Genomic DNA, 283,672 nt, shown 5'->3' with positions numbered 1-283,672 from the left:
AAACTTGGACACATTATTTAACAAAGAAGTTATAAAAATTGTAATATGTTACTTTACGATGGTAATGTGGGCTGTTTAAATAATCGAATTATTTTAAATAATCGATACATATTATCATATACTAATTTTATACATATGCATAAGTACAATAATAACAAACATTTATTTTAGGAATCGTATTCATTGTTATAAATGTAATGAATATATCGTTTGAGAAAGAAAGTTCTGACCAATGATCCAATAGGATAAACAAACTTCGGTGACATAAAATGATGTCTCATTCATCGTTCTTGACATATTCTTATATATATAGTTGCTTCCAATGCTTGTGCAGTGTGTCGAGTCGTCGATGTAATGACAACACGTCTTCGCTTGAAAGCTGTTGAGTGATATTGTACTGTACTTAAACAAAACGGCAGATCACGGTAAATATATCTAATAAATCATTCATCATGTATAATATGTCTAACATAATGTGTATTATGTGTATATATATAATGTGTATAATGTATTAATGTGTATATATATACATAATGTGAATCATTGTATATTTTATTTATCACCATAATAATCATAAATATTATATGTTTTATTAAGAAAAAGAGAAAGAAAAGAACATAGGAAAAGAATGAAGATTTAAAATATTTTAATTTTGTCAATGTACTTGAACAATATTGTACGTTGTTATCATAGCATATATTTTACTATGACTTTGTTTCACGAGTAAAACCTTCAACATGTTTCATGCCGTGCTATTTTCGTACAACTTTCCATTTAGGTCGCGTGCATGAAATACCATTTACAATGAAACAAGTAAGTTTACTGAAACAGTTTACATAAAAAAATACATAGACTACTTTTCATGTAGAAAATTATTAAACTAATCTCTTTTTTTTATACCTTTTGGGGATTATTATATACTTATTGGGGATTATATATTTTCATATAAATAGATATAAATCCGAATGGTGTTTTATTCATACTGCTGTGTGATAATTATCATATTTATGTAGTATTTGTCATTGATATTCGTAATGTTATAATACTTGTGCTACGTATTAACGTAGCTACTTATCCTGAAAATATTAACTGACCTGAATCAAAAGTGTATGAAATGCTACATTATCTTTCTTTTTCTCGAATTAAATTTTAAAGAGAATCGTTTAGACATTGTTTTATTTCTGTAATTATTTGTTTTATTCCAGCACAAGATCGAGAACATGAAATTTATATTTTACGCAACTACGTTAGTAATCGCGAGTAACGTTATATGTGGCGCCCGATACAATAAATTACAATGTAAAGATGAAAAAGATGTAGCGGTGGATTGGTAAATATCTAATTGTATCCTTATCTTTTGCAAAGCGCTTTATTCTCGAATCACTTTCCGCGTAATTAGTTTTACATAAATTACTGCATCCGAGTAGTGATAAGGATATCGTACGAAGATGATAGTCAGAAACCGATTTAGATGTAAACTGAAAATAATGCTATCATTTTAGGTACGTGCTTTATAAGTTACCAAAAGTTCAAACAAGTAGTAATCCCCTGATTAGAGAAGGAATTGCTTATTTGTACATAACGAATGCAACTATTGAAACTGGTTGGCAAGTGTCTTCTAGGCCCATCGGTTCGAACAATTCCATCCCTGGAATTACATTAGCGCCGCTTTACAATCAGGTAAGCATTTAGCAAACATTAATTAACGACCTTAATTACGTTCTCATCTCATGATAACAGCAATTATGACGAATTACTAAAAAAAAAAAAAAAAAAAAGTGCACACTATGATGTTTTTATTAGGGTAACGAGAATGAAAGCATATGGAGTTTATATAACGATAGTCCACCAAATTCTTCTTATGTCTGGAGCTTTGGTCACACAAAGGGTGTAGTGATGGCAAATAGTGACCAAGGCTTCTGGTTAATTCACAGCGTTCCAAATTTCCCTCCAGTTCCTAAAAGTGGTATGCAAACTCGACGGTTAAAAAGGGAAAATATCACTGCCGATGGCAAATACAGTTATCCGGTGAGTGGAACGTATTACGGACAAAGTTTTTTATGTATTTCCCTTGGCAGTGATCAGTTCGATATTATTGGAGAACAATTAATGTACAACGAAATAGCAGTGTATGCAAAAAATATTCCTGATATACTTGGTAAACAGTACCCGATATTGAAAAATGCGATCAATCAGAAACATATCAAAACTCCTCCCTACAATCATAAAGCTGTAATAAAATCTCTAAGAATGATTGAATTCATTTCGTTTGCTAAGGATGGAAGATGGGGTAAAGGTAAGTAAAAATTATGCTCGTTAAATTACATTTCACTATCTTAGAAGATATATTTATACTATATAACTTTAAATTCTGTTCAGATTTATACGGAGATTTTGTAGCGCCACAATTGCAATCAGATTTATATGTTCAGTCATGGTTGAATGGTCGAGGCAAGTTACCCTCAATTTGTACCCGTAGAAAGTAGGTAGTATCGTCTTTTAATCTTTGTTTCGTCATTCTCTATCATTCTTCTTTGTTACAAGAATTCGTCAATTATTCAGAATCTACAATGTTAAAAGCTTTGAATTCGACGTAGCGAATGTGAATTTTGCCAGTAGTCAGGACCATTCAAAATGGGCTATTACAAACACCAAAAAGTCCGCTAATCGCTGGGTTTGCATTGGTGATATCAATAGAGCCGTAAGTATATTTTTCTTAGAAACGTTTACAATTATATAACGTTGAAGATATTTCTTTGTTTAGAATACACAGTATTCTCGAGGCGGTGGAATCGTATGTTTCAAAGAGGCTCGTTTGTGGACTGATTATCGTAATATTATAAATGACGTAGAGCCTTGTAATCATACGTAAAGACTTTAGCAAGATACAATGCGTTCATTTGCCACTTTTTACATTGAAAATTACATACCTTTAAAACATTAACAGTGGTAACGTTAACGTTAAATAAACAAATAAAATAAATAAATATAAATAAAATTTATACGATAACTTGAGAGTTTCAAGGATATTTTATACGAACGAGTCTATAAAAGAAGAAAAACGGGTATTACTTTAAAAGCATGAATCATTGGTATATATACACGTGTACATATAGATAGAAGATTCTGAAATAACGATGTTTTAATCGATTTTACATTATGTCCGTAACGGATATTTCGTCGATATACATCGTAAAGTTGTGCGACAACAGTGCGAGGATACAAAGTAATAACCGTCATATTAACTGCAGTTTACTTGCAAGTGTATAAAGAAGAGGTCTCGGTGGCTCTCTATTACTGTGGAATAAGGACGAACGACGGGGATCAGAAGCAGTTCTTAAATTGGATTTTATGAAAGGCGGCAGCGACTCTTCCTGCACCGCCTCTAGTTTCGTCTTTCTTTTTCTCAACCGTGCTTATTGTCTATCTAAGGAAATTGCAGAGGAGCTCGACGTGCCGTTAATGAAAGAAAAAAGAAAGTTGTCGAGGTTTAGTAAGCGGAAGGAGGGAGAAACGATTTGCTCTTTAATGAAAATTCCAAGAAATCGGCTGAACTTCGGTCCGTTCTTTATCGGCTGTTTCAAGTTTCTCGATCACTTTGATAGACTTTGTTTCAGAGATTTCTTTACTTTACGGAGAGAAAAAACGGTTGCCCAAATATTGCATCGGTAAGAGTTATTATCATGGCAATAAATGCATGTTGCATCACGCGGCCCTGACCTATAATCCCATCTTTAATATTTCCTTATGGCGAATAAATACAATGCTCGTATTGTGAAACGAACGATACGAATACGATCGACGCAGCCTCGTCAATCACTAGAGAAACGTTAGGACAACAGAAAGAAAAAGAGAAAAGAGATAAACTGGTTTGGTTGAAAAGGTCGATGGGTAGAGAAGGTGGAGAGGGTTAAAATTCGTAGGTGTTCATCCAGGCGTGAATCAACCGTTGCATGCTGCCAGGAGACAAAACAACGGCGAAAACAAGAAGCGAGGGAGTTCGGTAAAGCATCTGGAAGCGGATGCTTGGAAAAACAAGCTGGCTGTCGCTGAAAGGGGATTAAGAGCAGGAACGCAGAGATTCCTTTAATACAGAGCTGGCAGCTGGCAGCTGGCAACACTCGGTCAATTTCTTGAAGTCTACATTGTCATACTTATTCATTTCTGTGATTCGAAAAAACAGACTCCGTTACTTTTTACTTTCGATGTGTGTGTGTGTGCGCGTGTGTGTGTGTGCGTGCGTGGTGCGTGTGTGTGCGCATACACATATGTATACATATATTCATCGTCGTTCGATGTACCGAAATCGTCATTTATTATATTTCTTCCGGCTATCGATGTATGAAAAGGTTTGTTCGCGGCGCTAATGCATATAGCAGAGAAAATATGATTTATCGGAAGAAATTCTTTCGCAAAAGTGACATATTTTGAAAAAAAACGGGAGATCGTATACCAAGTTAGTGAAATATCATTGATATATGTGTTTCATGTCACGTACCGTTGAGTTGGCGTGCTCGATGGGGCGCAGATTTCGGTTGAAGTACATAACAGTGTCGTAAAAGGCCATGAAATTTTGGCGGCTGGAAAGATGAGAAGACGATGCTGCGGTGTTCGCAGCGATATTTCAGCATTAAAGGCACCCTGTTCTGCATACTAAAATCTTGTGCACCGTCCAAATATACGCGCAACGTTATATGCACGAAACCATCGTGTGTCGTGCTCCGCGTGTGTACTTAAGCACGTTAACGGTGCGCATGCGCCAGCTTCCACCATCCTTTTTCCTCCGGTTATCAACATCCTGCGGCCTTTATCACCTACCCTAGCTTCGTGTCTATAGTTTATGTACAGGTATGTATCGTACCGGGTAGCTTTACGTGTGAACTTTAATATTGCCTTATATCTATTCATATCGTGTGTGAGAGAGAAATCATAGTGGCTCCTTTTAGTTGAAAATGAGACTCTGCCGGCTTTCACTGTCGCGACGATATATCAACTCAACAATTTTCCCGCAATCGTGATGAATCGTTACGCTTTGGTAAGTAAAAAACACTCGATAATCGCTATCGATCAACCCGTAACGTCGAAAACTGGGTTAAGTTTTGGTAGACGGTTCTTTTTAATTCGATCACTTGAATCGAACATATTTATATATAGGTTAAGATCGTGATCGATGTTACACGTGTTTCTAGATTCACAGATGGATATGCTTATGTAACAAAGGTATCTATAGTTTACTATTAATAAAATGATATAATAAAATTAGAACCTAGACAGTTCTCTTTTAAACGTGTATGTTGTTCGACGAAGAGATACGTAAACGTAATACACGAATATAAATAAAAACGTACACTTGAATAGCTGCAGCATTGGAGGTTTATTGTGGCGCGAGTGTATCGCTACTGTACCGGGAACTGCATTAAGGCGGTAGGAACTATCAGGGAGGTTCTCTCTAGTTGCAACATCGCCGGCAAACTACCTCGAACAACTGTCTCGGCGTAACCGAACTCGAATACATCACCGTCGTAGTTTCAACCCGGAGCTTCCGGTACTTACTGAGAACTTATCAGGCGACGGAAGTGTCGTTGACTCATAACCGTCGACTTATTACTTCCTCGTTGTCGGATTTGCAAATCGAAGATAAGATATTTCAGTCTTCCTCGCCTAGATATTTTACTTTTTCTCGCGTTCTTTTAGAGATGGTTTGTTCTTATATCGAAAGATCATGGAACGCGAAACGAAAAGGTATTATAAAATGGACAGGATAGGAAAGTAGGGGTATGTGAGTGTGGGTGAGATAAGGATAACGGTACTGGTAACGGGAGTAGAATCAGAGGGTAGCAAGTAGAAAATCGCAAACGCAATGTTAAGACTTGTAGCGTAGCGAGGCGGTCCGCTCTCGTACAGACGCGGTAGAGAATAATTCAAGTAGGTAGAAACTGGAAGGATGAGGGCGAGGGTTGCGTGGCGGTGGAAATTGCGGATGGCAGGGGTAAAGCTGCAGCACTCCGCTTAGACAAAGCCTAACGAAGCTTCTATTCAGCAACAGTAGGCATCACGAGGCCCAACTTCACTTCTATTATACTTACTCGTCGGCACGAAGTGAATTCCATCCATCAACGGAATTCCAGGCTAAGCAGCTCTCGGCTGCCTGGCATCTCCATCTCTGGCACGAGAGGTATTCTCTCCTTTTTTGGGGTTGCATCCTCTTTGTCTTTACCTCGTCGCTTAAAGTACCCGGTGTATCCTTCTTTTCGTCGTCAACCTTCTCCTTTTCGTTTCTCTATATGTATACAGCGTTTTCTTCCATTCGGCAAACGGCTTTTCTATCAGTCCCTCTATCGATCTTTCGTTCGAGTGTTACACGCGATCGAATTCGCAGTCGGATCGATGACGGTAACTAGCAAGTATTTACGAAACGATAGAAGAAACGAAGAAATATAAAATCTAGTAACCGATAAGAAATGATTCTGGAATCTGTTCTTACCGTACTCTTCAGTTATTTCTACTTGCTTTTTTCTTTCCGCCGTCGTCCCTTTTTTCTCGTACGGTCGTAGACTTATCGACAGCCGAGGATATGTTGGCGCGAATCTGTGGCTAGGATAAGCGCGTCTCCAGCGTAATAAAACTCCCGGAGGGAAGCCGGGTCCGTTAGTCGGAACTTTTCTTTCAAGGAGAAAAGGCAGAAGGAGAGGTAGAAGAAGTGGAAGAAGAAGAGGAAGAAGAAGAAGAATCAATCCCGTAACGTCGACTGGGTTTATGTATAGTCCAACTCCTCAGACCGTAACAAAACTTTAGTTTTCATTACAAAAATATCATTTCTTTTTTATCTGTATCAGATTTTTATCTTACGTTACGACCTTCGAGTTACAGATTAAGGATTTGTATATTCCATTTATCGCAAGTGTAACTTTTGCATAGTTCGCAAACGATCAACTGTCGGAAACGGAAAGTGAATTCGATCGCGAATGAACGTTCATTAGCAATCTGCTGTTCGATTTGAAAAAGATCCGCAGTTGGTGAAATCGTTAACGAGGCGATCCGAAGAAGAAACGAACGAAAAGGGAGAAACGCAGTAGTGAGAAATGCCAGAAATGCAAATGGAATGGTTGTTGCTGAGTATCTGGAAAGCTTCGGTGGAGTAATTGAGCGCGTGATCAATAAGCTTAACTTTTCGATGGAACGAGTCTAGACAGAATGCAGGAACAAGTAGAAAATAAGAGATAAACGAGCGAGCAATGTTTCCCATTAGCAATTGTCGGGTGTCATCAACAAGATCCTCGGTATGAATTTAGTATGATCAAAGCATTTATAGATTAATTTATTCTGATGTTGCAATAATAAGAAAGAAGGAAGAAAGATTGGGAAGAACAGGAGAAAAGAGGAAGGTGTCTGTCAAGATGCAAAATTTATTTGCACGAGGAGGAGAAGATATCTCTACTAACGCGTCAATTGACGTCGAAGTTATAATTGATTCACGACGGAGAACTACGTAAATACGAATCTAAAGAATCGTGTTCCACGGCGAAATTCTCACCTTGCTGCTATTTCAAATACAGTTAAAGCGCGAAGTAAAACTTACAGCTTTGGTCGACAAGAATCTCGAGAGAAATGGACCAATTACATGCTGCGAATAAATCTACGAGGCATTCCGAGTTAACGTATGACTAGTGCGGGTCGAGAAAGGAAATAGGGGGGGGGGCGGAGGGGAAGAGTAAAAAGGAAGAGACGAAGCCCGGGGATAAAGGTAGCGAAAAGGATACAAGAGAAAAGCAGATGAAGTAGGTAGAGGTGTTAGATGGGATGGTCTTCATTGTGTTCTCTGGCAAATTTTGTTGGACAATGGAAAGGGTTGATTTGGTGCTCATGAATGTATATTACATTAGCGCCCATGCTACTTTGGGATTTGAGGTAACAAGTTTTCCTATCCTCTCTGACTTTTTCTTGTCTTTCGGTTCGCTTTATCCTCTCGCGTTATTTCTTCTCTCGTTATTTCATCTGCCCTCGTTGATCCGAGTAAACGATAACGCGAAAATTATCATCGACTGAAACCGTCGCGCTTTGAAATTAATTTTGTACGACACGTTTCAAGGTAGAAATTGGTCTTTCGCGATAGAACGCTTTGATTATTAAACGTCGTTCGTATTACACGTGGAAAATGTATCGGTTCGTAGAGTAAACCTTTAACGAGCGATGTTTTCCATTAGCGTCTTGTATCGGACGTCTAAAATTTCGGAAAGATCCGGCCGTGTCGAGGGTTCTAGCCTTAATCAGTGTCTTCGATAAACCATCGAAGGAAAGAGATTCTCGTGTTGGCAAACCGTGAAGGTAGAAACAGACGTTGAACGTTAGACAGGCTGCTCGGAGATCCGACCGGTATTTACAGAAGCAATCTAGAACAGGCAAACCAGAACCGCTTCGCTTCTATTCTCTCCCTTTCTCTCAGACTTTCTCTTCTTCTCTCTCGACGTAGATAGAGGAGTACTCGAAGAGCATTTGTGTGCCGTTCGCGAGGTAGGTGGTGAGGCATCGAGGGATGCATTAGCGGTCTGAAAATGCGCCAGTGAGTGGCACAGGTTTGTCTGGCAGATAGAGAAATGCGCGTGCTTAAGAAACAGGCTAAACAGAGAATATGTGTCGGTGAAGCTGTCAAAATGAAAACATTTCCTGTTACGGGACGAATATAAAGAGACGTACCGATAAAAATGCGCGTAATCAAAGATGGATGCGGAGAACTGGGTTTAAAATGCCGACAAAATGGAAACGCAGATAATATAGTCACAATATAGTCGCGTTGCGAGATAAAACGCAAAAATGGTGTATCGTGTGGTCGCAGTCGATAGCGTTTATATGGAATCGTAGTATTATTGAAAAAATCAAAGACGCGGAAAGGAATGGAAGTGTTTGACAGAAATGCCGAAAAGGAGAAGCAGACGCGACACGGAACGAGGGTCTTGGAAGAACAAGGGAACGTACGAGGTTGGGGGAAGGTTAACGGTTAGTTTACTTATATCACACAGCAGCCTAGACAGCAGCGAGACAATCGGCAACGAAAGAGTACAAACTACTTACTTGTTTTAAGCGGTGATTCCACTTTGTTCGCTTTCACCGTTTGTTCGAGAGTTGGGAAAGAGGTTGCCACTTGGAAACATACCGTAGGGCCGTTTACCGACCGCAGCCTCCTTTCACACACGGCTTTCGAGAAAAACAATCGCAACCAGTGGAATCGAAAGACAGTTTGTATATCAGCGAATCGAATTAATTCGCCTATCGCGCGATTTTTGATGCCGCGACTCCTGCAAAGTTAAACGAATCCGATTATTTCGTGGAAATTTTCTAATTTCTCCCGATTTCAGCTACTACAGAGAAATCTCTCGCTAATTGCTCACTTTTCTGCCTCTTCTGCGTGTCTCTCGAAACTCGGCCACGCGGATCATCGAGTGTCGTTCTTCTTTGTTAACAAATGTCGTCGAGTCCGTCTAGCCAAGCGGAGAGACATACGCGGAAGGTCTCGTACATGCTTTCTGGAGTATCCTTCGGTTCAAGAGGGTCTCTCTCGAGCGTGTCTACTAGCAGCAACCTTGCCAACCGTGTCGACTATCTCAGTTTCTGGTAAAATGGGTGACGAAATAACCCTCCTCGTTTTCGAAGTTTCCACTATACGTACGAGTTCCGCCGTCGCATCTGTTTCTTATACAACGATTAGCCTTTCCAACTTGATCTCAAGTTCGGTCGTCGAATTTCTGTCGATCATCTCGTATCCTCGGGTACGGATGAGAAATGGCGTGCTTTGTTACTTCGTACAGTCACCGAGGATGTACATCGTAGATTACTTTATTCTCTGTACCTATAAAAATGAAATCTAATCATTCTACTTCTTCGCTGCGCTTCATCTACGGTCATCAACGGCGTAGAATAAAATTAGATAGGTACTTTTGTAGATTTATATTACTTTTTGTATCGCGAACATACACGCGAAGAAGATGAGAAGTAGAAAGCGCTCGGTACAATTGGCTTGCTAGCTAGACGTCGTTGTAATAAAAAACGAGGTCGATGGAAAAAGACGACGAAGACGAGAACGAGGACGACAACGTTTACTTTTCTCTTTCGTAGAAGGGACTCTTGACAAGATTTGCCTTGGTATACGGTTCCGGAGGAGACGAAGACCGACGTAAAACACGATCTTCGTAGGCTGAGTAGGCAAGACCAACGAGAGAACGTACGAGAAGATAGAGGACTGGGGAAGGTCAAGAGGGAAGAAAAAAAAAAACAAAAGCATCTATCCCAACGTATTCTTTTTTTATCATTTTCCGTAGTTTAGTTAGAATCGACTTCATTGATCCTGCACTCTGTCCTTTCTTCCTCCTCTCTTATTTTATCGCATTCACCTTCTCTCGTTTATTCTTAGCTTTTCGCTGGCCATGCTCGTAAATCGAAATCAACTCGGAAGAGTCGTACGCTCTCGTTTCGTTTGTCACGAATCATTTTATATATAGCCTACAGCCTAGCGATTCAGAGCCTGTCAGTTGTTAAAACTTCTCTGGTTCCATTTTCTAAATGTAGCTTCAGAACGTAATTACATCGTACGACAACGACGAATCTATCCGAAACATACGATCGAACCCGTAATAGACGCATCATGCACAAAGCATTAGGAATTTGCGTCGGCTGAACCAAAGTTCAGAGGTTTCGTCAAGTTGGAGTTTCTCGTTTCGTACGTTCCATTCGACTCGACGTTCTGTTTCGCAAAAGAGGCGTCGCGGTAACGTAGTCTCGTTCCCGGAGAACTTACTCGAACTCTGTCCGTATTGCTTAGCGTCTGAACTTTCGATGGCGAAGCTTTGGCAAACTGCGCTGCAATTACGATTCGATAAATAGGAACGTTCGAACGTTAGTCCGCGACACTGGTCGAAGAAACCTCGATTTTCTAGCTACGGTCTGTTTTCCTACGAGTTTGGAACATCTGTCCACATATGTAAATTATACAGAGAATTATTTGAAACCTTATACGCGATATTGCTATTACGCGATTCTAACGTTGCGCGTAAAAGCCAACGAAATGGAGGATCGTAAGATTTTTCTTCGTTTTCCTTGGTTTACTCGCGATAATGTGGCAAATGAAGCGTTTCATGGAATATTTAGAATCATGCTGTATCGTGTTTGTAGTAATAAGGGGCGTAGGAATGGTAACGTGACGCTTGAATCCTTTGAAATAAAACTCTGTCTCTGAATCCGACACCCTCGTCCAGGTTCTTTACAATTTCAAGACTTTCCTTTTTTACGTCATATTTTCTCTCCATTATTTTCCTTCTTCGTCGGATCCTATTCCAGCCGCTTTTTCTTACATATATCCTTTAACGTCTCTCTCTGCTCCTTATTTGTTTTAAATAGGAGAATAGCGTCTTCTCAGACATTTCCCTTGCATCTTTCGCCGGAATACCCTACATTCTAGATCTTTGCGTCCTTTTTGTCTTCTCGCGTTCGAAGAGAGATACTATGCAATCGATACTATCGACGATATTCATTAGCAACTATTACGCAGCGATGTTTCAACGTGCGTATAACGATGGAAACGTGCTCGTCTTATCTTCGAACGGAGATCATAAAGGAAATTTAGCCAGCGATAAAGTTCGCGTATTTACGTCGAAATCGTATTTATGCGCCGTTTAATTACCGAGTAGAACGATGTTCGTCGGTGCTCTGCCATACACCTGGAACGCACGCTTTGTTTTCACGCGTAATCAAAATTCAGCCGATGCCGCTTCGTCGATGATATCACGGTGGACGGTTTAAGATTATAATAGCAGGTACGCGAAGCACATATTCCCCGACTGTCATCGTGCGTATCGCCGTTTTATTTGAAATGGAGCAGTATCGTTTTTCCTTTTATCGTTTTAGCGAACGATTACCTTTATTCTAATCGGCAAAGAGCTTCTATCTTTGTCTAGAACCGATGAAATTCGATTATTCGCTGTTAACGATACCGCGTGATTTAACGAACGTAAATTAATATATTAACGATAACGAAACGTTAGTTTGCAAGCTTTCAACGAGCGCCGTTATAAAGAGAAGAAATTACTGGTTAATATAATATTATCGAGATCCGTCTAAATCAAACGGCTCGAAATGTTAAGTATTTTCTCGAGTGTTTCTCCGGCAGAAGGATTCGTGGAATGCGAATGTGGTGCCGCAAATGGGTCGAAAATCGAATCTGTCGTTTGCACGCAAGCTCGTTTCAAGCACATACCTAGTCGGATTGTCGTCGGAGTGTGGCCGATTTCGAAAATCTCATCGCGTGCTCGATTAAACGATGGTAAAGCCTGCTCGAAGGTGACGAAGGACGAAACGGTAGGAATGAAAGCGCCATTAGAAGGGACAATGAGCGATTCGCCAGAAGAATAGAGGGGAACGAGGAGAAAAAGTGGGTGAAAGGGAAGAACGAGATGCCGCTAAGAGGAAGAAAGCCGAACGAGGAAAGGCGATACCGCGCTTCGAAGTAACGCGTTTTCACCAGCTTCGTTCTTCCACGAATTATCCTTGTGTTTTAACTTTTCATTCGTTTTAAAGCCGGTTATGTATCCTTCGTATTCATTTTCCTCGGATGGCCCGTACTATAGTCGTGTACATATCACGAGAGAGAAATTACCAGCGAAACGTAACGAGAAGGGTGACGGGAAACGAGTCTGTTTCGAAAACGGTACAACTTGTTACGAGGTTGTTTAAAATTCTTTTGTTCCCGATGTTGCCGTACGATGTGTCGTACGAGTTTTTCTCAGAACGAGGGTACTCGATGGTCGAGAAGTAGGAGAGAAACATCCCCTGTGCTCCATAGAAGGTCGACTCGGCTCGACGCGACGCGACGCGATACGATACGATACGACGGAGCGAACGCTCGCGTGAAGTATCTCCCGATCGCGACTCTCGAACCACTTACCCCTCGAAGAAAGTCCGAAGGAAGGCTAGACGGCCAAGTGTCCGGAGAATTAAGTGGAAAAAATAGGGGAACACTCGGTCCACCTGCACGGGGATAAACTACTGGCGAGCAAAAGGAAAGTAGCGCGGAAGTTGGTCCGTGAAACTTGGACCGACAAACTTATCGCGAGTCGGAGAACTGGTCCGATATGAACAAACGGACAAGGGACGTTACTCCTTTCTCTGGAACTTTGATCGCGTTTCCGTTCGTTGTCTGTCTCGTTGCTCTCGAGCGTTTATTTCGTTGTAACGAGCCTGGCGAGAAGTTGCAGGGAAGATCGCCTCCTCTTAAGATCGTTATTACGATCGTTGTCGTTAGATAGTTTGATCTATCGCACGGTGTCGATATTTACTCGCAACGGTTCTCCCGTAGCTCGTCCGCGTTCTTATCAGTCGTCGAATCGCATTCGCTCGTTCGATACTTTAGATTCTTGCAAATAGAACGCTCGGTAATTGACGAAAAAGGAATTAACGAGTTTTAGAAACGGACGAAGCCAAATTTTTCGGGTTGATTTCGGTGTGGTCGGATAGTCGGGTTCGGTGTCGGGGGAAGAAGATGGGGACTCGAAACGCGTAATTTAAATAGGCAGACAGCCGAGGAACGCGGTGGCGGATTCCATTAAAACTTTTCGCTTGTTGGCTCGTACGAGAAGTGACACGTACTCTCGCATACTCGAGCAAAGTAATACATTTTAAAGAATTTCAGACAAGAAATTTACATTAGAAAAGTTTACCAAGAGGGAATTAAATAAAGAGCATTTTGAAACGTATTATACCGCTTAACGAGTAAAGATATCGATGGCTCGATGGCCAATTTTTCCTTCTTCGTTCGTTATAATTATATCTGACTGGGAAATTTTTCAAATGGGTCAAACGAATCGAATCGAGAGAATTTCACGCGCAAGAAGCGACAAACTTTTGCTCGGCTAGTTGCGTCTGAAATAAGGGGGAGTTGTTGGAACGTGGAAAGCAAAGTAAATGGTGGCGAAGGATAACAAGCGTAGTTAGAACATGACCGAGCCACGAAGTCTTGTAATCCGAGCGCGGACACCGTTTGTTTGATCTCGTCTTAGATTTTGCAAAGTCGACGGTAAAGCCGGTTCTCCGGTCGGTTCACACGTTTCCACGTTCAGCAAACACATCGACGATTATTGTCGGGCGAGTCTGCTTTCGTAGGGAACCTATCTTGGTCGTTTCTCGCGGCTCTCGTCTTCCCGTATCATCGCGGTTATATCGTTCCTCTTCGGTAATTCGTCAAGAAGGATAATTTATCAGCGCGGGTAGATACGCGCCACGCGAGATACCGACATTAATCAAAGTTAAGTATCGTCTTAATGCATACGTGTTACGAGAATCGACGAGACTTATCCTATATAGACCAGTGTCTGGTAGGATACAAAATCGGTTAACGATCAATGGCAAATGATTTTATCGTAATTCACTAACACGCCAACTTTCGCGTTACCCTGGTTACTTGCCTGCGACACGAGTATTTTCACGCGATGGCGAGATGCGACGACATGGTTACGGTTCGTCCACCTTCGATCTAACGTACACGATCGTGGCGTTGAGAGCGGCGCCTGGAATTTCTAACAAACGTGGTCGGTGTAGCAGGCGCTGTCGCAGTCGCGTTTCCCTTTATCGTCCGAGTCGACGATCGTGCGACCTTTCTGCGATCTTTAAAAGCTTCCATAAAAAAGGGCAGTGTCGCCGCCAAAATAGAGTTTATGGATGAAACTGTCGACATTCGTATCAACGGAACGTTGGACAAGAACGACGAGAGTGGCGAGTTCTCACAGAACGAAACGTTTCAGCGTTCGTTCCTCGCGCGCAAATGTCGCGATCCTCTCGACGAAATCTGCTCGCTTAAAACAATTCAAACTCCACCCGTCTACTTTCTACTTTGTTTTTTCCTGCCCGGTTTCCGTCCTCGCCGTTCTCTCGGTTGTTCCGCAGTTTTCACCCCCTTCCTTTCAACAGCGCGGCACGTTCAGCGTGGATTTTGACGGGCTCTCGCTACCGTGCTTCGTCCTGCTATCGCGATATTTCAACGGGGCCGGCAAGCCCCTGAATTCCTCCTCGATACGTGTGAAATGTAGAACAAATAGACCAGGATCCACTGCGAAAACGATAAATCTCGTTGTGACGTCGAAAATTTGCCGAATCTCGGAACAACGAAACGAGGAAATGAGAAAACAAGAGAACGAGCAGAAAAAGTCTCGGAAACTGGAAAAAGTATTTCGGTTGGTCGCTCGGGCCTTTTATCTTCGTCTCGATCGTCGCGCTATATGAATAACAAATAGCGTCCTCGAATAATCACTCGCTCGATCGTACATAAAGAACCTGGACACTCGATGACAATTTTTCCCTCGACGATCGCTTCTTTTGTCCCTTCGTCCTCTCCTTTCACAGTTTGATAGATGTTTTGACAGGCCGCTTTTTTCCAGTCTCGCGTATCTTTTTGTTTGCTCAACGAGCCTTCCTGCGTATAGAGAAAAGATTTACTCGTTGCTTCTGTTTCTTCTCTCGCGCTTTTACCGCTCGTGAAATTCCTCTTCCTTTGTTCGACCCGAAATTCCCTGGACTTTCTCGCATCTATTATCGCCGTTTTCCGCGTCTAATGCCGAGGATGTTCGATCGATTTATCGCGTGTAAAATGTAGAAACGGCTCGCGAGTTCGCGGTTGCCGATGAAGTTCGTCGAATGCGAAGAAACAAAAGGTGCTTGTAAATATCGACGGCTCGAGGTCATAGCCAGAGGTTTACGCGCGATCCAATTTGGACCGAGACTCGGCAAACCGAGTTCAGCGAAAAGTGCGCAACCTCTCGCTAAGTCGTTTCTGCAAAATGAATTATTCCGATCGATCGACTACTGTGCCATTCGTAACAAATTAATTAGACGCGTTGTTAATACCGAGGAAAAAAAGTTGCGCGATCGATTATTATAAATTTGTTGGAAACGACGTTTGCGATTGTTGGCAAATGTAATACAAAATGTTTGTTTCTCTGTTCCGTTGGTCTCACGGAATTCTTCCGTGAATCGTTTCGTTCGATTCCTCGTGTGCAACTCGTTAGTGCAAAGGTCGTCGTTTAGCAATATCGATGGTTGTTTCATCAAAGCGCATGTCGTAAGCCGTGTGTCGCGCGTTGCGTGTCTCGTGTTGCATGTCGCGCGTCCAATCGACATTACGTCGAGCGTTTGCTGTTCGCGCCGCTCGTATCGTTACAACGTCGTTGCTCGTACGAGTAAACGTAGCGATCACGGCTTCGCGAATTAACGTCGAGGCTATGGAACCGTTTCGAACGTTGTTCGTTTCCTTCGATTTATCCCTAATAAGGTATATCTCTTTCTTTTTTTTTCTTTGCACAATGAAACGAAAAATTATCAGTGGAAAAGACACGAGTAAACGTGGTCTAAATTACAAGCCGGCTAAGTGCATTGTTCGATCGATCGATCGTCGAAATTACGCGAGTGGCTTCGTTAGCTCCTTGGAATCGAAAGCAGACCACGTACGAGATACTCTGGTGAATTTAGTTGAACGCGATAGGGAATAAAATTTACGTAATGGACGTTATTTTCTTAGTTCGTAGTTGCGGTTGCACGTATTCCAAGGGTACATCGGAGAAAGGGAGGGGGGGTTGGGAAAAAAAAGGATCGTTAATGTTCCCAGCGATGGTTTCGCGACGATCATTTGCCGAAGGTACGGGAACCCGAAGGGGTAAACGCGTAGCTAGAACATCGCATACTTTCTTTTCTTCGAGTCTGGGTTTAGCCGACTTAGAAAACCGTGCACGTGTGCAACCGTGTGCAGCCGTGTGCAGGTCTCGTGACACGACGCCAACCACGTACAACGGTCCGACGCGACGCCGCCGGTACGCCGTCGCTACGCCGCCGTTACGGCGCAGGCTAAACGAATAACTTATGCGTTCTGAATAAGAGACCAGCTCCGTCTGGACTGACGCTCTGCGTTACTACTTCGAGCAACCCGCCTCTCTATATGCATATCCCAGGAACGTTTTACAGTCTGTCAAACAACCATTTCGCATCGTCGTCATTTTTCTGCGAAACTTCACCCTCGCGTTCTATATTAACAACGATTCTTCTCGCAAGGAGCGTCAAGGCCAGTTCCAAGAATTTCCACGCGGCAAACTGGGAATTAAATCGCGACATTCCCTGGAACGTTAGTGCGATCCTCGTAAATTATTCGAGCGAAACTGTACGAACGTTGCGGGATCATTAGTAGTAATCAGCTGGTATGTAGTCGTGGTACGTCAATCAGAAAGCTATAGTAACGGTAATAATAGCGGAAGGCGATAGAAACCGCAATTAGCAGATTAAAGGCTGGAACTGGAACTTATAAAATCCGTAGCCGTGTTTTCCCGATTGAACGTTACGCTCGAAGATCGAAATACGATCGCGTTGAACGCTGTTACTTTTCCATTTTAATCAGCGATAACGTATGAATTAATCGAGTTATCCTGATAGACGCTCATATCCTAGCTTTCACGATATTGCGAATAGTAGTCGGTTTATCTGGCGATATATCGATCATATATAAAGCCTCGAGCTGCGTGTAGAGCCTCGCGTAGAACCTCCAGTAATTAAACACAGACATTCGCAGTTTGAACGGTATTGCCAGCTGTTAAACGCGTGACAGGTTCTTTGCCGACCATCGTCCATCTGATTTCGTTACTGATCAAACGGAATCTCGGAAACGACCGCTAATAACTGAATTTTCCATCGGTTTCTCGCAAAATCGCTCTGCCTCGAGTAATTCTTGTCACCGTGCGCAACTGATTTTCGCCTGTTTTCCTCTTTTCGCGTAACCTTATATCTACGTAACGACGTCCGTAGAGTATTTAAGACTGAAATCAGTGTACGAAGTTTCTCGCAAAAACCGTAAAGATAAATCATAGAGTGGAATAAATAGGAGGACGAACGACGTCGATCGTGTCTATGAAACTGGAAGCTAAGCGATAGTTGGACGGTTGGTGCATAAATAAGAAGAAAAAGCAAAACTGTTTCCAAGAATAGCTATTTGCTACGTGGGCTTCCCTCGAATCGTGAGTTTATCGACCTTCGACACATTGACCTATGTACGTTACTGTTTCTAGCTAGCGTGGGAGTTTCGATGGAACGATGCGATTCGGTTGCGCCTTCGAATTACACTCATCGATCCCCACCTATATTTTAGTTCACTTTGATTTTCGATGGTACGCGATATATCCGTTTCTCCTGGTATTTTCCTTCTCGCCGTGCAACTGAAACGTTCGCAGGAAAGAAAAAGCGAATTTATCATCGAGCTAGTTTGTCGATTTTAAGTTCTGTTTCGGCCCGTAGCGGCTGAAGTAATTAGAAAGAAACTTGCTGTAACGCAGAAGGAATCGTTGGGCCGCGAGCGAATCGCGAAAGCAGCGCTAATTGCGATATTACTCACGCTACATTAAGAACGAAAGAAACCGAGAAACTAACGAAGATGTTGCAGTGATAAAAATTTTCAATTAAATTGTTTCCTGTCGCGAGTCCCCCGAACGACGCAAAAACTTGGCTCGAAATTAACGGCTTTTCTTGTACTCCGTCAATCTTCCACTTCATTTCCCGGCGATTAAAACGATATCCAGTCTCGATATCGACGATGAAATTTTATTCTTTTGCCTTGAAATTTTATCTTTTTGCCGAAATGACGGGAATTACGTCGTAACGCATTTAACATTTTTGAACGTTTACGTTTTGTAGTCGTCCAGCTAAGAAAATTCTGTTTCGTTCTACAGAAGCGGGATAACGATCTTAGCGTAACGAGCTTCAGTTAGGATGAGTAGCCGCTTCGGAGAATAAAGGATGTACCCGGGTCACTGAGATAAGAAACAGTAAAGCTTCCTTAGAAAAGGGGTATATTCTTTGTGTATTATCATATAAAAGAGGCTTCGCGAAATTCAGTCATACGGCAAATGGCAGAGAAAATAGACGAAAGGATAGGTAAAATAGTTCGTCACGCGACGTTCTTTCGAACGATTCCAGTCGAAGGGCTACGTAGCTCTCCTGTAGAAAGATATAGCTTCTTTACGTGCTATCGAAACGTCTAATCTCCGTTGTCAACAACGAATGTTAGCATAAGCTTACTTTTATTGGAAAGTAACAAACAAGAGACCGTATTCTTTTAAACATTGACCGACTTTGACGCTACATATTTGCGATACTACTGGGATCTTAACTACCGATTTCGCGATCTCGGACACATCGTCGTCTCCGCCGATCGATTTTAAGCGTCGATGACGCGATAACGGGAAACCTTGCGTCGTAAGGATCGCGCGAGAGGTATGGATTTGGTTAGAGAACCGACTTTTTATCAGCTTTTTCTATCGACGAAAGTTTGACGGGTATGCAGCGCGAGTGACAGGGAAAACAGCGTGCCTCGCGATTCGTCGATCTAGATCGCTCGGTTAAATCGCGTGTCACGCGTGAATCGTCGTTGAAATTGTTCGTATTTCGAGCAGCGTCCTCATCTGGGGAGTCTATCGAGAGAATCTAGTTAAAACTCCGTAGAAACTGAAATTTAAATTAAAGCAATCATCGTTCTTGCCTGGACGTTAAACGGGGTTTAAAGTTCCGGTAGAGTTTCAGTCGGGACGCCAAAAGCAGGGCTAAGAATGCGATATTCTTGTCGGTCCGGATGCTGAAGGAATTTCGAGGTTAGAGAGCGGCAGAAGAAAGATAGAGGGAAGAGTCAGCGGGAGGATATGGTAGAACGGGCAGCGTGCCAATGGAGCGCCAAACCTCTCATTGATCGCACGCCTTCTCTCGTCCTATCTTCTCTTTCCCTCTTCTCCTCCTCCGCTTTCGTCTTTCCGTTCTCTTCCGAAAGTTCGAAGCTTCCCCTGTTCGCTCTCGCGCGCTCGTACCCGAACATATACATAGGCAAGAACGGCCGGGCAACGTGCCAGCACACACTGATGTAATTAACACCCAGCCTGACTCTGACTCCTACCTCTGACCAACTCTCTCTTTCTCTTCCTCTCCTTGCGTTCCGCCTTCTTCCACCTGCAACTTTCTCCACGCTTTTGCCCCCTCGGGAGGGAGAGAACCGTCTTCCGTCCAGACGGTCGCAGTCAGTTTCTTTCTCTTTTGTCTTCTACTTTTTTCTTCGTTATCGTATTTACACCGGAACAAATCAGCCGATCTTTGCGAATCTAATTCCCATCTTTCACATCTGGATCCCTATCTTTGCTACACGTCTCTCTCTCTCTCTCTCGCTCTCTCCCTCTCTCTCTCTCTCTCTCTCTGTCTCGCGAAGAAAAATCGCGGAACGAATGATTTTTATACGAAAAGGGCAAAAGAAATATTTGTCTTCGAGCAAGTTGGTTCAGCGTTGGCGTAACTGGAGAAGAAAGACGCCAAGAAGCGAAGGCAAGAGAGCTCAACGAAAACGAAAATTGCCCCCACGACGATGTATCTCGCCGTTCACCTTAGAGACTCGACGAGTTTGCGAGCTTTCGCTAATACTCGCTTTCGGAATTAATTATCCTGACTAACGACCAGCGGGCCACCGCTATTCTCCCTTGTTCCCATTTCACCCTCGATAGCTCGATTCTCGTCTGTCTCGAAAAGCTCGCGCTTCTTTTTTTCGTACCGGTGCCGATCTCTTTGTTCTCCTATCTGTACGACTCGCGACTATACGACTATACTGTACGACTCGCGACGCTAGTTTCTGGAAAATTGGGAAAGAAAGGAAAAAGGGAAATTGTTGGTTCTGTTTGCGAATAACACCGCGCGGAGGGAATATAACGAATACGCGGGAATGTTGGCGGAATCGGAAGTTCTGCCAACAAAGGAGTCATCTTTAAAGTCGGCAAACAAATGCAGAGGAGTTTATTACGATGCAAGTACGAGACACTGTCGACAATGAGCGAGTAGCCAGCAGCGGTGCCGAGTCTTTCGATTCCCGGAGGCGTCTCTCGTTTCTCGGCACAACTCGGAATCAGCGGTTGAACGAAGAGGTCGACGCTGGTGCGAGATGGTTGGAGCCGACCTGGGGCTAGTAACCGCTAAACTAGGCGTCTAATAGTTCCTCTCGTCCAGCCACGAACAATAGCCCGTAGTGAACGCCATCAGCTTCCTACGACCCCTTCAGGAATAGTACCATTTTCCGCGGTCACCCGGTACACCGTACAGACTCGATCGTAAATTTTCTTCCTCCGATGTTTCTACGCGTGATATTGCCGCTCTCTTAATTTATCGGTATACACTGTCTATTCTCGTGTCTTTCGAAGAAACGCCGTTTTATCGGGTTCAGGTATCCAAATTTCGCGGTCGTACGAAAGTAGCATCGAACGATACGTGATCGAACATATGTATGGAATATCGCTGCTAGTGGAAAAAGATTGACAAAGTTAGGTAAAAATTTGGAGGATCGTTTCCAGCCACCGTAACGAAATTGTCTGTAGTATTTTTTTTTAGCGACGTTTCCTATTACGTACGATACTTAGTTAGAGTCGTCGAGCGCCGACACGGTAAACGGAGCAAGATAAACACAGTCGAGAATGTTTTGTGATATTGGAATAATTGGTGTGTTGTAGGGTAAAGGTGCGGGTAAAGGTGCGGGTAAAGCGGTATCGCGCGAGGCTAACCAACGAACGAAATCGCAATGGATTCTCCTGCAGTCGTCTCTGTCCGAATGTGCGCAAGATCTGGCATTGCGGTAACCGTGTGCCGAAGGTAAGGCTAGTACGTATACACGCGAGATATACATATACGTGTCTCTATTCGTAGCTAGTAAATACCAACTATCTAACTAACTGTGTTGCCCTGGTCGAACTTCTGAGGAATCTCTCTTGTTCCAACGACTTATCCCTCTTCGCCTGTCCTCTCTCTTCCGTAACGCGTGTTCCCTGTGAAATATCGAAATAGCCCGTTCCTGCCACGTGTTTCTCCTTAGTATACCAACCACCTGAATTTGTCGAACGGTTCCGCTCGTGCTTCCAATGAATTCGTCCCGAAAATTTATAGGCGGACAATACGCGATATCGCGTTCACCATTGTCCCTCGATTAACGCTGTTTTTCCCTCGATACCGATCGCTTATATACCGAACATCAGTTTCGCGTCGCCAGCGTGTTATCGTCAACGTTGTCACGCTCTTCCAGCCGGTGAGTGTAGCTGAAAACCGCGAGGAGCAATTTCGCTATTTCCTTTTTTCCGAGCAATTGCCGATATGTTTGACGATAATTGTTGTTCGCCGTACTATTATCGCGGACTGCATTGTCCGTCGTGAAAGGCTTGGCTTAAATTCCAGCTAAACTTTTTGTCAACTGGGATTTAATTAAATTAAATCGTGCGTTCTATTCAACCACTGGCAACAAAAGTGGCTGCTACCGAGGGGTTAAAGGGGGCAGATGGAAGAAAGGAAGCGCGTTCCGAGGCCCCGGAGAGACGCGTGGAACGCCTGTTTTTCCTTTTTAGGTTTGCCCGTTGGCTTCATTACTTCCTGACCTTTTCCGTAGCCAGTAGGCAAACAATCAGGAAACTACTTTCATTTAGTTCAGTTTGGATAAAACACCCTTCGCCTCGCGAGGATCCCGAAGCTTGCCGCTAATTCATCGCCGGCAACGGAAAACACACAGCTAAAACATTTAATTATTCGCGATCCGTAAGCGCCCTTAAATTTCGCTTCGTTATTTTTCGACCGGGTGTTTTACGATAGCTGCTTTTTAAAATTAGATTTTCTACTCTCTTTCGAACAGCATCGAGCGAAAATTCTCTTTTCTCCATTTGTTCGCTGCGATTTCACTTTGCTCTCTCTTTCGCGTTCTGTGTTTCTCGCTTTATAATTAATCGTGACATTTTTTATCCAGGCCACTCTGTCGCAGAGGATTAAATCAATCGTTAGTATAAATAAATCTAAAAACTCGAATCGACCGGAAAGATCGAACGAGAAGATATTATTTATGGCTGGCCACGACCGTCCCATTCTACCGCTACTAATTGCGTGGTTTGTCATTCAACCGTCGCTAATACAAGTGATAAATCGTGAAATCGCGTAAGCTGCGACGTTCGCTGTGCGGTACACGGTTTCCACGGATTAGTCGGACATCGTCGCGCGTCTGTCAAACGCGCAACTTTTATAAGCATAAGCGTGTTTGACGGCGAATTACGCGAGCTGGCGAACGGATGCCGTAGCCGACAATAATTAGAAAATATTTGTCAACCGGAGAATTGTACAAATTGTTATTTCATCGATCGTTGGGATCGAACAAAGCGATCCTTGTCGCGTCTGTCTCCAAACGTTCTGCATGATAAACGCGCAATTTCGACGCACGCTCGTAACGATCGCGCCGCGCCGTTTCTAAGTAAGTTTGCGCGAAAGTAGAAACGAGCGTACACGCGTCGTTCGCGTAATTTTCCGGCGAACGAATAAAAAGAGCGTTTCCCTTTGTATCGGTTTTTCGAAAGCGACCACGCGTAAAATTTATTATCCCTTTGCGTCGGAACGCGTTACGTGTTTCGAGTGTCTTCGTACTTTTCGTCCTCCTCTTCCACCGACAGATTCGTTGGTATTTTTCACCGTTAGGTTCCGTAGTTTCCCGCGAAAGTTTGAATTTCATGACTGCGACGATTACGAATAAATATCGATGTCGGTGTCGATCGTACACATGTTTTATGGTGTTACGGTGTTTTGCTTATTAGCCGGGACAAAATTTATTATTTTATTTTCAGAGTATTCGCTGCTATATGTTTACTTGTAATATTTACGACACGTAACCACCGTTACGATCGGAAAACTGGAACTACGCATACGTGTACGTTGAATCGAATCGAACGTATGGAAACGCAAATATTATCTTCTGGTGGCAATTAGGAAAACATGTAATATATATCTATAGAAATTTATCACGGAAGAGCTCGAGTCCGGCTAGAAGAGCAAGAAATGATATTGTATCGAGAGAGAAAGAGGAAGAGGGGCTATGGAAAACGTCGAATAAAATCGCGATACTATTGCTCGACTGGTTCTCAGGTTCTTCTTTCCCTTTTTTCCATTAATTTTTCCGCCATCCTCTTATTTCTATTTCTCTATTCGACACTTTCTTAGTCACGAAACTATATCTCACGCAATAGAAATGTGCCGATTCGATAGGATCGATCGCGAGTTTTAATCATGGATTCCAATCTCGTTGCCTTTATTGCACGTTCTCGAGTTCCGTAGAATTAATTCAGGGATCTGCGATCCGATGGTTTAGAAGAATCGATACGTTTGACAGATGAATGGCGTAAATCATATTTGTCAAACTATATTGGTATAGTTTGGCAAAGTCAATTTGAAAGTTTTAAAAGACAGCGCGTAAAAGTAACCGATCGCGAGTATATTGCGACTTCGAGATGTTTCTCGAGAAATAATAACGACGAAGATTAAACCGTCTAACGAGTTTGTTTACCTACTTTGGTTGTTTCGGCGGAAAAGCTTGGAAGCAAAAAGTACAGTTTGATATGCAATACGCGCGTTGCTCGCTCGATATCGGTAACGTTCAAAGGCTAAAGGAGCAACGTAAATCTGCGTTGATATTACAAAGGGAAGATGGCTGGATTCATCCGCGAAATATCCTTTATCTTTCTAGACGAGAAATTGAAAAAAGGAAAGGAGAGAAGTTGGTAACTGTGTATCTTCTATGAAGCGAACTTAGATCTCGTCCTTCTATCTTCTGACGTGGAAAAACCGAGACCGCGTCTCGCGATCTTTTATCCGACGCGAATTAATTATTTTCGCCCAAGATAAATTAAAAACCTGAAGATTTTTCTCGCGTATCTCGCAAGAACATGTTGGTAAAAATTGAAATACGAGAGACGTACTGTCCGATAGATCTCAATTATGTTAAGAAGCCTCGGTGGCTCGGTGTAGAACGAAGGGTAGAAGAAAATCGCGTAAATCGATAATTATTTTCGGTTTGTTAGGAAGGTGGACGAGAGCGGCGAAAGAAAAAGGGAGGAAACGAGATTGCGGAAAGTTAGAAGGGAAACGACGAGACGGTTAAAAGGCGGAGGGGCAGGGAAATTTTATCGTATAACGTGCTTCGAGTTGGAAATTAATTATTTGTTAGAGACAAATTGAGAGCTTTTAACTTCCTTCCAGCAGAAACGTAACGATATTCGAAGCAAAGGGTATAAATTCTCCCCTCTTTTTCAATCTTCTTTTGTTCGCTCGGGGTGAAGATAATTTTAAGCCGAAGAAAAGTACGCCGTTGATCGAGGTTGAAGCGACGCGAAAGGAAACGCGGCAAAAACGAAACGAAACGAAACGAAACGAAACGGAACGAAAAGCGGCGGATGAGATTCTTGGTAGACAATGATGGGTCGGGATGCGTCATAAAAGGTAGACTCACAAAAAATCCTTCTGTTCGTGGATTTAAGCGGTTTCGCGACTCACCACGGTGCTTCGAACAACGCGAATCCAGACAGCTGCGTTTTTCCCAACACCGAGTCGACTCGATCTTTCTTTTCGGGCCAGCCGACTGCTTTCGCGTGCAAGTTGGGCTACGAAATTCACGACGGCAGACAATTCCCGAGAAATCTCCTCTCTTTTGTCTCTTTCAGCTGCCGCAACGACGTTGAATCTCCGACAGCGAGTAGCCTGCCGCTTCGTTACGAGCGCGTCGTCATCGGAATTCCCACGACCAAATAACATTAAATTCGTTCGTACGATCAACAAGGTTTACTTAATCGGCCGTCGTGAATACGACGAAGCTTAACAGCCGGCAAAAGGTCGGTATCTTACAAAATGGTCCAACGATTTTCCGCATTCCTCGAGATAATCCATTGTTTCTTTCGTTCGACCAGCAGAAGGAAGCATTCTTGCCTACGATGGAGACGCGGCGTGTGTTCGGACAAACGTCTGGTCGCCCTTGAGAATCCCTCGGGCGAATCTGAAAGATCGTTTCGCTGGCTGCGGCCTTTATCGTGGCAAACCGCTCGTAAACTCGACCTGTTTTTTTCGCTCTTGCAATTTCTTCCACACTCCGACTTTCAAACGCGAATCGTTTCCTACGACGAGCATCGCTACGAACATTGCCTCGAACGTTCCCTCCTTTTGATCCCTCGAATTCGGTCTCTTGGTTGCACGTATGCCTTGCTTTGTACGTTTGAGGCAGGCTCGCGCCGACGATCGTTCGTCCGTAGGAAATCGAAGCGGAAACGTTTCCACGAATTTCGGATAAAGCCGCTTGTTTATTCGATCGAGTTCGCGTCGTCACTTTGCTCTCGCGAGGAATAAAGACAGGAACGCCAGATAGAAAGATCGAAACGCGGAATCGAGAAAGACTGATCGGACGTAAGAGCAGGAAGACCAAAAGACAGATATAGGATTTTAGAAGGAAAAGAGTTTGCCAGACCGGCGAACATAGCGAAAATCGGGTTTCTTAGCTGTTCGATGGGAGGCAAAAGTTAGCGTGTAGCGAGAGTCGTAGCGCTAACTTCGGTATCGGAAGCCTGTAATGCCCGTATACGGCCTAACGAACCGTTCCGAGTCTTATCGCCGGCGAACCAACTTCTCGAACGAGCCGAACCAAATAAAAGAATAAAGAACGCGGAGGCCAGGGAAAAAACGAGCGCACGGGTGCCGAGGGGCAAAAGTTTCCAAGTTTTTGCTTTCAGTCGAGTCATCGCGGCTCACCGATGGGAACGAAATACTTGCGAGTGTTTCGAATTCACGATGAAAAATGTTCATTAAGTCGAACGCACTACGACTTCGGAGACTTTGGAAAACTTCGCTTCGTCGAGAGATTTAAAAGTTGAGAAAATTGCCGATATCTCGAGGCTTATTGGCAAGTTGAGGCGAACTTGGCAGGAGGAGAGGAGGGAGAAGAGGGGGCATTGTAAAAAAAAGTTATCGCGTCGAAAACGCGAGTTTGCGCGAAAAAGGTGAAAGAAGATAAAGAAGTTGGTTTCGTTGGCGATTCGTAGGTCGTCGATCGATCGAGTTTACGACTCTCTTGCGTGCGTGGAACGGTCGCTTGCTCGCCGAGCCGAACCATTCGGAAAGGCGAAGCTACGGCTTTAATTACTATCGTTTCTACGCGTACTTTGGCGTGAAAATTCATTTATCCCCCGTTCATCGAGCGGCGCACTATGGATTTTCCGCCATCAATTCCCCGAACGACGAGCCGTAATAGTCGTTTAAGATCCAGGCAATCGAATTTTAGTTCTCTCGCGGCGGAACGCTCGATTCCCACGACGACGTTATCCCCTGGATCGAATTTCGCGGTATTGGTATCGGCGTTTTTCAAGATCGGACCACCTGCAAAGCCGACGCTTCCGCCGTCCGATCGATTGTAAATCGGCCGCTGCTTTCATCGAAATAGTTATCCGCTGGAACAGAAAGTCCGAATCGGGCCGAATTGTTTAAAGTTGGAGGGAGAAGAGGGCGGCGAAGCGTTTCCGGTTTCGTTTTTTGGCCACGTACGCGCGGGATTTTGCTCGAATCGAAATGATTTATCGCGGAGATCGCGTTGGAAGATCCGATCCGCGCTCGGCCCGTTGCGCGAAACAAAGCAAAAGAAAAAAGGTGGCGCGCATACCAGCGGACCAGAGGAGAAAAGTGGAGGGAACGGGTCCGCGATGAAAATTTTCAGCGGCAAAATTCTACCACCGATTTGAATCGAAAGCCGAGCGTGACGCGCACCCTTTGTTCACCACCGTTGTCCAAAACAAAACGCTAGGAAAGTCTCCCACGATTTATCGCTCCGATGCGTGTATTTTATTCCCCTGCGAGGCATAAAAATATAGGAAAATTGTATTTCACCGGATTGCGTGCTTAAAATATACGCGCCTGTACACGCGTGCGCGTGCAAACAGACAGACAGACACACACACACACACACACACACACACACATATACACACGTACTTACATACGTGCGTATTTTTTCAAGTTTCGGTTACCCGATATCGGGCGTCGTATTTATTTTACCATAGTGGTAATTCAATCGCGAGTAATCGACACGCTATTGGCCCTGCCATACGTATTTCATTTACTTTATACGTATATCTGAATGAATGATTCGAGGCGCGCGGCTCGTTACCGTCGAGCGAACCGCGAAATCGCGCCAACTTTGCGTTATTTTCGCAAAATGATTTGTTTGGTCGCGCCTATTCCACGAACCGATTATCTCTTATTTATCCCGGCGTGGCGTAATCGACGAACGCGTACGCGGTCTGATCCAACGGAATAATCGAAGAAGCGATCGCGGAAGAGGAAAAAATAATGTGGGTCAGAGGGGAGATAGAAGCAAAGTATGCGCGTATAATTCACATTCGAGGTTGGTGCGCGGGAGACGATGTAAAATATGCAAACGTATGCGGTTCCTTTATTTTTCGCCGGCGCGAACCGAAGAGGAGAACGACGGCAAAAGACGAACTCGAAAAGCGATTATTCGACGGCGATCTGAGATTTTCCCTTAAATAAACGGAAAATATATCCGACGGTAGACAATACGTCGATGTTAAGTTAATGGTTTACGGTGCGATTAATTTTAATCGGAGTGTTCTCGTCGCAATTTATATTTTGAAACGCGTATCGCTGTGACAACAACGATGGACAATGAAATTGTTTTAGACGGTAATTTTGTCACGACAAACAAACCGTGTTTACACGTTGATATTCCATGTTAAACAGATTATACGCGAAGCGAATCAAATCTATCCCTTTGAATCAACCAGGAAGTTAAACTCGGCAAATGAAATGAAAATATCGGAGGATGAATTTAACGTAAATTGTCAAAGAAAGTCGAGTTTGTGGGACATCGTGTAACGGGAAGGTTAATGACGATCACGTTGAATATGTAGAAAACGAAGAACTTTTTTTTATTATGTTCGTTGTGTCGCGAGACTTGGCGATGTCGTCGTGTCTGCATTTACAAATCTAGTCGCAAGCCATCCATTCGATTCGATCTTTCTCTTACTCGTTCGTACAAGTACATCGCACTCTTTCCTTTTTCTTCCTTATTCTCTCACGCACGCACGCACGCGCGTATGCTTCCTTTTTATCTCTCCATACGCTTTATTCCGTACAATTCTTATTCGACCACGTCTTTTTCTTTTACCGAAATCCGACGAAAGTTCGCGTCGATTTGGATCGCTTGCGAAACAGCCCGCGGAAAAGAAGATCGAAAGGGTTTTCGTTTCAAAGGTATAAAATTTACAAAAGACGATCTCGAGCAGTCGTGCGTGAATTAGCTAGTCCGCGACCAATGGCAGTGACCGTGATCGATGCAACGAGATCCATGTTAAACGAAATCTCTTCTTACCGATCCCGGTTGACGCGAGAATCCAATCTCTTCTTCTCGTTGTTCTATAGTTACGTTCGATAGATTCCTCTCGCGGTAATTCCTTCGCGACGAATCATCTCGGAATACGAGTTTCGTTTCAAACACGTCTCATAGTATCGGCATGTTTCTCGTTTCGCCGCGAAATATTTTCGATCTTTCTTTCGGGGCGATTTTTCCATTTCCATCGACATCCGTTCTTTACATCTACCGGTTGTAAGTGCGATATGTTCCAACGGATAGTAACTTATAATATGTTATTTATAATATATATATATATATATAATCTATATTTATAATACTTTGCCGTTCGAATGTTCTTATCGAGCTACGTATATGTATACATCGTATATGTATACGCGTTACGCGAGCGCGTATACGATATATGTATATAAATATGCGCTTGACACGCATAATCTCGTCGTTGGGATAATTTCTACTATCGTTTCCACCGTTCTTCCGCGTTTCTCTATAAATCATCGAATGTAATTATCTAGATAAATCTGAGAGACGAAAGCGTCGGCCGAATCGATTCGCGACTCACACGCCGACAAATATCAATCCTCGTAACGTCCCACTCGATATTCGCTCGATTCGCTCGACCCTTTCCGATTATGCACTTTCACGCTACAGTTTCCGAGGACCGTCGATAGGAATGTTAAAAAATCGAGTCTCCTGATAGGTCGACGGGTACGAGAGCTACGCGTACCGTTTAAACAACGCGAAATTGTACGTTTAAACGCGCAGATCGAACGATCGTTCGCAAGGGGCGATCACAATTTTCCAGGTTACCTTGGGAAACCTTCCAAGGAGTGGTATTCGACTATCGCGAGAACGATTCTCGCGGCAATTACCTTCTTCTTCGATCTTGAAACCGAATCGCCGTTTCATAATTATTACTCTTTCGCTTGTTTTCGTCGTTGTCGAAATGAAATAGAGCGGACGCGAGCTATCGCGAAACCGGGCAAGAAAAGCGCGTTATTTAACGAGCACACTCGACGATTGCCGACGAATGGCCGATTAATTTCGAGCAGTCGGACGCACGTTGCTCTCGCAAGCGAATTTGAAAAATACAATTTCTCGGCCGGGTTAAGCTGCCATAAAAAATCGTCCATTTCGGAATATGCATATCCCGGTGAAGCATCTAACCGGCGTCGCACCTGCGGATCCCCATTTTACAGGAGCAATTTAATCGGATGCTTCTGATCCTTAACCCAGCTGCGCTCGCGCTCGGTTCGCTCGCCAATTCGTGGAGAGACGAGGTAAAAGTAGAAGAAACCAGCTGGGCTCCGTGAGCAAACTTTTCTCTTCGCCGTGACTCTGTACCTTAACTTTTATTAATTGTTCTTAACGTTGAGAATAATCGTCGATCGTAGGACTCGGTGGTTGGTGCACCGTGTAATCGGTAAGATCGGTTAGTCTACGAATCGTTCGGTAAACGAGTCGACCGACGAACATTGTACCTGCATACGTATTCGCTGTTCGTCGCTTAGGAGATGGCATTTCAGACGTTCGACAACCTATGGTTAGACCGTGGATATTTATGCAGATTCGTAGATAATTCGTCAAATTTTCCGTATTTTATGCATGTTCTTGCTCGAAATAAACGCATCAAAGTCCGCAGTTTATAACGATCGTATCTGTCGGAAATAATCGATTAGACCCGCGTTTCCCCCAAGTACCTTGAACCGAACGACGAACAGTACGCGTGTTTCTTGCGAAATCTTTTCGCGTTACTCCGATCGAACTCGTTACAGGGATCCTTGTTGTTGGCGGAAACGTAAATTTTCATCGGACGTTGATAGATACGTTATCTCGATTTCTCGCGAAAGGAATTGGACGAGCGAACGAGAGGAGCGAGTAAATGGGAGAGGAACGATCGATCGATCGATCGGTTTTAGCGGAGTAACGCTTACATTTACGTGATCTCGCGGTCGCTTTTACGTAATGCGTCTATGTATGTACGATCAAGTACGTTGGTTACGCGCCATCTGTACCAGCTTTGTACATCCGCGTGCGTACGTGTACGCGTACATACGATGCATGCACTCGCGTGACTGTGCCTGCTAAGGCCAAAGCGATTTCGCTCTCGTCGTAATAAACGTTTCTGACGTATATACGCAGACGCATAGACGGTCAGTCAGCTCGCTATAGTCGAAAAATACTGTACACGCTTTAATTACCTTTGCGAGATCTCGCAAAGATAACTTTAACGAAATAGTGGAATTCGAACTTGAACGCATCGGAATACAAACCGGAATTTAACCGAAGAATCAGCTCGCTTGACCTGTCGAGAGAGCGAGGTATCGACGGCGACGGTACGGATTTTGAAAGGAAATCGACTTTTCGCATTTGTGACGCGACCTTAACGAATTTCGCAAAGTTGGAGTTCCCTCGAATGGGAAAAAACGAAGATGTTCGTCGCAACGTGAAATTAAACACTAAGCAAAGACGCGTGGCGTTGGAGGAGGCGTAGCTCGAGACGAAGGCGGATAGGAGGGAATAGAAGGAAAGATTAAAAAGAAATACGACAAGATACAGGACGTGGAACAGGAGCAGAGCCACGGTCGAGAAAAGATTCGGGTTAAAGAAAAGAAGCGAGGCAAGAACGCGAGAGCGAGAGGCGAAAAGGAGAGAGAGGAGCAGAGGAACGTGGAACGTAGCTCGTGTTCCGCCTTGATTCCAGATGCCAACAGGCCCTTTCGGTCCTTTATCCGGTCCGAAACAATACTCGAGCTTCCGAAAATCTTGGAAAGCGGAATAACCATCCTGGAGAACCGTGACTCGCGCAGTGATAAAGTTCCTCCTTTTCCCTTCCTTTGCTCCGCCTTTCGTTTCATTTTTCTCGCGAGGCTATATAGTTGGCTGCTATTCGAAGTTGGAGAGGCGTGTTCGTCGATCGACAGAGGAGAGATCGTCGTCTCGCAGGTAGCTTTTGTTCCAGCTATTCAATGTTTCATGAGAACCGAAGGGCAGAAAACAAAACGCTTCTCATTATCGTGCCCACTTACGTCTCGTTCTATCCAAGATGTATGAATCATTCCTTTCTTTATACTCGTCTCGAAAGAATCGCGGTAAATATCGAACGTAACTCTCCGATTCTCTCTACGTTTCTTCTTTTTTCTCTTTTTATCGCCTTCAGTTACGATCGATTCGTAATCGCTTTCCCTTTTAACGTTCGTCGCGTCTCTTCGGATCCTCTTCCCCATCGACGAAACAAACGCGTTCGCCGCACTTGGAGACTCTTGCGCTCGAACCTCGGCGATATTATCACCGCCGAATATCTTGGGTTTTACCTAAGGTCGATGCTTTCAGCGTGTCGTTTCGTCGTTGCACGTATCGCGCTATTTTCTCAAATTCTAATTTTACGTTCGAAAGTTAAAAACAGACTGGGCGTTTACAGCTCCGTGTGAATCACGGTTTCGATATTTTTCCATAGCGATCGCGCCTCGTATCGTAAATTATCATCAACGACCAACTATTTTCCTTGCGTGATCCGTTATCGCGCTCAAAGCAACGATGGCTATAGGAAATTCTTCTTTCGTAACGCGCTATATTTCTCGAACACGTTGATCGTCAACGGACACCCGAGGCATTATGAAAATTGATGCGATTGGATGAAACACTCGAGAAACTAGTTTTTCTGGCAGTGAATTGGACGAACGGTGGGAGAATAAAAAAGGAGCTTGATGAAACGTAACGATTAATTTGCGCAATTAAACACGGTGGGTGCGTTGAGTTCGCAGGCTTGTTTCCAGGCTTGATAGCGTGCCATTTCTCGCGAAATGGAAATTCGAAATGCCGTTAAAGGACAGGTGTCGTGCGTAACGCGACCAATAAAACGATACAGCTTGACTGCAACATGATTAATTATGACGAATCACCGTGCCAGCTGTTTTCACAGACCTGTGTATCGTACGGTATATTCCAACGTGTTCTCCCTTTCCTTTCTACGCGCTTTACTAATTCCTTCCAAGCTGATTTTCCTATGCGACGCCGATTGGCCTCCGAAGCGTTTCGGTTTCGTTCGCTTTTTCCACGAAAGTCCGTCACGACGAAGCGGTTCGTCACGATCGATCTGCAGTTTCGGAGCGTTTCGCGACGATCTCGAGTCTGTCCCTGCCATCTCCACGCTAAGCTACGGTGCAGGTATTTTTCTCCTTTTTCCCGTGTTCCGTCTTCCCACCAACTTTTTCCCTTCCAGCCAGTTTTATTTCCATTGCTTTCTTTCGTCCTCGAGTGCGACAGCTTCCCAAGCTTACCCGTCTGCCACTCGTTCGCTCCAGCTCTTCACAGCTACCCGTCCAGTGTCGTCCTTCCAAATTCTCTCCTCTTTCCGTTTCCTCTTCTCCCTCCCTCCCCCCGTCTGTCTCTCTCTTTTTATCCGCTCGCCGCGATCCTACCACTCGTTTTTTCTACTCTCAAGCCCGCTCTTTTTCCTTCTTCGTTTATTCTTTTCTCCATCGGACACGATCGCGTTCCCCGTCGAGCTTCAGCGTTACATTTTTAAACGCTTTCGTAAAAGAGCAAAACGCGTACGCGTTTTCTTTCTCCGCCGGGCGATCCGCAGCGTCGGAGATGCCGTTGTATTTTCCAGAAAATTCCACTGTTTCCGACGAAAACGCGCTCTTCTCTCGCTTAATTGGCCAACGGTGTTTTTCGCGCGGCGCGATTCGACCGAGGCTGGTTCAACGAATGTAAACGAGTTCACGCGCCATATTCGAGCGGCGATGGGAAAGACTTGTCAAAAGTTGTCCGAGACGTCGAAATTGGAGCACTCGAAACGTAACCAACATGGCGAAAAAGTAATCCGAGGTCGGCTACGTAGGAGATGGGTGGTTGCGCCCCGAGCGCTTTTGTTTCGTTCAGCCTTGCGGCATCGATCTTCCACATCGAGAGATAATTAAGAGACAAAAGCAGGAACAAAGTTGTCGCGCTTCAAAGAGCCCGTGTAGCCGTATCAGCCGGTATACGGATTTTCCGCGATAAGTACGACGCGTTCGAGGTTTTTGCCGCGAGAAAAGGGCCTCGGCGAATGAGAACGGATTTCACGGTTGAAGCGAAGCGAGTTGAAATAGGAAAATTCTCGCATCGAGCGAGAGCGATCGGTCGAACGTTCCGCATGGCCTAGAATCCCTGACTAATTACAAACGGTTTACGCGTGTAAGCGTTAACGAGGAATCGTTTCATGATCATCGCGATCATTAGCCCGAGCCGCGTTAAAGCTTACGAGTTAGCTCGAAAATCGTGAACGCCCTGCGAGCGCTGCGACGCGCTACGGTTTTTTTCGGCGTTTCCATCGGTTTCTTCGTGCGAGGAAAGTAGAACAGCTCGGAGGAATCTCGACGAGGACTAGCAGTCGTCTTGAGTGGAAGAGGAGTGTAAAAGCGCTGCCACACGCTCCGAGAAGTCTCCCGAAGCTGCTCCGGAACACTGTAACAGAAACGGTTTACGAACCGTTAAAACATCGAACGTCGCTTTATCTTCGACGATTACGCAAAATGTCGTGAATTTCACTTTCATATGCATTCGAGTTAAAAGCAGCGTCCGCGCGAAAAATAAGGTTCGCGGATATACCTGATCGCGCGAAACATTTTACTTCGAGATTTCCAGAGCGAGATCGTTCTACTTGGCTGGCTTGGTTGGCTGTTGTCCGATAGACGGCGTTGATTCGCGAAGGTAGCCGCGAGTTTGGCATCGCGAAAGTTTTCGCACGGCCTTTCGATTCGTCGGTCGATACGCGATCATCCGAAAGATCCGAATGAAAAAAGTTAAACGAATCTCCGAGGACAGAAAGGAAGATGGTGTATCGACGAGGAAAGGTCGAGAAGGGAGCGGCGGCGACGGTTTATCGAACGTCGGCGCGTTCCACACAGGCTTACATTGTTTAAACGATCCGTCGGTTCGGAAAAATCCCTGACACCATAAAGCAACGAGTGGAGGAACCCTTCGGGCCGGCAATGAAAACTTGAAAAGTTCGTGCTTTTTCATTTTCAGCAACGGCTCGGCATCGCTGAAAGCGCAGACGATGCTGATTTCCCAGCGGGTATCGTCCATCTATAAATCTATACCCTGAGGTTGTTTAGTCGGAGCACTGGCTCGGCTGTGTGTGTGCACGCGTAGCTCAACTGCGCCACCCTGTATTTTTCATTCGACTCACCCTCGACACTGCACCCGCCCCTAACCCGTTTCTCCCCTTTCCGTTCCTACCCTTCGCCGCTCACCTTTTCTCCCTGGCACGCCCCCCCTCCCTCCTCAAAGCAAACTTTTATCCCGCGCAACTTTATTTCTTCCGGTCTCGTTCGGCAAACCGCGAAAACAAGGATTAGTCCGCGACCGACGGCCTATCCGCTCATCGAGAATTTACCCCGTTTGTCCGGCGGTCGACCGATAAACGCGTCGTAAACGCGCCGTAAATAGGTCGCGTTTCGAATTTTAGAAACGAGGACGTTGGCTTTTTGTCGCAGAGAAGCGCTAACGAACGAGCAAAAATTTATGGGTTAACGAAATATGTAGCCTCGGAGAGAGGCGACGAGGATGCGACGAGTTAGGAGGGAAAAGAGGCGAGCGACGGTTTCAGCTTTTCTCGTCGCTGTTCTATCGTACGGGGACGGTACACCTTTCGGTCGGCGGTACGCGTTTGAGAAAAATGTTGCGCGAAATTGAACGAGCGAGCGTAAGTAGTCGCGTGAAAATGTTAAGGTTTTTTAATTAACTTCTTTTCATGGCGTTTCGCTGGCGGATTTTCCGAAACACGCGTGCACGATGGCGGGGTTAATGCAGCGTGTAATTGAAATCGCGAACAACGAAGGTCCGGGCTAATCGACGATCGAAAAATGACAAGTTGCGGTCCATTTAATCGAAGTTGGACCGCAACGCGTTCCCCGCCTCGACATACGCCGATAGTCGGACAAAGGAACCTATTCGCGTTTGCGTTTGCGTTCGAATTTACATTGGTATTTGCGCTAAAATTTCCGCGAAATACCACCTCTCAACCTCTGCCATTCGGCAAACGTGTTTTTCGCAGTTCTCTTTTATCCCCCAAGTGTACCAGTAACATCTCGGTTAGTTATCGCGACGACGATTCGCGCATCTGACCGGGTAACTACCGCGGGTTTATCTGGCTCGCGGAAAAATTACGTCGAATCTTACCGCGTAACGATAGTGGGAGAACCGAGAGGCGAAGAAAGACAGAGCGTGCAATAGCGACGAAGGGGAAAAAGATGGTACTAAAGGGACGGGAGATTGGTTATAGAGAGGCGGTGGAAAAGTTGGACCGTGGAACGAGACCGAACTTTCAGCTTTTTAAGCTCTTTTCCTTGACTCCGCGACTTTTCGCAGCCCGCTCGGGCTTACCACGGTCTCCGACTATTCGAGAGCCTGGGGATATTTGTTTTAAGCGTCGGCGTTGACGATAATTTCCTCGAGAGAGAATCGCTTTGCAAACCGTCGTTTACCGGTTCGCAGCAGCTCGTGCCACCCTCGAATCTTTCGAAACCTTCGACTCCGTCTGCCACTTAGGCCCCGCGTCGTACGTATTTTCTAACGCTTTGTCGTCTATCGCGCGTAGATTTTCAAGAACGGAAATTCCAAGTTTGGCGAAACTACGGAGGGGAGTGGGGCTGGCGAAGGTGGAGCCGTAAAATTTCTACTTGGGTTTTACACCGTTAATTCCATCCTGTACGGACAACAAAAACAGAAGCACGGTAATATAAATTAGGTAATTTTTGCAGACGTAATTTTTCAGGATTACTTCTGGTCGTAATCTGAGGGTTTTTTTCGAGGGACGCGGATGATCCTGAAACACGAGGCAAGCTGCGATTTTACATCCGCGTTTGCCTTCATCCGCTGGGGTGCAATTAACTATCCGGCTAACGCGAACGTATTAATGTAAAAGGAGAAAAACGATGCCGGGGAAACGGCGGCGATACATAAGGTGCGACGAGTCCGAGTATCTCGGGAAAATTTCGAAGGAGAAGAAATTTCGAGAAAACGACACGCTACGTACGCGCGGTTGCGTTCGTCTGCGTTCGCGATTTACTCGATTTACGGTTTATCGGGTAGCGGTGGAAAGAAATTAGCGAAATTAAATTGAACGGTAAAACTGTCTTTTATCCGACTGCGAACGGAAAGCTTGTCAAATATTTATTCGGCCGGTTTTGCAAAAAATTGACTCGCTAATAAAACAGCTGGCGGAAGGTAAAGCTCGATTCAATTTTCTCGAAGGGGAGAGACGTCGGTGGCAAGGAGGATCGAGCGAAATAAACCGAGCGGGTTGCCGGGAGTATGGCGAAACGATGGAAACGTAGGAAGAAAAATTGCGAGCAAAAAGCGTGGCGGAACGTGGACTCTCGTAAGAGCTCTATTTTCGCAGTTCGCTGTCCGCTGCCTGTCCCCTCCCACCCTCTGCCGCGTCCTCTTCATCCTCTTCTTTATTTTCACCCACCTTCGCTTTCTCGTTTCGAGGACAATTACGCTAATGCTTTCGCCATTCTCATCTTTCAGGACTGGAAGTTCGGTAGGAAGAGCCAGCAGCGGTAACTCGAAGCCAAAACAAATGCAAATGTCGCTGAACCGAGTAAGTAAACGCAATAAATGCTTTGCCGCTTGTTCCGGTCGTGTGAAATTTTCAACCTCGGAATTGTCTTCGTCTCGGCGTCTCGAATGAAAATTTAAACGCTGTTCGCGTTCCTTCCTCCAGCGAGTTTCGAGAGAACCGGTCGATCGTTCGCGAGTCGCTTCCTTCCTTCGTCGCTGTGCGCTATGCTTTGTACGTTTCTGCTTGTTTACGTAACACCCGATGCGAACGAAAACTGAAAAGCAAGGCGTAAACGGTTCGTCCTGCACACCGGGCAATTCCATTCGCGCTGCTCGGTAAATTTGATCTAACTGCGCGTACCGTGTACCGAGCAACCGTTTCGTTAGGCAATCATTACCTATAGTAAACGCGGTTACGAGGCCGGTCAAACAATAGTCAAACGGTATCGGCTTTAGTTCATATTCCTACAATTGTTATTCAAACCGCATCGAGTTTTATTACAACACGAATAATACCGGTTAAACAATAATGCGTACGGTATGATCGCGCGTGACGTAAATGTTCGCGTTCTCCCGTGTTCTCCCGCGTTCTCCCGCCTTCTCCCGCCTTCTCCCGCCTTCTCTCGTGTTTGCCAGACCGATTTTCAAATCCCTTTACATCGAAACCGCTATTCCACGTAACGAGAGTTACATACACAAGGATTTGCGATCGTTGCCTCTGTACCGCTCTTCGCCAAAACACCAGGGTCTCGCTGCCCTCGTAACATACTTTATATAGTTTACTCGCCTTTTATTTAAACGTGTAATCCCTTTGAACGAATCGCTCGAGCGTTAGCGAAATTACTATTTTAGCACGAGATTACGTCGACGGCCGACGACTTTTCGTCGTTCGTCGCGAAAGAAACCGTTCGAGCGGAAATTTTCGGCAACTTTGTTCCGAGCGCGAGCTCATCGTCAAAATGAACGTTTCATCCCTCGAGAAATCTTGCAACCGATCTCTATTCTTCGGGGGATATCGCGAACAGAAAGAAACGCCAGGCTCTCGGCATTTTCAGGGACGCGTTATCCGCGTATCGCGACCGAATTAAACGTCAACGATCTCGATGAAACGAACGGGACGTTTCGAGCGTTTCAACGTTTGCTTTAACGAGGATTATCGGTACGTACGTTACGGTTTATTCAGCGACGTTACATTCCGAAAGCCGTTTCAATGGATTTCGTTTCGCGTTCGAACGAATAACCGACGCGCGTTCGGGGACTCGCTCGCCGGTTCTTAATCGCTTATCGCTAATTTATTTACTTGGAATTTCGCGCACGATGGAACGTATTCCTTCGTTATCGGCCGTGATGTAGCGTAACGAGCGTTCGTAGAAGCGTCATAGCTTTCCACGTTGAAAACCATTTCGATAGCGACAGGGTTGTGTCGGTGTTTATTAGCGGGGACAAAACTCTCGTTCGTCATTGCCAGATAGGGAATTTCGGATAAAGCAGAGCGAATAACGCGAGGGAAGGGAGCGAGGAAGAAGACTCGGCTCGTTCGTTCGGTTTCCAGTCTGTCAACTTCTTCGTTCTGTTTCTCGGTGACACTTTCATTCCCTCGTGGCTCTCTCGATTCGCTCGCGATCGTGTACGTATACCGTTGTATGGCGCTGCTCCCGCGTGAATCCTACCACCGCGACATTACGTTGGGCTCCTGTATCGCGCGTTTGGTCTACGAGACTCGAACAGCGGTTGTTCGGAGATTTTCACAGCGAACAAAATTTCAGCAACGTTCGAGCTCGTTACTTTCGATCAACGGAGACGATTCTTCCAGATGATTTCCTTTAAAATCGGCTAATATTCGAGATCGTTGAATTTAATCGCTTATTAACCAGCAATTCTGTTTCGTAAATGTATGGTAACTTTCGACTGGGGTACGAATGTCTGGCTTTCAACCAGCTATTAATACCTCGGTCGGCGTTACAGAGAACGTTTAAAGTCGAGTTCTCTTAAGATTCTTAATCCAAGGGAAGCCTCTTATACCAGCGACGAACAGCTCTTGAAACGCGAACATCACGCGGCTATATCGCGTGGTCGAAGAATAGCGAAGAACGGTTCGATAACATTTTCTCGAAATCCCCTTCCGATGTATGTACATAAGTACGATGTTTGTATCTGGAGGCGAATCCTGTTGCCGCGGCTGCGGATAATCCGAAAAACAACCGTTGTATATTACCTTTGAAATATCCGGTATATCGAAACCTTGCGATATTCTACGCATGAATGTTACGATGGAAAGCCGCGGAATCGCAACTACGTCGTCTAATCGTCGTGGTAGTTTCAAATCTAAAAAATCCTTGCGTATCGTTCGATCGAAGAAAATCGAAAAGATATAAATCTCGGAGACTCGAATCGATCGTAGGTCGGCGACTGCGGAGCTGCGCATTATCTAAGAATAAGAATCTAATCTAAAATTAACTATTTAATTACATTAGCCGATTCTATGCGCGAACAGAAGACGTATAAATAGCCGTTTCGCGTTACGGTATCCGTGGAAGCGCGAAGATTCGTTACTCGGTAGTGGACTCGGAGGTTAGAGGGTGGCGAGAGGAAAGAGAGAACTCGGTCGGGAAGACAGAGGGAGAAGGAAGAAAGGGGAAAAGAAGCGAGGCGAAAGGAAATACCATAGGTATTACGGAGGTAGTAAAGAAAGAATTATCAATTAAAATTATACAACGCGTTTCTTTGGAGTACCGTTCTCCGAGCACTCTCCGGAACTAGAAACGAGCACGATGAAAGCGGCTTTTTACTTCTTCACGAGGAGCCGCCCTCGACCGAGAGAGCACGCCAGTTCGAGTATCATCGAACGTTTATCGTTCCACGGTAAATACGAGAAACAGACGCTGAACATTTCGTCGGATTCTTTTCGTCGGAAAAATTTCTCGTCCGAAATTTCTCGATCGTGGAAGAGGAACGAGTTCCTCGACCATTGGCGGAGCGACGACTCGGAGCGAAAGAAAACGCGCGACGTTGCGAGAGGAGGACGATTAAAACCGCTCGATCTCACCATCTTCTTTCGAACGCGCGAACTTTGCCGATTTGATAGCTTTCTCCGTGACGTCGTATATCTCCGGCGGAACGGTAATCTCACTCGGAACGGTAATATTCCCGTGGATGGCGTGCTACACGCCAGGATACCCTCGAGGAAAGAAGAGCAAAGTTGTTGCCATCGATCTTGGCAATTCGTTATTCACCGACTTGGCGGAGGGCACGAGTCGAGAGAGGAAAAAAGGCACGGTGAAGGGGTTCGAGATCTCGAGACCATCGACGAATAATTACCACAGTATAGGCGGACAGGCGGACAGTGATGTCAGCAGTCATCGCGCGCGACTAAATCGACCAACCGGTTCTCCTCGTATCGGCCGCCGCCATCGACCTCGGCGACGCTCCATCTCCACCGACGCGTTCGTGTTTCGCCTTCGAGCTGGATGATACACGGGCAAATGCGTCGTCACGAGTTACGCAACTTTGCAAAGTCTCTATTCGTAGAAACGTTTTTTATCGCGAGCTTCGAGGAAAGGAGGAGAGGAGCGACTACAGGGATCGAAGCTGCGACGCGTGCACGATCTACGGATTGGTAGGAGAAGGAAAGCGGGCAAACAAGCGATAAAGAGGAGAACCGGCCGCGTCTCTAAGACTCTCGGCAAATGAGATTCGTGCTCGATGCCAGCGAACGAAAGCCGGAAACGATAAAGAAACGATAAAAGTAGGAGAGAAAAAAGAGGTGGAATCGATTTTCGGCTGGTTGGCAAATATTTGCCGAAACATAATACGCGTTACGCTGTTAAGAGGAACGGTTTTCGCGGTCTCTCGGCTTGTCCCCGCCCGAACCCGACGAGATTGCGAGAAGAACCAGCGAAAAAACCACCTACCATTGTATTCTTCTATCGTTGGAGCGTGCTTCGTCAACGATAGCTTTTACATCGTTACTTCTTTCGCGTTTCATCTCGACGTTTCGCAACGTTCATCCACCTCGGGTAAGAATCTCGTGGAGATAGTTTATAAGCGTAGTTTTTCTCTGGAATACCGAGCAAAATGTTTTAACTCGATTTGCCAAGGCGAGTGGAAAAGTTTGATAAAAGGGGTGGGCGCGATTCGTTGTCGAGCGACGTGGCCGTAAGCGGTCGGAGCCGTTCTCAAAGGCAATTAATTCGAACGTCTAATAAGGGGGTAGGAAATGCAACGTATGCCGGTATCCGCAACATGGTTAAGGCGTAACTGATACCAATTAAATCCTGAATGAGCACGAGGTTGGCCCGGTGTGTACCTTATGTGCTTGGGAGGATCGACCAGAGTGTATCCTGTGCTTGTAACACGAGACGGACGAGCCTCGAGCATATCCGCGACAACTACAACAGGAACAACAACGTCGGCATCAGCATCGACAACGTCGAGCCAAAACCCCGAACCATCTGACTTGAAAACACGCTCTGATCCGAGACACTCGCTCCAAGGAGTAGGGGAAGGTCGTGTACCCAACGAACCTGTACACACAGCTCGTCGTTACGTATCGATACACGATCGTACGTCTCGTCGAGACGCGAATCCGCGTTTCTAGTTTCCTAATCTTTCGATCCTTTAAACGCGAACCCACGTTTTTCCTTCTATTTGACCAGATATATTTCTCAAAAATACGCGGCAACTGGCGTTAAATTCGTTTCACGGTAAATCGCGGAAAACGTTTTCGACGCGAGAGACTCTGGATAAGGATCGCTATTCGAAATATCTCGTTACAGCAAAGAAAGAGGAAAAAGAAAGATACAAATCGGCACTCTCCATTTTCTTACAACAGATTTCTAGAATCGTGGAAATGGAAAACGCTCGACGATCGGTGTCGGAATCGACGGGGCAAAGGTCTCGATCGTCGAATCGGTGATCGAACGTGTTGCATAATTCAAAAAGCTTCTGGGTAGGTTCTTAATTATTCAAAGGAGGCTGTGAAGAAGCCAAGCAGTCTCTATCGGATCGCAATCGGAAAACGAAACTCTATTCTGGGTGGCGGAGCGTCGGCTAATACACCGGGGAATCCGCTCCATTTCCACCTTCAATTATTTATGGAAAGCAGAAGGGAGGATTTAAGTGTCCCCGGTGTGCCTTGCCCATTATCATTTAAACTAGAGCCTGAAAGGGTCTCGGTTATCCCCGCCCGAACAGCCTCGATCTTCCACGAGCGTGTTACGCGAACGACAAAGGAACGAGGATAACACCGAATTTTTCCACTAAGGGGGGAAAAAGAATAATTCGGAAAGAAGCCGAGCAACCTAACGTTAATCGCTTTTAAAGTCGATTCCGTTTACGGTTCTCCGTCATTTAGACCTTCTTCGCCCTATTCTCGCCCTTTAAACATATTTTTTTATATTTCGATCGATTTAATATCGCGGTTTATCTTCGAGCATCGGTGGCACCGATTAACCGGACAATCTGCTATAACGGAGATACCGAGAAAGTGAAACGTCTCGATCTCGATGGCCCATCAATTTCGACGACGCTACCTACCTAGAGCATCAGAGAAACGTCGGTATCCACGATCCAAATATCATTAGCTATACATAGCTTCTAATGACATAGTTTGCATCGATAAATCACATAGATAATTCTGCGAATCTTTACGTAACTCTACGAACGTAACTAAAGAGACGCAATTTACACGTTTCTATATAGATTTGTTCTTCCGTTTGCTAGACACTATAGCGCGTACGATACACACCTTCTCTACGTTTTTGTACTTGTAAATTTTGCGCAATATAATATCTGTTCATCGTGTAACTATCGCGTATCTATCGTGTACCGTATCGTTCGTGGAAACGTTACCGAAGCGGGATTCGTAAGAGAGTTTCGTGAAATCGAGGCCTCGTAGAGAGTCGGTGGGCAGGGCGAGGGATAATGAAAGAAGAGGCATCCGCAATCTAATCACGATTTAGCCGAAACGGAAGTCGGAGGTATCGAGGCGCGAGCTAGAGAGATAGAAGAGAAGGAATAAAAGGAGGGGACGATGGATTCGGAGAATGGAGAGGGCGAGGCGGTAAGGAGGCTACACACGAAGAAGAAACCTTTCGAATCAATATGCGCCGCGAATCAGCACGATGGACTTCCCTCCGGTCTATTCGATAAAGTAGCAGGGACTGCGAGATGATCGTGAAAGCGACGCGGTACCGGTTGATGGGCTTTTCAACGAAGCCTTTTCCGACGTCAGAGACGGAGATGTCGCCCTCCAGGGTCGACCACCTAACCAGAATTCGATTTCTCGATCGAGACGCGAACGGACACGAACGGAATGCGCAAGCGAGATCTTCTTCTCGTCGTTCGTGCCGGCAACCGCACGGGCCAATTCGAGTTCCGTGTTTTCCAACGACGTCGTGACCGACCACGGACTTTGAACAGTCTCTCCAACTTTCGTATCGTCCCCTTCGTTTTCTTCGTCGGCAAACGCTTTTTTTCCCTGCGACCAGGACTCGATATTTCTCCTACCTAGCGCGCTATGAAATTTTCAATGTTACGAACTTGCCATGGTAATTCGAGCGCACTTTACGTTCATCGAATCGTTTTCGAATCGAAGCACTCTGAAACGATTTAGCTAACAAATAAACGAAACGTTTGTAACGGCCTGCAGTGGATCGTATATGATTTTTACGTGTAGTTTTTCTTTTTCCTCCTTTTTTTCCCGCTTTTGCGTTATTTACTCGTGGATAGATGCGACGTTCGACCAACGACTCTTCAGAATTTTTCCTCGATACCGATAATCGTTTTTCGCTAGTTGTTCGGAAATTATTCGACAAACGAAATGAGCAAACGTTCCTCCTCTTTTATTTATTTATTTATGTTTCTTTTTTTCGTTTAACCCGCTAAACGAAGTACCGAATTAACGAACGAATTATTAAACTGTTATTTGGCAGAAAGAATAGAAAAAAAAAAAAAAGCAAAGAAAAAACGACGAGCCATGGATGCGTCCTCGAGTGCAACGACAAAAACTAAATTGGATTTTCTGTAAAACGTTCCCTCCCTCTGGTCTCTTCTCTCTTTTCTCCGCCTTTCTCATTTTTCCGCAACGCACGGCGAGCAAAGCGGACGAATTCAGAAAACCTTGAGCGGCGATCTCGGGAAATTTAATTTCATTAAGTTCAGGGCGATTTACCGATCGTTGTCGAACAAGAATTATTAACTCGCCAGATCGAGCAAAGTAAAGCGTGGCCAATTTAATTACCAGCGGGAAGAAAAAAAAAGAATCTGTTCGCGTCCATTGATCCGCAGTGGAAAGTACCATCTGTGGCGTGTAATTGGAATTCGAACGAACCAATTGCCAAAATTCATCGATTCTGCTGGAAAGAACGATCGCCCGGTTAATTAGCGCGTCGGAAATAGTCGAACACTTTTATCGCGTCTGCTTTCTAAATCGTAGATACGCGGATCTTTCTCGCGGAAATTTCGTCGATGCCCGATCAAAACTACGCGTCTCTTTTTCAGCCTATATTCAGCGAGACGTCTAGGCGAGCTATTTTTCCGCGAAATAACATCGAGCAGAAACGGTTGATGTAATTTGGCACGCAGCAATCAGCGAGTTTACAACTACCGTGCAAAGATAAGCCCTGTTATTCCAATCGGTCGAAAATCCGCTGATGCAACGAGCAACGGGTTCGGCCAATTGAATTAATTCCAGTAACAAGAAGACTGCTAACGATTATTACAAAGCTCCCTTTCCACCGGCGAGCCGTTTTATCTGGTCGTTGAGCTTGATTGGTTTCTCGATGCCGATGCCTGATCGAAGAACCGTGTACAAGAAATATCACGTGCGAATGTGCCCGTGGAATCCGCGAATCTACGCGGGTTCAACCAGCTTGTAACGAACGTCGATATCGGTTAGCCTGTTTGTCGAAGGTCGGTCTAAAAAGACAGAAATCGAAGAAACGTGAAAAATCTGCGGATTCGAGGAGCTTCGCGAACGATGATTTCTCCTGTCGCGAGCGTCGTACAACGGCGTTCAACGGCCGTGCTCGTAGAATTAATTTTGCCAAGAGGGCCGGCAGCAAGCTGTAACGACTAACGATAACGGCGATCCTCTTCTCCTTTTCGTTCGACCGGCATTAAACAAGGAAACGGACTTTCGGCGGAGTGCTCGGGCACGAACGTCGCCAATACCGCGTAAAATGGCTTTGGAGAAACGCGAAATTTTACGTCGCGTGCGTAAAATCGTATCGTAGACACTTACAACGTACAAGTTGTAAGTTGGATTCGCCGGTATTACCAGTTGGTAAATTATGGCGCAAGGAGAGCTGAGGAAGCAAGTATTATCGGTAGGGTAAAAGGGAAGCGAGACAGCGGAGAAGCCATCGTCGAAGCAAAGGATTTAATCTTCGCTAAGAGCGTGGCATCGTTTCCCGTCATTTAATTACGTTCTTTTATCGCGCACGTTCCGTCGAAATTCCGTCCAAGTACCGTCGGTCAGAGTCGAAGGCGTTCCGCGTAACGCCAGTTACTTTCTCGAATTTCCGCTAATCGAGCCAAACGATCGTTCGAAAGGAAAGTTAATTCGACGCAGCGACGTTTCGCGGGAACGGCTTTGTTTTTGCGTTTCGGCGGAATTATCGCGGGAAACGCGCGGCTATTTCGGTTACCACGGGGTTGTTCAGTTTCTTGCACGTTGGTAGGAACGTGCGAAAGGCGATTCCCTGGGCGCAAACGACAGCAGTAAATCGCGACCGCCGCGTAGGGAACCGACGACCGGCGCGAACTTGCCGCTCCGTTCTCGAGCACGTCGTAAATATTTCGTCGCCTTAGCGACAGAACAGCGTATCGCTGTTATTTCTGAAAAGCGGTGATAGTTTCGAGAGCCGTGGTTAATGAACCATTAATGCTCTCCGCCCTTCGTCGCGACTTTCGAATGGCAGATTTCTATCGGGGAGACTGGTCGCCATTGTTAAAAGTCGCGCTTCGTTTCTTCTCGCTGAACTCGCGAAACTTTGTACCGCCGACGCCGACATTGACGGAGCACGTATAGTTTTCGATAAAACGTCGAAACGTCAACCAGACGAGTTTAATCGATGTTCGGAGAGTCGCTGATTCGTACCGATCGAATCAGACGATCGAATCGCACCGATCGACTCTGTTAAGATCGACGGTTTGGCTCGCGAAGAACGATACACCCGATCGTGCGTTTCGAATGCCGATCGAAATCGAAGAAAAATTTATCGCGCCAATTAGCGACGACGATGATCGTTACAGTCGCGTCTCGTTACGGTATCGGTTAAAATTTCCAAACGTTACGTAAAAATACTTGACGTATTAACACGATGTACGAGATAAAAGGTTTCTACGGCGGATGTTTAACAACGGCGTTTACGAGCTGCTGTGTTAACGAAATTTTTGGATATCCTAGGATCGTTCGGTTCGGTGATATATCGCGTCAAACTTCCGGTTCGTTCGAGTGGACTTTGCAAATTCGAGTAACGGTTGGTGCTCGTGAACGCATCGAGTTGCATTAAAGTCGAATAAGGTCAGCGCGAAACGTTGCGCGATGGAACGACTTTCCGGCGACTCGACGTTTCCTTCCTGCGGGATAATAGTTTTGGTTCGTGTTGGCCGGAGAAAGGGTCAAGGAAAAATAGCGCGGGCGGGTGGTAAGGTAAGGAAAGAGGGCGGAAGGAAGACAATGGAAGACGATCAAAAGCGTTGCTGGGAAGCTAAACGAAAATTACGAGGCCACCGGTGGCTCCTTACCGTCCGGAAGTTTCTTCCTGCTCGCTTGCTCGTACGGCGCGTAAAGGCGGAGAGCCACGCTTCGAGGACACCGGAAAAAACGTTCCCGCGGGATCAACCCTGACAAAGGATTATATCTACGTTCGAACAGCGAAGCGAAAAACCTATCGCGATAAAACGCCGACGGAATATCGCCTACCTCCGATACGCGTATTACACGAATTAAGTTAGCCTCGTTGCTCGTGGGCTTCTCGATTCCCCGGCACCGATCGTTTTCCGCTCCCTTTCCCGTCTTCCACGCTTCCATCGTCGACTCGTCCCTGCAAATGTCGAGACAAAACGATGCTATCTCCCTTCGGATACCAAAGAAAAGTCGACGCGCCAGATATCTCGAGATCGATGCGATATCTCTTCCACGGAGAATTTAGGTTTCCAGGTTGAACGATAGAGAAACGATGGAGAAACGATATTTCCTCCCTTGGTCCAGACAGATGAAACATCGATGCGTAAGGTTGCCTGTAATTCTTATTTCGCTGGATTCGAAGCGACCGCGTTAAACATCGCTACATCGATCGCTTTTAAAGTTGTCTTAGACGATAGTTGGCGATCGCCTGGGAAAATTTCTCGGATATTTTCTCGTTCTTATCTTATCTTGTTCTTCGACGGATTCTTCGTCCGTGAGAGGACGTCGGGAACTTTTCTCTCGCGTCTCGCTCGAGAAAGATTTCCTCTAAAGATTTCCTCGAAAGAGGCTTCGGGATAAAAGCGCTCCAAGTCGATACGTTCTCCTTCGCGCCGCTGGACCTGTTCGTCGTGTCAAAATGATACAGGATTCCAGCTAGTCGTTGCCGCTTTTAGCTCGCTTCGCGCCGGTCCGCGTATTTCCTTTTCCCTGCCTCTCTTATCGTCCTGTTCGCCCTACCGTTCCCGCCGTTTTCTTCGCCACTGCCAAAGGACCCACTGAATTATGTATGTGACTGCTGACAAAAGTTTCACTCGCCCTGAAAAGATTGCTGGAATTTCGGTACGAAATACCACGACCGAAGAAGGTTGCTACCGTTTCCAAAGCACGGTGTATATTCGTAGAAGGCGACGAAGCAGAAATACGAATTCGTTAATTTCATTGGTTCTCGATTTTTTCCGACAAGCGGCAATTTCGCGCGGTTAGAGGACGGTTAACGGACGACACGGGACGTTCGTCGTCTGTTCGTGTTTTTATAATTTTACGTTCCACGAGAATCTCCAACATTCGCGATACGCAACCGACAACGACGTTCCCTCCACGTTGATTGAAAATGGACGATACTTGTAACGGAAGATCGCAATTTATCGATTCCCCCTCGTTAAATCCTAAAGACACCTGATCGTTAACGCGTCGTTTTATCGACTACACCGACCAAATAACGAGTGCCAATTTCTAACGCGATAAAGATAATCGGATAAAAAAGCGCGGAATTCGATAACTAACAGAGAGTTCTCGATAACGTGGATGACACAATTTTTCGAAACTAATCTTTGGCTCGTCACGATGCCTCGAGCAACTTGTCTTCTCGTACATTTTTCCACGGATAGGGAGCAAAGGCGACGACGGGTACTAAATTCAACGAACAAGCTGTACCTCGGATAACCGAAGATCGGGTAAAGTCTTCGATATTACTCTGGTCTGATAATTCGATCCGAAGGCGCTACCAAAAATCGATACGTTTGTCCTAGGTTATCCACAGGTCGCGGCCTAGAGGCGCTTCATCGCCGTCCCAACGGACCACGACTAGAAGGGGCGATAGCGCTAGGGGCAATGGCCCCCCTAACGCCAAATTAAATAGACGGAGAATTTTAGGACTGGCTGGAACGAGAGGACGCGGGAAAGGGGTGCAACGGAAGATAATTCGTAAGAGGTTCCTGCGGCGCTCCTGTCATACGCGTACGATGTTACCCGATTATTAGCAACAGCGGAGTGTCCGTGATGATTTCTCCACGTTATCCATAGGTTAACCGTTGTCGAACAAACTGTAACTTTCGATGGATCTGTCTAACGAAATCTCAGATTTTTTCGCTCGATATTTCGGAATATGAAACCCATCTCGTAGCTTGTCTCCGATAAAACGATGCAACTGAATGAGCATTGTATCGTGGATAACGAATGTACAGTCACGGAACCTGTCTGAAAGGAGAAGCATCGCATTGTCCTCGGTGAAGAGAAAGGAGGCCTGCAGCGAGAGAGAGAGAGAGAGAGCGTGAGAGCTGAATGGAGAAGCGAAGAGAGCACGGATAGCGAGAACAAGAGGCATTCGATGTCCTCGATGTACATCCTGAAACTTCATCGCCCTTTGCTTCTCCCTCGGTGTAAATGATTCCTGGGACCGAGCGATGCTCGAATTCGACGTTTCCATTATTGACTTGTTCGCTCGAGATTCTTACCTATCGACACCAGTCACATTCAGGGGGACAATTTGAATATTTATACCGGTACATTTCCACGAGAATCAGACGAGAAGCGGATGGTTTCGTTGCCGAGGGAGATTACTAATTTGAAATTACATTGGTTATGGGAGGGTCGTACCGAGAATTGGATCGGCCCAGTCGCTCGTATTATCTCGAGAAAAATATTAGTATCTCTTTCTGCGGTTCTTTCGTCTCTTCGATATCGAAATCTGCATTCGCGTAATTAAGACCGGACGTGGCAGATTACGAGTCTACGCGGCCTTTCCCGCCCGAACGACTACGCCGGCGTACCTCAGCGTGAAACTTTTTTATTAAACAAGTTTCCGCGAAAATAGGTTGCCCGCCTCTCGAGAAACTAAGCCCGCCGTAAGAAAATCTTACCATCTTTCGTGTCATACCGCGTTTTCGCTCGATAAACTTAACCGCTAATTAAGAAAGAAAAGATTTCAAGAAACCTACGAGTTCTCGTTCGGTTTCCGATTCGAACGACGGGACAAGAGACGCGCGAGTTTCGTCCGACACGCGCACGGTGTATTTCTATTTATCGGTTATAATTTATAAATATTAATTCGTTCGTTACCTTCGAATCCCTTTTCCAAGATACACGGACGAAAATCGTACTCTTGTTCCCGCCCTTTCGTCGACGAACGAAATTTCCACGTACAGGGTTTACAGCGAATCGCAAGGTTGTAGCGGTTGCAACGTACTCTCGGTAAACGGACGAATGAAACACAATTACGTTGTTACTTTTCTCGAGCACTTACGGTTCTTAGATCCTGTTGCTCGAAAGACTACTTTCAGTAGGAAAACGGGTATTGCCGCCTGTTACTTTCCGCCTGTCTGCCCGTCGATCCATCCGTTTGGTGCCGAATCGTTGCACCCGTTTTACATGTTTTCGACTCTCTTCTCGCGACCTTCTGCCAGCCCTTTCCCCCAGTAGCTAGTAGTAGCTATTCGACGAACAAAGAAAATACCTTGCGCTAAGATCTTTAGGCCTCCGGTTAAACTTCACGCTCGTGCTACTTTCGGACGTAACGTTGGACGAAGCTGGTTTCTCGCAACTTTTATCGGCCACCGAGGCAAAGACTTCCGGCAAAGTTTCGATAAACAGTCAGAGTTTACAAAAGTGGTGCGGACGAACGTTCGAGAGAGGAACGTTGGTATTGTCTAAATTTTCGCTGATACGCCGGTCAGGTTCGTAATTAAAGTTCGCTCCGATTTGGATCCCTCGACGCGCCATCGAACGAGTCAAATCTACTCGGGGAAGCGTGGCGAAGCTCGTGGTTAGCCGAAACTGTCCCGTGAAATTCCTGGTGTAACGCGAAATCTCTTTCGGGACTGTGACGCGAAAAAAGGAGGGGAAAAAACTTTCGCTGGAAGGTCGAACGACGCACTTTGCGTTTTTCCGTCGAGGATGTTTCCATCGGGTATTTGAACGGTTTTTGCATCTTTGCTGATCTCCGGATATCGTTTCGTCGATTCGACGGTTACGTTCTCTTTTCTCTCCTTGTTCCTTAAGCATCTGGCAGAAACGGCGAGCATCGGAGAAGCAACGTTCGTAATCGCTATAATCGCTATAAGAATATTTGCTAGTTGTTCGCGAGATTTCTGCCCTCTCGGGGTGAATCGGTGTTGCGCGTTTGTCGAAGGTTCGCGAGGTGACGACGCGATAACGCGGACGTGTTTCCACGTCGGCTACGAATTATGAGAATACAAAGGATACTCGCTCGTCTCGCGCGACTATCATCTTACGGGAAATAGTACGCGAGTATCGTAAAGAAACGGCGCCAGAGATCGTATCGCGGGCGTATATCTATTTATCTGCCGTGTGTATCGCGACTTTACGCCTCTTTTTACGACGGCGAATCTCGCCCGGATCTAACCATCGTCTTTTCCGTGCAACCTTGCGAGCGTCCGTACTCTGCCTTTCGTTCGGATATCCCGCTGCTTCCCCGATCGCATCGCGAATATAACGTAGTCAAAGTTTACCGAAACGCGCGACGATAAAACGATAATTTTTCGATACCGATTCAACGCGTTTCGACGATTCGTTCGTTTACCAACGAACGAAGCATAAAGGACGCTTTAACGACAAATTCCTGTCTTTCTTTGTCGTTTCTACGGTATTCCGTGGTATCCCGAAGCTTTGCAGTTTAAGTTTAGTCAGCCGTTTCCATTATCGGCATTCCAAAAGAAGCGGCACGACGATTCGATAGCTTCGGCTTTAACGTGCTTTGCCTTACGTTTGCGCCGCGATGAATCGTATTCTTGCATTTATAGGTTCCATGCGACTTAACTCGAGGCCAAGTTTCCTTAATAAATTTCCAAACTTTCTTCTACGGGTCGCTGCTTTCTATTCGCGTTTGATTTCTTAAACGCTCTCGCGCGATATAGCAAAGTTTCCCTAGAGCGGATCGACGCCCGCTTCATTTTTCTTCGTTTAGCCTTCTCGCTGCAAGGGTAGCTTAATGGAGAAGCTAATAATCGAAGAGGGAGGGGGGGGGGGAAGGATCTAACGGGTTCCTTAAGGAGCAGACGAAATTAGCGATAAGGGAGATGAGAGTATAAGCGGTAAGCCACGAGAACCCTGGAAAGGATCAGGAGGGTCGAAGGGCTGTAAGTGGTCTAAACTACGAAACCGCCTCTATTAGCACTCAAGGCTAGCGCTTCGATATCGAGATAGCGTTTCAGGCGCAAAGTCGACCCGCGACCCGCCGACTAGTACGTAAACAGTCGCGCGATGCAACGCCACGATATAGAACGTATTATCACGATGCGAATTAACTCGCCTGCGTATGCAGTCTGCATGCGATTATGTATATCACAGAGAGAGAGAGAGAGAGAGAGAGAGAGAGAGAGAGAGAGAGACGCGACTGGTGAGCAGGCTCGTAAAACAAGAGAAGGGACTTTAACTTCGTGACCGTCTAGCGCGTTCAGATCTGAAATTCAACGGTCTTCGTTCGCCCTTAAATATTCAAATGAATTCCGCTACGACTACTTGAGAAATACATCCATATAAGCGTAACAGGGGCAGAGGAGAACGCGGCCGTAAATACAGGAAACGCGCGATGGGGGAACAGACTTTGGACGAATAAACGCGGAGTTTGGTATCCTAGGGGAACAGCGTGGGTTGAGAGTTCTCGCAACGAAGAAATTTAACGGGACGATTTGTCTTCGATCGTACTTTTCGTCCGTACCTACGTTTCGAGTCTCGTACGAGAGATCGAAGCGCGGATATGCCGAGGAAATGACCGATAATCGAGCGATTCGGGTAGAAAGGATGGCTCCGGTGGACGACGAAATTGACACGAGAGAGAAGGATCGCGGTGGAAATTGTCCTTTGGGAATGGGTGTAGGAAGGTGCGGAGGAAGCGGATGGTCGAGAGCGGTCGGACGCGGTCGAGGGTCTTTTTCTCCGCAGGAAGCAACCGGCAGAAGCCATTAAAGTCAACGGAGAACGCGGCGGAGCTAATGCGTCGTGAATTAGTGGATCGGCGATACCGTAAGTCTCGACTCCGGTGTCCGGTGATTCGTTCTGATTAAAATCTAATTACGAATCACCGACGCGGCCCGCCGCTATTTATCACCGTCTTACGCGCGTTATTGTTTCCCTTCGTTCGCTGGCTCCCAAGTCGGCGAAACACGGTATTACGACGATTTAATTAAAACGGCCGAGGGAAGTCGAGGGAACATCGTCGTTCGACGCGAAACGTCTCGCGATGCGACGTAATTTCGGAGAAAGCTCGCGTCTTCGCGGCGTTCGCGAACCGACGCGTTTCTTACGGCGAGAAGATTGGCCGCGCACTCTTTCGCGCGAATTTATCCGAGCTGTACGAGGGGAAAGGGAGCGAAAATAAAGGACGGCATTAGCGACGAGAAGGACGGTAGTTTCAAATTTTTTATCGAGGCAAATTATACCGGTGACGAGACGAGAGTCGCGGGGACGTCAGTTAGCCGCTTATTGGTTTCATAAATTCGATAATGCGCCGGAGTCTGGCGGCGACAGCTTCTGTGTACGCGGCTTAATGGAATCTTAAAGTTTAAGAGAATTTTCCGCGGGTCGTCGTGGCGTCAACCGCGTATCTGAGCCAGACAAGCGAATAGTCAACTGATATACGAGCAAGCGTTTCCGCGCAAGAGGTTGGAGGGAACGGGCGGCTGGGCGCGGGCCAGAGAAAGACGAGAAGCTGCCGAGAAAGAGAACGAAAAGAGGAATCACGCATTTATTTTCCCGGCACGACGAAGAAAGGGGAAATCTTTGCAGGAGAATCGTGAATGGAGCTCGCGGAACAGGCAGGAAAGAGGGAAGACGGAGGATCGCGAGCTTTCCGAGGAAATATATATCCGCCAGATATAGGCTGGATTCTGTTAAATCTAGTGGAATTAAACGTTGAAGGGCACTTAAGGAGAGGGAAACACGACGAGCGTTTATAGCGAACCTCGTCACGGCTAAAGACACGATTTATTTCGACGTTTCCTTCGCGAACTTTGCCGCGCTACTCCTCTGGTTTAACGCCACCGTTAGAAATGCCCGCGTTTTACCGTTCTTCCATATCTTTCAACGTCTGTTTGCCATTGCGCTCGTATTTTACGCACCGTTGTCTCAACAAAAACAAAAAAAAATCTGCCTTTTCTCGAAACGAGAATCGTATTCGTCGAACGGCGACCGAAACGTTAGGTCGACCGGACTCTTGCGTATCTCGCGGAATGGAATGGCGGGAGAGCAAGTTAAAGTTAAAGTCGAGGCAAACTTTCCCGTCCTAACGAATTTATACGCCGGTATCGCGAACTATTGTTTCTATATCAACGAACCGTAAACCGTGGTTGGGCCGCGATCGTCGTTCGATCGGATTTGGACCAAGGTTTGGTCGCCCGGTCCAAAGTGGACGACCGGTTATCAGCGCGACGTTCGCCTCGGAACGACTTCGAAGTAAGTTTCATCGAGTTTCGAGGACACGGCGACGATACGTATTCATCGTGGCGCGTATGTTTAATTACCGCTAGCTTTGACACAATGAGCTTGATTAGGGTCTGCCGCGTCTGGTTTTAGACGGGTCGTCGAGCGGATTTCAGTTGGCGCGTACGTGCATCCACGGCTCGAGGAAGCTCCAGTGGCAAACTTGGTTCGCGCGTTTATTCCAACTTTGGGAAATATACGGTTTGCGCGGAAACAGAGCAGCGCGCGCCTTGACAATGCCGACGCGACCCAACAACCGCTTCGCTTCGCAACCGTTCGATCGGTTCCCGTATCGAGCTTCGCGTCGCTTTCGAACTTTCCAACGTTCGGCCGCGTCTCGTCCACCAAAACACCATGCAAATTTCGTTCATTTAAAAGTACGCGTGCTCGTTCGGAGCGTTGCGTTCGCGGAAGAAATCGATATTTCGCGAATTCGGTGCTGCTAAAAAAACAGGGGCTACCTTTCATCGCGTATTTATTTTCCAGCCAAGATACACAAAACCAGAGCGTCAGAAGAGTCGCGCGACTGAAAAAATACGAGTGCACTTGCTCGCCCGCTAAATTAGCTCTGAAATCGATCGATTTCCCACCCATTGTCAAAACAATTCGTCCCACCGACACCCACCCGTACGCGAAAACCGTTTTAAATGGAGTCGTCATCGATCGAAACGGCCTCTTGTTTGTTGCTCCGCGTCGTCCAACTTTTCACCGTCGTTTATCGAACAACCTGTCAAAATCTGAAACGCCTTTTCGCCAACCGTTTCCCCCCTTCGGTTACGAGTAACCGGAGAGCTTATCCGACTGGTCATCGAGCTTGAAATATACGAGCCATTAACGATACCGAGACTGCTAAAGACGCCTTCGCTACCTTTCTCGCACGACGATCCACATTTCCAGCCCGATGCTCTCTCTTACGAGAAGCAGCCGCTTCCACCCTCGAGCGTAGAGTCGCCGTGTTTTTAAATTACATGCTTGGTAGCGAACGGTTTATAGCTCGCCGCCCCCACTGCCCGAAATCCGTACCGAACGACGTTCGCCTGAATTTTAAAACAGCGTCTCTCCTTGCTCGGAGATGTTGCCTCGGATAGGAGCTCGGAACGCCAAGCTCCTACCTGTTCTTCGACCCGGTCTTCTTACCTTCGGCATTTTTCCCCGAGGAACGGCAGCCGTATCGGCAGGTCGGTTCGCGCGAAACCGTGTCATGCATAATTTACAAAGCTATCGACGAGAGCGCGCGATCATCGGAGAGCATCTTGGCGCGTACTCGTGGCCGAGTGCCGAGCCGAGTCTTCCGAAGAGGCCAGCTTTCGCGTCGTCATCGGCTCGTCGCGCGTGCCCGCCAACACCTGCCGACAGTCTTCCGTGCCGCGATTGGCGTATCGTTGCACTCGCGCCAATATCCCGAATATCCCGAAATTCGGAATTTCGATCGCGACACCGCGTTTCAACTTTTCCGTAGTCGCGCGATACGCCTTTCCTTCTCGTTAGTATCCGCTTTATTTCTTTATCGATTATCGTTATAGATACGTTTAGCGTGGAATAACGGAGAACGTGAAAGCGTCGCCACGTATCGTTGTTACGTACAAAGCGTCGATTTATTTCGGTACAGTCTTGTTACGATTTTCGCAGCGTTGCGTAACGTTCGAAACCGAGGGGAAACGAGATATTTTTATCAAATGGCGCGCATAAGCACGGCAAATATTCTGCCCCGATGAACGCGTAATCTACCCGTTACGTTCCCGCTTTCCTCGTGGATTCTGAAATTCTGGAAAAAAAAACCGCCTTAATGGATGAAATATTTAACCGTAGCCGAGATAGTAATTTCTTTGAAAAAGATACCTCTGCGAGATTTAATTAAAATCATATCTATCTTGCTCGGTGGAGATTTGATTTAATGGAAAAATGACGCGTCGAGTGGCTGTCTGTGTTCGTCCGGTAGAAATCTACAGCGCGTACGATTAACGCTACTATACGTGAAATACCGAGTTAACGCGAACGCGAACAAGTGGAATAAATTAGCAGAATGGTTCGTTCGCTGGTCAGACGCCAGCGCTGTTTGCGCGGACGTCAGGAAAAATTCACACGTCCGTTATAATCGCGCGCGATCGAAAAATTTCCCCGACTAATTTCCCGGAATTTATTCGAGGTCTGGCGATCGACCGCGCGCGCTTAGAACGATAAACCGGACGCGTGGATAACGAATAGCAGCTGGTTCGACGAATTATCGATAAATTCGCAGGCGTCGCTCGGCAGAGACGATCGGCGAGAACGTGACAGTTGTAGGGCTCTTTGGTCGAATCGCGTAACCGTCGGTTTACGTTCCGGTCGTAAATCTTTCACGGCGAGGCGAAAGACGAAGGAGCAGCGCAGCCGGTGAGAGGTCGTCGCTTGAGATTATTGCGCGACTTTTAACGATCTGCCATCGAACCACGGACGATTCGAGCGAGATACGGTTTCGCGGATACGTTACGCGGAGCGATTGCTGCGACTAAATCCTATAGAAATTGAATGTTTCCACGTGTAAACGTTCCGCGTTATCGTTGCGCTTCCTTCGACGCGTTCCACGCAAAGATCCCGCTAAACGAGCTATAGGATCGCGGCGCCGCAAAAAAGAAGGAACGCTTAACGATCGAACTTGCCCGAAGACTCGCCTAACCGAGAAAACTGTTCGAGCAGGCGTTAACTGAAAACGTCTGGATCTCGATTAACCGAACTTCGATTTAAGCAGCCGGCCATGCTCTCGATTAGTCCGTGGCGTCCAAGTTTTACGATAGTTTCTCGTAGGAAACTCGCGCAATTTCCGCTCGCCGCCGCTTCGATCCCGTTCAAACGCAAGGCGAAAGTAAGAAACGGCCGTTAAAGGCGTTAAGTGCTTTGTAACAGGATTAAAATGTACGCTTCTCTCGACGATGACCATCGTCCGATGGCGGTAAAGCCCGCCGCGACGTTAACCGGAGAATGGACCGTGATCGTCTTTCGTACGACCGAACGTTCGCGCGAGTCTTCGAGTCTGTTAAGCGCTACGTAATTCCGTTCGAATCTCTCCCATTCCGTTCGTCCTTCCTCTCCTTTCCTTCGTTACCTTCGTTCGTCGATCAGGTGACTGGACATTAACCGAAATTTGGTTTCGACGAACCGAGTTCCATCGTATCGGAGTTTCTCGACCGATACAAGGACGGATTTATCGACCCTTCGAGCGATTTTCCAACCTGTCCAAATCGGTTTGCGACGACAATTTCAATTCGTAAGGTAGTTGTACGAGCCGCGACGCGCTATTCCGTCCGTCTGTATTCTTGCCAATGCGCAATCTGTCGCAATTAGCAGTCTCCTGCTTACCTCGGCCATTAGCGGAGACCGCGCTATCGCATTCGCCGTGACTGCGCGACTTTTCTCGTTACAGTCCCGTTTCATCGCGTTATCGTCGACCTTCCGCTTTTCCTGGGGCGTTCTCGCGCCACGTTGCGTCGCGTACACGCAATTACGTCGCCGTTCAATGCCCTCCGCGTCGAAATGCTTCGTCAGAAATCGTTTTGTTCGCTCGTACGCAAAAGGAAATTCCATCGTCGACGAATCGAAAGCGAGCAACCCGGATGGAAATAAAACCGGATCGAAGTTGATCGACGATCGGTCGAACGGCTCGATCCGAGGCCAAAGTTTCGTTAATTCGTTGCGTACAAACGCGCTGACTCTCGAAACGGGATACCTAATTAACGCTCGCTTCGCGTTCGACTGCATTAATCGCAACTGCGCGCGAACGTACTTTTACGCAAAGGTAATCGACGATACGATGGGCGCGGTAACCATCTCTTGCGTTTCCAACACTCTGTACTCGCCTAGGTGTATCCAAAGTGTGGATACTGGCGCGTATTCCGTCGTCGGTCGTTCGACGCAAGGTCGAGAAGGAAAATTAGATCGAAGGATTTCGTTTCGAGTAAATTTTGAAATTGCGCGAGATCGCTTATAGACGATTGCGTACATCGCCGATACGTTGCTATAGCAAGTTTGACACGGTCGACCAATTCGAACGACGGACAACAGCGTGCTATAAGATTCGACGAGAAATCGGATAGCAATTAGTCGTTGCTTCTGACCGAGATGGTCGATTAAGGCCAAGAGGCGTCGTTTCTTTCAATTACGAAGAAACGCTCGTGAGCCGGTACAACGCTTCGCTCGACCAAGAGAAAGGAACGTCCTAATCGATGAGAGCATTAACCCTTGGACAAAGAGAAGTTGGACGTTGAGTGGCGAATCCGGACGAAAGATGGATATAACGACTGCGAAATATTCGTCAGATTCGTTAACGGTATCTCGAAGGAAGGGAATCGCGCGTGGTTGACAGCCACTTGCGTCGCGCGTTGCCCTCGAGAAGTCGAGATGCTGGACAAATCGCCGGAGAGAGGAAACGGGAGATCGTTGGAAGATGCAGACGCCGAAGATAACGATATAATTGGGAAGAAGAAGGGGGAAAGGGGAAAGTTATCCTTTCTCGGTCGATTCGACGACACGGCGAAATAGGAATACGTTGATCCGCGTAATGTTTCTCGCGGCAGTCGGCTTTAGCCGTGTCACCAGCGAACTTCCGCTTCGCCAACTGTTGCTGAACAGTAGTATAACGTGTCTGATATAATTCCGCAACGATTCTTCAGAGAGAGAGAGAGAGAGAGGGAGAGGGAGAGAGTCAAGCTCTGTCTGCGTTTGTGCAACGCATCGTTCGTTCGATCCTCGAATAATTACAGGTAAGCTTTTGAGCGAAAAGAACGACGAGTCGATTCGTCGAAGCGACGGTCTCTTGTTTGACTCGCTCGTCGCGCGGCTCGATCGAACTTCTGCGGCAAGTATTTGGCGCATTAGACGAGCGCGTTTCAACCAGCCAGAGATCTCCCCTCGTCCCCACGATTCGACCGTACCGGCGAAACTTGGCGAAAGTTTCGCGCTTTCTCCGTCGTTGCTCTTCGATGGAACGTTCGTTTTCGTGCCTTCGCCCTTGTTTCCGAGAATCGTCGCGCGGAAATCGCACGAGGAAAAGCACGAGCTCGAATTCGGAGTAGATCTCGGTTGTAGAGGACGCAAGATTCTTGAACGATGACCGCCTGTTAAAGAGGTGCAACGATCCACGTTTTTTCGGAGTCTGGCGATATTAAAATCGCGAATAAACGCCGATTTCGTGGACACTCGTAAGAAGAGATATATCAGCTTGTGTCAAATAGCCGCGATATTAAAGGGAGCGGGATGAAAGCGCAAGAGGATTACGCGTATTGTGCACGGTGTCAGAGATAAATGACAACGAATGCTCGGCGCGTGTCGGGGATTATAATGGGTCTGCGTTTGGCATCCATAGAGACGAGTCTAGTTCGTACGAATATTTGAAAAAGGAAGGAAGAAAAGCAGAAAAAAAGAAAACAAGAGAAAAAATGATGTACACGTTAACGAGACTGTGAAACGATGTCGTTTGCGGTGCGGACGACGATATAGACTGGGCCGCGTTCGAGGGCACTCTGGGTATTTACCGGAGTCGATAAACCGACCTTACTTAGTAAAAATTTCATTGCGTTCGAGGGGGAAGAGGACGGAGAAGAGGAATACTACCAGCAACGTCCTTCTAAAACGCCAATTCCCAATCGCTATTCATAGAACGCAATGTTCGCGATTGCCTCGATTCTCGCGCCAACTTAGAGACAACTTTGCAACTGGTCGGCTAATCGCGTGTATACGAGGTTTCTTCGGTTGCGAGACGAAGCCAATTACGATACGTCTTAGCCTATGGTTGCGTAAAGCATAATCCTTTTAACCAGCGTGTAAAATTCCTTAGAGTTTTCCAATAATCGTTGTTACGTCGGGCGACACTCTACCTAGACCAGGCCACACACCGCTCTAATGATGTCCGCTCATCCTTACTGCGTACACTCAATAGTCCTAAGAACCCACCGTAAATCTCAGGAATTCGTTAGCCAAGGTCCTTCAGACCGAACAAATATCTTTTTTTCTAAATCATTTTCCAAAGATTGTCGTCTACTACGGCTTGACACGGGAAAGTTAGTTTTTCTCGCGTACGATGCTTCCCACTAGCAACTTTCTATCGAGGGCGGCTAAGACCCTTCCTAGTCCACCAACTTTCGTTTATCCAATCAGAAGCATTGTCTACTGCCCTCTCTTTCCTCGCCAAAATTATCATCAACAAATCCGATGGTTCCGTGAGCTAGACACACCTATCGCTAGCTTTCCTCCGACACAGCATCGGCACTGTAATTTACTTATTCTTCGACGTTAGAATATTTAACATGTCCCCGCGATTGGTCGAAAATACAGTTGTATCGAGGTGTCCTAATATCCACGATCGGCAAAGATACGACACAAATAGAGCGTTCGGCGGGCAAAAAGGATCGAACTATCTTTCCTTCGTGGAATCGTGACCCGACCGATCTGTTCTCCCCTCTGCCTATACGCGTACAGTTCGACGGCTGTTTCAACACGAAGCTGTTTCGCTAGGCGTCAACTTTCGTCGAAATTCGTCGACGGTAACGTCGCGAGAATCTCCGGATTCCAAAGTCCGCGAAACGAACCCAGCTGCGGAACGAAGGGAATGTTTGCGACGCGAAGATTCGCCAAACGTTCGTCGAACGCTTTAAACGTCGGTAAAGTTGACCGCCAAATTGAACGAAACGAAAGAAAAAGAGAGAGGAAAACGGGAGAACGGTGTTTGGCGCGACTTTGCTCGAAACGAAGTAAAATTAGGAGGAACGAAGCAAACGCGAGACCATGGCTAGACGAAGCGAAACGGGTTAATTAAAATCTGTCTGAAATTTCCGATGATAAATTCGTGCTTGCCAGAGCGTATGCTCGAAAGAGGACTCGGATATAAATTTCGATTTAAGGGACGCGGTCTGGCCGCTTTTAATAACGGGCCAAGCCGTGGCTGTAACTTTCCTAATTACTCCAACCGGACTACCGCTTCTTCGTCCCCCTTACGGACAGAACGCCACGCTCTTCCTAGACAACGAACCGCGTCTTTAAAGGCGTTTCGTTGCAACTTTCGGATTCCTTCTTCCGCGATTTACCACTCCGAAGCTAGAAATTTCGCCGTGTATTTAGTCACCTTTCGGAGGATACTGCTCTGCTTCGCATTTTCCTGTAAATCAAGACGCACGCGTATCCCTGAAAGAAGTACCTTCTACATTTTGCGTAATATCGTTCCGAATTTAACAACCGAACGGCAATTTTGTCAGTTACGACATAAATAAATATAATAAAAGTAGAAATAAAATGAAAATACCCGTAATTGGCGTTCGTCTTGTTGCGTGCAAGTCGATATAACCGAGCGAACTGCCATTTAGTCGACAATGCGTCGGGAACCGGTATAAAGTGATAGAGAAGGACGCGAAAGAACTCGTCTCGTCGTTCCACGTACACCAGGCGCATTCGTTTATTCGCCGTGTAGCACAGTGGCGAATCCAGCGAGACAGCGAAGCATAAGCGAACTTTCTATTTTTCCGTACGTCGCGCGATGAGCTTTTTGCCAGTGAGAAGAAAGTGGCCGCATTGGTCGTGCGAGGATGCGCGATGACCTTAAGCCCTTTTACCACCCAGACACGGCTACGCTTTCTTTCGCTAAATCGTACGAACCTTGTTCGCAGTGCGTACATTGTCCGCTCGACGAAATACGAAGAAGAAGATTCCCTAGCGGGAGAAGCGACGAAGCTCGGTCTCGATGAAACTCGAATTAAGGATATCACGGTTTTATCCCTATTTACGTTATATCGTGGGAAAATATGGCGGACGGTGGTTAGATTACGCGCTTCGTCTCTAACAAGATTACCGGGCGAAGCTCGCGTGACAGCGTCGGTATCCTCTTAAATTCGCCTACACGCGAAAAGCGATATAAAGACGTTAGAGAAGATTTTCAGCGCGCGTTCGTTATGTTACGGACAAGCCACGAAATTCAAATACCTGGCCTTCGTAAACGCAGACACGCGTACGTTCGGAATCGTAAAAGTCGTCGTAAACCGTTCGTTTTTACGGCTCGACGCGGTACCTCGCGGTTCCGCTACCTAAGAAACGTCGTCAACGAGCGACGAGCAAGAGCTTCGACGCAAATTTCGAAACGTGATCGCTTTTCGCGAGAGCTCGCGATCTCGCCGTTAGATCGGTCCAGCTTCGAAATAGACGAAAGATGGGAATAGAACGCTGCGAAAGACGCGTAGGCTTGGTCGGTTCGAGCGAACGCGTACGTTCTTCTCGTTTTCTTCGATGGGACGAGAGCGACGACTATGAAGCGATAAAACGGTGGATAGGTGGTTCTCGGAAACGCGTAATAACGCGATTATCGCAACAGCTTTATCGACGGTAAAGTCCTTAGCGTTACGGAGCGTGGTGGGTCGACGGGGGTACGACGAGAGGTCGAGCGCGTGCATAATGCGGCCGGTGACCAATAGGTCGAAGCGTCGTGCGAGATCGCAATGAACGGCGAACGATGAACGAGCGTCGCGTTACCGCGAGGTGATCGAGGCGAAAACGGAAATGCGTTTATTGACGAGCGGCAGGCACTCGAGGAAAATGATCGTTCGACAGGGGAACAATGATAATTCCGCTCGGCCGCGGCGACTGGCAGCGAATAAAGCGAAAGCCTGACAGAATCGCCCTCGGCCTGCCCTTTCTGCCTTCCTGCCCGCCATTATGCTCGTGTCGATCGAGTGGAAATTAATGGCAATGACGATAATTGCCTCTATAAACGTACCGTGTCCACGATAAAATCCTCGTTACGACCCAGCGACGGCTATTCTGCCGAGAAAAGAGCATTTCATTTACGATGAAATTTTATGCGCGATCGGTTCCCATCGTGTCTGCCCGCTGTACGATGAAACGTCCAGCTGTATCGCCTTCGCAAACTGCCGTGAAAATTGTTCCGGCACGCGACAGGTACGTAACTCGCAGCTCGTAAGCGCGCGATCCGAACGCAGATTCGGTTCGCCGAAACCGTTCGTTAAAACGGTGTTTGAACGCTGGTTTACGAACTTGCGACTGTCGTTGCGTTTTTCACAGCGTCGAAGAAGCAACAATTCGAAACGGCACGTAACGATATCTGTACGCGATCTTTTTGTCTCTACGATTGTCCGATCGATCGTATCGATGTTTTCTCCAACGAAACTCGAAAATTACGCGACGGAATCGTCGACGCCAACTTGGATCGCGATAACAAGACGAGCGTTATCGTCTAATCGGTCGTGCCTGTTTCGCCGAATCGACGAGTCCCCTCTGTTAACCTCTGGAGTAACCGCGGTCTGTAAATACGGCATAAATTTCCTCGTTACACCTTTGTCGTTGCGAACGGCTTTCGTTTCGTCGATTATTCCGCCCAGCGCCATCGCGAGCGAGGAATTTTTGCATTTCGATCACGTAAAGGAGCGCCATTATTAACGAGGGCCGTTCGAATGCATGCAACAACGCGAAGATCGATCGGCGCGACGCCGCGAATTTGTTATTTTATTAATGCGTATTTATTCCGGTCAATCGAGAATATCAATTATCTTCTGGAATATCTTTGCTAAAAAATCGCCACCGTCGCCATTATCGTCGCTGCCAAGAAAAATAAATACCGTTCGAGGAAGAAATTCTGCTCCTTCGAAACGAGTGCCGGCCGCTCGAATATTTGCCGATAAAAACGGACGAAACGCATTCCGCGGTTCTCTCCTCCTCTCCTCTCATTCTCCCTCGTAGCCTCGCCGATGCAATACACCGATATACCCTTGTAAATTACGCACTCGGTTTACAGCGAAGCGTCCTTCCGTCGAGTACTTGTCTCGCGCCGTTGAATAACGCGTTAACGCGGAAACGCGATACCCACGGTTGCTGCTTCAACGCCACCACGATCCGACCAAGTCCTCCAAACGCCGATACCTGTTTACGGAATCTTACCACATCGTGTCTTTTCACGCGATATTTTAACACGGTCGACGGCAACGTTTCCACTTTTGCGTGAAAATTTACAACGTACAAGAACGATTAAAATCGACGATGGAATCGACGTGAGATCAAACGGATTCCGATGCGAGATTACGCGGCAGGTTACGGAAGGCGAGTACGTCCTTGAAGTTCGATCGCTTCAACCACGCGGTACGTCGCGTTTCTCCCTTTGGTCGTTCGAGCAAATTCCCATAAGCTTTGTATTTGCGTGGCTATGTTTAACGAAGGTGAAGTGTGCCGGAAAGCATACGCCACCGCTGCTGACGCGTCTTCGACACGCTGCAGACGAGAATTTCTCCTCGATAGAAAAACGCGTAGATTCGCCAACTTTTGATAATCCCTTTGACCGCCGCTAAATCTAAGACTATGATCGATTCTTAGTACCAACGACTGTCGCTTGTAAAACCAACGATTATAAAAGCAACGCGAAGAAAATCGCGAGAGTCGATCGGTCTCGTCCTTGGTGATTAACCGGATTTCTTCGAAAGGTGGAAACCACAGTTTGAAACCACCGAAAAAGTTTCTCCACGAGCTTTCGAGTCGCACGTGGGAATCGATAAACGGCAACCGATGTACTCGTCGAAATGCAACGCGAGACTTTTTTTTGCGTCAGATCGCGGTGTACCTTTCCTTCTCCTCTTGCCTTTTTCGACCCTTTACCGTTACGATTTTGTTTTCAACTCCGACAAACCCGCCCCCAGTCGCTTATCTCGGTTCGCATTTTGCTCGAAATGCACAAACGCACGAGAGAAGAATAAAGAGAAAGAGGAAAGATTTGTTTCTGTCGAGGTTATTCGATGTGTAAACAGAAAAAACTCGTGGATAAATTGTAAGGCAGAAAATATATTTAAATAGAAGTGTAACTATAAGCGAGAATACAATTTGAGCTGGTCCAGATCCGCACGCTAGCTGTGTCACCCAATAACTGAAAAACCCCGAAGGCAACGTCGCCTGTCTACCGTTTATGGTCCGTCTTCGTCGCAGTCTTTCGTCTACGCGCTGTCGATGGCTTCGGTGCTTGAGAAAACTAAAAAGACCAGATGTAGAGTTTTCTTAGAAGTGGTAACCACTTTAACAGTTTCGTATAGATTCAACGAATTCGTTCGAATTTATCGGGATACGTCTGGTGGGACGATACATTTACGGAAACGAAGGAACTTGACGCGAACCGTTTCTCGTTCGCGGTTCGTCCGTACACGCACGAACGAAGAGATTCGAAGCGAGCGAACGCGAAAGTACATCCGCGTGACGGTTTTGCCGCGACGTACGTGCATTGTAATCACGCACATACGTCTATTTCTGTCCTGACCCGATTCCTTTTCGGCCGCTTCTTTCGTTCGTTGACGTCAGAATCTCGAATCATCTTGGTGAATCGCAGACGAGTTCGTTCATCGTTGACCGAAATTTCATCTTGACCTTTAACCGTTCGAGTCGGTAGTCTAAAATTTCCTAGCTCTCGCTGTAGTAACTTCGCTGTGGTAAATGCGCGCGCGTGTTATCGGTGACACACTGCAACATCCTCGTCGGGTTTGCAGGTCAGAAACCGTGCTTACTTTTAACGAGTCGCGCTACGGTTCCATCGGTATATCGACGTGTTCCAACAAAAAAAAGGAGAAAAAGAAAGAAAAAAAAAAAAAAAAGACGGGAGAGAATATAAAACACGATCGATCGACGGTAGGGTGGAAATTGTTTGGTAAAAAGCCGCGAGGCAACATCGAACGATTCTAGGAAATTCCTGGTTGCGCGACAAATTCATTAGGGAAAGTGGCGCGACCGATTAATTAATTAAGCAAAACCGTTTGCATTGACCCGCGTGCGCTCGGTTGCCGCAGCGTTGCGTTAATCAATATTTTAATGCAGCTACGAGGAAACAGTCGCCGCAAATATGCGTCCGTTTTAATGCATCGCCAGTCGGAGAGAATTATGTCGTAACCGAAGCCGATTTACGTTATAAATTTCCCGTTGATTGCCGCGCACCAGTTTCGCCCTTCCTCGGCCGCCCTTCTATTAGAAAGCGGACCGATACCGCGCTCGTAAAACGACAAAACGGCCACGGCTACCCGACTCGCCGGAACTCGCGTTCGTTCGCTCTCGCGGCACCCACTTCGACCAGAGAACATCGAGCGATAATTTCACGCGTCTAAATTATTCGCTGCTCGGTGAACAGAGAGAACGCGACGTAACAAATTCGCGTGTAAATCGTCGCGCCGTTCGTTTTTACCACCACTTTGTTATCGACGCGAGACCAGCCGTCCTGTCTCGATGATTTCTCGTTTATTTTTTATTTCGATAATTTCCGCTCGAATCGATCGGCGCGAGAAAAACCAGCGCCAGCGAAACGAAGCGAGTACCGAAAGTTCTCGATAAACGAATCGACCCGGTATCGCGCTATCCGAACGTCCGGTTGAAAGGAACCTTGGACGAACGGTTATCGCGTCGAACGACATCGGGCGGAGATCTTTTCGTTAAGCGTAATTAGCGGAAAAATTGTAACGCGAAGAAGCGTAAACGCGTTCACGTTGGTCCGCGATCGATATTTCCGAGGAAATTTAACTTCGTTAAACAAACAAAAACTTGAGAATGCTTTCGTTCCAGCGGAATGATAAATTTTGAAGCTGGTAATAAATTTTCGCGAGTGGCAAGCGTCCTCTCGTAACCAGGTCATCGTCATTTTTCAAAAGTTCTCATCTCGGCCATCCCCTGTCAGCCGTTCTCCAAGGAACGTAATAATCTTTACGTAATAAGCTTTGCTCTGGATCTTTTCGTTTCTATTACCCTCGCCGCGTCGAGGAAACCTCCGACGGTCGATGCGACCAAGCTCCTCGCTCCGAAAGGGAAGAAGATCGTCGATCGAATCTCGATTTCGAAACATCGCGAAAGTTCGCTGCGATCGTCAAAAGTCGATTTTCTGGCACGAAGATTTTTCGCGACGATTCGAACGACTTGGCCAAACGAGTGCTCGGGTTAGCGCTCGGACTACGAGTTCGCAGCCCCGTCATCCTTCGAACAGCTTCGCTGGATCGAATCGACTGACAGCCAATCCGTGAGCCCGTTTTCTAACGATAAGACGAAAGTTTCGATTAAACCGTGAATATTTCAAGGCAAACGAGAGAAGCGGAGAGACGAGCGCACGTGTGTGTCGAAGCGCAGCCATCGTCTAACGTCGAATCTGGCCAAATCGAGCCGAGCTGTACCGATCCCCTCGATACGAGATAGATGATGCGAGTTTGTTGTACAATTTGCAATGTTCGTAACCCGCAACTTGTAACATTCCGTGATGTTAGTTTAATTATACCAGAGGTCTCGAGTTAGATTACTTTTTGCGGTAATTACGCAACGTTTACGGAAAAGGTATACGGCACCGAGCAATGGTCGCGGAATGAATTAAACGAGCCATGCTATCGACTTCCATTAACCTGTATCCTGCGATACGTACCGGTTCTCTGTTTCGTTGAACATTTTTCGACACTCTCTGAAAGCGTGGCCAGAGATCGGATGGCTTTGCTCTCTCTTTCTCTCTCTCTCTCTCTCTGTCTGCTTTATTTTCTATCCAAAATTAGATATTATCCGGCTCGTGCGTGTCGGATAAGCACGTAGGTGGGCCATACACGCGTGCGCATTATTGCGCGGTCGTGTGTGTTATTGCGCTTTGTTATCAGATACGGAAACGACGCCCGTGACATTTCAATTTCATGCGACATAAAATACCCCCGCGACCGCATTTACTGCTTACACCCACTCGTACAGCGACTCCTACACGGATAGACAGCGTAGGCGCGCGTTTTGCTCTTATTATCCGCTTCGTTAAAGCAACGTTCCACGATCAACGAAAGGAAGTTTAGGAAGGGTTAAATTCGACCTGAGATTCGCAAAGATTTCTACCGCTCTCAACCAGTTTCCGTGGTGTAGTGGTTATCACATCCGCCTAACACGCGGAAGGTCCCCGGTTCGATCCCGGGCGGAAACATTTATTTTTTCCAAAATATTTCCCCGTTGTTGCTAAATTCTACTATCGTTGTTCGCCGCGTGTTCGCGTTTCGCGAATAACGGTGATATTTCTCGTTCGTCCGACGCGAATGTAAAATGTATAAACAAACGATACTCTTGACGCGCGGAGTCCGAGCCGGCCATCGTCCTATATTTTCCAGTTTCCTTTTACATTTTTAAAACGACGGTGTTCCTTGAATTCGATATAAAGATATCCGTCTGACGTTATCGCGTTACACGCGCGCGCTAGTCGATTACGAATTCGAGCGACCGCTTCTCCGATCGCAAAACGAGAAAATTTAAACGAGACGACGAGAGGCGTGCAACAGCGAGCCGAGAGAATCGCGCGAGCGACGCACGCTACTCGATTAAGCGCGAATTAGCGATCGCGGCGCGCGGAAGCGCATACATTATGCAGCAGCCTTGGTGTAACGATCGCGTAAACCGGACACTGCGGAGTACGGGAGACAGCTATCGGGTCCGGTGTTAAACTTTGATCCAGGTTCGGAGGCTCGAGCGTCGCGATCGCTCCGCTCGATTACGAGAGATCGTTCGATAGCGGTTCGATCGTGCTGAAAATCGAGCGAGATTGCGGTGATCGTGTCGCTTCTCCGCGACACCAAAGTGCGCGTTATCCGTGTTTGGTAAGCGGTATCGATAGACGCCGAGCATCGTGGAAGAGAAATCTGCGGGGAAGAATCGACCGAGTAGAGAACAGGTAGAGGCGTGGGGTTCGTTGTCGAACCGCGAACGGGCGTTGCGGTGGAAAGATCTCGTGTTCGCAACTTCTAGTACTCGTTTTACCGGGAATAGGAGTAGCCTCGTCGCGTCTTCCGACCTCCGACCTCCGTCCTTCGTTTTTCGCGACTTCTCTTTTATTTCGCGGCACCGCTACGAGTCTCACGACAGTCTCGCTACCCTCTTTCCACGGCTGTGTCGGCTCTCTTTCTCTCCGACGGCAACGACGCTTTTGTTGTGCTCGCGTTTGTCGCTCGTGCACCGTTCACAATGCACCGCTGCGGAATAAGAGGAAGGCTGCACGCGACGCTCGTTTCTGCCTCTCTAGATAGTCGCGGCCGAGCCAACGAATTAACGCAATCGTTATGCGGCAACAGAGAGACTGGACATTGTTTTCTCCGCCCTCGTCTCTGCCCTGTCTCCTCGATCCTCATCCATGGCATGGCCGTCTCTTTCGTTCTCTCTCTCTCCCTCTCTCTCTCTCCCTCGTTCTTCTTCATTGTTCGCTGGTATATTTTCGCGCAACGAAATTGTCGCGCTGACACCGTTCGATATCGACGCTTTCGCGCGCGAGTGATTTCGTTAATCATCCGCTCTTATGGCCGATGTTCGCCCGTCCCCTCGTCGTGAAAAATCGTTTCGCGAATTCGATCGCTATCCCGTAAACGAAACGAGACGGCACTCGAGATCGATAAGCCCGATCCAGATTGGTTGCTCGTCCGAGTCCGGAAACGGGAAACAAGAAAGCGAACGGTCCAACGTTCGCCACGTAGCCCGATATCGAATCATGGGGAACGAAAGGCGCGGACGATGCTTCCCTCGGAAAGATTCCGCGACGAAAGAGGTAGAGGAGAAGGTTCGACGCGTCGCGCGGCCCGTTCCTATTCTCCGTCTGCGTCGTTTCTTGCGAACGCTTTTTCCCGGCAAAGTTTCCGAAGCCGATCGGATTAATTCCGGAGATAGGGAACGAGCGATAAGCGCGCGATCCACGAAGGACGACGCGCTAAGGTAATTTAAAGGGGACGGCGAAGACCGATCGCTGGAATTCGTCCGACCTGGAACGGCTGTTTCTACCCAAACCTGGCGCCGTTCCAGCCGAGAGGGGAATGCCTTGGCCGATCGTAAGTAAGAGTAAATCTATTTTAATCGCCGCCTCTTACCGTACGCGATCGCGCGTCCACCACGCGGACAGCGGCTAGTAAACGGTTCGATGGAGAAGGAAGATGGCGATAAAACGTTTGGCCGCGTAAAAGCGGGAGAGCGAAAAGCAGCGCTTGACCCGCCAAATTCGAGCCGTTAACGCAAATTAATTTAAGCGCAAACAAGCGAGGGCGCAAATAGTTACTTTTGAATTTAAAGCGACTCGTCTTCTGCGAAGAGTTCGTCGAGCTCGTCCTCGAGCATATTTGTCTTCCGGCTCGTCTACGGAAGCCAAAGCGTCGAGAACTCGCCGAAGATTTTCTCCCTTTCCCGGCGTTCGAGCGCGTTACGTTCTAGCGACGGGTTCGCCATCGGGCTCGAGTACTTTTCGTTCGCGTTCCCGCGCCTCGTTCCTCCACGAAACGCGAATGTCACGGCAAGCGAACGTTACAACCGCGAGAGCGCCCATCCAGGAATCCGCCGGTTCTTCTTTAATTACCTACTTCGCTTTCTTTCGCCGCGATATTTTCGAGTGGCTTTGCCTGCCGCGATTACTTCTCGCGCGCACACCTCCGTCCGACTTCGCGCCTCGCGCAAAGTCGTCGAAATTTCCAGCGAGAACCAGCCAACTAAGAACCACTCCGCTCGTCTTTCGACGCAAATTTCCACGTTGGCTTGGATTTCGACGTTTCAGAGGAAACGACTGCTAGCTAGACGGTCTGTTCGATATAGATATAATACCAGCAGCCGTTTTTACCGTAAATAGAAACTCTATCTCTCGCGGTATTCGAGAGATATAGTTTCGGAAAAAATCACCGACGTTTTATCAGCAAAGAAAAACAGTTTCAGGTTAAGAAGCTTTCTCGAGTCTCCTTTCATCCGCTCGGAGGAAAGAGGAAAAATTGCGTTACATATTTTGAGAGGAAAGCCTCGAACGTGGCCGCGAGGCAGAAAAATGACGGTTCGTCGATGCTTCGAAACTTTATATCGCAACTTTGCAACGCTGATCGATCGCAATAGCAATCGCATCGGTTGCGGTTTATCGTTGCATCGTTTATCGATCTTCGAAAACGACGTTCTCCGAGACGAAGAAAGCCGAGGCACATTTTACCATCGCGATCCGATCTATGTCGCTTTTCGTAGGTTTCCCGAGGTCGGGACGGTTGCAAGGTGGACGGTAAAGCGACCGCGAAATCCGCGCTATCGCAATTTCCACTTGGCTGAAAGCTCTCATCTGCCACGGTAGGCTGGAAAAAGATATAACGTCGAAAAACGGCGTTCCACTCGTTAAAAGAAGGGCTCGCGTTAGCCTGATCTACTTTCCTCCTTTCTCTCTCTCTCTTCCTCTTTTGCCTTTCGAAAGAACGTTCGCCATTTACAAAACTCGGCGTCGGCGAGAATCAAAGACGCTCGGAGAAACCTAAAAATCTCGCCAGCCTCGCCGATCTGTGGTTGTTCGATCGAAATTTTTCCCGGCCTCCCTTTCTCGAGAATTCCCAGCTTGGAGTCGTAGATAGAAATTTCATCGTCGCTGTCTCCGAATACGAGATAAGGGGAAAAGCAAAGCGAAGCGTACTTAACACGCCGTCGTCGTATTATGTTTTGAAAGTGGTACCGCGAATGCCGAATGTGTCTGGAAACGCACGGACGCGGCCAAAGGTCGCACACCGAGATAACGTTTCGCCGTGAGTAGCAGCGGAGCGAGAAAGGAAAATCGATGGACGAAAAGATTCTCCCGTTCGTAGTACGCGCAACGCGTATCCGGATCAGAAATTAAACGTTCCGGCGTAGAATTTTCTTCGAAAATGTAGTATCGGGGAGAAGGGCCCAAGAAACGTCGAGCTAACTACAGACAATGTCGCGAGAGCCGAGGCGCTGTCGGCTCCATCAATGCATTACCGGGTCCTTCAACTAAATAGCTTCGCCGAAAAGACCTACGTGACCCTGGCTACGAGCGTCTGTAGAACACGCGTGCGGTGGGCCTAGCAAAAGACAATAGAGTGCTAAAACGGCCAGAGAGTCAGTCGAGAAGCAGAGTGCGAGTTGAACGGACACGGAGTGTGAGTCGGCGTGCGAAGATATCGTAGTCTGTCCTTTTGTTATCGAATATCACTCATTAAAATACCATAAACTTTAAACTCTACCAGCATCACTTGTCCTTACTCTAAGAAACCATCAGTTACTACAAAAATGACCGGAGAATAAAAAACGGACGAAAGAGGCGTCGAAAATCGAGAACGTCTCGACCGCGCGATTATTCGTGCTCGCTCGTCGAAACGTGTTTGCGTTTGGTCGAACGAAGCTGGAGAGAAAAAAATAGAAAAGGAAAAGGAAATCTGCGAAATTTGCTGGCGACCGTAGGTAGCTTCTTGTCCGGCCGATGAAAACGGACGCTCGGGGCGGAAAAAAGATCCGCGCGAGACGTATGGCGCGTTCCAGCCATTTTCCAAGCACTTTTTCAATCGCAATCACCGTCTCGTCCATCAACGTCGAGTGGCTATATCGAGAGTATGGATAAATGTGGCTTTCTGCACCAGCGACCAATGCACCGTGCCAGTCTTCGAAAAGTCGAAACTCGATGTTAATCTGGCTTTCGAACGGTTGTTCTAGGCAGTTTGCAACGTTTCGTTGGTCCAGCGAGGCGACGTCGTTGCCTTTGGGATTCGTCGAGCGCAACGACCAACAGGAAACAACGATCCTTCGCGTTTGTATCGCTCCGCTTAACTTTCTTTTTCTTCCTCTTGCCGATGAAATTTTATCCGTTGCTAACCGTTTCGCTTTAACGACTTTTAAAGGATAAAAGGCACGGTAGCTTTCCCCGCTTAATTCCTGAAACTTCCAGTCCTCTAGATACGCGGGAAAGCTGGCTATCCGGTGAGTTTGCGAAGGAAATCGTTAGCGGTCCTCCAGCCGTCGTATGTACGCGTACAGTCGTATCCACGGCGAAACTGGGACAAACGTTTTTGTTCCGAGGCAACGACTTCTCCCGCGATAAACCTAACGCGTTATAAAGCGAGTCGCGTATCCTGCAAACGGTTTTCGCGTCGGGCGAAAAAAGGAAAACGAAACGGCGACAAAAGCAAGAGGCGCTGGTCGAGCGAGTTCCGTAAAGGACGTCGTTGATCGTTCCGTCTTGATTCTTCGTTGAATTTCGCGCAAGCGACGTCGTCCATTAACGCGACTTCTAATCGTTCGAGACGGTGTGTTTCGTAGGACTGCGAGACGTTGAGACGCGCGAACGGTAGCCTTCGACTGTCAAAGGAGGAAAGAGACGCAAAAAGTGAGGGAAAAAGAGTTGGTAGAGAAGCGGCTGCTAAGTGGAGGAAAGTTTACGGTGACCCCTCCGAGCCGAGTCACAGACTCGGTTACGAACCAGACATTTTCCACTTAATGGTTGGACCGTGTTACGCAAGAGGTTGAAAAATACGGACATCGTTTTAATAATACCCTCCTGAGCGAGCGAGAAAATTCGTTTATTACGTGTCGCGGAGTACGCGACGAAAGAACGATTCCGGTTTTTGTATCGGGCAAGCCCGCGTCTCGCGCAACGAACGAACCGCGAGTTTTCTATTCGAAAACCTGCGAAAGAAGAAAAAAAAGTCTCGCGTTCGTAACGACGAGGAGCGTTAAATTCGCGAGACTCGATTGGCTGGCATGGCGAATGGCGAGTATACTCGGATGAACGAGATAAATGGCGGATAAAAGGAAAGATTCCACGGTAAGTTTTCTCGCACGGAATGAAAGCCGATCGAGCAGCCTGCTCGTTCTTTTTCCACGGTAAGCTTCGCTCGGCTTTTACGCCCGTCGGTAAACACTGATTGCATCCTCCTGTGTTAAAGCGTTGCACGACACCGTTTGCTTTCACGACGCCGTTCGACCGTGCGACTTTGCATCGTCGCATTCGAAACGTCTACTCGCAAAGGCATTCCTTAACCTAGCGGGCGTATGCGTCGCGAGTTTGCGTTTCACGTTCGATCGAACAAAATCTCCTCGATTCGATCGGTCTCGCAACTCCGCGCTCCACTCGTTACAAGCTCGATCCTTTCGCGCGTAAAATACGTACGAACGTAGGATGGAACGTAGAAGGCGTGAGATTTAGATGGTCCGACTATCGCGTGACCGCAACCACTTCTAACGAGCCAGTGGCGCAATAGCATCAAAGCCGACACGAGTGCTCTGCCATTTCGTGCTGGTTAAATTGGTTACCAATCGCGCGACGATTCGTCGCGCGACCATGCGCTGTGTACGTGCATACGCACACAGACGGACGCTCGTAAATCCACGCAAATCTCGAAATATCTAATCCACGCCTACCGATCCAAAGTTTTATGATCGCGTTCACACATTGGCAGATCGAACGATCCATCGATTCTTTCGCCGTCGTGGTCGGTGCTTTCGCTTCTGATCCGGATCCTCGATAAAGCTCGGTCGATTTCGAGCAAAGTACGCGAAACTCGCGAATCATCGTGAAACAGCGCGATCTGAATCGAAGCGGAGCATATTCTCTGACAATGTCGGCAGCCCCTTATCCGCCTCTCGACGAGACTATCGCATCAGACACGTGGTAAAGAAAAGAAACTACAATTTCCTGTCGACGATCGATCGCTCCGAGTTGGTCGTTGCTTCGATGAAAATGACTCGATAGTGTGCGAACAGGTGCGAGCACTAACGAACGTTACTTTGACCGTTGCGTGCTCGTGGTCACTTTGCCTGCCTCTAATGCGTCGCCGTTTAATAATCCCTGGGCTTCTCGTCCGTTTCCCACGCGATTATAACAAAACGTTGCTCGCTTCGTCGAATCGCTCGAGAGAGAAGATTAAGCGGCGACGTTGCTTACACCGTCGACGACTCGCGCGACAAATCGTTTTATAAAAGTCGAGTCGAGTCTTTGCTTACGCGCTTCAGGTAGAAAAATAACGCTCTTGAAACACGGCGACAAATTTCTCGTAATTTTTTTGATCAATGGCAAAATGGAATATCCTTGTACGGATAAAGTATGCTTCGCCAACGAAACACGCATACTCGATGTACTTTCCATGCTCGAACTCGTACATCTTGAACGTTAACGCGCTTCGAACGAACCGTAATCGTAACCGTATTCGGTATATTTCTATTTTCACGCATTTTCCGCATCTACTCTACCGTCGCAAGTTATTTACGCGCTTTACGAGTGCCTCGTGGTCCGTTTGCGAGAAATATAAGGCGACGAGCGTATACTCGACGGTGTGTTAGAACTGTGCCAAAAAAAAAGAGCCGGAATAAAAACGCAATCGGTAGAAGCTGAAAGAGGAAAGTATCGGAAGTGGAGCTTGTTAGGTCGTATAAATGTCGGAAGGGCGCGTACGAAGCGACTTGCCCGTTTAGGAGGCTGAAATCGAATGAACGTCGGTACGTATTCATATATAGTGACGGCATGTAGCCAACGGCAGGGTGGCAGGCAGGCAGGCAGGCAGGCAGGCAGGTAGGGAGGCAGGGAGGCAGGCAACCGAGGGAGTTCAGTTTGTCTCGTTGCACGCTCTGCATAAATGTGCAGCGATGCACGCGAGAAACTCCACGCCTCGCGTATCGACATACCGACGCGCTTCACGAGCTAAATGAATTTTGAATTTCGCGTGCGTCACGCGTTCCAGTTGTTTATCATATATACAAGCGCGTGTTCGACTGGCGTTGCTCGGGCAAACTACGCACCCATACCCCTAAATTGCATCGACTTCGCGCTATCCGATCCTCATATTTTATCCAAACATCCAAACGGCCCGTGGATCGTTATCTCTCTACCGAGCTGTATTTTATCGTGACTACCGTGCAAACGTCACGATAACGAGATGTCGGAGAAGCTTGGTACAAGCAACGCGAATAAATGTTAAGTAGCCTTTATCGTTACGGTGGTAAAGGCGCTTAACGCGTGTATATATACATCTAAGGCGAAATACGGACTATCGCGAAGAGCCGAGAGTCGGCGTTACCGCTACCGGCGAGTGTATCTATACGCGAACCGACGTATATCGGTCGTACGACGTCGCAGAGAACGCGGAGAAATCGAGGTACGCAGCCTCGTCGGTTGCTCCTGTCCGGCAGTTACCATCGTCGAGTGGCGGACTATTTGTCGACGACGGTGTATTCGTCAGGCCTGCTGCACCCCCGTGACCAATTCGTTCGTATTCGTGACAAACTCCCCTCGATTCTCACTTCGATGTGAATACACGCGCGAACGCAATCTCCTCTCGCCAGAAGCGAAAAAGTAAATCGATCGTGTCGTCGAACGAGCAGGGATAAATTATTTGCCGAGCCTCGATCGTCACGCTCGACGCTTGAAAACGTCATTGGGTCGGCTGTACGGATGGTTTCGAGTAGCCGCGATCGATGGAGCTGTTCGACCGAGAGATAACCCCCCGATCTATATCGAAGCGTATCGAGCAAACGTAAAACGTTAATGTAAATATAGGCGCAAAGGCTTCGCGGACGCGCGTTGAATTAACGCGCTAGGAAACGATGCGACCGTAGTCGGACGTATCCATCTCTAACGTCCGCGTAAATCCCTCCGTGTCCCATAAAGGTCTAACTCGTCGTTTATCATGCGCGTTACCGTCCGTACAGTTTTCGCTTTCCCCGGAGACAAATATCAGCCGAACGAGCCGAAAGAATGCCAGTAAGCGAAAACGAGATCGATCTTGCTATTTCTCGAATTAATCGACTCGGTGAGGGCAAACGGCCGGTCGATTACCGCTGCCGTGAGCCAACTAATTGCCACCGTGTAATCGCTCGTGCGTTTCGTATTATCGCGACTTTAAATTACCTTTTCTATCGTGACAAGGTAATTTGTTGCGGCGACCTCGAGAAAGAACTCGCGGGCCACGGGTTACGGAAGCGGCGGCAGAAGGTGGCTTCGAGGGACATCGCGCGTCACGGTCGCGGAAAAGAAAAATACCACGGCGGTAACTAAACTGGATTATTTAGTAGCGAGCAGCGAGGAGACGCGATAAAAAAGGGGAAAGAGAAACGTGTCAACCTCGTTTTTACGGGAAACGCGATACACGCGTATGCGAACGTACGACGCGTGACCATAAATCGCCCAACACCCGTAAACTCCATTCCACTTGGTTCTTCGTGCTCTCCATTTTCTCCGGGGAGACGCGCTACCGAAATGGCTCTCGCAACGCTATAACGCATAACTCGCGCGTTCCTTTGTATTTCCGATAAGCTTTCGAGCCGGCGTAAGCTCCGCGATTTAAATTCCAATCTATGGTTTAAGATACGATCTGTGATTACGACGGAACGAACGTTTCCGTTGCGACGAACTCGTAACTCGGCGCGGTTTACGGAATCGCGCGGTCTCGCCGTGTCTTCGACCCGATGGCGAAAAGCAAAAGCCACCCTCTCTCCGTAGAATCGTGGGAAAACGCGGAGAGCTCGCGAACAAAAGGCAGGAGCGTGGATCGGAGGGGGCATTTTCTGAGACCACGCCAGAAGACGGCGAAATCGCGTGTGTAATTTACATGCATGATCGTGGTCGGCCTCGTTACGAACCTGCCTACCACTTAGCCTGTTGATCGGCCCGCTATTCCCTCTCACGCCTGTCTCTGTCAATCGGTATTTAAAATAACGTTCGAGCGTTCCAAGTGGCGGTTTGCGATCCTGCCGCATGAAAATCGCTCGTCGACGTCTCCACCAACGTCGACTTATCCTTCGTTCACGCGATAAAACGCGTAACATTCGGGTTTGAAAGCAACGCAACTTGAACGTCGGGAACTTGGATCGACGATCCGAATTCGAAGACGAAATATGAATTACGAACGCGTGGTGAATACGAGAATTGAAATCGCGAGAGTCGTGGCAGCGCCAAGGATATACAGCTGATTATCGTTCTGGCGTCCTTCCGGAATCGTGGATTCCTTTCATAGTTGCGCGCCGCGCAAGAATCTTGAAGCAATTAAGACGGTTGCGGAGGAATGCTCCGTGAGTTAACGAGTCGGTGCATGCGCGAAACGGAACAGAAGCGTACTCGTGTCGAAATTACACGGTATAGTGACCGATAACCACGCGTACGTTCGCAAATGCGCAACCGTGCGTACCTGTACCGTGCAATTTCGTACGCGACGTCCGCTAATTAATCGCGTTACGTCCGTCTTTCGTTCGACGTTGCACCTTAGTTGGCAAAATTTTGGCAACGGATCGTAAAAGCTGGAACGTGGAAGGCAGTCGCGATTAAGCGCTCCGACAAATTGCAGTTTAGCGTCGTTACGTCGAGTTTCTCGACAATGCGTTCTCCGTGTTTACGCGGCCATGTCCCGCACCTTCGAATCTGCTCTCGGTCGAGTAATGTTCCACGAGCAGCAGCAGATTTATTCGGCCGAAAAACGCAATACGGTTGATCACACAAATACCGATTACAGTTGAGAAATCTACGTCCAAATTTGGATAAGAAAATTGGCGAATGTTTCGTGATAAATACTCGGTGGATTTTTATGTATTCGCGAGAAATTTAAGAACGTAAAGATTCTTTTACTTTGTAAAAATACGAATTTGAATCGATATCCGCAGTCTGGTGGTAAGGATGCGCGTATATCGGCCAAAGTAGGGACGGAGGCAGAACTGCTGGTAATTGACGGGAGTGGACTTCGTCAGTGGGTCAGCCCGTGTCAGGTACAGTCGGTGCGAAGCAGAGTAGGTAAGCGCGAGACGCGGAGGTATCGAAAACCGTTCGACGTTCGAACAATACGAGCAGACATTTTCCAGTCGTTTTACGCATTTCGCGCGAAGGATTTTACGAGGGGATAGTCGACCGATTCGAGAACCGGCAAGAAAAAAAGAGCGAAGGAGACGAGCGTGAAGTTTTGGCGAGCGAAAAGCCGTGATACGAGGGGCGAAAGTTAACCAGGTGGAAAGAACCGCGCGAGTCCCTCTCAAACGATGCTCGACGCTCGAGCTCCTCTAACATCGCTTCTTCCATTCTAAAAAAAACCACTCTGCTTTCCGATTTAGTCGAGGAAAATAAGCGACATTGGCTGCGAATTAACGCGGAGCGGACATCGTTAAATTCGTTAAAAAATGTTGGCGTCTTTGGAAGAAATATCGAAACGCGCGCGTTGATCCGATCGACGAAACGATGGCGGTCTTATCCCCTCGGACGGTTTCTTAATTCACGAGCATCTACCCATCAAATCGCCTCCAAGTACGGCGAAAGTGAGCGTCAGCCCCGAGGGAAAATTCAGTGTCCATCATCGATATACCGATATATCGTGTTAAAGGTTTTAGGAAAAGCTAGTGGCTAGCTAGGATAGACGTAGAATTCGATGACAGTAACAAAGTAATTTCTCGATCTCCGGCTTCGACGAGAAAATATAGTAAAAAGTAGAAAATTGGTAAAAATTAAAAATTAAGAAGAACGACGGATTCTCGCGTCCGTGTCGTAAAGCAGCCCAACTATAGCCTAACTTGACGGGTTCGTTGTAAAGACCCTAGAGGTGATACGGGGGAGATATGGGAAACGGGGCGACGTCGTGCGATTTCATAGGCGTGCTCGTGTCGCATTGACCTCCTTTTCCGGGGCAACCAACGATGGTTTAGTTTGGTTTCATTTGGCTCGATTCGGTTTGGCGAAGCTATTCGCGGAGGGGAAAACTGCCGAGCAAACAGCTCGGAATGATTGCCAGTGACTCGGTAATCAGGGTTATCCGAATGTTTCACCGCAAACCAGAAACAAACGAACGGAACGAGTAGGCTTGGCAAACAGGCAGCGTTTCGTCGACCGATGATCCGACGTAGGCGATTTTTGCGTACCTGGTCTAGCATCGACGTTCGTTCGACAGAGATCCGAGACCCGTCATCCTCGCGGTCGTTTCACCGCGTTACACGGCTGCCGGTTAAGTTTATCAATTTCTTTCGTTTCCGGCGGTTAGCCGTTCGTTCGAAAATCGCTGGCCTGCCCGTGCTCGCGCCGTCTGTCCATTAAACGATCCAATACCGGTGCACACCTATGAATTGCAATCGTTGCACCGCGGCAAAACCATTCGACGATTGCTTTATAGGTTGCATCGATATTCGGTAACTTTGACCCATCTAACTGTCAACTTGGACGTACCGGTAATTAATTCGAGGTCGCGTTTGCAAGCTTTGTCGCCTCGACGCTTTTTCAAACTGCCCAAGTACATCCCGACACTGCGGTCGTTCGTACATCGGCGTCCAAAGCGTTTGTCATCTCGATCGATCGACTCGGACTCGATCGATCGATCGGCCGATTTCCAGTTACGCGAGAAACCAGTCTGCGATTCACAGGTAAAACGGTTCTGGCTGTATATGAATAATACGCTGGCCGGTGTAGCTTTTCACCGTTTGCCCATCGTTTCAGCCAACGTACGAACTTTATCGACGTGGCAAAGTTTGCCAGTTTGAACGACAATCGGGTAAAGCTTGGACGGTCCTAATTGAAATTTCTGGCTATTCGCCCCCGTTAATCAGTCGTATTCCTCTTAGACTCTTGTCTCTAACTCCGGGCTCGCTAACCTATTTCAATCGCGACGCACGAAATTCGCGAAACCGGTGGCCGCTCCTTGGCCAAGATTCCGGTTAAAAGGGTGATTTAGAGGTTTACCCGGTTATCCGTTATTCCACGCGAGGTTCGTCGGAATTTCTTCTTCGGGGCGTAGATTCGACGTTTCCCGGCGTAATCGAGTAAAAAGCTAATTCGGCGCGCGGTACGCGTTAATTTTCGCGAGCCGGCGAAATTGTAGACGTAAATTTACAAGTTTTCCTTGAAACGGGCAACTATTCACACCGCCATGCATAAATATTTCCCCGAAACACGTAGCCCCGCGCGTTTTCCGTTCGAACTGGAAGAGAGGCACCGGTGTCTTATTTAAATGCAAAGGGAACTTCCTAATGAGAAAATTAGCCGAGCGGCGCTTGGTCGACGAGGTGCAGCGCTGAAATTTCGCGAAACGCGGAAAATCAGAATGAAACGTCGCTTGTTCGCTCAAAAATTGTCCCGCTATGTGGCTATTCCGCTCTAAGATTCTTCGTCGAGCTGTCGCGTACAGAGTGTCGCAAAATACGCCACTCTGCCACATATCTAATACGTACATGCGTACACGTATACGGATAGCTGATACTTGTATCGGATATCTTGTAGTTTCCATATACAGGGTGGTTGGTAACTGGTGGTACAAGTGGAAAGCTCAAACGAAAAATTTTTATTCTATATCTTTGACTTGTTTTTTCGCGTAGAATCACCCCCTTTCCGCTTGTACCACCAGTTACCAACTACCCTGTATATTTGTCAAATTCGTTTCAAACTCGTCCAGTATAACGACGATAGACGAGCGTCGCGCGACGATGCTAATCGAATTTCAAAACGTTTCGTATAATAGGAATATATTGGGGTAAAAGAGCTGTAGTATCTCAAATAGTCCAGAGTAAGGACAAGAAAGGATTGTTCTATTTGAAGTGAAGTTTAGTTTTATTTTAACAAGCAATACCCGATGCAAAAACTGACTACAATATCGTCGTACGTCTTGTTCTCGCACTCGGCTCACAACGTCTGTCTTCCCAGGTCAAAAAATGCTGACCCTCGACTCTCGCACCCTTCTCCCACTTCTTTACTCATTTAGCTTTTCGTCACCAAGGCATGCACTCTTACTTACTTACACACACACACTCTCTCTCTCTCTCTCTTTCCCTTTTCCCAGCACTCTTACGATTCTTAGTTTATACCTTCAATTTACAACTTATACTATTCCGAGAAAACTCGAACTTAAATATATGATAGACCAAGCGTATACCACCCTTTTTTCTTTTTTTTGCTATTACAAAGCTATCTAATAGGAACGTTGGACTTTAAGATCCTTCCGCTCGAGATTCCGCGGTCAAGCCATCGAATATAAGCCGGCGAGGTCGACCGTGTAGAAACTCGATTTCCATTAGATTCGCGTTGATACAGATAAAATGAAAAGAAGGGAACGAGCGGGTGGAGCGCGACGATCGCGATGCATGCCAGAAGCGAGGCCGGTAATGGAGAAAATTAAACGGCGCAAGGAGAAAGGATCGGACGGTTGGTCGGTGGTCGGACGGGCCGCGTGGCGACTAGCAACCAGCAACGGTAACGCTAGCAACTATAAACTGCAACGCGATAACGGCGTCCGTGGCGTATTGTGCGCATTGTGCGCAATCACGGAACTCGCGGCAAATGCACGGGCTTTCTCTGCAGCGATACGTCACGCGACGTAAATAATCGCAGATGCTACTCGACGCGTAGAAACGTGACGCGGCGCTCGGCATTGCTCGGCGCGATAACCGCGATCGGTGGGACGCGAAACCGTCGCTTCCAGCGAAAACCTAATTTCGCCAGTCGCGCCACGCCAACGCTCCGCCCGGGACAGTCAGCTTCGTTTCGCGTTTAATTGAAACGTAACGCGAGAAGGAGCAAAAACTCGAGCGAGAATTGAATTCGTGATCAGAGAATCAACTAAACTGCTGCGAGCATGTTCTTTCGCCTCTTCTTCTCCGTCTTTTCTTCCTCCGCCTCCACTCGACTCCACCGCGTTCCCCGACGATTTACGATAGTTTCGCCTTAACGTCCATATTTTAACCGCTTCCTCCTCTTTTTCCATCCTTACAATTGGCCGTCCTCCCGATCCAAGCGCTGTCGTTGTCCACTGCTTTGGAATTTTCCGCTTCCCTCGTTCCCAACATCGCGACTCCAGTAACTCTCCTCTTGAAATCGATTCGTACGTCGTGGTCATTTTCAGCGTCCTCGGATGACCGTTAATTCGAATTCGCCTCGATTTGCTGGATCGTTGGCCGCGGCATCGAAGCGAACGAAGGAACGGGACTAGACGAGACGAAGCTGCGCGGAAGAAGAACGTTCGCCGAGCATCGTGCAACGTTTACATTTTTCGTGCGCGTTGCACGAGAGATAAAATCCCTAGGGCGGCACCGTTGTTGCCCGGAGTTGGCGACAGCTGCGATTTATCACAACGCAAATGTAACAATTACCGGGAATACGCGGCGAAACGAAAGAATAACATCTTGCGACGATGAACGCGGCGGGAGCAGCGATGAAAAACGAGCGGTCGCTGTAGGAACGTTTCCTCTCTTTCCGTGACGGTCGACCATTTTTGGTTCCCATCGTATTCGGCGAATGAAAAGATGGAAAAAAGAAAGGGAAAAGGGGCAGAAGAAAGCGAACAAAGCACCGCCACGTTCGTTGTACATTCGCGCGTTGGTCAGAGTTCAAAACAGCTTTGTGAAATCCGAGAATTAACGAAGCGCGTTGAAAAATGTTTCGCTCGTGGTCGGTCGCGACAGTTGCGCAACTGCGCAACTGCACAACTGCGCGATCACCGGCAAAAATGATTCCATGCGATGCAATTTTTTTGTCGCCGGCAGCGATTCCTTGGTGGAGATCGGTGGTCGTCCGGTTTTTTTTCCGTGATTTTCCGAAATGAAGAATTTTCGCGACGCGGAAAAATTCCGCACGTTCGGCGAATGGAAAAAGAAAATTCACGCGACAGGCCTGTCGTTAACCGAATTACCTAATCGAAAGAAACGTTCGCACCGGATAATAAAGCGGGTGGGCCGGAACGAACGCGCGAGGAGACAGCAACGTTGCCATCGTACTCTCTGGTTAGAGGAACGTTTTCTTAGGACAGAGATTTTCTCTGCTAGGAAGCTGTTCCTGCAGGAAATTTACGAGCGAGCGTTACGCGATCACGGGTCTCGTCCGTGACCTTACACAATAGAAACCTGATTGCGTAACCTGGCTGTGTCTCCCCGTATCTCGCCACTGTGCAGGAAAAACTTCTCTTATTCAAAGTGCTCTATAGAAGGAGAAAAAGCGAAATCAACCGAGAGATCGCGAGTAAATAACGTTATATAAAATACAACGGCTCGTTCTGCTTTTATCTGCTTCTCAGATGACTCTGGTTCACGCGAGAAAGTTCGATTAAAGTGCAAAGCGTGACGTAAACGCAATACCGCCAACCATGGTTAACAGATCCGTGTCGGATAGATGGAACAGAGGCGATGAGATAAAAGAGTTCTTTCGCAAAAAGGTTCGGAGCTAATTGTCGCTAAATTTTCCATTTAACCGGAGCCATCCTTCGATCGAAACGTTCGACGACTTGGAATCGATACTAGTCGTTGGAATTCGACGCGCGGGCAACAAAGCGAGCGCGATCGACGTCGTTCTTGCCGCGTCTCCGTTTAACTCGATCGCTCGAAGAAACAACTCTCCGTTTCTCGTTTAGAAAACGTTTCCGTTGCGCGACAGTTTTTCCATTCGAGTGATACACGACCGAAGAAAATCGAACAAATGCGACGGAGGCGAAGCGTTGACGCGACGAAAGGAAAAACGTTGGTGGGAGAGTAAAACGCGTACAGAGATCGCGGATGCTTAATAAGTCTGTAACACGCGTGATCGTATCATCCTCTTTCGTCTGGACTAAGTTCGCTGAACTCGAGGCAACTCGATCGAACGCGAATCCAATCGACTCGATTCCTCGCACGAATGAAATTTCCCTCCAGATTCTAGATCGATCGAAACACTGGTAAAGCGCAAAACAGCGATTTGACGAGTTGTGCGAGTATTTGTGCGCGTCGCTCCGAACACGGCTGTTTCTTCGATAAAAACACGTGGAACGTTCTGTTTTCCACCTGAAAATTGTCCTCGGACTGTGCTTTTTTCGCGGACAAAACAACACATGGTAATCGAGCAAATGAAAACTCGCCGAGCGAACGGAAGAAACGACGGGGGACGGAAGCGGGACAGCCCGAGTGGATATTCGATCGCATTCGTCGCATCGCGCGCGTTTCAACGGGAGAAGGAAGGGGAAAGCAAAGCCAAAAAAAAAAAAAGGACGGAAAAAGGCAAAAAGAAGGAAAAATATGCGAAAGGGGAAGGGGGATGCTGCTGTTTCCCTGCCATTTCCATGAAAATTGAGCACTTGGAGAGCTGGCAGCCTCTCCAGCTAGCTTCGAGTTACTCGACAACTCGACCCGCGTTTTACTCGTGACGGGCTAGTTTGAATCCGAACGCGAAGATTTCGAAAAAAAGAAACCAAAGGAGAATGGATGGAATCGTCGACGTTGGAAAATAATTACGTAGCGGCATGATCGATAGCGATTTCGAGGTGGCGAGCAGATGGATCGTTCGCGACTCGAGCTTTTATCGGCTCCTCTCTCTTCCGTAAAAACTTCCCCAAAGACGATAATACTGACGTAACTCGACGGTGCCCGGTTTGTTGTCCTATATCGAAAAGCTTTCAACGGCTTTTAACGAATTCTATTAATTTCAACGTTAACGCAAAATCGAATCGGAAGACCGCGCCATAGTTTGGCTCCGGCTTCGCGAAAAGCAAAGTTGGTCCTTCCACGACGTAATCCAATTGCCGCCAAAGTATTTCGAGAGTGGACGGTTGCGCCGAAAGGAATATCAGCGTAGCTCCTAAGCGGCAGAAAAAACACGGCGCGATGAAACTTTAGGAAAACTGCTTATTCCGCACGCGCGATCCGTCGTCGTCGCGCACACGAGTCTTTGAAAGCTCGCGTTCAAAGCCGTTCCACTACGTTCTGTCCCCGCAGAATCGAAAGAAAGCGAGCGGATTCCTCGCGGAAAATTATACTTTCGAGAACTGGGGCGAATCTACTCCGTGTAGATTCGAGTTCCGAGTAGGAGCGTTGCCTCGGCGGGCGTGAGCGAGCGACGACAAACAAAACGATACGCGGAACAGTGGCTGATTGGAACTCGCAAACACGAATTTACCTCACGGCCAAACTCCTCGAGAACGAGCAACAATTAATTTAGCATCCGCGTTCGCGGATAATGAGACCTACGTTCCGCGCACGGCCGGAAACAAGCGAATTAATTTACCGATTGATCGGAGATCTCTGTCGCGGTCGAATGACATCTCTACCGCTTCTTATTAGACGTACGTAGATTTTTGTCGCTCCTTGTGTCCGTCCTAGACGCTCCGTCCGCCGATCTTTCCCGATCGCGATTATTCGAAGCTTCGTTGACGTTGCGACGCATGCGACCGATCGTTCAGCTTTCGACGATCACGTAGATTTACGCTATTTAAATAAATGCGATCTACCGACTTATTCGCGTTGAATATCGAGAAAACAGCTTTTGCCGGGTTACGCGCTATACGCAACGCAGTGACAGATTGCAAACGGGAATTCGAATACTCGTGGTTCTGCGATAGAAACCATTCGATTCCCATTGGAACGTGATAGAAGACGAATCGATAAGAGGAGAAAATTCGAAAGTTAGACGCGTAAAAGTGGAAGAAGCGAAATAACGGAACGCAACGACGGATCGATGATCGTAAGGGAAAAAATGGGAAACGGGAACACATGGAACAGCTACGTACGGTTTAACGGGAAAATACATATACACGATACGATATCGGCGAAACGCTGGCAAGAAATTCCAAGACAGGAAGATTATTCTTGGAGAAAACTGCAACACGGCAGTGTGTAACGTTATTACTCTTCCACCGAAAACATAAATTTCCTCTCGAGATATCATCGTCCCGGGGAACGTCGCTTTCGGCTTACCGGTCTCTCGGATAGATATTCGATCGCGATCGTTGCGAGTCGGAAGAAACGGATAGACCAGACACGAGACAAGTATCTGCTTCGTAACAAATGTCGGAGAAACGAAAGGATAACGATGAATCACGAGTCGTATAAAATGAATTAATAGAGGCTGTCCAGAGCCGGTGGTATTCGTTTAAATTACAAAGTTTCAACGTACGTACCATATATCGGTATAGCGCGTAATAACACGGAATAGCGAGAACAAGAGGCTGATAAATGACACCATGGTAAATTAACCTTTCAAAGGTCTGCCGAAAATAAAGGTGTAACGCGGCAAGCTATGGGGCGGAAGCTGAACAACCTTTCGAAAGAGACTTCGAGTTGATTAGCGAGCGGGATCCTAATTAAGTAAGTTAACGCAATTACCATGCAGGCAGCCGCAGCGTCCGTAAGTCGGAACCCGGTTCGTTAGCTACTTTTGAAGTAACCCCCGTCTCGGCTCGCCAAATTTACGAATAATGTTCGCTCCGTGTAAATTTTCGGCTCGACCGAATGCAAAATGCCCGACCACCGGCCACACCCTCCGCCTCCCCCCTGCCCGCCTCTTCTATCAGCCGCGAGAATTTCCCTCGCGTCTCTGCCGCGTCTAATTCGAACGAATTAAACGCGCACTTTCGTACGCGTTTAAAAAATGCTTCGCCAAAGGTACTTGGAAGGGAGAAATTTCGCGGTTAATTTCAACCACGCTGCTAACGTAACAGAGTTTCTGCGTCGTTACGACGTTCGAAGCGCCGTCGTGACGGCGATCGTTCCTCGACGAAAATATTCCCGTGGTTTTTATCTCGCAACTCGTTCTTTCGCCAATTACCTCCTAAAGATTCCACTTGGTTCGCTCGGCCGATTTTCGTTTTCCGGAACAAGCTTCGAAGTTTCCGTTTCTCCGTATCGGATGATGTCACCATATACGTATAAATTAATTCGCCGAGTGGCAAATCGTCTTTCGATCGTGCGATTAGATTCGGCGAAAAATTAGCCACGACACGACACGACACCTGTTTGATCCAAAGTAAATGAAATGAAACGCGGAAAGCGAGAGGTTTCGCCGATTCGATCCTATCGCGGACTACCGTGACAACGCAAAACGTTTTTCGTCCCTCGACGCTCCAGGCGTTTAATAATCCATAGCGATGTCGAATAAATAGGAACGGTAACTGCGTTATAGTACGCTTTCAAACAAATCGACCGAGCAAATTGTTTTTTATGGTAGCACGGTTGATCCGTCGAAATCGCTTCTCGTGCCACTGCAAAAGGAACCTTCGTTTCGTCATCGTCGATTAACGTTTCCTTCGGTGGAAATACACCAACACCGCTTTCATCGAGAACGCAACAGCATTTCCATCCGTACAAAAGATTACTATCGCATTCGAACCACGTGTCGCCAATACGAGTAACCGGCTCGCCTTTACATCTTCGAATTGCGATAATTGCTACTAACCTGGGCTCGGCTATACCGATTATTCGACGATGTGACGAACCTTTTTCTTCGCCACCGTTAGCGAAGAAGAAATTGAATTTCGATCTCAACGTTACGCGTACTCGATTGGGTGTTGGATATCGGTGCTCTTCGATCGCCATCGGCTGACTCTTTTTTACGCGAATTAGCAAAGATATTCGTGCAACACAGGAACTCGAGGTAGATCGATCTTTTACTTTCATTCGTCAGCAGTTGGATGTTTATCCGTCGCAGTTGGAATCTAGATTAAGCGAGCATCTATGGAAGAACGTCGTTCGATCTCTAAAAACGTTGTCACGCGTGTCAAACAATTTGAAAAAGGACAGACTACTCGCTAGAGTAACGGAAACGTTGTCCGATAAAGCAAGAGAACGCTCTCCGGTAAAACGAGAACCTTCTCCGATAAAACAAAGAACTTTCCAACTTTTTAATGCGAATTCGCGCGAGAGAAGTCGAGGGAGAAATCGAAGAATCCGAGAGGACGTCGGGACCAGGAGGTGGAATGTCAAGCAGGTAGAACAGGGGAAACGCGTTTCGGTAGCAACTCCATCGACGGCGTTGTCTGTCAATGATGTTGACCCACGAGCCACGGTGCGCGAGGGTTATTCGACGTTACGCTATTAGGCAGAGTATTCCGGCACGGAATTGCAAATCCAGCGCGCCACGGGACAATCAACTTGACGAAATAATCCGCGTATAAGGTGTCGCGAAAAAAGCGAGCTCCGCTGTTCCGTGTTTTTGGACGGACGCCAAGCGCGCTTATTAGTCCCTGGACTCGCTCCGTTTTAATTTCCAAGCTGGTACAACCTGTGAACTTTGAAGTTCGCTTAATAACACGGCCTGTGCTTATTCGTCGCACTCGCTCGTACATTTGCTAGCGAAATCGCAAACAGAGCCATCAGGCTTATGGATCCGATGATACAACCGATCTATCTGACTAACGTGGCTATTGAAAAATATTTATAACGCTTTCTCTGGATCGATCGATACGACGCAACGATCGTTAAAGACATAGTTAGCCCAATTAACAGCTGACCGCGATAAGCAACTAACGCGCGTAAAACGTAACACGGTTGTAGTTTATTAGACGAGATCGAAACCGATTAGCGTTGGCCCGCGAGCCAAGTTGACAGTATGAAAAGTTCCGATTCGCAAATAGAAAGCAAGAAACAATAGCGTTATCGAGTAACCATCCTCGTCGAACCGGTATTCAGGGATAAAAACCGATCGATCGATCTATGCGCGATCATCGTTCGCGACACTCGTTCGATCGTCTAGCCAACGATTTTACGAGTACGATTGCGAGACGATTGGCAGAGAGGTTCTTTTTATTATTTCTGAACATGTCAACGATCACGTTCGTCGAGGCGAGCGTTTTATTTTAGATGCGAGTCGCCGTACCTCGTCGAGTTCACTTGGACCAATTGCTTACCAATTCGATTCATTTTCCGATGCAATTTCATCTCTCGTTTCCAATGCGCCTACGCTTGTCCTCGATACACGCAACATTCCGACAAGCTACTTTCGTATTGGAAAAACTCGGCTCCACCGAAACTCCAAATCGTCGCGAATACGCGCATTTTATAATTGCTCCGTTTAACCAGACTTTGTCGAAATAACGATTATCGATTCTCCAAAGTTGCACGGTAACAAGGACCTTGTACGTACCGACGTTACTAACTCGACAATTTTTTAGAGCCGTTAAAACAAGATAAAAATTCTAGGAAACGTTCGACTAAACGCCAAACACTCGCTCGGGTGACATCGTCGTAAAACAGCGTGCAAATACGATACGATATTTTTTAAGAGTCGAACGTTACGGTTTACTATATATCGATATGTACTATATATCGATTAACTGCGGCTACCAGGACGTAAAATGTATAAAATTATGGAACGTATCGCAGTTGCTGATACGAACAAGCCTGTGCGATCAGAAGGGTGAAAATAATTTGCGTGACTCACCGTTCGCCTAAGGACAGTCCTAATGGTCTCGACTTCTTGTCTCGTCGGCCAACGGGCATAGACCACGCCGCTGAGCAGCAGGACAAAAACGGTGATCCAGATCGTCCATGCCAGGACGTTCCTCGTTCTGGCAAGAAGCTTCTGGGCGGTCCGCGTCGAGATCACTTCTTGCGGGGGGATCTCGAGCTTCTGCGCTTTCCTAAGAATATCCTGGAGTCGTCTCTTAGCCTGCTCTACATCCGGCACCCCCATTTTCTTTATGTTTATCGCGCCTCCACCCTGTTCGTCGATCCGCGCTTCGAGCTTTGACCTCGCAGGATGGTACCCTCCCTCGGTGACACGATTCAGGATGGAGACGTTAAGAAAAGTACGGCTGCAAACGCGTCTCGTACAGGTTCATCCTCGTAGTAACGGCCGGAGCGTCGAATTCCTGGAAAATTTCATTCCGTATTCGCTTCCTCCCTAATTTCCCTTCTACCATAAATTCTTTAAGCGCGCCCTTCAAACTCTACCGGCTATCTGCGTGTCTTTCGAATCGGGTACGATTCGACAGACTGGAAATCATCGTGATGCGAGCAAAGATTTTGACAGTGAGAGCTGAATCGCGTATTTCGACTCGTAGAAACATCGTCTCTCTGATCCCGCGATTCGTCGATTCGTAGCTACGAAGAAAGTATAATGAATTTCGTCTAAAAATAAAGGCAAAGGAATATGTATGCGCGACGCGAGACTATAGTCGATCAGCTTTTTAAATCTGCTCGGAAGTTTGTATTTTTTTGCGACTAGAACTGTCGTCGATAACGTCCAATTACGCGTGTCGAGAGTTCGCGGTAGCGACTTAAGAACAGGCGGCTGAACGGAAGCGAGATGGAATCGAGGTTGGGCGGTTCGACGCAAAACGAGTGGGCATTTAATTTCAGCCGAGGAAGTTCGCACTAGCGATCCTCCTAACGTTGCCACCCCCTTTCCCACCCCCTTCCTCTTCTCTAATCGATTCTGAAATTATTCCCAGCGCACCACGGTAATTACCTAATAATTCCAGGATCGATCCACCGATGCAGCACAACGATGCAGCGCGAGGGAGAAAGAGCCGGGCAAAGAGAAAGAGAAAGAGAGAAAGTCCGCGAAAGTTCGACCTACTTTCCGGAAGGGGCTGGGACTACAAAAGGTTCGTTCGCGCGACAGACGCGGTAACGTTTCGCGCCGACTAATTATTCTCCGTTGAGTTCGGCAGTCGGATTTTTAATTATCGACGTATCGATAGAACGAAACCGATGCATTCGTTGTTCGACCGAGTCGATCGTAGCAACGTTCGACGACCCGATGTTCCAGCCGGAACTGTGAATCGCGCGAGAACGTTTCGTCATCGAAAAAACGGTCTTTGCCTTTCCATAAAATTATCTCGTTCGCGCCACTAGCCTTCTCTATCTTTGGCGTTCTCTGATTTTCCCTCTTGGTACCAAGCACTGGGTCGATCGTCGGCGTAAATCGCGAAAAGAGAAAAGAAACTCAAGGTGACTGGTGGAGCCGCGAATACTCGTCGAATACGGTGAAACGCGAAAACGTACGCGAACGACGATATTATTATTCTCGGGGAAAAATATCGTTCTTCGATGCCTGTTTCCAAACTTTACAGCTAGCGAATTTCGTTGCGCTAATCGTGTCCGTGTTGCTGGCGGCGAGCACGCGCGCGGTTACATTTGATATTCCATTCGCGCGGAACACCTAGCGGCAGCTAATTCTCGCCGACTTTGGTTTTCGTTACTTTAGAAGCTGTCGAGCAATAATTAATTTTCCGGACAATGCCTTGAAAATTGCCACTGTGCGACGGCCGTGTACATGTACGGCTTAAAATTTCCTCCGTAGAAACTTTACCCGCCCTTCTCTGAATTATATTTCAACATCCAGAGGAAAAAAATCTTTTGTGAATCTTTCACGAAAGTTTCCGCGCCCGACCAAGTTTCCAGCGAAGAACACCGAGGGGGAAGAGCAGTTTATCTTGCCGGAAGAACTTTTCCCTTGTATGCCGAGGAAATACCCTTTCGATCAAGCCGCGCCAACGAACCGCAACACCGTGAGAGCGGCCTTCTCCGTCAAGATTTCCCCTTTTCTCCGATTCTTTCTCCCATTCTTTCTCCTTTATCCTATCTTTATCCGTGCGTTTTCCTCTCCTCCGCCCCTAACACACACGTACGATCAAAATTATACCGATCGTAATTTCCTGCTAGATCCAAACGTTTTTGCACGCTGGAAGAAGAGGGTTTGTCTCTCCGTTCCATCGATCCGTTGCATTTTCAACGATCGGTGGAATAAATCGCAGCTTCTTAACAGGTAAAAGGACTGCCCGTTGGATCGCGGCTCGCCGTCTAATCGAACCTGAATTAATTTTCAACGACAGAGATTCTCCTAACCCATTCTACTCGTGAGATTCTCCATCCGGCTGTACGTCATGCTTCGCGCAAACTACACATCCGTTAGGATGAATCGAGCCTCGAATCCGCTTTAATTTGGTCGACCGGAGAAACATTAATCTACGACTCGACGTTGTTTTCCCATTATGTGGATGAAGAATAGACGCGTGTAAATAGGGAATATAGGCGTGTGGAAACTAGATGATCGCGAGTAAAACAGGCACGAAACGTCTCTTGCTTTCGAGCGCGGCGGTTAATCGTGCGTCTCCGACTCAAACGCGAAGTAACATTTGCGTTTTATGTCGTGCCGCGTAAAGTGCGCCGATCAAACGCGTTTCGACATTTGCTCGTTGCGTTGCATCGCGAAGCTCGATATCTTATCTTTAAATCGGCGGGCCTTTTCTTCCGTTCGGTTCCACGTTGTTCGTTGATCGCGTCCCTAATTTTACCGGCTGCGGTTCGAACGGAACGAGATCGATAGAACGGATCGATCTATCTTTGAGTACGCGTCGACTATTTGCTATTTATTTGGAAGTTGTACTTCTTCGTGGTCGTTGAGATGTACGCGTGTTCAGCCGAGTAACAAATAAAAGAGAGAAAAAACCAAAAGGAAAAGGAAAAAGAAATATGAAACATCGATCGGGATCGGAAGTAAGCGTCTTAGCGACTTACCTTTGGTATTGCGATTCACGTTCCGTGGACAAAGTGACGGGATGATCTTGAGAGAGCGTGGAGGGGCACGTTCCGTAATCGGTAGCAAAACTCCCAAGAGGCTGATGCCCGCAAAGCTAGCGGAGGAGTAGGTCACGAGACGTTGCGGAGGCGAGATACGTTGTCGCGTGTCTAAGGAATCGTTTGTGTATTAACGGGGTCGTTCATCCTCGTAGATCGTCCTCGAACTCCGAATCGTACCGCCTCTCGTAGCGACACTTTTACCTCTCGATGGTAGAAACGACGAATGGCGCGCAACACAGCCGATGGCACTTCACAGAAAACCGATCACAAAAATCGTTCGTTTTGGTTCGGTGTGGAGGCGATTTGGTGGCACGCTAGCCGCTTTGATCTTGTGGAAATCGTGTGGAACGAAAGGAAACACGGAAACAAGGTGGCAAAGCGTACGATCGATCGTAACCCGAGCGAAAACGGGCAAGAACTGACTGGCCTCGTCGAGGGTAGCTGCCCTTATAGATATAAGACAGGAGGGTGGCGCGTGCGCTGTCGGTAGTCGCGCATGCACGATTCGCGGTCGTTCCACTGCGCTTTCATGCTGCGGACCGACCTCGACGGGCTCCGACGGAAGAACAGCCTTAAAGATCGAAGCAGATTGGCCGATCGGAAGGAAGAAGATCCGACAAAGACGGAAAGTCGGTCGTTCGGTCAGAAAGTGACAGTGGTAAGGAGTGTGCGTCGGTTAACAACCCGGAGACGCGGCTACGTTCTCAGCCGCTCGTTCCTTCTTTATCACCGGCAAACGATGAAAAAGTAATTTACAACCCTCCCTCCCGATCGTTTGATTCCGATGCCACGACCCTCTCGCGATCCTGCTTTTATGCTCGGTCACGTTCACCCTTCCGTTTCGTCGATGTTTATCTATCAGGAGAAATTTTTAACATCGTCGCGCGCCGCGATAATATTCCGCGTTACGGCGCGCTAGACGCGAAGACAGACCGACAGAAATCGCCGACAGATATAACTCGGGAATTATAAATTCCAACGTTAGATTCGTTTCGCCGTGGTGGCCCTTGAACGCGAGGAAATTGAAACACGTGGCATAGAAATCGCGCAAAAGGAATGCTTTTACCGCGCGAATGTGTGTCTGAACACGGTCGGCTGATCTCGCTGTTCGTCCAATTACGGCGCGAAAATAACGAGACACCTTTTGATTTCTCCGGTTCAACTTACTCGGATATCGCACACGCGGAAAGCGCTTTGCCGTGCTTTCGCCCTCGTTCTTTCGATTCGTATTATAGAGACCTGTTGCTGACGAATATTTACGTACTATGCTAGAGTCAAAGTTCCGCCTGCTCGTAGCGCGCCAGCTCGAGCCACGAAATTCCACCGAGTCGGATGTCATTAAGCACAGGTGTGTCCGTCCAAATTGTCGGATAATCGTTTAAAAATCTGTGAAACTGCCAATGTTGCTTTCATCGGCGAAAGTACGCTAACCTTACCGAGTTTAACTATCAGCGATCGCGCAATGAGACGCGTTTTTCTTGCTCCGGACAGCGGCGAGTTTAAACGATTACGTGTTCGAGGAGACGAGGAACGGGGAAGGCGGGGACGATTCGAGCGTCGGAAAAGCGTGGTAGGCGTCGTCGAAACGACGCAGCGTGTCGTCGCGAATAAAAGAACGAGAAGAAACAGAGGTAACGTTCGAAAGTCGTTCCAAAGGCGAACTTGGCTAAATTTCGCGAAAATACGTTTTGGTATTTTAGGAAGAGACGAAAAGGAAGCGTTGTCTCGTACGCGGAGGATTTTGCACGATTCCGTTGCAACGTCGCTGATCTGAATTTACGTTCGATCCGTTTACGGATGGGCGACTTGCTCGTTCAAACGCAGAATGAGCGGCAATACGTTCGAAACGTTTCCGCCGGCCGCGCGTCCTTTTCACCCGTCTTCCGTTCCGTGAACGTTTACTCGAAATTCCTGCAGGAGCTTGACGGGAAATCGATGACAGTTAATAAGATTAAAAGACCTGTCGCTGGAACCAAAGAAAATTAAGGAAAGCAATTAGCTCGTAGAATTTAAGCGAGCTTCAATGGCATCGATAACGAAAGACGCAAATATTTTCCGAGAAATCTCGTCGATATGCATTTTCGTTCGAGTTTACGCACGAATCGTTAGAAAGGAAGGGAAAAGAAACAAATTAACGGGGGGACAAATGTATTTCTACGAAAGAAACGAATGACAAAGCGGTGTTAATTTTCATTCTCGCGAGGAATTTACGCTGGCAGCGACACTTTGCCAAGTCGTTAGCCGGTGTCGTTATCGTTCCTTCCGGTTCGCTCAGCGGCTACAATTATTTTTCATCGGCCCCTCGAAGAGGGGCAATCGCGGCGGTAAGTAGTAGAAATCAAACAGGAGGAAAATGGTTCTCCGTAGAGGCGGCGCGTTACGCCAAATTAATGTCGAGTGCTTCGGTCTGTGCAATCGTCCGCGAAGATAACGAGATTGTTAATTAACGGACGAAATTTTCCATCCCGACAAACTCGAACGCTACGTAGCAAAGAAACAAGCGGAGAACACGAGGTGACAAATAAACGAACGGTACCATTTATCCGTACTAGATAAGAAACTTAAACTGGCTCGTAGAGAGGGGAGCGAGGTGAAAAGGAAAGGAGAATGAAAGATAAAAGAATATTTCGTTCGAATATCAAACGTGGAAAATCAGAACGAAAGGAATAAGGAAAGAAGGAAGAATAAAAGGAAATTCTTGGAGAACGAGACAGGGCATTCGAAGAAACGAATTAGTCGGTACGCAAATTTCTAAGAGTCCGAAGATTAGTCGTTGGCTGTGTGTAGCGGCACGAGGCCGTTGTTACGTCCCGGGATCCGCGATAATCCTAAGGAACCGTCATCTTGCTGAAACTACGACTAACGACGAACTCGACGCGTTTCTCGGCCCTGGCACGACGATTCTCTCTCCAGCGGCTTCTTTCGTCCTTATCGTAGTATCGCGAAAAGACCGACGAAATACATACAGCGCTGCTATAAAGCGTATAAAGTGTCGACGGGCCGAAAGGATCGAGAAACTTCGATACGCCTTCGGTACGTCAGTCGGTTGTTAGTCATGAGTCGATTTGCGAGGAGTTCGGTAGTCGCGAGCGATCGGTCGAGTCGACGGAGAGTTCGAGGCAACGACCGCTAGTAACATTAACAAACGCGTTGTTAAATTAATACGCCGAGTAGTCCTTTGGAACGCGCTACCCTCGGAAGCTCGAGGGGAAAAACGTTAATACATAGAAATTTCCTGTACGTATGAATCGTTTGAATGGGAATAGAGAGAGAGAGAAAGAGAATGGCGCGGGTGAAATTTCAGAATCGAAAGGAACGATGTATCCGTTTGATAAAATCGAGACAGTCCGTTCTGCGAGTGGGAATCGAATTGGGAATCGTCGACCGTTGAAAAAGTTGCTTTTCAATGGAATATTTTGTCGAAGGAGGAAAATGGAATAAGATACGGTACATGGGATCGAGCTTCTCAGCCAGAACGAGAGAAGAACGGGACGATAGTAGCGTATCAAGCGGCAAAAGGGTAGAGGCAATAAGGCAAATCTAGATATCGACGTGCGAATTCTCCGTGGACCATACACACGGGTATTGAGTTAAGTCGCGGAAATCTGTAGAAGGGGATCGGGTATCGAAGGCCGACGAGTATAGAAGGCGAGGTTAGCCTTCGATTTTCGATAGAGGCGAGACAAATTTCAGAACGTAACGTTGGTCGCACGGCGGTGTAGCGGAGGATACAGGTGAGAGTAAAAAAGAATAGAAAGGGAAGAGTAAAAACGAGGGATTATCGAAAACACGAGGCGCGAAAGCGCGAATGTTTCGATACGAAGAATTCGGTCGGGTAGTTAAAACCGAAGCGGGTTAACGATCGTGTGGGCAAGCCGTAATTAACGAAGCGTCGCTGACCTGGAAAAACTGATGAAAAGGGAAAACAAAGAAGCGACGGAGAGTTTAACGGTGACATTGCTGGCAGCGTAAGTGCGCCGCGATTAAAAGTTTTACCGCGACGAAAGTGAAACGGAGAAAACGCGGTCCGGACGAGAATCTCGACAGAGATCGACATCTGAATACCATGGTCGTTTGTCAGGGCATCGTGGGTCTCCCCATGGGCGCAAACTCGCTCTTTATACCTCCTAGACAAGCCTGAACCACCTAAAGCGATTGCACGCTGGAAAACCTCTGGGACAGTTCGTTGTCGTACGGACGCATTTATCATTCTGAAAAACGTTTAAACGCCTTCCCGTCACCAACGATTTGTAATTTTCTAACGCGAACATCCTCGCCTCGAGTCCACCGCGTTGATACCACGGCTGGTATTCTATTTGCGCGAAACTTCTTTTCGCGACACAGATCGTGTTGGTTAATCGAGGCTACGACACGCCGCGCCGTGCAGCCGGTGTTATCGAACCCGTTGCGTTTTATCGGCCACATATTTAACGTTTAAACCCGCGTAGCCGATCGGCTCGACGGTGAGCTCGGTATCGGCGTCGTTAAACACCGTCGAGGATAATAGCTTTTTCAAACTTGCTGGCTGCCGCGACGCATAACCGAAATTTCGAAGATAACGACACACTTTACAAGCGTTTCTCCGGGACCAGGTGAAATTAGACTCGATAGCGCTACTTACGAAACAGCGGCTAATCGAAAGTACGAACTCGCTCGATATTTTCCAACGTTGTTAACCCGTTCGAAAGAACTTTTCGCGATATCTTTCAAACTTTGCGGCCACCAATTTCTTCGTCTGCCTGTCGTCGCGCTGCCTAGAATCGCCAACGAGAAGGAAGATATACGATTCTACAGTCACGTGATTGCTGATGGCAATTTAGTGGGTAGGCAGGGTTAACAAAGCGACGCGCGGACGGAAGAATCGCGTTCCATCATTGGAAAATTGGCTTAAGGCGGAGACCACGATAGCGATACGTCAGGATTTAATTGCCAGCTCGTCGGACTTGTCGGTGTATTAACCTCCCCGCCGCCTCCTAATTTCAATTATTATCCCATTCGTTATTTCCGTACGGACCGCCTCTTTTCGGCTCGGCGTACGCGCCCAAATAAATCTTCGCTCGCCATTCACCCTCGATTTATTCCTTTTTCCTCTTTCGTATTCTCTGCTCTATGACGCGTTCGTAGACCTGACCCGTAACGACAATTCGGTAACGATACGACACCCTGCGCGTTTTATCCCTCGCTTCGAGATACGATCGAAATTTACGATAAATCCGATTAAAACGTATGCGAAAAAATCGAACGATCGTACGCGACGACAAAGGTTATTATTATGGAACGCGCGAATAGAAACAGTGCCGGGATGATCGTTGAAGAAGCATCGTTGGCCAGAAAATTACGAATACAAGGGAAAAGGCGACGAAAGTAACGAACCGTTGGACGAACATGATATTCCCAGTGTCAAGTCGCTCTGTGAATGTTTAAAATGCTGTGCGTTGCTGCTGGCATGTCCACGAATCAAAAGAATAATGTACGAGGAGAAGGGATACGCAAACAGCGACGGTAGTGGGTTGAGCAACGCGAGAAGGTTTGTAAGGAACGCGATTGTCTCTTCTAGCGGAGGTCAAAAATCTTTTGCGCGCTAAAACGTACAAAGAAAACCTTTATATTTTATTAGCTCGGTCAAAGGAGATACCGCGAGCCATTATTTTAGAAGCGGAGCGATAGGGGAATGAAACTTAGAGAAAGAAGCAGCAATGAAAACGTGCGAAAGCGAACAAACAAAAGAGAGCGGGGGGAAGGTTGACAAGAGCAAAAAAAAAAAGAAAAGCGCGTAACGCATCTGCTTTCGAGGTTCGTTCTATTCCTTTTCGTTGGTTTCACTGTTTCTTTTTCCTTTGCCGCTACGAAATAAATCATCCGAACCGCTCGACTCAGCCGACGATTTGAGAAATTTCACGCGGACTATATTTTTCATATTCGCTCCAAAGATACGTTGAAAATCGTCGGTGAGCGTAAAAAGACGTTACTTAATGAAAAGTTCCAACGACGTCTCGAAACGCGCGTTACGCGATAACTCGATTCAACGATCGTATAGTTGCTTTGCGACAAATGTAAGTGAAAACTCGCAGAGATAAAAATACGTAAAAGGGGGCCAATAATAATGGCCCGGTTTTTTCACATAACGCGTAATTAACGTGGATTCGTTATGCGCATTTTAATCGCACGCCTCCATTGAATATGTCGGTCGAACGTTTCCCCTAAGCGAGGCAGCTCTTTTTTCTCTCGCGGCGCACCGTCGCGAACAACAAGCAGGAACACTTTGTTCCGCTATAGAAATTTGCTTACCGTCAGAATCGAATACTTGATTTCCAATTTCTCGTGTAATGGCGTCGGATTGGTGAAAGACACACACAGGCGGCACGAGTTAAAGGCGCTTTCGTGTTTTTCAACGGTCCAGTCCCTTCGTTAATTCCCCCTGGGCAATCTCTTTCCATACAGTTCTTTGCATCCACCGTCGATCGAGACGAAACGATTCGCGTAACTGCGCTGCGGGCTATCGAACGTAAGCACGAGGCAAAGGACGTCGATCGAAAGATCGAAGATCTCGATCGTAAGTAGAGTATAATGTCTTTTACGTGTCATTTACATACTCGGACGAATTTTCCTCTCGATACTCTACAAATCCGAACAGAATTTTTTTATCTTTATTCCAGCATAATCTGAAAAATACTATTTTTCGTAAAGAAACGAGTTTTATCGATCGGTCGAGTTACGACGCCCGGAATCAGCCGTCGGAAGAAGAGTTCGATTTACCCGATTACCGGAAAATCGACGCTACAACAGATTAACTCGAAACGCGTCTCTCTAACGATACTTAACTATTTTTTTTTTCCTCTTATTTTATCTTCTTTTATTTATTTCGTACTTTAACTTAACTTCGACGAGCTTTCGAAAAATAGAAGCGAGGAATAGCAAAGTACGATGCGAACGTATAAATTTTCGCCTTGGTAGGACGAAAACACGTAAAGAACGATCGCGTCCAAGTGTTTGATTCCTAATCCACTTACAGGGAAAAGCGAAGCGAAACGAGAACGATGGCAAGGAAGAGAAATGGAAGGGTAACGCGGTAACTGTTTCGGAGGTTGACGAGATTAGGTGAATTTGAAGGGGGCAGAGGCAAATACAGGATAGGAAAATGCGAGGCAGGGAGCATGGGAAGCGGTAAAGCGGTACTCTCAGACACAGACTGCGTCAGAGAGTTTAGGAGGGACAAAATCTTGGCTCTTGCTTCGAGTCGTTAAGATTTAACGGCGTGTTAGCAGCGAATTAAGTCGTGGCTCGCTTATCCTCTTGATTTCTCCTGCACCTATCCTTCGTGACAGTCGGCCCCAATTTATTAACCGGTAACCGGTGAATCCTAAGCTCCTGCTTGGCATACGCTTACTGGAGAAACGAACGAATAAATCACAGAAATCCGTCTCTTTTACTTTGCTTCGCTTTATCGAGCCATACGACAAATCGACGCGCTTTTATTTCCTCGTCTTCTCCTTCCTCTTCTTCTTCCGTCCAGATTTCTTGAGAAGTGCAAAACAACCTATTTAAAGTGCTTTTTCGATGTTTCGGGAAACAGAGACTCGACAAGAAACACGAGGAGAAGACGGAGTTTAGGAAGAGGCTGCGTCACAATGTTGCAACGCGATGGAACGAAGATGGCACGTTCCGTAACAGAGAAAGAAAGAAAGTAGGGAAAAACAAAATCGGTTGAAAAGAACGATCGGAGCAAACGTTCGAAAGAACGGGCATAGGCTTACGAGACGAATACTCGAGAAGAGAAACTAGCTTCTTCTTTCGCAAGCGAAAGCGATCGACGAATGGCGCCTCGCTCGAAAGATTCGCAAAGTTCTTACAATGTTTAATTCCGACGCCACGATGCTCTCGAATCTGGCGTATTTTCGAGTGGCTTGCGCGCGATCTTAACGACGATATCGAGATCGTTATAAAACTTGTATTAGCTTAGCAAAGAAGTACGACAGGCGCATGTAAAAGCTTCCTCTTCTAGGCACTTTCTTTTTTGTTATCCTTTGCAGGATCGGGCAAACTCATCTACCGAGTTAACGAGAGGATCAAAGGGTATTTCGTTTGACGTACGACTTAAACGTGACCGGCTTTGCGAGCGAGAAACCTGGAATTATGCTTTTTTTCTGAAAGGAAAGAACCGTGAGCTCGAAGAAACGGTTAACGAGATCTCGGCGATAGTCCGCGTCCCCAGTTTCTTGGCCGTGCTGAAATTTACGATAGTACACGGAGCGAATTAGCGTTACGAAGCGTGCGAACAAAAGGCAGCTTCTCGGCCTCGAGATCGCCCGGCCAGAAGCCAAGGAGGTGAGAGATAATAAGGAGTAATCGAAAACAGTAGGGGACTCTGATTGCGAGCGATTTGGCTGTCTACCCGAAAACACTTTCCAGGAAACGCTAGCCGGCCGGTGGAGGAGCGCTCGGTCGAAAGTTCCTCGGTAAACTTACCGGAGATTTGCCGTTGGTGGATAAACTTTTTAAGGAGATGGTTCGTATCTGCCTTAACTTTCCTCTTTCTCGCGCCAACGATCTTTCGCCCTATCGCGAGTAGTTGATATTCGAGAGAAGAGCGTTGCTTGCAATCTCGCGAAACAGTATGGTGTCTGGTTCGATGTGGCAAAATATTAAACAAGATTGAGATTACTCTTGGAACATTAAATTGCCTGTCAGAGACGATCGTGACAGGAAAGAAGATCGCTTACACATCGTTCGAAGACACGCTTCCTTCCTTTTCTCTGTTTTTCTTCCGCTTTTCCTTTTCTATCGATCACGGTCGTTCGACTTCTCCGCTCTCTCCTCTTACTATTGTCTTCTGTCTGGTGCGTTTCGACATTGGAGATCTCTGGTTTTCGGTAACAAACACCAGGGTGCTAACGATTAAAGTCGATTCTCATCGACGAGGATTTGTTAAGGATAAAGAGCGCAGGAAGGATTCGAGATAGAACGGGCCGGTTGGAGAGCGAGCGATTCGTAGAAGAGGAAGAAGAACAGAAAACAGTGTGTTCGGACGACTCCTTCGTAAGAATTTAACTGGTATTCGATCGGGAAGTTTCCGCGCAAACACGAATTTCATTTACGTTTCTTTCGTCCGGCCGCGACTGCTGGCTTGTCGTTCCAACGCGGAATAATAGATCGACGAAATGCGTTCGTTGGCACTGAAACTTTGAAAACCGCGTTGAAAAACGGGATTTGCCACAAGACAGCGCCGATAAACGATAACGCGGTCGCGACGTCATTCCGAGCAAAGTTCGTAATAAAAGCAACGATGTCGTTAGACCGGGGTGACAAGAGTGGTAGCATTCTTTTTTTTTTTTTTTTGTTTGAAAAACTGATTAAAATCAGAAATAAAATTAAATAGAAGCAAGGACGAACAGTGGTCGCGGTAAAGAAGAAACGCTATGAAATTGATTGAAAAATGATATACACCTGGAGCGTCGTTTCTATTCGAACGAATCAAAAACCGATTGAAATCCGTTTTAAAGGAGCGGTACTCCGAAAAGCCTCGCTCGACACATTTTGCCGCAGCGATCGGAAAAATCGCCGCTTAACGGTTCGAACAGAATAGGCACGCTGCCGATGCTTTAACATTGAACGCTCGTACCGTCAGATCGGAAACGAGAAAATCGATGTCTCGTTCGCTGCGACTTATCGGTTTTACTCGTATCGTCGAACTATAGTCAAAGCAATTAGAATCGCTGTTTGTAATTAGCTAGAAATTCGATGCGCGCCTTAATCTCCTATGTATCACCGGCTGCTGATCCTTCGAAATCGGTCCAAGCTCGTCCTCGTCCTTCTTCCCTAAGGTTCCGTTCGGTTAAACTTTCCTCGATTCGTGCAAATTCTCCTTTCTTTTTCTCCTACTCTCTGCTGCCTTTTTTCGCAAAACGACGAAACGCCGCAGCACACAGCTGAGTCCGGGCTAACGATAGAGAAGAATATCAACGAGTAGAAACGAGTGCGAGCGCGCGGAAAAAGAAATTTACTTTGGAAAATCGGCAGGCCTACCGTCGTATCGCGCTCGGCCATTGCTCGCGTTTCGGTAATTTCCCAAGTGCACGTTGAAAATTTAGCAGGGATATACGAAATCGTATCGCGTTATCGAGGATGCTCAATTAAGCGAGCGTGCGCCCGGTTTGTATAAAGGGTGAATCCAGTAGGATCTAACGCTACCGTTTTCGAGGATAATTTATGACCAGCTATTGTACTTTGAATGGGAGTTCCGTTATTACGGAGCGAGCCAGAGGGACAGGAACAGGAACAAACGGCGAAGACAGAAAGAGCAGGACACAGAGGCGCGGAACGCGACGACAAAGAGAGCACGCCAGACACGAGGAAAGAAGACGAGACTTACAGAGAGCAAGAAGGATTGATAAACAGAGATCTGTAGGAGAAGGTACAAGTAAAAAGAGGGGAAACAGGGAATGATTCTCTCCGCGAAACGAAGAAGAAGATCAGGTGGCGAAAGGTAGACGGAGACGGACCGGGAACGATAGAGAAAGAGAAAGAACAATTGCAAATAGCCCCGAGGCGTAGTAAACGGGGTGGTGCTCGTAGCTGGCTGGTTTCTCCTGCTAAGTTGGTAGCGTTGCATATTGTTTCCTATTCAACCGTTTTGCAGCCTCTGGCTTTTTCCAGCTTTTCTCCTCCTTCCTCTCCTCCCCCCACCCCTCCTTTTCTTTCCTTCCTATTGCTCTTCTCGTTTCTCCTTTTTTCGTTGTACTTATATGCCAGAATGTATGTATATCGTATATAATTTATCTCCGTTGCTTCTTCTCGCTTCTTCCTCCCAGCAATCGTGCCTTATACGATAATCATTTTTCGTTATTTTCGAACACATTTTGCCATTCGTCGTAACGCGCATTTGCATTCGCCGCGTTTTCTTCCACGCGCATCGCGAACGGAACTGACTCGAAACTTTTCGAATTAAAAAATGATCATCGTTATTTTATCAAAAAGCTTCGGTCTTAATTTCAACGCCAACGACGGTTTCTCGTCTAGGCTGTCTTTTATACTATATTCGTCTAATAGAATAGAATGTATATGTACATATCGATATCCACGAGTTACATAGATATTTGTAAAAGCATCGCGCGATACTCGTACGACACGACACTCGAAAATCGTAATATCGAGATTGCGACGTTCGTACGCGTCGCATCTATATATACATAATGTAAGACGGCCCGTTCTCTTCTGCGCACGTCATCGGACGACTAAGGTACGCGTAACTCCTCCTTTTGCACCGGTTCGTTTTCTTCCATGAAACATGTTCAGGTATTCGCTGCAATGTCGCATTTCGTAGCTTTCCCGCCACTTTAATATTACTCGCGTGGAAAGAGACCGAGTGTTCTATAGTTTTCCGGTTTAAGAAAAGAAATTCTGAAATATCTTGTATCGATTAAATCATCTTACCTATTGTTTCCATCCTCGTTGCGTTCGGACAATTTTCCCTGTTACTTCGAGGCAATTCTCCCTGCCCGTTTTTCTCGAGATACAATAGCGATTAAAAGGAACGGTGCTTGTTCGCGTTTCATCCCTGATCGCGATCAACGAGAAACGCTTTCCCGTAAGCGGCTCTTTCGTTGGTTAGCTAACGTTCAACGAAGAAACGTTCGCGTTGAGAAGGAAACGCAGAAAAAGCAACATCACCGATTCCAGTTTTATACTTCGGTTTCATCGGACTGCTTCAGCGATTATCGATTGCGCTTAAAATTTCGAATCTTATTCCGTCTGCATTTTATCCGCCTCAACGATTACGCTTTATCGCGTAATTGAAATAATTGCAAACGACAAACGTACATATTAACTCTCACTTTCAATTACGCAACTCTCATAGCAAGTATGGAACAAATAATCGATTGCTTTTCTTTACGAATATAACGCGCTTTTTCAGCCAATAATTAGCGGCGTCTGGCATCCGGAATCGTATTTCTAGTATTTAACACGACTGACCACCATCCCTCGGAGAGTTATCGCGTTAATCCTCGAGTAATATTTTACTGGAAAATCTCGGTGATATTTTCCGTGGCAGTAACGTAGAGGATGACAAATGACGCTCGCTGCCAGTACGGTTAATTGTCGGCTTTGTACTGCAACATGGTTATTACGTACACACTGCAGTTTCTACGCTCGCGACGTGGAGGATAGAGGCGAGAATCGCCACGACGAGGACAACGATTCTTCGCGTTGCTTTAGGACTCCTAAAACCCTGCCACTTGGACATATGTATTTACTTACTTACGTAGTCGATGGCTAGAAACGACCGTTGACGCTTCCACCATATGTATAGTTCGACGTTCGATACGTTTATGCTACTCCACGTAGACGTCTATTGCGAAAGAATGTTCTTCTTAGATGTGGATTAATTTACAAATTTGTTGTATCAAACGAAAGAAGAGAAAACTGAAAGACTACCAATGGAATATGCGTGGATTGTTTCTTCGTAGATGATATAATGTTCGATCGACGATACAGACGATGATCGTTGGAAATGTTTCATGATCTTAGAAACACTTATGTCGTTATCGACTATATCCATTTTTTGTCCAGCTTTTCAAGATTTTCAAGTAATCGAACGTTTCATAGATGAAAAATCACCAGCGGGCCGTTTAATTCGCGGGTTCGTCTCCTTGCCTCTTCTTTTTTGTCATTTTTCCTCTGGCACATTTCCCTTTATACTTTTTCTAATCGTACCCTTTCTTCCATCTGATATTCTGAATATTTCCTTCTCTATCCTCGGGCTAAACGTTCTATTCTGGTTTCGTGTTCGAAATTAAGACTGTTGCAGTCTTTCTCCTCTTCTATTTCCTACCGCTTTTTTTTTTCTTTCTCCGATGTACCTACTCGTGGCGAAATGTAAAAGAAAATAATATAGTAGAAAGAGAAAAGTAGGGTGAATAAGATAATATATAACATTTTTCAAGAATATCGAATACCGTATCTTTGGCAGTTAAGTTTGTACAACATTTACAAATTTAACTGGATAAACCACGCGGTAGCTAATATTTTCTTGCAGTACCTATTCTATTCAAAGTTATTTTCAAATATTTTCGTGGCAATCTTTATACTCTTATTCTTATTTATAAAAGAATGTGCTGCCACCTGTCGGCGGTTGCTTAAACAGGCTGTTTACACATACAAAGTGATGGAAGAAGAAATCATTTGGGCAACTGTAAAACGGAATTTTGGAAATAATCTTTTCATGCTTCGAAAGTTTCTAAGATAAACAAATGGCGTTCTACGATAACGAACATTGGCTTTTATCACATATTAGAGATAGTTTTTTATCAACCGACAATACAGGTACATAGTAGATTCTATTTAGGTTAAAAATGAACTGTAAACTTCCTTCTCTGATGTTTCTAAAAGGTCAATGTGAAATGGTGATGCTTGGAGAAGATATACCTAAACAACTAAGATCCAATGGAATGTTACAATGTTATCCTGGCATGGAAGAAAGCGACGACGAAGATCTAGATGCTCTCGCAGAATCCTATGACATACAAATGGGTAAATTTAAAAAAGAGAAAAAATAAAAAGTATTTTTTCTATAAAAGATGACGCTACTTGATTTTATAACCAGAAAGCAAAAATATCTGAAATTTGTTTGACATAAATATATATACTTTAGATCTGTGATTTTAATATTGATATAGATATGGAATACAGTCACAGAGAACGCACTAATACCGCGCAAAGATTAGAGAAAATGGATCTTGAAAGGGAAAAGGCTGCTAAAGTCAGTGTAAAGTGGAGAAATGATTCTGTTATACCTGTTACTCAACAAACAGAATTATTTCAAAGGAAGGATTTTCGTAAAAAGACTGGCCAAACTAAAAGATATTCTCTCTTGTCTGAACAACTTGAAAAGTGTCCAAATGTACCACAAAATCCATTTATAGAATACGCCAAGTTTGACGGCAGCGTATGTGTTAATAAATTTTGCAAATTTTAATGAAATTGCTGCTCGACGATACCGCTTATATGAATTTTATTGCAGGCACAAGTAGATATTCCTATAAGAAAGTACAGGATATTTATGTGTATGTTACCTAAAAATCAAAGAACGTATCCCATTCATATACTTGTACTTGCTACGGCAAAAGTGCTAGAATTTATTGGATTAATTTGCTATAAATATGCGAATGAACATCCAGATCACCCTTTAAAGTAATTACACTAATGAATTCTGTAGTAGTTTGTGTTGTTCGGTTTATATTTAACCAATACAAACTACGCTGATTCTTTGATGTTTTCAGGGATGATATCACAAGATATGGCTTATATTTTACTGAAGATGATGGAGAAGTTGACTGGGATTTACCGTGCTTGGATCCTAGGGAAACGATATCTAAATTTGAATTCACAACGTTAGGTCTTGCCGAAATGAAACCCAGCGATAGGGCGCGACACAACGTGTTTAATTGGGTTGAATTAACTAACGAGGAAGATTTTCTAGAAGGTCAAAACGAAGAAGAAGAAGTTGCTGAAGATTTAGCAAAAATGGAAGGACATACGACTGCTATGGAAGCTCCGTTGTATCAGTCGTACAGGTATTTCTTATTTATTAGAATCATAAAATAACTTGCAAGTAATATGTAACATTTTATATAGGGTATACATAATTAATAAAGTCAGGACAAAGACTGAAATATATCTAGGAATATCTGGTGAAAAAATTGAAATCAATCCAATAATAACAGGGAAAGGTGCAGGACGCTTTTGGAATAGGCAAAGAGCTGTTAGTTATCAAATAGACAATATTGCCTGGTGCGAAGTGACAGAAACAAAGGGAACGAAAACAATTTTTACGTTAGTTTATACACCACACACGTCTACTTCCGAAAATATTTTAGGTTGGTCTAGTTTAAACATTTTATGTAACGTAAACAAATTGCCCAAGAAACGGACATAATGCTAAGAAATATCATCTTTTCACAGTACCCTCTGGACAGTTGCATTCTCTGCATCAATCAGCATCGTTTAAAAACCATGAATTTGAAGCCGATTCGATGACAGCTGAAGAAATTGTCAGAAAAATAAATCATATATTGGAATTACACAATAGCATATCAAGAAAAGAATATCTATCTCAGAAAGAAAGAAAAGCGGCGAGACGGAAAAGTTTTCATTTGCATAGATGACAGCTCTATTGGTTTCTATATTCTATTTTAAATTATTTAAAACATTAATTATGTCAATGTGATAAAACAAATGTTTACTTCAATACACATATGATCCTATTGTCATTTTAATGGTTGCACCATAAATCTCTCGTACCAAGATAAAATTTTTATACTTTGAGTATTTAAGTAGTAAACGATATTCTTATTTGTCCAGTTATTTATTCTTGTTTAGAATGTGAATATATGTACATTTATTTATTTATTTATTTTATGTATCATTGTATTTATTTTAATATCTACTGAGGTTAAAGAATTATACATTTGCATTATGTCAATAATTAATCTTGCGTTAAAAATTATTTACAATATGCAATGGTATTTCTAATGTCATGAGCCTAACATCTCAATAATTTTGTCATTAACTTTACACAGTCTTCTTTCCATTTGCCGAACAAATCTTCGATTTAATTTGTAAGTTAGATTATACAATACTAATGTCTTTGCAACTATATCTGACAGCTTTTTATAATTTCTGTAAATATGTTGATAATTTGGCCGGGCTGTAACAAAGGCTTTCTCATATTCTGCTAAAACATTCAAATCTAAAATTTGTCCTCGATCCTCTGAATATAATTTTTGCTTTGCAAGATTTTTTCGTTGTACTTTCCTTTGCTTTAATGTCTCTATCCATTCTTTTCTTTCATTTCTTAAATTAATTATATATTCTTCTAAATCTATAGGTTTTTCTGGCGATATTTTAGATACGCATTTTATTCCATCTTCAGCATCAACAGTTTTTCCATCTTCTACACACTGTGTACCTTCAATTGTAAAATATCATTTATTAAAATGCATGGTCGATTAAAAATTAATTTTCCCGATAATTTATTATTGTGTGAAATCTTACTGAAATGATATGTTATTAATATTTTTTAAATATTGTAAAGTTCCGTACAAAAAATAGAATAAATTAACTAACCTTCATATTCGTTAAATGTAATTGTACGACTTTGAAAAATAGAAGATCGTCGTTTATGAACAGTTTTCGTACATTCTGAGTTCGTCTCTGAATGTGATGTATCCACTGGATGAAAATGATCCATTTTATCAATTAAATATAATTCCTATAGAAAAACAGTTTACAGCCCCGACAAAGATTCAGTTGAATTTCAAATGAACCAATCACAACGCAGTATTAAAGATGCATTTAGTAAACCGTATAAGAAATAGCATAAACTTATAATTTCTTATTCTATTATTACAAAATTCTATCAAAATATTTTCATATGATTTCTTCGTGAAATTTAAAAATATCCCCTTCGTAATGCAAGAATTATAATATTTCAAATACAGATTTTAGGTTAAAGGTTAGAAGAAGAATATTAATCGATCATCATTCATCTATTGATAAACTAAATTGATTTAATTTGTGCTTATATGTTAAAAAACAAATAGAAACAAATATCCTATACTTCTTCAAAAATTCTGAATATTAGATATATTATATATTATACTAATTATAAATTTTACTTAACATTGAATCAATATTTTATTAGTAAAAAAATTTTCAGTTTTACTAAAAGGTTCTAAAAAAGTTTAACTATCTTGCTTAAAAACATGTGTTTTTCTTTAGAAAATATCTGTAATATTATTCAAGGTAAAAAGAAATTTTCCTACATATTATAGAAAAGTTTTGAACTCTCCAGAAATTTCTACTGAGTGTACAGTGTGTAGTTTGCAGTCGATTCGTCGATTCTCAACAGTCGAGACAAATTTGTAACGAACGAGGTGTTATAGTCAAGAAACATTGAATTATACGATTTTAACGTCATTATCAATAGGATAATCGAGTGAGTGTTAACTTTCTTTTTTCTTACCATTAAAAGTTTAGAAATTCTATTTGTCGCTAATTTTGAAGGAAGAAATGTCGACAAAGGCTGACGAGGTAAGCAATTTTTTAATTTTTCAAATTACTTTTTATATCATCAATGATAAGAAAAATATAATGCTTTTTGTACAACAAAACAATTATCGTATATGTGACTATAGAGAAATACAATTCCGGTATAGTAAAATATTAGAGCGTGCTATCCGCATGTATGTATGTATGTATGTATGTACATCGAAATTATAGTAGAAGTTAATCATGTGAATTTTTTACGAAATTAATAGTGATTGTCCTAAATAGAATTGTTCAAAGGAAATTTTATTGAACATAATCAATACATGGAACAACTGTATTTTGTTTTACAGTTAAAATTGGACATTGAAGAATTTAACAATTTACTTCAAAAAGCTAATCGTCAAAAAAGCAAAGATGTTCTCAGTCTTGAAATTAGGAAGTTGCAAACAGAGTTAGCAAGATTGATAGAAGAAAATCAAATATCTCAGACAAAGCCTGCTGTTGCAGTGTCTAACTCTTCTCAAAAGTGTTATGAAGTTAAACTTAATAACTATGGTTGGGATCAAACAAATACGACAGTAAAATTATACGTCACATTGAAAGATGTGCATCAGTTGGCTAAAGAAGCTGTGACTTGTAACTTTACTGAGAAATCTTTTGATCTCCATATTCTTGGATTGAACAATAAAAATTATAGTTTAACAATTAATAATTTATGCGAAGATATTGATACAGACAAGAGTAGTGTTAGAACCAAGGCTGATATGGTGATAGTATCCCTTATCAAAAAGGTTGCGAAACATTGGTCACATGTAACAAGTGTAGAAAAAAGAATCAAGGAATCAAAGACATCTTCAGCTCCAGATATAAGTGAAGATGGTGACCCCAGCACTAGTTTGATGAATTTAATGAAGAAGATGTATCAAGAAGGAGATGACGAAATAAAAAAGACAATAGCCAAAGCTTGGACAGAAACTCAAGAGAAGAAAGCAGCAGGATTGTCAGACTATTCTTAATTTCATGTCTATAAATACTTAGGTTTATTATTTTTTTAGGTTATTAATGTACAAAATTAAATTGTATTATGTAAAACATTAAAATGTAAAAGTGCTGTAACAATTGTCTGTTTTTTCATTGTTATGTATTGTGACTTCAGATATTCATTGGTTTCGTTGCATAACAAGCCTATTGTATAAATGCATAAATATTTCATAAATTTTCAAATTAATGTATTTCGAATCAAATAAAAAGTTCGATTATATGGATTATTAAGAATTAATGTATTTTGTTTTCTTACAACAATGGTAATAGTATATACCATACATTTCCGAAATATTTCTATTCCTTATTTACACACCGTAAGCCAATTTACTTCTGTATATTATTAATTATATATATTATTAATTCAATAAAAAAGGATTATAAAAAAAAATGTAAATGGTTTCACTAATTCCTTTTACAGTAATTATGATAAATTTATGTAGTGATGTATTTAGAAGTTTCCATTTTTTATAAATGTTGTAATTGATGTTTTTCGCAAACATAACTGTACACCTGAAAAGAATTTTAGAATCCAACTATGTTAATGTTGTATTTTTCAAATAATATTCAATAATACTGTAGGAATAAAGATTCATAAGGATGAGTGATTAGTATATACATTAAGTGTCCAGGAGGTGGCGTTAAAAGGTGTGGTCCCTCTTAGCGCTCAGATTAGACCTGAGGGGTGGCTCCCTCAGCTTGGAAGGGGACACAAGAGTGCTCCGGCAGCAATTCGAAAGGGGTCCGGGGGCACTCCTGTTAAACGTTAGATAGGCCACCGTGGGGTTTTAGTCGGTAAGAGTCCGACACCACCCCGCCGCTTCTCCCAGAACAGCAGCGGGGTGTCCATGAGGAATTCCCACGTAAAAAAAAAAGTATATACATTAAGTGAAAGAAAACACATATATTATATGAAATACATAAGTTATATGTAACATGTTGATTTGTACATAGCACATATGTGTACAATTCTTTTCTAAAATAAAATTCATAAATATTAGTGCTTTTTTAACATGTAAATTATAATACTGTCAACAAATAAAATACCACATGCGCCCTTTATTTATTTATATTTTGAAATAATATTCTTGTTATCTTTTATACATTTATATTTCTAACAATAAAAGGTCACAAGCTTATAAACAAGATTATTATGTAATATTTCCAATCTAAAATTACAAGAATTCAATATAACTAATGTTAAAAAATTCATGTTATGTAATATTGGAACATTGGATTTAATTACTTATAAATTATAGGAATACATAGTAATTTTAAGAGAAAGTTATACAACTAACGTTAATAGTTTGAATTTCTTTATCAGTGTTAACTAACATTCATTAGTATATTTAATTACAAATAAAAATAATATCACATAGCATGAATATTTTTACCATACTAACAGGAAACGCTTTTCCAGTGTCATATTTGTGGTATTGCGTGCTTTCATGATTATCATCTGTTTTTATAATGAACAAAACAGTGTTTTACAAAATTTTATTTAAAAAGGGTATAGAAGTATAAATAAATAATTTTACTTATTCATACACACATACACACACATTGAATCGCTTGCAGCATTGCACATGAATGGATGAAAATATGAAATAGATACTTAAAAATTTCTATAAAATTTTATGAATAAAATATATTTCATGTAATTTTATAAAACGCACGTAAAATTTTAATTTAGTTCTTTTTTCATTTTGTAAATAACTTCTCTATCTAGTTGAACTATCCGGATCATTTACAAAATTAAAATTATATTTTCCACCCAAACATCTCCATCTTTATAGAAACTGTTCTATTATTTTTTTCAAGCAAAAGAAATTAACATCTGTTTTATACATGTATAAAATCTTGTTTAAGAATGCATTACGATTTACATGTATTTATTATATCAAAGACCATTATATAAATGGTTAGGTGATTCATTAAAAATAAAAAAGTTAATAATATAAAATTATTGTAAATATAAATGTATAAATGAAATATATATATATATGTATTTATCAAATATATATATATATATATATATATATATATATATATATATATATACGATTAGAATTAAAATCTTGGGTTTGTAAAGAAATTTAAAACAGGGAAGTAAAATATGAATTGAAATTAATAATTAATATTATCTGCCCCTATCTAACTGTAGCACACATTCGCTACGTGCAATAAATTCTTGATGAAATCCTTGATAAAAATATTAAAAACAAGTCTTTGGTTTACAAGTTAAGACTAAATTGTAATCAAGATGTGAATAATAAGAAAACTATTAATTTACCATGAAATAATTACTGTACTCTAGGAAGAAATATTTGATTGCACTTCATGACTAGTGGCATGAAAAACTTCCATCATTGCATTTCGTGTCTTTTCTATTAAATCTTCAACATCAGCTGAAGTTAATCCTTCTGTAGATATTGGTGGTAATGTTGTTATAATAACTCGACCTTCATATCATCAATTAGATTATTGCATAATGTTTTGTATTGAAATAAATATAAATATTTATACATAAAAAAGTCTTACCGGCATCGAATCTCTTTTCTTTAGAAGATAGAAAATAATAAGACGAAAATACAACAGGTAATATAGGTAACTGAGCATTGATTGCAACATGAAAGGCACCTTTTTTAAATGAATGAATTTGTCCAGTGTTGCGCCTAGTGCCCTCAGGAAATATCCATAACTTAATCTACATAAAAAGCATGGAAAAATAAGTATCTAGGAAACTGAATATTACCTTTTGCAGAAATTTCTATATAATATAATATATTATATATATTATATAAATCAAATTACCTTGTCTTCCTTGAGATAGACTGCAGCACTATTTAAAATTGAACGGGCTTTATCTGACTGCATTTTATCTATAAATATCAATCCACAAAGCCAAGCAACTAAACCAAATGGCCATGCATAAAAAATCTGTTTTTTTGCTATAACTGTGCACTTTTGCATTATTGGCCATACTTGGTACATTCCCAGTACATCTAAAGAACTTTGATGATTTGATACTATTATACATGCCCTTTCCTTCTCTAAATGTTCAGTCCCCCTTAATTCCCAACGTAGTCCGATAAGGTGAGCACAAATAGAAAACACAGCCGATCCTAATCTAAAATTATATTTCATATATTTTTTTGAATTAATAAAATATTAATAATTTGTATAATTAATGCAAGGTCTATTATGTTAGTAACAAAATTATTGACAAATGGTGGATTAGTTTTTAATTTGTAAAAAATGTAGCATATATATTTGTATATGTACATATATACATATAAACATATATATATGTATATATATATACACATACATACACACATATATATACATACGTGTGTGTGTGTATATATATATATATATAACTCTCATTTTTATAAATCATTCTAATTATCTTTTTTTATTAGATTGTTCATTACTATATAATATTATATAAATATATGTTAAAGAATCAAATACAAATATAATAAAAATTATGTACAGAATAAATGAGTGATTATAATAAAACTAAAACTTCAATACAATGTTAATTAAAATGTTTACATGTTATTTTATTAAAGAATACATTTCAATAAATAAACTTTACACATATTTTTGCAAATTTAACAATAAAAATAAAAATTTTATTTTATGTTTACAAACGATATTATTATATATTACTTAAAAAAATTAATTTTACAATTCACATTATTTTCCAATCTAAATTTACGCATTTATGTGGCATTTCTGGGGTGAGAATTCCAAGTTATTTAAAAAAACGTCATCGCTGTATCGGGATTGTTATCCATATGCTATATCACCATCGTTCAATAAATTTGTCCTATTAGTTTGAACAAAATTAATCAGAACGAAAATATAAGCAATAGAACATAATTAAATAGAAAAACAAGAGAACGGAACATAGAAATATAACAAGATAGATAACATTCATATTTTCAAAATTGGTGTAATTACTAACAAATAGTTTTTCACGTTCTTCGGTCGAAAGACCACAATCGGGAGGAGGATTAATGAATTCAGCATTGCAATTCCATAATAGAGAAAAAACTTGAGGTAATAACGAAAGGTTCTGCTCACTTCATATAATACAGGTATCAGAAGAAAGAGACCGACTAGGATCACCTCGAAACACGAAGGTGCCATCTTTTATGGCGAGAAAGGGCGAATACTATACCTAATATTTTCTTTATACTACACCAGCGAAATTAGTATTACACTTTTCTGCACTATCTTACGTAGTTCTAAAGATTTTCAACTACTGTAGGATATTATGAGGAAGCCACGCCTTTTATGCATTAATCACAAACACATAGCTTATTTTTTAACAAAGCTACTCTTTTAGCTTTGTATTATCTACAGATTGCGAAAATACAAGGCACACCTACGACTGGCCACGAGCACGAGGTTTGCTACCTACTGCCGAAATTGATTCAGGGCGAACCACGGGCTAACGATTGTCGATTTTTTGGTGAGATAAAACACAAGTGCCTTGCAGCTCGCAACTATGTACAGAGTGCAAACTTTGTTCTCAATATTTAAACCTTATATCAGAGTTTATTTCTCAGATGTTAAATAATTATGTATTTGTTGAAATTCTAAAAAACAAGCAATAAAAAGCTACATGTAGACGAATAATAGCTACTTATATGACTCATTAAGATTGATATAATGAATTTACATTCAATACTCAAACTCGAGCAAAAAATTATGTTGTTTTTTATTTTCACGTCATTCGATGATTATACAATAAACTTATAATTCCTATAGTTGAAATATTTGAGTGATGTAGGTGTTTTATTTATAAATAGAAGAGAGTTCTTTCGATACGTACACTTTCGGTAACAACCAATCATCATGCTGGATTTATAAATATGATTTCAGATTTTTTCGCTTATTACAATTTATATGCTTTGAAGAGCTTTTTTGCATTTCATAACCTTCAATCTAACTTTCATATTTTCTTATATGATTGTTTCTTTTTCATTATTCTATTCAATATCCTTTTTCATAATTCATAAATAATTTATCTAGGTTTCAAATATCAATTTACGAATTAATTTATTAAATCTATATATACATGTGTAAACGTGTATTACATATTATTTGTCTGATTCAACATTTTATGAATATCTTTTATAAGAAAATTTAGTGAATTATGTTATGGTTCGGGACTTTATGCGCGAGGTTGTTGTTTGCGGTTTTCGATTATAAGCTTTGTCAAGTATTAATTGATCCCTAATGAAATTACTTTCTATATTGTTAATGGAACGTTTCATAACTATATTATCATTATGGTTATCCTTACATGACTTATGTAAATATTTACGTACCGACGTAAACTTTGAATAGCAATAAAAAAGCAGTATGTGCTTTTCATGTAAATTTGTGTAAAATAATTTACATATTATTTATGTATACCTTGTTGTATCGTATTATTTTGGTAATTTAAAATTATCTTATTTGAATGATATTATATTTATGATATTTAATAATATAACTCGGATTTGATCTTGCAAGCCAGTTTCCAAATAATATAGATCATATATACATATATGATATCAGAATACTTATAATATATAATTTCATGACATATTTCTATTAATTTAAAAATTAAAGATATATATTAGGTTGTAAATTTGGAATTAAAATTATTATTATTTAAGCTAATAATTAATTTAAAATTTCGATTATGATACCGTATCTCTAGGAGTAGCAGATAGGTCGATAGTTCGCGCGGCAAATAAAGAAAGCATAAAGTTTTAAATTTTTCTACTACACCTCCTAATTATATACATGTGTTACAGATAGGTTATTTGTTCGTTGCTCACGTTTAAGATTATACCAATTACCGATAGGTCGAGTGAATTTAAAATTTTTTACGGTATAACTCAAATTTATACTTCGAGATCACAGTAAAGGAACTTGGTACGTTATAAATATTTAAGTCTAAAACAATTATTATATTAAGCAGGTATTATAACTGAAAGAAATCATTTACTGTCCAGTTTGCTTACAATTCTTCGGTTTGCATTAAAAAATTAAAATTATTATATATTCCAATTAATTATTTAATTTATTTGTAGAGAATAATATTTATAGATTAATATTTGATAAAAAAATGCAAGTGGATTTACAAAAGCGTGAAAACACTCAAACTACAATATTAGCATTATTAATTACACGTAAAGGAGGATGTACTTTAAAGCAGCTAAATAATGATTATTATGAGTTAGAGGGTGAACATATACCATGGAAAGATTTAGGATACAACTCTTTATTAAGTTTTCTACATAGTATGTCAAAAACAGTACAAATAGAACATAGAGATAGCACAATTATTATACGTGGTATTGCATCAGAGAAATCCAAACACGTTAGTAAATTAATAGCCGGCCAAAAAACTCAGAAACCTTCAGTTGGAAGAAAAACACATAAACCAAATCACTATTTTCCTACAACTGCTCCTAATAAAATTCGTATACCAGCTGAGATATTAAGCAAGGTAGTCAGTTTAGTTAAAGATAAACCTAATGGCTTAAATAAGGATTATATACTTCAAGAAATTCATTCACGCATGCCTTTTGTGAAAATTACTATGAAAGAAATGGAAGAACAGTTACAAGAATTATCACATAGAATTTTTCAAACAAATAATAAGGTTTATCCAAACCGATCTAAAGTTAAGAATTTTAATAATTTAAAAGGCCGCAATGATATGTCCCACTCTAAATCCAAATTGCCAATTATCACTGCTGCTGGAAATGAAGATTCAGATGATATGTTAGATTGTGAAGATGTCCCTGAGGTTACACATCTCAATCGTACATCTAAACCTGATTACACAAAGTCAGATACAAAGACCACATCTACATCTAGTTTCATAAAGGAAACTAAATACCAAGAAACGCAACATAGTAATGATATTAAAACGAAATTTGATGATGATATAATGAAAGCTAAAGAAAACGTTTTAGATAAGAAAGATATTGAAATACTTATAAATGAAAGAATTAAATTTCGTTTGGAAAAGCTTATTCAAAACCACTCTGACGGGATTTGGTGTGCTGATCTACCAGAAAAATATTTAGAAGAATATAAAGTTTCTTTGAATTATGCAGAACTTGGTTTTAATAGCGTTAGAGAATTTGCATCACAGTTACCTGAAATCTTTCATTGCATTCAACCTGGTGACACAGGAGATTTCATGCTTTATTATGCAAAGAGGGAAATACCTTCAAATAAACTAACAAAGAAACATGAAGCTAATAATGTTGCACAGTTGTATGATATTTATGAATCAAGTAATGAAGAAGCAGTTCCAGCATCAGTGGTAAAGATTCTTTGTTTCAATGATTTAAGAATTTTATTAACTATTTACAAAAATTAAATAACATTAATTTCGTAACATTTTATTCTTAGTCGCTCGATACATGTAAGAAGTTAATACCAGATAATGTAATGAGTATTGGAGACTATGTAGGTTGCATAAACGTTGCAGATTTAGAACAGAATGAAGAACCTTTTATAGAAGTTATTGTTGTAGAAGTCTTCACACCTTCATTCTTTTGGATACAACTTCGTAAAAAACAAAAGACATTTAAAATGTTCATGGATGATTTACAGTATGTATAATTACACTAAACAATTATTATAACTATAGTTAGACAATTATAATTCATAATATTTATATTAATAATCGTGTTCTACAGTAAGTTTTATACAGTGCAATATGAACAATATGCAATTCCACTACTTGTACTAGAAAAAGGTTTGAATTGTGCATGTGTATACAATGGAATATGGCATAGGGGTATAATTAAGGCTGTGAAACCAGATTTTCAAGTGACTGTAAGTATAAGTAGTATGTTCAGTTTAAACATATACCTACTGTTGTTTCTCTATTATTCCTATGATATATTGACATATTATTTGTATTTAATGTAATAACTATTATTTATACTAATTTATTACAGGTAATGTTTTATGACTATGGAACACTGAAAACATATTCTCCCGATGCAGTATATTACTTACATAAAAGGTTTTCCATCCTGCCAGCACAGGCAATACCATGTGGTTTAATTAATACTAGGCCATGTACAGGATCTAAATGGTCCCGTAGTGCTACTCATCATTTTGCACTAAGAACATCTGATATACCTTTAGTTGCAACAATTGCAACAATTAATAAGGAGGTAAAAATATTTAAAAAATTCAAGTATCTATTTTTTGTGATCTATATTTTAATTAAATTTGTTTTAAAATAATTATGAATATCATGGGACTTCTTATTACAGGATAATTCAATGATGGTAAATTTGACTGACACATTAGAAGATGAAGATGTGCACATTAGTGATTGGTTAGTGGAGCAAAAGCTAGCAGAATATGGAAAAATGGTTTGTATTAAAAAACGGAATTTTCCAGTTTGTTATTACTTAGAGTGTCAAGAGCGTTCTAAACGACAAAAATTTAACGACATTCATAAAGTAAAGGAAAAATTGTCCAAAAATTCTGGAAATAAAATAGTACATAATCCAGATTCTGACATAGGCTTATCACACAGTAGTAATTTTAATGAAGTAAATAGTAATAAAGAAGATTCCTATAATAAATTGATTTCACATCGAGGAAAGAGCAAAAGATCAGAATATTTTGAATCGACTAATTCCTCTAAAAATGATTTTTTAATTGAAAAAATGCATGGTTCTGTCACAAATCCCGAAAAGAAACATCCAAGAAAAACAGGATCCTTATACAAAATGTTATTACATCTTAAATTAAAATCTATTGATTCTACCAAAATTAATAATGATAATAGTGTTAGTAGTAATAATCAAATTTGTGAGACCATAGCAAATAAAAAATGTTTAGATTCAAGTTCTGTATTAAATCAACCCATTGAACAAAAATCGTACGAAAAGTCTGTCATATCATGTCATAATAATATGGAACATAATAACACTACATCTGGTACTTCGTCTATTAATCTTTCTGCTAATGACAAAAAAAATAGTAAAACTTTAGATAATGAATGTAATATTTTGAAAGAGCATACCAATATTCCTGAACAATATAGTTCTGTCACAAATCCTGAAAAGAAACATCCAAGAAAAACGGAATCTTTATACAAAATGTTATTAAATCTTAAATTAAAATCTATTGATTCTACCAGAATTAATAATGATAATAATGATAATAGTAATAATCAAATTTGTGAGACTATAGCAAATAAAAAATGTTTAGATTCAAGTTCTGTATTAAATCAACCCATTGAACAAAAATCGTACGAAAAGTCTGTCATATCATGTCATAATAATATGGAACATAATAACACTACATCTGATACTTCGTCTATTAATCTTTCTGCTAATGACAAAAAAAATAGTAAAACTTTAGATAATGAATGTAATATTTTGAAAGAGCATACCAATATTCCTGAACAATATAGTTCTGTCACAAATCCTGAAAAGAAACATCCAAGAAAAACAGAATCTTTATACAAAATGTTATTACATCTTAAATTAAAATCTATCGATTCTACCAAAATTAATAATGATAATAATAATGATAATAGTAATAATCAAATTTGTGAGACTATAGCAAATAAAAAATGTTTAGATTCAAGTTCTGTATTAAATCAACCCATTGAACAAAAATCGTACGAAAAGTCTGTCATATCATGTCATAATAATATGGAACATAATAACACTATATCTGATACTTTGTCTATTGATCTTTTTGCTAATGACAGAAAAAATAGTAAAACTTTAGATAATGAATGTAATATTTTAAAAGAGTGTAACGATATTCCTAAACAATATGCTAATCATTTTGATATTCAAGAATCAGAAGACGAAGTATATATTAGTGAAGCGAAAAATTTTACTGATGCACATGAAGTATGTATAACAAAGAACATAAATTGGTCTATTATTTTGAAAAATGCATTGCGAGAAAAGAACTATATAACACAAAAAAGTGAATCGGAAATATCTCGTGAAACATCTATTAGGAAACAAAGTAATGTACCATTAGCTGAGAATTGTTTCTTGAATGTAGTATATAATAGCTCTTATTCTGCTTTGCATGATAAAGATATACACTGGTCATCAACTGGAAATATTGCTAAAATGTCAAATGTATCTCCATTAATTTTAGAAAATATTGAAAGACGTAAAAAGCGCATAAAAGATAATGTAATAATTGCTATATCACAAAAAATATTAGGGATGTTGACAGACGAAAAATTATATGATGCATCTAGAAATGTAAAAGATACGCAACCTATAAGTTCATCACAGAAAACTAACAACACTAGTATTGAAAACGATACTAGTTTAATTGCTTTAGAAAATTATGAACAAAATGATTACATTTGTACGAAAACCATTACTTCCAAGCAAAAATTATTGGAGAAATTATCATCAATAAAAGATATATCAAATGACAATTCAAGTTTAGATTCGGACGATTTAAGCACATTAACAGAATCTACATCATTTCATTGTAATATTGATGGTAATAATAATAATAATGATAATAAATGTAAAAAGTATGAAAGCAATACGAACATTCATGAAAGTACATCAAATGAATCTTGGCGAGAGATTGATGTTGAATGTTCTGTTAAAACAGAAGCAATAAATTCAAACACACAGGAATTCTTTAAACCTATGATCAACAATTCGGAAGTATATGAGAAAGAAGAAATATCCAAATCTGCAAATAACCTAGAAGATCTGACCCTGGTATCAACATCATCACAGCAATCAACAACAACAGAAAAATCACATTTGATAGAAAATATTAATTGTTCAGAAGAATCATCATTGAATGTAGAAGTAAAAGAATCAGTAGAATCAATGAATATAGAAATAAAAAAGTCAGAAGGATCAATGAAAAAATCATTATTGAGTGAGGAAACTAGACAAACAGGAGTGGTATCAGTCGAAGAATTAATACAATCTAACACAGTAATTGAAACGTCCAACATACCAGTTTTTAATGATGTTAATACAGAATCTAACAAAGGAGAACAACAATTGGATGCATATATATCACATGCTGAGCTTTCTAATCTTCCTAAAACTACGTTTAATGAGAGCGCTCAAATTAAATTCTGTGATAATGAATTTGACTCACATTTAAGTACAGCAGAAATAAACGATTCAAATTCAATTGAGGATGGAAATTGTATAGAAACTTATGAAAATACAGAAAGTGATACTCATGAAGTTATATATTCAGATAGAATCAGTAATCAGGAGGATAAAATGGAAGACTTGACAAATAAAAGTATCAAATTTGAAAGTCATATACCCGTAATACATTCTGAAAAAAATTCAGAGAGAAATAATAAATATATGTCTGATCTAAATTATAAATCACAAGGTAAACCGAGAACATTAGTAGAAATGTTAAATAATAAATGTAAAAAGTATGCAAATGATACAAACATTCATGAATGTACATCAAATGGATCTTGGTCAGAAATTGACATTGAATGTAAAAAATATGAAAGCAATACAAACATTCATGAAAGTACATTAAATGAATCTCGGTCAGAGATTGATGTTGAATGTTCTGTTAAAACAGAAGCAATAAATTCAAACTCACAGGAATTCTTTAAACCTACGATCAACAATTCGGAAGTATATGAGAAAGAAGAAATATCCACATTTGCAGATAACCTAGAAAATCTGGCCCTGGTACCAACATCATCACAGCAATCAACAACAACAGAAAAATCAGATTTAATAAAAAATATTAATTGTTCAGAAGAATCATCGTTGAATGTAGAAGTAAAGGAATCAGTAAGATCAATGGAAAAATCATTATTGAGCGAAGAAACTAGACAAACAGAAGTGGTATCAGTCGAAGAATTAATAAAATCTAACACAGTAATTGAAAAGTCTGACATACCGGTTTTTAATGATGTTGATATAGAATGTGATGAAGAAGAAGAACAATGGGATGTACATATACCATATGCTGACCTTTCTAATCTTCTGAAAAGTGTGATTGATGGGAGTACTCAAAATAAATTCAGTGACAATGAATTTGAGTCACGTTTAAGTACAGCAGAAATAAAAGATTCAAATTCAATTGAGGATGGGAATTGTATAAAAACTTATACAAATATAGAAGGTGATACTTATGAAGTTATGTATTCAGATAGAATCAGTAATCAGGAGGATAAAATGGAAGACTTGACAAATAAAAGTATCAAAGTTGAAAGTCATATACCCGTAATACATTCTGAAAACAATTCAGAGAGACGTAATGAATGTATATCTAATCCAAATTATAAATCACAAGGCAAAGCGAGAACATTAATGGAAATGTTAAATAAAGCGAAGTTATTGCAAAAAGATCGTTCATATAAATAACACAAGTACTTAACTTCATGCCCAAAAGAATTAAAAATTTCTGATTTTTACAATTCATGCTCATTTTTAACTTTGTTCTTTTCTCTTAGATATCATGTATAATCAATATATTGTTTTTATTATATAATACTGCTATATATTTGTTTACTGTAATTGCTTAATTACAGTGTATTTTTACATGTTAATCAAAACAAATTGGCTTTTCTGTTTTTTGGGAAAAATACGACCTTTATGTTATTACAAGTCTTGTATCATGTGTTTATTTGTTACTTATGTAATAAAAACTTTTAGACAAAAAATCAACCGTCTACATTTTACTATATACCAATAGTTTTATAATATTCTTACATAATACATAACAATCTCATAAAGTGATAATTTTTCCCAAACTAATCAATTTAAAGAGTATGCACATATTACTAGTTAAATACGTAGGATATAATATTATTTGATATATCTTTTATTCTTTTTTAATTAGGAAAATAGTGTTGATATGAGTAATCTGTTGCTTTATGTGGAAGAGAATTTAATATTTATGCCTGAACAATGTTATGAAAAGGAGACTGACATATATAATGGCAATAACGAAAAATTATCTGAAAATGCTACTGATGTGCCCTTGGTATCGCCACAAAGTGTCTTAAATGATATGTTCATTAAGCCTTCATCAGAATGTACACTATTTGATGAACAAGAGATATTGCTAGCGGAAAAAAACATTCAAGATCAAATTTTTCAAAGCAATTCAACTTTTAATAAAAGCAATACTAATCCATTTTTACAAGTTGAAACTCCTTATGGTCAAGTTAATAATGACAGAAGCTCACAAAAGTTTATGGAATTATGGAATGAAAATTTGCAAATGCAAATACAACACTTAACGCAAATAAACGCAACACTTCGTTTACTTCTTTATGAAGTAATAAAAAGCTCTCTAAAGAATAACAGTTCAACATACGATAAAAGTACACTAAATATGATAAAAAGCGTACTTTTGAATATTAATAAACAAATGCCAATATTTGTAAATCCCTTACATGTAAACACTGAAAGTGCATATGAAAATATTTCTTCAAATGGAAATGTTCATACCGAAAAAAAAACTGCTATAAACGAAAATGTTGACTGCCCCGTGGAATATGTTGCACCTGCTGCTATAAATAAGCAGCCATTAACTAGTAATTTTTATGATAGAATTCATACTCATATTGACTCTTCTCAAAATAATTACATTCAGGATGAAGATAGAAATTTGAATACAGTGAATTATAATTCTTTAATATCTGGAAGTAATAATACTAATGCAATAAATCAATCTTTGCTAAATCAACAGATGTCAGTAACATCATGTGTTTCTCCAGGATTTGGAAAATTTAGTAACAAATGTTTTACAAGTACTGATCTTTCAACACCTATAGAACATTCTATGCATAATGGAACGTCTTTCAAAGAAACAAATCCTTTCAGACTTAGTTTAGCAGGTAAATTACAAATACTTGATTCAGAAGAGGAAAAATGTTCTCATTCTAATGATTTATTATATATTTTAAATAAAAATCATGGCGAACATGATTTGATAACTTTTGAGAATGATAACTCCAATACAAATCGAAATTTGGACGATCTTAAGAATAGATTATTTAATCATCAATATTATGTTTCTGACTTTCTGGAAAACACAAACAATGTTAAAAATAATTTATTTACAGAAAATGTAAAACCTTTTAATCATAACTGGAATGTGGATGATAATATTAACACAACATCCAAAAGCATTATCAGTGGTCAATCTACAGAACGTAGTGCTCACCAGAAAGAAATGGAGAATCAATGTTTTTCGTCATCCAAGAAATCTTTTATTGATGATGATTTACAGTTTGTTAAGGAAATATACAAACAGGAGCCAGTCCAGGCAAATGGTATCTCCAATTTTAATCAACTGTCGTGTGTACAAAGTAATGGTTTTGTTATATCAGAAGAAAATTTGAATTGTAGAAGTATTAACGAAAATGTTATATTTCCTCCAAATTATGATTTCAGTAGTTCTAGATCTTCTAGCTTATTACCTGTTAATATTTCAGAATATTTTCACTTAGCAAATAATACAAATATCGATGAAAAACATTTAACACGTTGTTCACTTACTTCTCATACATTATACAACTCATCTCCAATAATGGAACTTAATGAAGCACACAACGCTCAGAAATCAGTAATAAGTTCGGTAGACGTATGGAGCAAACCGCTGAAAGATACTACTGAATCAAATAATTACAGTAAAATTTGTTGGGTTTCTGAAAATAACGAAGAAGAAGTAATATGTAATAAAGATCAACAAGGAAATAGAATACAAAATTTTATTCCAGATGATACATCAGATTTTGAAGTTGATGCATATAATGTAGGAGCAAAGAACTCATATTTAAAGAAAACTGAGTTTACTGTTGGAAAAGTCATATACGTTCCAAAATGTCTGTCTGCAAATTGTAGAATGTTCTTTCGAGCAGTTGGTATGTTTTATAATAGTTATAAATATGGAAATTCCATACTGATGAAAATAATCTCACAATAATTTTTGTAGAACTACCCAAACAAATAATACATATATTTTATTATCAAGAAGAAGGATGGTTGTTAGTAGATGAATTCATTCAAGTACTTACTGAATCAGAGACCACTATAGATATGGCAAAATTATTATATGCATTCAATATATATGTCCAGTTTAAAGAAATTGATAGAACTAAGAATTCAATAGAATTTATAAAAAGTGGCAGGTAATTATCATAAATATTTTATTAAAGATAATATCTGTTATTCATTAAATGCAAAGAGAGAATATCTTTTTTAGTATATTGTCGAAAGCAACATATGATATAATAAATGGTAGTGATAAATTATGCTTAATACCATTGAAATCACTCTTAAAGGTATTATACAAATTGGAAATTATATCATATAAAGATATCAATAATATCTTTGTACATGAACAAATTATAAATGGTTCAACTAAACATAAGATTTGGGTAAATATTATGATCATACTGCATTAAAACATGTAATATTTTGTATTCGTACATTGCATATAACACTAGGTTTTACTTTGTTTTAGTTAATTATCAATGCTTATGGAGAATTTAAATATTATATCGAAAATAGACAATAGTTAAGTAATGTTAACTAAGTATGTATATTTTATCAATATAACTATAGCGGTATATCATATTACATTAATATAATCTTTACAATATTGGTTATTCGTGCATAAATAATGTAATATAACGAAAGAAAGACAATAGTTTTCATTTTGTATTATTAGTAATTATGCGTGAAGATTAAGTTGGACTGATAAATTCAAGAAGGATATTTTGTTATATTCTACTATTAATTTCTTTTTCTTGTTTATTTTACTTTCAGTTATTAACTTGATTTTTTATTTTGATTATAGGATTTAAATATATATATATACATATTTTCTTTTTCTTTAGATATTCTATCTTTTTTAAGCACTTAATAAACATCAGATTTAATTACGATATTACTTTAATACAAAGGTCAAATAGTTTAAGTTTAAAAATATACATAGTTATGAAACATATGAAAATAAACTTTTGAAATATGTAAATAAATATACATACATGTATATAAAAGAATCATGTACACGGTATGTGATTCTTTTACATATATCATTAGATGTCACGTGCATTGAACACCCTCTAGTGGTGTTCATTTAAACTTTGCTAAGGAAGCAGGAAAGAAGTATTACAGTCTAATTCGAACTGTATCAAAGTGATAATTAACATTTCAATTTGAATTGTGTATTAAGTAAACACGTAGATTTTTTTTTTACTGAAACATAATGGCAAGCTCGAACGACGCAGAACACGGGCTTACTGGCTTATCGAAATATTTTAATAGTGTCACTGAACGTGGTCGAGCAAATGTAAGTAACCTCAAAATCTGCTATTTGTTCTATTGACGATATAGAATTTTCTAGTTAATATCTTAAAAGTTGTATCACAATTTAATATGTAGTGACACTATTTTTCTTTTTACAGGTGGCTTTGTCATCAATCGGTGGAATGATTGCTCTAGGCCTATACTTCTATTTAAAACCAAAAAGTAAAAAGACAGACGAAAAATGAATCAATAACAAGATTAAATACAGTAGATACATTATGTAATATTAATTTCTGCGTTACTTTATTCTCATTAGGAATAAAGAATTATTAATTATTAAAACCTCATCATTTATTTTTATTAATATATCGCAATGTATCAAAATTTTTAGGACAAGAATTTTTAATTTTTTATAAATTAAATATATTGTAAGTCTAAAAATAAATTTAACTGTACCTATACTTACTATCTTTGTATGGATGTTTTAATGTTCATAATATTATTCAACTATGATGTAGGACAATCCCATTTAATATAGGGCATTATTAATGAAAGGAACAGTATGAAAAATGTGTTTACGTAATCAATTATAAATTAAAATATCTACAAAGCTGGAATGGTTCTGAATAGCTACAATCGCAAGGAAATAATATCTACAATTAATTTACGATGATATATTTTTATTGCCTATACTATTTATATAATCATAATAATTTCGAATTTAATTACCTGTTAATCGAAACCTTGTGATTAGAATATAATGTATATTTATGTGATTCATACTATTTTTTATCATATAACTATGAGAGCGTTTATTTTCCCTCTATTTGACCCTAAATTTTGATATTACTACTTTAAGAATGACGTAGTTCGGTTGCTAAACGTTTTTTTTTAAATTCAAATCACTCAAAATTCATCACGAAGTTCTAACTAAATCAGTTCTCGTTTTTTGTATTTATACATATCATTTGTAACATTTTGTGTTGCTTATAAAAGTTTGTACGCTTGATAGAAATAATAGAACAAAATATATTGATAACATGTATATCTCCTTTTACATGAAATATTCTTAACAAAAGTATATCGACGTTCACAGAAGAATTATTGCGACATAATATAAAAGAATCTAAACGATCTACTCATAGTAAATAATTTCAGGTACATGTTTGTATCCCATTCTAAAGTACTAAGGTATAGATCTAAAAAAATAAAAATACAGGCATACTTTTTTAGTTATGAGATAAAAGATTTCAATGAAGTGAATAACGTGCTTATTTTACACGGAGGGAAGACCGTTATATGATAAACATAAATATTAATTATTACATATATGAATGTTTTTATTTTTTTGATCAGTATAATACACCTTAGCATCTTAGAATAATAAGTGAGCTATAACGAATACAATATTTTTGTGTTTCAATGTTTCGGTTATACACATCCAAGTATTCTATTATAAATGACGTTTCGAAATAACCGAATTGTTTCGCGATCTAAATATTTATTTATTTTTTATCCTTTTCAAGATACAAAATCGAGTGAAATTTTATTCCTATAGAATTTGGATATTATTTACATTCGTTCAAACATTGTAAGCAGTGCTGGAGAAATGTTGATAATACTGTATTTGCGTAAATTTTTGATTCTTGTTTACAAATAAATTCAGCCTCTTTATAAGAATAAGAGTAATGGGGAACGTTGATCTTATTTTAGTCATTTCTCTTTCAATGTCTGTTTTCAGGAAAGATAGTGGACATTATAGATATAACTTATACACCAAAAATAAGTTTCACCTATAAGTCTCTATTTAAACATATCAAAATAGTTTGAGTATATTTACAACTTGCTAAAATTTTTGTGGATTATAACAACGCGAGAATGCCTTTTCGTGCAAGGTAATCACTCCTTTTATAGGTTTTGTAACAAGTAAACACGTACTGATTTATGTTTTGTTTTTTCAACAATATTCTTGTTTCTGAATATCTTTTGTTTGTCTAATAGTCGAAAAATATATTTTTTCAAATATTATTATTTTCTTCCTAATTCGTGCATCAAACTTCGGAGAACGATGACCTTTTACACATATTTAAGTAATGTTTATTCATTATGATGATAAAATGTCTCGTATACAATATGTACATTATGAAGCAGTTGTATGAAATCTGTGACAAAATGCATCGCATTTCTGAAATTTCTGTGATTATTATATGGTATTAAAGTCTTTATAAAAATAAGTATGTGTAAATTGTTTTATCGATGGTAACTGTAAAAAAGAAGAAGAAGAAAGATAACAAGTGTACGTAAAACTTAAATAAAAATTGAAATAATTCGAGAGATTGAATTATTATTTAATAAAGTATGAGAATAAATTTACAATATCGATGCTGTTTTTTGTCCGAAAATTAACTAGCAAGACAGATAAACACCAATATTTTCGAGCTTATCTGATTACATTCAATTTGAATGATTTTTGTACAAAAAGATTTTCTTATTTCATCTTATTTGGTGCACAAAAGATATTCATTGTTATTCACGAATGATCGTCGACTTATTGCGATTAGATTAAATATTTAAGATTTATTACAAAGAAGAATTTACATCTTTTTTACTCCACCCATTCTGTGTGCTTGATGTTGCGGACATCTGACTAGGGCTTCTGACAGGACTCCTTGCAGGATAATACACACAAGGTCCTGGACTGGCTGGTCTTGCTGATATTTTCACGCTTTGTCGCATACTGCCGTTCGAGACATTGTTATTTCTGTTGATAGTACTCGATCTGTTTACGTGATAATGTCTGATAGAGTTCCTTAATTCTATATTGGTCATATTGGTAACGATCGATTCGTCGTAAGTTTGAAATTCTGGACTGTCTCTGCCAGGTCGGAATAACTTTGAATTGCAAAACAGCTTCAAAAATATCCTTTTGAATTTCCTACCGAAGATCACGTAGATAATGAAATTGATGCTACTATTGATTGTCACGAGAAGATTGCCTGTCTGCACCAACCAATGTGGCGGATCGCTGAAGAAGGTCTCGTGAATGTTTGAGGCTAGCGGTAGGATGTTACAGATTAGGAAAACGATCACCACGCAAAGTAACATGGTTGCTAGTCCGATTTCGCGTCTTTGATGTCGAGAAAGCTGTTGCAAATCTCTATTTGCTTTTCTCACCTGAAACATCGCATTATAATTTTATAATCAATATCTATTTGTAGTAAGAAGTAACTTATTTTTTAGAGCAGCGTTACCTTCGCTCGATTCGAAATGAAATCAATTTTACACGAATCAGATACAATAAATCAGCTTGTGAAAAAAGAGATGTAATTAATTTTGCGCTCGCTCAGCTATGCAGAATGATTCGAAGAAGTTCGGCAATGATTCATAAAGATTCTGAATAGATATAGAAAATCGAAGAGAAATAAAGTTGAGTAGATAAAAGAGTGACTGCATGTGCAAGAGAAATGAACGAGTTGGAAAATGGAACATGATAAAACCTGTATTCATAGTTGCATTCTGAAGTGTATGCATTTATAAACTTTGCTCCAAATAGGTATGCTCGTACGTGTGTACGGTAACATGTTAGGAATTGCAATGTTGCATTTGCATTACAGTTTCTTCTCTTTTACGGTGATACGCTGTATAATAACTTAGAAATAATAAATGGATTTGAAGTACTCTATGTTTTGAAAATAATAATAATCAGCGATATTAAGGTATTACCGAAATTTTGCTTTTTTTTTCAAAACGACACGACACGATTTATTTTACTTACCCTTTGGTAAATGGCAGCGTTGAATATCACCAAAGCAAGAAAGGGAAACAGGTAACAAATAAAGAAATACATCCAGTGGACGTAAACGGTGACATACAAGTTGTTGCTTCTCAAGTCTGCCGGATATATGCAGTATATAGTAACATTGTACTTCCAATGAACTTCCGCATAGTAATCTACCTCCCAAAATCTGTAAAAAAGATAAAAAGAATGTATTTTATATTAGCGGTGTAATTCAAGCTTAAATCGGCTGGAAGTGAAATTACTCACTTTGGTAGATTGTAAAGAAAGGAAAATAGCACGATAACCAATACGGCTAGTCGAGCTCGTCCGTATGTACAAAAAGACCTAGCTTGTAAAGGATGACATACTGCGATATATCTCTCTAGAGTCACAGTTAGAGTCAAGTACACCGTTGCTATTTGCGCTATGCATGATAATGGATATAAGAATCGGACTATCTTCGGGTGCACGATGAACTTGTAGTCGAACAGCTGGCCAGTGTACGTGTAAATAACAGGTAAGCCGTAAATTAATATCTGAAAATATCATAAACTTTCTTTTCACTTAATACTTTATCTTTTCTTTTTTCGCTTATCATTTTAGCGATATAACGAAAGCTGTTTGCAATTGGATGAAAGCGAATTTTTCATTAACAATTAAAACTTAACTACAGAGAATCTCTCTCTCTCTCCCTCTAGAGTAATTAATAAATTGGATGGAGTCTCTAAAAACGTCATATTTTCGCGCGTATAAATTGTATTTGAATTATCTGCAGGTATCTTTATCTATCTATTATCTAAAATATCTTTTGATACTGATTTCGAAATTATGGCGATTCGCGAAATGTGACGATTTATAGATACGTGTATTTTTACCGAGATTAGAAATTCCAATTAGCAATAATTATTTGCGTTAATAATTAATATAGCATATGTATTATAATTTGTTTACAAACAAAGCATTTGACAAAGAACAATAAATTAACGAGGTATTCATGGTAATCTGTATCCAAGTAACTTTATTCCAGAGATTGGCCCGTAGTTATAAACTCGCGATGACTGAACGTTCGTATATTCTATCGTGCAAGGAATTATGTATCTCCCGTTTGCTTCGTAGGTGGTTGCGATTTAAGATTCTTCTTTACCTAGTCCTTTTAAACTACTTTCTCGTCTTTAGAAGATAATGGTGGCGTAAATTTTTTAAAGTTTCAACTTGAGCGTTTAGGAACTTCCGTGTCAAATATTTTGTCGACACGATTATAAAAGTGATCGTTCAGTTCTCTAAACGTTCCGACTAACAAACTTACTTACCGAAATGATAATTAAGACGGTGTCGCATCTGGCTAGGCCAATTAACAAGTAATTGATCGACGATTTCATTTGCGGCCTCGAGAGAATGATCATCGAAATCGCGTTGCCGAATATCCCAAAAAGACCGATCAGGTTCATCAGCACGCCATAGATAATGAAATCAAACAGACCGTTCGAATTGATTTCCTGTTTACATTCGAGTGGTTCTCTCGTGGTCTCTTTAATCGATAAATTTTCCAATAATTGTCCAGCATCGTAGTAACTGGTGCTGTTGAAAATTTTGAGGCTTGTTTCCATCGTTTTCAAGTATCTCCGTTTTTTCTTTTCATTCACCCGATTCTTCATCAGTCTTTTTCTTTATTTCCTTTCAATCTCATGCCTCACTGTTCAAAAATATTTCTTGTCTTTATCACTTATATACATATCAGTACCTATGTAATTAGATCGTTTTTTCACTGTAGATTTTTCTTTCAGGAAAAGATTCACTCGGGAATGAATTTGTCTTTGTTACTTTGCTCCGAACGATTTAAGCTTATGTTCGATGCAATCCTTCGGTACGTAATCTTAATACGTTCGTCTTATTATTATTTTAATTCGACTCTCACTACCTTTTGACCTTGTGAGAGCCGAGAACTAATAGTTTTGGTAACATGACGAATATTTTATCGAAATCCCAAAGTGTTATCTAGTTTCGTATCGTTCTCGCGTGTTCTGAAACAGTATCGATTCTAATTCGATTTGCTCGATCTTCATGACAGTTTTGTTAACTTCTTGTGTGTACATCTGCGATATATCGTAATTTCACAGTTTCATATTCGTCTCCCTATTTCCAGTTTTCCATTTCCAGGAATCTGTAATCAAAAAGTATGAAATGTACACTGAAATGTAATTTCTCGTTTATTTTTATTGGCTGCAATATAATGTATATACGTATATGTATGTATATATATGTATATAATAAATACATATACATAAATATTGTAATATAAATATAAACATCTTAATTTAATTCTTATAACTTGTATTGATATAATAATAAATAAATGTAAAACTATATAATACATAAATGTATATATGTATTCTGCGTAATGGGAATAAAATTCTATATGCACCGCCAGAGATCGGGATCGTCGCGCCCTGTTTCTTTTTAAAAGACAATACAACGCGTATTGTAACTTATGTAACTTATGCTATGTGTCCTTAATGTAACATTCAAAAACGGTGCGTCAAGCGTTGATCTAATCGACCGAAAGTTTGTCTGCTTCCCCGTCGCAAAAACAATACATATGTTTCTATATAGCGGAAGTGTATTTGTAGGCATTGACATCGACCTTATTCGGTAAACAGTAGCACGGAGAGAAGGTAGTAAACGTAACTGGCGAACTACATCCACTATCTGTGATCCAGTGATTTCGTGAGTTTCGAGCTTCAATGGTTCAACCGATAACAAAGCTTTAAATATCAACAGCGAGGCGAAACGAACGAGCGAAATGAACGAATTATAAAAGTACGATGAGAGGGAAAAACGAAGCCGTGTTTTACAACAAAACGAGAGCGTTTGAACGCTTGCCTGCCATTGTATACCGAAAGGACCGGTCGGATTAAGAAGCTGCGACGCTACTAGAGTGTCTGTAAGTCAAAAATCTTACAAGTTTTTTTAAATAATGCATGCGTAGTATATATAGTGTTTGAATATCGATAGAAACTTTGCACGAATAATTTTTAAAAGTCTATTAGCGCTATAACGACACAGGGCCATCATGGCATATCGGTAAAATTTTCAACGAATCTGGAAACGTATATAAAAATTAAAAGATATTTGTTGCAATCATACATGCATTTCAGACCACTATTCCCGCTTTATCATATTTATTTGTATTCGCGATAAATGCCTCTTCTACGTTTCTACATTTTTCGATCGACTTTATGATTTTTTGATTAATTAATTGTAACATTCTTGGAAATCATCTTCAAGAAGTTTCGTATAACTCATACAGTATGTATAGTGAACAATTTTCTGTGCTAACATAAGTATCAACCTGTGAAAATAGCGAGAACATTCTATACAGAAAAGTTTAGTAAATTTAATAAAATCGACGATTAATCGTCGATGATATTGATTGGTAAAGCAAGTTGGTAGGACATAGGGGGCAAGGCATCGTTGTTGAATCGATCGAACGATCGGTTCGATACAATCTCCGCCATTTCGAGTATCGATTGGTACGTTTCAACGAATCGTTAATTCGTCCTTTCCTAATGTCGATGTCGTCGATTTTGCAAACGAACGAGAGTTTCCCTTTTTGATACAACACTGATACAACGCATCGATGTACCGTTGTTTTCGATAGAAGCTATCAAATGCCGTTTAAACTTGAAAGCGTCGATTCAGATTCGTTTTAGACAGTTTGCGCGCAAATTCGCAGCGGTAGACAGCTTAGTGGGCGAAGTAAAGTAGAAACTATCGATCGTTTATCATCGACAAGCGATTAAACTCGATATCTTCGGTCGCCAAAAAGGAAGAGGAAAAGAAGAGAGAAACGTAAGAAGAAAGAACGGGAAAGAAAAGTTTTCGAAGGAAGAATCGAGGCCATTTAAGAAATTTAACTTTATCGCGTATCTCTCACGAATGTGCTGCACGAGCGAGAGTCTCATTGGCAACGCTTACGTTTTTAATCAAACTTTTGAGGAACCAAGTGCCGTCGTTCACTTTTGTTCTCGCGAAATTCTAGTTTCTTGTTCTGGATAAATTGTCACGAGTAGAGTGGTAAAGGGTGGTAATATGGCGCCCAGTTTTATATTTCTTCCTAAAATCTGATTGATAACTCAAACTGCTTTAAACCTTCGCGTAAAATGTTCGTAAACTAACAAGGTTATCTCTGACGAATGGCAAAAAGAAGAAAATAATTAAAGTTAGAAGAAAAACAATTTAATCGAACGTCACATGCTCTACGAAAAGAAGTCGTTTTTGGGGCTTGTACAAAAGCGAGGGTAATATGGCTCCCTAACAAAGATCATAACAAATTCTTTTTGCTAATATTTTAAGATCAAAAATAAATAAAGCGAATTCTTCTGCTTATATACAAAAATCACACCGCATATTCTTTCTTTTTCGCACGATGTGCATTCGCTATGTGCTCGTTATGAGAAAAGCTAACGACGCTTTAAAATATCTCTTCGATTTCCTTCTTTTAGGCTGTAGAATGTCTACGTGATTATAATATAAATAAAAATGAAATAACGTTAACATGTTAATGGAGAGCAATATGCTCCCCGGGGGCTATATTACCCTCCGTTATGAGGAGCCAATATATCAACACGCGTAATTTCGAAAACTCTGGCTGTACTCTTGAAAATATCCAAAGATCGAGTGATCGCGCTTGCGTCTAGTTAGAGGATTCGGCCGAATAACGTGCGAAAGTACGAACACCGCGTGATTCCTTGTGGGAAAAGTAAGAAAAAAAAGTATAGAATAACATGTTTACACACTCGGCCTAGTTTTCGAGAAAATGGTTTTCGTTTGAAAATTTATCAAGTATGCTTGAACGTGGCTAATCGACAGGAAGTTTCGTTTTACATTGTGAAAATAAGTCGAAAATGGAGAATACAATTTTTCCGTTTAAAGCTTCATTTTCAAAAAAATAAAATAGGATTTCAACGCGTTTAGTAAATCGTATTATCTCTCGTGGTACGAATTTGTCGCAATACGCGCGTGTTCTCCGCTCTAATCGGAGAATCACTTTCGCGCAATTTATTCTACAAGTTCGAATCGCTTATTACGTAGTCGTAACATTTTAAATAGATTTCTTAAATAGTTGATCGTTTTTGGCGGCTCGAATACTTATTCAGCGAAAGTGTTTAGAATTCGTTAAGCGATAAAAATTACGTCTGTATCGTGGTATCTTCGTTGAACGTAATAATCGACGTTACGCGACTGAATCGAAACAATTAGAAACATTTTCGAATTGTTTTTCGAACTCGGTAAGTAAATACATCGACTAACCGTGACTAAGCACGAGAATATATTCGGACCATAGTCGTCACGTTTTATCTATTTTATGGAAAATCGTGTTCACTCGTGCGAAATAGTCGCTGCCTCGTTCAACCTGAATTATCTTGAAAATTTTTCACGATGCCGGTGGTCCGTAATGGAATTGCTTGAAATTCACTCGTGAATTAGCTTCCGCGGTATATTGGATTTCGAGGAAGTTAAGTAACTATCGTCGTTTTACCGTGACGCATAGCGAGTTCCTCGCGAGAACATTACGCAGAAATTATCATCATCTTCTATAAATATTCGTTAGACATAGTTTCACCTTCGAAGCAGCCAAATAATAGCTACGCATACGAGCTACGCATCTTTTATAAGGGCTGCGAGTTTGAACCAGTTTTTGCCGATATGTCTCTGGTTAATTTCGATTGCGTGCAAATGACACGAAGAGATACTCGGTGACCGAGTACACGGTGCATTAGCCACGTCGCTTTAATCACGATTAAGGCTAACGACTGCGTACATCGTTGCTTGAATTAACAGTTTAATGAAAACGTCTCATCGGGTTGGCCTCTCGTTGCATAAAAATTAATCTGCCGATGTTGCTTCTTTTATCCGTATTACGACGGTATCCAGATGCTTTCTCGTTGTTTCGCTTTGCGATACAAGTTTCATAAAGTGGTCTATGAATGTTTCATTCAACCTTCGACAGAATTATGCCGTCTTATCGACAATAGCGGAAATGGAGCTCTCTCTTTTATGGGAACGCAAATTACGTTGGTCGAACTTGTACGAATAGTTTTCGTAATATCGTTCGGGAAATAGATATAGAGGAAAGTACGTAATTCTCGCGTGAAATGGTTGGAAGTATGGATGCGGTAACCTCGGTGTAACGATAAGATCAATATCGATATTGGTTTTCAACTGGGACGGCGAACCAAATTATGTTATCATAATTAATGACTGGGTCGTAATTACGGCAAGAAGACTAATAAAGTCGTTAAGACATCTTCGACCTTAAATTATTATTTACGAGCTTGTACTTGTTACGGTTCGTCAAACGACCGCGCGATTCACCGACAGTATCGAAGAACTCGATGAATATTTCTTTTTCGATTCCGAATGTTCTTCGAACCGTTATAATTAATTCTATAAATTGCTATTATATGAAAGGAAAGTTTGATATCGGTGTTACATCGTCAAAATGTTAGATACCATTCGTTGAGGTATTTCGAGCTGCAAAATCCTTTTCGTTTCCACTTTTGCGTAATGGTGTGGTTGTCAAGAGAATAATTCACGGTTAAAGGCGATATTTATATCGTCGTATCGGCTACGCGTACAAATGCACAACTAGGATATTGATAGATCAGAGTGGAATGGCTGACAAATAATCACTATATGTTTACAAACGGTAGAACAGCGGTGTTTCTCTTGCTCCGTATCACCACACGCTGGCCTTTTATAAGCGTCTCGAGTATCTCCACTGTTTCGTATCAGCAGCGAACACGATTCTTCGAATTTACGTTTTCGTAAACTGCTGACCGCAAAGTCAACGAGACAAAAGTGGCGTTTCATTAAATCGACTTTGGTAAATCGGTCGCGTCGTGTCGAGGCTACTGATCTCGTTGCTCTTGCAAAGTGGAGCAGCCAGGAAATGAGACGGTATTACCGTCACTTATAAGTAATAACCTCCAAGTGTGAACAACATCTAACGTGTCTTCTCACTTATACCCAGCTATTAGGAAGCTAGAAATCGTGTCACGAGTTTTAGCAAGGTTTTTCCTTGAAAAAGGAAACTCGGTAGCCGTAGGAAAGAAAGTTTCGACTCGGAAGATATCACGTTCATTCATCGTTCGTGCTTTTTTTCTATTTTTCGCGGAATGTTCTTTTCGATACGCGTGCTTGTTTTCATGTTTTTTCTTTTACGACTGCTGTCGTTCAACTAGAAGCAGATGGCTCGAATCGAGCCTTCGCGATCGCGTCATTGTCAAAAATATAACGGCACACGTTCGTTTAACGAGAAATACGAAAGTGTCAGCCGCTGCTGGATTGTCGTTTGGTTTCATTGGCCACGGAAAGTGGAGTAACCGCGGCACGAGATGGGAATGCGATAAGTGGTAACAGCCGTTTAAGATCAGACGGCGTGTCTCCGGGTCTCCGTTACGTCCTCCTTTTACACACATCGACGAAACTAAATTCACTGGATCTGCCTGTTACTTTCTTCCTCTTTTTCTCGATAGCATTCGAACACGAAGTAACTGGCGTTAGGTTGGCACGGATTAACAGAAAGAAAATATCGCTGGTATCATTTTTAGACGCGTACCGTTTCTCGCCACTGAGAATTTTATTTTTCAAAAGATCCAGACACGATCGTACGTACAAAAGTGGCACGATGGCATGTGGATTATTTTCGCTACGCTATAGTCATTGTGTTCTACGAAAACCTCGTCGTTCTTACGCACGTCCCATTTCGTAAATGTCACGGCTTTTGGGAAATTTTTCGCCTTTAAGCTTTTGTATCTCCTTCTGTCTTCGAGTATATTTCCTCGACGAGTATCGGGGTCCACGATCGCGAACGTTTACGATACTTGCTTCATTTACGAAACGGAAATTGCTTATCGAAAGCGTGGAAAAGTATCAGGCTGGAACTTTTGTAAAAGCTTCGTCGATGTTTGTTCGTACGAACGAACGAACGAGTAACGGAGGAACTGCGAACGCGAATGATTAGTCGATCGTAAACGTCGTGTCGGTGTTTAAAAGTGAAATAGAAAGCTGTGAACATCTGGCGATTAATCGAAAGCGAGGGAGAGCGTTACGGCGATGTCATAGCAGAGTTATACAATCGTTTACAGACAGCGTGCGTATCTGCTAATCGGCAAATTTTCTCGTAAACATGCTGGGTTTCGAGTTTACGAGGCCCGATCCAAATTTCACAATCGCCAAGGCCGTGCAATCTCTCGTACTTCGCGATATTCTATCCGCGTGCACAGTGTTTCGCGTTAAAATTAGATAAGAAGTTCCTATAGTTGACTCAGAGTTGAAGCGAGAAGAGTCGAAGACTGAAGCTACACGTATTTTTAGAGGGTTGGCAATAACGAAAGCGACAGCTGACCATTTTATCGAGTCGACGATAGGCTTTTTCGATATTAATCGCGTCGTCTCGTTTCTTTTTTCCGTTCCGCTTTTCGCGTACGTCTATCGCGCGTTTACGATTTTTTCAGAAGCATCGCGTTATTTACATTGAAAACAAATTCCTGCATCACGAGCGTGTTACACGTCGCTCGGCGTTAAAACGAGATCTCGGAATCGAGAAGTAGCGATCTTTTATCTTTCTTTACCATTGTTTAGCCTACTTTTTGTGTTTCTTCTTTCTAAATACGTCCCGGATAAATTTCAAATTTTCCAAGAATATTTCTGGGTAAGCGAGTGGAGATAGTAGGCGATTCTGCCGCAAATACTCCTTGGTTTTCTTATATCTCTGATAGGTGGAAAGAATTTATCATAAAATTCCTTAACGTTTCTTCTTTGAAAGCTCCACTTAGGGCGACATATGACGCATCTTCTTCGTCAGATTGAATGGCTCTTTTTTCTCATTCGTCTGTTTCTAGCCGAGCCGGGACATCGATTACAAGGGAACGGTCTAAGTTGTCGACTATAAAGACGTGGATTTGGCAGCGCTTAAGAGAGTCTCTGTTATCTCGATCGTTCGTTCGAGACACGACGCGTACTGTCAGACTCTCGAGGGAGATCAAACATGATTATTTACCTGGCTAATCTTCACCTTTGTCATTCGAACATAGACCTTGCCTCTGCTTGTCTTCCCTCTTCTCGTGTTTCTTTTTTTTATTACAGAAGAAACGCGAGAGAAGTTTGAAAGGCAGACAGGACGTCTAGGGAGACTCGTACCTCTGCTTGCTTTACGTTCCTACAGTTACTCGCTTCTTACTTTACGCCTCAAACGCGATAAAATTGATGGAACACGGTAAATTACCTTTTATCGTACGTTTCGCCATGGTAAACGGATCTCTCTGATTATCAAAGTACAGCTGCAACATCGAAAATCGATATCCCTTAAGATTTAGGTATAACGAGTTTAGGTTTGTTGGAATTTCCGCGAATCTTTTGTTTTCTTTTCGTTCTATGCTGTTTTATTAACCAAAGGGCGTAATCGTTCGCTTAATAATCTTCTCTTTGTGCTCGTAGATATTAGAGAGATAATTTAAATCCCTTTATCCTTTATGCATTCTTCTCGTTGTAACAGCTTATTTATTATAAAACGGAAATTAATAAAGTGTCTTTCTGTAATCGGGCAAGATAAAATTCCGTCCACTTGGAATTTCTCTCGAAATTCGATGAAGAGGCAATCGGTTCCCTTCCATTCGGTGTTTGATCCCGGCCTCGGGTGATGGTACGATAAACGAGATAAAGAAAATTGCCTGGTGTGTAGCGTCACGTAAATACCTTTAATGCGTATACGTTACCTTCCACGAGAAAACTCGATGAATATGATTTTTCCACTCGCAAGTTTATTGTTATATTATACGAAGGTAATTTTCCGACGTCAGTTGCAACGGTGGCTAGTAAAAAAATGTTATCGAGCGAATACGTGATAAACATTTAACAAATTCTCGATTGATTATCGATCGATGGATAAATTACTCGCAATAGTCGGGTAAATACCCAATAGCTATAAATAATTACGGCTACGAATTAAATCGAGCAATGTCTGTCGTTTCCACTTGAGAACTATTTTGTTCGACGGTATCATCGGGTATTAATGTAACTGGAAAAGTCTTCCATCGAAGAGAAACTCCGCCAATCCCTGTTGGACGATAATTAAAAAATCATAGAAGCAAGTGATCAACGTGAGCTAAAGTTTGACGAGATTCTGTGCACCATGTGCACGAGATAGGCAAACGTTTCACATACGAGATAAAAGCGACGATCGCAAAATTTCTATTAATACGAGAGAGGTATGGTTAACATCCTACATGGCAAGAATTTGACTGAAATTTCCCATAAACGCGCGACGTCGTTTAATGAAACGACGCGAACGATGCGAATAAAATTTTAGAATGCAAGCGTAATATCCATACTCTGACGTAAATTGCGTTTGATAACGATTTTTTCTTCCTATTGTCCCTTTACGAGGATCGTTAAGCTGCTAAAACTTTGAACAAAGTAGCTCTCCTCTTAGGTGAATTTTACCATATCGATTCTTCTTTCATCGTTTCTTCGATGTACTTTGTGGACAATCATTGATGGAACCTGCACGGTATCCGAGGACTTTAATCAAAGGGGTTATTCTAACCCCTCGTGGAAGATACTCGTTTGGAGGAGCAAGTCGGTTACGGGCGTATAAGCATTAACGAATTTTCTGACAAAACACAGCTAGACTTTGATCGTTCCAACGGATTGTCTTAATTCCCAATCATTCGATATAAATAAGCGCTCCGTTGGACGCCGAAATCACAATGTATCAGTAGCACACTTTTGCGTTTGCCGTTTCATATTGTTCGTTCCTCCCTGTTTCGTGATAAATGATTCGTTAATTCGTCACGAATACGAGTAATATCGAAGTACGTTGAGCTAAAGATGATTAATCGTAGACTGATGCGATTTATTCTTTTGTCGAAGCTTTCGCTGCTGACAAGATTTATCAGTCTTTCCGAAACTCTGCGACGCAAAGAAATTATTCGCATTTGTCCGACCGAAATACTTGGCTGGTTTCTCTTACGTAGATGTGAAAATTGTTTTCGAACAAAGTTACGTGTATCGAGGAGGCTATGTAAAAAATTAGACTTTCTTACGCGAATAGATGGTCGTTGAAAAAGGAAATTCTGTTAAAAGGAAACGTCAGCCTCGCGTACCCTCTGACTGTATCAACGTTTAATCTTTCCCTAACGGACTAGCCGACTTGGTCGAGTAAAACCGATTGACACCGAAATCTCAGTCGTAAATCGCAAATTTAGGAGCGTTACGGTCATGTTCGCCTCGACGTGGGACCACCTACATCGCGTTTTATTTGCCGCCGCATTATCGAAATGGTCTCTCGGTCTGGCTGTCGTTGCGACTAGCGAAATGTGTTTGAAAGCGCGAAAAAATTATTCTTCGATTGCCGTTGCTGCTGCCTTACGTGTTTCGTTTATATCACGTAGACGACCATCGTGTTCTCACGCGTCACTGTTTCCACAAATCAAACTGTCATGTTCTTCGCTTTAGCGCTGCCGAAACACTTGGAAAAGGCAAGAAAAAGCTTTACGACGGTATCCGCGGATATTTATCGAAATGGTAGAACGCGAAATATCGAAGGATCGAAGGTCGATTAATTTTCCACGATAGATACGCTGGATACGCTGAAATTCGAAATCACGGAAAATATTTAATCAGCGTTGGTATGCATCGATATGCATATTGGTGTAACGTATTTCTCGCTGTTTGACGATACAGCTATCGAATAGATTCGGGCGACGGAACGCACTCGTTGTTTCCATCACCGAATTCCCGTTAATTATTGTGCAGTCACGAAACAGTCGATCGAATATGTTATTAGTAGACTGCGGATTTTTACGCAAATTCGTACTTTTCAGAATACAACGAAGAAAGTAGAACCTCGGTAGAAAATTGCGTTATCTATCGAGTATAGAGTATCGTAGAAAGCGCCATACTTTCAGTACTTTGTATGTTTTTTCATACTACGCGTACCTTGTGCAATTTTACACTTTCAAATTTCCTGTAGACGCGTAAAAACTCGCATTCCGATTTATCAAAATCAATTCCGAACGTCACGAAATCTCCGAAATACTTGTCTATTTTCGCGAAATTAATCTACGGGGTTAATTATCTGCTGCGCTCGATAAATACACATAATTAATATTAATTGCCCTTCGCGTGTTTCGACAGTTAGGTTTGCCACGACGAATTAGTACGTTCGTCCTTTCAATTACATCGAACATTTCGTTAACATTTAAATCTAACGTGCAATTTCTCGATTACGTTTAAAGATAGGCACAATATCGTTAATGGTAATTCGACGTGCTCACCTGGGTGAATGGCGACGTATCAGCCCGCGCCTCCAGATGCGCGTATTTGCATATCGTGAAACCGTGACATAATTAATCGACTCTCGCGGTGACTAACAATCGTCGCTATCGCGCGTGAGAGCGAATCATAGGACGAATCGCGGGAATGTACGTAAAAGGTATCAGAGTCGCGAGTCGATGCGTGTCCGCGATCACGCGCGTCTCGGAGATTATCGTCTGATGCTGCAGCGTGTCCTTCCTTTCATCGATTTTTGGGGTGTATAGATACATGCATCGCGTTTCCTTCTGGCTCCCGACGTGCCAAGACTCGCGAAATTCTATTCGCTGTACGAGACCGATTAAAATTTGTTAGTGGGAAAAGCGCTGCCGTTAAGCTTAACCAGTACGGGACAAGTCGAGTTCTTTCGATCACAATGGAACAAACAAGACGGTACGTTAAATCGTTCGTTCGAACGAGAACTCGCACACCGTTCTGTACAAAAGTTCTTGCAAACTTTGCTTCTCTATATCTTGTACTTAAAGGAGATCTACCGGTTTACGTAGAAATCGCCGAAACAATGTTTCCATCGAGTATTTGACAACTGCATCGTTCCACTTTGTTAGCTTCGTTAATTAAAATCACCGCTATCTCGGACGTTTCACTCTTACTCTTCGTTCACGTTGCATGTTTGCTCACGAGACGAATTATCATCGCTGGCCCTTTGCACAGAGTTAATTCTTCGTTGGATGTACGCGCTCTTCGTCCTCGTAGATAATCGTAAGTTTAATTTCTTTCGATAGACGTAACGCGATTCCCTTGGCGATCGACGACGTCTAAGGGATCTGAAATCGCTTGCTCCGAAAGTCGATCACGATTCTTCCCGTTGAACCCGCACTTTCTCGGGTTCTTTTGTTTGCCTTGAGAAAAAGTGGCAAGCCCAAAAGGGTAGATGGTTGTCATCCGTTCGTCCCTTATCGCAATATCCTGGTATCGAAGCGGTTTTCTTTCGACGGTCGTTTCGCGTTAACGCGATCGATTGGTCCTCGAGGCTACGATCTCTTTTTGCGTCTCTTCCGTGTGAGATCGTGAGAATGATCGGTGTTCGGCAAGCCGAGATAATCGAGTTTCTCCCTCTGCGATTACTATTCGCCATAGGGACCACGGTATTGCCGAATTCCTTTTACCGTTCTTCTTTGCATCCCGACGCCCCGACTTTGCCGCCTTCTTCCGTGATTTCACCAGACTTCCGACGAATTCGTTCTTCGTTCATCGAACCGTTCTGCTATATGGCGATTCCGGGTTCGTTGAAATTCGACGCGACACGTCGAAATTACCAATTTCTTCGAGAACTGGAAAAAATCAGTCGAAAGTATCTGTCTCGCGGTTCATCGGTCATTCCAAAAGGCGAGACGAACGAGAAAGTACAGCTTCGGTGACGATGATTCTCGCTAAAATGTAATTTCGTGTTCGCTGGTGAAATAGTTCCGCGTCGCGCAATGCCGTGCAATTTGCATTTGATTCGGCCCTTTGTCGAAACAAACTTTGCTCGGCCATTGTTTTGCCTCAACGGAAATCGATTCTTCTATTAATCACCGATCCGGATCCGTCCTGTTTCCGAGTTTGAGCGACCAACAAAATTCATAAAACTGTAATTAACGCGTCGGTGCTATACCGTATGGAAACATACGGTTTCTTTCTTCCGGTGGTTGCAAGCGATTCTTTTCCCATAGCAAAGATCTTTGAAACGTGACACTTGGTATCTCTCTAGTTTGTCACTCGGCCCGATAAGCTACTCCGCCACAATTAAAACGTCTCCGTGAGAGAAACATCGACTTTTCACGGGACCCGGCGATTTTTATGCGATCGACCGAAGTTACACTCGCCATGACCGCAAAACCAAGTCCGAACGAACAAGCGAAGGAATCGAATGAACTCTAACGAATTCTAACGGAATGAATACTGGTGGAAAAAGATGGTCAAGTGGAACGATATCGAGAAACGTCGACGCTGGTAATTAATTTCTACCGCGATTTCGATCTAGATAGAGGGCAGACCCGGTAATCGAACTAGCATTCGGAGAACCAAAAGGGTCGGCCATCCGTAACGAAGGAAAACGCCTTTTCGGATCAACGGCATGCTAATCGAGCTATAATACTTGGATACTCGATACGTAAACGACGACACTGAGTCTGCTTATACCTACTTAAACACGTCGCGAATCGCATCGTCGGAGGGAGCGAAGATTAATAGAAATGACTGTGGGCGTAGGAGTGTGGGAATAGTTTGGCGTAATGTTAATCGCGAGGAAATTTTGATTGGAAAAGCGGTGGTGATATCGCGACGATCCGATATTTTAAAACAGCCGCGTATCTGTGTTCCATTTTCGCACCTTCGAAAAAGTTTCTTCCTGATATCCCGTATATATTGCTTCGTCGTTGCACCAGCAGCGATATCTTCAAACACAGGCTACACTTTCGAACTTTGCAAGATCCTTCAAGCGCTGTTTTTCACCGGTGATTCGAGAGACGCTTCGCGTCCCTCGCTTCCTCGACGCGATGCAACTTCTAATCGCGCTTACACCTTACTCGTTCGTTCATACGTCTCTCTGTCGTTTCGTTGGCACCTGGAACCGGACGAAAGGTTTCGTTCTAAAATTATCGTCGCACGCTCGTCGATATATCACTTTGCCCCGAATCTTCGTTCAGAATTTTACTCGAGTGCCGCTATCTCGTTTGTTTTCTTTTTTTAGCCGGGCGAATCGCGCAAATTCGATGCCGCCAGCCCGAAGCGGACTTCCGATTCGCTGAAAAACGTCTTACGATCCGTTTCGAGTCTTTGTACAGCGGTGCCGCGTTGAAAAATTCATTTTCACATTTGTAGCTTGCAATTGAAAGGATGAATTTTCGCGAACCCCTCGTTTCTTCATTCGAGGTCGTAAAGTCGACACGCAGTCTCGGAGCGCTTGCAGCGCACTGAGTGCTCCACTAAGAGAATGATCCGAGCACAAGAGCATTCGCGAACGCACGACGAGTGACCCTGGCAGTGGACGCCGCCTGCGCGGTTTCTCCTCCCTCTCTCTCTTACCCCTACCAACGTTACGTCACTCCGTCTTTCTTCTTCTCGCTATCGTCATAGTTTTTCATTTCCATCTTTCCTCGGCTTCTTCCTCGTCCCTTGTTTTTACCCTTTGTTTCTTTCGTCGCATCATTTTTACGCGTCGTTTCCATTCTTTCCTATTGTCTTCTGTTTTTTATTTTCCGCGTGTCCCTTCCGTCGTCTCTTTTTACGACGTCGTTCCCCCACGAGGATCAACCCTCTGTCTCGCTGTTCTTTCTTCCTTTAATCTCGTTCGATCTGCCAGTCTCCCTCTTCTCCCTCTCTCCGATTTCGTTTCTAGTTCTTGGCTCTGTTTTCTCGCCACCCACTCTCTCGGCCGCGTATTTCTCCACCTTTTCTCCCTCGTCCCTTCGCTTCGATTCGTCTCGTTCTCGTTCGACGTCCATCCTTCTCTATCTTTACTTTCATTCATATCGCGACGCGACGTCAGAGCCGGCTCGAAAGATCGATCTACGCGGTGCTCGACCTATCGGCGTTGGCTCTTCGATGGTTAATCGCACCTCTCGTCCGATCTTGTACGTTCCGCCTGCCGATTCTTCCGATTCCGCCGTGGAAAGCGGCTAAGATACAGCGATTAGTATGCAAAGCTTCTTACGAGACTGCTTGAATCCCGAGACTACTCTTTTATTTTTGTCCCTCGAAATCCAGTTAGTACTCGGTACGTACGATAAGCGCGATCTTTCCTCCCTGTCGCCTTAATCTTCTCTTTTCGTTAATATCCCGTTCCTCGAGTAGCGTGAGCGTTTCCTCGACCGCAACAATTTTCGTCCTTCGACCGCACAATCTGCGTAAATATTCGTCTGCCGAGGCTACGTTGCATTCGGCAAATACGAGCGAAGACGAACGACCGGAGATTCCTCGAGCGACCAGCATTTTACCGCGTAACAGACTCGATTAATTACGGTATCACGGGCAATCACGATCAATCACGAGCTCAACTCGTTTTGGAATTTGGCTATCGACATCGACAACGGAAGCGATCTCTCTACCGCGAAACGACGCATACGTGATACAGCTTGACCTCGAACGTTCATCTGGAATCGACGAAAGTCAGGAATTTCGTTTGGAAGAAACACGCTCGATCCTGTCGAACGTTTCAAATATATAAAGAAAACACGACGTTGGTTTCGACGAGATTCCGAGTAACTCGTTCGATATATGATGGTTGTCGTCGTGGATGACAGATAGAGAAGAGCCGGTGGCCGAGCTCGAAAGTCGCCGATGTTCCAAAATTTCGCTACGAAGATAACCGTTTATCGCGAGAAATTGCTCGTTGAAAGTTGTGTTCCCCGCGGGATTTCGAGCGGCGAATCGTATCCCCTGGAATCGTCCGAAGAAAAAGTCTCGAGAGATCCTCTCCGAGTGGTGGATACCCGAAAACGAAAGGTCTTATAAAACGATTTTTCCGGAGATTTTTCCAGATAAAACGGATGACTTGCGTTTGGATGGATTCGAAGGTCGCATCGACGAGAACGAACAGGTAACTGAATTTCGTCTTATCTAGCGACGTAAGCGACAGGAACAAGGACAACTATCGCTAGGAATATCGTTCATCGATTCCACCTGTGTTATCTTTGATATTTGCCTTGCACTCTTACGTTGTAACGCTTATCGCGTTTCCTCGTGTACTCGTGCAATCCGGATCAGGTACGGGTCGATTAACTTCCCTCGGGGATTTCCGCTCGAAGAAGGAATTTCATTTCAACAAAAAAGAAAGAAAACGCTCGAACAAGCAGCGGTTCGTCGAACATGTCGAGTTCGTTGGTTTCTATCGACGACAAAGGGTCGGCCGACCGAGCAACAATTTGCAGTATTCTATAATCGTCAATGGAGACGAAGCAGGTCTTCCCCGTAGATCACAGGGATATCTGTCACGGGCAACGCGTGATTTACGATCTCTCAGCCGGTGATCAACCGCGTACCACCACCGACACTCGATGTATTTACATCTTCGTCCGAACCGTTTAAAGGACAGCGTTCGTATGGTCGGGCGTTGTTAAAATAATGTTTCGCATCCGTCCTCGCCGCTCGACCATCTTTCGGTTGCGCGTAAAAACCGTTTCGAACCGCCAACCGAAGATCGTACGACCCAATTACCGGAATTAAACGTGACACGTATTTTTAGACCGCTCTCTAGACTCTAGACGATACAAACCGGGGATTGGATGACGTTAGGTGAACTCGAGACGTCTAATACTCGTTTCGTGAACGACAATGTGGAACTTCTACTCGGAACGCGCGAGTCATGACGCACATTCTTCCGAAAACTAACGATTTTAAGAATCGTGCGAACGACAAAGGCTCGTTGCTCGCATTCGAGGATTCAATTATTACAAAGAAGTCGCGTGTTCGTAGCAATTTCGACTCTATTTCGGGCAAAGATCATTTGTTCGATGAAATATCGAGATTATAGCGATTGCGAATCTTACAGAACGAATCACGTACATTAACAGTTTTACATGTACGTTAATTGTTATTAGTATTAACGTTTCGTTGGAAGTTTTACGTCTGTATAACCTTCTCCGCTCGGTAAATAAGCGTTTTCATTCGCGAAACTTCTTACGAATTTAATATACGTATTAAGAACTTGATATTTGTCTTTCGTTTTATCGTAAAGCCCATGAGCCAACCAGCGTTTCGTCCTTCTCTGTTAAGTAGTTTCATTTCAAGAGAATCTCTGTCACCGTTCTTTGAGTCTAACGAAGCCATCGGCTTCTCTGTGTCGTTCGTTTCCCATTTGTAAATGTATTCTACGTCCGTGCGATGACTCGCGTTATCCAACTCGTTCGATAAAAACAGAAAATTGAAGGTAATTGTGCCGCGACACTGCGACGCTTATGTCGACGAACGATTCATCGTCCGTGTTAATTGGCGCACAGATAAATAACATCGGTTGAATTAGCGTCGAGCTTTACGTATTCCAACGGGAGTAATAAGAAGTAACGGAGAAGCGGAAAATAAATGACGCGCGTTACCCTTTACGCACGATACTCTCGACGTCACAGCTTTTTACATTTTCCGAGGTTTTCTCGTTTTAATCTGTATTCGTTCGAAAATATTCTATATCACGCGGAACTATTTTACGTAAAAATCCGGGCGACGCGTAGGTAATTTTGCGGCGAAAATAATCCCATGATTATCGGATGTGCGGACTATCAACCTCCGCTCCGTATTTGCTTTTTGTTCTATGAACAATCGATCAACGGCGGATAGTGCGACGAATTGGAACGAAATCGGAACGGCAAAAGTTAATTTCGTTGGCGCGTCATTTTCGTCACGTTTTTCCCTGTGGTTTGGTTTTCGAAGTCCATTGACACTCGTGGCTTTTCCACGGTCAGACCATTCTAATTGCATCGATCGTAATATCGTTAGCGTTTGAGCATAACTGTTCACCGCGATGTATCGTCATTAACTCTGTATGCATCGGCGTGTAACGTACATAGCTACAAAGGAGTCGATTGCTCCTGCTGTCCCGCTCAACCGTCAAAGCACACCAATCGCTTCAAGATCGTGCTTTTCCGATTTATGTTCCTCGCATGACGCTCAACTTGCTGCTGCTCCCGTGCTCCGTAATTTCGCCAATGAGCTCACCCAACTGACGAAGGGATCGATAGGATAAATTCCGGAGGTATTAAATTTGAGGATTACTACGATATCGCGGTGACTTAAATAGATACACGAATGAACAACAAAACAGAGTTTCGCCGGAGTGTACCCGGTATAGGAAAGCTCGTCGTACAGTGTAAATCACCTGTGGCTTTCGCGTTTCTTCGTGGCATTCGTATATGACTCACGTTCGCGCGAATAAAGTTCGAATGCAAATCAAACAGCCCGCAACCATTAAGATGCTCCCTCGTTGGCGTTTGCGAATAGATGGCGTGTAGTTTGTTGTTGTCTGTTTGTTATCTATTTGCATGCTGCTGTTCGCTATTTACGAAACGCCAGCTTCTTGTTCGCAGGTCGAGGTTGCGGTTCGATCGTAGACTTGATTCGCCTCGATTGCTACCGATATACGGAACAATTTTTAAGCAGACGATTCTTCACGAGTGGAATTCCTACTTGTGTTTTTATAGCAACAATTGAGTTATTCTCCGCAATAAAATTTAAAAAGTATGAAATTATAAGAGGGTTCGATTTCGAAATACCACGTAAACAATAACCGTCGTTGCTTGTTTTGTCTATCAAACATGGGAACGATCAAGCGTATACAACTTGCTAGATGCCAGGTTGTTTCTCAGCTTCTACAAATATCCTATCTTCTATCTTGGGCACTGAGCTATACAACAGTAAAAACTTCGTCGAAATTCGTTTAGTAGTTATACATATATATCTAATAATAGTTATATTAACGTGGATGTAAACAGACTAATTTTTACCACTCAAATTTTATCTAAAGCTTACGAGCTCAATCTACAACTTTTTTCAAGAAATCCTTCTACCGTTCTTTATCGTACGCGTAGATAATTCTCGGTAGTGTGTACGTCAAGACTTTTCCGGATAAAGGAAGTAGGTATATAAAATACTATTGTAAATTTCCAGAACTATTCGCGACTCCGTTGCGTGGTCGTAATGTGTTTGCCAACACCTTGTAACCATCGTATTTTATGTCTCTCGGAAGTTTAAAGTTTAGACGATCTTTCGCATTTCTTCTTTTTTTACGCTTCCCGTACGCTGTCTCGCGGTTTTACGCTTTCCACGACTGAAAGGCAGAGCGAAATCGATAAAAGTGTGGAAGCGGCATCAGCTTTGCTGTATGTCGCAAAAGATTCGAACAGCTCTTTGCGACGCTTTATCTCTGAAATAATTCTAAATAATTTTGTCGCGTTTCAATTTCCTATCCAAGGATAAATACCGGTCTTCGCTCGAACCTGATGGAAGTTGCAGCGTTTACTTGAAAAGTGGTGGATCCTGTTTCCGTGTACGTGCTTACGTTACGACTCGCGTTAAGTACTAAGTTTATCAGTAGTTTTCCTTCGGTCTCGTTAAACGACAGAGTACGTCTTCGGTCGCATCGTCGCTGTCGTCGAAGCGGCGTGAATCGGTATTATACAGAAAGTCGAGCTCGTGAAATTTTCTCCTTGTCTTCCCTGTGCTGCTTCTGTCCTTTCGAAATACTACGGATTATCGTATATGCTCTCGCTAACCTCGAAGGAAAGGAGTGGCCTTTTCCTTTTATGTCTTCCACGAAGTTTCCCGGTCTTCACCCACGCAACTTTTTGTAGATTCCCATCTCTTTATTACCGTCGATATCCTCTCTTTATGTTCCACTAACGATAATAGATACGAAAGCATCTACTCGTTTTTCGTGTAACGATTAATTATCATTGAAAGCGAGAAAAGTACCCGTATAAAAGAATGGAAGTGCTTTGAATGGTACACCTGTCGATGATTATCACGCGGATAGAACGTAATAGCACGTTGGAGGGAAACGCGACGAACAGATATGAAATCGAAGTAGTTACTATTAGCGAATCGGACGTTGAAGTAAAAGCTACTTTAACAGACGTGTTTTACGTTCGCTGCGAAGTCGTATCAATTACGATTTGATATCGTAATGGATCTCGGGTCACGGGCCTCCTCCCGGCTATCGAATCTATATCATTTCCTAGCGGACAACGCGAATAAAACTGATTTCACTTTCAGATCGATGTAGATTCGGTAGGAATGGCGGATCTTTCGTTCCGTGAAAGTGGAATAACGTAGGAGTCGTGACAGTAGTATATCCCGATATTACGCTGTCACGGTAAAAAGACGAGTCGATCTGGCCGAGTGCGGCGAACTACGTGGCTCGGGATATTGAAATTGCCAGGAAAAAATATGACGAGCTTGGAATAGGAAGCCGATCTACTCGCGATATTCGATACGCTACGACGTTGCATCGAAATTTGTTCGACATACGCTTGTTCTATGCGCTTTCTGATTCTGTACACGATATATTTTGAACATTTATTGACATAAACGATATTTTGAACGTGACACGTGGAATTGTGCGATTGTCCTTAAAATTAGAGCAACATGCCAACCGCGCGATTTCTACACTTTTCACGATCTTCGAGCAACCTTAAGTCCCAACAGCACGATCTCGACAACGTCCGATAGTCTCGCAAATGGATCTTTGCAACATTGATCCGGCCGAGAGCAGCCATCGATCGTTGGCTTAAGTTTGCATTAGTCCTCAACCTAGAAACCAAGATGGAATTAACTATCGTGATGGTTGTGGAAGACGTTAAGTCTGGATAAGTAATCGCAGCTCCTTTTATTCTGTGACTAACTTTATTGGCTTTTGTTTCCGATTTGCTTTCGAATTCAGCCTTTGTTCGCCGCTGCGTTCAAACAGCGGTCTCCATTAATATCGTCTACTTTGTTGAAATTAGAACTTACGTACCTGTAATTCGGTGTTAGACGGCAGCATTAACGCGAAACGTCCATTTGTAGGCAAACGCGTAATTGCGGAGAATTACCGCTACGTCGCTAGCTACGATCTTTGCGTTTCAAATTTATACGCTCGTAAAGACGCGCGTCGCGAACACGTGTTTGAATCGTCCGATATTTGCAATCTCTGCAAAAAGGGAAAGTTAGAGTGCGATGGACTGGCAGTGATACTTATATAAATATCAGGATCTTATATATATTTTTAATACATTCCTTTCGCTTTAAATTTTATTTAATTAAAAAATATGCCATTTTACGTGTAATTTATATCAGGATAAGTCCTATTTACGCACCACTGAAAGAAATATTTCAGCGAACATTGACATCGAGCACCGATAAGTTGTAATAAAACGACAGCTATTAAGATTATTTTATTAGAACGTATGCGGCTAATAGGAAACTGTTCGTTCGTAAATTCTTGCAAATACGAGTCGCGATATGCGTCGCGAAATATTTCCTATATCATGGTAGCAAAGCAAGTAAACAGTTGTTAACAAAGCAGAAACAATCGAGACTATAGAGAAAGTTATACGCGGGAGATACATCAACGCCATAGTTTGCGTGTAACGTGAGATTCGAGGACAAACTATGGCAACACTTGCCACTGACAGTTCGCGAAAAGGATTTTACTGAAATGGGATCCAATGAGGAAACGGAATAAGCAATTTCTTACTACGACAGAAGTATGTTGTGCCGGTTCGATAATAATTAACGAAGTTGTATTAGGCTTTAATTAAACCGTAACACGGTAAAGCCCAAGGAATCCTATTTAATTAACTTGTGTGTTATATACAGTGGTCGAATAACATTCGTACGGTAGGAGGATTTTTTACACGTTTCTGTTCGATTCTATTATTTTTGCATAAACGGAAGAAATTCGTGATTGATTCGTGATTGAATTCTCCGATTGATTTAGTTAACTGCGGTTGGTATTCGATGAACGCTGGTTAAATCATAGTCCGCCTCGTTGATAATTCTATCGCAAAATATCGTCCTTGTCATTCTTCTGAATAAATCGCGTTGCGAGATTGAAACAAAAAATCGGCAACTGAGCTTTATCGTAATTTCTCCATTGACAACTGTTACGAAAATTTTTGTGCGTTTACGCGATATTCGATGCTTGTTAAAACGGCTTTTTGCTTTATACCTCTTGCAACGAGTTTCGCATAGATTTTTGTTCATGCAAATATCGGTTATCGATAACGAAGTATGCGTAATATGAGCGGAACCTGTGCAAATATTTTTGTATTAGAAATCGATTTGTCGATATGCATACACGGTTGTTACGGTATTTAAAGGAACGCTTACCGTTTCCGAATGCAAAATGCTACCCCCCATATGGAAGATGTGTTTCGATACGTGACGAGAATCGTAACAACACATCCGGATCTCAAAATCTGTATAAACCCTGCAGTCTTGAAAGATTAGGAGTGCCTCAGCACGTACATTTGCTTTAACTCTTCTATCGATATTGGCTTTGCCAGTGATTCACAGGACGACAACGCAAATTTACAGATCGTATCGTAACGAAGTTTCCAAATTGTCAATCGAGTTTCGTTGTTTCGGTTGTTTCATACTCGTTCGAAAACATTTTAAACGGTCTTTCGAACGTGCACGTGTATCGAGCTTTGGTAATCGAATAGCTTTCTGGATCCGTGCTGAAACGCAGTGAAATAGATCAAGGACGAGTCCGGCTTGCTGGCAGGTACACTGGAATTAGGCGAAGCTGCATTTAGAAAAGTAAATCGGTTGTCACCGTTGTCGCATCTAGTTCGTATTCGGTCCAGTTTGTCCGTTCCAGTTTGTATTCGGCGATCGGATCGACGATTCGTTCAAACGAGCGTCTTTGGACTTTTATCGTATTAAAGATATATCTTTCGCGATAAAAGGAAATAACCCCGCGCGATCATCGATCATCGAAAGGTTCGCGATACCCGGCCCTCGAGCAATTCCAAGTGGCCCGTCGATCCGTTAATAAATCCGGTTCGAACGACGATCAATTAATAGTAGCGCAGCTCGTGAAAAGAGGTTTTCGCTGTATCATCTTTTAGAACGAGATCCGTCCGTAAATCTTATTCGATGGGAAACGAACGTTCGAATCGAGATTCTAGAGACATAATAAAGCGATATTACGATCGATCTGTAAAAGTTTATCGTTAGCTAATACGTTAGCTAAGGTTGGTGGGCGCACGTGAGAGATGGTCGGACGGGTGTCCTTCTTGCGGCGCGATGCCGACGCGAGCTCTTGAGGATTTTCAAGGTCCGTTAAGTGGTCGTGAGAGCTCGCAAAACTCGCAGACCAATCTCTTTCATCGATCACCCCAGGCTCGTTTATTCGTCGAAGTTATTCGAACGCTGCCGGTTCGATCGCTCGTACTTTGGTTCGATTGGATTTTGACGCGTTTATACGCGTTTGTAGTCTGCCTGAGGATTCGTTTACGCGAATCTGGAACGAAGATGTCGCAGACAGAGGTTGAAAAGATTTTATTTTATTATAATTAACGTAATAGCAAGGGGAACAAATTACGCGTAAAATTACTATTCCACCGGTAAATCTTCATTTCATATTCAAAGCAACTATATAGAGGTAAAAGTACATTTGGGAATACTGCATCGAGGGATACCTCCGGTGAAAGAGTAAAGCCGACGTTACAGTGATATTACATCATTCACAGGCGCGTTATTCCCTTTACAGCTTTTAACCCCATTGGCATGCTGCCCGCGCGATTCGAGAAACTCGGAAGAATCGCATTTTCATCATCGTGTCGTCGATTATTACGTGGCTTTCGTAAAGGAAAGTACAAAATTGCCATTACTACGGTGTAATTTTATTCCCAATATTTAATCATCTCGGTGGAACTTCTAAGGAGACAACGCAGCAGTTGTCGAGATAAATTCCATTGTCTCGTTCATGAATAGCGAATCTTACGATTGTTGAAAGCTACGTAACGAACGAAAATGCCAGTAAGCGGAGTTAGCTCGCCAAGAGTTTCTCCTTCGTCGCCATTCATTTACTACGGTTTTCTCGAGGATCGAGAATTCTTCCGCCAACCAGGAACAGCTTCGACACTGAACTCTCGTTCATCGTCGTTCGATCGATATCGTAGAATCGATTAGCGTCGATCGACGACGAAAAATCAAAACGAACCGAGGATTCGACGACGATTCTGCTCTTTGCTCCGCAGCGACGACCATGTCGATGATAAAATCTCGTAGTACTTTCACGGTTTCTGATACGAAAACGATCTATTTTCGACAATCTCGTTTCGCTGGAACTCGATAATTAATTTGTTCGGCGCGCATAGATCTCCGATGCTTTTCATCTTCCCCGTACTACTCACTTCCCTCTTTGTTTCTTGGTTTGCTTGGTTTAAGCACTCGTGGAAGGGACGCGAAAAGTAATTTGGCCCACGCGAAATTGTGGTTATTACACGGCTAACAAAAGCTCTTCCTAGAGTCTTGTAGTATGTTAGGTTGCAACATACGAAATATTCGTTTCAAGGTATTCAGATATTCAGATTACTTACTTGGATTATGCAAGCGGTTAATTAAATTGCACTGCAGTTTATACCAAGGTAAATGTAGATTAACGTTCGTTTATTTCGCTTACCTTTTGTCGATGTTATGCAAATAAATTTGTACATCGTTCTACTAACGATAAATCAATCCTGAACGATATAATTGTTTCGTTGTTTGCGATAAAGCGTAATACGCAGTTTGCTACGAGAGAATAAAGTTTCGATGGTTTTATATCTCTGTAAAGGCATCTCTCTGTAAAATCTTCTCGAGGGAAGCTCATCTTGGTCGAATAGCGCGGCGAATTATTGTGTACAGATACAATGAAGCGGTTGTGCCACTAACCGCCGAAGGCGCCGCGAATACTTTATTATTCACGAGACACTTGTACGGAATGTTTCTCGAGAATCGTAGCTCGATGAAATAGCTCGGTTTTAAATTACTCGTCTGGATGCATCGCACGAATGCAACCCTTTACGATGAGCACGATTCAATTAAGCCGAGGCGAGAGACGTTTGCGCAATAGGGTCGGCGTTGAATTAAACGGGGTTTTCTTTTACTCGAAAACCAGTCACCGGATCGGTATGATTCTTGAAAAGACGAGTTTGGTTTCCAGTTGACGCGACATGGAAATGTAAAATACAAGATACTACGTGCAATCGGCTGCCTAAGTGCCTATATAAACGCGATTAGCAGCGAGAGATAGCAGACTTTCCAGAGAATCTCAGCTTTGTAAATTGACATTAACGTTCTTCAAAAATTCGAAAATTGCACCGTATATTTTTCTGCCGTTGCGCTTCGTGTGGGAAAATCTGCCGCGATTACATCGCGTGCATCGTTGAATCAGCGAGATAGATCGACCGATTGTTTCCAACGCGAAACGACAAAAAATAGAAATTCTGCGGTACTTGTGGCTCCGGTCTGTCTATCGTCCCACGTTTCTCGTTGCGGTAAATTCTTCCATCGATTCTCTCACCTTCTCTCTGATCACAATCCGTTCTTGGATTTTTTATTTCGCCCGATTGTTCCGCCGTGTCTTGTTTCTCGTTGCGATTGTTTTCGATTCTAGCGGAAAAGTTGACGGCTCGTGCATTTTGAATTACATATTTTACGTACAACAACTCTGTTCGGTTAAAAAAAATTCCATTCGTTGTTGCGTAATTAGGATTCTGTATATAGCGGAACGTTTGTCCTGGCTTTCTGAAAAGCTAGGTCAAAACAGGGAACACGAGAATCTTGAGAGGAGCGAAGGAAAAGTTTCTGACTATTTTCATTTCTTACGGAACCGTTCCTAAAAGGAAACTCGAGGAGCTTTATATCCTTAATAGTATTACAAACGTCTGCTTTTCGTGCATAACAACTTTATTTCCATAAATTCAAATTATTTTCTTGTTCCGTTTCAGTTATGATATTTGTAGGGTAAATAATGGAATTATAATAATGAAATTTATCACGATCGAAATTTCTAGAAATTATTCGAATCCTCGTATTTGCAGGTTTAAAAATAACGTTCGTGTATCTTTCGCGCCTTTACGCTTCTCCGTTTCATTCTTTCTAAATAAATTTCAACGTCAGTTTCAATGTAATTTTAATCATTACGTTACATAGTTTCGTTTCTTTATACGTTCCACTGCGCGAAACAAGCGCTATAACTCTCGGTTTGTGGACATTCAAACGCTCTATTGTACGTGACATCTGCCTCAGTGTGGCTTCAAAGGGAGTGCATACATGCATACTTAGTATTTATTACGTGCACTCAGTTAGCGTATCGTTTCTTCAATGTTTTCCAAATATAATATTTAAAAGTCATATTTTCATTTCGTTATACGTCATTTATATTTAGCGAAGGCGTTTTTTCAATTGCCGTTTGAAAGCATAATGACTCGTAATTTGTCGACTATCGTGTACGTAGCGATAAAATTAGACCGTACCAATTTTAAAATGCTCTTCGCGCGCTGAATCACGCGTCTCGCGAATAAAGCATTTTATTAAATATAAATTGTTAATTACGAGTTATTGTTCGCGAATGTAAAGAGAGGAAACTGATAAAACGGAAACGCGTTCCTGGCGATTCCCCGTTACGCTTTCAACTACGGGAATACAATAATTTATTACGTATAATACATATCCAACACTGTGCCTGTTCGATAATCGACTCGCGTAATTAAGGTGGTTTCGCACGGTACAAAAACGATGTTTATTACAATTACATTTTAAATTTCACGAAGCCACTGTACCGGCCACCGGGAATATTTAACGGAAGCAAATAGTATTTTCAAGAAACAATGTGAATAATAAGCTCGCGTGATTTCTCGATACGACGTAAATTTGGAAAATCATCGTTCCTCTATTTTAGCGAATGTACGGACCGATTCGCGAATATGTAATTCTATCGCATGCCTGTAAATAAGGAAAAAGGAGTCCTTGTAAAAGAAGAAGGAAGACGCGGGAATTTCGGGTTACCGGGACACGAGGATTCTGGAACATGCAGGGGGGATGAAAGGAGAGAATATTTCCCGTCGTTGGCCTGTTTCCTAACTATTTCATGTCCATTGTCGCGCGTGTTTCCTTTTATTTAAAACGTCGCACATAACTTGGTCGTTCATTTTTCAACTAGTGCATCGCATTGGTGAGACTATATCGTTTCCTACGTACGTATCTCCAGGATTTAACGAACGTTGTCGAACTATCTCGAGAATACGCTTTAGATTCGCGAAAGGGACTCAACTCATCTTTAAGCCGCCTTCGCAACGTTCGATAATGGGCAAGCTCTTTACACAACGCGCGTTTTCGTTTCATGAAAACGTTACCATTGCTCGCTATACAACGTTATTCGTGCTTATCGTAAGAAAGAAGAAGCGATATACGTTGCAGACATTGGAGAACGCTACGAAACGACTACGATAACTACGCCTTTACGAGGAAGCAATCCACTTGAACAAAAGTTAGCGGAAAATTACCGTAGACGCGTATACTGTTTGTTATTCATCAGTTTCTCTTTTAGTCTTATCGTGAAATCGCGCAGACCAATTCTACGATCTGATGAAATTTCGTCTAGCCGTTCCACTGCATTCGGCTTTCTATTGCGTTTATATAGAACACTAAACTTGTTACAATCTCTGTCTCTTGCTGATTCGATAAGATAAGAATATTCGATAAGATAAGAGACAAGACGAAATCAATTTATCGATTTTACTTAAATTTATTATATCGACTCCTTTCTCCAGGGTTGGTTCCGGGGTTGGTTCCGGGGTTGGTTCCGGGGTTGGTTCCTGTACCATGAGAGGAGCGAATAGAGCAGGGATTTTTAGTGGGTATGGCGACTCCATCCGCCCAGTCCCACATACTCAGTTACTGGGTATGCGTAATAGCATTTTCCCCTCCTCGAGAAAGAAGAAAAAAAGAAGGAATAAAGGACGTTAATGTTATAAGAATCGATAAATAACGTTTGATATTTGCTGACGTTTTCTTTAGTCGCATCCTTTTACGCGATTTCGTGAACAAAATTCCTTTCGAATACCAACAATCGCCGAGTCTCGATATCACAGCTAAACATCAGTAAAACGCATTCTACGAGATATCGCGAAATTCCTTTCCCCTTGTCGTTGGAACCAGGGAAACGAGTGCAGCCGTCCGTGAACGCGGCCTGCGACGACGTCTTCGTATCCCGCCGTATATTCGCGATCGACAGCGGTTCAAGGATTTCCTTCCTCGTGGACACTGGCGCTCACCTATGCGCGTATCCACGCGACAGATTACGCGGACCCGCGAGCAGGAGCGAGTACGACGACGACCTGACAGTCTCGTTAGTACGCGCTACCTGGGCCGTACTTCGCGTATTCCCCGTCGACTCGACTTCACTGATCACTCGCGACGCGCTACTCTGGCTGTGACCGTCTCTAACTGTGTCTCTCGAGTTTCTCCTCCTCTCCCTTTATATAGGTTGCCGGGATCCCCGAAAGAGAAAGATCTTTTCCGGGGCAGAGAAACGGACTTTTTCTTGTCGAAGGCCCTTTCGCTCATTTTTGTAAATCCCAGGATTTATTCTTTCACGACGTCCTGACCTTGGACGTCGTTTCGCAGGCCATGTGGGCAACACATGCGCTTAAGTCCTGGAACCTTCTTTACGGCCATGGGCCGCTACGGAAGCATTGGCACTTTTATGTTAGGCGAATATCGCGCTAAACGATTTATCGCTGTTAAACAATTTTCTACCTTTGAATATATCATTGTTTCGCGAATACGATAGGCAATAAACACTGAGAAATGTGCAATGAAGTGCATTCATGTCGGTACTCTATTATCGGATTATTTGAAGCTTACACTGCGGAAATTCAATGAATTCGCTGGTACGAATAGACGCAAAGACGCTTTCGATTCGAACGTTATCACCGTACCGGTTTATTGAAAATTTACCATCTAAAACAATTTCCATCTGCGTTAGAGATTGCGGATTTTATAGACACGAAAGATCCTTTTTAAACGAAGAGGTTCGATTTAATTTCACGGAAAATTAAATTTTTTCCTCTGGGAGATTTTACATCGCAGCTTTTATCATCGCAGAATCTTAAATTCTCGTTTCTTACTTCGCTAAATTCGCTGACCTTCTTAGCGTGCAAATTGAGAAGAGGAATTAAGAAAAGACGTTGTCTCACGTGCGTGCGATGTAATTTAAATAAACACCGATATTTCTCTTATTGCGCGCCGGTGCTACCCTAACGTTATAAATTGCTTCGTGCCAGATTCCGGCTGTTTACGTATTCGTACATTGCTCTTTCGAAAAACACAAACGTTATTCCGCCGTCTGCCGAATTTCTCTAAACACTATACTAGCGGCGCGTGTATTTTTTTCTCCAAAAAGTGAAAATCGGATTTACTCGCGTTTCAGAGAACCTTTATCCTTTGTTATGGAAAGAACTCGTGGGACTTAACAGCAGTTTCAGGTTTCCGCCATCATCGTGATTGTTGCAGAGATTTTCACGACTGCTTTTTACGTTCCTCTTGTGCGTGAGTATTGTTACGCGACCTTTTTTCGTTACTAACAATATGTCTCGAACGGTGGAAGAAGAAAGTCTCTTCGATCGTTTTCCCATCGCTCGACCATTCTTTCTGCAACGTCTCAAAACTACATTTATTTGTTTATTATCTCAGGGACCGAGATTTCTTCGCATTTTTTTGTTTCTTAGAAATAATCGACAAAGTAGCATTATCTCTTTAGCGAAAATAGAAACGAAACGGAAACGCGTCTTCCTTCGCTGAATTTGTGACCAGTCTTCAACTACGAGTTATATTTCGCAATTGATTCGCGAAGGAGTTTGTTTTGGGAGACGAGGATGCGCTGCTTTAAAATCTCTCTGAGATCTACTCTGGAAGATCTGTTTAAAATTAATGGACAGCGCATCGGTGAATATTCCAAAAGATAGAGAACTTTTTCGACGATATAAATCGTTTCCCTGCCACGATTATCGTCCTGGAAGACTCTCTATATCGAAAGAAATTCATCGTAGTATCAACGTATGAGCAGGAGAATTTGTTACTCCAAGCTTCGCATATTTTTGCGATCAGAACGTTGCGTTGAACGAAGAATTTCGAAGAGAACAAGGGTAATGTACACGTCGACCCAGAAGCTTAATACTCCATGAGTTTCAAACGTTCTATCCCTCATGAAACATGCATGGATGTTTATTTTTCCTCGCCTAGACCAGTTTTCCTCTTTCGTCGGAAACAAAACGATGATAGCGAGTTTCGTCTATCGACGCGAGATATTTCGCGGATCATCGAACTCATCGAGAATATCGGACTAATCTATAGATCTGCGCGATATTTCGTTCAATGACAAGTCGTTGAAACGATATCGATACTACGCGCTCGCGAACTTTCACTGCCACGAATTAAACTAGAATATTTCTTTAATTTCCAAGTTTTCCACGAATGTCCGCGAAATTGAACGAAAACAACATTTGCTTCGGACGATTCGCGATCAATCGTTGAAAGGAAATATATCCAACGAAAAGTGGAACGAGTGGAGCAAATTGCTACAGATTACTCGGCTGTATCTTCAAATTTGATCGACGAAACTTCCGTTTAACATCCTTTCTACGTTTCTTAGTCGTCGGACAATTGCTCGATTATTCTTTCAGTTATTTATTACTATTTGCGGAAGAACATACTTCTATTGGCCATGAAATTAACTATCAGTGGTATATAATTGAAATAACGGATCGATCCATTTGGAAAGCCGATCGAGCGATTCCATTATTCGACCTGTGTTTCGTACGACGCGTTAGTATGTTAGGTAGGACTATGATTAGTCGATGGAAGATGCTGCAAGCAGACACGAAGATTATCAACGATGTCGAAAGTTTGGGCGATCGTGATCTTTCGAGCAATTTGGAGCAACGCGATTCTATGCTTATTGCAAAAGTTGGCCAGTTATTGGAAGAATGTAGACTAACTGAAGGAAGTTTGCTGCTATACACAAGAAGCGAACTCGTGTAAAACACAAGATTCGACGTACCTCGGTCGATGGTATTTCGATTAATTAAAATTTAGCTTTCGTTCTACTTCGATGCTTGAGAATTCTTGTATCGTCGAAGAAAATTGGCATGTCGTCGGATTTGCGTCGATTCACGACACTTAGATCGGAGTAAATGTTAGTTGGGATTATAACTGAATTTTTATTACGTATTCTTACGCGCAAGCTTCGCCTTTCAGTTTTTCGTTAAACACGATTAATTTGCTGATCCAGCGTCGGCTATCGTAAATTATGCAAGTTTTTCGGTACGGAGCATGCTTGGAGATTGTTATTTCACGACACGAAGTACTCTCAGGAATAAACGTACTTTGCTACGATTATATTTATAACGTAATGGAATTTCTACGATGGCTGGCTATTGCGGTTTGTTCATAGTACTACATGAATTTATTATTTTCCATCTAGACTCCTCTTCCTTTTACGATCTTCGATTCTCTCACGAATCTGCCAGGGGATACTTTTATAAAGAGGGGATCGTATCGAGAGAAAGGTGAAAGATTCACGCGATATCTTGATCGAGAGTACGGCAAATGGAAATTTCGCGGTACGTAAAAACGAACGGGACGAATGCCAATAAGCAAATCCATTACGATATTGATATTTTTTCCTCGAACGATGTTACGTCTTGATTTAAATAAGAGTCGAGTCAACGTGACTGGAGGGAGGCGGTCGTAATGAAAATATCGATCTTCGTTTGCGTGTTACGCGAGTGGTATATTCCGGGTATTAGAAGGATTAGCCGAATACGTATATCGAGATACAGAAGTTTTAACCATCTGGAATTACCGGTAAAACCTATTAACTCGTCGACGTCGCTTGTACGAAACGAAGTTTAAGCTACATCGAAAATTCCGAACAACCATCGCTTTGACGCGATTAGGTTAAAAGATGGAGGCGCGTGCATCCTCGACTCCGTCTCTCGAGTAGAGAAAAAGAGCACACGGTTGAAGCACTTCGACGTTGTTCCAGTTGGTCCACTGACAAAATTACACACATCGTAGACATCTTTGTGCGAAAATCAGTGGATCGCACGGAGATATCGAGTCATATTTTATTTATGACGACGAAAGATTTTCAAGCGGCCGATTGCTCTTAACCAGAGTACTTTATTTCCCTCGAGAACATAGCTCGCGCTATGGAAAAAGGACGGAAACTCGTCGGCGTGAGCGTATTTTTCTCTTCTTTTCTCGGTTTCGTCGCGGTTTTTCTCCCAAGCTCCTCCGTCACCTAAGGAAATTTCTCTCTCAAAGGTAATCTTTAACTCGTACGTTGAGCGAGGTTTCCTCTAACTTCGTGTCTTCCTTTCTCTTTAACTGTTTATACCATCCAGTCCTCACGACGTTCAGCTATTCGCTAGGAAATTGTCTAGACAAATTTTACCAAGGCTATTATCATATACTCGAACAAGCACTTTGAAACGGCGAAACGTTATCGAATAGGAGGAAGGATTAGACAAGGTCCCTTCTCAGTTTCGATTCGCATACAACGAAATCGGTTTTTATTTTCAATTTAGCGGAAGAGGCGGTAGAAGGAAAATTCGCGGATAAAAGCTACAATTTATTCGGAAACTAAAGTCACGATTTTAATACGATCGACGAACCCACGGATAAGTCAACTTTATACGATTCCGTGAACAAATAGAAAGGGGACAGATTTACTTTCGCCTCTTGGAAAATGGTACGTCGTATATGTCACGATAGGGGATGATTAATCGTCGTCATAATTCACAAAAATTCCCACAAATATATCTCTTTTACGGAAGATAGCGTGAGAATAAAAAAAAGATACGACGTTCTTATCATCGAGTAATTGAAAGATAAGTTGCGCGTATTGTAGGCTAAAGCGCGATTCATCGTGTGTTTTATCACGATCGCGATTTCTAGATCAAGTACGTTGGCATAGACGAAAAATTAAACGAATGTAATTAACTGTTCGGCGAAATTTTTAATAAAGAGTGCGATCTATCGACAACAACGACCGCTCGCAGGTGACACGCAAAGAGTGATTTACGACGACTTTACGTCTTCGATCGAGGATTACGTAGAGAAATTAGATTTTTCTATTTGTTCGATCTCTTTTCCTTTCCCTCTCTTTCCCCTGTCAAATCGATCTAATAACAAGTTCCGCGATAATTTATCGCGGCAGATCTTTCTTTTTTTCTTTCTTCTCCTATTAGGTCGTTCTAATGAATTCTTCGATTCTCTCTTCGACCATTCTCCCCAAGATATTCAAATTTCATCGCGTTTGCCGAAAATTGTTGGTTGCTTCGGACGGGAAAAAATGAGAACAAGAAGTTAAATATCGTGTTTCCTGTGACGATGCGTTTGGAATATAAAACAGGTGAACCGAATGATGGAATACTGGAAGGGTGAAACAGATGTCAAACGTGAACCGAAACGAATACCCTGGTAAGTTGTCTTCTTCGGCCACGTGCGTCCACAAACTTCGCAAAGGAGTCTACTTAAACGTAGATCGTCGCGGCACACCTCGCAAAACAGATTGAGAAAACAACGATTTCCATCGTCGTTAGTGCGGATCGATATCGTGTTCGTTGATTTACATTGGAATCAGCATACCTATAGAATTTGTTTTCTACGAATATTTTACTTTCTCGTAATTGGAATTCGAAAGAGAAAAGAGAGTAAAATTTGTCCTCCTGATCGCTTTCAAAAATTGCGAAAAGATTACTCGGCAAATTGCGATTAGACGACTTTGGAACGTCGAAGATCGCTTTATGATTCGAAATAACGATAATCGAATGTTTAACGAATCGTATGGATTTCGCAGATAGCCGATCCCTGTATTCGTGAAATTTTCCAAACTTTCTCGCACGCCACGTGGATTTAAACAAGGGTTCATGCATATTGCATTAGGGGTAAACGATTTACAGAAGCAGCGGTGACGTCAGCATCGCTACACCCACGTTAGCTCACCCCTATGTGCCGCTGATTGTGTTCGTCCGTAATCGAAACAACGGGTTGAAGGAACTATTTTTGACTCGTCGACAGTTTTAGAAAGGTTAATTACCGTGCTCCTCCTAATTCTATTCGAACGATATTAGCTCCTAAAAATAGGCAATTGTACGGTAACTGGTTAATCGATCGAGCGATACGATTTTTGTCGAGACTATTAAGCGTTTAATAAGAAAAGAACAAGAGTGAATTTGTAATTTCTCAACGTTTGTGTCGTTATCAGCGAGGTGTACGCATACTCCGAAATAGAAGAAATATTCTAATTAAACGGTAAGAAGAGAAGAAAAAGTGATCGAGGCGTAAACGAATCGAATTAGATTTTGACCAAGTCGGAAGCTTAATTAGCCGACAAATTAGTTACAGATCCAACGTTTGTATAATTGCGATTATTAATACTACCTAATGGAAGAGACGAGGAAAGCTCGAATCGAACTCGATAACAAGGACTATAAATCTTAATTATCGAGCGTATATTTTGAGCGGTGAACGAAGGGGAGCACGATGATATTTAACAATAGGAAACGTGATCCGCTTTCTCTTTGTTCAACCGTAAACGTTAGCAAAGACGAATGACGCGCCATTCTATCTATAAAACGTCGAAGGCGACTAAAACTAGAGAAAGAAATTGATCTAGAGGGAGCAGGTATATTTCATCGTTGGAAACGAATCGAAGATAAAACGTCTGGCGGGGTGAATCTTAAAGATACAGCAACGCGGGCTCCGCGATTTATCCAGTTGAAAAATTCTTCGGCATATTCGGGTTTTCATGGACAAGATATCGGAAGAAGATGGGACGTGTTTGATAGCTGATATTTCGTGTCAGAAAATATCGGAAAATAACTTTTTACGAATCGAAGACATCGATAAATCTAAATATTTGGTGGCAGTTAATATCAGTCACGGATTCTGTACCGAAAAATTGATGGCGTACTTAACCCGGAATCACATTCGGAAGAATATCCTCCGGAGCACGATAACGATCACCAAGCCTCTCCCCGAGGCGAGGTGGCTGCGCAAAATCCTTCCATTATGCTGGTAATCTACTTATTCAAGTTGTTACTAACGGATACAAAATACACCCTGGATATACATCTCACAATGGTACCAGATATTTCACAACCATTATGCGAACGATTAAATTCATGTTAAAACTTGACCTGTCGACACGAACGCTATCGTACGTGTATATCGCTACGCGAGCAATAATACGAAAATTCGATCGTGTATAGTTAGAAAATTTCATGCAAATCGCGTGACAGAAAATACGCGCGATATTACGTACGGGAGCACGCAAACGTACATACGTAGAAGCAAACGCACGCGAAACCTGGTAGACAAATTCGGAAATCATTAAATTATTACGAAATACATGCGTGGCGGCACTCGACCACGGAAATTATCAACGTAAGGCCGACAGGCCTAACGTATCATCGATATCCCTACGGTTCTTTCGCCGAATATTCGAAAGGATGCATACGCGGCAACCGTCCCGGACTTTTAATAAATGCGCGCGTAGTGGGGATATCGAGGGGCAACAAAGAAAAGGATCTGTTTGCTTTCCAACCAAAAGATTCATTCTGCCCCGAGCTGCGAAGTGCGAAAGGTCAAGCGAAACCAACACAATTACAGAAACGGGTTATCGACTCTTGGTAGTTCAGTGTTAATCGTTAATCGTGGTTAATCGTTATTTGTTGTTAATTGTTTAAACTCTTAATTTAATTAAGAGTTTAATAAACGTTATTGTTGAAAGTCAAGAGTATTTCTTGTGGGCACCTTCATCGACGATCACCTCACGTGTATGCGTGTGTGTAACGCGGTAAATTCATAAAGAATATCGCGTAAGAATTCCTATACAAACGTGTAGATGGCTATCGGTCGCAGAAGCGTGTGCACGCGAGTTATCACGCGGGAGATACACGCGAACGCATGCCGTAATCCACGATCAAACATTTAGGAATATACGTCGTCGTACATTAACGACCATCCCTCAACGTCATCCGCAAGCGGATATGGAGACACGCGTGTCAACACGTGGCTAAGCACCCGAGTACAACCTGGTTGAACTCGCGCTATATGCTTCATCGGTCAAAGCACGTTCGGTAACGCTTTGACAATGCGTTGTGCGCTGTGCGACTGTCGTGGAGAAACTGGTGTAACGGAACGACTTCTTCGACTACGTGCACCTGCTATCAAAAAGTCTTATCGACGCAATCTCATCGACCGCGTGAGAATTAATTCGATATTTAAAAATTGCAAAATTAAACATTCCCTTCTTTCTGCGCTTTTTTTTACATTTGTAAAATGGAACATTTATAACCTCTTATTCCGTAAGTAATCGATAGATCTCTAACCTTCTAGTCTCACACTTAGAGCATTAAAAAAAAGAAATATCGATACCATACGCTCTAGTTTGAACGGAGTGAAGATAACTTAATTCGTCTGATTTTTGGAAAAGAATTCTTTTTCGGAAAAAAGCAGGTTAGAGGGCGTTGAAATTCATTGGTGAAACAACGGACAAGTACGCGTACATCTAAATATTTTCAGAATAGCGAAAAGGTTCGTACGTCGAATATTTTATCTGGAGTGCATCCGTGTCTATTTATCGAAAGGAAATTTCACGGATCGTACATGCAGAGTTTCAACTATGTCGTTACTTTGGCGGAAGTCGCGTACCGAGTACGGTAGCAATCAGCGACCACGTAATATCTCGTTTGTACGCCGCGACAATTTTGGAGATCGTTGGCATGGTAGGACGTGTAGGCGGATCTGCTACTATCCTGCTACTTAATACCCTGTTACGTGTTTAGCTCCCTTGAAAGTTTATCGTTGCTTCGTCTCGTGCGTCGACGAAACCATTGCAACACCTATATTAACAGTATAATTACAGTTACGGAACGACACAATTATCGTGGCGTTGTTTTCTCGAAACTGGCTTAACCAAAGCTCGAACTCGAACCAAGTGTAAGTGTGATTTCAAATACCATGCAAACTGATCTGCGGCTAAAGGCTGAAGCTTCTTAACACCTTAGATACGATTGAATTTTGCGCGGGGCTGTTTCTCTGTACGGCAGAGTTTGACGCGAATTACGCGTAAATGATACAGCACTGCCAATATGTGACGGATAACGCTGTTCCTACGCAAGCACATTGGAATGAAGTTTTTGACAATTAAATGATCATTTTTCTTAAAAATACGACGCATATTGAACTTTAATAATTTACTTTAATAATTAATGATACAATCGAGGTTGATATAATTTAAAACACGGTACGACACATAAACCGACGTCACAATGTTCACACTCATAGCGCGATAGCGTTTTTCAAATTGCTCTTCGTTTTCTATTTTTTAGCGACATTTTCAGGTCGAAAATACTAAAAAATTGTAAGTATATTTAAATATTTTAACGGAAAGCAACAATTGATATCTGACGCTGGTGTATCAAAAACAAAAAGATTATATATTCCGCCTGTATATCGTTACAAAACATTGCGAGGGCAAAGAAAGTGTGAAGTAAGACAAATGAAATAGATCATTTGGTTCAAACGATGAGCGAATGACTCGATAGATCGAGCCACTATAGCGGCGCGTCGTATTATAAGATGACATCCGCGGAAGCCACCATAGTAGCGCATCGTACCTAAGAGGTTAAGTACCCGAATGTGATTCAAGTTTTAAAAATATCTCACGACGATTCGTGATTGATCGAGTGTAATAATGTTTTTAATATGCATCGCACACATCCACCCTTGATTTAATGACCCTCTAGTCCGTCGTAACGATCCTTAGCCGTCGACCCTCGAGAACGAAAATTGAGGAAGTTTCGATTTAGGGTATACTGGAGGGTAAAGTGGCTTTCGTAAAAAGGGAAGGTTAAGAGCGAAATATATATATCTAGGATCCGATGTACCGAGAGTCGAGAATTCGACAAAATTGAATCGTGTTTCGTCTTTTCGTCGATCTTTAAAGCTAATCTAACCTTACGTATCTACTAGCGCTTTCTTCCCTTTTTTCTTTCGTAACGGGATAAGAGCATCGCGAAACGCGTTGACTGTGCATTTTGTTGCCAGTATCTCGCAATTCGTTTCACGATAGTTGCTCGAATTTCTAGATTTTCTTAACCCTTAGAGTGCTGAATACTCGCGGCTTATGCGGTCCGTACAGACGGCGCGCGGCCAGCGCTGACGATCGCTGTGGACGGAGTACTTTTTCGCTAGACTGAACTCTGTCGATCGATTATTCAAAGCGCAAATCGTAATAAGTTATAGTAATTCTTTTGCACGAGATTAAATGATTCGAGAGCGTTATTTTTTTAGTATTAATTATTTATTATAAACATTGAAATTTACAATAAACTAGAATTTGGGTAATAAACTAGAAAACGATAAACTAGAAAACTAAATTTAGTAAATATAACACAAGTCAATAATTCAGTTGCGTGTGAAAAATTTCAAAAGAATTATCGATACGTAATCCGACATCGCATTTTCCGCATTCGTATCGCGTGTCGTTCCTTTTCGTATTTTTCACACAAACGACGCATTATCTTCTTGATAATTGTGTTGTGCCGGCACGATTAGGGCATTTTAATGGAAAATGCCTATCGATTAAACGAAATGGTAAAACCTCAGACTTTCTCTTTCCTCCTCCTTCCATGTTTCTACGTTGGAAATATTTTCGTAAAATCTTATCGACGCTAAATGAAATTCACTAAATTTTTGTTTCGAAGCAGTAGATTTTTGATATAAAATATATGCATTATATATAAGGAATGCATTCATATTTATCTCGCACAAACGTAATGGTATTACTTCTGCGTAGGTGTTCGGAAAAATTGACAAACGCATATATGCGTCCTTAGTCCACACCGATAGCTTTCGCCAGACGCATATATGCGTCCATAGCACTCTGAGGGTTAAGAATCGCGAGGAGATCGCGCAGACAGCTAAAAGAACCGAAGATTTTTATTTCTCGACTTATCGGACTTTGCCTTGATAAAAATTACATTGGAATTGGCGAAGCCACGAAGGATTTCGTGGGTTCGTGGCATTCTAATCTGGCATTAAAGCTATTCTCGTAAAAAGAGCTTCGCTTATCGGGGCGTTGTTCTCATCGCGGGCAAGCTCGTATATAAGGACGTTAGTCTCGAGACGGTCTCGAAAATTTCTCGTCTGTATGCGCCACCTTTAGCCAGCGACGAGAAAGAATTTATTTCGTCTCGGGAACCAGCTCGTTTCAACGAATCCCCGAAGGAACGGAACCGCTTCGTGCGCAACAAGGAAGAACAAAGATGTTTGGTACGCTGTCTGACCCTTGTTGAGCGGAAAGAATGGCTCGCAGCAACGGTACCAACAGCAAAATTAAATGACTGTATATCAGAAATGTGGTTTACACGAGAAAAATACTCTCTCCGTACTATTTCCGTTGCTGCCCGTCTCTTTGCCTTGGCTACTTCCGTGTCTATCGTACGTACGTACATGCACGTACGGTTACTCGAGCCAGAAGCATATTTAATCGAAACCAAGTAATTTACCTCGTAATTCGCTAAATTCGGTATATTTAATAATAATAATAGATGAACGTATAGGAACAATCGGAAATAGACTATATTTTCTCATTGTTTCTTTGTTACGTTATCGTAAATTAACGACGAGTCGCGATGCGACCAGCACGATGAACAACAAGCTTCAATATCCCGTGCAAAGTATAAAATTTGAAGAATTTTAAGCTATCGAAGCTTATAGGTGACTCGGACAGTCCTATCGTACTATACGAAAATAAGCGTCATCTCAACGAGAAAAAGTTTCTATTTTAATCGGCTCAACGTTGCCGAACAGTTCGATATCCTACGATTCTAGAATTAATCGCGAACTAAATACGATATATACAAAGGAACAGAGCGAAATTCGTTTCTAGGTCGACTAACTATGCGAATGTGCAACGGACCGTGCCGCTATAGAAATAGCAGGATCGAGAAACGTTATTTTCTCGATGCCCGAGAAACTGTTCGGTCGAATGGATGCTTGTCCACTTATCGAAGGAACCGATGATCCGAGGACGCGATCATGCAAATTGTACGCGCGGCTACATCTTCCCCTGGAAGGGAAAGAGAGATCCGAAAAAGGCGTCATTCGTGGTACTTGAATTCGATGGTTGGAATTTCCGCTACGGTTACGTGCGCTTTCGAGCAGACGTTTCTCATTTTTCTCGATGTCTCACGCTGGACGTCGGTACATGTAATGAATAGGAAACGATTCTTTGGCTCGACGCGTGTCGCAAAGTGTTCGTTCTTTTTCCACCGATACGAGTAGTAAATCCAAAGTTCTTTCGTCCCGTAATTGCTTGCACGCAGAAATAACCTTGCGGCTCTGTGCAAGTCGAAATTAATTGAGAATCGCCGGAGTCGATTGAATGTTTGGAGCTAAGTTTGCTAATTTAACTTTCGTGACAGTCGTATTAGCGTTGTAATTGCGAAAAAGCGGGCGAAGGCAGAGAAAAAGGCCAAATTCCAACAACATTTCAGAGTTTTACGTCTTTATTTCCATTTTAAACGCAATGCGAACAAACATCGGTCGAACGTTGGTACGAAAACGAAGTTACGTCAGAATGGAAGTTGCGAGGCTCGTTATCGAATTACATCGGAAATTACGAAAATTTGACTAGCGACTCGCTCAGCATGAAAACGGATGGGAAATGATCGAGTTATGAGATAAATATTTTTTTTTTATGTGAATATATATCGAGAGCGCACGCGGAATACAGCGTTTTGTATATTGTATACTTCGACGTCAGACCACGTCGTTCCACAGAAACGACTGGTCTTCGATATTCTTGCGAAGACGCTACCTGCGATTCGGTACTCTCACATAATTTTGCAATTAACCTCCTTTCGTTAAATCGCCGGTAGAATGATTTCGCCTGGAGGTAACCTGCCTGGTATGCCTGAAACACTCGCGCTCTTCATTCTGGATATAATTATACGATTACATTACAAAGGGCGCACGTTGCGATTGATTAATTGCCACGATCCAATTTGTTCCGCTGAAACGCATTGCACTTTAGAGATAAAACATATTTGTAGCTATTTTCGTTATTACTAGGTTGCGGGTCTTTACGTAAATTCATATTTTTGCAATTAAAGAAATTAATGGAATCTAAATGGAGATTCATTTCACTCGCTGGACATTAGAGTGAGCGCTTTGTTCCGAATATTTCGTAGAATCTCGAGTTTTTTTTTTTATTTATTTTTCGTACATCCATAAACGTCCGCAGTTTAATGTCTGTTTAATCACGCAAAATATCGCACACATCCTCGTGAATCGATGCATACGAACGAAATGATACGGACATCGTCGAAGCGTGGGTATCGGCTAAAAGATCGATTAGATTTTAATCAGAGATATATTTTTCAACGACACGATGAGCCCTCCTCTATCGATTAAACCTTTTTTTACTATCAACAACGCTCCGCGGCCATGAAATAACAATTTCTCGCGTCTCCTAAATATAAGATTTCGGAAAATTGATTCGTCATCGGCTACGCGTTAAGATCCCGCGGAAGACGTTAAGTATTGATTCGGCGAGTTAATTTACACTTTTCGAACGACGGGACGAGTATCGAGGTAAAGTCCACAAATACTCCACTCTCTCCATCTTTCTTTTCATAAATCAATCAAATTCGAAGATGGTATCCCACTGGGGGTAGCCATCCACATGTTATATTATTATACCACTAAGCTATAATATTTTACCAAATGTCCTACTGGACAAATTGTAAAATATAAATAAATAAATAAAAAAAAAATCTTTCTTTTCAAATACTTGCATTACATTCGCCAGAGATCGTCGAACAGATTTGGTTTCGCCAAATTATTCGAACGTTTCTTAATCTAGACAGCGTGCACCAAGTCAAACGCGCAACTTGGCAATAAACTTTTTAACCAACCTAATCTCTCGACTATGTCCTGATTAAACGTACGTCGTGGTAACGTAAGAACTATTAAAATCTATCGGAACATCTGCTCTCTTTACTCTGCTGTTACGAAGCTGCTGTACTTTCGTGTTTTCAGCGTTGCTTTTTTCCGCTGACACGTCCAGCTCTCGTTCCACGAAACATTGGAGTATCGCGAGCTGTGGTAGTCGGAATCCTTGCAACTACTGGAAGAAAGAATCATCGTGGATCGATTCGTCGGTCGACTTCGATATTCGTAATCTGGTTTCTCTGCTAGATTATTCCACGATCGGCTGATGATGTTACGTAACTGAGAATGCAGTTGGTGTCTCGTGAATTTTTTTTTCTCCGCGTAATAGATGCTTCTCGAGAAAACTTTGTCGCAGAGTCCGCGCTACGGATTTCTTGCTGCGTTTCGCGTTCTTCGAGAGGCGCGTGAGACGGTCGAAAGAACGAACAAACTCTAGACCACTCGGTCGTTCGAGTTGGATCTGTAAAATAGAGCAGTCGAACGAACGAAGATAATTTATCGTTGGTCAGTTGCCTCGAGACTGCCTAGGTCTTTGAAATTTCCCTGGAGAATCCCTCGCAAGTCGCGCCGCCGACCGAAGCCGCTTTCCTGCGAACAACGATCCTATTGTTTTTCGCGTTTAGCGAAAGTCTCTCGCATAAATCGGTCTTCGTAATTTGCGCGGACGGGTGTCGAACACACTCTTTGGTTGACCAAAGATGGAAACGAGTTCGAGGAGGAAGGATAAGCCCGAATATCAGCAAGAAAAGTTGCAGACTCCTCTTTGCATGATCATTTAGCGGGGCTTCCTGTTGAACGATCTTTTCTTGCGTTCCAACGTATGCTCCATCGTCTCTCGACGACGACACTTTGTCTTCTTCGTTTTTTCCTCGTCCAAGAAGCGGCAGCCAATCCCCGAGCTCGTGCCCAGCTTTTTATCCATAATCTTCGTGGATAAAAAAACCGTGGATTTTCTCACATCGAAGAAAGAATCTTCGAACTCGAGATCCATCGACTTCTGAAAATCGGATAGCGACGAACAAGAGTACGACTTTTCTTCTCGTTTGTTTGAAAGTAAATCCCTCTCGAATGATTCTTCTTCGGCGATGTTGTCCATCTTATCCAACGGAACACGATGAACACACGCGACAACCGTAGACGACGATTGAAATAAAATACTCGCGGAATTGGCCCTGGATCAGCGATGCACGAATGCGAGTGTAATAAATTTTTATTGAATCGTTAGAGCGAGCAGCTCGCTTAAAGGGCAGGTAACGGACGGAGGGACGCAGCCAAGGTCAATTTGCCAAACACGATTTAAAATGCTTCGCACAATGACAGGTTTTTAATATCTCCGCTGTGGTCACGTATTTATTCGCGATATTTAAATATCATTAAATATTAATGTTTAAAGTAACAAATAACGTATAATATTTAATATCGCTCGTTCCGCATTTTAAGAAAAAAATTATTGGAATCGATTTGGTGGATCTACGCTTGCTGATAGATTCGTCGGTAGAATTATAAATACTTTAGCCGCATGCATGTACAGACAATTATTCCGTAATTTTACTGCAGCGTAAAATAGTACGTCAGAGTTTAGAGGCACGTGCGGTGAAATTTGCATTATTTGCTTGATAAGCGATAAATTATTTACAACGATACTAACTATCTTTGAATTATTGAAACTTCTGATAGCTACGGTATGCGACAAAGAGATTCAGGAATGAATCGGAAAAGACCGATCGCGGTTAACGTATCGCGAATAAATTAAACAAATAAATAATAGAAATAAAATAAAGTGTCCCGTGGAGGGAAAAAGGAACCGTTGGGAAATCGGAAGCGTCGTGTATTCGGGAAACGTTTTGATCAGCTTCCGATCAAGCGGGAAGATCGTCGGGACTAGAGGTTTGATATGGCCTCATGGTTGATGCATGGAAAGTTCCCGGGATTTCTTGAAAATCGATGCGTTTGGCGCCAAAACGACTGATTTTCTTTACCCGAGACTGCTTTATCTTCGTCGTATTCCACCCACGCAAACGTTTCCTGGGACAAAGAACTAGGTCAAAGGTCAGCACCATGGTGAATTCGCCACTTTGTCAACGAGTCAGCTCTGAAATTCCATTTTTCTTTTATGAAATGCATTCGCGTCAATCACGTATTTAGACGGTGATTTTTGCTCGAATTTATCGCGAATTTTCTTTCGAGCACCGACAAGCGTTCGTCGGTTGGCTGGAGTCTTTCGTCGGAGGTGCGAAACAGGAAGCGTGATACAAAAGCCTGGCGTGATTAGGATGAGCAGGCAGAAGGTACGGACGAGCTCTACCTATTTTTCAACAATGGAACCTCGACTAGGTGGATATTATAGTAATAAACGTAGATTGTCATGTTCGTGTCGTGTCATTCTTGTATTGTGACTTTTAAAACTGTGCTTTTTAAAACTGTCCGAGCGTAATTAATTCTGATCTGTCGTAAAATTCGTATCTACTACCGTAATTAAAAACGAAGGTCGTTGACAGCTGTTCGCAGCAATGCTACTTACTACGTACGGTTCTTCTTGGTATTTCTGAAACTCTAAGCGACCGAGCATTCGTGAAAACAGCTTAATAAAAAAGATTATACTGTGCGTATACGTGGGCTAAACGGTATCTATCGCTGTTGATATATTCGAGAGAGATATATAGAGAGTGTCTAATCCCAACTCATTATCGCAAATATTTTACAACGTACGCCGAATGGGAAAGAATATTTCTAGAGGAAAATTTAAATCCAACAGAGAAATCCTAAAACATAAGCGGAATATTTATTTATCGATTTATTTATTCGTTCGAAAGGTTAACAACGATCAGCACAATCGAATTGGCAATGAAAAATGCAATAAAATGTTTCAAATTATTTGGAAACAAGTCTATATGCGTAGGCTTGGTTATCAATCGCGTTAATTTTATAGGAGATGGTTTAGCAGGATCAGAATCGTACGTTGTCCCGTTAACTTTCCTCGACGGAAGCTTTATCCTTGTCAAGACTCGTTGCGTTTCTCGTCGTTTTCCGGGCGACCTGGGAAAACTGTAGCCGATGGCGCGATTCGATCCTGCGTGAACGAAATCATCGATAAGTTAAGTTCTCCGTAAAATCGAAGAACGTTGCACGTAACGCGGCTCGAAGCAGATTCGACAAATTCGAGAAAGGATAAGGAGTTAAGCGGTAGGCAGTCCGTAACACAGTTTCTGATACTGATCGTCGTGTAACTGGCTTTGATCGGTGCGAATAATCGCGAGCTGAACCTGTCGTATTCTAATTACGTCGCTTCAATCGGATTTCTTTACAGCTAAATTTCTGACATAAACAGACGGGACGAGCCGAAGCGAAATTGGAGAGAAAATGCTTCCCCTCTATCGAATCGGCTAAGGATTACGCGATCGGCATTTGTTTTTTCGTTGCAAGATGGAAGTAATAATTTCACAGAGGTGCTTCTTCGTATCGAGTTGCCTTTCAACGATAGCGCGTCCAACGTTCTTTGATTCTTGAATTTCCCCTCGTTGTTGAGGATGGAATTGTTGAGGATTTACTGGAATTGTGTGGATGTTGAGTTGAAACAAACGGATTGAAAGGATTGGGTAGTTTCTATACAATGTGTCAGGTATACGTGCCTTTCTGCCTAGTCCTAATACAAAGACAGCGGTGATGCGACGATAAAAATAACGAATACCATAAATCCAAACAGCATACTCGGCAATAAATATAAATCGGTGGTGCGCATCCTACCTTCTATTTTACCTGTCTTATGCAGGTAAACGGTACGAAGGGTGTTTCCTCATGGAAATTACTATCTTCTTGTTCGTAAGGCATACAAATTCGTCGTTCGTTAGATTTAAGAAGAAGTGGGAAACCTACCTAAAGTAAGTGGAAAATTCATAAGAAACGCATATTCACGGTAGTTCCTAAGAATTTGTAGCACTTTGTTTCGTTCACCGTGTACACTTTGCAAATATTTCAAACGCTCTATCAACTTGACTTTTTTGTTCGCCTTGTAAATTTCTTGTAGCCGTCTCGTTAATACCGAAAGAATTGTATCGCGTTAATTCACGCTTCATCGAGAAGATTGGATCGGATCGGAAGCTCCTCGCCGAGGATTACACCTACTACGGGAAAATTGTAACGTCGCAACTACAGTAACTTTCTCTAATTGTCGATCGTGCAAAGAAACGAGAAAATTGGAAGAGCTTGCACTAATCGTTGCGCGAGTTTACGAGAAATCCAATTTCCCTCTTTCCCTGTAGCCTCGTATCCGTTTGTCTCGCGTATTTAATTTCCATGGGCAATTAGCGCAACGTGATATTAAATGCGAACTGATAGATACAAGCAAATCGTATCGATATCCTGATTTGCCGCGAGCCAGCTGAATACAGAAATATCGTAATCTTCGTCGTGGCCCACGATCCTATCGGTCATCCTTTTCCCCTCCATTGATATTTAATCGACTGCTAAATTCCATTTCTTCGTTCAGGCTCGCCCGCACGTAACAATTTCTCTCAGCGGCGATAGGACAAATTTTTATATCGCAACGCAATACCCATTAAGCGATACAAGCATCGATATTTTAATTGCTTTTGTACAAAAGGAAAGCGGAGAAAACCTTGTTCGTTGAATTATCGGGTTTTTCTTTGGTAGATATCTGCTCAAAACTCGCAAAGTAATCGTTCGCGACTTAACGGCAACAATACGGTGGATATTTTGAAAATTTCAAATATTATTTTATCATATCCGATCTAGTCGAATGGTAATTATAAATTTTACTGTACGCGACTAACTAAATAATTAAGGTCAACGTATGCTATTCGCGTTATTCGATTTAATACGCGTTCGTGAAATTTCTGAAACGCTCTGCTTATTTACGGCTACGGCGTGTTTTACGTTTACTCGCACCACTAACCGGGCGTCGTTTTCCGCAACGCGATTAATATCCTAGAATTCGATTAGTCTGCAGAATGGTAACCGTCCGTCTACGAGGATGAGACGCGTCGGTGGTTTTCAAGTATTCGAAAGACGACGAGAGAAATTGGTTTTAATTGCAATTGTTTCACCTTCCTCCGTACAATTTGCCGGATTTCCTCGTATCGATCGGTGTCTCTGCCGAGCGTAATATTTAATACCGAACGAACAAACGAGTCAACGGAATTCCCTTGTTTGAAATTCTCCTCGATTCATTTTAATCCCTGATGGGTATTCGGTATCGATACGCGCACAGGGGATCGGTAAAACCGTTCTGTCGAATGCCAATCGATTACGGTGGCAGGTAGTTGTACCGATATTTCCTAGCGAGGACGATATATTGTCCCGTTGGAAGATCCCGGAATATTGTTTTGTTTCTCGTCGTTCCTGCAAGGAAGCTTATTTCTGGCAGGTATGGTCGTTAAAGGGGTCGAATGAGCAAGCTGGACCTCGGGAATGGGAACGGTCGAGTCGCGTCCTGCCGATACCGAAATTTCCATTCGCCGATCGCCCGATAAATTTGCATGATCCTGCTTTAATAAATGGAAAATCTATATCGCAAGAACGATGGGAATTGTATACACAGAGGAGAAACAGTGCGGCGAACAATACGCCCGATCCTTGGGCGTACAAACAACAATTTCATCGATTTAACAAAAGTACACGATGTTCGTGTTGATTTTCTTAATCGGTGTGATCTTCATTATATCCAATTATCTCTTCGTTATATATCGAGTATATCGCGATTCGTACAACGAGGAACATCTAGTTCGCGTTATCTCTATTTCCACTTATTCTCGCGTTCCTTTATTTTTCGAATCCGCGTAGGTAGGAATTTTCAAGAACGACGAGCAATTAATCATCGATGCTGGTTGCACGTCCACGCGCTTTTTCTCTGTGACTTCCACCGCGTGTCTCAATTCAATTACCATGCGAGCTCTATGGCGCAGTGAAAAAATGAAGTGGAAAAAGTGGAAAAACGAAAAAACGAGGTCGGAATATTTTTTTTTGCATTGCTACCGAGTATCGATTTTATACCGCTTAGGGGTATATTTTGAATCGTTTTAGGATAAAAGAATTAAGCGGCGAAATCTAATTAAATTATCCAAATATAAATATTATGAATTATATAGAAATTAATCGTTGGTAGAAAGTTTCGAAATATACCGAGCCTCGATTTGACCCTAATTATAAATCCAACTTCATCCCTCCCTTCTACCAGGATAAGTACCGCCAGGATAAGTACCGCCGGGACAAGTACCGCCAGGATAAGTACTGCCGGGACAAGTACCGCCAGGTAAACAGTACCGATTTTTACCTACCCCCATGTTCACGAAGCTATAAATATACTGTGTTACTCGCTGGGCCTTCACTTAATAGCCAAATTTCAAGCTCTCGACATCGAGTTTACGCGGAAAGTGTGATTTTAATGTGCAATTGCGTGAACCGCGTCACCGGTCTGGAAGCTAATCAGAATTCTTAACGCGAATTTAATTCGGTTGAATCGTGGTAATTGTCCATGCAACGGCGTAGACCTTAGACTCGGTGAAACTTAAAATACGCAGGACTGCTGAAACAAGTACGAGGTACGAGGAAAAATAACTTCAAGAACACGATGGTGAGAAGCAACGGGGAGGCTGGTTGTTCGACGCATCCTTCCTTTTATCTGTAAAAACTTTGCCAATAACGGAATACTTGATAACGAGCAAGAAATTGTATCAGCGCATTTGCAAATTTACCTTTTCTTTTTTTTATTCTGTTATAGTTCGAGGCGTGGCAAGAGGACGAGAGGAGACAACGAAAGAACGAGATAGGCAGGTTAGAGCTTGTCAAGGGAGATTGGATTAACTTGCTTGAGGATTATTCGGCGAAGAAGCATAAAGTTCCAGTCGATACTGCAACCACTAGAGATATGATAAGAGTTGCACGTAAAAGCGAAGCGTGTAACAGCCACGAGATTGATACTTCACGGACAATTTTTCAATCGACGCTTGCACCTCGAGAAATACCGAATTTGGAGAGCATTATTCGCAATTTCGAGAAGGGTTATCTCTCGCCTTCGAAAAAGAAGAAAGCAACCGACGAATACAAGCAGAGAAACTTCGTTAAGAAGATCGTCGAAGCTTTCGAAGTGAAATACAATATTTATAACGATTCGAAGACCGCGCAGGAGATTTCAGAAAGTCTGGAAGCAAATAAGTCGAAAGCTGCACCTATGCTGGAATCGTGGAAAAGAAAATCGAGGATACTCCGCAATCCTTTCAAAAGCGGTTCCTCGCGTTCGAATCCAAATAGCGGGGACGTTGACGAATGTGAGGGAGGTGCCTCGTCATCCGAGCAGAGAACTTCTCGTACGTCGCGGGACAATAACAGACTTCAGAGAAGACTAAGAATGTTAGAAGATTCGAAGCGCTTAAGCGAATCAGAGATGATCTTGTCTGCATTCGGTCGCAAATCTACTGGTCTGGAGATCTGCTCGACTTTCTTGCATTCCAGTTCCGATTCCTCGAGCCCCCCTAATTGCTTCACAAGAGCAGAGCTGATGCGAAAGATCGAGCTTTCCGACTCGGCGAAAAGGTCCTCTCCCGACAAGACGAAGACGACGAATAGAGTCGATATCTACGTAACTTCGCCGGAAGAAACTGTTTCTACACCCAACGACTCTTTTCCAACAACGAGTACCTTGATCGACGAGTCCCTGCAAAGCGAGCATAATTCGACGTTGCCAGAAACTTCACATGTCGATACATCTCCAAAGGTAGTCGGGGCATTTCTGAAGAAACCGATCAACGTCGAGAACACTTTCGTCGATTGGGTACCTGTCATCGGAAAGAGGTTGCCGCGGCAGAGATCGCTGAAGAAGCTGCTCTGTTCGTTCAACAGAAGCAGGCTCATCAAAAGGTTCACGTCGGAAAGAAACCTGAGCGAGGAACCGCGAGAACTCGAAGATTCTGACGAAGAGAAATCTTGTTCCTCTATGTCTCTAACTTCTCTGGTTTCCGTCGCGGACGTGCTACGTCACCAAGAAAACATTTATTTGGAATTGAGCGGAAGAAGCGACCTGAAAACTTTCAAATTGAAGAGCACATCGAACGAAGAACTGAGCGAAATTCATAGCGATACGTATCTTTCCGCGGAGTAGGTACTTGCTTCATGTTCTTATAATTTTATAAATAAGCATTACTACTCGTTAAGCAACAAAGTAACACGTTCGTTCGATATCACAGAAGCCAAAGGGGAAAACAGCTGCTTTTAACGGAGGTGCCACGCGAGGACGTGAATCTGGATCTTGGCCCGTCCTATCCTCCTCCTTCTCAGACGACTCCACTTCTATCGCCTTTAGTTGGCGAACAACTTGTACCCAAGCTACCGAATCATCCACGCGTATCGAAGATCTCGAAAAATCTGTTCGTTACCTCGATTAAGATAGACAACTTGGCGAAATTTAACAGCTGTCAGGTGTATCGCAACGATAATGCCTCGTCATCGGTGACCATTAAGAACGACCTGTACGAGGTGGAGTGTCGAAGAAGCTGCAGCGACCATCCCTCGTCGAATGTCTATGGCAGCTCATCGTCCGTGACCAGCCACTACGACGTCCCCAGAAGATTCTTATCCAAGTCCGAGAACAAAATACTATGGAACAGGAAAGAGGAGCCGATTTACGACATTCCCAAGTTACGAAGTATCGAGAGACCTAGATCCAGCATTTACGACGACTTGGAATCTCACCATGCCGTCACAAGGCCTATCGATACTAGAATCTACATGAACACCCAGGTGCAATTGTCATCGTCGAACAACCTGATCTCCGGCATTTAATTTAATTCGAAGGTAATTGTAAGCAAGCGGTCCCTCTGTTCAGATTCGTTTATTTTAGGATGAAATTGGTATATTATTATATTATTATATAATCGGTATAGATATCATGAAATTAGTTTATTAGTTTATTAGTCGGGCAGCTTTGACACGACTTATTTTCAGATCTGATTGTCGCTCGATATATGATCGGGAACGACGTGTAACGAAATCGACGATACAAATTTTTTTACGAATTTGTAGTACAGGTAATTGTGATTATTGCGTATTTCATGATCGTTTTAGCACTTTTCCATGTTGTAAGTATATTGCAGCGAACGTTTTAGAAGCTCGGGTCGGATGAACGCTTTTTAAATGCTTGTAGATTTACGTAAACGTCGTTTTAGGATTGTACGCAAGTTCTTTTTAACGATCGTACGTTATAAACCATGCACATATGTAATTCTGTCGTGTGATAGTCCCGTGTATTTGGGAACAAATATTTTACGAGATCTTTCGAACACGCCAACTGTGACTGTTTCTTTTAAACGAGCGAACATTGTGTTTTAATTAAACCGCGAGAACCACCTATTTTTATATTCGCACGTATTTTAACGGTTTAAAAATCTGTCCTTTTCGTAAGGTGCGAAACGCGAAACATTCGATCACAGTTTTTAGTTGAAAGCTGTGGAACGTGGTAGAAGAAACAGAAACTAACTGACAGAAATTATACAAAACGTTAAGTCTTACTTACCGTTTCTAATGGAAACTTTCTCGCGAAGACTTTTGTCGTGCGCGCGATAGAATAGATTTTCGATTTCAAAGCTATTTCTTAAAATTCGTTCTCTTTCGTTTCCTTTCGTTGTCACCTGGAAACGCGAAACGAGGATGCAAAAAAAAATGCACGAAGAGCAACAAAGAAAAAGCAAATTTTACCGTCGTGGTATTTCTGTAAAGAAATATCTTACAGTGTGCTGGAACTTGGCGTTACATGTACTTTATGATCTCGAGATTTACCAATATCACGTAATTGTGGCACGCGTCGAATTGTATTATAAGTGAGAGATAGTTAAGCTTACGTAGATGTAATTGTTTCTACGAATTCCACACTTTTATTTATCGTACGATTTACGTTTATACGTAGTTAGACTTTTAGGTCTTTTAGGTCTTTTAATATCTTGTCCTTTTAATAAAAATTACTTAATAAAAATATACGCCCGCTTCCATAAGGCAGTTTACTTTAATGGAAAGCAAGATTTCCACCTAACGCGTTAGGATCTGAAGAAGCGCAGCTCCTCGAATAATCAATCTGGTCACGGACTAATCGGATCTCGTGAAAAACAAGAAAGGAGGGCCGTAATTTCACTCGCGTAATTCCTCTCCTTGTTTCGATCAAATCGCTTAGGTCTGTCATAATCAGAGCGAAGGACAGCGATAAAACCGATTTGACCGCCGTTCACGCGAATCTTTTCCGATCGAATCGTTATCGTTTATAAAATTAAGATTTGTTCGAAAATCGACGCGATCGATGACTCGGCTGTGCCAAGAAATGCTATACATACGCGCACTGTAATCGAGTTGATTCAAAGGGTATACATCTTTTGTATGCACGCGCACGTACGTCGATAGGATAACGACAGAACTAAGTTTTAAATCGACTCCGAAATCGGCAACCTTTTCAGTCGTATCGTCTTGTCGGTGATATCGGCGTCGTTCGCGAGATTCTCGTTCACGTCACCGGTTCAACGAGGCGGAGAACGATCAAGTAACATCGTCGATAAGCCCGGTTACGTAGTGCGATCGATGTTCGTCCTCGTGCTTGTCGTTTCACAGCGGTGAAACGGCTATCGAGAAAGATCGCCATGATGTTATGAAAACGTCTCGGATCCGTGGGGCCGTAACGGTAAAATCTTGCTCGCGGTAGATAAAATGATACAGTGACGTAGAATGCTCGTATGCGCCGGACACAGTTGCGACGCAGATACCGAACGACGCTAAGCGAGGGTAGTGACGACGGTCAGCCATTACCGTCACCGCTGCAACTACGTCGGCCAACGTACCTGGAAATCCGTTGGTGATCGGTGTACGTGTGTCAAGGCCGGCAAATTTTTACCAACAGCATCATCGCGCACAAATTTCGAAATGTTTCGACGAGTATGGTACGTACGACGTGCGCCATTTTTCGAACTTCGATCGAAGCGAAAGAATAAACGAGAATACATTTTTTCAAGGGCACGAAGAATTCGATCAGCGATCACGTTATAACTTTGTCGCTATTAGTGCGCCAGTTACAACGTTCTCCGATAACCATGGAGACGCGTACACGTTTGGACGTAAATTTGCGATACGAGTTTGCGTCGCGAGCGTATATATCTTGATATTAAAGTAACACACGGTGTACGTAATACAGTCGTAAATCGGTCGTACCGTGCGGCCGAGCATTCTTCGGTTCCGAAATGAAATTTCCACGAAAACAGTCGCGCTGGTAACTAATTACCTCGAATGAGAAACATTCGCGATAGAACGCTTGAAAACGTCCCTCTTGTTCGCCGTTCTTGCCGACAAAATTTCCAAAATGTCCAAATATTCGCATTATTCGGACTTTATTCGATTCGCTTGTTCTTTGGTTCTTAAGAAACGGAGAAGGGAGAGGGAAAATAAAATGATCGAACGAATTAAGAGCTGTATTTGAACAAAGCTATTAATCAGCGGATTGTAATTAGCGTCTGTGGCCGTTTAAGCAGGACGTGGATATTGGTATAAATTGCATCCGCTTTCGATAGCCAATAAAATTAGACGAATCGGACCTGTTTACGTTGCACCGGATTACCACAAATTGGTACCAATTAATTAGGCAACGACGTTTCAGAGGGCGTTCGCGTGAATGGTTTCGAGGCAAACGAAGATACACGATCGGATACTGATCGACGGTTTACTCTTATCGAATCTCTTGTTCGTATCAGCGAAAAGCTTGCATAATTTGACGAGCGTTCGGCCGTATCGATTCACGGCAGTTGATTAAAGCAGCCGCCCGCCATCACTGTATCACTTTGTAATTTATCGAACCGTTTGCCACCGCTTCTCGGGCTGATCGTATTAATTCCTATCGATTTACAGTCGGTATGGAACGTTAATCGAACGTAACGAGTTAGTTAGCTCGGCTTTTCGGATAACGTTTCGTTTCGTTTGTCTGGTCGCCAGGCAAGAAAATAGCCAGACCGAGGCAACAGCCCCGGCTCCCAAATCCTCGAAAGATTAAGATTTATGAAACGCTTTCCAGCCAGCAAACGCACACCTACGAAATTGTCTCGCTCCTTTGGAAGCTTATCCTTTGTCTCGGCCGAGGCAGACCCGTCCCAACGACGACGCAGCTACGTACAACTTAAATCCAAGATTGAACTCGCTACAACCGCGTTTCGGTCTATAGAGAACTGTTAAACTCCCTTGCCATTATATCGCTGCCTCCTTCGCTATTCGCTTTGTCGATGCTCTCTCCTAATCGTCGTCGTTCCACTACGATCGTACGTTTCTTGTCGTGACTCGTACAGTTCCGAGGGAAATGCATCGAGAAGCGAACGTAACGAGTAGAAAGATAATCGCGATGCGGACGAAGAGGAAAGGATCGGAGGTCGTGTCTCTTTGAATTTGCGTTTGCCGCTCGATCGAACTACGAAAAGGAATCGGTAGCGGTTTCGCGAGCATCGGAGTACGGAACGGAAGGAGCGTCGCTGATCGCGAGGTCCGAGGGAGTAGCGGAAAGGTGCGAAAGGGTGTGCGTCGAGATCTTAATAATTTAATCGACTGATAAAGTTACACCGGTGCGAGGTGAAATTGGCACGCGGTACACCAGGGGAAAAAAGGAAGTGGACAGAACGAGGGAAGAAGCAATTTTCCAGGGTGATGGCCTGGAAAATTGCCGCAACGTGCCTACGCTCACCGATGTCCGATGTCAATGATCGTTTTATTTTTCCTTTGCCGCTAGTTGTGGGAAAAAGCTCGATCCATTTTCATCCGAGTCTGTCGTCAGAAAAATTCTATTTATCTTTTTGTCGCACTTTTCTGTCGAGAGAAATCCGATATCTGATTGCCACTCCTTTGTAATCTCTCGAGCCCGTTGCACGCGAGCTGCAGGTTTCGTCTCGAATATATCAAAGATTCGCCTCTGGATCGAAACAGGGAAGGTTCGAGGATCGCAACAGGGTTAACGCGAGCAATGGGCGTAGCCAGACACTCGGAGACGGATCTCGCTTCGTCGAAAATATCGGCTTCGTCGCACGGGGCCCGATGACTTCTCGCCTTCTGTATCTTATATCTCGTCGAAATGCATCTTCTTCGAACAACGTCGTAAAATTTGCTCCTGAATTCGTTACGAGTCAGCCGCTCTCCTTTAAACTGGCATCTGCATCGAACCGTCGTACGATCGTTCTAACGTGGAACGCCGAGGATGTTACGCCTCGCCGCGATAACCTTTATTTGTCCGCAAAAGCGGAACAGAGAGGGAAACTTACGCCTCGCCGCGATAACCTTTATTTATCCGCAAAAACGGAACAGAGAGGGAAAGGTTGCACCTGGTCGCTACAATCGGAGAATTTCTATCGAACGAGAACGTAAATTCGGGAAAAATATGAAATTCGATTCCCTTTGCGCAAATCCGGATACAATTCCGATGCAAATGCACGGGTATACTTATAGATCTGGTGGTACGTGAAAAGCCTGGACGTACTACTTACCGGCGAAAAAATAGTTTTCACGAATATACGACCGAGCGGACGCGAATGCGCCAGGAAACCGACGAAGAATGGCGGTGGTTGGTCCGTGATGGAAAGACGAACGATCTTATCGAATTTTTTGGAACGTCGCTTGCTTCTTTCTTCCGTGTTGTTGCTCAAGACTAAGTCGAGGGAAACTCCAAAAGGATTATCAGATACGTCGACATCACTCCGACGATCTGCAAACAATAGCGACATTTTTGTCGAACAGCAGCTTCAAACGGGTCGTTGATCGTTGGTCGAGTGTCCGGTTTGTATTAAAATAGCGATCGAGAGTCGAACCGTAAACGAGGGATCCCGATGAACGATTTTGCTCGAAGCGTCTGCTGCAAATTGGACAAACTTGGCGTGCAACTGTTATTACGAACTCGTTTCGGCTTTGCCACGGAACCGGGATATCGAGGAGCGAGTTACGCTAACCTCTCGGATGCTTTTTCGCGATGCAATTTACGATGGTACGATCTAGGTACGACGGTACATTTGGAGATCGTGGTTATTAAGCGAAATCCAATTAATCTCTCGCTTTGGTGGGATAGAAGGTAACGTAACGAGATTCGGACGACCGACGAGATAAAGACGGGTTGTTCTTTGGGTTGGTTGACGCGTAAGGAAGAAGAGAGGAGTACGTTGGTAATTAAAGTCTACTTTTCCGCGGAAAAGATAGAAAATATATTTACCGAACAGAGCAACGACAACTTGACGTCGAAGAGACCGCCGGCCGAGAAATGAAGCCGTCTATTGAGAAAGTGCAGCGTAGTACGAACGGTATCCTGTAAAAAAAGATACGAACGATCGAACGATCGCGTACGGTGGCTTTGATAAAAGTACGCGTTTATATTAAAATACTCGCATTGTGTGGATATCTCTCGACTACTCTCGCGTCCCATTCGACCAGGGTCACAGCCATGAAATTAGCCTGCAATTTGCGGTGCTTTCGTTAAAATCTCCGCTCGAAAGTTACGACTAATTTAGAAAATGAATACGTTACCTCGGTTATCGTGTAATCGCAGACGAGGTGCAGGGCCAAAAGCTGCCCTATATATCCGGAAAGCCAGGAACTCGCGTTGAATATCACGGGCCAAGATAAGCTGTAGGCGTTCGTCACGATGATCCAATCGATGATCAAGTAGAGATTGCTGATGATGTGTACGCTCAAATTTCCTAGCCAGAAGAATAGCGACCACGAGTAAAGGGAGCCCAGGGATTCGCCGGATACCATCAACTCGTCGTGCAATTCCTGGATGGTCTTTTTTCGAGTAAACGTTAAACGCGGTGTTACGCTTCGCTATTGCGCGCTATCGTACGAACAAACGCAGCTCGATTTTAATTAGCTATGATATGTACGCCGCACCTTTCTGCTCACGCTGGTGCTTTTGTATCCGACTCTCGAGGGTAGATTATCCCTCGCGATCTGGTTCAGCTGATGAAAGCGTTGACCGAGAAAGCTCGCCATTCCGAAGAATTTGTAGACGGATGACGCGTTGGTGACGTACAGACACATGTAACTCATGTTAAACAGCCAAGACTCGTTGAAGGCGAACATTCCGCTCTGATTAATCACCGTCCAAAGAACGATCTGAACGATCAAAAGAACCCACGCCGCTATCCGAGTTTTTACCTCCTTGCGCGGGTAACCCAGTTGGCTGAGCCTCTCGTCGAAATCCTGCAGCGCGTTCCAAATGCGGCAGAACGCTTTCCTCGCGAATATCACCGATATGAGATCGTACATAGCGATCACATAGTTCACCAGTACCTGCCATCACCGTGCATCGTTAATCGTCTAACGAACGTAGCTACTTGCGTGGAAATCGACCGCGCGATTGGAAAAAATGGTTGCAATTACCTTGGCAGTTTCGACCACGTTAAGGATCATTTTCTCTCTCTTCACGGCGAGGAATCTTATGCACACGTTGCGTATACAGTAAGAATAAGTACCCATGCAGACGAAGGAAAATAGGAGATAGAAGTTGGACGGGACTAGCTGGTCGCCCGTGAAATCGTACGGCGCCAAACCCAACGCTTTCATTATGGAAACTATGGGGTAAATCGCCGAGTACAATAGCGAGTCCGGGCCGTGATACTTTCTCGCGTGACATTTTCTCGCTTCGGTCACATCCGACAACGTACTTTCAACGTCGAACGGCTTTACCCGGGTTTTCGACAATGGAAGAACCTCTTTCCTCGGGTAACGCGGCAATTCTTTTTCCATCAACTTTGAAAAATTCATTTTCCTCGTTATCGAGTTGTTGCTGTTTCTCTGGGAAATTTCCAGCTGCGGGCTGTCGCCACGCGCGTTCCGTCGAAGGAAATTCTGTGAAAAAATACTCGCGTCGAAGTCTAGCCGCATATTTTACAAACTTTACTGCGGCCTGCAATTTTACGATGCGAGAACGACGAACGAAATATCGCGAGAGATACGCGAAAGGTCGTCGATTACGATCTCCGAACGAATCGAGTTTGGTCTAGCCGGCAATTAGTCGCTCTTTCCACCGTACGAAGCGCCTATCGTCGATTTGAAATATTAGCAAAAGCGGAAAATAGTAAAACAGGAAACAGGAGGAGGCACGTTATTTCGATACGCGCGAGTACGAACAATCCAGTGAACTCGTATCGCGTATACAAAAGCGTTTTCCCCTCTGATTTATCGTGTCCGGTCGCCGATAATTTGTTTGTTAGCCGCGTTCGATACGCGGGATGCTTTTTCCGTTTATTCGCCGCGCTGCGTATCGGCGATCGTTCGCAAAAGAGAGTTAATATCGAACTGCGTCGGTCGTTAAATCAAAGTTCCTCCAGCGACGGTTCAACGGTTTACGAAGGAAACAACGAACAAATTAACTAAGAAAACACCTCCGTCACCTTCCGTCGCGACGAATACCTTCTTCGATGAATAGCCCGAAGAAGACTCTCGAGCGCGTGGAAATTTCGAACGATGGAAATTCGAATCGGGCTCTACTCGTTCTCCGTTCGCAGAGACAACGACGTCCGTTTAAATCGAGAATGCTTTGGGTTGCGCGAAGAACGAACGCGGGAGCGAATCGCGAAATTTGCGACGTGGACGCTCTGGACGAGCAGAAGGATCGGTCGCGCGGTGGAAAACGGAGAGCGAGAAACAGTCCGAGTTGGCTGTCGCGTCGCCACGAAAACTGACTAACTGTTCCTCGAGGAGGATGCGGCGAAACTTAAAAAGAAATCGCGCCGCACCATCATCCCTGGTGACGCGGCAGGCGGTCGAACGTTTCCCGGCAACCGCGTAAATAACAACGAAACCGGGCTCTTCAATCGGCCGTGATAAAACGGAATTAAAGTCGTTAATTCAAACAAACGCGAGTGGACGTACACTTACGGCCATTAGAACGTCCGTCGTTCTTCCAGTCGTCGTTAAATTATGAATCATTGAACGGTCGAAGCGGAATAACAAACCGCTCCAGTGGATTTATCTTCCTATCGAGCAACCCTGTCGCGTTTGTTATCCCTTTTTTTCGCCAAAGTGCTACAAATCACGAGCGTTTTATCGATTCTTCGAAAGGTGAAATAACGAATGTTAGAAACTGCGAGGATGACGATAACGCCACTCTGCTGTCAACCTAATCGCATCGAATCCAAGCTGCAGACTAAATGACAACCGTTGTGTCAATATCTCTGCTGTATAAACGCATCGTAAACAACTAGCTGTTTATTTCACTGCCATTCCGTGTCATTCGTTATCCGCCGATCTGGTTAGAAATAATCGTTCGGTGCAAGAACGTTGACGACTCTATTTACCTTTTCGTCGTCCTTTGTCGTCGGCCATTAAAAATGCAACGGCCGATAGAATTTATCACGCTCTTCGACAAATCCATCATCGATTTTCGGCCCGTCGAGATCCACCGATTCGAACAACGTTGGCACGCGAGCCTGTCCCATCGAAATGCCGCTAATGGTCGTGGGATTGCGAGCGTCCATTAATTAGATTTGCTCGCGATCGATGCTCCAGCTCCGGATGGATCGTATCTTGCTGTTTATTTCCGCGATCCTGTTTCCTCTTACGAACGAATTGAGATCGTTCGTGAGATAAATTATTCCTTTTAAAATCGTTCCGAACGTGCGATCGAGTCGTTCGAATAAATGACAAGACCAACCAATTAAACGCGACTGATTTGTTTTAATCGATCGCAGAACAGATCGCGTTGCTTCCACGTCGGAATAATGAGAGCCGCGTTTGACTTTTCACAGGGGTGGAAAATGGAATAGGAAGGAAGAGAGGAAGAGAGAGAGAGAGAGAGGGGGAGAGGGTAATATAAAGCAGCGTATTAGATGAAAATTTACGATGGAAAGTGTCTCGTCAGAACGACGCCCTAGAGGAATGCAATCCAACTCGGCGTGCAAGATGAGCGATATTCGTGGAACGGTTAACGCACGGTTCTCACCGCGCATATCCATGGAAATAAAAGCTGCTTTTGCCCCGCTTCTCTGCAAAATTGCTTTCCAGAGTGGGCTGGTCTTTTTTTTCATCAACGCCGTCAGCAACTTGTTGCCGCGCTTTGGTATTCGTTACCGAGTATCGAATTCCCCCACCAAACCTATCGGTTTTTGCAACGTGACGAGGTTCCCTTCGAAAAATTGCGATCGAGACGCGAAGGACAGCAATTAAGAAGCATGCTCGGGCGCTTTGAAATTCCAATCGACGCATCCCTCTGAAATTGATGCCGAGTAACCGTCTAATCGAGGAACGAGAAACAACGTTCGATCGGCGATCGAAAATCATCAGTGAATCCTGCAGCTATGCTCTTCGAGAAATAACTTTTTTACCCTTCGAGCGCATTAAATCACCGATTCTTACCGATACTTTATACTTTCCCAACACAGCACGAACGAGATAAACGACAAGACCACTATGAAGGCGGTAAAGGAGCGACTGTTCGAATGGGCTTGTAAGAAGTACGCGATGAATAGTCCGTTGGACAGACGTCTACTGCGAGACAGGGCTCTGCAACTGGCAAGGATAAGTGGCTCGAACGGTACTTAATCCCGTTGATAATATTTTTTATCTTTCTTTTTTCTCTTTTAGCGCATAGGAAGTCGATAGAGTAGTAGCTTCGGTTGGAAATGCAGCTAACGTCGACCGCCGATTAAACTTTGCTTCTCTCGGTGTTACCGTGTGTAGGATTCAAGTGCTCGGACAGATGGTTGACTACATTTTTGAAAGAGTACGGCTTCTCTAGCGATTTGACGAGTCAGCCGGCACCGATGTTCACCGATTACCGCGACTGGATCGACCTGATGAGATCGACGATAGTCAAGTACAGGCACAAGGATCTGTTTCACGCGGACGAGCTGACCATGTACTCGGACGTTCTCCCTTCGGGAATCCCGTGCAACGGGGTCGAAGATCCAAGGGCGATCGATTCATCGAGGAACCGAGTGACGGTTTTAACGAGCTGTAATTCTTCGGGAACGACGAAACTGCCGCTGCTCGTCTGCGGACCGTACGCGTCCAAGATAACGGCGAAAGAGCACGTTTACGATCACAGCGAGGATTCTTGCATCGGGGACGAGTTGTTCAGAAGTTGGCTGTCGAACGTGAACGATCGTATGACCGAGTCTAATCGAAAGATCTTGCTGTTTCTACGACGCGGCAGAGCTCGCGCGCTGAAGGATTTCGTAGCGAGCAACGTACAGCTCGTTTACTTTCCCGAAGATTTCCCGGCATTTTTACGACCGTTGCGGAGGGACGTTTTCCATTACGTTAAGATGGTATTTAGGCGAAGGTGAGTCTCGTGACAGTAAAATTTGATGGGAACGTTGCTTAACTTTCTTCCCTGTCGGACAACGGTGAAACGTTTGTTGTTAAAGGTACGCAGAGCGATTAAAGCGACATACCATGAAATGGAATCTTGACGACATCCTGGCGTCGCTGATCGAAGCATGGGAGTCGATACCGCGGGAACTGATAGTATACAGCTTTCAAAGGACCCACTTTAGGACCGACGACTGTTTTCTTCGGATCGATTGCGATTGCTGGAACAGCTTGAAAGTCGGTATCTCGTTCAAAAAATTCGTGACGTTCGACGACGGTCTGTCGAGCGAACCGGCGACGTACGAAAAGAACCATCGATGTCGTTGTTACGAGCTTTCCAACCGCAAAAACGTTAAACGGAGCGACAACGATTCTGTGTTGAAAAACACGCCGCAAGGTATCTCGGAAGCGACTGTTCCAAAGCTACCGAACGAATCCGATCGGAACCTTCGAGCGACGCCTCTAAACGTAAAGAACCGTGCATGTAGAAAATACGACTGTTCTATGGTAACGAGTCACGTCAACGGTAACGCAAGCACAGCAACGATAACGTATAACACGAAAAAGGAAAATCTAGCGGAAGCGAGCGGCGGACGTAGAAAGTCGCAAAAGAGAATTTACAGCGAGACACGATTTTCTACGAAGGAACGGAATGGCAATCGATGTGCGTCCGAGCAGAGGAATATTAAAAATACCTTTGCATCGAAATACCCGAACGTTATCCGTTCGACTTCGTCCAGGGATGGAACGTTTCAAACAGAAGCGAACGAGATACGAGAGTCTTTCGAACCGGTCGTAGACGAAGCTTTGACTTTATCGTCCATTTCAACCGCCCAATCTAACTCCGCCAACGACCTAATCGATAATATCAATGCGACTGATCGTGAAACAATAAGGAACTCTGAACATAACGTGGTAAGAAACAATCTGACGCGGTTTAAACGCTTGAACAACGAACAAGGTGACGCAAAGTCTAAATGCACGAATCAAGGAACAGTACGATCTAGCATTTTGGACAAATTTAATCAACCGTCTACCTCTACGAACAATCGCAACGTTGCTTGCGAAGTGATTGGCCAAGATACGCCTCGACTACGCATGGAAAATCGTAGCAGGAGTCAAAGTTCGAACGTAGTCACGAACAACGAGAGCAGCTTGCCTTCCGTTCATCAGAAAATCTTGAATTTTACGAAGCAGAACCGACGAAACTCTGTTTCCAACAATTCCGAGGATGATTCTGAAACGAGCGAACCAAGGGAAAAGAAATTGAAAACGAATCATAACTGGTCTAAACAGTTCGAAACCTCTTTCGTTTTTGGTTCTCCGGATACGGATTATTCCTTCGGTGCTCGGCGTAATAAAAATATCGTGGAATCAGGTATTTTTAACATAAATCCGTTTGTTTCTCCGAGGGATTAAAATTTCTCTAAAAATTTTCAAAGCAGAGAAATTTTATAAATTATTCTTCTACGCGTATCGAAACAAGACGAAGGACGATTTTTTTAAAGAATTTTATTTCATTACACGTAACGCAGAATATTTTTAAGCTTTTTCAGAATATTCTTTTGAAATATTGTTTTTTAGTTTAAATCGGGTTATATAAATATTTATAATCGAATCATTCTGAATATCGCTATTGCTTTCGATATCTGAAACGATAAGTCACAACAATGATATACTCTGTTAAAGTATAAATGCGCGTAATATGAAAAAATATATAAAATATCCAGAGTTACAGTGCTTTCTATAATACTCCATAGGAAGACAATTTTCTACCGAGATTCTACTTTCTTAACTATATTTCCAAAAATATGAATTTGCGTAGAAATCCGCAGTCTAGTAATAGATATCGAAGTTGATACAAGTATTCGACATATGCAGACGATGTTCGGAGATTTATGATACATTGCCGTATCACTGTGGCAACTCGTACTAATCGCATGTCTGTTACTGATAGAATATAATGTATACTTGTCGTCTGCGCTTCTATTATAATTTCTGCTACTACCTTCGATCGATTCGAATCAGTATGCTTTAATTAACATATACTACAAAATGGAAGTTTATACGATATTCACCGATGTTGTTTGTTATTAATAATTAAAAACTGTTATTTATAAGAACGATTAATACACGTATGAAAAAATGGCATGCGCTTCTTATCCATATCAAAATGATAATTTATCTCTTTCAGCCAGCCTGTCATTTAAACGCTTAATAGATCTCTTTGACTGTTTCGAGACAAAAAAAATACTACATCTAAGGCCGCGAATCGTCGATTTTCGTGAAATAACTGTCACATTACATGTAGTATCGGGGAGAAGGGCCTAAGAGACGTCGAGCTAATACAATGTCGCGAGAGCCGAGGCGCTGTCGGCTCCATCAATGCATTACCGGGTCCTTCAACTAAATAGCTTCTTCGCCGAAAAGACCTACGTGACCCTGGCTACGAACGTCTGCAGAACACGTGTGCGGTGGGCCTAGCAAAAGACAATAGAATGCTGCAACGGCCAGAGAGACAGTCGAGAAGCAGAGTGCGAGTTGAGCGGATACGGAGTGTGAGTCGACGTGCGACGATATCGTAGTCGGTCCTTTTGTTATTGAATATTATTTATTAAAATACATTAAACTTTGAACTCTACCATCATCACTTGTCCTTACTCTAAGAATCCGTCAGTTACTACATACATATCACATTACAAAAATAAATAAACCGATTTTATTTCTTTCAGTAAATGTATATTTACTATTAATTTCATTGTATATATAAGTTTGATTACCTACTCTACAAAAATATATTTCAAATAATATAAATCGGTGGACAAAAAGTTTTCGTATGTGAAAGCACGATCGTGCCAAGTTCATTTTCTCATTCAATGGATACACCATATATCACCTCCGAATATTAACATTTACAACGCATTCGCATTTTCTTCGTCATCCTCTTAGAGGAGCTAGGTTTCTACTGTAACGCTACTAGCTTTTATCATTAAAGAATTAGTACGAGAAATGAAAAAACTAAGATACAAGAATAGTTATTATGCTTGAGAGATACATTGATACAATTTATGCTACATTCGTAACTATATTTAAGTTATTAACCTCAATTCTCAGATCCTATAGATTCGTATAATTTGCCAACAGGTAAATCTTTAACTTGATCTATAACATCTAATATTTTCTGTAATATTTGAGAATGTATCTTTGATTTGTCGTCATCCGCATTAATTATATACCATGTTTGATCCATTATTTTCCTATAGTTGGAAGCAACGCGTGACTGAATTTCGTTATTTTCATACCGCTCATCTCCCCAATTGCTACGTGAACACTGAGTTTCGTTGGAAACATTGAGGAATATAACTACATCCGGAGAAGGTAGTCCTTTGTCAGGTGCTTTGCACCAATTTAAACATCTACCAGTTGTGGCTGCAGTATAAGCAGCACCCGAACCAGCATATCTGCAATGATATTTATAATTTATGTTATACTTAAAAATTGCCCTTTCGAGATCGATACGAAGTTTGATACTTACCTATCTATGACAACAGTAGTACCGCTAGATAAAGATCTCAAAATTTCATCTTTGCATTCCCATCGATTTGCAGAAAACAACATATGCGCTGTTTCCAATGAAAAATTTAGTTTCTTGTTCAAATAATTATTTATTATTTCTCCAGTGGCGGTTGTTCTATCTGAAAGCAACATGTAATCAAATATTGATTATTTTAGTTATCATTCGACAAGGTTATGTACAATAAATAGAGAGAGAAAATCAATCTATCGGTAATTACTCTGATATAAGTATGTGCTTAAACTTGTATGAAATTGTTAAAAAATCTGATTACCAGGAAACGCTCGTTGTTCGACCGGAATGTCACGTTGTTTCAACGCATTAACCAGCAACTTCGCCTGGGTGGATTTTCCCGCCCTGTCACATCCTTCTAATACTACCAAAGCACCACGTATCGTTGACATTATCTCTTTCGGTAAAATCTCCTATTTAATTAATATGCGTACAATCACACATTTATCAAAATTTTGGATCGTAAATAACAGTAACGCGCAGTATACGGTAGTTCACGGTGTACACGTGTCAATTATCGAAGCGGAATCGATTTAAGATGGAATCTGTATTTCAAATTTAAAAAATTCCTTTCGATGCAGATATAGTCGTAGAAAATACATATTTACGATGAAAAAGACAAATTTGCGAAATATCGAGACTCGTATGTTGTCTTTCATATATCATTCTTTATTATAATAGCAGTAATAATGATAGGGATAGTAGTAATATTAATATACAGTATACATTTCTTATTATCCGTATTTCCCATAAACATACATCGACATTTGAATTATAAAGTGCATTAAAGATATATCGTAATATATTACATTAAGCCGAAATCGCATCATTCATAAACCATTCTATACATATATTACGTACAATTCAATTAATACTTCTGTTCAACGTTAACGTTTCATGTTAAAACCCTCTTTTGACGTTTATTAGTTTACTGCGAGTACACATATCACTTCGGCTGCATTCGGGCATATCGACAGAGGGATACAAATCGATCGAACTTACATACTCAAAATCTCAATTTTACTTAATTAAGATATATAAACCTGCTCAACAAAACCGAGGTATTTCGTTGAAATAAATTTAACATTAATTTCGCATAGAAAATCATTTTTTTCATAATCAAGACACATATTTTGCATCTTAATGCCATTTTTCACAAGAAGAATTATTCTGATTTTGATGTTGCATTTCAAGCTAAAATGTAATAATAAGTCTTTGATATACTTGAACGCGAGAAGGACAGTTCGACAAATGGCTCTATTTAACATAGCAACATGTGAATTTGTTGTATTTCCCGAAGAGAGAGACTTATGTTTATTATATGTACAAATCATAACTTTCATTATATATCTATATATACGTATATACATGTAACATACACGAAGACGCGTTTCACATAATAATATGCTACAATTTATGCGTAATATATATATATGTCTTGAAAGCACATTACCGTGTCACGAATATAAAACCGAATAATCTAATATATTTTACAAATCTCGACAAAACCAGCTTCACTCCAATTGTGATTAATGGCGGAAAAAGAATATTATTTCACACAAACGAAATGGAGCTATTCTCTTTGCATTTTTCAATCTTACTTCCTTCGAACAGTCCCGACCAAGACCGGCCGATTTATGGAAATTACGGACATTAAAGGAATAAAATGTCATGTCTTTCTTCTTTATTTTCTGTTTTTTCCTACCAACTGATGCGCGCTATATTTTGAATACGCCCGTTCGATAATATTCGCGATGTGTCCTTGCTTTCGATCGTATTCCTATCACAAAATGCTGGACGTTAAGTGAGAAACCGATCTATAAGACTTATCCTACGTTTGTACATTGCGAGAATGTTATCCTTCGTTCGGCAGGTTGTCAAATTCGCCACTATCGCTTGGCTCATATGTAACAGAACGAACTTCCCTCGGTAATGTTCGCGAAAAATATAATATGTAATATATATATATATCATCGAAAGCGATCACCGAGAGGAACATAGACTTTTGGAATAATCGTATTACGCTCGTAAAAAGAAAAACGCGAAATAACATCCTTGTGTATAGAAGCGTATTTGCTCGTTTCATAAAATATTTTCTCTTCCAGTTGAGCAGATTAAACTCTTTATGGCATACGGATCTGATAATTACAAACTGAAACGCTCTGACAGCACCAATGTTTTTATATACATACCAGGAACAAACGAGCTATGCACATCTCCTAGAGAGAAAACATATGCACGGTTCGATTGAACGCTGCAATCTACAAGTCAGCATTTACCTATCAGTATGAATAAGTTAGAGAATTATAGTATAACTCGTGGTTATTTCGTCAGGTGATAAATATCGTTTCGTTACATCGTACAATGAACAAAGACAAAATTCGGAATTTTTAAATGTGTAGCCTCGCCTATAATATCGAAAATAAAGCACAACGTGTACCAAATTGAAGAAGATTGCTTATAAAGAAAATATTATATCTGGTATTCGTAAACTAGCTATCAAACGATTTTTGGACAAAATTTGTTGAAAGAAATGCATTGAACGATTACGAAGAAAGGCAAAAATTCGAGAAGAACATTTTGTCGATTATTCCGGATTCAAATAGATACATAGATGGCAGTTACGCTTCTTATTCATATAATGTTGGTATAATGGTATACTAGTCTGATGATTAATAACAGTACCTGCATGACAGAGATCACCCAACAATAAGGTCCATAAAATTTTCAGATTTCTAACATTTCTTACATTACTGATATCCGCTTCGTTTTCTATGTAATAACTGTTCTTTGCCAGCATATACAATCAGACTCGGTGGTATATCACCATGCTCTTAGACTGTAACAAATTTCGTCCAGAATGTCGACGATACGGTCGACATTATTCTTACTACGATTATACTCACGCACAACATAAACCTGAATTTTAGTTACGAGCGCAAACTTAACACTATCCTCAACATTCGCGATCTCATTCAACATAACATACATTTCTCAACAGCTGCTTTATTATTGGAATTCTCGATATAACTCATTAAAACACCGCGATAAAAAACGTTCAATCCATTCGCCTTAACAACAGCAACGCATATTATTTTCGTGTTGAAATCTACGCTGTTAATAAGCGATACTTGCAAATGAATTGAATCGTAAGAACTATTTGACAAAATAAAAATATCTACGATTTGCGTGACCATATATCAACGAGATAGTTAGAAAACATTCCGTGAGAAAAACTAATGTTACAAAACAAGTACCCTGTGTAGACCTAACTAAGAACGATCAATGCGTAGAACTTTTACAAGATACAAGTTAATAAACGGAAATAAGTGAACCCTCTTAACATTAACGGCTTCTTAAACGTTTTTCTGTATTAAATTGCGATATTCATCATGCTCACGGTACTATTTAGAAGCAATTATATACTTAAGATACATATACATGTATGATATACTCTCCAGACATCGCATTTCTAGAGAAAGTAAATTGATCCTTGTAAAATCGAAATTGGAAATTCACATATACTTGACTAAAACTTATAACGCGTCTATTATTATTTGCTTACGTAATTTGAGGTATGTTTGCCTGTGTAATCTGCGAAAATTTCGATTCGTTTGAACAACGTGATCTTGATAAAAGGAAAAAATCTTTCGGGGTTATTCATCAGCGAATACGCGTGCTGTTGAAGATCTTGCGAATTTTATCGTGGAGGATACCGGCTCTGCTGTATGCTCTTTACTGAACGATTCTTCGTGTCGTTCGGGTTGTACATCATTGGTCCCTAAAGATCATCATTTTCTTGAAAAATAAATCACAACGTCAGATTGAAATTATATACAACTATGTCATAAATTTTACAATTTTGCAATATCAATTGAATCTTTTGTACTCTTCTTATGCCATTGTAAATTTGTTATATCATTCTTTTGTCATGAAACGATATAATATCAAGATTGAAAAATAGTAATTAAACGATCACATTTCCTTGTTACGTTTGTAATTTGGAGCTTACAGTTTGATGTGATACAAAGCATAAAATAAAAGCTTCGCAATTAACGTATAACACTGCGAGACCAAAACCATAAATACATCCTTCACCAAGCTTTCCCATAGCTTTGCCATAAAAATCTTATGAAAATAAATTGCTCGACTTTAATGAATTTAAGCTTGATTTAAGGGCGAAAGCTATATGACTGTGAAGTATGAAACGATATCTTATCTTAAATCTATTGCAAATATAAAATATATTTCAAACAGGCCTATACACGTGAAATAATTTTTGAGTTAAAACGAATTCAACTATTGAAAATTTATTCATAAAAAAAAATCTCAGGTATCATTTCACTTGTAAGGGCAGTTCTAAATAGAAAATAAATACTTTGCACAATTACGAATTAATTATAAAATACGACACTGTAATAAATAAGTAAGAGTTTCTACCGTGTATTGTTGAGTAGTATTTGTAAGTGATATCACCTTTGGAATGAGAAATGTCTAATGCCACTGGATTACCTTGTTCTGTGGGAGAAAACGCGGATCCCTCATAGTGTAGCTCTGCACCTCTCGCGATAACGAGCTGGTTGAGCTCCATCGAGAGAACTGTGTGCCATATACAACACAACAATTTTGTCTCACTAACCGAATACTCATTCTATTGCTATGATTAGGTAACAAAGTTTGTGAGGATGCAATACCGACTTCCTTCTATCATAAAACAAAGATTACTACTTTTTAATAAAATTACTTCACGTAGGAGACCATGAAATATCAGAATTGTATGTAATCGGTATTGCAAATCTCTAGTATTGTCATGTATAAAACTGTGATGTTCTCTATGATAAATATACCTTTTAATTGCAAAAATAAACCATGCTAAAAAATATAATGTAAATATACTACTGCGTTATTTTAGTATCCTGTACCATATGTTAGCTTGTGACTTAAATCACCCTTCCTTGTACACCTGTTACCAGGAAATTGTGTACATGCAAAAAAAAGAAACTCTAAAGGAGTGTTGCGTAACATTATACAGAACACAAATATCAAAAAGAAGGATAATGGACAAACAAGTATTAAAAAGTGGCTTTTTAAACAGTATGCTCCGTTTTCTATCCTCTTAATCGTCTTTGCTATAACTCGATTTGTTCAAATGCCGTAATGTTGCAAATAATTGAAACTCGTTGCATCGAGCATACATACAATATTTACACTGTCATCCATGCTACTAGATAAACATTACAAACCATGCACATACAATACTAAAGAACAGCGTATAAAATTAATAAAATAGTTCTTACTATCGGCAACAATTATTATTTGGCTACATCATTCTGCCTCCCTGACTGCTTGCAAAGGAAACAAAAAAAAGAAAGGTGGATTAAACACAGGTTTGCGAGAAAGAGGATATCTATTGTGATCTTGGAAAATCTACCTAGTATAACGAACGTTAAAATATAATACAAAAATCATATAATTTTCAATTAAAAAGGGACGAAATAGTTTGTTTGTTCTTCGTTTGTAGGAAAAAGAAACCTAGTTAGGAATTGATACCGTTACCCATTGAATAATTCAAATAACAAAAAACATATATAATTTTTGAATAAGTATATTGTACATACGAAAATAAGAATTAATTTAAAAGACAAGAAAACAGGTATTTTTGGATAAACAGACAACGCACAAAACTAAGGAAAATGTAGAGTACATACAAATTGTTATTACGAATATAACTGTAAAGGAGAGAAAATAACATTTTAACATTACAGTTCCAGATACAGGTTTAAAGTACAACAAAGCTGCATACCAGCATACTGCAGCCATGACAAAAAGATAAAAGAGTTGTGTACAGTGAATCTGAGATTGTAGATATACACATGAAACTGTATTGTTAATGTTGAATATATGTTTGTGATGACAAAAGACCATTGTATGTGCATGAAAGTTCGCGAAGATTATTGTTCGCAATAAAAAGAACTTACCCCTTGAGATGTATTCTCAGGAACGTTCGTAGGTACGGCTGCTGTTGCTTCCGTTGAAGTTAAGAAGTCTACAGGAGCACTTGGATCGTTAACTACAAAAAGAAAGAAAAAAGAGCGATGTGATTAATGAAAATAAACTTTATGTGAATTCACGAGTTATAGAAAATTTACCTGGAGCAGGGATAAATAACTGAGGTGACGACGTAGCCATAGGTACCATTGGAGATGTTACTGGGGTTGGTATACTTGAAGGTACTGCGTTATTTTTTGGACCACCTGGATTCATTACATCTATATAATTAGCACGCATACTTCTACCTTTGGGTAATTTGAATTTGTTCACAGAGGTGTCATCTGCCTGCGAAGGTGGCTGAGATGATTGAGGTGGTTGTTCAGGCACAGGTGATCTAAATCCCATGTCAGAAGCTTTCGGAGGGGGAGCTATTGTAGCCGAATTACTATCTCCGTCTTCGTCTTTATTCATCCACTTTTTAGCAACCGGATCCCAAACGATCTATTTAAGAGATAAAGCGAAATATAAATATTATTGCGCCTCTTTATTTACACAAAGGGAGCACAAATATCTCTTTTATATGGGAAAAAGAACTAAACTACAGGGCTCAAATAATTTCACTATATAATTTTTTTGTTAGACACGAAAATTGGAATGTTAAGCCAGAATATATCAATAATTCGTTAGCTGTTAATTAAATGACCGAACATTGAATTATACTGGCCTTTCTCCCTTTCAGCATAAAAGACGTCATAATTACCATAAGTACCCGCGTGAGCCCTTAAGCGACAGAAAAGTATAAAACCAGCTATCGTAATTTTTTAATGATCTATTAAGGCTTTAATGTTTCGAAAATCTTACCGTCGGGTTACTGTCATCTGGAAGAATCATCTGGTTCCTTGGTTTTGGAGCAAGCTTGCTGAAGAGGCCGCCAAACCAAGAACCTCCGCTGTTAGAAGGTTTCTTTTCGACTGGTTTTTCCGATACTTTTTTAGCTGAAGCTGCAGGTTTCGAGGCTGGTTTCGGAGTCTCGAGGGCATCCAATTCTTCCAATGGATCGTACTGTTTTCTCGTTGACGGTGTCATCGAAATTGCCGGTTGCGATGACTGAAATAAAGTATACAATTCATCATCGCAAAGTTGCCCCAGCAAAGTCGATCACTGTTTACTGTAATAGCGTAAGTACACGTTATTTGTGCATTTAATATTTTATATACATATACATTCTTTTCTCTTCACAGAAGTATCTAACTATAACAGTAAATAGTGAAAAACTTTGCTCACATGTTTATAATCGATGTGAGATATTTTTTAAAAATTCAGGAAAATCAGTAACATGGGAAACTTTATTACATATTTAATATCAACAGATTTATATACATAAATGATATCTAAAACGAGAACAAATTACTTTGTATCAAATATTTGTGTTATTCATGCCTTCTAATAACATAAAACATTATTCATCGGAAACGTTATTTTATAAGCGGAAGAACTAACTGACGTACGAAAGTAAGTTAATATTTCTTGCAGATATAACTACAAATGTACAGTAACATTGAGGTTTTAACATCGAGAAACCTAATATATTTTCTACTCACAATCCGTTGGAACATCAATATCATAAGTTTTAGGGATGGACTTTTCCATAGGAACATCTTTGAATTTTGTTAAACGAAGGTCACTTGTTGATTTAACCGGTAAATCTATCGGGTACGTACCACCAAAAATAAGCGGTTTATATCGACACAATTCGGTGGAATTCTGTGAAGAATTCGAATAAGACCATGCATCTACTGTATCACAAATAACATCTTTTCTTCGAATATGCGGAGCTATTCTCATAACTCTTTTGTCCTCGAAATTACAATATTGCTTTAAAGTTTGATTCATACTTTCGGAAGCTATAATTGGCTTGTTTCTTGAACTTGAACCAGAATTAAACATAGAAGGAAACTCAAAATTAACCTTACTAAATTGAATATCTAAATCAGTAGTGGCCGATAAAGTCAAATTATTTTCATCTGCATCGCCAGAATTTTTGTCTTCGTTATTTTCCATTTTCTTTTTAACTTTACATTTTAGGAATATGGGCGGCTGCGAAGAAGGTGGCTTCACGTACCTACCATCTAGTTTCTTTATTTTATTTACGTCTTTCGGGTAAATTGTATTATTTGGTAAGATTCTCGGATAAGCTACCGTGATCTTTGGGTATGTTATCATTTTCCGCGATTTCATGGATTTTTCATTTAAAATAGTTGGTTTAAAAGTTGACGATATGCCCGTATAAATACTAATATTAAAATCGGAAGAATGAGGGCTAGCGCATCGATCCGAATCTGTTAATACTTTGCGTCGTCGTAATGAGCTAACATTGGTGTCATCCAATGACCACTCAGGATCGAGATTACTATCCGCAGTAACCATGTAATTACTTACTTCAAGGGTAGGTGTTTGTTCTTCTCTTTCCGTCTGTCCATATGCAAGCATTAGAAAAGAAAGAGACGAAAAAAAATGTTATTTCTACATGTACGTACAATATCGGAAGATTTAAAGATATTATTCTATGAAAGAATCAAACACGAAAAATTTCATTAGTATGTACATGTACGAGTAAGGATAATAAACATACAATAATTATACTATCGGAATATGTAACGAAATATGTGTGAAATGATACAGGATAAGCGAATAAAAACCACATATTATTATGTCATAAATTGGAACAATTAATTTACCTTATAGTTCCATTTTTCTTGCTGTTGAGAGTTGTCAATATCACTTTGTTCTGAAGAATATGTCGATTGTTGCCAATTCGTGATGGTACTATCGTTTCTTCCATAATTGCTTTGATAATAAGAGTCGTGAGTCCAATAATCCTGCTGTTGAGGTTGTTGATATTGACAAGATTCTTCGTTATTTCTCGTATACTGCATACTTTGATCATATGGATCTGGTATATTCGGTGGTAAAGATAATGGCTGCCATTCTGACTGTGTATCAGTCGTGGCTACTTCCATCACCGACGTTGGACCTTCTCTGTATTCGGGTTGAATCGTGTTCCACTGCTGTTGTTGTTTCATTTCATGCACTTCTTGATTTTGTATACTGTTATACGATTCTTGTTTTGCTTGAGGAACGTAAACTTCATTTTCGGTAATTTCTCCCTCCTGTAATAAAGTAACATCCTCGTTTCTTATACAGTTCAAATAAAATAATACTTTTAATGTTTATCTTCTATTTAAACTTACATGGCATTTACCAACAATTTCAGCTAGATTATTGAACCAAGTTAAAGTTGTAGCTTCATCGATAGAATCTTTATAGACAGGATCATGATACCTAATCCTGTCTCCTAAATTATACACGGCATTAATAAACGACTTTTTGTACTTCAATGGTTCGTTAAAAATGTTTACTGCAATCTGTTCTATATATAGTAAAGCTTTCTCTATTAATCCATGATCTACCATTTTTATTGCCAAGTCGAACTTAAAAGTTTGTAGATCTACTAATGTAAAACCTGGTTCACTAAGATTTCTGGCATATTCGTATATTTCCGTGAGCATAACGGCTTCCGTTGAGGAAAATACATTGTATGCTTTCTGATGGTTTGCACCGATCAGTACAAGTTTTACATTACTTGCTCCATAGGTACCAAAATCAACTTGTGCAAGTACGTAACAGAAATGCGCTGCATAAATATCTCCTCGTGCAGAAAGTGTATCACCGAGAGTTGTAATTGAGCGACGATTAATTTCTGGATTGGCAGATGTGTTGGATATAATCATTGCTAAATGAGGTCTCCAGTCATCCCATCGAGGATCCGATATACCAGTAACAACAGCTGGCACACGGCCAGAATGAAGTTGATATAAAGTTTGCAATGGATCGTGATACGGTAAACTATTGGCAAAACGTGTCATTACAGATGCATGCGTACGTTTATCCAATTTGCTAGCTAAGAAGAGTGCATGTCCCCAAAGACCTTCGTTCATTGCATATTCTGTATATTAAAAATAATTAAATTTAAAACAAATAAACATCATGTACGCGTTTAATCTCATAAAGGATATAAATATATATTTACCTAATGCTTCTTGGACTAATCCATAAAGTAACGTATTTCTAAATTCGTCTGTTATTTGTTCAGTGCTTCTCCGTGGCTTACTTTCGACTTTTTCGGATGTCGTTGCACCATCTTGACTACCTTGAACACTATCTCCAACTGAGGCTCCCGATCTTTGAGATATTATCGATTCCCTTCTTCCTGAATCCTGCGACTTTTGCTTATTTACATCGTAAGGATATGCATCTTTATTTCTGAGTAACAATGCTGCTATATCAACGCCGACAACATTCTGGAAAACACGCGTACGATCAGATACAAAAAGTAAATTGTATGTATGTACAAAAAATATATCTCACCCCATTTTGTTGAATCAACATAATCATTAGTTCATATAAAAGTATGTATGAAGCACGATCAACCATCTCTTCGTTTGACGCTGCCCTTTTAATTTTATTCTCACAATATTCGATAATGGTCTTTTTATGAGTCACACCCCTATACAAAAAAGCGAGATATGGTATTACGAATAATGTAAATAGGCGGGGAATTATTTACAAAATGTTACAAATATAAAATTAAGTAAAATAATAATTAATGTCCAAGCATGCATATGTACTACATACATTACCGAAAACAATACAGCATGAAATTTTGTTTTTTGTAAAAATAAATTGAAATGTTCCATGCACTTAAATGAGAATACGCATGCTTAGATTATAGATATACTGATTACACTTGCTTAATTAGGGGACCAGGATAAGCACGTAAATCGCGTGCTACTGGATCATGTGAAAGTAGATTATCCAATCTAAAAATATCTACTTTGGCTCTTTCACCATCAGATGGATAAGATGGATGCACATGTATCAATGATCCAATAGAGAAACATCCTGAAAGTAAAATATTTTTATAAATCTTGTTACAGTGAATTTTGATAAATAAATGATGACACTTGAAATCATACCATACACATGTGAAATAGAGAATTTAGTCGGTGTCATACGAGCAGAGGTAGTTGTTGAATCTTCAAGCATAGATATATCAGCTAAAGTTCGTTTATCACCAGTTGTTCTGAAAAATACAATTTTTATTGTCGCACTTGGATTGAAACCAGCAATAATATAATGGATCGTCGAGCAGGACAACTACAAGAAAGGAAGACAGATTGTTTCTAATAAGACCTACAAGTATATATAAATATTTTAATATATCTTAACAAATACTAACTCTAGTGAGGAATTCTAATCATCTACTTAAAGAAAGATATTTTAAATGGCAGGAAAGTATTTTAACTAAATTACTCTCAATGACAGAAAATTTGATATTTTCAATATTTCGAGCAAATCTTGAACCGAGAGAATTCTCCCGGTCTCACCTATTTAAATTTTGATAACTTGAATTCTGTCTTCGTTGTGGACTCCTAGTCCATCCGGGATACCCGAAATACGGAACATATAATGCTTTGTTTGGCGAGTAGAAGCATGCACTTGAATTTGTAAAAAATCTAACACATAATGAATGTTATAAAGTCTATAGGAAAATAGAACCAGAATATTCATCCAATACTTGCTTTAACTCCTCTAACACTTACCTTTCGTCGCAAGAACTACGCCCAGAATGGACACTTGCTCTGTCTTCAGGATAATTGACAACACCACGAGAAATGTGTTGTTGTTGATGTTGATTGGCATAATATTTATGATACCATTCCGAATAAGCAGCAGGGTTTGTACGTCGCAAATTTTCAATGTATGCATAATAGTTACTGGCATAATGAACACCATAATCGTATCCGGGATAGCCTTCAACACAAAATAATCTATTTTATTTTTTGAAACAAGAATTTAACTACACAAGGGATATATATATGTCGGAGAGGAAAGGACACCGGAGCCTTCCCTCTGGAACTTCGGGAAAATCCGTAAAGTTGTAATTAAACAATTTGCCGTCATCCTGCCCGATTGTACTTGTTTGCGATTTGTGATAAAAAATTTGAACTCAAGGCGACCAACAGCCGCCGAACGTAGCCGCGGTCAACAGGGTGATAGATATACTTGCTCTAACTCAAACGTGTACTACTCACTCATCGTAAGGCGCTACTCCCTTCGTCGATGCGATCTCAAGAAAGAATGAAATCGTTCCAGTGACGCCACCGAGGAAAACTATGGTGGGATGTGTCTATGTGCACGAGATCCTCGGATCGACGTCGCTGTCGATTGGTCGATTTGGGACAAAAGCTGCCTGTCCCTTTGCACAAATCTTAATTGCCGGAAAACCCAGGTTTTATAACGGGTCCTCGGGCTAACTAGACTTGTGCTGTGTACGTGCCTCAACATCAGGTATTCATTGTCCGAAGGAACCGTTAGCATGTTTTACTGTCGGGTACCTCTATGGGTATTTCCTTTAATGAGGGTCATAACATCACTCCGCACCTTTGTTAGACGAAGAGCCCGTCCCGTTGACCGCGGCCTTGACGTTGAGCTCAAGCGCGGCGTTCACCTTGAGCTCAAGTTTATTATCACAAATCGCAAACAAGTACAATTGGGCAGGACGACAGCAAATTGTTTAATTACAACTGTAAACTTTAATTACAACTTTACGGATTTTCCCGAAGTTCCAGAGGGAAGGCTCCGGTGTCCTTTCCTCTCCGACATATATGTGTCGGAGAGGGAAAGACAGCGGGATTTCCCGTCCGGAATGTTGGGAAAAACCCCAATACACTAGTCCGCCTTTAAGTAATAAAAATAAGAAATAGTCTTAATGTTCCAATCTGACTTTATGACGATGGGTTTGGGCTCGAAGTGACATGGCAGGTCACCGGACGTAGCCACGGTCACGGAAGGGACATGTACCTGACAGAGGTATGAAATGATTATATGGCTCTCCTTAGAACAAAGATTAACCCGAGAAGCGGGGACAGGAGTGTACAAGGGCAGCCTCTTTTGAATTAGGAGAGTTAGAGTTAGAGTTAGTTGGTTAGTGAGTTGTTGGACGAATTGCCGATTGAGTTATCGGGAAATTACCCGAATCGAGTAGCACGTTGATACTAGTCCTCCCGTGGACCGTGGATTCGTTATCGAACCTGAATTCGTTGTCACCATCATCTCGACCATCCTATTACCATTACTCGTAGCCTCTGGTAGTGTCCACATTCGTACTGATAAAGATTGGCTACATTCGCGACGGTAAAGTAAGTAAAGGTTCATCGAACGCCCCAAAATACCAACCTGACTCCGACATCAGAAGTGGGATCGGTGCCGGTTATAACACTGCAAGAGCTTACGACCGATTCCGCTGCATGATGCGCAGCTGTCAATTTGATTATGGAGAAAAATCCTCAGAAAGCAGTGCCCTGAATATAATTTCAATAACGAGCGTCGAATAGTTTCCATTTTACCCCGATTTTTGGGAGCCGAGTGTTCACCGATTAAAGAATCCGTAGTCTTGAGATTTTCTGACAAAAGAACGATTGATATAGTAGTAATGCGAGGAATGAGAAATATTGGTACATCTCAACTCTTGTCCGTTGCGGGTGTTAGTGGTTTTACATTAGAGATAAATTCGTCGTGCCCTCGCTGACGGTTATTTTAAAATATGATATCGCGATTGATCGTGAAATTTTAAGTCAAGGTTTCGACGTAATATTACACAAAATAGCCTCGCTATGTGTAAGACAAATAATTAATGCCTGTAATAAAACCGCCGAAGACGAGATCGATGTTAATGAAGTTGACAATGGCGTGCGTGGTAGAGATAAAAGTCTGGACTAGGGGTATTGGGGTGTATTGGGGTATTTCCCAACATTCCGGACGGGAAATCCCGCTGTCTTTCCCTCTCCGACATATATATATATGTATACCATTATAAGGATAATACGGATCTCTCGATCGCATGTAGTACTCTCGATCTCTATCATTATAGGAGGATCTACTGGACGGTCTCGATCTAAAATCCGAAAAAAATGATATATATGTACAAAATATCATGTTAAAATATCAATTGCGTGCTAAAAAGATATATACCCTCTACTATAAGGATCGTCGTAATATTCTCTCCTATATGGATCTCTTATATCGTAATCATCGTATCGTCTTGGTCGTCTATCGTCCCTTCTTCTGTCACGGTCAAGATAATCGCGATCTCTAGAATATCGTAAATCATAGTCTCTAATATCTCTTTCCCTGCGTCGTATTCCATCATCAACCCTATCTTTTCTGCGATCGTCAGGTCTTCTTCTAATGTCTCTATCATCTAGATCTTCTTTAGTTCTGCCTCTTCTATCGACCTCTTCTCTTGAATGCCTATCTAGATCGTCTCGACTATGATGCTTGCGATCATCTTCTCGATAAGGAATTTCTCGACGATCGAATTCATCGCGAGTATTATATGTCCGATCGTTTTCTCCTCCACGACGGCGATCGTAATAATAATCATCATCATATTCCCGTTCACGATCGTAACTGCAAGTTAAGGTTTAAAATCTTAAGCTTTAAATAACTTATGAATTTCTCCAAAGTTCAGTTATTATATATCTACTAACTACGCGCTTTTTCGTTCGTATTCGTATCTTCGGCGTTCCGAGCTACTGTCACGTCGTCTTTCTCTGCTATCATCTCTACTATTTCCGGATCCTCCTTCATCATCCTCATCTTCATACGAATCTCTACGATTCGATGCACTAGGAATTCCTTGACTCTCGCGTATTGATGCGCCAACAGCTTCCTCGCGTTTGTTTCTTGAGTCACCGGTCTGATCCTGTATTGCAGCTGAAATGAGATACAAAAATTTAATAATAAGTACATACAAAAATATTGAATTTACATAGATATAAAGCATTCTCTCACAGCCTATAGAAGGAACTTCTTGAGAGCCTGTAACTACTCTTCCATTAGATCTGTCATCTGGTGACTGAGTAACTTCATTGGAAGATGCACCGCCCGGTATTTGTCTAAGGTTTTCTTCAGTCTGCTGAACAGGATCTTCAGATTCATTACCTCTTCCAGGTATTTCCCGTGTCTCACTTGGTTCTAACATAATTTGGGATTGCGACTGATATCTTTCTTCTCCAGATGGATCATTTCGTGATTGTTGCGGAGGCAGAGACCGTTCTCTGCCAGATGGATCGTTTCGGCGTTCCATCGTGTCGGAATCTGATCGTGAAAGTAAAGGAACATTTCTTTCTTGTCCAGGTGGAACATCGCGCCGTTCTGATCTTTCAGACATATTCCTTAATTGAAGACCTTGCTCTTGACCAGACGGATCATTTCTTCTTGGATCAGACAATCTTTGACCAGTCTGAACATATTGTTCTTGCCCGGTTGGATCATTCCTACGTGGATCTATGGAACTTGATTGTCCCGGTACTTCGCGTAAAAAGGGAATGTCATTAGGCACTTCGTCATTTTCATCATCTTGACTTGGCGGACTCGGTTCATGTTCTTGATGAGAATCGGTTAATTCTCCGGTTTCCAGAAAAGTATTTCTATCGTTTGATGCGAACTCGTAATTATCTGGCACCTGTAAAATAATTTTACTTATTTTAACTGCACAAAAAATGTTGACTCATTTCTTTTACCTGTTCTGCCTGAAGAAGGGAATGAGATCGTGTGGACTGCTGCACAGAGGGTACTTCAATATTACTTATTTCCTGTCTAAAATCACGTGTACTGGCCACCTCCTTGGCAGAATTTGGAACTGGTTTAGGATCATTATCTAAAGTTTCCTTATTTATAGAATCTCTTGAGCCATATATATCTTGTTCCTGTAATGATGGCGTGACTACTTCTAAATTTATAAATTCTGAAGGCTGTTGGATATTTTCATAGTTCTCTACGTTTTGTTCTATACTCCATTCTTTTGGTGGACGAACATTATCTTTCGAATACAATGTATTTTCTGAGGAAAGTGGCAATGCATCCTGGCTGTACCATTGATCATATCCACTTTGTGCTATATTGTCTGAAGACTTAATGTTTGTCATTTGATACGGATTAAGCGCCGTATGATCTTGACTAACAAGATTTTGATTATCATTGGAATGAGCATTTTCTGTACCGAGTACAGCACATTCTAAAGGCAATCCAGATATATTATCAGGTGTAACACCATTATTGGAAAGCGCATTTTGATTCCACCCATCTTCAGGGTTAACAGATTGTGATTCTTTCAATTCATTTTGACTTTCAACATTTTTATTTACTTTAGTACCAAGATTTAACTGTTCTAATTTTACAGGCAACTCTTCAGTTGAATTACTTTTACCCCATTCTGTCGCATCATTTGCTAAATTAAAATCATTGTTCTCTTGCACAGAAATATTTTCAGAACTTGCAACAGTTGATATAGTTTCAGGAGTAGCGGACATATTAAGCCGGGAGTCAGATGGATATGATTTAGCAATATTTGTTTTTATCTGTGTATTAGGATCTTTAGAGCTGACAGAATTTGAAATTAATGAAGGAGCAGACCGTTTTCTTTCTTCATGTTCTATATTTGGATCTACTGCTGGAATAATATTAGGATGAATAAGATGAGATGGTATTGTACGATTTTGTTGCCAGTCATTTGTAGCAACTGCGCCAGTGACTTCTTGTTTAACACTTTCTTCTATTAAATTATTATTTTCCTGCTGTTCATGTAACCACTGAGTTGCATTATTGTCATTGGTCTTTTTCCAAGATTGTGAGACTTCAGTATTTGCTTGAGGCCAAGAATTAAATTCATCATTAGCTTGTGTTACTTGCTGACTTTGATTAGGTATTGCAGATTCGCGGTTCTGAGCATTCCATTGAGAAGACATATGAACTTGACTGGACCAATTATTTGCGTCATTCGTATCATTTATAGAATATTCTTTATTTTCAGTAGAAGGTAGAAGGTGTTGGCTTGATCTAGTTTGTTGTACTGGTGGTGTATATTGATTACCTAGATCATCAAAATTTTGTGCCTCCTTGTCCATTTTTGGATCCTGCCAATGTCCCGATACAGCAGTTGGTTTTTGCCAATTTTGTGGAGTCATTACATTTGTTTGATTAGACTTCATCCAATTATAATTGCTACCAACTAAAGTAGGACGTGATGCTTGCTCTTTTTGATTTTGTACACCTGACTTTTGTAAATATGAAACATTTTGAGATTGTTGATCACCTGCCCATTGTGGTTGATCGAAATTCATAGATCCAGATTTAATAGAATTTGTTCGAGGTGGCGGTGGTGGATATTGCTGATATTGATTATAATTTGAATAAGATGTAAAAGAATCTGTATGATTAGGAATTGGTGGCCTATTAGCAACTGTCCCTGGTATATTTCTGTCTGATGTCAAATTCTGATTGAGCAGATCATTTTTATTACCGTTAACACTTTGATAATAATGATCTTGAATGGAATTAGGTATCAACTGTCCTTGATTGGCATAAGAAGGTACATAATGCTGTTGCTGCTGTTCTGACTGTAGCGGTTGCTGTTGCTGATTATCTGCCTGTTTGTCAAAATCCCAATTCCATGAATTATTCCAAGGATCATTTGACTGTTTTGGCTGATTCAGAAGTGGTGGTTGATGTTGAACGGGATCATTTGACGATACTTCAGGCGGTACTCTAGACATTGGATTCCATATATTTTGATTATGAGTTCCATAGCCTAAGCTGTGATCTATTCTAGACCTAGTTGGTCTGGCTCTATAAGGATTCTACAAATGTGTTTTAGATATTAATATACAAGTGAAATTTTTTTACATTTCGTACAATATTTTTAAACATGCTACTCACACTCATACTGCCTCCAAGACAGTAACACTTGTTTCTTATTTATATAAAACCTACAAGACAAAAAATAATTTACATATTGCATTATGAATAAGAATTTTATTGTTATCCTACAAATTTACGTATATAACCATTTAGGAATATAAACGTATATAAACGTATATAAACATTTAGGAATACCTGACATTTTTTAACAAACATTCAAAATATAACTTTAAAAATTATTAATACACCAACAGAATACACTTTCACATACCATAAAAAACATATATAGGTCATTAGAAATCTATTTTTCAAATCTTTAATGATTCTTTCTGCTTATAAAGTAATATTTCGTAAAATAAAAATAAATTGAGATCAAAATTTACACTGGGATAGAAAATCCGTTAACACTCTTTCTGACGATAGCCTATCCTAGCTAGAAAATTTCTTGAAATTTTCCCACCACAAAACTCAAAATTACTATAATTATGTAACAAAAATCATGAGAGAGCAGTTTTTGTGCGTAAATAACACGATTGGCAGATAGGGGAAAGTTAAAAGGCAAGGAATTGAGAACGTCGTGCCGAAAGTTGAGATACCAGCTGTGATATTCAACGTTAGCGTTCAGGGACCTCTCGTACGTTCACTCACCTAGCTATCGTGTCTGACACTGGTGTCCATACGCGAGTATAAGCATTATTTTCTCCCACAAAACATTCGAATCGTTACGTTTAGCAAATTCGATCGTTTATCGAAGCAAATGAAATTTTTACGAGATCAGAAGGAAAAGTCACAAAAAGGCGGACATTTTACGAATATTATGAGGAAGATGTGGGTTAAGCACGTCACGAATTTTTCTCGTTGTCTTTCCACGCGAGCAGAACCATAGACGCGTACAGCGCGAACGCGTTGTTCTCAAACGTCAAAAAGATCTCCAATGAAATCTCGTTAGATGGCATTGTAATGTGATTTAAAATTTTTTCAAAAACAGGAAAATACTGAAACTGGATAGATTTTTACATAATAATTTGACAATAAGACCTCAAAATAATAACTCTTATAGATTTATAACAAAGTTTCAAAATATGATGTGCGCGATGAGATATTCTCATCTAAATCTAAACTAGATATTTCACAAGTAGATATGTCTATTTGTGTCTATTTTATTTACTGTATTATAACATTTTATTTTTAATATATAAAATTCTAGCATTTCAAGTTTGGTAATTATATTAGTCGTGGAATGTGAAAGCGATTAATAAAGAGGGAAACCACAGTTGCAATGTGTTCAATGGAAGCCTCGGAGTGTTCCACAGTGACTGCTGACGTGACGTGGTATGCCAGGAGTGGACATTTGATGAATCGGTCACACCGTGGCCAGTTTTGCGTAAATGGATCGCAGGTGGTGAAGAGACGATTATTTTGCAAAGATTTCATTATTTTTTTCTATATTTTCGGTGACAAGAGTAATTGATTTTTATCAAAATGGTGTTATTAACAATGATTGCGAGGATAGCAGATGGTTTGCCACTGGCAGCCACGATGCAAGAAGATGAACAGGTTAGAAAGCTGTTACGATGAAACGTCAATTTATGATTGAATTTTGAAAATTATTATTATATGAGTTCTATCTTTTTACATGACTTTTTTCTATATAACTATATGACTTTTAATTAATTCATACATAATTATTTACAATAATATGTAAAAATATATTAATTTTACTTATTAAAATGTAAGATTTTTGTTTATTGATTAAAATAATTAATAATTAATTAATGGTTTGTAGAGCGAGAGAAGAATTTTAGAATATCAGAACCAGGCAAAAATGTTATTTAGAAGATTAGAACCACAGTCTCCAGCTAGATGTACCATAGAAACAGGTCCATATTTATTCCAGTAAGTTTTTTCATGTTGTAATTGATAAATTATGTAATGATAAATTATCAGTTATTTCCATTTGCAGTTATTTAATTGAAAATGAAGTATGTTATTTGGTATTGTGTGAAAAAAACTACAGTAAACGGGCCGTATATAATTATCTTGAAGATATAGCGCAAGAATTTCATTCATCATATGGTAAACATGTCAATACAGTTACTAGGCCCTACAGTTTTATTGAATTCAGTATGTATTTTTCCTTTTCTTTTCTTTTACGTAATCTAATTTGTGTAGTACTTTCATACAATGTTTGTTTTCAATACAATGTTTAATTTCTTAGATACATACATCCAAAAAGCAAAGAAAGTTTTTTTGGATGGTAGATCAAGAAGAAATATGAATGCACTCAATAGTCAACTACAGGATGTGCAAAGAATCATGGTTCAAAATATAGATGATGTCTTGCAAAGGGGTACAGTTCTTTCAGGTAACAGTATAATAATAAATATTTAAACAAAATTTCTTATTTGAATACTTTTTACTCAATTATCATTTATCTTGCAGAGTTAGACACTAAAACACAAAATTTGACTATGCTGTCACAAAAATATAAAAAGGATGCAACTCATTTAAATAGCAAGTCCATGTATGTGAAAGCTGTGGCTGGACTTGTTGCGTTTTTGGTCTTCCTGCTATACTTTTTTATTCTTTAGTTTCTCAATCTATTTGAAAAGTTGGTTACAATTATGTAAAGACAATTAATGTTTCTCATCATGTTGCTTTTCCAAAATTAGCAAGTATTTTTTTTTGTGAACTTACTTTTTCACATAATGTATCTAAATTTTAAATTCATCTGAAATTGGAAACAATGTACATATGTTGTATTCAGGCAAAAGCTAGTCGCACGGAATATAATGATACCCATACCATTCAAGACATTGTTCCATATATTGTCATACAGTAAATATAATGATTTTCTACATAATTAAGACAATGTATGACCATCTTTACTTCGGCTTAGTAAAAGATATCCTCTAACAAGTAAGACAATATGTATAGTCATGATTATTGTTATATTAAAAATTATTTTATTCTTATTACTTTATTTATAAGGCAAGGAAATTAATATTACATTCATATTTAAAGCTGTATTTTATTATTTAGACATATTATTTTACATAATTTACAGTAAAAACAAATTAGTTTTATTTATTCTTGTGATTGTATTATTCTCTGGAACATAAATGTTTATGTATTTACTTCTCTGGACGGGGAATCAATGAAGGTGTAACAATAGAATTTTTAACTTTCATTAATATTGTTCTATTTATATGTGATTCAGTTGAATCAGTCTATTGAAATATCGTACTTACAATAAAAGAAATTGAATTTGTACATCCACCTAAATTCACGCGAGGAAAATCACCGTAACTTACTTGAAAAATTTTTTACATGTACAAAATACCTTGTGTTCTATTATTGTTACATTCTAATTAATTCATCATAATCGGGTATATTGGAATTTGATAAACACTTGCTTCCTCGATCATTATTTGATCTTTCCTCATCAGATCCTGAGAATTCAGAATTAAAAAAATAATTTACAGTCGAATTTGTTTTTTCCTTCATATTTCTCTGATTGTATGCTCTTTTCCTCTTCCTTGATGCATTGTGATTATATTTATATTTTGAAGCATTTGCATCTTCGTCATCTGAAATATTATTTAATATATCCTGAAATTGATTGTAAGCTTAAAAACAATAAGAATTATGCATAAAATACATACCAGTATCTATAATTTCATACATATGTGAATGATCATTTAGAATTATATATAATGTTGGAAATTCAATTATGGTTTTATTTTCTAAATTTTCCTTTAAAGAAAGCCTAACATCCAATTCATAAAACCTAGATATTTTGTAGTAATAAAACACAATTTAGTTACTTACATTTTACTTGAATTTCAGGATACAGAATTAAGTGTACTTACTTTAAGTCTGATTTCACAACTTTTTCTGCCTTTAAAAGAATTTTTATTCCAGATAAACCTGCAGCCTGATAAAATTGTAGTCTCTCATTTAAACGTATTCTTAAATTTAATTCCTCTATATCATTTTTATTTTCTACAGATTTAGTGGGATCTAAGATCTCTTCTATAAGCAGTGATAATCTTGTGGATTCTAGAGCCCTATAATTATTACGATGCTATTATTATCAGTGAAATTAACTATAATATACATATTGTATCAATGTAAAAAGAGGAATTCTACCTTTCTGTGACCCATTTTGTGCACTCTGCTTGAGGAAAAATCCATTCTATTCTCCAAAATAATTCACTAGTTTTCCAATTTAAATATGTCGTATTATTTTTGTGTCTACTAAAATGTTGTGGCATGAATTGCAAATTAACATTCCTCTTAAATGTAGCTGTTTTTAGTTTATTCAGATGCTATAAAGATAATAGTTATAATATAAGCATCGTATGTCATGTCGTGGAAGAAATAAGATAAATAATTTAACAAACCATTGGTAGATTAAGTTGTCGTGTACATTTTTTTAATGGATCTCTTTTCAATTGTTCAACTGTTCTACCAACTTCTTCGAGAAGCCTATAATCTGTAAAATAATTATTTTCAAAGAACTACGATGAATATGCGATTCGCAGAGCTTACCACTTAAAACATCCAAATCTGTGAATGATCTTAACGGTATAAATTTTGTTTTGTCTCGAATACCGTCACATTCCAGTTCTTTTTTATGAATATTTACACACTGAAGACAACAAGTTCTAACCTCACATTTTGGACACGTGTATTTTGCTTTATTTCCCCCACATACCTCACAATTTTCGAGCCTGTGAATAATATCAATTTTAGTCCATATTTATAAAAACTGAAAATTTTTAATCAACATGAGTATTATTAGAACACGGTAACTATCTTAATAATTAAAAAATGTCGTACTTGTCACTGAATGTGGCCATGTTGGAGTTCCCGCGTCAATAAACAAGGCAATCTATTGACAGACAAGCAAAGTAAAGTACAAACTGTTGTACTAAACTTATATAGAAACTTATATAGAAATTAAATGAATCATATAGCTATTACTACAGAGATATAAAATTAATCGTATACGATAGGCAAAAATTATTAATTAATGTTATATTATAAGGTTTATTTATTTATATTTTTTTTACACATAATAATTAATAGATACAATACATAAGCTAACTTTTTGTAGAAAGTTAAAATTGTAAATGTATGTACATCAAAATATTGATAATTTAGCTCTGTTTTTTCGTTGATCTTGTTCGGCAGCAATACTTTTTTCAGATGCTCTTAAACCAACAAGTTCTTTCTGTTTCTCATTATACTTCATTACAATATTATTATAATGAACACTTCCTTTTGTATGCCTCGACAATGATTCTTTCAATTTTGCCGATTCTCTTTCCAGTCTTAAAATATTTTCTCCAATTTGGAAACTTGCTACGTTTAGCTGTCGATTTGATTCTGTTTTAAGGCTACTTTTACCTTTTGAAATATTTCTTGCGTCCGATTTAGCTGCAAAAAATTATTTACAGATAACATACACCAAATGATAAATAATAAATGGTAGAGATAATATCTAGTGATAATAAAATTTTCTTAGACGTACGTTTATCACCCAAGGTTGCATTTATAAAATTAAACACATTGTTTTCTTCTCGTTCTTTTTCCCTCTGATACTGTTTTTGTCTTTGCTGTTCCAACTTCTGTTGTTGCTTTCGCATTCTACGTTCTACGGAGAATAAATTTTCATCCCCTCCGGCATTTTCTCGCAATTCCATACAATGATCTAAAACCACATTTTTTCATATACAAAGCATTTATATATAGAAACAATGATACAAAATATACATACCTAAAGATTTACCAGCTGGTAGTACCGTTGCTTCAACTGGTTCTATTCTGCCATCTGAATACTTTCCAAGACCAGTGCCCACTACATATCCCATTTGAGCCATTAATTTGCTACCTATCCCGCGCGTATGTTTTTCCCAATTTCCTAACGGCGTGTTGCTTTCGACCGTGAGAAGAGATTTATGAACTGTTTCTTCTCTAGGATACTCCGTTGAGTCACTTTCACCGTCGCTGTCTTCAGACGTATCTGACATTTCCAAATCAGCATCGTCTGTAACAATAAAGTGAAATAAATGTGAAAGAATAAAACTCGAATATACAATTACTTTGCAAGATACGTACCAAGCGGTAAAAGATCTTGTAAGAAAACTTCTACGATATTGCCGTTTGCTTCAAATTTAATTCTGAAAACATCTCCTTCTTTTTCTGGCATTTTTAATACGACGCACCTGTGCCATAATTGATTCTTTTGCTTTGCCAATACTCTACTACCCATCTTTATACTTTGAAAATCTGGTTCTCTGCAAATAAATATCATGCTGTTGATTTTTGTACGTTGCTATCGAACATCGACAGATTCATTTACCTATATTCTTGTATACTAGATAATGGCACCAATTCTCCATGCGAAAATCTACAATCTTCGTCAGAAAATTTACATTTCCCATCCAAATAATAAGGACACGGAAGCATTTCTTTATGCGTTGGATTTAGAAAAAATACCCTGACCTAGATAATAGCATATACATAAATCCTTAGAATTACATAATATGGATGTGGATAAAGGAAGTTATCTGTTCCCTGCTGACTTTGTTAGAAGGATACATTGGAATTAGCGATTAACTTAGATGTAATCGTAATTTTCGATCTAATTCTTTTCTCACCTTTATATCTTGCATATTTTTTATTTCTGTGCTGTCGTTCTGATAAACAGAACATATCATAGCATTATGATAACCAATGCCACCCCAACTGCTACCATGGGGAGCTCGACATTTCATGCCTTCAAGCTGCCTCAACTCATCCTACAAGATGAACTTCCACCGTATAATTGTGTCATTTCTATGCCATACAGAATACTTGCGTACTGACTTCTATGTTATTTGAAGCTCCGTCATCTTGTTTATCCGGCTCTTTACTCCGAGATTCGTTGGAAGTTTTCTCCAGTTCTGCCTAATGAATTTATATAGAACGAAATATTACTTTGCTGGATCTTTTATGTTTCCATCTTTTTCTTTTCTTTAATAATTTGCTCGTTGAAAGAAAAATCACCTTGAATAAGGCATATTCTTTTTCCATCGGATCGTCCATATCATCGATATCGTCAATATCGTCATCATCGTCGTCGTCGTCTAAATCTTCGCTAGAAGTTTCAACACCTTGTAGACTTTTTTTTGTTAAAGCAATAAGCTCTTGTATGTCCGATTGTAAACTTAATAAATTCTCCCTATCCGCTTCTTGCGTAGTCACGGACAAAGTCGCTTGAACTTGAGCTAGCTGGTATGGCAAAACGATATTTAGAACAGAAAAATTAAGCGTACTCCATTAATTAAAAAATGAAGTAGGTATACGAGTTATTCGAAAGGTTATACGGTTTCCTTGTACAACGTCGATGAAATAGCAATTCATACCTGTTGTTCGTATTGTGCAATTGCTTCTCGTAAACTTTCAGTATCTGTCATATTACCCTATATTGTCTTACCCCTGCGTTGATTTAGAAGTTCTTGAAAAAGAGATCTCACAAAAACTGTTTTGACAGTTTACATTCAGGGTCCTTCCGTACTCTAGAATTTAACGATTGTACCACTACCAATATTAAAAAGCTCTAGTTTAAAGACCCTAAATCCTAATATCCATTATGTGGCGACATCTTGATCAAATTGCCATGAATCGTATTCTGATATTTGAAATACGTACATGTCACATATATTGGAGATTTACATGTATAATTTTACGTTCCTTTTACATATGTAATACCGATGAGTACAAAACGTTAAGAAGATAAATTTATAATATTAGTGTATTTAACATAATTTTAACGCGATTAAAAAGATAACTGAAAAATATCTAAGTAAAACCACCCTTCCGAAGCCTCGGTAGCGCAGTAGGCAGCGCGTAAGTCTCATAATCTTAAGGTCGTGAGTTCGATCCTCACCCGGGGCATTTATTTTTTTGAAATATGAAAGAAAAGTGAATGCTATGTTATTTTATATATCGATATAATCGAAATTAACAACGAATAAAAATATACTATTTTCAAATAATGAAGATTAGAACTTTCGTTGCTCTTAGATCGACGGAAACAATTGCTAGAAATATTAAGAGAGTGACACTCTTATAGGTACTAAATTGTCAAAAAGGTGTATAGCAAATATGTATAAGGAGTTGACGAGAGAAATAAGCGTCGTGGAGGGTAAAGACGCGCGGTTTTACGAACGGGAAACGGAGCAAGAGACAATTATGTAAATGTAACACTTGCCAGAGGGACTTGAGGCTTCTTGGAATTGAAATGCGGTAGTTAAAACGAGTTGTGAATTGTTTGTTGCCCTTTAGCAATACCACAATTTGCAAGCAAACAGCCCATTAAATTGAAGCTGCCATAGCCTCTATCTTTACACGGTGAATAGGTGTTGCGACCCCTCCGCTGGAATAAATCCACCGAAAGCGACGCACGGTTGCATCGTGTTCGACTAGCTTGTTCCTGCCATGCAACGCGAACGAATATCGACGCGTTAAATGACGATAGCGTGTTGCTTTGAAAATCTACTCGAATCTGGAAAAGTTAGATCGATGGCCTCTGCTTAAGAAACGTCTAGCTCTCAGTTTGCAAAATCTTCGAGCCTAGAAGTTTCTCGAGAAACGATATTGGAAAAAGAAGCAATTTTCGACACTGGGGAATGAAAAGCAATTCGGATAGAACGAGTAGACCAGGATGCGATCGTGTCGCGCTTATCGTATTTTCAGGGTGATTATACGTTGGCGGATATCGGCGAGCCGTGGTAAAAAAACAGGAGAAGAGGTGGAGAAGGTTGGTCGGGAGAAGAGAGCCGGATCCGCATTTTCGCGGGTTATTTTATGCGGCTGCTATGCATCCGTTACGTATAAATGCAGAGACGCGGCCCGATTTGCAGGTGCACAGCAGGCTCGTTGCAAGCGCGGTTGATTCCGCGTTGATTCAGGCCGTATTCAGTGCATCGAGTCCCGCGATGAAAAGGCGTTCCGCTTTCTGAATATATTCCAATTAAAAAGTCGGAGCTTCGTTACACTCGGCCCTGCCCGCGTACACTCTGCACCCTGCACCTTGCACCCTCCATCGCTCTCGCCTTTATCTTTCTCGTTTTCTGTCCTCCTCTCTTTTTCCGCTCATCCTTGCTTCTTGCGATTCCATCTTTCCCCCCATTCTCCTCCGCTAGCCTCGTCACAGTCGACTCCTTTTACTTCTGCTTTTTGCCTTCCACCAACGGAGCCACGATCCCTTTTCGCTACTCTCCTCCATTTCCCTCTCTTCCTCGGTTTCTCCAGCAATTACTCCGCCGTTTTTTTTCCCTCTAAAGAATTTCGCTCCTCCTTTCGGCGTTCGCCTCGCCCCTTTACTCGTCCTTGTTTATTATCGGCATCCGCGCCTACCCTTTGCTTCCATTTTAAACGAGGTTCTGCTTTCTCGACTACGTCTTTTCCCATCTCGCCGATTTTCACAGTCTTGGAAATAACCGTGTATCCTAGAACGATTCGGCCTTCTCTCGTAAGAAAGGAATGTGCTTTTCTGCTCGTCGTCGGTAGAACGATATCGGAGATACCGTTAATCACCGATCGGAAGAATCGCGTTAAAAGGCACGTGGTTATAGGCGAGAGGGTGCGGGTTTCAAAGGTGTATGTAAGAGCAGGAACGATTTCGAAGACACGCAGGGAGGCCTCCCGTTGAAGTATTTAACGACACCGTTCTCGGTCGGGCAGGAGGGAGACGCGCATCGTAAACCGAAGAGGGATAAGAAGCGCGTGTCCAAGTGCCAACACGACTTACGCACGTATGCACGCGCGTCCACGATTCGCTCAACGACAATACGCACGTGGCCGAGTGCACGCGACGCCACTTCTCTCTTATCCCAGGATATCTCGTTCGAGTCCCTGCGTACGCGACTCCTTTGCACTGGATTCACCGAGGATCCTCTATCGCGGCCGTTTCAATAGAGAATAGACGATTCGAATCGAGCCAGTGATCCACGAGTAAATTACGGCCGTTTACACGATTCAAACGCACTCGAACGTACTCGAATCTTCGTCTATATGTGTATAACGCGATAATTCTATGTTCGTTTGTCGAACCAATTATTTTATAATTTTTCCGATCGTCCAATTATCTGAGAAATCTCATTAGACTCGTTTCAGAAATCTGTTCGTAGGCGAAAGTGCTTTCGAAGAAGCAGGTATTTCTCTTGAAAGAGATGTATCGCGGTGATGGCGACACGCGGGTCCACTTAAGAACGCGTTAAGAGACGAAATTAGAAGCGTTCGTGGGACGTCGTCGGGGACAATACGCGTGGCAGGAAATTATTACGAATAATATCCGATTCATTATAGCGAAGTAATTACGCGTGAGAGATTCCCGGCTTCATCCGCGGCACGGCAAGCTCGCGGCGAACGGAGAGAAGCAGAAAGAGGTAAAAAAGGGGGACGAACGTGGCAAGAATTCTTCCTTCACTCGCGTGATTTCACGCTCGGCTAGATGTGTCTCTGTTTTTTCTTTTTTATTATTCGACGTCCAGACGCGGAAGGTCTGCTGGTTTATTTCGTTCTGAATGAACCCGAAAGAAGCGCGTCTCCCATTCCGGCTTCCCTCTTCCCTTTTTCTTCGTCGTTTTCGCGGCGCAACTCGACGAGAGAAAGTTGACGATTCGCGGTTGCACGACTCGTCGTCGTCGTCGCGCAACAATTTCTTCTTATCAAACGAAACGTCCTTGCGCGCTTCACGAGTCCTTTGAACTTTCCACGCGCCTTTTCCCCCAATTATGCTTCCATTCATCTCGTCGCGATACACCGCGACTTCTTAGGATTTCGCCGTTCGATTTCGAAGAAAATCAAAGAGAATCGCTTCAGAGAAATTCGATCTCCCGTGGAGTGTCTTTCGATAACGTTCGCCAACGCTACCAAAGGAGAGTGATTAACGACGTCGTTGCGCGAGATCGTTCGAAATTCGCTTAATGCAGTCTAATCATCCGTGTAAAGAGATCGTGCACTTTTCGTTCTCCTCTTCTCGATTCCTCCCTCTCTCTCGTTCTTCTCACTTTTTCTCCAATTAACGATAGAGTCCGCGATCGGCTGGCGAAAAAATCATCCTGACGATCGCGACCGTTCTCTCCGCGATCTTTCTCTTTTCCTTCGTCCTTCTCCTTCTTTCGCACGCTTTCTCGCACAGGTATATACTCGTTCTCGCTCTTTCTCGTCGATTCCGTTCAATTAAATCCGCCAGCCAATTCCAGCCACGAGTGCCAGCACCACTCGACTTGTATCGGTTTCAGCCAATTACTTTCTGCCGGGGTTTGCGAATCGCTGTTTCTGGCCACGTGCCCATTGTCACGCGCGAATTGGTCTTCCCGATACGGGGCTCGTTACTGTTGCCGTTTGTCCAAATAAAAAAGCCCGATTTTCGTTTCCGTGTGTGCACACGTTCTTTCGCGATATCGTCTGTGACGGACGGAAAAACAACCGTCGTTCCCCGTTGATCTACTCTCGATTCGTCGTGGTAAACTCGATGTTTACCACAGCGTGAAAAGAACAAATAAAACGGACGAGAATCGAGAAAATCTTGTTCGATATCGTTGAAAACGAAAGCAACTGCGTGGCGCGTGAAAGGAACAATTACAAGGCGGTGTTTTTGTTCGATAATAATTTATTTATCTACAAGAATTCATCGGTTGACGAAAAATCGTCGACTAACTGGAGAAAGTGATGGATTATCAGCGGTGAACGTTAGCGAACTAGATCTCTAAGTGAAAATTGGCCAGTGATTGCGGGAAACAGGGGAAAACGGTTGTACCGCGGAGCATCGCACGCGTCCTAGTAAACGTCGTTTTCGCCCGTTTCCCGGTTACAGTTACCTAAGATCCTATGACACATCTACGGAATTCGACTCGCTATCGACTCAACTAGATTTCTTCGTTCGTTCCGAGTAAAAGGAACATGTTTCCGAACCTGGATATTACGGGTTTGTTCTTGTTTAAACTGGAACAGGCGAAAGTTCGTGGAACGATGGAAACAGATCCTCGAAACACCTGGATTTCCGATATCGTTTCGTTCATCCCTTCCCCTTTCGACGTCGCGAACGAAAACAAAGCGACTACGACTACCGACCAACTTCGTAATTACATATGTACACTGTTTCGCATGCAGGAATTAGCTCTCGGAAACAACTCGAAAGCGGAGCACGGAATCTTCGAAGAGTTCCATCCCAGGAAGGGAGTCGCGAAGAACTCCTGAAACCGCGTTTACATCCGCGTTTCGTGGTTCACGCGCACTTCACTGTATCGGAGGTAGCAGCGCGCGATGTTTTGTACCAGGATACGATCGAACTAGCGGTCGCGAGACTTTTTTCGCGTACACGTCCGATGTAGCGAAACGCAGGCCGAAGAATTCGACGGAAAAGAACAGCGACTGCCGCGAACCATTGCGATTCACGATCGGGAGTTCGGGCACATCGAGGTCCGATCGGATCCATCGGCGATGGTGGTTCCACCGGTGGTTCGGAATCGTCCGAAGCGGACGTTTCGAAGAGAGAAGGGCTGCCGACGCCGGCGGCCAGAAGGCAGAAACGATCCTGAAACCGCGGCGTTCGGCCGGGTTAAAGGGGACATCCGTGAACGTAAGTGACGTTTCGGAAGAGGGCTGCGGCCGTGGAGAGAAACGCGGCCGTGGAAGCGGTGGACGGCGCCGGCGGCGGTGGCGGTGGAGGCGGATGACTCTGCGTTTGGGTCTGAGCGTTGTAAGGCGGACAATAAGCGTCTATGCTGCCATGATGGAGTCCTACTCCTCGCACGAGCAGCTCCTTTTCCACCGTAGCTTGATGTCGAAGTTGTTCCAGTCGCAGTTGGTTCTGTCGCTTCCATTTCGTTCTGTGGCAAAAGGTTGCGTTTCAACGAATTGTCGAACGAGATAGCCGTAAAAGTAAAAGTAAAAGGACCTTCTGTTCTGGTACCAGGTTTTCACTTGCGTCTCGGACAGCGACAACGCGTCGGCGACGTCGCTGCGATCCGCCACGCTCAGATACTTTTGACAGCGAAACTTTCGTTCCAGATAAGCGAGTTGAGCGTGGGTGAATGCCGTTCGCCTTCTTCTGGGCTTTCTGCCGCTTGGAGGACCGCTCGTCGTGCCGCAAGACTTGCCGGAAGTCGCTGGTGCCGGCGATGGCGACAGAGCCGGCGGAGGACTCTCCAGTCGGGTGCAAGGGCTACTTCCTGGGTCGATCGTGTCCTCGGAATCGGAATGTACGGCAGAATCGTCCTCCGAATCTTCTGAAACAACGTAACGTTTAGTTGTACGCGCGTGCACGAGTCAAATCACACGCGCCAGTTGTTAGGCGAACTAAATTCCACGAAATCCGATCCAATCTGCGTTCCAATCGATCTGCGTTCTGCTGCGTTCCCATTAGCCGAGAAATAGATTCAAAGCCTATTACGCGAACAATGCCGACAAATCCTCGGCTGATCGGACGATCGCGATTGCTTTTGGTTAACGGTAAACGATCTCAATTACAAGAACGGTCGGTGTCCGATCGTGATTGGCCAATAAAGGCGTCGAGACGCAGCAGGACGCGATAATCGTCGACGACGAACGACGAAAATTCGCACTAACGAGAACTAACGAATCCTTCCGCAGCTCGGACCATCTGTAGGATCGTGGATAATGGGGCGCTACCCTGTCGGGGCGCTTGGCTAAAATTAATAGGGCCGCTCTGCGGGATACCGTGTAACGAGAATCCTGGCGACAAGCCACGCGACCGCTATCGCGTACAATAAAAATCTTGACTTTTTAATTACTCAGCCTCGAACCGAGTCAGGGATTCGTTAGCGCGCTGCAAACTTTTTTGCTTAATTTTTTTCTTCGAGAAATCTCGATTTTCCGGAAGAAAAATCGCGCAAGAAAAAAGACGATAAGATTACTTATACGTGGCGCAAAGATTCCGCGTACACAGATGATATTTAAAGAACGACACTATAGACCGAAGAAGGGGCTATTTGTACGATTAAACTCACCGTGCACCCGCTCGGACAGAACATCTCCCAGAAGATCCCTTATAAGAAACGATTTGTGCTCCTGCATCGTTACACCTTGACGAGAAAAACGAACGAAACGACCGTGGGAAACGACGATTCCGCTTAGAGGACGAGGATCGCGCGAACCAGCTGAGCCGGAAACGTTTGTCGGCGCGAGAACACCTCAGTTACGGACGAGTCGAGTTTCATGCTAACGTGTGGACGCTCGGCGTCGTTCTGCGTCGTCGAGGATCACGGGGGATGACCGGATGTGCCTGTCCGAGCCTGGTATCGTCGTCATACTCCTTGACAGGCGCACGTTGCTGAATATCAAGGTGGGGGTGGAGGAAGAGTTACCACGCGGGTTAGGCCTGGGGTTGCGTCGAACGAGCCCCGCGCCACCCCGCTCCAATTAATCCGCCCGTTTATTTTGAACGGACTGTCTAATGCTCGCGCGATTTCGCAGCCATTTTGGAGGTGGTAGCGCCACGCCACCCCCGTACCGTGTCCGCGGCGACTAGCCGATTGGTCGAGCTAACTCGACGTCGAGGGGTGGAAGTCGCGACGGCTCGACGTCGATTGGTCGATGAAAAGCGGCTTGCGCAAAGGGGGTTGGCTCCAGCGACAACCCTTACGAAACACACGGACGAGGTGCAACGAGAACCGAACGGCTTCGTGGGTGGCAGGATCTCGGTGCACGCTTCGTGAAAAGCGTACGGCCTGACGAGCATCGAACTCCGAAAAGGAGGGAACGAGGGGCAGAAAGTCATTGGCGAGCGATTACCGCGAAACGAGAGGAACAAATTGGATGTGAAACGTTTCTCCTGGTATAGAGAACGCGTCGCTCGCCGCGATATCGTGATTGTTCTCCCCGGGGGCGGCTTAACGGTCGCGTTTTCTCGCCTTCTCTCTGCGCTCCCTTTTCCCTTTTCCGGCTCTGGCTTTTCCGCGCCGCGAGTCAACACCGCCCGCAAAAAACGAAAATCCCAAACAAATCTGGCAACGCGATTTTCCATTTTTCTACGCGATATTTCTATCCATCCGAGTTTTGTGGTTTCTCCGTTTCTTCGTTGACTTTATCCTTCCCTCTTCCTTCTCCCTTTGTGGCTCCTTTTTTTTCCTCCGATAACGTATAGAATTCGAGCAAGATTCGGTGCAGATTCTAACGAAGTCAATTTGCTGGGCGAAAGATCGGTAAAGAAGGTGGCGCAAGGTGCAACGCGAATGCGCAGGCATTTGCATAAATACGGTGCTCGCAATTTGCCGAACCCTCGCCGGCCCGCTTCGTCATCTTCTACAGCTAGTATGTGAGCGTAAATATGCATGATGCATAAAACCACCAATCCTCGACACCGCCTATCCCCTTTCACTCCCTTTTCTTCGTTCTCGGCTTTTGCAGCGCCCCGTTAGTCTATTCACCGCGTCGCTACTTATCTTCCTGTGGTATTCCTGCGACTCTATGGTCCCGCATCTACTGCTTTCTATACCTAAATATTTCGCGTCCTGCAAAATCATCCACGCTGAATTCTCGTCGATCTAGAATAAAAACACGCGGTGTGCCGCACCTATGTACACGGCCAGCCCTTTTACATCCGCAAATAGCACGCCAACCTTCTATTCCTTTCGCATTGCTTAATTAACGAATTCCCCGAATCTCTCCTCCATCGTCTCTCCTCGATCTCTCTTTTCCTATGCACTTTCGCGTCTTTGTAATTCCGTTAAAAATAAATTTTAATAAGTCACAGTGCTTTTCAGTCGCAACAACTATCGCGATATCTTGTTTAAAGTCATCTTTCTTTCGAATATCGTCCGAAAGGGTCTCGTTATAACGAGTATATAAATAAATATTTAGTCTATCGACCGGTGACGAAACGTAAGAAGAACGGGGGGGAGGCGGTCGTGCAATTTTCGGCAACGCGACGTCGCGTGGCGTCGCATAAATGCGACGTGCAGAAAGAAGGAGAGTCGGCGTGTATACAGGCTGGTATTTTAATGGCTCGCCTCGTGGCCTCGAGTTTGCGTGCTGGCACCTGTAAGCGGAACCCTCGCCGATGTGCCCCTAGAGTCGGACACGATGGGGCGCGTTTGTGAATTCATTAAGATTAACGTATGCAGGGAATTAATTCAAGGGGCAGCAAAGCGGCTGGCCGTCTTCTTCGTGCTGCTCGCTGAAAAAGGACCTCGGAATCGCGGAAACGCCGGAATAAATGCATGAAGGCGGGATAAATCGAGTGGCGTTGAGCTGCGAAAACAAAGATGCTCGTGATAATTTTGGTGACTAGCGGCTCTTCGCCGGACGATTTTTAACGCGACACCGAGCTTCCTTCGATCGAATTGGAATAACAATCGTCCCTGTTTCCCCCGATATCTCGCTTCAGAGGTGTTAATTATCGAATCTGAAACTGTGTCGTCGATTATATGTACGCGTATGTTCGTGTGTGTGTGTGATTAACGAGGGCACTGTATAAATTTTAACCGAGTAATTTCTTGCGCCAAGAGAGTAGCACGGTTGATCGCATCTGTCGCGATTTAGACAACGGAAATAAATCAATGGAAATTAGAGCGGAGGGTTTGATTCGAATTACCTCGAAATCACCGCCCCTTGTCGGCTGATTGTTATCGGTAATTTGCAATATTTGTTCCCCTTTGGGACGCGAAATTTCATCTGGATGCAGCCACCTCTGGCCGTGTTGGACAAATAGGATTCGATTCGGGGTGAATTTGTCTTTCCGATCTTGTGGGGGAACGCTCACAGATCAGAGATAGAAACGCGTTCAATTACACTTCCCGCTGCGTATCGAGATTACCTAATGAACGACGTACGTAATAGCTATGCAAATAATACGCTTTGATTCGTTTAATCTCGTAATACGTACCGTAATGCGTATACAGCGGTATAAAAAATATACAGATTTATTGGTAAAAAGTGTATCATCGCCTATTTGTATAAAAGTTAGAAATTGTTAGATAGAAATTGTAAAAGATTTTGCGCGTCATCATCGATCCTCCCGATCGAATGTACCGTCGCATATACCGTGCCAATTTTAATACACGTACCGAATCGTTCTAATTGCGGTATATCTTCTACTTTCGAAAACGAACGTTTATCCTGCCAAGAAAAAAAAGACATAATGCTATTTGCAAGGAGTTACAATAAACATAACGAACAAAAGTTAACAAACAAAAACCTTGTACGCTAGACAAAATGCTCCAGCACTGAAGTACTGTATTGTGCGATACAGCACGGGAATTACATAGTTAGTCTTCGGTATGGTACGAGTTAGAAAAAGGAAAAGTCCTACGTTATTATTGCTACGATGCTGAATCAAATACTTTTGGCGATCTATGTGTGATTTAAGACTAAATATAACCTAGCGTGTATGGCGACTTACGTGTATCTTGGTATTAAAGTGTAAATCCGACGAGCGTACGATAATAATCGTTAATATCGTGTGGGTTTGATACACGTATTTAAACTCGTGATATGTACATTAGCAGCGGTGGCTCGCGAGGATTTGTACTGTGACAATAAAAGCAAAAAAGATAGAGATGGATTGAGAAAATTAGATCATTAATGAGACTAAAGGTACTTGTTACATAAAATACCATCGAGTGGTATTGTATTACAAACAGGAAAATAACAGTTTTTAGATAAGTGTATATGTACGTATGCATCCATATGCAATACAGAAATTTAATAGCGACGATAATAAAAGAGCAACTTATACCAGACTGGCACTGCTGTGCTACGACTTTTATGAACGAGCCGTCATATACGGTAACTACGAGTAAATAACGGAACGCAGAATGTGAGAAAATATGCGAGGAATCTAAATGCAAGAAAGAAGTAAAATTATGAATTAAGAAGATTTCTTAAATATTCCATTCTCCTCGACGGAAGAAAATTACATTATGTCTTACTTATTTTACTCGCATTTATCTGCACATTGACGAGTATATCTTTACGATGTATACCTTTTTTTTAATCAATTATTGAATTGTATTTAATTATCTTTGTTTGTTCTCTTAACGAATTATACGTACATAATATCGAAGCCAATGAAACGACTACTTACGAGAAACATTTATTGGGACTTAAGGGTCCGCGTTACCTAGTGGCGCACTTACGATTCGATAATTTTTGATACCAACGTGTTGCTTCGATCATGTTTCCGCGATATCAGAATCTATCGTAGGAATAAAGTTTTACCGTTACAATACGATAATATGTAATTTCTTTCATCTTTTTTTATTTCCCGATAGTATTTAATAAAAAGTTTCTTGTATCTTCCTACGAGAGCCTACTTATCTACTAAAATTCGCGCGTCGATTACTTTTCACACAATATCGGATGCGCCGGGCAGAACAAAGCGTCGTAATTATTCGAGAAAAGGTTTCGTTGCCGTGGAAGGTGCGCGAGTGTGAATCAAGTTGGCGCGAGCGAGACGAAGCGAAGTTTTATCCGGCGAAAGTTACCGAGTCCGAATGATTATCAATAATAGATAGTCGCGATCGAGTCGAGACGAATTGGTAAATACGGATAAAAAAAACAGTGAAGGGGATCACGGTGAAGCGATTTAGAACAGTGAGAGCCGAAGAGCGAGTCGCGAGTCCAGGATGGGAGGGGTAGAAGGGGTTGGCGGATCAAAACCACGATGCCGCGAGGGCTTCGAAATCGTTAACAATCGCGGGAAAAGCAAAATCCATTGAGGTGCGACCACGCGTGTGAATATAACTGTCGATCTGAATATTCTGCGCGCGGAGCAGCATCGTCCAGTGCCGTATTCGCGAAAAACGAGAGGGAAGCCAGCTCGTTTTCCATTCAGAAAGAAAAGGGTGTGATCGAAACGAACGACTCTGTTTATAGCGACTAACAATTCTACTCGATGCTTCGATGTTTCGATGTTTCGATGCTTCGATGCTTCGATGTTTCCACGTATCGGATCTGCCTTGCTTCCGGCGTGTTTTACCGTCTATATCTTTCTTTTTTCCTGCTCGAGCATCTTTTTTAAATCGCAAGAACGGTCGATTCTTAAGCTGCTCGACCAATGGTATAAAGACTGATTCTCGTGGTGTTTTCCTCTCGAGAAAAAATGTACGCGAATAAAAGGGAAGATGAAAGACGGTAGGGTGTATTTGCTTGGTCCATTTCTACGAGACCATGGATTAAAGACGGTAAAAGGGCTCGGTGTATACGTTCTCGTTTCTCCTCGAATGTATCAGCATTTATTTGTACCCTCCTTTTCAGCCGCTTCTCATCGTTTCTATACGTCTTTCACTAACAACGCTCCGCAACGTTTCCAAGACACCGAGGCGCGTTATTTCAGAGACAAAAAGAAGAATCAGAAGCTCGGCGATTTACCCGCCTTTCTGTTACATTAAACGCGAACGCGAACACAAAATACCACATATTTTCTCAGCAAGGTATAATCGTTGCTTCAAACGAGTACTCCTACATATTGTAGTTTGCTTAATTAGTCTCGTCGAATTTGTATCCTTTGTGAAGTAGTTTGGAGGTCGGTAATTTGAGAAGTTGACGAAGAAACGTCGTATGTCGATTCGCTAAGTAGAAACAATTGGAAAGTTTGTCGAAGTATACGGGGGAAAATTCGGCAGAATTCCGTAGCTGGGTATACAGCCTATTGTGTTTCTTCTTTCGCGCAGAGCAGGAGACACTCTCGAAGAATGATGGTTATGGGAAAAAGAGTGCTTGAACACGGACGTTGGTCAGGCTCCCGCGGTTCCAATTACGATTGAAAGGCGGCCCTGTTTGTTCGCCTCCTATAACTGCGGACTCTTCAGTGCCTCGTACAAGGCACTCTTACCCCATGGCCACTTTCGAGTTTCGACGCGTGTGTTTCCATGGCGAACGCCGCGATTCCACCGAGCACAAAAATCCTCTTTTTTTTCCAGCCTACGGCAACGATTATTATTTCAGCGAGAACTTTTTCCTAACGCTCGCTGTTCCTTCGCGTTTGCATAGATTCAAGGACGTGTAAAGAATAAGACGAGTTAACCTTCGTAACGCTTTTTAACGAGCTTACTTCGTTTCTAGTTGCCAAGTTAAGCTCGTGCACGAGTTATTTCAAGGATAGTTGCTTTTACGCGATTTATCCAAAGCCCCTGCTATTTTGTCAAAGACGAAAATGATCGTCCGATAGAATCGCGACCCTGTTTTCGAGCTAAGTGCCGTGTAATCAAAGGATGATTGCCGGCACAAAGACAGCTGATTGGCTCGTTTACGTTACGGTAATGCTCGGGACTCGGCGAGACGACGCAGAACGTCCCTCGTTGCCGGCAGAACATCCCCCGTTTCTCTCGTTGTAACGAGATTCCAACGAAACCGTCCGCGTTCTCGTTAAGGAATTAAACGAGAATGCTCTCGCGAGACCGGCAACGAATACGAATAATTCGTCGTCACGTCATATTAAACGAAGAAAATTCTTCTCTTTAAATTAATAATCCGTGAATTTTCGTGCGGGTCCTCGAATCGTTCGTTAATTTCGCGTATCAAAAGATAGGGAAATAGCTGGAATCGTTCGATAATCGTAGCTTCCTTCGTGTTCGGATCGCGTTCAAACGTATCAGGGAGAACGCTCTTCTCCGATAATTCCCATCGTTCGTTCGATTCATAGCGCCTAGTTTCGGCGGCGATCTCGAAACGAGTGAAATCGAAAAGGAGAAAAGAACGGCAGGAGAGAACTACCATAGCGGCTAGGCGACTCTCCTAGGTCGAATCTCGGATCTTTAGGAAACGGTCTCAAAGGAGAAACGGCGCTAGGCAATGGGCACTAAAATCGCGTCGGGAGTGCGTCGGGAGGGCGTCGCGAAGATACCACGAAGACGGTGTAGATTCGCGCGGCAAGCATCGATGCCGTGAGAGGGTTGCTTGTTTACAAACGACAGTTGATTTGACAAAGCCGCGGGTCCATTTATACGAGCGAATATTACAGGGCAAAGTCGAGGGGTGGCTTGTTATCCGCTCATTGAAGTTAACCACGGGGCTAAGTGCGCCGGGGAGTGCCGGTCGGTAGGAGCAAGGAGAACCAGTGACTAAAGGTTAGGTATGTACCAACGGAGGGGGTGGCTTTGCAGTTTGCGGAGAGAGTCAGCGAAACGCCGTGAGAAGCCGAGAGAGGAAGCTCCAACGGAGACGAATGGATGCTAACACGGCGAACAGAGACGAAGCGCCCAGGCAGCAGAAGATAGGTAAAATACCAGATGCTGAAAAGAGATAGGCGAAGCAAGTTGAAGCGAAATAGATGAAGGGAGAAAGGGATAGCGATGGATGCGACATTCTCGCGAGTAACATGGACTTTGCGAATAGTATTTGCACGTTGGTGGTGTTTGCAGTACCTTGGCGTAGAATCGCGTTCGATTTCGGAGAAATTTAAAGCGTTTGCGATTTCCTCGACGATCGTATTTCCTGGAGATTCAGACGATCCAGGTGGTATATTTTTATAACGTGAGAGCAACTTTTTATCCTAATTCTCGTTGGACGAGGTTACGCGAAAAAGAACGGTGCGCTACACCGAAGGTGGTGACACTATCGGTGGTGACAACGAGGTTGCGAACGCTAATGGAATTAGTCCCATCGCTAGAAGAGGGTGATGGAACGAAAGATGGATAACAGCAGGGTAGCCTGGAAGAAGATAGAGAGAAGGGTGAAGAGAAGAGGGGAGAGAGAGTCGGTAGAATACCGACGGGCCAATGAGAGGCCAGATCGTTGCCGAGGTAACCGCGGGGCTTTCCGACGGATTATTCGACCGAGATTGAAAAGTTAGCACCGTGTAGCAGGCGGGGGCTCGTCGACCGAGCCACTCCTGTTTCTCCGGAACGAGCGATCTACTCACGGCAGGGCTAACACAACGGATTAAGGCTTATTTTCACATCCGCAACAGCTCGACCCCTTTTGCTCGATGCTATTATGTTGCAACAGAATACCATGCAAACGCGCTCTTCCGTGTCTCGGCTCGTATACACGCATACGCGAATAAACACCGATTTTCCACGTTTCGATGCGTAGTCGATGCGATCTTTCACTTTTTACAATTTACCGCTCACGCGATTCTGTTTACCTTCGCGGGATACAAGTCAAGAGACAGGTTGAATAAGATCGAGATATTCCGATCCCCTTCGGTCCATGGTTTGCTTAGTCCACCGTGCCGCTGCCGAACGAGCCGCTGACCATTCGTTGCAATTTTTCTTATCGGTCGGCCAAAGAGTACTTCGACCGGTTACATTTTTCTCGGAAAAACTTGGCGTTTTTCTATGAAAACCTCTATAGGCAAGATGACGCGACGCGGTTAGATCGCCTCGGGATCGTCGACGAAGAGTTCGTCGGTGACGGGTCAAGCGTGAGTACGTCTCGGAAAAGTGTTTACTTCTGCATGTACACGATGCACACGACGCGCGTCTGGCAAGCTGCTTACTCGGTAACCACTCGGAGGTTACCTGACACGTGCATAATTAATGCCCGTGATGACGAGGACGCGACACTCGCGCGAGCGCGCTCGCCCACGGATTATCTGTGTCGGGAAAATGAAACGGGAGAATGAAATATCCGAAAGTCAGGATCGCGGAAAGGGTGGGACGAGGAGGAGAGCGACGAAAGACGAGAGAAACAAACGTGTCGGAAGGAAGATGAAGCGATTCTTGCCGAATGGATGCCGAGGAGAACGAAAGGAAAGACCGGAAAGGACCAGGGAAAGGGGAGCGACAAGCAGGAAAGTTGTCCAAGTAACCGACGTGGAAACGCGGGGTAATGACTACTTTTTCATATTTTAATTACGCAGTAATTAATTGAAATGTTTCCCCGTTCGCGAGTGCACTCGAGCAAAATGAGAGGCGAGTAACTCTCCGCGTAGTCGGCTTCGGCTCGTTTTTTTTCCTTTCTTCTGTGCAATTCCACGGGCTCCTCTGTCTCTACCGCGTTCGACCCGAGGATTTCCCGTTTCCTTCGTTCTTTCACCCTTTCTCGCGAAATTAGGTAGAAATCTTTTCACGGGGCTCGCTTCTCTATTAAAAATTTCAGCGTACGGCTAATTGTACCGTTAATGGCTTTATCGTGAAAGCCTGACCTCCTGTATCCTCGACACCTCGCTCGCCGGTAACCATCACCCTTCCGCTATCTGCAACCGTGTGCATCGCGCTTAAAGCACTAATTAAATTAGTTTCGTAGATCGAAACTCGTCGGCCAGACTTTCGATGCTATCGATTCGTGGCGATCATTAAAATAATTACGGATGTTCGCCGGTAATTGCACGGATACTCGGTTGCTTGTAACTCGGTTGTCTATAAATTGCCGCGATACTGCCGGTCGGTGATAATGGCTCTCGAAAATAGCTATCGAACGCTAAGACTTAGTAGATAAACAGAGTTAATTGGAAAACGTTTGATTCGCGTTCGATCGTTATCAATAAAGGCGTAATGACATCGACGTGGAGAATTTCGTTGAGATTGCGAGATGACCTGTCGCCGCTAAGTAGCCGTGTGCCGAATCTTAGCAACACTCGTGAAGCACTCGTCGCTTTCTTCGTACACGTGCCTGAATTCTACGTTCCATATCTACCAACGAAAGAACGTGCCCGATCGATGGAGAAAATTCGAAGAACTAAACGGCCGATGAACGCGTCGCATGATCGTTTCGCATCGAAGAGCGTTCGCGTGGTTTTCCAACGACTTAATCTTCGGTGGTCTTGTTGCGGTTGTTTTCTAGAAGTTTACTCTTATCCGGTATTCGAGAGAACGTTTCGGGCTAGCTGTCTCGATATCTCGAGAGGCACGAAGGACGCTTCGTTACTCGTTACCTGACGCTGACGCTCGTTGCTGTAGCAAGGGAACAATAGCGGAGACGAGAAGTAAGAAGGAGACGGAGAGAGATAGCCAAAACGAGGACCGGTAGGCACGCTTTTGTTAGGGAGGATGCTTGCTTGCTACGTGCAATTGTCATCTACTTGTTCCAACCATTGTTTCCGGTAACTCTTTCGCGGTAACGAGGAGGAACCTCAATTAGAACGGTTTGAGGACTTAAACGCCCAGAGGCTGCCGGGTTTTAAGAGGCAGCGAACATTGTTTCTTTTGAGCGATAACTCGGTGATACTTTTAGCTATATCGGTGCTCGTGGAACATCGTCCACCAACTTTTTTTTTTTTTAGCAGAGATAATTACTAGGCACGCTCGAGGGTATGATACCGTTACACCCTTTGCGCCGGAGTCATCGTTAACGTTGCCACGAGTTTTCTTTAAAAATTGAATCAACGGTATTTTTACAACTTGCAACGTGTTTAGAACTCACCGACGTTGCAAGTTGAAATAAAGTGGTTGACATTGGTCAGCGAATTTGTTGAGAAAATGATTGTTTTAAAAATTCGCGCATCTTAGATAAAACTTGATTCTACGGAAGTGAGATACCGTGGTTGTCCGTCGCAGTGATTACGTCCTCGAGGCGATCCAACGAATTTCGAACGGTCTTGAATCAATTACGCGGTATATATCTCGGGGAAGAAGTCTCGAATAAAACTACTGGATTTGGCTAAAGATCAGCCTGTTCGATCGACTACGAGTGGTTGAGTAATAGAAACGCGTGTCTCCGCTTTGCGGCTGGTATCCTGGTGTGCGACTCGGAGTGTACGCTTTGACGTTAACTCGTCTGCTTGCGATCTCCGCGAAAGCTTACCATCCAATAGAATTTTCATTTAAACCCTTTCAGAATTTACCAAGCATTTTTTTCTGTACAACGACCACCGAACCGATCGTTCGGCTCGTCCTCCAAAAAATACAGAATTCTAGGCACTCGTTCAAAGCATTAATGGTACGAAAAACAGGGAATTTTGCGAGCCGCCGATTCGCGAAGCGAATCAATATTTGTTTCATTCAAGGGTGGCCACATAGTAGCGTACTATATACACTGTGTACATATAGACGTGTTGTCTGTTATCGGAAATCCATCCGAATATCTGGAATTTTTTTCGGCAGCATGCGCCACTCGTTTTATGATCGCCTGTGATACACAGGCGAAATTAAGATGTATAGAAGGCGGGATATGTTCGATGAAAAATAACAAAGTCGAACGAAAAAGAAACGTTGTATCTTGCGTCTCGTTTCCATTCTTCCCTTCTGAAACGTTAAATTAATACGTTTTCTGCGTTTAACATTGCGAATAGATATTTAAACCCATTGACAATTTCAAATGTTCCTGCTTATTTCGAACGAATCTTCCGCGACGTTTTCTTAAACTCCTACGTGATTAATCTTCTAGAAACTGCGCAAAAACACGAGAACAACGTCCACGATGGTGAATTGTTACTAGCGTCCTGGTATTCTAGCTGGGGCGGAATACGCGTCCCATCCCTAGATTCGAGGTCCCGGAGGTTCGTGCGAACCCCTTTCCGCGGTTATGCAGTCCTGATGCTACGAATGCTTCTGGCGCCACGCAGTTGACGAGTGACAGGACATTGACGAGTCTCGAGGGATGTTGCGCTTCCTTGAACGCGAAAGAATCCTTCCGTTTGATCGACCGAGAGAAAATTTTGTCTTATATAAAGTCCTGATCGACGGGGAATGCTCACCGTTTGGAAACTCGAGCAAGCTCGACAATCGATCTCCAAGGGGATCGATTCAGCCCCGAAATACCTGTTCGCATGATATCCTAGTGCGATTGGATGTTCGTAAGATATAAACACGTGTCGTCACGTTGACGAACCCAACGTACCGATAGCGTACATATTTTCTTATTCGTCGTGAATGGTAATGGACGGCGATGAGTCTCGGCACTATGTCGTCTTTAAAAGGTGACAACCAATAATAATTATTTACTATCGCGTGAAGATTTTTAAACGAATATTTCGAAAGGACTGAAATTCGTTTAAGGATATTTTGCGAGTGGATTGAAAGATAGGGCTAGTGGATTTGATTAGTTCGATGGGAAGATCGTTGCGACGTTATGCGAGCCTAATGCATCTGTAATACCAGCGAAAAAAAAAAATGTTTCTGTATATGTATGATGATCACGTAGTACACACTTGATGTTCAACGCATACTCGGGATATCCATACGGGTATAGGGTTGCAGATGTCCAAGTAGGATGATGCACGTGATATGGATATCGAGGATACAGGTGACCCTATCGTGTCTCGTGTGCTTTCTTCTATCCTAATACTCGAGCTTATTTCGTCTTTTGAAGTCCTTCTAATAATAGCCTGGGATCCTTCTTCTTTGCGTGATTGTCTTTCGTTCGATGTGGGAAATATTATATTAAAACAATTTTTCAAGGATAATCGATATACGAATACCTAATGTCAATAGACCTAAAGCTTATAGACATTCTATCCAGTATAAGTAGATAGAATTAATACTTGATAACATATAATATCTATGTTAATTAAACTAGATCAGCTACTTCCAGAACTTGCAGAAAAAAGAATCATTTCGTGTCATCGATAAAACAGAGAATAAAAATTGATCGGTTACTTGCTAAAATTTCAAAGTCACAAAGACGTTCTTCCCCTCTCAGTTTACGATTACTTCAATACTTAAGAAACATGTTTTATACTGGAATATTGCTTCCAACATTTATGCAGCATTTCCTTGCATTTCACCTCCATCCGACTCTACTTTCCTCGACCCAAGTTTCCTCTTTACTTCCGGGTTGTACGTAGTTTTACAGAAATCAGTTCCGATCGGTAACTGAACCGACGAATTTTTAATTTATCCAAGTTTGAATCAAAGTAGTCGTTGTAACGGTGAATTCTACTTTTACGCAAAAGTAAGTAATATAGTACAAATTTCTATCCTTTGAATAAAATAGCAAAACTGTTTCGTCGGATCGTACTTCCAATAACGCGATAAACAACCAATCCTTATGTTCGCAATTAGCCATCGCGAATATCTCGATAATATGTAGAACACATACATCACATTCTCTCGATATCAGGATGAAGACATCAAGCACGCAATTTGGCAAATTTCTCCTGAAAAAGGCAAAGGTCTTAGTAACTGCTGGGCAAAGTAAGCAGGATTTCATCGTTCGTAGCAAGTCCTGCGTACATTCTGCAATCGTGTTGCGACCTATCCCACTCTATACACCCTTGATCCGGAAATATGCTTCGCGTTTGAGGCAATTATACTTGTTAATGTAGCCGCGTGATATCCTTAATTCAACTATATACTGTATTCTTTTCTCGAAGAAACACTGTTCACTTCCACATCGATATACTACCCGTGGTGCGATTCCCAAGCAAACAGGTTGACGTATCGTCTACAGTCCACGTAATCGTTGATCCTACTACTCGCAGAGCAAATAATAATATCGAAGGACGTCGCTAAAGTTTATTAGCACAAAGATTATTGTAAGGAAATACAAGTAAGTAGCTGTATTTCACAAATTTTCTATCGAAATTTGCTTATATCGATAATTCTTTACATCGTAATTTAAACAATAAAAGTAATAAAAGTAGCTATACGTATTAAAAAATCCATACATGGCATCATGCAAATGGTGTGATGTTGTGGAAATAAGATGCTCTGCGTACTAGGATAACAGGATGCATTAGAAGTATCCCGTTTTCTACCCTTACGGAAGGTAAAGTAGGGTCGACGGCTATAAGTTAGATAAAAGTATACGTCGGCTCGGGGGCACGTATATTATCAAACACGCTGGAATCGGGCTCGTCATCCGGGTCAAATTCGTTGCTCATGGGATCGATCACAGGTGAAGGTCTTGGCACCCTCGAATACCAGGGTGGAACTGGACGCATTATACTTGCTTCTACCTTTTCTCGGACGATCCTTTCTTCCTCGTTTCCATCGATCTTTATCGCGGATTCGCCTGCATACTGCATCATGTCGATCACATTCTCTTCGTACTCTTGAAGCTGTAATTTTTCAGCAATTAAAATCATAGACGCGACGATAAAAAAATAATTTTAATCGCAATAGTAGCCGCGTTCTTACATCTCGTTCTACGATTAGTCTGAAATCTCTGGGATGTACACCTAATTTGCAATCATCGTTAACGGCATAATTTGCTGTCGACAAAATGTGCTTGCTTCCAGTGACAATATTGTATCTACGATTAAGCAGTCTTTCTCTGCAAATGTCACCACTCGCTTCCACAAATATTACTCTAAAATATTTAACACGCTGAACAAAATTTTCACAAACTTCTTCAGCTTTGGACATTTGTTTCGCTTTTTTACCTATTTGGAGGCGTAGGATTCAAATCTAATAGTTTAAAATCTTCTACAGTTTTTGGATATCCAGTTAAAACCCAACCCCTTTTCAAACACTCATACCCGGATATGTGTTTCTGAAAATAATAACATTGTAACGCAGTTATTGATTCGATACATTTATCCATTGATTTTATCATACTTCGACGATTTGAATCCTAATTTCAGGCTTCGGTCTTTCCCCCCATTTGTACTCGAACAATCGAAGCATTTCCCCCAAAGGATTCTGTTGTAAGCGCGCCTGTTCTGCGATATAATCGTAATCAACTAAAATAGATGACAACATTTACAACTTGTAACGAGTTATCGAGCAACGAGAAGCTAAAATAGGCTGTAAAATAAAAGTAGTACTGTGAACAAGATTGAATCGTTCGGCCAAATATTTTGCTAATGTAGTGCAACCAGATCCCCTAAATCCAATAAGCGCAATGCGAAAAAGCGACGGTGCTCCACAATGTTTCTTTGTTTTTGCCAGTTTTGCACAATCTTTCCCAAGTTCGTCGATGGACCTGATACCTACCTCGACTGCCTTGAAATCAATTTTTTTTTTCAAGTCAACAATTGTACTTTCACTATTCGCCGACATAAAAGCACAAGTATTATAAATTTAATTACAGACGCAAATTCTTTTTAAAAGTTTAACTAACTATTAAACAATGCCTGTACGCTTCCAATAAGCCCCGACAATTTTTCAAGTAACGACGATTTTTTATATTTTTCTCTGTGTCTGTAGGATTACATGTTTCGCGGCAAGCGAATGCATCTGTGCAAATATTTCCCCAGTTTTCTAAAACAGGAAAATTATGTAAATTTATCGAATTTAGAGATATACCGTTCTTCGTAGTTGTACCATTGTCATCTGAAACTATAAGTTGTATCACATGCGTTGGTATTATTCCGCTACGCTGGAATATTTGTGCTTCTCTTTTCGTTCTTGGTAAGTCTATGAGACAAGCCAAAGGACAATTTCTTAGGTATTCCATCTTTTTAAATCGTGCTATAAATGTATCTACACGTGTGTAATTTATTACCAACTAATAGCCATCCACTTTCATGAAAAGTTCCGCGTTGTAGAATTTTCTTCATTGCATATGCAAGATCTTCCGATTCCTCGCACCGACAATCATCCTAATAGGGAAAATTCATTTCTTGAAAAGATAAAACAAAACTGTGAATCCTTTCGCTTACGTCATGCTGAGAGCAAGCTTTACGAAGATCTTTCAAGGTTAAAGGATGTACTCCCAATTCTTCGCGAAGAACATTAGCTAAGGCCATTCTATCTGTCCATATGAAATATTTTTTCTTTTTTCTTTTCAATTCAAGCAAATAAGTCTTAAAATAGCGATCCGAAGAAGTCTATCTAAGATAATTCTATCTACCAAAGTTTGCAGGTGCGATAAGGATAATGTTAGGAACATTGAGTCTTTTGGCAGCAAGTTGAAGATATTGCTTCATAAATACAAGATGATCTTCAGGTTTTTGGATCATTAATTGAGTTGCTATTTCCTATATACGTTTCGTTTTTGTAAGATTTTGATAAAACTGTATTATCGGTTATATTTGTAATATGAAGGTTATTTACGTAAAACAGTTCGTATAAGCGATGTTTCTCCATATAAGCCATAAATCTTGCGTTAATGGTACGCGCTTTCTTCTCTATTTCCTGCAATCCCGCCATCTTTTATGTTAAAATATTCGAGTTTAAAAAAACGTACTTCTATCTCGCTATATTTTATCATAAATGATCGATACATTTTTTATGGTATCTAATAGATCTACTTCAATTGTTTCCCCTCTCTCATTTATAACAATATATTATAAACATATCGTGTATTATTTTTTTGTTTTTACCTACTTTACCTTTTAGAAAGTAATACAACACTTACGTTACTTAAATTGATTTACTTTTTTCCAATAGTTTTTATAAAACATCAATTTCATTATTCTCATTGAATATTATATATACATTTATAAAACACTGCAATATGCTAAGACTAAGTATGCAGAGAATTGGATGGCGCCACGTGTTTTTATACTTTTTGTGTGTTACTAGATCTCAGGAAAGTGTGGAATATTGAGGTTAGATAGTTAGGTGCACGTTTCAGTATGTCAACCGATAAAAACATATCAGATGTCGCGAAAAAGATATCCGATATGGAGGTGGAAGAAACAGGGAAGAAGCTGACGCATAAAGAAAAGAAAAAATTGAGAAAGCAACAGGAATATGAAAAAACGATGGAAATGTTAACGAAGACCGGTGGTCAGGGTCATAGCGAACTTGAAACTAATTTCACTGTTTCTCAGACTCAAAGTCAACAGCGTGGTAACCAACAATTAGAAAATGCTGTTGATATTAAGGTTGAAAATTTTAGTATTGCTGCAAAAGGAAAAGAACTATTTACCAATGCCAGCTTGTTAATTGCACAAGGCAGACGTTATGGTTTGGTAGGACCAAATGGGTATGTATTTTTTCACTTCCTAATTCATAAAATATCATTTCGCTATCTTATTAAATCTTTATTATATATTTCAGTCATGGAAAAACTACCTTACTTCGTCATATAGCAAAGCGAGCTTTTGCTATTCCGCCCAACATCGATGTTTTATACTGTGAGCAAGAAGTTATTGCTGATGATACGCCAGCTGTGGAAGTAGTACTTAATGCAGATATAAAGTGTAAGAAATTAATGACAGAGTGTAAAAAATTAGAAGAACTGGTAGAACAAGGAGATACCTCTGTCCAAAACAGATTACAGGAGGTAATTCATTGAATGTAAATGTGTATATAAATATTTTATTATTGTACTATAATAATACATTTTTTATAGGTTTATGAAGAATTAAAAATTATTGGGGCAGATTCTGCAGAACCACGAGCTAGAAGAATTCTTGCTGGTCTAGGATTTAGCCGTGCCATGCAAGATCGTGCGACAAAAAATTTTTCTGGTGGCTGGCGTATGCGTGTTTCTCTTGCTAGAGCTCTTTTCTTAGAACCAACGTTACTGTTGCTCGATGAACCAACTAATCATTTAGATTTAAATGCTGTTATTTGGTTAGACAATTATCTTCAAGCTTGGAAAAAAACATTACTTATCGTTTCCCATGACCAGAGTTTCTTAGATAATGTGTGTACAGATATAATTCATTTAGATCAACAAAAATTGTTCTATTATAAGGGAAATTATAGTATGTTCAAGAAAATGTACGAGCAAAAGAAGAAAGAAATGATTAAAGCGTATGAGAAACAAGAAAAACGACTTAAGGATCTGAAAGCTTCTGGTCAAAGTAAAAAACAAGCTGAAAAGAAACAGAAAGAAGCCTTAACTAGAAAGCAGGAGAAGAACAGGACGAAAATGCAAAAACAAGAAGATGATAATGCACCTGCGGAATTGTTACAGAAACCTAGAGATTATATAGTGAAATTTAGTTTTCCTGATCCACCTCCATTGCAACCACCAATTCTTGGTCTTCATAGTATGTTATTATTATATTATATACATTACATTGCTTTATATTACAATAAATGATTTGAAAATTCATATTTTATTTCAGATGTAACCTTTCATTATGAAGGGCAAAAATCATTATTTATCGACGTTGATTTCGGTATCGATTTAAGTTCTAGAATAGCCATAGTTGGGCCTAATGGGGTCGGTAAATCTACATTTTTGAAGTTACTAACAGCTGATTTACAACCTGTGAAAGGGGAATTAATAAGAAATCACAGATTAGTAAGTAACAGTAAAAATTAATTTTATTATTTTAAATGACAAATTCGTATACTTAAATTATGCTTTATCGTTTTTAGAGGATAGGAAAATTTGACCAGCACTCTGGCGAACATCTAACTGCTGAAGAAACGCCGTCGGAATATCTAATGCGTTTATTTGACCTTCCATATGAGAAAGCTAGGAAACAATTAGGAACATTTGGACTTAGCTCTCACGCGCATACAATTAAAATGAAAGATTTATCAGGAGGTCAAAAGGCACGAGTAGCATTAGCTGAATTATGTTTAAATGCACCTGATGTTGTAATTTTAGATGAACCAACAAATAATTTGGACATAGAATCAATCGATGCGCTAGCTGATGCTATCAATGATTACAAGGGAGGAGTTATCATCGTTTCTCACGATGAGCGTTTAATTAGGGATACAGAATGTTGTTTATATGTAATCGAAAATCAACAGATTAATGAAATTGATGGAGATTTCGATGATTATAGGAAAGAACTGCTGGAAAGTTTGGGAGAAGTCATTAACAACCCAAGTATAGCCGCGAACGCAGCTGTTCTACAATGAATATTTTTGCTTTGTAGGATAGTAATAATTTCCAGTGGCCCATAAAATCGATCCCTTTAAATAAATATTCCATCAATATATTAATTGTTTTCTCCATATTAGCTTCTTTCCTATAATAATATTGCCAATTCTTTATTATTACGTTTGAAATATGACTATCAATGCTTTAAATACGAGATAATTTGTGCTTTGAGATGCATCAAGTTTGATAGGACTAAAAAAATTGTATTATAATAGTCAAAACTTTTAACGCGAATTACAATTATTACATGAAATGCTGGAATATATTGTTCTTAATGAAATGATTTTATTACCTATAAAATTAAGATATTCTGATTCTTTAAAGTTTTCACACGCTTGATAGTTACAATTTATTTCAGTAATTAGACATATTAATCAGGTCTTCAAAAAAACATTTATATACATTTGTATTATTAAGGTCTGCAAAATTGTATTCTATATTATAAATATTTACTTTGCGTTTGTAGAAAAAAAAATAGAAATCATTTACATATTGATCTCTACTTAAATAACATGTACATATATGAATTTGTATGAAAATGAGAATATATATGTATATATATATATTATACATATACGATATTATGTAGTTAGAAGATGAAATAATTTTCCTTGGAAAACTTTCTTATCATAAACTACTCTAGTGATTTCTAAGAAATTTAAAGAGAGTTGGTTCTACTGAAATGCGTATAACCGGCGGCGCAATGTTCGCTGCCAAAAGGGGCAGACGAGTGATGTGAAAATTGTCAAATATTTTGTGCGAGGTGGTGTCCCGCGGTGAATTTGATAGTGTTCCAAAAGACCGTCGCAATGTCCAGTACTCTAGAGAATAAGATTCTGAATTTACAAGAACGTCTTAGAGCAGAAAATGAATCAAGAGATAGAGATAGACAGAACAGCGAGGTTGGACCAGGAACGAGTCTTCAACCGTCATCCTCGGGGTCTGTCTCGAGTTCTGCCTCACGACGTGAGTTTAATTTAAACGACACTTATAAAAATAATAAAATCTTTTCTTGACGTTTTTTCCAAAAATTTCCAATTGAATTTTGCTTTTACTACTTGTCGTACAGGTTATGTTGATCATCACAATTTATTCTGTTGATTCTATATACGATACTCTTTTGGTCTTCTTATCTAACGCGTAGTTTATTTCATTCAACCTGTTGGTAAATTAATAACATTTATACACGCATATGTTTTTCATTTTGATAAATAGATTGTGTTTTGAGATAAACAGAAATATGTTTAAATGAATCATAAACAAACACAATGTACTTTTTTTTAATGGAAGAATCTCTTTGTAATGATAAGGATGATTATTTTCTTTTATCTAGTTTTGAATTGTTATTTGTCTTCAAGCAAACTTGTTAATGTTCGTCCATCAATAATAAAAGACATTGCATGTGTATTGAAAATGTAAGATTATTTTTTTATTGAAGAATGTATGTCACTTCCTACACCTCTAGTTAGATATAAAAATGATTTTGAACTCTTATCTTTAATGCAGCTCCAATTCCAACATTGAAAGTCTCACAGATACCTCCAAAGAAACAGGATAGTGAATTTGAATCAAAACTACAAGAAATCATGAAAATGAATGGTATTTTAAATATTAATGGTCAGAGGTATCAAACTGAAATGAAAGACTTAGAACATCTAGGTGAATTGGGAAATGGTACCTGTGGACATGTTGTTAAAATGAGGCATAAACCTAGTGGTGTACTCATTGCCGTTAAACAAATGAGGCGTTCTGGTAACGCAGAAGAGAATAAAAGGATAATTATGGATCTTGATGTTGTGTTAAAATCACATGATTGTCCATATATTGTGCAATGTTTGGGTTGTTTTATCACCGAATCTGATGTGTGGATTTGTATGGAACTAATGGCAACTTGTTTAGATAAATTATTAAAAAGAACCAGGCAAGCAATGCCTGAAGAATTTTTAGGAAAAGTTACAGTAGCAGTAAGTAAATCATAAGTTTATGATAAGTCTTATATTTGTCTTAATTCTACCTGGATTATTATTTATGTAAAAAGAATTATATCTTTACAGACAGTAAAAGCATTATCATATTTGAAAGAAAAGCACGGTGTAATTCACAGAGATGTGAAGCCTAGTAATATTCTTCTTGATGAAAGGGGAGGAGTTAAGTTATGTGATTTTGGTATATCTGGCAGATTAGTTGATAGTAAAGCAAAAACTAGAAGTGCAGGATGTGCTGCTTACATGGCTGTTAGTACACATAATGTTATTTCTTGTTATGCTGAAGTTTAAAATTGTTTTATAAAATACTGCTATACTTTTGCAGCCTGAAAGAATTGATCCCCCAGATCCAACAAAACCAGACTATGATATAAGAGCCGATGTTTGGAGCTTGGGTATCACTTTAGTCGAATTAGCTACAGGAGTATTCCCTTACAGAGATTGTAAGACTGATTTTGAGGTAAACTGAGTATATTATATAAACATATATTATATAAATGGTAGTATTTGATGTGTTTAAAATGCTCGTTATACTTATATGAATTCATAGGTACTGAGCAGAGTAGTGCAAGATGACCCTCCCTCCCTTCCACCAGATGTACTCTTCTCAAAAGAATTTAGAAATTTCGTGAGTTGTTGCCTTACAAAAAATTATAAACATCGTCCAAAATATCATAAACTCATGGAGCATCCTTTTATCCGAAAACACGATGTACCACAAGATGAAGAAACAAACTCCTCAGTACTAAATTCTGGTTGCCAATGGTTTGGCAGAGTTATGCAGCAATTAGAGCCAAGGTAAACTGTTAATAAGCGTATATCGTAAATATTACAAGATAGTTTTCAAGTATTGTATAGAAAATTTTTGATTAAAAGAATCATGTGACTTTAGAAAATGTGGTAGAGATATGTGCTATTAGAAAAGACCATTCTATAGGAAACGAATAGAGTTTTAAACATGGCATGATATTCCCAACTAATATTATAATGATTTGGTTTGGTTTGAAAATAACCGGGTATTGTTCTTTTATATTAGTTTAAAAAATTTTTAACACACTTCAGCATTCATGGTTAATGGGTAGGTATTAAAGGAGCTCGAAAAATTACACTGAGTTTTAAAGTTGGATTTTTGTTGGATACTACTAGTTTTTATATATTTATCTTTTATTCATTGCCAAACAACATTTACAAACCTGTCCATACATTTCGATTAAAAGTTTGCGTGCGTGTTAAATTGTGTTGCAGCGTTGAGCTTGAGGGAGGCAGCGCAGCATAGCATCCCCTCTCCCTCGCCCCTGCCCCTTCTTCCATTTTCCTTAAAAACTTACCCATAAACTCCAAAAAACTTAAAAAAAATACACCTCACAATTATCCAAAAATCTGCCCGATTTTCATTTCGAGTTGTTTGGTTTGTGCACGCGCCTGTTACACACCCCACCCTTCAACCCCTACTCATGGTAAGCATTGTTTTTATTTATTTGAATATTCGTTTATTTGTCTTTATATTATGTAGCGATCATTCAGTGGCACAAATAAGATTTCCCTGTGCACACTCCATTCATTATAAAATAGTTATATTTGTTTAATTATATTTGTATTGTTATCCTTATCTTAAACGTTAGAATATGTCAGTTAAACATTTTACTTGTGTTTTTAGCATGTAATATTTTGAATTTTTTAATTTTGACCACAGATGTTCTTTATGACCTTGGTAAAAATTCCTCTATCCTCGTTTGTGTTGCATGATTCTATGATTAACGTTCTAACTTCTATTAACCCTCTATAAACTCAAGTTTTTTGCAGAACCAACATGATACAATTATCTTGGGTACCAGTGACATTTTTACACAAATCAAGTTATTTTGGGGGACCAGTAATTCTTTTTTGATGATATGTAAAACCGTAGTTTAATATTGTTGAATTCAGTTTCAGGTTGCCAGGGTGGCAGCAACGAGTTGCGGGTCATGTATCTTTGAAACAAACAGCTCATCTCAGGGCTCAGTCTGAAGTACCAGCTTTCCTACGAAGCAATGTCACCAAAGACTCACAGAACTCCAGCTTTTTGCCATTTCATCAACGATCAAATAGTGAGAATGGTGCGAACTATGTATCTTATAGTCCATACGCGCTTAGACGAAAGGAAATTTCCAGGCCGTTTTCTCCTCCTTCGTCCAATGACATGGATACATCGGAATCGAATTTTCAACGACCGTATTCACCATATAGGCATGCCGATCAAAATAGGGATTATTCTTCGAATCATTGTTCTCTTAATGGACAAGGTAGGCAAGAAGGAAGACCGTTCTCTCCTTATCGACAGGATGCTAGTACAATAGACGCGGGAAGTAGACTCTATTCACCATATCATGGGCGCTTCACGGAAGATCGAGACACCAGTAAAGAAAGATGGCAAGGTGTCTCTAGATCTTTAAGTCCGTTTGCTCGTGATTATTCACCTTGGAGAAGAGAAAACGTTGACCCTCCAAATGTAGTACAATCAACTGAAAGTGGGCGGTATTCTCCGTTTCTTCAACAACGATTAGGACAAACTCCATCTGTGCCTCAAACTCATCCCCAAACTCAAGATATTTATGGTAGTCCTATGATTAGTCGTAAAAGGTAAATAACGATAAATGTTGTAACCCGTTGTTGGTATGATTAATAGCGTAGATATTATTATATATATTCATTTTTTAAATGCAGGTTTCCTTCTGAACCCCCTCCACAAGGATCTCATGGTTCTACTAGCCCCGAATTATTAATTTCCCGTTTTGCTCATCAATTGAAGCAAGAACCGTCACCTGTTATGCCACCTGTTCAGGGTGGGTCTAAAGAATCTGCCAAGAAGCGTTTTGCTTCTTATGTTCGTCTTAGACTTGGAAGCGAACGTGCTCCTTCGCCGGAACCACCGCCGAGATTGAGTCGCGGTGAATCTCCTCTTGCCCTTAGAAGGAATTTAGTGGATCAAGCCTCTCCTTCTTTTGCACGAAGGTATTGTTTTTCTTTTTTTGACTTCAAGCGTATATAAGATGTGAACAGTTTTTTAATTCAATGCATATTCTTTTCAAGGTACGTTTCGTCTTCTCCACCTCAACCTCCACCGAGAAGATTGTCGGAAAGCAATTCCGTGCCCGGTAGCCCTCAACATGTACGAGCTCGACTACGTTACACTCCCGAACCTCAGAGGAGACCTCCGCCTCCATAACCCACCGTTACGATTAAATCATATTCCTTGTTGGTGCCATATGCGATAAAAGTAATTGAATTAATCACATGTACCACGTAGAACGGTGTTATAATCAACGATGGTTGTGCACACAAGTGACCTGTGCACAGTGTACTTGAAAACAGTTCTAAACCAAAAAATAGTTGTTTGTAATACTCGGTGATATTGTGAATTCTAATTTAGTACGTATTTTAAAGAAGAACTTGGATACGTACTATGTATGATGTTATTATTGAACATTGAATATTGCTCGTAAGCACGAAAAGAAAAGTTAGACTCCTAAATTCGAGAGGACGGTCTTTGGGATTCATTTTTGCACGATTTCCGTGGCTGTAACGTACCGCGTTGAACTACTTTGTCAATAACTCTCTTATCGACGTGTATTTATATAGGATATGCAATTACTGATGCAATACGATGCTCAACTTTTTATATTGCTTGTAAAGATATAAATAAATGTAGTATGTTCGACGTTTTTCTAAAAAAAAGCGACAAAAAATAAAAAAAATTAGAAAAAAACAAAAAACTAAAAGATAAAAGAAAATCTTTATTAGGAGATGCGGCATCGTACTGAACGCGTAAACCGTTCCTATCATTCTTCGTTTACGCTTCTTTTCTTATCGAGGAACAAGCGAGAGTATGTGAAACCAAACATGTAAAGCAATTCTCTCTTCCTCGGGCGGCCTTGCAGTATCTCTGCAACTCGACTTAGCAATGGCGACATTTTTCACATTCATTATCGTTTGTAAAATAATACCAAACACATACAGCGATCACTAGATCGATTGAGTGAAAACCAAATTATAAGAAATATTAACGACGTCTCCGTAAGGGAAGCACAAATATTCACGTCTCCTAGATTCTACGAGTTTCAACAGATGTATATTATTTAAAATAAGAGGCGTGTTTGGGCTAGTACGTTGTAATTATTATTTTTAATTAACATTTATTCATTAACTTTGTTCAATCTACACTCGTAATCACCTTTGTCGCTTATTTGACAAAAGGATCTGTTGCAATGTAAATAAACTTATATTTATACGATACCATTGACTCGTTTCATTTACCCTGTATTAAATTTCAGAATAGGTCGTGAGTAATTCACTAGCATCTATGATTACCTATCTCGCATTGGCGCTGCCATTTATTAGTTACAATGTATTTTTATCATGTACTGCCACGTAACGTTAAGCAATTTCTTTTCGTCAGGCGCTCATGCGCGATGCTATTATTGCACTGTAATGGTTTCATTTAATTACAATAATTTCACTTTCTATTTTGTTACGAATGTCAATAAAATTACGAAGTAACCGCGTTAACATATTTATCTGAAAGATCAATTATACCTATTTTACATCAGGAATTTTAATATATAATTCATTAGTAATGAAATGATATTTGTATGTACACTAATCTTGCTACTTTCATGTATGTAAATGAATATGCGTAAATATGCAGAATAATGAATTTTTTCTGAAGGTATGAAACTGTTAGGTATGAAGACATTATATGAAATCATGTATATAAATAATATATTAATTTTCACTTCTGGATTGTAATTTTTAATTGTATGGAAAATAAATCTCAGTAGAGAATGAAATTATTACTTTATTAATAATTATTAAATTATTAATGAAATTCTTTTGATTTAACGAATTAGCAAAGAATTCATTATCTTTTTTGTTTTCAATGTGTAAGTGTATAGATTTATGATCGTACACTATATAGATATGCATATTGTACATTTTTCATGTAATTCGTGTATATTTGCATTATTTACACGTAATGTAATATAAAGAAAACATTATATAATTCTTGAAAATTATAAGAGAGTACATGATCTTGTACGAGAAGGGCTTGGTCGAAGATCATTTTAAAAATAAATTCTTTGCTCGAATCGGCCCGTCCCTGAGTAATCAATATGGCCTCCAGGTCTACGCGGGGCACGCTAGCGTAGTGTAGATATTTCTCCAAAAATCTTTAGAACAAATAGTTTCTGTGATAATGTAATTAGTCAAGCTATTGAAAAGTGTATGGAGAGATATTTTCATGGTGTTTATAATAATATCAGTGATAGTATTCAGTCAGAAAGAGATTTAGAAGGCATTCCATTGCCTTTGTATCTAGTTGCACTTTGCGGAAGACATCGTCAACGTTGCAGTACGATCCGGTAGTCGTTCAGCGTTTAGCGATTAATTTATTGGCCATCGAATTTTATGATGAGGTGGCATTTTAAGTGTAAGGATTCATAGTTTCCAGTTAATATCTATTATTATGTCGGAGGATAAGAGCAAGGAAGATGCCACGATGGAGGGTTGTCAAGAAGGGGGCGAAGAGGCTGCCGAGAGGGTCGAAGATAAGGTCAGTATCCAACAGATCCTCGAGGGTATGACGAATGAATTTAACAAAAATGTGAGTCCCGTAAAAAGTACAGAAATTAACCGATCAGAGAAGTCAGATCACAAGGAGATCGAAAAACCGGTGATGCCTCTTGACGAAATGCCACCAGATGAGAAAGAAATTGCTGGAGTAAAGGATGAAGAAGATGTTCCAATGAAACAGAATGCCGCGGAATCAACGTCGACGGATGAAAATCATAAAGAAGATGAAAATACTGGGAAACAGGAAACTTTGAAGAAGGATAACGGAATTCCGCGTATTGTCCTTACATTCAGGACAATTGACGAAAATACCGATCACGGTAAAAAAACCAAGATATCAAGTTGCTCTTCCAACCTTACTTTAGTTCCTGATGAATTAGCAAATTGTGATCAAATTGGTGGTGTTTCTGTCAAGATTGAAAATTCAGATGAAAATTCTGACACTGTTGAAAAATCAGATTCAGATGAAGGTAGAACGGAAGAACCGGTCAAACAATCTAAAAACAGAGAACCAGAAGGAAATATAGAGGAATCAAAATCACCAAAGGAAGATACCAGTGTAATAACAGAAAATAAAAATACTGTTCTTAATGAAAAAACAAAGACTGATGAACCAGATACTTCAACAGAACCTGTAGAAAAGGTGGATCAAGCAGACAGTACAGTCCCAGTTACTAGGAAAAGAAGAACAGGACGACCTAGATTAAGAGCACTTAGGTTTCTTATTTTCCTTTATCCTAAATATGTAAAATATTATGCATGATATTCGTAAACATTCTATGACATTTTTAGTGATCACACTGAAGAATCTCCAGGTCCTAAACGTTCAGCTCGACGATTATGTAAAGAAACATTGAAGAGTACTGTGCTAGAAAGTGCAATGGCAAGAAAAGAAAAATCTAATTATACAGAAGAAAATTTACAATTTAAAAAACAAAGGAAATATAACAAACCAGGGAGACCTAAGAAGGTGATACAGGGGAAAGATCAAAATAAACAGTTGCAAGCTAAACCGCCTGACATACGTCAGGAAATAGAGTCTTCTATTTCAGATGGAAATATCACTATTTCTGAGGTAAACTCAACGTTAGAATATTCTAGAAATTCTACCATATCAGAAAATATTGTAAATGAAACAGTGCTGGATGAGTCACAAAATTTTTCATCCGACTTTGATGGTATGCCGAAATTGTCTCCTATGATAAAAAGCTCAGACTCACAAGCAAAGCTAGGGAACTCAATTGGCAATTCCACAAATGATGACATATCTTTAGCAGATATTGAAAAGCCATTTTTAAAGCCAGCTGCTGGTAGGCCTAAACGAGAAAGGGGAAGGCCTAGAGGAAGTCAAGCTGCGAGGAAAATAGCTAAAGTAGATTCATTTGAAGGTATAAAAAGAAATACAAAATATATGCTTTTATTATACTTTACATAGTATAATTTCCATTATATCTTTTTAGATGGATCTGTATCAGTTGCAGAAACAGGCAGAAACAACGATTATCCCGAAGGTAATATTTCAAAATTTCTTGATATGCGTAATTATCATAAAAGAAGTGATTTTATTAATTTGTATATAACTCTAGAAGGCATAGTACCTGCTAAAAGAACAAGGAGAAGTATGGTTCCAAGTCCAAGTCCTGCAGAGGGACAAGCTGCGAAGCCAGAATCAACAGCGATTATAAGTGAAGTTAGTATAGTATAGTAAAATGGTACAATTAGTATTTTTTATTCCAGAGATACATGTTTCATTATATTTTTCAGACATATGGTCAATCAATGTTATGTTTATGTCAAGTAAGGTCTCAACTATATGTGACAATCACTGGTTCTGGGGCACCATTATATTGTACTGCGATAGATTCGATCGATAATAGATTGGTAGGTTGTTGTAATGAAGTTGATAGCAATGATGTAGCAATGAGAAGGCCGAGTACACGTGTTCCTTTTATCATTTTATGTCGAATGCACAAAGAAAGACTTTTAAGACATAATTGTTGTCCTTCTTGTGGGCTGTTTTGTTCACAAGGAAGGTTTGTACAATGTATTAATGGTCATCAATATCATCGTGAATGTGAAATTTATCCAAATAAAAAGGGTGTTTGTCCTCATTGTGGAAATGAAACTACAGCATATGATGTAATGGTGACCATGAGTGGCTTAAGAAAACCTGTATTCATTCCGACCCGAAAGAAGTTCTCAAAACTGCCTTCTGCAAAAATGAGTTTACCAGGGAAAGGTGATAACACAAAGTTGGCAGAGCGTCCTCCTAGTCCTCTAATTCAAGCAGATATTATTAAGATACCTGAGCCATCTGTTAATACTGAGAGGCCGGAACGTTATACTATCATGAGCCTTTACACATCTGTAAAGAATGGAGATTTGGAAAAACTGGTTAACGTTTTAGGTACATTGCTGTACCATTTCTGCTTTGAAAGTACGAGGAATGGCTCGTAATGACTCTTAATATTTTAGCATGTGGATACAATGCAAATCATACATTCCGGGATTATGCTCATCGGACTGGTCTTCACATAGCCGCGGATAAAGGTCACTTGTCTTGTGTACATGTTTTGGTACAAGCTGGCGCTCAATTAGACGTGATGGATAGAAATCAGTTGACACCTTTGATGTTAGCCGCTAGTAAGGGTAAAGCTGATGTGGTAAAATACTTAATAAGGATAGGTGCTGATGTTACATTGAAAGGAGAAGATGGTATGACTGCTTTACACATGGCTGCTAAATCTGGTCATTTAGAAGTGTGTAGAATAATTTTGACAGAATGCAAAGCACCAAGAACATTAGTAGGTAATTAAATTTTTACTAAAGTAGCGTTATATTGTTTGAATAGGTTCAATATTATGTGTAACAATAACTTCTTATGTTCTGTTAGATTCAGTGGATGATGGTGGATGGACTAGTTTAATTTGGGCTTGTGAGTTTTGTCATACCGATGTCGCGCGATTTTTGTTGGATAAGAAGTGCGATCCTTTAATTCGAGATGCAGAACAAAACATAGCGTTACATTGGAGTGCTTTTAGCGGAAGTTCAGAAATTACAGAAATGCTACTTAATGAAGGGTGTGACGTGAACGCTGTCAACGTTCATGGGGACACACCTTTGTAAGTATTTTAATGCTTATATAGTTAAAATAATTAAGTTTTTGTACAATATTTAATGACGTTACAGGCATATAGCTGCAAGACAAGATCAGTATGCAGTTAGTGTTCTTTTATTAGCTCGTGGTGCTAAAATAGGAGAAGTTAATGCTGCAGGGGAAACTGCAGTAAATTGTTGTACAAATGATGGTGATACTATGTCTGCTTTAAGATTAAATGCCAAAGTCAATGAACTTTCTGAACACATGTGGGAAAAAACAATCAAAATATTAACTAAGTAATTATCAGAATGAATATGTGTTTATCTTCAGTAGAGTAATAGCGATATTAACGATATTTTTAATGATTTATTTTTATAGTGATATTTCACGTGGTAAAGAAACGAATCCGATACAATGTGTCAATGGGTACGATTCTGAAGATAAGCCAACAGATTTTCTTTACGTGACTGAAAATTGCTTTACCAGCAATATAAATGTTGATCGTACGATAACGTCCTTACAATCTTGTCGATGCGAAGATAATTGTAGTTCAGAGAAGTGTTTATGTGGGAATATAAGTTTAAGATGTTGGTACGATGAGGAAGGAAAATTGATTCCTGAATTTAATTATGCAGGTATATTAAATATGCTGCTTAAATGTTAATGTTTCTAATATGTAGAATAAATGTTTAGGTGTTTTATTATTTATCTAGATCCTCCAATGTTGTTCGAGTGCAATCCAGCGTGTGATTGTAATCGTATAACGTGCAATAACCGCGTTGTTCAGCATGGATTAACGCAAAGGTTTCAATTATTTCGAACGAAAGGTAAAGGATGGGGACTTAGAACGCTACGGCACATTCCTAAAGGTTCCTATGTATGTGAATATGTGGGCGAGATTATTTCGGATTCTGAGGCAGATCATCGAGAAGACGATTCTTATCTATTCGATTTAGATAATAGAGTAAGTATCAAACATTTTATATCTGTACAAGATCGAATACTTTAACTCAAGAGATTCTATACGCGTGCAGGATGGAGAAACATATTGTATCGATGCGAGACGGTATGGAAACATTGCTCGCTTTATAAATCATTCTTGCGCACCCAATCTCTTGCCAGTGCGAGTGTTTGTTGAGCATCAGGATTTGCATTTTCCTAGGATAGCATTTTTTGCGAATCGCGACATCGAGGCAGATGAAGAGCTCGGGTATGTTAAAAAAAAACGATTGGCACGTGAAAATCACGATACATGTATATACTAGTAAACGGCGTTTCATGCTATTTCCTTTGGTTAATAAAACCCACTTCTGATTTGGTTTTGGTTGGCTAATCGTCATCGCTGGTAATTTTGGTTTCTTCGCCTTACTCATTCTCAAAGTCCTGCTTGACTCTTTCGAAACATGTGAGCTTGATATTGTTTCCATATCTTAAAATAGATAAACTGACACATCGAGTATGATATTTATTACTTTATTTTCCTTTTCTCTTGCTGATTTCGAAGATGGTAAGTTTCGTTATACGATATTTTATTCCACGAAGGAAAACGTATTGTCAGTGTACTGTAAGAATGCTCGAAGATCATGTTATTCTTGAACATCGATTTTCATTAACGTAATTTATTTATCACTGAAGACCAATACGGAATTGTTTGCCTTCAGCTTCGATTATGGAGAGAAATTCTGGATAATAAAATGCAAGTCATTCACATGTACCTGTGGAGCCGAAAACTGCCGATATTCTGAGAAGACTATACAAGTTACTTTGGACAACTACCGCAGAAAAATACAGCAAGAAGAAATGCTGGCAGCTCAATAATCGTAATCCTAAAGCAATTTAGCAAATTCTACACACTTATTTTAGTTATTAGTTTAATGTTTTTCCTTCTTATTACTCGGAATGTTAAATAGAGAATCTCAAAGTTTTTCAACTTGTTTAAAACAATCTTCGTACGATTTAGTCTGTGAAATTGAGAAAAGTACAAGTACAAATGGTGATGGGATCTTCGTAGGAAGAATAACTAAAATGATGTTATCTTGCTATTCGAGCTAAGAAGGAACTACGTTTTTCTTATTCCAGTTCGTCAAAATCGAACATATGTCCATATGTTAATTTACTCAACTTGACCATATTTTTCCTATTTCTGCCGATTATCTCGTGAGAATATGTCTCGGGAGATGTGCCACCTTACGATTCTTTCCTCTTTTAAATGAAGTAATATGCATAATATATGTTGTTACATAGATCTCGTATATAATGTACGAGTTATAATGGAATGTGTGTTTGTAACTGCTATAGTTTTGCGAATGATGTGCGTGATTAGGAAAAAGTAAATCGCTGATTGATGTACATTATGGATGCAGTGCATTCGAAGTTCGTAACAACTGTCATGTTATGATTAAAGTTACGAGTTCGATACTTGCTTATTCAGTTTTATAGAATGATTGTTTATAAATGTTCGTTTCATTACGAACAGCTTAGAACATAAGTACACCTTTTTGTACAAATTATTGATTTTTTGTATAATAAAAGAAATGTAGTTCTTTTCAAGACATATTGTATTTTCGTTTGATTATATTCGTCTAATATCGACTAAATTCAATCTGCAATACTGATAGTAATAGAAGAAATTCAATTTTGATAAGAAAAGCTACAGCAACAAGTCTGAAGTAATCCACTAGATGTCACTAGATACTTATTTGATACAATTAACAATGGATCTTGGAAAGATGTTTTGATCAATAATTTGTTTCAAAAACAAGTATCTTTCTCTCTCTCTCTCTCTCTGCCTCCTCCTTTCTCTTTTTATATGTAATGAAAAAGATTTGCAGGTATGAAAACATATCGTAATTATACCATAGATTTAATATTTTATAGGAAGTTGTGTCTAACTGATGATCTAATTGTTATACAAATTAAACTATTGATATCGAAACAATTTATAAGTACAAAGGAAATATAGGATAGACAAAAATATAATCATCTATCATTATAATTTTAATTTTGCTCTACAGAATCGGTAAGGTTGAAAATGACATTAAAATGGTAACAAGAATGGCAAGTCCTTTAACGGTAAGAAGTAGATCGGTCGGTATATGGTATATATCGTATATCTCATATTCGTAAGTGCCATTATTATAAAGTGTATATATATATATATATATTTATACGATTAAAAAATTATGATTATTAATTATAATTTCTTTCTATGTTAAATCTATGATAAATATGAAAGATTTTGGAATTACAAAATTATACAACATTAAAATGTATTAGGTGTTAAATCTGTGTTGTACATTTCATTTACGACGAAAATTTAAAATTTTCCAAAGGTTTTGTTTTCTACTACGCAGTACGCGTCACTGATCGATCGTCAATTCGTCAATAAAAAGCAAGAGTCTAATACATTTTCCTTAAACGTCGCCTAAATACATGTTTTCCTTAAAAGCAAAGCACGTATATGTACATAACAACGTTAACGTGTTCAACGAATTATTCGTACTTTAAATTACTCGTACTTGTCATATTACAGTGCGTTCGTTTAAATGATACATTCCGATAAATTATACCAAGAAGATATTTGAGACATACGTACCTTTCGGATTCCGGTAGACGAGATTACATATCTAATCCTTGGCTACTCTCCGTCAGATCATTTCATCGATTATGTCGTTGCACAAACACAGGCATTTTTTATATTTCACAAGAATATCGTTTTTTGAAACGTACCTCTTTAGGCTAAAAATCTATGGCAAAACTTATACGTTTTCTTTCACAAACACTCGCGATTACTCCGATATAAACTTTACGAAACCAAACGATCGATCGCGTTACGCGTTTTGATAACGTTCGAAAATGTTACGCTCGAAGAAAAAGTACGTCGACAGGACGCACGAAAACGAACGCGAGGACATTTGGAGTTCGAACGAGGCAGGTTCGCGCGTTGATTGGTGGAGGGGGGTCTGGCGGTTGGTGCGCAAGTCGATGGTGATTGGCTGTGATGACAGCGGCGGTCGGGGTAGTTGAAATTCAAGCGAAGAAGCGGCAGTTAGTATAGCGACCGTCGAGCGCTTGTAAGCGCTATACGTAAGTAGCTGCGTAGAATTATAGTATAATTTTTGTTTTCATTCGTGTTCCGTTTGTGGGGCAGTTTATCGTCGCGTTTGCCCTTCGTTTCGATTTTTCCGGTACGGTTCGTGGTAGTGATATACGATCTTGTTCTTCGTGGAAACGCGGAATAGGGGGTTCGAGTATCGTTAACAATGTCATATTCCGGCGTTACCGTGATACGTTCTGTGACAGTGAATTAGTGGTGGTGAGCATCATCGAGCACCGATTACTATGATGACCAGCTGACGGATAGATTATTCTTCCACGTCCCTACGGCGTCAACGGGATTGCCAAAAATACTGGAAGGTCAGTGTCTCGCATATATTCGATAAAATGTACGAATCTGTATCATCGGTAAACGAAAAAAAAATGGCAGAATCGGCGCGAATATTAAATATAATGCAGACACCCAATGCTGGGTGTAGATACGTTCGTATAAATTAAAATCCTTGGATTTTCGGGAGAAAAATACACGAGAAAACGTTGAAAGACGTTAATGGTTTTCGCGAGATTGTAAAAATTTTTCCGGGAAAAAACTTCGTAAATATAACATCGGTCATGTACTGTCATATCAAAGAGTCGATCGCTGGTACATTCCATGTTTTTTCGAACAATACGAGAAACCTTTCACGCGATCTATCATCTGCTATTTTTTGTTCGTTCTTTTTTGCAAATCGTTAATTTGTTAGTACTGAAAATATCTTTTAATGCTGCTTGTTCAGAGAAGCTTAATTTATTTAGTATGCATATAGTATAGCAGTAATATATGCGATAACAAGTAAGATGGAAGTAAGCTTTTATTTTCTAATTTTTCTGGTTAATGTATTTTCTAAACACATACACGTATCGATAAATAAGATACGTAACATACTGTAGGCGAAATTACATACGTCACAAGATAAAATAGAAAAATGTTCCGTTTCCACGTTTCACGGAATTTTTCAGCTACTCGAGCGTTGATTAACATATCAGTAATCAAGATTTTACTGTACGTGTTGTGACACGTTCTATCCATTCTAATCTCTGGTTGGAAAATTTGCTCGTACAATCGTGCCACGTTTTATGTTTCCCTCTTGACACCTGTATTTAGTTCGTTCACAGTCGACAATTTTGCGCAATCGTTGTACTCTCTTTCTCCTTCCCCCTTCGTTCATTCATTTTTACAAACGTTCGGTCGCGTACGAAATTATTTAATCGAAAGCAACCTTTCCGGTCGAATAACGTTCTTCGGTACCTTTTGTCGTTCGTCGTACCCGTGCAACAAATAGTCGCCGAGGGTTAACGTCTGAGAACCGTAAAGGAGAGATATCTGATCCGAGCGATGAAACACGAGACGAGAGAAAAGGAAAAGAGACGGTGATAGCGAAAACGCCAGCAGTGTCAAACACGCCAGGGATTTGTTCGAATTGCGAACACGTTCGACAAACCGCAGCTTTGCTCGACGCAAATTTTTCTTTCTCTATTTGTATCTCGTATTAAGAAATTCGTAACTGCTACGATCGTCGCTCTCTCACGTAGACAGAAATGTTACCCTTACCCGTTTCGCTACCATGGTCGAGATATCTCGCGAGTCTGTTTCCTTTTTTTGCAGTTACAGCTCTCGCCCAAATAAACAAACACACGGAATATTTCTTTCGCGAATAACTCGTCGTACGAACGATGTTTTGCCTCGGGATAATTCGTACAAATTCGGTGACCTTGTCCGTAGTGGTGACGAAGCATTTAAGAGAAGCAGAAATTTTTTGAACGATTTTACTTTCTTCGTGAGCTCACGATACTTTCGATACTTTCTTTGATAGAATATTTAAATAAGAATATATTGGATGCGAACAAGCCTCGACCGCGTGTGTCTTTTATGCAGATTAAAAAAAAAAAAGACTGTCGCTTGAAAATCTTTTTTCGACGATTTAACGAAAGAATCGTGGAATATACGGTAGAAAAAATGTTTTATCGCTTTCGGCGTACACGTAGAACTAAATAATATCGAAAGCGAATATCGAAATAACAGTTACCCGCGTTGAATCGTTTTTCTTTGCTGCGATTTCCGTTTAAAGTGGCAATAAATTTTTGCGCTCTCTGTTCGCTTTAAATAAACGCTCGACAAAGATGCGATAGAACGTCATACACGCGTACACAGACGAAAGAAAGTCACGGTTGATGTTGGAACAAAGTCATTAGCTTCTTTGTAAAAAGTTTTATGCGATTCCGCGGTGGAAATGTGAATATTACTATAGCGGAACAAAAGGAGTATACGTGCTCGTAACCCACAGCAAATGTCAAAGCTACCTTATGACGATCTGTCGGGGGGGTAGGACGAAACTGCTTTTCGATCGAGGAAATGTCACGTCGTCGTGTCTTCGTCTCTGTCGCATACGCTTTCGAAAATTACGCATTGAAAGGATTGTTTCGATTCTATGTCGATATTTTACACGGAACCTTAGTTTGCCAACGTGCTTTGACGTTTTGAAAATGAAATATTTATACCGTATTTACCTCGCACGGCTCCCGAAGGCTAGAAAATTTATCAATTTTTTCCGGGTATCCGGCGTTTAAGATTCGAAATTCAAGAATAAGCTTCTTAAAAGAACCGTAAGGTACGTTGCGTGGTCCGTTGCTTGCCGTACGGAGTCGATCGACGAAACTAATTTAGTCTTCCTCCACTTTGGAACGCGATCAGTCGCGTTTCGTTTGGTGTTCGATGACTCAAGAAGACTTACTTCGCGATATTATCTTGTTGAAATACAACGATATTAATCTTATACAGGCACGTACACGGGCATTTGAACAGGACATTTACACAGGTGATACTCGCTACCGTATAGAGAGTGGGGTTGAAAATCTTTAGGGGACCATGGGTCGCCACGTACGGTCAGTCTGAGAGTAACTGGCCAACAGTCAACGATCCATAAATTCTTCGCCTGCACACTTTGTTAATTATACCGTATCATTCACTTATATTTTAAATACATTTGGTTCTGTAATTCTGTTTAATAAATATCACCTAATATTATTTCAACATAAACATCGTGTCTTCCACAGATCATTTATCTTAACTTTAAGACTAAATTCTAACGTATCTCTTAACGCCTTTGTCCTTTGTTTAGCAATTTATCGCGGTTTATCGGGATTTATCGCAATTACAAATATATTATTCAACCCGTTTAATCGTCCTTCCATATGTATTATTATCACGAGCCATGGTAAATCGAGATCGAAGGGTCTTTATTCGTAAATCGTACGAAGCACGAAGTGCATATGAAAAACGTCGCGTTTGCAGAGCGTGGTCATTAGAAAACTCGAGGTATAGTATCTCAAGTCAGTAGATAAGAAAGTAAGAAAGTCATAGGAAAAAATTGTTCGAAGAATGCGTGCACGCGAGAGTCGAAGCCTTTCTCCCGTGATTGCGATCTTCTCTTCTCTTTCGTCGTGTAAAGCACCAAAGCATGCACGTATAATTTGTCTTGAACATTCGGTAGCGACGAGGTGTTCGTCCGTTAACACGGAGATCCTCTCCGATAATCGAAACGACCTCGACAAAGTGTACGAGTCCAGTCTAAATAAAGATCATCGTAGACGAATTCCGTCCTAATTTTTGACCTGGTCGTTTTCTCATTTCTCGGCCTATTTAGATGGCCGATAGGGCGCGATCGAAGGATAAGCGGATAGAGAACGCGCGCGACCCTCGAAAAATTGTCCCGCATGAAATTGAAACGAAAGTTTCACACGCGGTGGAAACTAATTGTACTTTCCTATCGGCTTTTCTATTTCGTCCTTTCCTGTCTAAGTTTCACACGCAAACTGTTGCGTTTATCTTTTGTTTTTCGTGTTCTTGCTATCGACGCGTCAAAAGCGGAAAAACACACGGACGACAGTTACATCGATCACTCGAAAGGTTCTTCGTAACGGTTACGATTCGTTGGCCTTTCATCGTACACGAGCGAGATACCTGTATTATATGCGTATTATAGCACTGTGTGTTCGAGATTGATTGGATCAAGCGGCAGCTTAATACGAACATCGTAGTTTCCATGTAGACGCAAAGTCGATAGGGTGCCAAGAAAGAATAGACGTTTCTCTTTACGACCTTTCGAAAGCAATAAAAAATTCCATTTTCATGCGAGTCGCGACTTTGTCGAGTTTCATCGATTTCGTATTCACCGTATTACGATTGATACGACGACGCACTCTATCGTAATGGACATCTAAATACCGTTCTGCCAATCGTTCGATGCAAATGGACGATCACGTCGTCCCCGTTGTATTTTCAAGCTTCTGCTTCTCTCGCGGAGCATAGTCGGAACGAACTTAGTTAATAAAACAAAGAACGACGCGTTAGTAGAAGCAACCGACGAACAAAAGTGCAAAGAAATCCGGGCAGGTAGAGGAGGCGTTGATATTTCATGCATTTTTAAACGAAACTTCGACAAACAGAAGTTTTAATGCAAAGAAAACGGCGGCTGTTTTTATTCCTGGTATATTGTTGAAATCACGGTTAAAAGGTTGCTCGTGCTTCCGTGCACCCGTTACATGGGAAATTATACTCGCCCGTAGAGCCACGAATCTATACAACCACATTGGCAATTGTAAGGCTGCCCAGACATTCTAATCAACTCTTTGATACCTGATAGTTTCAGATATTGTCGCTACAAAATTCTAATTCTCTATTCTAGTTCTGTCTTTTCGCTGCGTCGTCGTCCACAGTCAAATACGATCCCAACTTTCCAGTTGGACCGATCAAACGTGCGTTTTTTGCTCGAAGAGAACGAAGGTAAAAAATTCGCAGATTCTTCGAAATAGCGTAATTAATCAGCGGACGTGCACGTACGATAATCTACACGTACGTAAAATTGTTTAAAAAGAAGCTTGGACGTTAGAAGGTGCACGCGTAATTCTGAAAATTGCGCGTTAGTCTCCAAGCGGATTACTATGGGAGTAGGATGCGTCCTTCGTTCTAGGATAACCTTATGTCGGTAGCGTGCTAATTTAGCTGGTTGGTCGTTTCGAATACCAGCAGCATTCGTCGAAAGGTTTTCGAAGGGTAGGACGTTGGATAACTTAGTCTTTGAATCGCTTTGAATCGCTTTGAATCGCGTGCAATGGGACACGCGCGTTGCGTAAATTGTTTGCTACCGGTATGATATCGGTTCATTCGGCATTGGTAATTAGGGACAATCCGGCTTATCTCTAGGCAATTCGATCGAGAATTAATCTTCCATCCGTAGAGAAACCAGAGGCTTTGATACCGTAATTTCCATCTATTCGTCGTATCGCTCTTTAAATCGATATCGAAAAGACTGGAAAATGCGTGTAACAACCGGCAGAGATATATTTAAAGAAATAACGCGTAAAACTTGCATTCGTCCAAAGGACAACGTGTTTGATTCTCTAACGACGAGGTATATGCAAAGAGAAAGGCAAAAAGGAAGTAAAGGATGGCGAGGAGGTAAATTTCGAAGGGAGCTCGCTGGTTGTAGAGAAACCAGGTGGCAGGGCTGAGCGGTACAGGTCCTATGTCGAAGGGTGGCATAGGTTGAAAACCTAGGCGAAGGAGAGAGACCGAGGGCTGTGTAGGAGGATAAGAGAAAGAGAGGGAGGCAGAGAGAGCAGGGATGGTTATATATAGCAGCGCGCCCCGGGCATCGATCGACGGAGCCTGGGAGTCCAGATTCGACACTGTTCGCTCGTACAGCCCCTGAATCCGAGTTTGCGATCCACGCGTCCTTCCGGTTTCGCCTGGCGCCACTCGTTTACGCGTTTCGTTCTTTTTCGTTCGGCCGAAAAGCCCAATCCTCCCAATGATCCATCATTCTCTTTTCAATTTCTCCCCGGGGATCCAAGTTTTCCGTCGCTGTCGCTACATGCATGTTCTATCATCCAAAACTTCTATCATCCATATAAATCTTGCATAGTTTCGTGATTCTATAAGGCGACGTTCCTCTAAGAATAAAGTTGGCGATAGATTTATTGGGAACAGGAATCGTTTCACCGTGAGCTGTCAACGACAATGTGGCTATTTTAAAGCAGTCGAGACACGGCCGCATAGTTGTTAGACGGAACAGGGTCTCGAAATTTTTCGATCGTACGACGTTATAGAAAAGAGATCACAATGGAAGGATAGGAATCCGTGGAGCGGAGAAAAGCGCAGCGACACGGTATGCCCGAGGCAATTGGGTTCTCTCCTGTCCGGATCGCGGGAGCCTGCGACTTGTTGCATTCCCTGGGAACCACGACCGGACTGTACGCGATGTTCGCCCGCCCAGCCGCTGCTTCACCTGGATATATTGATTTTTGTATCGATTTAGTCGTTACCGTTTACCCCGCGTAGTTTTGTGTTTGTCGCGACGCGATACGTAGCTCGCGATATCAATCGACTATGCGCGCGAATATATTCAACCGTTTCACGGTAATCGGTCACGTATCGACGATACGCGCGTTCGAAGGGCTGAATATTTCGAGAGAAAAGTCGACGGTTGACGAGCGTTTTAGTTTGCCTTCCGGGCAACAACTCGATGCCGAAAATAGCTGTTCGAGCTGCAGATTCCTTTCTCGCGAAAATTTCCGGGACTAGTTAAAGCAAACGAGCACACCCTCGCGACAACGTTCTTTAGCTTTGCACGTCTTGCGGTACAAAGTCTATGCTTCGTCTTAAACGCGTTATAAAGAGCTTTCGCTCGTTTAATCCCCGTGCTTTTTCACGGATATTGACGCGAAAGCCGAACGACCGCTGATAGAAGACTACCGACATCATCTTCTGGCATAAGGAAACCCCGTTGTGTATTTTCCTTTTCCTCCTTTTGCTCGCGCTTTGCTTCACGGAAGAAGTTCTTTCCGCTTTTATCTCTAAATTAGTTCCTTATTGAACCTTGTTGACCGAACTCCTTTGACGAATGCGATTCGCAATTTCCTCTTTCTCTCTCTCTCTCTCTCTCTCCTTCTCCAATCTCTCCGGCCTCTCCATCGTTCTCTTCTTCTCTCCCCCTCTCCTTCTCTCTCTCGTGGAATTATATTCTATATGTTTCACGAATACGTCGCGAACAGTGTAACATACGCAGGTAGCGTGCTATCGTTTCGCGTCACGCGACCGAAATTTTCGCTTTAACTCGTCGATCGTATTGTCGAGTGTAATTTTTGGTAAAAGGACACCGTTAGTTTTATCGAGTTAACGCGAAGCCTAAAGCCAACATTCGCTAGTATAATTAAGAAAAATCAATACCTACCTGCTGGGCTCGTTTCGCCCGGGACCAGTAGGGATTCCATATCCAGGTCTGAATTTCATATCCGGTACAGATTTTTTTTTCACTATTGTTCGTTTAATTAATTTAATCGTATCACTGGATTCCAGTTCTCTCTGTCGATTCCCTCGCAGAGCTGGAACATCGTTCGGCTCCGTACAGGTCAGTGTGATTTACCCCGTGTGTGATTCGCGTAATTGTATCATAGTAATTTAGCAGATGTATGCCTTTCACCGTTCTATTTCGTGGCGAAGCTTTTCCTGTCAAAGGTTTCATTACTGGAAGCGTTCCATGCGCAAACATCGCCTTCGTTCGACTCCATTAGGTTCGGCGAATTTAACGTCCCTCCACAAAGCCACTATGCAGTTTCCATCGTATGTCCAAAGGAGCCTTGCCATTTTAAGCCACGAAGTAGCCGCAGCTCCCTCTCTGCGTGCTACGCGATATGCTCTAAGCTTTTCTCTGCTAACCTTTGTCTTCCCTCTTCTAGTTTTCCGTTTTCTCGAATCGTTCACCCGTTTTCGATCCTTTTTCTCGATCTTCCATCGTTTCTTCGTTATATTAAGAATCGATATTAACATAATCCGCGAAAGTGAAGCAGCCTCTGGGTTACGAAACATTCCGTATGACCGAGTTAAACGGTTATATCCGACGTAACCGGATATTCCGCTATAGCATCGTTTTGCACCCCGGAACTCGTTAGCACGGTTGAGAAGTTTCGCTCGCGATGATGAGATCGATAATTCGACTTTATATACCGGCGTCGTATTTTAGCAGATTTTTATTCGCCAACTATTTCACGGAGCGGAGACACGGTATTAATTAAATTTATTTCGACTTGAGAACAGTTTTCGTTCTCTCGTTTAACCTATACGCGTACTCACCGCAACGTCTTTTTAACCTTTAACCCGCACGCGGATTCGAAACGCGCTCGCTGTCCTTCCACAAATAGTGGCAACGAATTGGAACAGTTATATCCAGCTCTATTCCTTAACGTATGTATTTGTCAGTGTATTTTCGATCAATCGCGGGGAGACGCAATCGCGAGAAAACACGTCAATGGGAGTCGTAAATTCCCGTTACGATTGTAAGAATCGACACCACGAGGTTGAGAGGGTATAACACTGCGATTAACAGCGTTGTAAAATTTATATTTTTAACACTTAAGTTACACCGTTGCTTATGATATATATCGTCGACGATGATTTAGCGTATAGAGATGCGATACACTGGCACAATATTCGTTGGTGATCGAGCAAGACTCTTTGAGTTTTTTGTTATAGTCGACGTAGCAATAAGGAAGACTAACCCGGTACTGACACGTTAAATATTCTAACGTCGAAGAATAAGTAAATTACAGTGCCGATGCTGTGTCGGAGGAAAGCTAACGATGGGTGTGTCCAGCGCACGAGACCATCGGATTTGTTCATGACATTTTTGGTCAGGAAAGCGAGGGCAGTATACATCGCTTCTGATTGGATAAACGAAGGTTGGTGGACTAGGAAGAAGGGTCTTAGTCGTCCTCGATAGAAAGTTGCTAGTGGAAAGCATCGTACGCGAGAAAAACTAACTTTCCCGTGTCAAGCCGTAGTAGACGACAATCTTTGGAAAATGATTTAGAAAAAAAGATATTTGTCCGGTCTGAAGGACCTTGGCTAGCGAATTCCTGAGATTTACTATGGTCCTTAAGACTATTGAGTGTACGCAGTAAGGATTAGCGGACATCTGGTTCCCATGTTGCCCGCGGTGTGTGGCCTGGTCTAGGTAGAGTGTCGCCCGACGTAACAGTCAGTTTATCCGGACAATACGGATTCGATCCAGATCTGATCGAGTAGAAGATATAATTGAAATATAATACCAAGAATTACCGCGTCGAAGTAAGCGAAGCGTACCAGCCACTATTTTTATCTTCCTTTAGACCGGATCGTTTTATATTCAGGCAAGCGTATCGGAATTCTAAGGATCGTTATCAACCTTTCAGTCTCAGCGTGCAGGGAATTCTAGAAGCGCGCAAGTCGAGTCAGTTCGGAAGATGCGAATCGCTTGGAATAGTAAAATTACTTCGTGGAATTTCGAGCTCTTCGTCGAGAAAAAGTCAACGAATAGCGTATTCGACGATTGGGATTTCGTTCGGCATGGGGCCGATGGTCGAACCGATGGTTATGTAACGTCAATTCGCATCAGAGACCAGACCACACACCGCGGACAGGATGGCACTCGGATGTCTGCATATCCTTGGCGCGTACCCTCGATAGTCTCAAGTACCCACCAGGGGTCTTGGAATTTTCATAGTTACGGTCCTTCGGACCAAGCGAGTATCTCTTGTCTTAGATTTCCTTCTACGTTTATTGTCTACCACGTGTTAGCCTAGAAAGTTGCTTTTCTTCGCATCTGGTATGTTCCGTTAGCAACTTTCTCGCGTGGGTGCCTAAAACCCTTCCTGGTCCACCAACCGTCTTACTATCCAATCGGAGACGGTGTCTACTACTCTCGCTTCCTTAGTCAAAATTGTCATCGACAAATCCGATAGTCTCGTGTCCTTAGACACACCCACCCCTAGCCTTCCTCAGACATCCATCAGTATCCTTAGAATAGTCAACGTATCTTTACCGGTCTCTACCCTTGTAACAGTCGCGTACTTAACGTATCAGTGTAACTAAGTCTTACATAACGTGGTTGGAGTGAATTGTGATTTATGTTAATTCAGTGTGTATTACGTTGTGATTGCTGAATTCGTAATAAAGTTTAATTAAAACAAAAGTAATAGTTGTGTTACGACTCAGCTATTTTATTTCATCAACCAACCCTTAAGTTTACGTGACAGTTACGTAGTCTCGTTATTCCGAGACAGCAAAGACGAGATATAATGATTTTTGATGGAGGAACTCTCGGGTCAGTTTATTTTCGTTCGAAGAAAATTGAACGTGTCGTTCGTTTCTAGAGATACGCGAATGGAAACTCGATCGGAGGGCTTTATACCTTTCCTCTTTACAAGAAGACACGAACTTTGTGAAAACGATATCGAGCGGACATTCTCGTTCGCCCTCACGAGACAAATCGTACGATATTTGCTTCTTATCGAGCGTCTCGTTCGTTCGTTCGCCGAAGACTGGTTCGTTACTTTGGCGATGACGCTTAAAATGCCCGCCAAACGATCTAATTTAATATATCGTTCGCCGATCGAGTCGATGATCAGGTTTTCCGTATCTTCTTCCCTTTTTTGTTCGTTTGAAATTCAACGTATCGTTTAGCGTTAGCCGGAGAACGTCGATCGAAGGTGAACCGAGGGTTACGAGGGTGTAAGGTGATAAATTGATATTCTTCCGTTATAGTCAGAGCGACGCGTTCGAGTAGCCCGATTGGTACGAAGAGGAGCAGGAACAGCGAAGCTTGTTTTCGAGGATATTTACGTGCAAGAGCGAGTGGATAATTACTATCGATTACTCGCGGGCTCGTTTGCGCCCGTTGGTCTGCAACGAGCTAGAATCGCCGGCTCCACCTGTTGCTAGGCTTAGTTCTGTCTCCTCGTTTTAACCCGAATCGTATCGAGCTTCCGCGACGTATTTAAATGTACGATCGAAGGAATCGTCGTTAATTATCGCGAGCGCGATATACGCGTTAAATTACAGGATGCCCCGAATACGAAATACGTTTCATCGTTTTTTAGTTGGACGAGATTTATTTCTTTGGGCATTAACGTTGCGCGTTGTGATTCTCCGATAACGCGGTAACCACGTTACGAGCGAAAATTGTCCGTTACCTACGCAACAGGCTTTCCATGCAAATTTGCCACGTGTATCGGCGTGTGCAGCGATCGTTAAACGAAGGTCCTTTGCTCCGGTCGCGCCAACCCATTTCCTAGAGGCCGCGTCGAAATTCATTTTCGTTCTCGTCGCCAGATCTGTTAAATATCGTTAACGCGACGGAATTTAAGGTCTACCGCAATTTGCAAAGTTACTCGATAATCCGCTTAAAGAAAGAAAATTAACTTCAACGGCGGACACTCTGCCTCGTTTAATTAAAGGACTACTCGAACGACGAAAGGCGAGTTTCTTCGTACAGTATCCAATAAAGATGGATTCTTACGTCTGGAGAACGTCGGGATCGCGTCACTTTTGCTAAATGATCCTCCTTTTAGGCGAGAGACTCCATTAATTCGGTTTTATCGGATGACGAATCTGCCGTGATAAAACGAAACGCGCATCGACGGTAACACGGACAATGAAAAGGGATGGTTTTTCGCGATTACCTGTACTCCAGGAAATTGCAGGGAAGGTGGCTTTCTTTGGATAAGATAACCTCTTAGAAGAAATCTTGACTGAATTTCGCCGAGACACTCGATACGTTTAAATTAAAAAGTTCGATCGTGCTTTTTCAGTCTTTAGCCAAGTTGAAGTTTGCGAGATTTTCCAACACGCTACTTTAATAACGCGTCGATTTAATTGAATTTCAATGTGCGATTCACGCGAACTCTGTCGATCGGCCAATTAAATGCAGTGGAATCAACGAACGATTAGTCACGCGAATTACGAAAGAAAAGCAACGAAATCACGAACTATTTCTGCATATAGGGCAGCCAGGTTGATGGACAATTTTCCTGTAAATAACGGTAACGATCGTATTTGCTATTGGTCGCACGTTTGCGTGTTAAACGCGAACTCGTTGCACCTTTCGAGGTTGCGCGAATAATTCACGGCTCTTTGTAATCATTGTTGTAAAGATGTCAAACGTAGCCTACTTTGAATCTTTCCTTCGAACGCGCTAAATCTATCTATAAATTGCATGGAAATACCTTCTGTCGGTTTAGCTCTCTACGAGCATAACACGTAATTAAAAAGTTCTTCGTCTAGGTCTCGTTTCAACGTACTTTGCGTTTAATTAAAATTTCTGTCATCGATCGACTTGATTTCGCGTAGCGCGAAACTTTATCGTCGAATAAATCGTCGATGATCGTGATTTCGAGTAAGAGGTCTACCGCAGCTACTAATTACCAGTAGCGGACACGAGACTCGCGTATCACGCCATTTCTAATCGATGATCTTGCTTCCACTCGTTTATTAACAGTTTGCTCGGATCCTGATCTTCCGATCGCATGTACAACGGCAAAAGTAACGGTGAAACTTTATATATAGAGAGTCTTGAATGGAAGTACGATGTTTAATATCTCTCGGAGCCAAGTTATAAAATTTTAATAGAAAGTATCGATTCGACAAAAAAAAAAAAAAAGAAAAAAGGAAGAAACCAGCAATCTAGCGGAGAATTGGCAGGACCTCGAAATCCATTTAATCTTGCGTAATCTTTTGCTCCATTTTTGTAATCCCGACTAGGATATTCTTCGAGTAATTTCAACCTAAGTCTTGGAAAATGATCAATTACCTTGGCGATATTATTCCCGACGTAATGGGTACAGCGATATCTTGATAGGAGATATACACTTTTATTTTTATTAAGAGAATCGTTCCTCCATTGTCTCTTTGGATACAACGACCATTCTTTCTCTTCGTATCGGTTATTCGACTTTTCGATACTGGTATCGAACATAATTTTTTGTATATGAAACGAAACGCATCCCTTCGTTATTCTCTACATATACACCGACGATAAGGAATCGTTTAGATAAGAAAAATCGATACGCGGAGTCGTTAAATATACCTCACGTCGGGTCTGACTTGTACTTTGCTCGTACTACTTGCCGATCCGTATTGGATTTACCTATTCTCCTGGAAGCCTGAGAGACCAAACAACGAAACGAAATTTTCCAAATGAAATTTTCCCAATAAAATTTCACTGTCAGAGATATACGAAATTTGCTGTTATTGCGAATGAATTCTTTTTTTTTTTTTTTTTCTCGAAGAATTCGCGACAAGCGGCCGTGTCTTACATTTTTAGTAAATTACTTGGAAACGCTGGTCACGTTCCTCCATCACAGTTCATGACAAAACGTTTCGGCTGCAAGTATTTCTCACGGTGCGGCGATAAATCGCTGTAAGCGTCTGTGAATGAATAAAAATTAAGGGTAATTTCGACTCGCTTCGTGTTAGCGTCTTGTATCGTTGCCGTGATTCCATTCAATTTGCCTAGAACGCTTTATTCTCTATCTTTATATTCTTTACATCTTTATTTATCTTCGATCGATCTTTACCGGTCTTTTTCGTTCTTCGTCGAAAGCAATTAAGCTACGGAAAGTTCTGGTATACTTTATCTCGCGTTCCATTCTTCCCCCGAAGGATTATTCGAATTACCTACATCGTCGATAAGATCGCGTAATTTACTTCTGTGTTTCTGACTTTTCGAACATGAAAGAGTCACGATTGTCACAACTCCGGTTCCCTTTCTTTCCTTGTTTTTCTCTTTTTTCTCTTTTTCAATAAACCTCCCCCAACTTTGAGAATAATAATGGCGGGAAGAATATCTTTCGTCGACTTTCGTTTCGTGAAAAGTGACACGAACGAACTTCCGTCTAAGTTTTGTTGCTCTTCGTACGCGAGCAGAAGAGAACAGGAAGAAAAGTTGGCGTCTTCGTTTTCAATAAACCAGGCGAAAGATACGAGAATCGTTTTCCATATCGCGAGAGATCTTCCGTCGCGCAAGCGAATGTTCATGTAAATTTATATTTTGAAACGCGGCTGCTAAATAAACGTTAAAAGAAAGAAGGTGTTGGGTAAAATATAAAGCGAAGGGAAGTTAAAGGAGGTAGGGACAAAAATAATTCTGTTATTCCGTTTTTATTCTCGTTATATTTTCGTTTCTCGGTCCCGATAGTTTCGACGATGTAGATTCAAGTTCGTGGAAGAGTTGGAAGACACTCGGGCTTTCCGACACGAACGAATTTTAACGAGTAGTAACTTCTGTTAATTAAAGGAACCGCTGAAACGAGTATAGATGTCCCGTTTCATCGCTTCCTTATCGTTTTCTCTTTCGAAGAACTTGACTAAAATATTCCGACGAATCGATACCACGAGGTGGATGAACGATAATAAACTTTAATTTGATTTTGATGAGTGCACGGAGTATCGATCCTTTCGCTTTAAGCTACATTTTAATTGTACGCTGCGCCACACGCATTCGCGCCTATCTATTCAGCTCCGTAATTTATCAAGCTACATGCAGGCAACGTTTTTAATCGCATTTCCCAACTCATTTTGCAAAGTCGCGTCAAACGCAATTATGCCTCGTACCTCGTTACGGAACCATCATTGCCAAAATTATAATAACTAGGATGACGTTCATAAGCTAACTTTATAATTAGTCAAATTTGCGTGTCGTGCCGGCTTTACTTTTTAAGTGTTGCAAGCTTGCTGCGTCAAGCCGAAGTCGATACTCATCCGAGAATTCGTTCCGCGCCAAACGATATTACGCGTTAAATTTTCACCCTTCGATGTTTCGCTCTATTCCATTCTTTACCGTTCTGACGTACAAAATATAGTTTGCGCAGTTGTTGCTCGATCCAATAAAACTATTTCAACGTAAACGTGTTAATGCGATCTCGTGAAAGTAGTTTATCGAGAATCGATCAATTTTTAAACAAACCAATCTTTGGTGGAACGTTACGCAACCAGTAGCACACCATCGCGATTGTTGAATCAATTTTTTAAACCTATAATTCTCCAAAAACCATCCTCCTGCAGCGATTTCGCGTCGTCCTGATGTTAAATGGAAGAGCCTCAACGACACGATACATAGCGTTTGTATAACATATGTTTTCCAACATGATTGGAACATCGTATCGTCGATACTCTGTCAAAGGATGTTCCCTTACATACGTATACGAGCATCGTCAAGAAAAGCAAGCCAACCATTACTATACAATTACAAGAAAGCAATTACTATAATGAACCGCGGAGATGAAATGGAATAACGACCCCATCGCGCATTGGGTGGTCGAGTATAGTCTTTAATCATACTCGGATTCTTGGTGCCGCTCGTTCGCGAGCATCGTAGGTGCTTGTTATTTTGACCCAGACACTATCGATCGGGCGATATTTGACTGGCTGATTGCGGCAGAGGTAAAGAGAGAGGGAGACGAGCGTTGTCGCGAACGCACAACCACCACGCATCGTTTCCCATCGACGGTGATATGGATGCAGCGAAGCAACAGGATGCCGATACATCTGTCTCGTTTTCTGACTGCTTGAAAACTTGTGTATCGGCTAAACCGACAATTTTCGAAGTCTGTCCGCGTCCAGTCTTGTTGTCGGACCTTGTCGTACGCCTTCGTCCCATTGGATCCCGGTCTCGGTAACGTAATAAAAAATCCGATAAACTGCATGTGGCGATCCGCTTGTGTCGGTCGGCTCGTTTCCTTCCGCTTTTACGCTCGACATTTTTCTTTCAGCTACCGTGTCGCCCGGAAATTTCGTGCTCGAAGTAGCACCGATCGGTCGAGCGTAGACGCTGTTTGGAAAATTTTCTTAATTATTCTGCCGATCATACCGTGCCATGTTATCCTTAATTTTCAACAAGAAGCTAGACTTTCCGCATATTTGAATATTAAATCTCGAGCTTTGTGCGTACTTCTTCCGGCAGATATTTATTTTTCTGAATACGATATACGAAACGAGTAGTAGTTGGAATTCTAGTTACTTTGCAACGGATCTTTCATTTCTGCGAGATATTTAAGGTCGGACTAGTACCGAGTTTCACAACTTTGCAAGCTTTCTCTCCTGTGAAAAGCGTTTTCATCGAAACACCTTGTACCGGGTATTTTTGTTGCGCGTTTCACAGCAGGAGATAAGCTAATTTTCCACCATGCTTCGCATAGCTAATTCCACGACACTGCGAGTTCCGAACAACCTTCGATATCGACGAACATCGGCAAACGTTCGATATTTTTGATCGATCGTAAATCCAGTCAAAGATCGTTTTTCCTGTCTCGTTGTAATCCTAAATTCGTAGAGCGAAACTGTAGAATCGCAAGGTCCGGATCGTTCGTTTATCCAATTATATCGTAAACGAACTGGTTCGATCGTGATTGTTTCTCGATTTCTCAGAACAGCAGTTTTCAATTGGATCTCGTTTGCCAATTTAATTATTTTACACGATGCAGAGGATCGATCACGGTGAAAAACGTGTCGACCGTTAATATTTAAACGCTGTGGTCCTGTGAACAAGGATCGATCGCGCAGCGAATCTCGCGTAAACACAGTGTGCAGATTTTTTCGAAAACGCCAGGCCACCGTGAAAATTTCGCGTCGATTCCCTTTCGCAAAGCAATTTGAGAAACGTAACTCGGCGCGCTGTGCAGTTTGCCTCGAAGGGCCGCGTTTTATTCAGCTTGAAATCAAGAAGAATACAGCCGTGTAATTTAACTCGCCGCTTATGGAGCATTAAATTCGTTAGGCACCGTTGCCCCGGCAACGCAATTAATTTCGCATCCAACGGGTTTTGCAAACAGGACGATTAAACACGCCCGGAACTCGCTTTGTCGAAGGGTTTTCTAATTTATGAAATTTCCACGATACCGTGATTCCTTCTCGAACCACGCGTGCCGAAGTTCCAGCGCTTTGGTTATTCGACCAGTCGCTTGTCTGAGTGGATCGCATCGATGCGATTTGATAACGAGAAACCGTTTACGATTTGTTGGTATACAACGATATTAATCGATCGATCGAACGGATTCTTCCCTTCGTTGCCCGGCGATATTCCCATTAGCGTGCGTTCGTTAGATGTACCACGGTGGCTGGCGCGTGCTTGCTCTTCCGAGAATTCGGCGGAAGAAGCGTAAGGATATGAATGGCACATTGGGCACGTCGGTGTCGCGCTTTGACGGCGTGGCGCTTTGTATCGCGAAGCTGCTGGAAGGTTTCGTGGCACGTGCCGCCACACAGCATCTACACAGGTCACACTCGTTACCGTACAGAGAGTGGGATGCGAAATCTTTTCAGGGGCCATGGGTCGCTAAGTCAAGTCAGTCCGGGAATAACTAGCCAACTGTCAACGTTCCACTGTAATTTTTGTTTAATAAATATCACATAATATTATTTCAACGCAAACATCGTGTCTTCCACAGATTATTAATCTTAATTTCGAGATTAAATTCTAATACGATCGACTAAGAATTATCAATTTTTCCGATCGTGTGTTGAATCGAAGATTGCGAAATTTTTAGTTCGAAGGAGAAGGGAGGAATTTAGAAGGAGTCAAATGCGAGAGAATAATATTATAGTTCGTTGTTGCGTTAGGAACGATCGATTGGAGCGTTCGCTGCTGTAAATCCCGTCACCGATATAATACCTCGTTTGTAATCATCGCCTAGCTTTATTCGTCAGTTTCCGCGATCTCAAAGCAACGACGAGAGCGTATATAAAATAACAGACTGATATTTGACGATTAACTATTCTTTTCGATAACTTCGGCAACTAACTTTGAGACGATCAAACGTTTTGGACAGATTTTGAGAAGCGAAGAAGAGAAGGGAATTTCACGAAACTGCGCGACAACGTGGCCATGCAAATGCGTTTAATCGCGCTCTAACGGTGGTTAGCGGTCTAACGCGACTCTCGGTCGATTATTCGCGATGGTCTGGTAACGAAAGGTATAGGAAATGGCAGGGAACGAAACCCTCGCCTCGGCGTGAAAGCGGAGCGTCTCGACCTCTCCACGCTTATCGTTGGAAAGCGTGTGGATGTTACGCGGCCATAATACCTCTTACCACCTATGCTATTTCCAATCGCCTTTGCTCGTGTCAATAATATCTCGGGAACGAAGGTTCCGGCCGCCGCGTAATGGAATTGTTCAGCGTTCCTGCCACTTTTCGTTTCACTCGCTGGATACGTGGCATCAACGTGCTCGAGCAACCTGCCACGTTACACGCCCGTTATGGAAATTCGTTTACTTTCGACGCGATTACTAGTCGGTTTCACCCCTCGATCGCAGACTGTTGTACACAAGGTAATTCATAAACGCGTGTCTTGTCCCTGGCGTAATACCAACGATATTACGTTGCCAGATATTTCCAACATTATACAAATACGATGGAACGTCGGTCTTTCGTACACCTACCCTACACGCGTTACTATATTAATAAATTATGTATTCCGTATATACACGTTCGATCTATTACTCTAATAAAGTATAATTCATTTCGCCAGGAAATAAAGTATCGACGTTCATGATTATTTCTTGTTTCATCGATCTTTGCGTGGTAAAATTCGAATATCTTAGTATCAATCGCAGCTACTATTTTCTTCCTCGTATATAAAATAACGTTAAAGTATTACGTTGTACGACTAACGCTCTACATGTTCTGCACGTACAAACGATAGTTTTTCTTTATGATTTTATAAAAGATGAATCGGTAACTTGGCAATTTTGTATCGTGCGTTTTAAGGATTAATTATTCCGACTGGAATGGAAGAAAATCGTTGAACAGGTAACGATACAGCGAAAGAGAAACTTCGATTGTCCTTAAAACGCGAACCGATTTTAAGATCGGAGCAAATTAGAAGCGAAAAGAGAAAAGAGCGTTTTATCGTGATCAGAGTTGGCCGCCCAGCAGCGAGCTAGCGGTGATTGCTTTATTATTTACGCCGTCCTGGAAATGAGAGTAGCTTTTCTTATCGTAAAAAGTTTACAAAAGTTGGTATGGCGTTGTAATTTCTTTACGCTTCGGAGACCATCTAAGAATATTGTGCTTTTACGACACTTTTTACAGCGTTGTCCCCTATGTTGTAATAGTTGGATCGTGTGACGCGAATGCAAATTACCACAATCTCGACGAATGCGAACAATATTACGGTTAAAAAGTGCGATACGGTGATCGATAGCTCTTCGCTTTTATCGCCGTTCGTTAGGCTACCGATAGTGGAACACGTCGATTGATATGGACAGCAAGTGCGATAAGCTAATAGCGAAGCTTTGGTTCGGATAAAACGAAAGGTCGAACCGGTAAAGTACGAAGAGATAATTGATATTTACCGATTCCTTGTGTTAATCGAACGAGCAAGAAAGGCGGTGAAAGTTTATTGAAAGCGAGGCGATAAAGGGTGGCCGGGGACAAAATGAAGTTACTCCGAGATTCCACGACTTGACAAGATTCGAGCTGGCCATCGTTGCGAAGCTTTGATGCACGTAAACTCGATTAAGTGGCAGTTTAACTCGAGAGGAAACGTCTCGATATCGAAGAATTCCGTCGTCTATCGGGATCTGGAAATAATTTCGGAATAGAAGGAATCGGGAAATTTGGGTCGTCACGGATTTTCATTGCTTTCATTTGCAATTAGCCTTTGACACGGAGGAGTTAGCCGACCGTTTGCTATTCGTTAGAGTGACTTGAATTTTCCACGAGGAACGAGAAGAGGAGCGAAAACGTGGAAAACGAAGGACAATAGAGAAGCGCGACGGTTCTATTTACCGGGTACGGTCGGCTCTATAAAAGGTACATCGATGCGAAATCGATCGGTAGGCTGAATGCCACGCAGGATCCGTTTGTTCGGCTGCTTCTCTGAAAAGTGGATTCTCCTCGTGTTTCTTCCAGGATTTCATATATTTTTTTCCCCTCTGATATCGCGCGTTAGCTTTGAAAGCTCGACCGCGTCAGTCAATTTAATAGCAGAATAGTGGCGCACTGCGCTCCTACCGACTGACCGTTCGATTCGATCGTTCGTTCGGCCCGTACCCGTAGAATCCGATCGGGAAATAGCTTTTCCGATTGAAGTCTGCATATACGATCCGACAATAGGCTGCCAATCTCTCGCTGGCTACCAGTCCGACTTCTATATGTCCCGCGGCACTCGTATATTCGCAAGAATCGGTGTCGATGATAAAATCCTCGGCTATTTGAACGTACTTGAAGTTGCTGCGAACAACTCGAGACCGCAATCGAACCGACCGCCCTCGATCAATTTCTGTTTCGCTGCCACACCGACGCGCTCCAGACGTATATACATTTTTAAACGGTGTCACGGCAGCTCGACGATCCTCCGACTCGGCGAAGAATCCGCTTCGCAACGAAGGATACGATCGATATATCCGATTGCCATTGGATCTAATCTGGATGGGAAATGGCTCTTCCGGTACTATGTACTTCGATAAATAGTTACGAGGAATATAATCCTTCGCCAACCTTTTCTTCGACCATCGACCGCGGAAAATGAATTCGAGGAAACATCGTCAGCGATTTTTCCGTCGCGTAGAAGGCGCACGGATCCAACGAGAACGTCCGACGTCTTGGCAGAACGCGTATTTTTCCCGCAATTAAACGGAGAGACGGTTCTGCGATGCGATCGACTTGGCTCCTATAGCTTTCGATAGGACGATCTGGAGCGTACGTACGTAAGTACGAAGGATTTACAATGGAGGATGGCGACGCGATTCGTTGTTGCTCTCTTGCAAATTGCATGGAAGCGCGCCAAAGTGGTGCGAGCTGC

General features: G+C 41.8%; 24 protein-coding genes, 1 long non-coding RNA gene and 2 other non-coding genes across 49 annotated transcripts in view; 14 read left to right on the top strand and 13 right to left on the bottom strand.

Moving 5' to 3' along the window:
• DNaseII (deoxyribonuclease II) overlaps positions 1–3,010 on the top strand; it is a 3,052-nt gene extending 42 nt beyond the window's left edge. The window contains exons 1-9 of one of the 4 annotated variants that reach the window (XM_076617135.1): positions 1–61; positions 172–425; positions 779–813; positions 1,206–1,330; positions 1,503–1,680; positions 1,804–2,296; positions 2,380–2,482; positions 2,545–2,701; positions 2,765–3,010. The exon at positions 1–61 is cut by the window's left edge and continues 42 nt beyond it. In XM_076617135.1, the coding sequence (XP_076473250.1) occupies positions 805–813; positions 1,206–1,330; positions 1,503–1,680; positions 1,804–2,296; positions 2,380–2,482; positions 2,545–2,701; positions 2,765–2,872 (1,173 nt within the window). In that variant the 5' untranslated portion in view covers positions 1–61; positions 172–425; positions 779–804 and the 3' untranslated portion in view covers positions 2,873–3,010. Of the gene's footprint in view, positions 62–171; positions 426–729; positions 814–1,205; positions 1,331–1,502; positions 1,681–1,803; positions 2,297–2,379; positions 2,487–2,544; positions 2,702–2,764 lie in introns of those variants that run through there. The other 3 variants (XM_076617136.1, XM_076617137.1, XM_076617134.1) reach the window with 3 other exon arrangements.
• A 4,658-nt stretch (positions 3,011–7,668) lies between these two features.
• On the bottom strand, positions 7,669–9,956 carry LOC117154151 (uncharacterized). The gene is made up of 3 exons (XR_004463720.2): positions 9,387–9,956; positions 9,070–9,293; positions 7,669–8,390 (listed from the first exon to the last, which is right to left on the bottom strand). It is a non-coding gene; the product is annotated as an uncharacterized LOC117154151 (long non-coding RNA).
• An 18,833-nt stretch (positions 9,957–28,789) lies between these two features.
• Positions 28,790–94,321, bottom strand: LOC117154058 (uncharacterized). Its single transcript, XM_033328699.2, has 3 exons — positions 93,858–94,321; positions 90,775–91,204; positions 28,790–34,705 (listed from the first exon to the last, which is right to left on the bottom strand). Exons 2-3 carry the CDS (start codon positions 91,024–91,026, stop codon positions 34,625–34,627), a joined length of 333 nt encoding a protein of 110 aa, XP_033184590.1. The 5' UTR covers positions 91,027–91,204; positions 93,858–94,321; the 3' UTR covers positions 28,790–34,624.
• Positions 68,790–68,862, top strand: TRNAV-AAC (transfer RNA valine (anticodon AAC)). The gene has a single exon. It is a non-coding gene; the product is annotated as a tRNA-Val (tRNA).
• A 12,705-nt stretch (positions 94,322–107,026) lies between the features above and the next one.
• On the top strand, positions 107,027–110,237 carry Sin1 (SAPK-interacting protein 1). The gene is made up of 7 exons (XM_033328503.2): positions 107,027–107,240; positions 107,307–107,447; positions 107,594–107,862; positions 107,938–108,107; positions 108,197–108,490; positions 108,552–108,793; positions 108,879–110,237. Exons 1-7 carry the CDS (start codon positions 107,168–107,170, stop codon positions 109,079–109,081), a joined length of 1,392 nt encoding a protein of 463 aa, XP_033184394.1. The 5' UTR covers positions 107,027–107,167; the 3' UTR covers positions 109,082–110,237.
• LOC117153965 (uncharacterized) lies at positions 109,263–110,176 on the bottom strand. Its single transcript, XM_033328505.2, has 2 exons — positions 110,043–110,176; positions 109,263–109,884 (listed from the first exon to the last, which is right to left on the bottom strand). Exons 1-2 carry the CDS (start codon positions 110,164–110,166, stop codon positions 109,451–109,453), a joined length of 558 nt encoding a protein of 185 aa, XP_033184396.1. The 5' UTR covers positions 110,167–110,176; the 3' UTR covers positions 109,263–109,450.
• Positions 110,238–110,463: 226 nt separating the features above from the next.
• LOC117154333 (tudor domain-containing protein 5-like) lies at positions 110,464–128,014 on the top strand. Of its 6 annotated transcripts, none has more exons than XM_076617427.1 (13): positions 110,464–110,720; positions 110,798–110,913; positions 117,830–117,950; positions 118,109–119,355; positions 119,445–119,647; positions 119,735–119,873; positions 119,999–120,220; positions 120,323–120,424; positions 124,896–125,898; positions 126,127–126,927; positions 126,999–127,194; positions 127,269–127,443; positions 127,530–128,014. In XM_076617427.1, the coding sequence occupies exons 4-13, from the start codon at positions 118,144–118,146 to the stop codon at positions 127,581–127,583; spliced, it is 4,107 nt and encodes a 1,368-aa protein (XP_076473542.1). In that variant the 5' UTR covers positions 110,464–110,720; positions 110,798–110,913; positions 117,830–117,950; positions 118,109–118,143; the 3' UTR covers positions 127,584–128,014. The 6 variants fall into 6 exon arrangements, with proteins under 6 accessions (XP_076473542.1, XP_076473547.1, XP_076473546.1 ...); XM_076617432.1 differs by having other exon boundaries at positions 110,464–110,913; positions 126,127–126,336; positions 126,784–126,927; XM_076617431.1 differs by having other exon boundaries at positions 110,464–110,913; positions 126,127–126,336; positions 126,499–126,927.
• On the top strand, positions 110,869–112,241 carry LOC117153963 (calcyclin-binding protein). Its single transcript, XM_033328504.2, has 2 exons — positions 110,869–111,008; positions 111,317–112,241. Exons 1-2 carry the CDS (start codon positions 110,988–110,990, stop codon positions 111,980–111,982), a joined length of 687 nt encoding a protein of 228 aa, XP_033184395.1. The 5' UTR covers positions 110,869–110,987; the 3' UTR covers positions 111,983–112,241.
• On the bottom strand, positions 112,006–126,701 carry Agpat1 (1-Acylglycerol-3-phosphate O-acyltransferase 1). 4 transcript variants are annotated; one of them, XR_013058085.1, is made up of 5 exons: positions 115,984–116,168; positions 114,822–115,137; positions 114,549–114,714; positions 112,627–114,469; positions 112,006–112,520 (listed from the first exon to the last, which is right to left on the bottom strand). XR_013058085.1 is itself a non-coding variant. In XM_033329257.2 (5 exons), the coding sequence occupies exons 1-4, from the start codon at positions 116,166–116,168 to the stop codon at positions 114,321–114,323; spliced, it is 816 nt and encodes a 271-aa protein (XP_033185148.1). In that variant the 3' UTR covers positions 112,006–112,520; positions 114,301–114,320. The 4 variants fall into 4 exon arrangements, 3 of the variants coding, with proteins under 3 accessions (XP_033185148.1, XP_076473549.1, XP_076473550.1); XM_033329257.2 differs by having other exon boundaries at positions 114,301–114,469; XM_076617434.1 differs by lacking the exons at positions 112,006–112,520; positions 115,984–116,168 and adding an exon at positions 126,563–126,701 and having other exon boundaries at positions 113,047–114,469.
• LOC143302504 (uncharacterized) lies at positions 120,431–124,821 on the top strand. The gene has a single exon (XM_076617433.1). The coding sequence runs from the start codon at positions 120,725–120,727 to the stop codon at positions 124,415–124,417; it is 3,693 nt and encodes a 1,230-aa protein (XP_076473548.1). The 5' UTR covers positions 120,431–120,724; the 3' UTR covers positions 124,418–124,821.
• Positions 128,015–128,217: 203 nt separating the features above from the next.
• Positions 128,218–128,778, top strand: LOC117154336 (ATP synthase F(0) complex subunit k, mitochondrial). The gene is made up of 2 exons (XM_033329259.2): positions 128,218–128,360; positions 128,476–128,778. Exons 1-2 carry the CDS (start codon positions 128,277–128,279, stop codon positions 128,560–128,562), a joined length of 171 nt encoding a protein of 56 aa, XP_033185150.1. The 5' UTR covers positions 128,218–128,276; the 3' UTR covers positions 128,563–128,778.
• A 109-nt stretch (positions 128,779–128,887) lies between these two features.
• On the bottom strand, positions 128,888–133,750 carry FMRFaR (FMRFamide Receptor). The gene is made up of 4 exons (XM_033329255.2): positions 133,406–133,750; positions 132,363–132,631; positions 132,093–132,282; positions 128,888–131,491 (listed from the first exon to the last, which is right to left on the bottom strand). Exons 1-4 carry the CDS (start codon positions 133,748–133,750, stop codon positions 130,898–130,900), a joined length of 1,398 nt encoding a protein of 465 aa, XP_033185146.1. The 3' UTR covers positions 128,888–130,897.
• A 502-nt stretch (positions 133,751–134,252) lies between these two features.
• Positions 134,253–184,897, top strand: LOC117154197 (uncharacterized). Its single transcript, XM_033328967.2, has 3 exons — positions 134,253–135,036; positions 181,708–183,080; positions 183,170–184,897. The coding sequence occupies exons 2-3, from the start codon at positions 181,855–181,857 to the stop codon at positions 183,762–183,764; spliced, it is 1,821 nt and encodes a 606-aa protein (XP_033184858.2). The 5' UTR covers positions 134,253–135,036; positions 181,708–181,854; the 3' UTR covers positions 183,765–184,897.
• A 3,734-nt stretch (positions 184,898–188,631) lies between these two features.
• LOC117153927 (uncharacterized) lies at positions 188,632–190,718 on the bottom strand. Its single transcript, XM_033328444.2, has 6 exons — positions 190,353–190,718; positions 189,861–190,262; positions 189,498–189,755; positions 189,362–189,425; positions 189,187–189,281; positions 188,632–188,688 (listed from the first exon to the last, which is right to left on the bottom strand). Exons 1-6 carry the CDS (start codon positions 190,716–190,718, stop codon positions 188,632–188,634), a joined length of 1,242 nt encoding a protein of 413 aa, XP_033184335.2.
• Positions 190,719–193,382: 2,664 nt separating this feature from the next.
• On the top strand, positions 193,383–195,704 carry LOC117154268 (uncharacterized). The gene is made up of 3 exons (XM_033329141.2): positions 193,383–193,506; positions 193,653–194,256; positions 194,342–195,704. Exons 1-3 carry the CDS (start codon positions 193,383–193,385, stop codon positions 195,702–195,704), a joined length of 2,091 nt encoding a protein of 696 aa, XP_033185032.2.
• Positions 195,705–196,877: 1,173 nt separating this feature from the next.
• On the bottom strand, positions 196,878–198,403 carry LOC117154265 (thymidylate kinase). Its single transcript, XM_033329139.2, has 3 exons — positions 198,134–198,403; positions 197,821–197,980; positions 196,878–197,746 (listed from the first exon to the last, which is right to left on the bottom strand). Exons 1-3 carry the CDS (start codon positions 198,261–198,263, stop codon positions 197,389–197,391), a joined length of 648 nt encoding a protein of 215 aa, XP_033185030.1. The 5' UTR covers positions 198,264–198,403; the 3' UTR covers positions 196,878–197,388.
• A 116-nt stretch (positions 198,404–198,519) lies between these two features.
• Positions 198,520–216,798, bottom strand: Sec16 (endoplasmic reticulum export factor secretory 16). 10 transcript variants are annotated; one of them, XR_004463743.2, is made up of 21 exons: positions 216,334–216,778; positions 215,704–215,753; positions 213,510–215,624; positions 212,779–213,451; positions 212,475–212,700; positions 211,957–212,394; positions 211,794–211,879; positions 209,526–209,736; positions 208,899–209,005; positions 208,668–208,824; positions 208,291–208,429; positions 207,953–208,223; positions 207,114–207,868; positions 206,601–207,032; positions 206,302–206,334; positions 204,724–204,969; positions 204,021–204,363; positions 203,850–203,941; positions 203,169–203,213; positions 202,384–202,470; positions 201,634–201,652 (listed from the first exon to the last, which is right to left on the bottom strand). XR_004463743.2 is itself a non-coding variant. In XM_033329135.2 (20 exons), exons 2-19 carry the CDS (start codon positions 215,707–215,709, stop codon positions 203,184–203,186), a joined length of 6,360 nt encoding a protein of 2,119 aa, XP_033185026.2. In that variant the 5' UTR covers positions 215,710–215,753; positions 216,334–216,778; the 3' UTR covers positions 198,520–201,669; positions 203,169–203,183. The 10 variants fall into 10 exon arrangements, 9 of the variants coding, with proteins under 9 accessions (XP_033185026.2, XP_033185025.2, XP_033185023.2 ...); XM_033329135.2 differs by lacking the exon at positions 202,384–202,470 and having other exon boundaries at positions 198,520–201,669; XM_033329134.2 differs by lacking the exon at positions 202,384–202,470 and having other exon boundaries at positions 198,520–201,652.
• LOC143302513 (uncharacterized) lies at positions 205,205–206,295 on the bottom strand. The gene has a single exon (XM_076617460.1). The coding sequence runs from the start codon at positions 206,287–206,289 to the stop codon at positions 205,456–205,458; it is 834 nt and encodes a 277-aa protein (XP_076473575.1). The 5' UTR covers positions 206,290–206,295; the 3' UTR covers positions 205,205–205,455.
• Sec22 (vesicle-trafficking protein SEC22) lies at positions 216,172–219,175 on the top strand. The gene is made up of 6 exons (XM_076617461.1): positions 216,172–216,319; positions 216,893–217,242; positions 217,472–217,581; positions 217,649–217,809; positions 217,904–218,050; positions 218,128–219,175. Exons 2-6 carry the CDS (start codon positions 217,168–217,170, stop codon positions 218,274–218,276), a joined length of 642 nt encoding a protein of 213 aa, XP_076473576.1. The 5' UTR covers positions 216,172–216,319; positions 216,893–217,167; the 3' UTR covers positions 218,277–219,175.
• LOC117154264 (box C/D snoRNA protein 1) lies at positions 218,863–220,608 on the bottom strand. Its single transcript, XM_033329138.2, has 7 exons — positions 220,531–220,608; positions 220,240–220,421; positions 220,092–220,183; positions 219,838–220,016; positions 219,558–219,755; positions 219,351–219,475; positions 218,863–219,275 (listed from the first exon to the last, which is right to left on the bottom strand). Exons 1-7 carry the CDS (start codon positions 220,548–220,550, stop codon positions 219,046–219,048), a joined length of 1,026 nt encoding a protein of 341 aa, XP_033185029.1. The 5' UTR covers positions 220,551–220,608; the 3' UTR covers positions 218,863–219,045.
• A 105-nt stretch (positions 220,609–220,713) lies between these two features.
• On the bottom strand, positions 220,714–223,270 carry LOC117154065 (zinc finger CCCH-type with G patch domain-containing protein). Its single transcript, XM_033328710.2, has 9 exons — positions 223,101–223,270; positions 222,742–222,966; positions 222,562–222,642; positions 222,354–222,494; positions 222,056–222,198; positions 221,812–221,990; positions 221,471–221,740; positions 221,225–221,404; positions 220,714–221,130 (listed from the first exon to the last, which is right to left on the bottom strand). The coding sequence occupies exons 1-9, from the start codon at positions 223,149–223,151 to the stop codon at positions 220,835–220,837; spliced, it is 1,566 nt and encodes a 521-aa protein (XP_033184601.1). The 5' UTR covers positions 223,152–223,270; the 3' UTR covers positions 220,714–220,834.
• Positions 223,271–223,559: 289 nt separating this feature from the next.
• TRNAM-CAU (transfer RNA methionine (anticodon CAU)) lies at positions 223,560–223,632 on the top strand. Its single transcript has one exon. It is a non-coding gene; the product is annotated as a tRNA-Met (tRNA).
• A 3,749-nt stretch (positions 223,633–227,381) lies between these two features.
• LOC117154128 (uncharacterized) lies at positions 227,382–229,948 on the bottom strand. The gene is made up of 3 exons (XM_033328824.2): positions 229,716–229,948; positions 228,644–228,974; positions 227,382–228,575 (listed from the first exon to the last, which is right to left on the bottom strand). Exons 1-3 carry the CDS (start codon positions 229,780–229,782, stop codon positions 228,305–228,307), a joined length of 669 nt encoding a protein of 222 aa, XP_033184715.1. The 5' UTR covers positions 229,783–229,948; the 3' UTR covers positions 227,382–228,304.
• A 13,287-nt stretch (positions 229,949–243,235) lies between these two features.
• Positions 243,236–245,624, bottom strand: LOC117153854 (adenylate kinase 8). The gene is made up of 11 exons (XM_076617028.1): positions 245,529–245,624; positions 245,326–245,452; positions 245,135–245,226; positions 244,978–245,074; positions 244,797–244,889; positions 244,594–244,733; positions 244,298–244,475; positions 244,089–244,213; positions 243,914–244,023; positions 243,669–243,840; positions 243,236–243,589 (listed from the first exon to the last, which is right to left on the bottom strand). The coding sequence occupies exons 1-11, from the start codon at positions 245,622–245,624 to the stop codon at positions 243,323–243,325; spliced, it is 1,497 nt and encodes a 498-aa protein (XP_076473143.1). The 3' UTR covers positions 243,236–243,322.
• A 355-nt stretch (positions 245,625–245,979) lies between these two features.
• LOC117153852 (ATP-binding cassette sub-family F member 1) lies at positions 245,980–248,333 on the top strand. The gene is made up of 5 exons (XM_033328303.2): positions 245,980–246,405; positions 246,480–246,705; positions 246,775–247,420; positions 247,499–247,677; positions 247,755–248,333. The coding sequence occupies exons 1-5, from the start codon at positions 246,053–246,055 to the stop codon at positions 248,247–248,249; spliced, it is 1,899 nt and encodes a 632-aa protein (XP_033184194.1). The 5' UTR covers positions 245,980–246,052; the 3' UTR covers positions 248,250–248,333.
• Positions 248,334–248,700: 367 nt separating this feature from the next.
• On the top strand, positions 248,701–254,528 carry LOC117153851 (uncharacterized). The gene is made up of 8 exons (XM_033328302.2): positions 248,701–249,237; positions 249,778–250,235; positions 250,326–250,505; positions 250,582–250,716; positions 250,807–251,054; positions 252,183–252,875; positions 252,960–253,247; positions 253,326–254,528. The coding sequence occupies exons 1-8, from the start codon at positions 249,081–249,083 to the stop codon at positions 253,459–253,461; spliced, it is 2,295 nt and encodes a 764-aa protein (XP_033184193.2). The 5' UTR covers positions 248,701–249,080; the 3' UTR covers positions 253,462–254,528.
• An 880-nt stretch (positions 254,529–255,408) lies between these two features.
• On the top strand, positions 255,409–261,517 carry G9a (histone-lysine N-methyltransferase G9a). 3 transcript variants are annotated; one of them, XM_076617105.1, is made up of 12 exons: positions 255,409–255,843; positions 255,917–256,580; positions 256,656–257,251; positions 257,324–257,553; positions 257,628–258,270; positions 258,339–258,671; positions 258,757–258,985; positions 259,053–259,259; positions 259,342–259,598; positions 259,677–259,927; positions 259,998–260,173; positions 260,625–261,517. In XM_076617105.1, exons 2-12 carry the CDS (start codon positions 255,967–255,969, stop codon positions 260,779–260,781), a joined length of 3,693 nt encoding a protein of 1,230 aa, XP_076473220.1. In that variant the 5' UTR covers positions 255,409–255,843; positions 255,917–255,966; the 3' UTR covers positions 260,782–261,517. The 3 variants fall into 3 exon arrangements, with proteins under 3 accessions (XP_076473220.1, XP_033184408.1, XP_033184406.1); XM_033328517.2 differs by having other exon boundaries at positions 255,409–256,580; positions 257,324–257,374; positions 257,450–257,553; XM_033328515.2 differs by having other exon boundaries at positions 255,409–256,580.
• The last annotated feature ends 22,155 nt before the right edge of the window (positions 261,518–283,672 follow it).

Source organism: Bombus vancouverensis, chromosome 3, assembly GCF_051014615.1.
Source record: "Bombus vancouverensis nearcticus chromosome 3, iyBomVanc1_principal, whole genome shotgun sequence".
Taxonomy (NCBI): domain Eukaryota; kingdom Metazoa; phylum Arthropoda; class Insecta; order Hymenoptera; family Apidae; genus Bombus; species Bombus vancouverensis.
This window is presented reverse-complemented; position numbering and strand designations above follow the sequence as displayed.

Coding starts and splice junctions, on each gene's coding strand:
- FMRFaR (XM_033329255.2), bottom strand. CDS start 133,750: ATGAAGAATCGGGTGAATGAAAAGAAAAAACGGAGATACTTGAAAACG. Junction 132,632..133,405: donor CCGTCTTAATTATCATTTCG/GTAAGTAAGTTT, acceptor TGATATTTTCAG/ATATTAATTTACGGCTTACC. Junction 132,283..132,362: donor TTTCTTTACAATCTACCAAA/GTGAGTAATTTC, acceptor TCTTTTTTACAG/ATTTTGGGAGGTAGATTACT.
- LOC117153965 (XM_033328505.2), bottom strand. CDS start 110,166: ATGGATCATTTTCATCCAGTGGATACATCACATTCAGAGACGAACTCA. Junction 109,885..110,042: donor TACATTTAACGAATATGAAG/GTTAGTTAATTT, acceptor TTACAATTGAAG/GTACACAGTGTGTAGAAGAT.
- LOC117154197 (XM_033328967.2), top strand. CDS start 181,855: ATGATAAGAGTTGCACGTAAAAGCGAAGCGTGTAACAGCCACGAGATT. Junction 183,081..183,169: donor GATACGTATCTTTCCGCGGA/GTAGGTACTTGC, acceptor TCGATATCACAG/AAGCCAAAGGGGAAAACAGC.
- Sec16 (XM_033329126.2), bottom strand. Junction 209,006..209,525: donor CGTAGTTCTTGCGACGAAAG/GTAAGTGTTAGA, acceptor TGTATTTTTCAG/AACAACTGGTGATAAACGAA. Junction 201,653..202,383: donor GTTTTCTCCCACAGAACAAG/GTAATCCAGTGG, acceptor GATGATCTTTAG/GGACCAATGATGTACAACCC.
- LOC117154264 (XM_033329138.2), bottom strand. CDS start 220,550: ATGGCCACATTCAGTGACAA. Junction 220,422..220,530: donor ATGGCCACATTCAGTGACAA/GTACGACATTTT, acceptor TATTATTCACAG/GCTCGAAAATTGTGAGGTAT. Junction 219,476..219,557: donor GTTGTGAAATCAGACTTAAA/GTAAGTACACTT, acceptor CAAAATATCTAG/GTTTTATGAATTGGATGTTA.
- Sec22 (XM_076617461.1), top strand. CDS start 217,168: ATGGTGTTATTAACAATGATTGCGAGGATAGCAGATGGTTTGCCACTG. Junction 217,582..217,648: donor ACAGGTCCATATTTATTCCA/GTAAGTTTTTTC, acceptor TTCCATTTGCAG/TTATTTAATTGAAAATGAAG. Junction 217,810..217,903: donor CTACAGTTTTATTGAATTCA/GTATGTATTTTT, acceptor TTAATTTCTTAG/ATACATACATCCAAAAAGCA.
- LOC117154336 (XM_033329259.2), top strand. CDS start 128,277: ATGGCAAGCTCGAACGACGCAGAACACGGGCTTACTGGCTTATCGAAA. Junction 128,361..128,475: donor CTGAACGTGGTCGAGCAAAT/GTAAGTAACCTC, acceptor TTCTTTTTACAG/GTGGCTTTGTCATCAATCGG.
- Sin1 (XM_033328503.2), top strand. CDS start 107,168: ATGGCGTTCTACGATAACGAACATTGGCTTTTATCACATATTAGAGAT. Junction 108,108..108,196: donor CATCCAGATCACCCTTTAAA/GTAATTACACTA, acceptor TGATGTTTTCAG/GGATGATATCACAAGATATG. Junction 108,794..108,878: donor TACTTCCGAAAATATTTTAG/GTTGGTCTAGTT, acceptor ATCTTTTCACAG/TACCCTCTGGACAGTTGCAT.
- LOC117153963 (XM_033328504.2), top strand. CDS start 110,988: ATGTCGACAAAGGCTGACGAG. Junction 111,009..111,316: donor TGTCGACAAAGGCTGACGAG/GTAAGCAATTTT, acceptor TTTGTTTTACAG/TTAAAATTGGACATTGAAGA.
- LOC117154268 (XM_033329141.2), top strand. CDS start 193,383: ATGAAGGCGGTAAAGGAGCGACTGTTCGAATGGGCTTGTAAGAAGTAC. Junction 193,507..193,652: donor AAGGATAAGTGGCTCGAACG/GTACTTAATCCC, acceptor TACCGTGTGTAG/GATTCAAGTGCTCGGACAGA. Junction 194,257..194,341: donor AAGATGGTATTTAGGCGAAG/GTGAGTCTCGTG, acceptor TTGTTGTTAAAG/GTACGCAGAGCGATTAAAGC.
- LOC143302513 (XM_076617460.1), bottom strand. CDS start 206,289: ATGGTTACTGCGGATAGTAATCTCGATCCTGAGTGGTCATTGGATGAC.
- LOC117154065 (XM_033328710.2), bottom strand. CDS start 223,151: ATGACAGATACTGAAAGTTTACGAGAAGCAATTGCACAATACGAACAA. Junction 222,967..223,100: donor TTGCACAATACGAACAACAG/GTATGAATTGCT, acceptor TTGCCATACCAG/CTAGCTCAAGTTCAAGCGAC. Junction 221,405..221,470: donor ACCAGCTGGTAAATCTTTAG/GTATGTATATTT, acceptor ATGTGGTTTTAG/ATCATTGTATGGAATTGCGA.
- LOC117153927 (XM_033328444.2), bottom strand. CDS start 190,718: ATGGAAAAAGAATTGCCGCGTTACCCGAGGAAAGAGGTTCTTCCATTG. Junction 190,263..190,352: donor ACGTGGTCGAAACTGCCAAG/GTAATTGCAACC, acceptor CGGTGATGGCAG/GTACTGGTGAACTATGTGAT. Junction 189,426..189,497: donor GCGATTACACGATAACCGAG/GTAACGTATTCA, acceptor CGCAAATTGCAG/GCTAATTTCATGGCTGTGAC.
- G9a (XM_033328515.2), top strand. CDS start 255,757: ATGTCGGAGGATAAGAGCAAGGAAGATGCCACGATGGAGGGTTGTCAA. Junction 258,271..258,338: donor AAAACTGGTTAACGTTTTAG/GTACATTGCTGT, acceptor TTAATATTTTAG/CATGTGGATACAATGCAAAT. Junction 260,174..260,624: donor GAGGCAGATGAAGAGCTCGG/GTATGTTAAAAA, acceptor GTTTGCCTTCAG/CTTCGATTATGGAGAGAAAT.
- Agpat1 (XM_033329257.2), bottom strand. CDS start 116,168: ATGGCACCTTCGTGTTTCGAGGTGATCCTAGTCGGTCTCTTTCTTCTG. Junction 115,138..115,983: donor AAGAACGTGAAAAACTATTT/GTTAGTAATTAC, acceptor ATATAATTTTAG/ATTAGGATCGGCTGTGTTTT. Junction 114,715..114,821: donor TCTATCTCAAGGAAGACAAG/GTAATTTGATTT, acceptor CTTTTTATGTAG/ATTAAGTTATGGATATTTCC.
- LOC117153854 (XM_076617028.1), bottom strand. CDS start 245,624: ATGGCGGGATTGCAGGAAATAGAGAAGAAAGCGCGTACCATTAACGCA. Junction 244,890..244,977: donor AAGTGGATGGCTATTAGTTG/GTAATAAATTAC, acceptor CTTGTCTCATAG/ACTTACCAAGAACGAAAAGA. Junction 243,841..243,913: donor AATCCTACGCCTCCAAATAG/GTAAAAAAGCGA, acceptor TAAATATTTTAG/AGTAATATTTGTGGAAGCGA.
- LOC143302504 (XM_076617433.1), top strand. CDS start 120,725: ATGCATGGTTCTGTCACAAATCCCGAAAAGAAACATCCAAGAAAAACA.
- LOC117153852 (XM_033328303.2), top strand. CDS start 246,053: ATGTCAACCGATAAAAACATATCAGATGTCGCGAAAAAGATATCCGAT. Junction 247,421..247,498: donor ACCAATTCTTGGTCTTCATA/GTATGTTATTAT, acceptor ATTTTATTTCAG/ATGTAACCTTTCATTATGAA. Junction 247,678..247,754: donor TAATAAGAAATCACAGATTA/GTAAGTAACAGT, acceptor TATCGTTTTTAG/AGGATAGGAAAATTTGACCA.
- LOC117154128 (XM_033328824.2), bottom strand. CDS start 229,782: ATGCAGGAGCACAAATCGTTTCTTATAAGGGATCTTCTGGGAGATGTT. Junction 228,975..229,715: donor TCTGTCCGAGCGGGTGCACG/GTGAGTTTAATC, acceptor ACGTTGTTTCAG/AAGATTCGGAGGACGATTCT. Junction 228,576..228,643: donor ACCTGGTACCAGAACAGAAG/GTCCTTTTACTT, acceptor CTTTTGCCACAG/AACGAAATGGAAGCGACAGA.
- LOC117154333 (XM_076617427.1), top strand. CDS start 118,144: ATGCAAGTGGATTTACAAAAGCGTGAAAACACTCAAACTACAATATTA. Junction 119,356..119,444: donor AAGCAGTTCCAGCATCAGTG/GTAAAGATTCTT, acceptor TTTTATTCTTAG/TCGCTCGATACATGTAAGAA. Junction 127,195..127,268: donor GAATTTATAAAAAGTGGCAG/GTAATTATCATA, acceptor TATCTTTTTTAG/TATATTGTCGAAAGCAACAT.
- LOC117154265 (XM_033329139.2), bottom strand. CDS start 198,263: ATGTCAACGATACGTGGTGCTTTGGTAGTATTAGAAGGATGTGACAGG. Junction 197,981..198,133: donor CGAACAACGAGCGTTTCCTG/GTAATCAGATTT, acceptor TGTTGCTTTCAG/ATAGAACAACCGCCACTGGA. Junction 197,747..197,820: donor ACTACTGTTGTCATAGATAG/GTAAGTATCAAA, acceptor ATATCATTGCAG/ATATGCTGGTTCGGGTGCTG.
- LOC117153851 (XM_033328302.2), top strand. CDS start 249,081: ATGTCCAGTACTCTAGAGAATAAGATTCTGAATTTACAAGAACGTCTT. Junction 250,236..250,325: donor TAGGAAAAGTTACAGTAGCA/GTAAGTAAATCA, acceptor ATATCTTTACAG/ACAGTAAAAGCATTATCATA. Junction 252,876..252,959: donor CCTATGATTAGTCGTAAAAG/GTAAATAACGAT, acceptor TTTTAAATGCAG/GTTTCCTTCTGAACCCCCTC.
- LOC117154058 (XM_033328699.2), bottom strand. CDS start 91,026: ATGGGGGTGCCGGATGTAGAGCAGGCTAAGAGACGACTCCAGGATATT. Junction 34,706..90,774: donor GGACTGTCCTTAGGCGAACG/GTGAGTCACGCA, acceptor TTTCTGTTACAG/TGTTCCGGAGCAGCTTCGGG.